The sequence below is a fragment of the Arvicola amphibius genome, chromosome 12 (assembly GCF_903992535.2).
Source record: "Arvicola amphibius chromosome 12, mArvAmp1.2, whole genome shotgun sequence".
Classification (NCBI taxonomy): domain Eukaryota; kingdom Metazoa; phylum Chordata; class Mammalia; order Rodentia; family Cricetidae; genus Arvicola; species Arvicola amphibius.
Window position 1 is genome coordinate 65,503,676 of NC_052058.2, and position 268,806 is coordinate 65,772,481.

General features: G+C 41.7%; 2 protein-coding genes and 1 pseudogene across 6 annotated transcripts; 2 read left to right on the plus strand and 1 right to left on the minus strand.

Annotated features, from left to right (window-relative positions):
• The first annotated feature begins 26,957 nt into the window (after window positions 1-26,957).
• On the plus strand, window positions 26,958-181,173 carry Cep350 (centrosomal protein 350). 4 transcript variants are annotated; one of them, XM_038348773.2, is made up of 38 exons: window positions 26,958-27,300; window positions 44,110-44,195; window positions 46,825-46,871; window positions 47,236-47,347; window positions 48,351-48,510; window positions 52,444-53,060; window positions 69,632-69,745; window positions 73,352-73,465; window positions 79,091-79,237; window positions 81,050-81,705; window positions 83,173-83,294; window positions 85,775-86,835; window positions 88,677-88,818; window positions 97,211-97,380; window positions 100,240-100,426; window positions 105,068-105,270; window positions 105,932-106,095; window positions 108,726-108,836; window positions 109,416-109,556; window positions 113,012-113,148; window positions 115,231-115,353; window positions 118,456-118,625; window positions 124,147-124,343; window positions 124,993-125,177; window positions 125,706-125,793; window positions 129,462-129,608; window positions 131,843-132,000; window positions 140,142-140,341; window positions 142,569-142,777; window positions 147,874-148,018; window positions 151,801-151,961; window positions 154,854-154,990; window positions 159,103-159,185; window positions 160,006-161,975; window positions 162,748-163,152; window positions 163,267-163,413; window positions 165,358-165,480; window positions 177,452-181,173. In XM_038348773.2, the coding sequence occupies exons 2-38, from the start codon at window positions 44,123-44,125 to the stop codon at window positions 177,614-177,616; spliced, it is 9,291 nt and encodes a 3,096-aa protein (XP_038204701.1). In that variant the 5' UTR covers window positions 26,958-27,300; window positions 44,110-44,122; the 3' UTR covers window positions 177,617-181,173. The 4 variants fall into 4 exon arrangements, with proteins under 4 accessions (XP_038204701.1, XP_038204706.1, XP_038204705.1 ...); XM_038348778.2 differs by having other exon boundaries at window positions 115,231-115,332; XM_038348777.2 differs by having other exon boundaries at window positions 85,778-86,835.
• LOC119827276 lies at window positions 45,746-46,182 on the minus strand (annotated as a pseudogene).
• Window positions 181,174-207,039: 25,866 nt separating the features above from the next.
• Window positions 207,040-243,431, plus strand: Qsox1 (quiescin sulfhydryl oxidase 1). 2 transcript variants are annotated; one of them, XM_038349041.1, is made up of 12 exons: window positions 207,040-207,376; window positions 215,458-215,558; window positions 224,010-224,061; window positions 224,762-224,855; window positions 227,215-227,305; window positions 231,175-231,317; window positions 232,818-232,952; window positions 235,857-235,986; window positions 239,330-239,452; window positions 240,307-240,454; window positions 241,368-241,547; window positions 242,405-243,431. In XM_038349041.1, the coding sequence occupies exons 1-12, from the start codon at window positions 207,100-207,102 to the stop codon at window positions 243,178-243,180; spliced, it is 2,250 nt and encodes a 749-aa protein (XP_038204969.1). In that variant the 5' UTR covers window positions 207,040-207,099; the 3' UTR covers window positions 243,181-243,431. The 2 variants fall into 2 exon arrangements, with proteins under 2 accessions (XP_038204969.1, XP_038204968.1); XM_038349040.1 differs by lacking the exon at window positions 207,040-207,376 and having other exon boundaries at window positions 215,456-215,558; window positions 224,010-224,055; window positions 224,752-224,855; window positions 242,405-243,427.
• Window positions 243,432-268,806: the final 25,375 nt, after the last annotated feature.

The window sequence follows — 268,806 nt, forward strand, 5'->3', positions numbered from 1 at the left end:
TGGTGTGCACACACAGTAGGATAGCCAGGACCATGTATAGAAAGACCCTGCTCAGCAGAGAGGGGTGGGGAAGGGGGAGTCTTAGATATAGTAAATTGCACCTCATTCTAGGAAGGGATGATGAGCTTGAATTTTTCTTGCCCGTGAGTCTCCTGCCAGATGCCCTCGGAGGATAGACAGATGTGGGCATGAGGGCCCATGGGACTAGAGATCCAACAACTCATTCATCACTGCATGACGAATAAGACAAATCAGAAATCAAGACTGAAAGAGAAGATTTGGACTATCCATTGCCTACTAGCGATAATCACTATTTCCACATGTTTAATAGCTATTAAATAGTTTAACCCCCCACAATGCTGTGAGGTAGTATTATAAAATGCAGCAGGAATCTGAATCACAAAGTGAGACACAAAACGAGTATAAGTTATGGGAGTCCTCTACCATGTAGGTTCTGGGCACTAACTCAGGTTCAGGCTTGGTGGCAACTGTCTTTGCCTACTGAACCATCTCACCAACCCTGATTACCTTTAAAGGGCCAGGGCATCACACACTTGCCTAGCATGCACAAGGCCCTGGGTTCAATCTTCAACACCATTAAGTAAACAAATAAAAGGAAAGCAACAGACATGCAAACCCCACAAATACGGCTTTAGAGCATCTATTATTCAGCACGGTAGTGCAGGCTGGTAATCCTGTCACATGTAATCCTATTCAATGTCAGCCTTAGCTTCATCATCTGAGGCCACCCTGCACTACCTGAAAACTAACCAAGAAAGCATTAATTCTGACTACTCAGATGTTCTCCAGCTTCCCATCTATGGTATTTTTCTCTCATCTATTCAGACTCCATAGTGATTATATTCAACTTGTAGATTCTCTTAAAATGTTTTCATTCTTTAATAATTTAATGCATGTATATAATGTATTTTGGTGATTCTCTTCCTCTCTATCTCTTTCTTTTTCTCTTTTTGGTTTTTCGAGTCAGGGTTTCTCGGCAGCTTTGGAGTCTGTCCTGGAACTCACGCTGTAGACCAGGCTGGCCTCGAACTCACAGAGAGCCACCTGCCTCTGCCTCCCGAGTGCTGGGATTAAAGGCATGTGCTATCTTTTGTTTTTGTTTTTACTGTGACCCACTGAGTTTAATCAGGCTTGCTCATGTGAACACATGGGATAGGTGATTTACTAGTACACAGGTAGTGTGCTAGTGACCACACTACAGAAGAAAATGACTCTTCTCTCCCTGAGAAGCCATGAACTACCACCAGTAACTTCCTAAGGTGAGTGAGGCCTCATGAGCCCCTCCCCAGGCAGACTCAGACTTGTGTAGGTCATATGCAGGTCATCATGGTAGCTACAAAGTCGTGAGTACAGTGCCTTTGTCCTGTCTAGAAGGCAACATTTCACAGCACATTTCTCTGCCTTGGGACTGGCTGCTCCCGGAGCCCACTGCCTGCCTACAGCTGCCACCTGGAACTTTATAGCATAAATAATAAATAAATAAATAAACAACAGAGAGTGACTAAGGAAACACCTGGATTTGACCTCTGACCTCCACATACATATGCACACCCATGACCCACATGCCAAATACAGAACAAACAATGAAATTCCACATTTTTTTTGTTTCTGAATCTATGTAGTGTGCAAATGGAGTGTCATTAAAGTCTATTATTTAATATGGGCCAGGAACCGTCCAATGTGTCATGCATACAGTAGTGCACTTGATCTTGGTGACTTTTGAAATAGATATTACTTCCCTACTGAAGAACGGAAAACAGCATTGGCAAGATGGTTCTTAGGGATGAAGGCCGTGCTGCCAAATCTAACAACCTAAGTTCAATCCTCGGGTCTAGCAAGATGGAAGAAGGGCAGCAACTCCCACAAGTTGTCCTCTGACCCCCATACTAAATATCTCGCATTCCATACTAAATAAATAGGAAAATTTAATGGCGGTGCTAGAGAGACAGCTCAGCAGAATAAGAGCACAGGCTTGATCGCTGGCACCCACGCAGGAGCTCCCAACTGTCTGTAACTCTAGTTCCTAGGGGCTCTGCTGCCTCCTTCCAGGTTCCACATGCAGCAGGCATGCACACAGTGTATGGACACACATGCAGGCAAATCACACATGTGTATAAAATAGCAATTTAAATTAAAGGATAATTTAGCTGGGCATGGTGGTACACACATTTAATCCCAGAACTTGAGAAACAGAGGCAGGCAGGTGGATCTCTGTGAAATTTGAGGTCAGCCAGGACAACACAGTGCTCTGCTGCAGAAGGATCTATAAAGAAAAGGAAACAAAAATACAAAAGACTGGGAATGGAGAGATGGCTCAGTAGTCAAGAGTGCTTGCTACGTTCCAAAGGACCAGAGTTCAATTCCTAGCAACCCACACGGAGAGACTCACAGCATAACTCCAGCTCCAGGGATCTGCCACCCTCTTCTGCCTCTGTGGGCACCCATGCACACACTGCACAAACATACACACATACAATTTTTTAAAGATTTATTTATTATGTATACAGTGTTCTGCCTGCATGTCTGCCTGCAGGCCAGAAGAGGGCACCAGATCTCATTACAGATGGTTGTGAGCCTCCATATGGTTGCTGGGAGTTGAACTCAGGACCTCTGGAAGATCAGACAGTGCTCTTAACCACTGAGCCATCTCTCTAACCCCACACATAAAATTTTTAAATATATATATATATATATATATATATATATATATATATTTAAAAAGATACAGAGAACAGTTAGTAATTGTGACTATCTAGTAGGATTTGAAGCTGTGTAACTTGATTCCAGAACACGCATTCTTTTTTTTTTTTTTTTTGTTTTTTTTGTTTTTCGATACAGGGTTTCCCTTAGTTTCTAGAGCCTGTCCTGGAACTAGCTCTTGTAGACCAGGCTGGTCTCGAACTCAGAGATCCACCTGCCTCTGCCTCCCAAGTGCTGGGATTAAAGGCGTGCGCCACCACCGCCCGGCTCAGAACACGCATTCTTTTTTTTTTTTTTCATTCTCATGGTTTATTTTTTTTTTTTATATTTAAAAATTTCCATCTCCTTCCCTCCTCCTCCCCCTCCCTCCGCTCCTCCTCCCCCTTCCCGCCCCTCCTTCTCCCCCTTCCCTCCCCTTCCCTCCCCCCATACCTCCCCTCCCTCCCTCTCAAGGCCAAGGAGCCATCAGGGTTCCCCACTCTATGCTAAGTCCAAGGTCCTCCCAACTCCCCCCAGGTCCAGGAAGGTGATCGACCAAGCTGAGAAGGCTCCCACAGAGCCCGTCCATGCAGAAGAATCAGAGCCCAGCGCCAATGTCCTTTGCTTCTCAGTCAGCCCCCGCTGTTGGCCACATTCAGAGAGACGGGTTTGGTCGCATGATCCATCAGTCCCATTCCAACTGGAGTTGGTGATCTCCCTTTAGTTCTGTCCCATCGTCTCCATGAGTGAACGCACCCCTCACGTTCCTGACTTTCTCCCTCATGTTCTCGCTCCTTCTGCTCCTCATCAGGACCTTGGGAGCTCAGTCCAGTGCTCCAATGTGGGGCTCAGTCACCTTCCCCATCTGTCGCCAGCTGGAGGTTCCCTCACGGTCCTGACTTTCTTTCTCATGTTCTCCCTCCTTCTGCTCCTCATCAGGACCTTGGGAGCTCAGTCCGGTGCTCCAATGTGGGGCTCTGTCATTTTCTTCATCTATCGTCAGGTGGAGGTTCTATGGTGATATGCAAGAAATTCATCAGTATGGCTATAGGAACTGGCCTTTTCAGGCTCCCTCTCCTCAGCTGCCCAAGGAACTAACTGGGGGCGTCTCCCTGGAAACCTGGGAACCCCTCTAGGGTCAAGTCTCTTGACAACCCTCAGGTAGCTCCTTAAATTAAGATATATGCTTCCCTGCTCCCATATCCACCCTTCCTATATCCCGAGCATCCCATTCCTCCGAGCTCCCCCCATTCTCCCCTTCACATTTTTCTCTCCCCATCTTCCCTTGGCCCAGTCTCGCCCAACCCTCAAGTTCCCAATTTTGCCTGGCGATCGTGTCTACTTCCAATATCCAGGAGGATTACTGTATCTTTTTTTGGGAGTTCACCTTCTTATTATCTTCTCAAGGATCCCAAATTTATAGGCTCAATGTCCTTTACTTATGGCTAGAAACCGATTATGAGTGAGTACATCCCATGTTCATCTTTTTGGGTCTGGGTTACCTCACTCAGAATAGTGTTTTCTATTTCCATCCATTTGCCTGCAAAATTCAAGATGTCATTGTTTTTTACCGCTGAGTAGTATTCTAGCATGTATATATTCCACAGTTTCTTCATCCATTCTTCCACTGAAGGGCATCTAGGTTGTTTCCAGGATCTGGCTATTACAAATAATGCTGCTATGAACATAGATGAGCATATGCTTTTGTTGTATGATTGGGCATCTCTTGGGTAGATTCCCAATAGTGGAATTGCTGGGTCCTGGGGTAGGTTGATCCCGAATTTCCTGAGAAACCGCCACACTGCTTTCCAAAGTGGTTGCACAAGTGTGCATTCCCACCAGCAATGGATGAGTGTACCCCTTACCCCACAACCTCTCCAGCAAAGGTTATTATTGGTGTTTTGGATTTTAGCCAATCTGACAGGTGTAAGATGATATCTCAAAGTTGTTTTGATTTGCATTTCCCTGATAGCTAGGGAGGTTGAGCATGACCTTAAGTGTCTTTTGGCCATTCGAACTTCTTCTGTTGAGAATTCTCTGTTCAGTTCCACACCCCAATTTTTAATTGGGTTAATTGGCATTTTACCGTCTAGTCTCTTGAGTTCCTTATATATTTTAGAGATCAGACCTTTGTCAGTTGCAGGGTTGGTGAAGATCTTTTCCCAGTCAGTAGGCTGCCTTTGTGTCTTTGTGACAATGTCCTTTGCTTTACAGAAGCTGCTCAACTTCAGGAGGTCCCATTTATTCAATGTTGCCCTTAATGTCTGTGCAGCTGGGGTTATGCGCAGGAAACGGTTCCCTGTGCCCATTTGTTGTAGAGTACTTCCCACTTTCTCCTCTATCAAGCTCAATGTGTTCAGATTAATATTGAGGTCTTTAATCCATTTGGACTTGAGTTTTGTGCATGGTGATAGACACGGATCTACTTTCATTCTTCTACAGGTTGACATCCAGTTATGCCAGCACCATTTGTTGAAGATGCTTTCTTTCTTCCATTGTGTGCTTTTAGCTCCTTTATCAAAAATCAGGTGTTCGTAGGTTTGTGGTTTAAGATCCGGGTCTTCTATACGATTCCATTGGTCAACTTCTCTGTTTTTATGCCAATACCAAGCTGTTTTCAATACTGTAGCTTTGTAATAGAGTTTGAAGTCAGGGATGGTAATGCCTCCAGAAGTACCTTTATTGTATAAGATTTTTTTGGCTATCCTGGGTTTCTTGTTTTTCCATATAAAGTTGATTATTGTCCTCTCAATCTCTGTGAAGAATTTTAATGGGACCTTGATTGGGATTGCATTGAATCTATAGATTGCTTTTGGTAGAATTGCCATTTTTACTATGTTGATCCTCCCAATCCACGAGCAGGGGAGATCCTTCCATTTTCTGGTATCCTCTTCAATTTCTTTCTTCAAAGACTTAAAGTTCTTGTCAAATAAATCCTTCACTTCCTTGGTTAGAGATACTCCCAGATATCTTATGCTATTTGTGGCTATTGTGAAAGGTGATACTTCTCTGATTTCCCTCTCTGCTTCCTTATCCTTTGTGTATAGGAGGGCGACTGATTTTTTGGAGTTGATCTTGTATCCTGCCACGTTACTGAAGGAGTTTATCAGCTGTAGGAGTTCTTTGGTGGAGTTTTTGGGGTCGCTTATGTATACTATCATATCATCTGCAAATAATGAAAGTTTAACTTCTTCCTTTCCAAATTGAATCCCCTTGATTCCCTTATGTTGTCTTATTGCTATTGCTAGAACTTCAAGCACTATATTGAAGAGATAAGGAGAGAGTGGACAGCCTTGTCGTGTTCCTGAATTTAGTGGGATAGCCTTGAGTTTCTCTCCGTTTAATTTGATGTTAGCTGTCGGCTTGCTGTAAATAGCTTTTATTATATTTAGGAATGACCCTTGTATCCCTAATCTCTCCAAAACTTTTATCATAAAAGGGTGCTGAATTTTGTCAAATGCTTTTTCAGCATCTAATGAGATGACCATATGGTTTTTTTCCTTCAGTTTATTTATATGATGGATTACATTGATAGATTTTCGTATGTTGAACCAGCCCTGCATCTCTGGGATGAAGCCTACTTGAGCGTAATGGATAATTTTTCTAATGTGTTCTTGGATTCGGTTTGTCAGTATTTTATTGAGAATTTTTGCGTCAATGTTCATGAGTGAGATTGGCCTGTAATTCTCTTTCTTGGTTGAGTCTTTGTGTGGTTTAGGTATCAGGGTAACTGTAGCTTCATAGAAGGAATTTGGCAGTGACTCTTGTGTTTCTATATTATGAAATACCTTAAGGAGTATAGGTATTAGGTCTTCTTGGAAGTTCTGGTAGAATTCCGCATTGAAACCATCTGGTCCTGGGCTCTTTTTGGTAGGGAGGTTTCTGATAACAGTTTCTAATTCTTTGCGACTGACAGGACGATTTAGAGCATTTACCTGGTCCTGGTTTAACTTTGGTATATGGTATTTATCTAAAAAACTGTCCATTTCTTTTACATTTTCCAATTTTGTGGCATACAGGCTTTTGTAGTAAGATCTAATGATTCTCTGAATTTCCTCTGTGTCTGTGGTTATGTCCCCCTTTTCATTTCTGATCTTAATAATTTGCGAGAACACGCATTCTTAACCATCATTGTACTCATTATAATAGCTGCTATTCCTAAGGGGGAAACGATAACCAACCATATTTTATAAGTCATAAACATGGAGCAGATATAATTTGGAGTGAAAAATGGTACCTGGCCCATAAGGTCTCTGGATTAGCTGATGAAACCTGCAAACTTCTATCCCTGGAATTCTGTTAGAAAGACTACTTTTCTAATGAGAATGTCCTACTATGATTCCGATTTCCTAATTAAATGTACATTACATTTTGGTACAGGACTATGCTCTGAGCAAACTCCCACCAGGAGTTCTGCTGGACTAGTTGACCAAAGAGCATCACAGTTGGGCCGAATGGCTTCCCTTCCTAGAGAGGATTGGGGACCCTCACCTGAGTATCCAGTCACTCCTCTCAATTAGTTGTATGTAATTTTGCCCTAATTTCTCTTCGTCTTGGGGGAGGATCTAGAGGACATAGGTGGGGAAGGATGGGGGTGGTTCCATCTATACAGCTATGGAAAGTTGTCATCTGCAGAGCGCAGACTTGCCAGTATGGTTGCTTTAACATCACCTACAGTACTGCTGGTAACGGCTTGCCCATGGCTCAGTGAGTAAGGCTAATTAATAAACTCCTTGGTTCCCCTGGTAAATTCTGGTGGAATTGTACCTTGGTTTGTCATAGGGGCCTTAGGAAGAGGGGCCCATGATTTTTACATTTCTCCCAGGGAAAGAATTTTATCAACACAGTGATGATGTTTAGTCTCTGATTCTATAAATTTGTCAAAGGTTATTATAGTTGAAATTACTGTAAAGCCCAAAGCATTTTGTGTGTTATTTCCTCTGAAGAGGGTGTTTATCTCTTGTAGTTCATGATCAGTCCAATAGACATTTCAAGCTGTGTTTGAGTAGTGTAATGCTGTTTAAAAACAAAAAGTATCTTTGGGGCTGGGAGATAGCTCAGTCAGTAAAGAACCTGACGTGCAAGCATGAGGACCAGGGTTTGAATCCCAGAACCCACAAAAGAAGAGGGCCATGTCTGCAATCTCATCACCTTGACCTACACACACACACACACACACACACAGACACACACACACACACTCACTATCTTATTTGGCAGACTGCCAATGAAATCTTTTCCTTTAGAAATAAAATAAGGTTTTCTGTTATTAACTGGCAGGTTCCAAAGACCAAAGGTGCCCCTCTGAAATATTTTATTAGCTGTAGATAAGCCTATTGACAGATACAGAGGGAGTGAAGTGCTTTGCTCTTGAGAAACACAGCCAACTGCTTATCTCTGTCTTTACCTCTGAGTTTTGTTACTGAATCAGCAACATTTTTTTCTTTAGTGAAGTTGTCACCCCCAAGGTGGCCCTTTGACCTTTACAGCCTTTGCAGTTTTCCCAAAGAGGTAATAGGTTTTAGTTAGTTGAACCATTAGTTAAGTTTAGATTTAGTTTCACGTAGCTAACCTGCACTTTCTTGTCCTCTCCTTTCTGTAGAAAAGAGACCTGAATAGGGCCAGTGTGTTGGCCAGGTGCTTGCCACCAAGACAGATAGCCTGAACTCTAACCACATGGTAGGAGAGAATCTACTCCCTGGGGGTTATTTCTGATCTCATGCATGGCATGGTCACACATCCCCACACATGAGCATAGAAATAAATACATATAAATTTTAATTAAAAATTTTTGAAAAAAAGTCAGGTGATGGTTGCGCACTCCTTTAATCCCAGCATACGGGAGGCAGAGGTAGACGGATCTCTGTGAACTCAAGGCCAGCCTGGTCTACAGAGTGAGTTCCAGGACAGGCTCCAAAGCTACAGAGAAACCCTGTCTCAGAAAAACACACAAAAGAAACAAGTATCAACATTTATGGCAGTTTCCATATCTACCCTAAATCTTTCACCTAGGAAATAGGAATATAAACCTATATGTATTATAAATTATTTTAAATTACAAGTAAGCAAGTGGAATGCCTAGAATAAGCTAATACTACACAGCCCTCTTGGGTATCCTCTTCCCCTAATTAGAAAACTGATTAAAGACTATTTTTAGATCTTAAATACAAGCAAAAGAAAACCCTTAAATTCTAGTTTATTAATTTTTTTCAAAGCATCAACTTTCTAAGAACACAAACAACCCAATGAAAATACCTAGGGAGTAAGTATACCTAGAAACGAATAAGGCAGAAAGCAAGTTGAAGAAATATTTGACAATAAGGTATTAGAATAATCAGCTTGGCAGAGCCACTCCTCAGACAGTATGAGGTCATGCTGCAGATAGCAAAACACTTCTGGTGCCTTCCGTCTGAAGTTCTCCAAGTGTCATGCTGACTTATCTAGCAGCAAACATTACTACCCCTATTTTATAGGCGGAGAAGCTGAGATAGGGAGAGATCCAGTAACTTGCCTAGACATACTCAATGTGTCAGCAGTGAGCCCGGACTTTCATTTCAGGAATCTAATCTACATTTCTATTTCAGTCACTGGGTCAGCTTTCTAAACCCCACCAGATATTAATTGGCATACCTTCTTTTGCAATGTACTTTCAAAACGGATCATGACTTTCTGCAAACAATTCAATAAAATACTTTTGTTGTAAGTTGTGGTTTTTTTTTTTTCTTTTTTGTGACAGAAATGTAAGAGGGGACTTTAAAAAAAAAAAAAGTTTGTCCTGGACTCAGAAAAGTATTCGCATTAGTTTTAGGTTATTTAGTAAAACCAATTTCAGCAATTTAATCATAGGACCATCAAGAAATAGCATCAGCTGTGCTGTCATGTCATAGCTACCATTGTGTGCATGTCATGCATTATGCTGGGGAAGGGGGAGCTCAAACCAGAGAAGTCCAGGAATTACTGTGTACCTTCTATGACCTCCTAACTCAAATTTGGCCCTGAAAATCCTTCAGTCTGGATGGGAACACATTGAGAAGTAAGGTTATTCTTGGTTATCACCCTTTTAGAAAATACTACCCTCTGGCTGGAGAGACGGCACAGCAGTTAAATGTACTTGTAGCACGGATTCTGATTGGTTTTAATAATAAAATCCTGGAGTCAGATATTAGTAGGTGAAGGCTGAGAGATCAGAGAAGCAGCGCAGCCAGCCACTAGAGAGACCTTTTACCTCTACCGAATCCTCAGATTGAAGGGGCAATCCTTTCTCTATGAATCCTCAGACTGCATCTGAGCTCCTGTCCCTCCCACCTTATATCCTGTTCTCCACCCGGCCATGTCACTCCTGTCTCCCCCTCCCTAGTGCTGGGATTAAAGGCGTGTGATCCCAAGTGCTGAGGTCACCTTTGTATGAGCTCTGTTTCTCTTATAGATAGATTCAATCTCATGTAACCCAGGGTGGCCTTATACTCACAGAGATCCATCTGCCTCTGTCTTCCGTGTGCTGGGATTAAAGGTGTGCACCACTGCCTGGCTTCTATGGCTAGCTAGTGGTTTAGCTCCGCACTCTGATCTTCAGGCAAGTTTTTGTTTTTTGGGTTTTTTTTTTATAAATTTATTTATTTATTATGTATACAATATTCTATATATGTGTGTATGCCTGCAGGCCAGAAGAGGGCACCATACCCCATTACAGATGGTTGTGAGCCACCATGCGGTTGCTAGGAATTGAACTCAGGACCTTTGGAAGAGCAGGCAATGCTCTTAACCTCTGAGCCATCTCTCCAGCCCCTTCAGACAAGTTTTATTTGTTAGCTCACAAACAAAATATCACTACGTGCACCAGGGGCTGTTTCAAAGGTTTGGTTCCCAGCCCGACACGGTGACTCACAACTACCCACGACTGCCGTCCCAGGGGATCTGATGTTCTCTTCTTCTTCAAGGGCTTTGCCCACATATATGTAAGCAAAACACCTATGTGCATAAAATAAAAATAAAGAGAATTTTTAATTTAAAAATGTTATTCAAACTTTTGTTCTCACTCTTGTAATTTTTTCTTTGAGATAAGTTCTCAATTTGTCATCCTGGCTGACATGGAACTTGCTATGTGGACCAGGCTGGACTTGAGCCACTTGTCTCTGACCCCGAGGGCTGGAAATAAAGATATGTATCATTATGCCTGGCTACTATAAACCTTTTATAATCTGTTTTATGAACACAAGCTTACTAGCATGCAGTTGCCTTTACTATTTCTGACAAAAAGCAGAGACATATAAATTGTTTATCTTCTAGCAATGACAAATTCTTGTGCTAAAAGCACACTAGAATCACGGGACAAGAATAAAGTTTTGTAATAATAGCCTGTAAGCTCTAACTAAATTTCAAAATAGAAATATAGCTCTCTCTTTCATTTTGATCTCAGCTCAGCTCAGAACTCAAGATACTGCAAGGAGATCCAGTTAATTTCTGGCTGAGAGGGGCATAGAACCTTGGAAGGTCTGTGTACCTTTCCCCTCTCTCCTCTGTGGGATGGTGAAATTGTGGCCACAGGGACCACCAGTAAACAGGACTATCTCTTACTTAGCTGTGCTTTTTGTGCAGACAAAGCATGGGAATCCACATGCCAGGTTCTTCTTTTTTTTTTTTTTTTTTTTTTTTTTTGGTTTTTCGAGACAGGGTTTCCCTGTAGTTTCTAGAGCCTGTCCTGGAACTAGCTCTTGTAGACCAGGCTGGCCTCGAACTCAGAGATCCGCCTGCCTCTGCCTCCCGAGTGCTGGGATTAAAGGCGTGCGCCACCACCGCCCGGCTGCCAGGTTCTTCTTAAGGAGATGCTCGGCTTTGCACAGCTTCATGGTAGAACAGAGCAGGCACAAGTGTGGATCTTGAAGTCAGAGGTTCTGGTGGGTTCTGCCATGAGCATCTCACTTTTCCAAGTTCCAGCTCCCTCATCTCTGAAATAGAGATGACCATAATACATCTCATGAGTGTAGATTCATGATAATTAAACCAGACCATGCTGCAGAAATATCAGTCATAACCATGTACACAGGCAGCAATGAAAACGAGAAAGCACTTGCTGAATGCATATTTGAAGCTGGATGTAGTAGCACACACCACTCATCTCAGCACCAGGAAAGCAGGAAAAGAAGGATCAGGAGTTCAAGGCCATCCTTGGCTACAGAGTAAGTTTGAGGCTACCATGGAGAACGTGAAAACCTGTCTTAAAAAGATTTTTAAAAATTATTTTAAAAGGAGGGAGGAGAATACCTGGAGAGATGGCTCAGTGGTTAAGAACACTGACTGCTCTTCCAGAGCACCCGGGTTCAATTCCCAGCACCCACATGGCAGCTCACAACTGTAACTCCAAGGTCTGACACCCTCACACAGACATGCATGCAAGCAAAATACCAAGGCACATAAAATAAAAATAAATTAGTTTCAAAAAATAAAGAATATATACATACATACATATTTATTTATCAGCATATGTCTGAATAATATGCTTGCTTTGTACAAGTTGGGTTTTTTGAGATTTATTTTTACTTTTTAATGTATGTGTATGTGGGGATGTATCTGAAGTCATGGCTCAGTGGTTAAGAGCACTATCTGCTCTTCCATAGGGCCTGAGTTTGAGTTACAGATGCCACCATCTGTAACTCCAGTTCTAAGGCCTCCACCGCCCTCTTCTGGCCTCTGCAGGCATCAGGCACAAAATGGTGCATATAAAAGTAGGCACAACACCCATATACACAGAAATTTAAAACAAATAACACTCAGAACAACTGTGTTCAAATTCAGGTGCCTGAGGACCAGAACAGGATGTTGGATTCTCTGGAAGCTGTGAGTCACCCAACTCAGGTCCTCTGCAAGAAGAACAAACGCTCCTAGCCACTGAGTCATCTCTCAGCCCCTCTTGTTTGGTTTTGCTTCTTTATTTTGTGGTTTGTTTTGTTTTTGAGACAGAGTCTCACTATGTAGTTCTGCGTGGCTTGGGCTGGGACTAAAGGGGCAGCAGGCCTTGCTACGTTGGAGTTTGGAGAGAAGGTTACTTGGGTTCACAGTTCTAGAGGCTTCAGTTCATGGTTTACTTGCTCCCTGTTTGGGGCTTGTGGGAAGGGAGAGCACCGTGGCAGCAGGAGCTTGTGGCTAGCCGAGGCTGCTAACTTCAGGGCAGCCAGGCAGCAGCTGCACAAAGGTTTTATTTCAATTAATGATCTATGCAGCCACTTATATCTCTATAACCAGCCATCTCTTCTCCAACACACTTATTTACAGCTGCTTTTGTTCCCTCCTCTTGTATTTTGTAAGCATTCCGTTTGAGGCAGTTGGATTTGTAACCAAGTGCTTATACGTTCCTAGTTCTTGTTCAACAGGTGGAGATCAGCTAGTCCTGAGATTCCAGCAGCATTTTAGTGGCTGATAAGCCTCCTTAAAGCTTGCTGCTCTTCAGCAAGGGAAAGCACCCAGCTGCTTTTTTTCTATTTTTAGGAAGGATGCAGAAAATCTTCTGTCAAAAGTTTAAAACTTTCCACTGACCAGTAAATAGACTAGCTTGTTCCTTGCGAAGGGCAACCTGCTGGGTTTCACAAAACCCCTCTCACCGTGTTTAGCTTTGCTTATTAGCTGCCTTGCTAGATAGTAGCCCCATGTATATTTCATTGGCATTATGAGATCATAAGTCAGCATTAAAATGAAAGCTACTCTGTGGACACCCTTCATTTTAAGAGTAATCTAAGAAAAAAAGGGGTTCCCTTAATATTATTAAGGAGATTAACCTGTCTGGCAGACTCTCTACTTAAAGGGAACCTCAAAAGAGAAAAGACCAAATAAGACTTTCAACATTGAAAGAAACCTGTCTCTGAAGGTCTGTGGCAATTTAATGTAGGAAATTCTTCCGAGGCTTAAAAGCATCTCAAAAGCACACATTTCAAAAGTACTTTTGTTCTTAATTAATTTGAGAAAAATATATTTGATACTTGTTTTTAAATACATTGATTGTCTTATTTATAAATCTTGAGGAATTTGTGAATGGAAGCAAGTCATGGTAAAATAATCTAAACTGTTCCATTCTTAGATCTGATCCCCATAGCTCACAATTTGCATGTACTTATACATATTCATAGATTTCTTTTTATTCCTATCGTTGTCAAACTAGAGACAAACTAAAGTAACCTTTAAAAAAAAACCCTCAACAATGCTTCATTTAAACTACATTTTTAGAGGCACCTATTGTTTCTATTGTCTGGAAATTATTAGAAGAAATGAGTGGTTCTAAAGATTCTAAATCAAACGAACAAAAACCCACCAACAAGAAGGCTAAGTGTACTCTGTCCTTACCAGAGATAAAAATCAGGAAGAAGAAACTGCCTCTATAGCCTGGCTGTTTGCCAAGAAGGCTCATCTTAAAGGAGGATTAGGCACAAGTGAAGTGTGGATTTGAAGCAATGTTCCAGATAATTCGATCGCCAAAAGCCCCTTTAGTCCTCACAGTGAGACACTCACAGAATGGATTTCTTTCTGCCTTGGGTTTCCAGTTGCTTCTCCCAGCTGACACTACACTGCTGGAATGAGTTAATCCACCTGCCTGTACTGTGAGTTATCATTAGATCTGGTCCACTCTTCTGGTCTGGTGGCATACATGCAGATAGAACACTATATACATAATAAATAAATAAATCTTCAAAAAAATGATGCCCCCTCTCCCTTCCTTCTCTTCTACCTTCCCTCCTTCTATCCTCCTACTTAGCCAATCCCCCTCCCCCATTATCACTATGTTGCCCAGGCTGGCTTCAAATTCACAACCCTTCTGTCTCACTCTCTGAAAAACTGTTGTAACTAACATATAATCCCTGCTATGACAGTGCCTTACTTGTAGATTCACCTATTGGTCTTTTTTCCCCCTTCTTTTTCTCTTCACCAAAAATATCTAGTATATTATTACAGAAATGCACATCTAAAAATGTACATCTAAGCATTTCTAACCCTTAATCCTCTTGTGTTAGTTATTTTTCTTGTCATGGTGGGGGAGGGGAACCTGACAGAAGCAATTTAAGGGAAGAAAGATTTATTTTGGCTCACAGCTGGGACGTTGTTCATAGAGGCAGGAACTCATGGTGAACCCTGCTGTGGAATACTAGTTCAGCTGTGTAAAGGCGTGCTGCATTTGTTTATGCTGCATTTGTTTAATGATGAAAGGGTGTGCTGCTTTGCCTGCCTAAGGCATGTGATGGGTCTAATAAAATGCTGAATCGCCAATGGCTAGGCAGAGGAGGGATGGGGGGACTGATGAGCAGAGAGAATAAGTAGGTGGAGGAATCTAGATCAAGGAAGAAGAGAAGAGAGAAAAAGAGGGAGAACATAGATAAAGAGAAACAGATTAAAACAAGAGCTAAGGCCGGGTGGTGGTGGCCCATGCCTTTAATCCCAGCACTGGGGAGACAGAGGTAGGTGGGTCTCTGTGAGTTCAAGGCCTGCCTGGCCTACAAGAGCTAGTTCCAGGACAGCTAGGGCTACACAGAGAAACCCTGTTTCGAAACATACCCCCCCAAAACAAAACAAAACAAAAACAAAAGCAGAAAACAAGAGCTAAGCTAAGGCCGAGCACTTATAATGAAGACAAAGTCTCCGTTTTATGATTTGAGAGCTGGTTGGTGGCCCCAAAACAAGGCCTGTCACAGGACCCTCCTCCCATCTCAGGTCAGGAAGCAGAGGGGCCTGGAAGGAGGGCTGTATTGGAACCCTCAAAGACCTGCCTGCAAGTGACCTACTTTCAGTAGCCATGCTCCCTGACATAAAGGTTCTACAAGCTGCCAAAATGCCACCAGCTGGGAGCCAGGTGTTCAAGCAGCCTTTGGGAGCATTTCTGAGTCAGCACAGAACACTGCCTAAATTTTAGTATTTTGATTTCTTATAAAGACATATAAAATAAGTCTAAAAATAGTTTTTATTATGACATTCAGAGTTAGGAAACAGTTTTTAAAAAGAACATGTGACGGCACTGTAATTGATAAAAGAACGCGTAATGATGGTGCAATTAATAAAATTGTCACAAATAAATTCACAAATATTTCTCAAAGAAAAAGGTTGTCATAGAATATAACTTTATTGTTTGGCCTGAGGGAATCTGCATCTAGAGCATGTGACAATGTGAGCATTACTTAATGTTGGTCTTTGTTTTTTTGTTTTGTTGGTTGGTTGGTTGGTTTTTGTCATGCTGAGAATTGAATCCAGGGTCTCATTCATCCTAGGTGTGTGCTCTCCCGCTGAGCCATAATCCGCAGCCCCTCAAGCTTTCGCTTACATGTAAAACTACACATGCACACTACATGCTGCCTGCGCACTAACACACCTTCCTTTCTGGAAACAAAGCAGCGGAGGGGCCGAGGCAGAGTGAATCACAGCTGGGAGACAGGATGGACAGAACTTATCCTGTTGGGAGCAGTGAGACCTCCAAATGCCGAAATCTCGGCCCCGGTCTGCGTTCTATGTGCTAGACCTCAGTTTGAGAGCTTCAGGAAAGGTGCTGGAGGTTGAGAACTCAGACGCAGTGACAGACTGACACACAACTCCCAACGCTGGTTCAGAAAGCCTCACTTTATTAACACCGTGTAGACTTAAATACACTGCAGTTAATAGTCAACAGGTGATCCTCTGATCCTCTAACTAGGCACAGCTTCTAGTAATATATATTAGAGGGTTCTAGGAGGGAAAAGCAACTGAAGGCCAGGACTCATTAATCCCAACATTATCCCACCTCACCATTCCTTCCTTCCACCTCCTGACTAATTTACTTCCAAGAAAGTTGCTGCTGTTTTGTCTTAGATCTACAGCTCTGATAAAATCACCATCCTTTGTTGTCCAGTGTTAGGAAACTGAAAAGTCTTAACTGAAGTTACATTCTTCTGTTCTGTTTTTCCATCTTGGCTGTTTTTCCTCCCATTCCCTGGGCATATTTTATAACTCTTATTTTTAGATCCAAATTGAGTGGCTTATGCCTGGCTGTAATACCAACCCTTGGGAGGCTAGGGCAAGAAAATTATCACAAGTTAAAGACCAACCTGGACTGCACAGTGAATTGTAGGACACCCTGGGCTACAGTATGAGATGTTGCCACTAAAATTTTTTTTATTCACTTTTAATATATAATTTAATAGTTTAGAAACAAAGAAGCTGTAAAAACAAAAGCAAAGGCTTTTTGTGTATTTATCCCTAGTTGAAGAAAGAAAGCATTACCCATGCAGTTGAGGGTTGGTGGGTGCAGCTTAGTTGGTAGTGTGCTTGAATGAGGCTCAATCGCCAGCATGAACTGTGTTCACATTTATATTAATTTCCCTTCTACTACCTTAGAGGTTCCCACTTTTTTGAATTCAGTCTTTCCTTACTCATTAGCATTTAAAAATATTTTACTCTTAAAAGTATAGAGACTCGCCGGCGGTGGTGGCGCACGCCTTTAATCCCAGCACTCGGGAGGCAGAGGCAGGCGGATCTCTGTGAGTTCGAGGCCAGCCTGGTCTACAAGAGCTAGTTCCAGGACAGGCTCCAAAGCCACAGAGAAACTCTGTCTCGAAAAACCAAAAAAAAAAAAAAAAAGTATAGAGACTCATGCCTGTGATTAAGCCTCAGGAGGCAGAGGCAGGAGGATGAGAAATTCAAAGTCAGTCTGAGTCACAGTGTGCATTTACAGCCCACCTGGAATACAGGAGACTGTCCCAAAAACTAAGGGAAAAACTTACTATGTTTATGCACATTCCTAAATTACCTACACCAGTATTGTCTACATTTTTCTAAAGCTCTGTTTTCTTTTGTGTGCATTGGTGTTTTGCTTGCATGTTGGTCTGTGTGCGTCAGATTGCTGGAACTGGAGTTACAGACAGTTGGGAGCTACCATGTGGGTGCTGGGAATTGAACCTGGGTCCTCTGGAAGAGCAGCCAGTTCTCTTTACTGCTAAGCCCTCTACTGTCTACATTTTGAAGCTTTATGGAAATGACTTTATTCCATATGTATCCTCAAATCTGTTGTTTGTTTTTGCCTTTGAAGCAGAGCGTTACTCTGTAGCCCAGGCTGGCCTCATGTTTATGACAGTTCTGTTCCAGTTTCCAGAGTGCTAGAATTAGTTATTGTGATTTCTTAAAATTATGTTTGTGAGATTTACCCTTCCATTTATTAGCTCTGTTGCTTGGCATTTCATTGTATGGACATTCTTTGGCTCACTTATTTATTTCCCTGATGATGGATATGGTGCTTCTAATTCTTGCAATGATTGATTAAAAAATTTTATACTTGCCTCCTTATGAACCTTGACGACTTCCTTATGGCTGTGAACTATTTAATTCAAAATTGCACCAAGATAAGGAACATATGTCAGAATATAAGCCAACACATGATTTCCTTCATGAAGGTGAGGGGGGAGGAATCAGCTTGCTTGAACAGTGAATGTAGCTGATTTAGTGATGGAGCTGATTTCCCTCCTTGAAGAAGCTCCTTATCTTGCTAGGGTCCAGTGACAAAGAGCTGGAGATTATAGACCATTCTGTTGAATCAAAATTAGGGAGTCAACTTTACCTCATGCCTCCAAATTGATCTCCAGAGTCACACAAAGTGACACATTGATCCAAAGTGAGTAAAATCCTCCTTGTTTTGTCTCTGCCGATGTGTTGTTATCAGAGGTTTTTTTTTTTTCCATTTTTGGCAATTCAGTGGGTATGAACTTTTTTAATTTCTAAATATTTTGTGTGTGTGTGTGTGTGTGTGTGTCCACAGAATCACACCTGTGCAGATCAGAGGACAATTCATGGGGGTCAGTTCTCCCTCTCCATCGTGTGGGTCCCAGGGATTGAACTCAGGTTACTAGGCTCTGTGCCATTCTGCCAGCCACTTATTACAGTTTTAGTTTTCTCTGATTGCTAATAGTGTAGTACATCTTGCCAAATTTTGCAATTAGTTTTAGGTGTTTTTAGCGGTAGCTGCTAATCTTCAATTTTTTCCTTGCTTTTTTTTTTTCATTTGCCATTCTTAAAGTGGGTCATCCCTGCCTAAACCTTTTCTCTTTTCCACCTGTTCTAGTCACTGTTCAGTTGCTGTGAAGAGACACCATGACCAAGCCAATTACCATAAAATAAAGCATTTAATTGGGAGTTTGCTTACAGTTTCAGAGGGTTAGTTCATTATCATCGAAACAGGAAGCATAGTGACAGGCAGGCAGGCAGGCAGGCATTGGACTGAGAGCTTACATCCTGATCTGCAGACAGAGATAGATAGATAGATAGATAGATAGATAGATAGATAGATAGATAGATAGGTAGGTAGATAGATAGACAGACATTGGTTTCTCAAACTTCAGAACCCACTCTCAGTGACACACCTCTTCCAACAAGTCTATAGGTATCCCAACAAGGCCATACCTCCTAATCCTTCCCAAACAGTTCCACTAACTGGGGTCCAAACATTTAAACATACAAGCCAATTGAGATCATTCTTATTCAAACCACCACACCATCCTGTCCCTCCATTCTTGTGCTGTAAGATGTTATTTGAGATTCTGTTATTTAGCTGACTTTCTGCACTCGTCTCTTTCATCACTCAGCTGGCTCACCTGTTTGGTTCTCTCTTTGGTAGAGCACTTATTCTTGCATTCTGAATAAGGCTCAGGAATATAATAGTAAAAGCCCTTTTCTCTTCTCTTCTCTTTTCATTTTATTTCTTCTCTTTTATATTATTTTCTTTTCTCAGCGTACCCTTCTAGGTTTCTTCCCTGAGGGAGAACAGTCTCTCCTGAATGACTCTAGCAGGTCCTATGGCTTTTCTGATCAATTTCAGTTAATAGAAGATCTTTCAGAACAAAGTTGTATGTGCATGTGCATCGGTGTGAGGGTCTGTTTCGAGTGTGCTGGTTTCCCTACAGAGTCTGCAAGAGGGCCTCAGATTCCTGGTGCTGGACTTAGAGGTGTATAACTCACCTTGTGTGGGTGCTGGAACCTGAACTGAAGTCCCTAGAAAAACCAATATGCTCTATTAATTGCTAAGCCACATCTTCTGCCTGAAGTAGAAAATCTTATATCATATTAATTTTCAACTGTTAATTCATTAGGTTAAAAGATCAATCAACATTTCAATCAAAAGTCTACTGTCTTACCCAGTCAGCATTTTCTTTTTTTTTAAATATTTATTTATGTATACAATATTCTGTGTGTATGCCTGCAAGGCCAGAAGAGGGCACCAGACCCCATTACAGATGGTTGTGAGCCACCATGTGGTTGCTGGGAATTGAACTCAGGACCTTTGGAAGAGCAGGCAATGCTCTTAACCTCTGAGCCATCTCTCCAGCCCCCCAGTCAGCATTTTCTGAAGTTATGTTGTTTCCTAAGGAGAAGGGGGTGATCTGCCTTTTTAATTAATTAGTTAATTTTTCTCTCTGGACTATTTCCCTAGCTATAGATTTCTGATTTTAGTTTCTGTTGTGCCTTTTGAGGAAAGCAAGAGATGGAGAAAGCTGGGGACCATTAGAAGGAACTCAAAGGAATTAATTTTGTTTGTTTTTGTGGGTACTGAGGATTGGACCTAGGACCTGTGTATGCTTGGCAAACACTCTGTCACTGAGCCACATCCCCAGTACATTTGCTTGTCTCAGGTAATACACACTGACCTTGAACTCCTGATCCACCCTGCTCTGCTTGCCAGGTGCTGGGATGACAAGCATAAACCATCATGCCCTGAAGTACAAAAACACTGGTACCTGCTTGGTACGACTGGAGAGTGATTGTGTTTACTCCAGGCTGGGGAAATGTTTAGAGTCAAGGTTTTTCTTTAGGTTTCTTCTTCTTTCTCTGAATTTTTGAAAAGTCAGTATCTTGCATTGCAACCCTGGCTGTCCTGGAACTTGCTATGTAGACTATCAGTCTGCTCCAAAACTTGCCAGGTTTCTCCTGCCTCCATATCCTGGGTACTAGGTTTACAGTAATGAACTACCATGCCTGGTTTCCTTGGGTTCTTTAAAAGCAACTTTTTGCTTGTTTGTTTATTGTATGTGTGCACATGTATATGTTTGTGAATGCATGTGTGCCTTGGCACACATGTGGAGGTCAGAGGAAGTTGGTTCTTTCTTTCTACCATGTGAAATCCAGGGATTGAACTCAAGTGTATCTTTACTCCTTTACTCCTTGAGTATATCTCACTGGCTCTTCCCTGGATTTGCTTTTTAAAGAAACATACTCATTTTTTATTTCTCTTTAATTTTTTTTACTTCTTCAGTATGTAATATACTCACATGTATTGTAGGATATTTGTACATTGTGTGATAATTTATTTGTTGATTGGTGTAATAAAAAGCTGAACAGACAATAGGTAGGCAGGAGGTATAAGTGGGATTTCCAGGGAGAAAGAAAGAGGAAATGGATCTAGATGGGAAACTCCAAACGAGCCGGACATAAAGAACGGGAAAGAAAGGTAAAATGCCATGAGGTGAAACATAGATTAATATAAATGGGCTAACTTAATTTATAAGAGCTAGTAGGACAAGCCTAAGTTAAGGCTGAGCTTTCATAATTAATATTAAGTTTCCATGTCATTACTTGTGAGCTGGCGGCCCAAAGAAAAATCTGACTACACACACAGCTTAAATTCAAAAGTACCAAGGAGGGGTTGGAGAGATGGCTCAGCAGTTAAGGGCACTTGCTGCTCTTGCAGAAGACTTTGGTTCAGTTTCCAGCACCTAAATGGTTCACAACTATTGATAACTCCACTTCTAACGTATCTGGTACTCTCTTTTGACCTCCACAGACACCAAGCACACACAGACATACATGCAGGCAAAATACACACAAAATAAAATAAATATACCTAAAAAATAAAATAAAAAGTTCAAAGGAGAATGGCCGCTAAGTCTTCCTCTTAGCCCTGACCACTGGCTTCTTTACACTTAGCCAGCGTTAACACTCTTCTGTACCCCTTTAAAGGTATTTATACACATACTTACATATATGTGTATAAATATAGCCAGTCAGTGGTGGCTCATGCCTTTAATCTCAGCACTTGGCAGGCAGAGACAGGGGGATCTTAGTGAATTTGAGGTCTACAAAGCGAGTTCCAGGACAGCCAGGACTGTTACACAGAGAAACCCTGTCTCAGAAAAACAAAACAAAAGCAAACCCAAACCACAACCTACTGTGTTCATTTTGTGCTGCACATATATTTTTGGGTGTAGGGCCATCTACTGGAGCATGGTTGACTTTCCAGGGTAATACACTCAAAGAAAACTGACTGTTTCTCTCCTGTAAAGCTATTAATTACCAATAGTTCCTTAGCTGGGTGTTGGACTTCATGCCCACCTCCCACCTCCATGCTTGATTTTTGTGTGACTCACCCCTCTGTAGGTCTTGTGCCTGTTGTCACAACTGCTGTGAGTTCAAGTGTGCAAAGCACTGTTTTCTTATAGTTGCCACCTTTGGTTCCTAAAATCTTTCCATCTCATCTTCTGGGGTGATCTCTTAGCCTTAGGAGGAGGGGGTGTGGCATACATGTCTCATTTAGGGATGCACATTCTGCAATTTCTTATCCTCTGCCCCTTGACCAGTGGTGGGTCTGTGTTAATCACCATCTACTGCTAAAAGAAAGTTCTCTGATGAGGGTTGAGAGATACACTAATCTGTTGGTATAGCAATATGTCATTAAGAATCAATCAGCTTAGCACTATGTCCATTTAGCAGAATAACAGTAGTCTCTCCCCTATGCCCTATGACCTATCGAGCTTCAGGTTCTTGGCCTCAGTAACAATGCTAAGCATAGGTTCCATCTTGTGGAGCAAGCCTTAAGGCCAATCAGAAAATTGTTGGTTACTCCCTTGACATTTGTGTCACCATTGCCCCGGTGGGCATATCTTGCCAAGCTGGTCATTCTCGTAGCTTATGAGGTTTTCAGCTGGCTAAGACTGTGATGACGTTTCTCCTCCGGGGTGTGCATTGTGCCTTCCATCACTGTGAAAGCTAATCAGTAGAGCTGAAGCGTTCACGTCAGCTCCTACCTGACTTCTCTGTGTTCTGTGATTCAACCACGTACTGCCTTCATCAGTAGGTCTTCATGTCACATCCTGGAGAATCATCAAGATCAATGACAATAATCTGTAATGTTTGGGGTCTATGGGACACTACTGCCAAATAAACCCCGAGTAGGTAACCCACTCCTGGCACTGGGCTTTTTATTTGTTCACTTGTGGTGTATGGTAGGGGTGGTGTTGTTACTATCATACGGTAACTCTAAAAAGTTTCAAAAATACATATGTACACATAGGCTTTTCGAGGTTCCCACAATAGTGGGTTTCCATATGCCTTTCCCCAAAGGTTTTTAGTGCTAGCTACCTCTCCACCTTCACTCTGCTCTCTCACACTCATCTAGCCCTTCCTGTCTCATTCCCCTTCCTCTCCCTTATACCCCTGCCTTCTGTTCCCATCTCATGGAAACTCCCACCTCCCTTACTAGTTTTCTGACCTCTGTGAGTATTCCAAATGAAATGCACAAATCTAAAAATTTAAAATAGTATCTATCCACAAAGAGAAAACATGTAATTTTTTTTCTGGGTTTGAGTTATTTCACTCAGAATGATTGTTTATAGCTTCATTCGATTACCTGCTCATTTTATAATTTCATTTTTGACAGCTGAATATTATTCCATTGTGTAAATATACCACATTTTTATTATCCTTTGAAATGCGGATGGGCACCTAGGTTGTTTACAATCCTTGCTGTTGTGAGCATACCAGCAATGGACACAGATAAGCAAGTATCTCTGTCGTAGAACATAGAATCATCTGAATATGTGCCTGAGAATAATACAGCTGGGTCAAGTGGTATATCTCTTTCTAACTTTCCGAGGGCCCTCCACACCCACTTTCATAGTGGTTGTACCAATTCGCATTTCTACCAGCAATGAATAAGTGCTATCCCCATCCACACCAGCATTTTTTTCCATCAAAGCTATTCTACTGGAGTAAGATAAAATCCCAAATTTGCATTTCTCTGATGGCAAAATATGTTGAACATTTTAGAAAAACCAAAATATTTTCTAGCCATTTGTTTTTAATCTTTTGAAAACTTTCTTAGTTTCATGTTTCATTTTCTTAGATTGGGTTGCCTGCTTTCTTGATGTGTAGGTTTTTTTTTTTTTTAGTTGTTTGTATATTCTAGGTGCTAACTTTATGTCAGATTTAGCTGGTAATTATTTCCTATTCTGTAGGTGGACACACAAATTATGGTGTCCTTTAATTTTTTTCTGCTTTATTCTATGTTTGGGTGTTTTGCTTGTAGTTGGTCTGTGCACAAGCATGCAGTGCCCACAGAGGCCAGGAGAGGGCGTCAGACACTTTGGATCTGGAGTTATGGATCGTGAGCCACTACACAGGTTCTGGGAAATTAACCAGGGTCCTCTGGAAGAAAAACTAGTGCTCTTAACTGTTGAACCATTTCTCCAGTCTCTGGTGTTTCTTGAGGTCCTGTTTATAATTTGCTGGTCTTAATACCTGAACAATGTGGTCCTATTCAAGGAATTCTTTCAAGTGTGTATAAGTTCAGTTTCCATGCATCTTCCCTGCTTTCTCCTTTATCAGATTTAGGAAGGGTATCGGGTCTTTTTTCTTTTTTAATATTTATTACATTTGTGCGCGCACGCATGCGTGCATGTGTGAGTGTGTCACAGAAGTCAGAAGAGGGCATCCGATTCTCTGAAACTGGAGTTACAGATGGTTGTGAGCTATCATAAGGGTTATAGAAATCGAATCCTGGGTCCCCTTTACAACCCTAAATTATAGATACACTACAATTTCCACTATTCAGAGGTGGAAACTGAGACATAAAAAAGACATTAAATTACCTAGATCAGCTGTTCTCAACCTGTGAGTTGCAACCCCCTTGACAAACCTCTATTATCACATAACGTCCCCACAATATGAAGAGGTGTACTAAAGGGTCACAGCATTAGCAAGGTTGAGAACCACTAGCCACTAACAATATTCTAGCATGTAGGGGGGAGACATCCAAGAGCCTCCACCCCCTAAATGAGGAGCTATTGACAGTTGATGACTTCTGGAGAAGGGAGAGCCAGTTTTCTTTAGGGGTGTGGCTCATTAAGGTTGTACAAGAATTAAAATAAGTAACACATGAAAAGAAGATAAGAAAAAAAAGAAAAAAGAAGAAAAAAGAAAAAAGAAGAAAAAAAGAAAAAAAAGAAAAAAGAAAAGAAGATAAGATGTTACTTGACATAATACATGATCAAAAATGCTAGTTATTGGCTAATGGGATGGCTCAGAGAATAATGCACTTAATGCACTAGCCTAAAGCTTGGCGTTCAGGTCGCCCAAAGCCGAGTGGGTGTAGCATCCCACCTACAATCCCAACACAAGCAGAGACAGGAGTTTTCACTAGTCTTACCTTGACTGGTAGAGGCAGGGCAGGCACAACCTCTGGAAGTACTGCTTTAATCATTTGTTTAATCATTAGGAATGAGACTAATTGCTTTCCTGAAACTGGGATGAAAAGGTATAGATTTCGATGTATTTGAAAGCCAATACCTCTCAAGGGAGTAAAAAGAAGCCACAGAATGTCAAAAAGAAGAGGATTATCTAGGCATGGTAGTGCAGGTCTGTGAGATCCTAGCACTCAGGGGATGAGGCAGGATTGTGAGTTCCAGATCAATCTGGGCCACCCAGCAAGGCTTTGTCAGAGAGAGAGAGAGAGAGGGAGAGAAAGGGGACTGATGAAGAGTATAGGTTGATAGCAGAGGGGCAATGTTGCTGACACAAACAGAAATCCTTTTTCCTTTCTGTTGGGAGGTGGAAAAGTTAGTAATCTTTGGAATAAAAGAGATTCTAAACCCGTTATTGATGCTGTAATATTGGTCAAATAGTGTTTCAGAGCCCATTTCTTCCTTTAAAAAAGTGAGTATAGTTACTTGATAAGGTGATCAGATATGTCCTATAAAATAACTAGGTAGGGGAAAAGCAAAATCCCACTTTTCTTTTTATTGTATGTATGTATGTATGTATGTATGTATACTCACATGCATGTATTCTTGTGCACCTGCACACGCTATGGCTCTCCTGTGGAGGTCAGGGAATCTGCTACCGTGGTGCACCATGTGGGGTTCAGGAATGGCCGTCAGATTTGTCAAGGCTGGTGGCAAGTCTCCACTTACTAATCCATCTCACTTGCCCGGTCTCACTTATCAAATGTTTTTCTTGCCACATTTCTCATTCTTTGCAGAGGGGCATACATTTACACGTATGCAGGACTTTTGTACATTCATGTAGTTCCTGTTGAGACATGGCTTCCCTGAGGAGAGGATCAGTTTTTGCCTTCTGCTATTATTGATGTGGTCCATTTAACAAACACTTATTGAACACCTACAACGTTCTAATACTGTGCTAGGCCCTACTGGGTATATATAGAAACAGGAGCCTTTAAGACAATCGTAGCACTTTACATGAGAAATAATTACCAGGCAAAGTAGCTATCGGAGTCTAGGAAGTGAAGGAAAGTAACAAGAGCTTATGAGCAGTGAGCACCTAATGGAAGGTGGCATTATTCGCCGAAGAGGTGTCCTTTAAATTCTTGGCAGATGGTAGAATTCACCATGCAGAGACTGGAAAAAGACAAAGCTAAGAGAAAACCCGTTGAACCCAGAGGGTTTCTTAAACCACAATACCGAATGGAAAGGAAACGTAGTTTTGCTTGCTTTGGAATTTTAAGCCATCCGCGTGCGGCCACCGTGACAGCAGCAAGCAGCCGCAAAGCTGCGGTGACTCTGAACTGACTAGAGTGACGATTTATTTGGACAATCGCTGAAGCATCATCAACTCTCAGGAAGCTGCGGGTTCCCGATTTCCCGGTTCACCCTTGTCAAGTTCTCAGCGTGTTTTCGCCCGGGGTGAAACGCTCAGCCAGAAGGCCCAATTAGCGTCAAAGGGAAGGGGGTGGTCTCCTCTGCGGATAGACTTTGGCTCCTCCCGAGTCCTGCCGAGCTCCCACCGCGCCACACCAAAGATGGCTTCCTCGCGTTCCCTTGCCTCGGCTAATCTCACGCTCACCTTTCGGCCACACTCAACATGGCCCTAACCCAAGGTTGCATTCCTGTGGAACCGTCTCCGGACAGTTCTCGCGAGGTTTGGCGGGTCTCTTCCCCCCCCCCCCCGCCCTCCTCCTCTCTCTCACCCCCTCCCTCCCCGACTGCTCCCGCCCTGCCTCGCGCCGCCGCCACCGCCACTGCCGCCGGCGCCGCTCCTCCTCCGTGTCAGTTGTTGAGCTGTAATGGCGACTGGGCCGCCGCTGCCGAAGTGACTCCCGGGCGGGGGAGCGGGGCCGGACCTGCGCCGGAGAGGACTGCGGAGAACCGCAGCTCGGGAGGGGGCTCGCGGCGGGGGAGAGGAGGCCGCCTCTGCGCCTCTCCTTCCTTCCCTGCCGGCCGGCGGACCCAGGAACCGGGGCTAGGCGGGCACCCGGTGCGTCCCCGGAGCGGGGAGGCCCGGCCGGGCAGCCCTGGGGCCGGTCGGGGCGGCGTCACTGCACCCTCCGCCAGGCCCCGCGGGATGCACCGTGGGAGCCGAGGGCGGAGGCGACACTCTCAGGTGAGCTGCGGGAAGACCTGGCGGAGCCTGCGGACGCTTGATCAGCCTCGGCTGTCTCTGTCCGCGGTCCCGGGTCCCCGAGGTGGCCAGAGAGGCGGGGCGGGGCCCCCTGGCACTGCCTGGCGCCCTCCTGGGGAACCTCCCTGGGTTCCGAGACTTTTCCGGGAGGGTCATCCTGAGACCTGGGCTCCTGGACCTGCTGGTGCCCACCGAAGACCAGATTTCTTTGCTTACCTGCCCGTGTTGTCCTCACCACCCTCGCCCCTCCTCTTGTCTGCATAGAGTTAAACTACCCTCTCACCTTTGGTCTCCGAAGTGTCCCTTCTTCGTTTGAAGATGAAGCATATTTTGGGAAATTCCGGGGGACTAGCTTCAGTGTCAGGGATGACCAGTTTCTGTTCCTTTTCCTGGGTGTAATATTCTCCAAGTGGAGTATGGGGAAAACTTTGATCAGCTCCAGTACAGCAGTTGTTGAATGGAGTCTACCCGCTTATTCACAAATGTTTTGGGCGGGGAGGGGGTGACATTTAACAAGCCCTACACGTTAGAAGTTGTCACTGTCGCTCCCCTCCCCCTCTTTAAAAATGCAGGCCAATATGCTAAATCACACTTAACCAATGTCACAGATGAAGGCAGAAATTTGCCTAAATTTTAGTTTTCAAGCTATGAAGTTGCAAATAGGTATAAATTTTAATGGGTTTTTGATGTTGGAACAAATGTTTCACTTGGGGGCAAAATAGGTTGTTAGGAATTGTGGTCGGTATCCATCTGATCTCCAGGCAAGCTTTTATTTGTCAGAGCACAAACAAAATATCACGTCCACTTAATTGTTTTGCTGGTGATTCTTGTTTTGAATTTGGAGAAATCGTTAGTGTTGCCAAGTTAACCTAACCTTCTTAGCTTGTATTTTAAGAATTTTAAAGGATAGTCTATCCTAGGCCAATCTATTTACAGCTGAAAATTTTTGAGGAAGCAATGATGAAATACTGCAAACTGCTCTCCAATTAAAAAGTGTCTTAATTTAAAATACTGTTTTTTTTAAAAAAGGCAGTGTGCTGCTAATAACATGGGATTGTGACTTTGCAAGATTGTTAGACTTGTACTAGAAGTTTCCTCAAGCCTATGAAAGTGTAAGGTTTTTGGTAAACTGTTTAATGCAATAAATCTGAACTGTCATTGCATTCAACATAATATGCCTTAATCAGAATATAAATGCCTTTCTAGAATACATTGTATATGTGGATAAATGCACATGTATCTTGTCTTTTCAGAGCAGAATTTGGTGCTAATAGTGATAGTTATATTTATAAACAATTTTGTACATATATGAAAGATATTTTTCTGATTGGTGTATAGTATTATTCAAGGCCATTAATACCTATAGAAACAATCTGTGGTGTTAATATGTTTATGAATTAAAAATTTTTTAATTTTTTTCTTCTGATTGTCATTTTTTTTAAAATTCATTTTTAACACTATCATGGGCACAAGAAAGGAAGTGAAGTCCTTATATAACCACTTTAGTTTGTTAAACTGCTGTACCTTACAGTGAGAGCAAAAGAGAAGTTATCTGAAAATAACTGACCTCTTTTTTGGGGGAAGGGTGTGTGCTTCCAAATACATGAATTAGTCTTCATGCAATCTTGTAAGCAAAGTAGACAAATATTCTTATTTTGAAGTTGTAGAAATGGACACTCAAAGCCAGTTATTTATGTGGCTACTGTTCTGTAAATATTCTAGAATTAGCTATATTTTAAATTAAATATTACCTTTGATACTTTTGCTATTTGTTATTATCTCAAAATAGTTTTAAGAAATCTATCCTTCATTTTTACCTGACACTTGTTCCTTGCGTTGATTCCTGGTTTCTAAGGGCGTTAGTATTTTCATAAAATTTTATTATTAATAATAATGAATTATTATAATGAAGCATTATTCTTTATTTGAACAGTTCTTAAGATACTGTAGATAAGATCTGGGGGTGTGGCTCAGTGGTAGAGCATTTACCTAGCATGCACGAAGCTGGAAGTTCAGTCTCCAATAAGTGTAAACAACACCATCAGAACAAAACAAGAAATTTACCTGTAGTTATCATTCATTTGTTTGAATGTTCAGTTGTGTCACTTTTGATTTTCTACTCATTTTATACTCTTGATTATGTAAAACATATTTAAGACACATGGTCAGTGGTAGCATAACTATAGGGACATTTGATTTAAAAGTTAAGTGTATAGTTACATAGTTGTGATTGATTGTTACTTTTACTGTGTGGTCAGATTGAAAAATCATTTTCTTGTTGACCTTACTCCCCCCCCACCCCTGCCATACAATTCTTAGTGTTGCATGTTGGTGAAAAAAATGAAAAGATTGCAGTGTCTTTCTGCATTAATTTTGTTGTTGTTGATCATTGTTAGTCTCAGTGGAACTTCTCGTTTTACCTTTGAGTATTTTTGGGTTATTATTTGTGTTTCTCATCTGGCATGAAAGTTCTGCGGTTGCAGAGGTCCTCTGTTTGTTATTGTGTACTTAGTTCCTAGCATATACTAGAATAACAAATAAATAATAGTTGAATTCATCTCAGTCCCAGGATAATAGTTTAAAATCAAATCAAAACAAAACAAAAACCTGGTTCTTAGTTTGTAGGCACATTTTATCTTTTCTTAGGACTATGCTCCAACTATTTGTTCAAATTTTCTGGGTCTCAGGGGAATAACAGCCGCTGAGAATAAGCCACAGGTGGGTCCTGAAAACTGACTACTTTAATGATCTGCCTAGGTGCTCTGTAGTTGCTGTAATCTGAAGAAAATAGAAGCTTTAAGACCGTAACTTATGCTAGTACTATAATTATTACTTACAATAACTTTAGGTCTTTCTTAATCGCAGTACTAGGTGTCTTGAATCCTGGAGGCTTGTTAGTTTAGTGTCCTTGTTTTCTGTGTATGAAAGCTAGCATCATAACTGGAAGAAGAATCCCCTAAGCAGCTCTAGGTCTATGTTTATGTGCCAGATAATTGTCAAATCAGAACGTGATTATCATTAACCTAGCAGTGATTTTTTTGGTCACTATTAATTAAAAACACAAAATGGGTCTTACTTCTCATGTTAACTTAAAAATAAATAGCAATTAGACTATAAGTTAAAGTAGAACAACTTTCTGGGAAGAAATGTGGCATTACCTATCAAAATTTAAAGTTCATGTCATGTTTGATATAACCATTTAATGTTTGTGAGTTTTATGTTCATAAATTTTAAGCCCAACAATAAATCTATTAAGAATATTCATTTATCATGATTACAAATAAAAGGAAACAGAAATATTTAAAAATGTCCAAAATACCTGTTGGTAAGGGAAGAGTTAAAATCATAGTATATTTATGCTGTAAGATACTTCGCAGTTGTTAGCAGGTTTTAGGGAATCTATATTTACTTCGGGAGAAGCAGCTGAGCATGTCCTTCAGCACATCGGCCAGGCAGCAGACCTCGTAGGTTCACATCCTAACTGCAACATTTATACCAGCTGTGGCCATTAGCGACTTAAAAGTCATCTATAAGGTTGGTATAGTGATAGTCCTTGCCTCATGGGACTATTGCGAGAACTAAGTGAGTTAGTGTCTGTGTTCTAAGTAAGCACAGGCTGCATTTTGTAACTGCTATTCCTATTGCTATTATGTATTACTGACATGGAACAATGCTCATGATATAATATTGTTTATGAGAAATAAGTTGTACTACACTGTGTGTTGCAAGGAGAGGTATGAGTTGACTTAATAAAAAAATAAGATGGGGCCAATAAGATGACTCAGTGGGTATAGGCATTTGTTTTACCTACAAGCTTGTGTATCCCAAACCACTGTAAAACAATTGCAAGGCTGTGAAGAGTGCATCATGGTATGTTGAACTCAGATTCAGCCGCATTTGTGTGTTCTCATCCACTTGGAGATAATGGTCTCAGTTTCCTTCTACTGCATCTGCCAGGACAGTTTTCTCTTCACTAATTTGATGGGTTGATTAATATAATGCTCCATTTTATTGTACATATCAGGGAAAAGTTCTTCAGTTGACTGTATCTGAGGGGTTGTTCAGTTGATTCATGTTGAGAGTCGTCTGCTGTGGTGACTGCTGTCGAGGGTCCAGTCGATGGAGGCGGTGGGTTTGGTGAGAGAGGGCTGCTGCTGTGGGGAAGTCAGGGCAGGAACCACATAGCAGCAGCTCAGGAGGCAGGCGAAAGGGCCTCTAATGCAGATCTGGTCACCATTTTCGAGAGGTTCATAAAGGAAAAACAGTAGTGAGGGTGTGCTGGGTGGAGGGACTTTTTATTTCTTAAGATGTCATTAAGCATAACTGCTTATAGGAAATTGTTGGAGAGGGGAGATTGAACAAAAGTGCGAGGAAAATGTGGCCAATAGTGAGGATTTTTGAGAGAACCTGGGTAAATAGATCTAGAAATAATAGGTGAAGTGTTCCTATGGTAACTTTCTCCCAAAGTTACTTCTTTTATCATCGTCTTTCTCCTCCTCCTCCTCATCATCATTATCATCATCATCATTTTAGGCCGTGCATGGTGGGACACACCGTTAGTCCCATCATGTAGGAGGCAGAGGCAGATAGATCTCTGTGACTTCTAGGGCAACCTGCTCTATATTTAAGCTACCGGAGGTTATATAGTAAGAAAAAAAATTAAAATTACATTTTATTTGTGCTCATGTGTGCATGCACACACACTATATAGAAAGTATGTGGAGGCCAGAGACTAGTTTACAGCAGTCAGTCCTCTCTTCTCTAGGGTGGACCTGGAAGTCCAACTTAGGTGCTCAGGGTTGGTGGCAGATGCCTTTACCCACTGAGTCATCCGCCCTACTTGCTTGTTTTTCCATTAACTCCTCTACAAACTCTAAATTAAATGGTAACTTCAGATCTTTTTAACTATTGGTTTTGTGTGAGTCTTTGTACTTATTTTGGATAGGGACACACACTGTACCTAGGCTTTCCTGGAACTCCCTACGCAGCCCAGTTCGACCTCAAATTTGCTGCAGTCCTCCTGCCTCAGCCTTCTGAATGCTGGGATTATAGGCCAGACTACCATGTCTGGCTGCTTTGTACCCTTTTTTTAAACAGAGACCATTATGTAGCTCTGACTAGCCTGGTCTACTGTATAGACCAGGTTGGAACTGAACGTGCAGCATTCCCCCTGCCTTAGTCATCAGACTATCCAGATTACAACAGTGCACCCCCATAGTGCATAGTCTTTGTATCTTTCTTATAAGGCAGATATTTTGTTGTATTAATGACTTTTGCTGTGATAAAACACTATGAGTAATACAACTGATAGAAGAAAGGTTTTATTTAACTTACAGTTTCAGAGGGATAATAATCCATGCTGGTAGAGCGAGGTAACAGGTAGCAGGTGTCTAGAGCAGCAGCTGAGAGCTCATATCACAGGAAACTGAGAGAGCAAACTTGAAATGGTGAAGAGATTCAAGTCTTTTAAAACCTCAAAGCCTCCTGTGACATTCTTCCTCTAGCAAGGCCACACCTCCTAATCCTCCCCAAACAACTGCCAGCAGGGACCAAATATTCAGATGCTCAAGACTTAAGGAGAACAGCTCATTCAAGTCACTATATTTGGTAATGTTTGAAAATACAGACTCCTTGTTAGCTTAAGATCTTGTTTCCTGGGGCTGGAGAGATGGCTCAGAGGTTAAGAGCACTGGCTGCTCTTCCAGAGGTCCCGAGTTCAATTCCTAGCAACCACATGGTGGTGGCTCACAACCTCCTTGCCAGCAGTACATTGTATGCTTAATAAATAAATCTTTAAGAAAAAAACTTGTTTCCTATCAACAAATAAGCATTTTAAAGTATTCTCATTTATCAGCGTACATGATTTTAACCAGATTGTGCATGCGCGTGCGCGCACGTGTGTGTGTGTGTGTGTGTGTGTGTGTGTGTGTGCGCGCTTTAAGACAGTGTCTTGCTAATTTGCATTTGTGTTTAAAACAAGGTCTTGCTAACCTGCTCAGGCTTGTCTTAAACTCACTGTGTAGCCCAGGCTGGCCTTGAACTCTCAGCAGTCCTCCTAGTTCAGCTTCCCAAAGACTGGGTTTACAGTTATGCACCACCCTGCCCAGCTTAACCAGACTTTAAAAAAAAAAAATGTCATTTAGGAGTAGTTTTAAAGAAATTATATTTCCAGCTAGGTGGTGGTGGTGCATGCCTTTAATCCCAGCACTTAGAAAGCCAGAGATGGGGATCTCTGTGAGTTTGAGGCCAGCCTGGTCTAGAGAGCAAGTTCCAGGATAGCCAGGGCTGTTACAGAGAGAAACCCTGTCTTGAAAAACAAAATTACAAAACAAAGAAATCATATTTCTATTTTCTGTTGGCAAGATACCCATCCTAAGTTAACTTTTGGAAGTTGATTTTCATTTTGAATTTTTATTTACATGATATAAAATAAAATCATAATAAATAAGTGTTTTAAAAATCCCTTTTGATTTTTTTTTAACATTCTGAACAAAGCACTATTTACATATATTTTGACTTTTAAGATGCCAGTTAACCTCTTTGTAAAATAGACATTGGAATAACACTTTTGAATGGTGTGCATGTGTGTGTGTGCATGCTTAACATGCACAGTGATACATGCCTGTAAACCCAGTCATTGGGAGGCTGAAGTCGGGGGTTGCTTCATGTTCAAGGCCAGCCTGGGCGACTAGTGAGTTCAAAGTAAGCCTGAGCAAATTAACAAGACCCTGTCTTAAAACGTACAGATTCACTCCAATCTGTTTGATTAACAATGATATTCTTTTAAAAGAAGATTTATTTCTTTGATGAACATGAGCATTTTTCCTGTATGTATGTATCCATGCATGCATGTATGTATGTATGTACACCACATGTGCCTGGTACCCATGGAGGGCAGAAGAGAGAGTTGGATCCCTTGGAATTACGGACAGTTGCAGGCTGCCATGTGGATGGTGGGAACCAAACCTTGGTCTTGTGCAAAGGTAGTGAGTACTTTTGACCACTGAGCCATCTCTCCAGCCCCCACAAATGGATTCATAAATTTGAGGAAGTTAAAGAAGCTTGTACTATTTCAAGGAGGCAATGTGCCAGAAAGTCTCATGGATGGTTTCTTTTCTTTCTTTTTTTTTTTTTGATTTTTATTGAGCTCTACATTTTTCTCTGCTCCCCTCCCTGCCTCTCCCCTCCCCTTCAACCCTCTCCCAAGGTCCCCATGCTCCCAATTTACTCAGGAGATCTTGTCTTTTACTACTTCCCATGTAGATTAGATCTATGTATGTCTCTCTTAGAGTCCTCATTGTTGTCTAGGTTTTCTGGGATTGTGATTTGTGGGCTAGTTTTCTTTGCTTTTTGTTTAAACACCACTTATGAGTGAGTACATGTGATAATTGTCTTTCTGTATCTGGGTTACCTCACTTAAAATGATGTTTTCTAGCTCCATCATGGATGTTTCCTTAAAGAAGTGTCAAGGATATAAAAAAGGAGTGACTGACATTGAATTCTTTAAAAGCACCAGTATGGGGCTGGTGCTTAGCATGTTTGAACCCACCGGTCCAATCCCTAGCACTTCTCTCTACCAAAGAGAGCCACAACTACGGTTATGTTGCAGCCCCTGAAGGATCTCTCTTTCTTCTTCAACTTTAAATTTTGGGCAGTTTTCTTCAACAATATGGGATTTTGGAGGAGTGGTTGAGATAGCTAGCATCTTGCTGTACTATTGCAGGCTAGCCTCCAGCTCATAATTCCCCTGCTTGTGTTTCAGGAATGCTGGGATTATGGGTAAGAGCCACCACATTTGACTATGTTTTGGTTTCTTAGACTTTGTCATGTTATTTGCTGCCTAGGACGGGTCTACATATTTTTTCCTGTTTTCTAGAAAGCTCTTTTTTTTTTTTTTGGTTTTTTCGAGACAGGGTTTCCCAGTAGTTTCAAGAGCCTGTCCTGGAACTAGCTCTTGTAGACCAGGCTGGCCTCGAACTCAGATCTGCCTGCCTCTGCCTCCCGAGTGCTGGGATTAAAGGTATGCGACACCACCGCACGGCCTAGAAAGCTCTTTTTTGATTTTAGTAACTCTTATCCATCCTTTTAAGTCCTAGCTTAAATGACAGTTTTATATTTCTTAGGTTAGATGAGTTCTTTCTGTGATAAGCTCTTATAGAAGCTGTGTTTTTCCATATCATTCCATTTGCAATATATATTTGGAATAACCTTTTGAATTTCTTAAAGGCAGGAAGCTCCTCTCTTCTTTTTACTGCATACATCTATTGCTTAGCTGTATTCCTGTTTACTATATGCGTGACACTCACCAGACACTGCTAAATGAATGGATGGCATGGGTTTACGCTGACAAAAACCACTTTCATGACTGTGGAAGATAACTGGAGTAGCAATGGGGACCAAAGGAATTTGTTAAAACACTTTACCCACCCTGGATAGGAGGAGAGAATGAAGGACTTTATCTGTAGAAATTTATGAGGAAGTCCTGCCCTTTGGGAAAAACTTAGTAACAGCTGAAGTACATAGAGCAATTTCCAAAGAAGTTAAAGTGCAGTGAAGTTACTAGATCAGAAATTTAAAGGACAGTTTGATTTAGGTAGACCAACAAGGTAACATGATGAGATTGGGGGGGGGGGCAGAGGAATTATATATTTATGTTCTAGAGGGTGGCAGTTTCAGTGTTATAAGAGGCATTATAGAAATTAGAGGCTTTCAAAACATTGAGCGAGGTCTGGATTTAATTTACTGTTCTGGTACTTATTAGCTGAATGACCTTGAAGTAGTTTTGTAGTCTGCCTGATTTCATCTTAATAGGCAAAACGGGTATTTGGATACTTGCCTGATAGCTGATGGAGATTAGAATCCCTTGCCCAATAGAAAGAACAAATTCATAGTGCCTGGGGCTGTTAACTGTCCACATAGTCACATCCCATAGTGTTAAAGGTCTACAATTGAAGGAATGTTGCTAAGTTTTTATTTGGAAGCCACATGTTCTGATTAGCTCTTACAAATGAAGCTCTCTTTTAAATACAATAATCAGTTTTTTTCTAAAGTTCAAAGAGTAGAACTGAAGATAGTCTCTAGAGCTATACTGCTTAAAGCTGGCTATGTATCAGGATCCCTGTAAACCAGAGTTCTTAGGCCTCAGACTGCTGATTCAGAATCTGTTGCCCTAGAGCTTGCCAGCTGCCCAGAAGAAGGCATTATGTGGCTGATCTGAAACTGACTTGCGGTGAGAATAATAGGGTGTATTTATGGAGGACAGGGCTTGGGGTATAGATCAGTGACAGGGCTCTTGTCTGGCATGTGTAAACTCAAAGTTGAAAGCCAATCATTGGTGCATCTATTCTTATTTACTCCCAGCACTAACAAGATAGAAGCAGGTGGATCTTTGTGAGTTGGAGGCCAGCTAGGTCTACATATTGATTTCCAGGACTGCTAGAGCCATATAGTGAGACTCTGTCTCAAACAAACAAACAAACAAACAAACAAACAAACAAGAACCTGGGTTTGATTACTAATACCACTGAGACCAAAATTAGCTACAGAGGAATCATAATGATGGTAAAGTATTTATCCAAAGGGCATTTATTTATTTATTTATTTATTTAATGGGTAAAAAAGTGTGTGTGTGTATGTGTGTAATCCTCAGTGCAAATATATGTATCATATGTGTGTAGGATCCTCCATAGATCAGAAGAAGTTGACAGACCCTTGGAACTGGAGTTACAGATGGTTGTGAGCTATACACGGGAGGTTTCTGTTTCATCTGGTTCCACAGCCATTCAGTCCTAAAGAAATATACAGAGGCATATTAATTATAAACTGTTTGGCCTATTAGCTCAGGCTTATTACTAACTAGGTCTTACAACTTAAATTAACCCATAATTTTTATCTATGTTTAGCCATGTGGCTTGGTACCTTTTCTCAGTAAGGCATTCTCATCTTGTTTCCTCTGCGTCTGGCTGGTGACTGCATCTCTCTTCCTTTTCTCTTCTCAGAATTCTCTGAGAATACTTTCTGCCTGGCTACTGGCCAATCAGTGTTTTATGAAACTAATGTGAGTGACAAATGTTTACAGTACACAAGAGCATTATCCCACAGCAGTGAGCCTCCTAATGTGGGTGCTGGGAACCATACTTCAGGCCTCTGTAAGAGCAGTGAGCTCTCTCCTAACTGCCCCTGGTTATTCTATTCTGTTCTTCTATTCTATCCTATTCTATCCTATCCTATTCTATTCTATTTTATTTTCTATTCTCTATTCTATTCTATTTATTTAGGATTTTCAAGACAGGGTTTCTCTGTGTAGCTTTGGTGCCTGTCCTGGAACTCTCTCTGTAGACCAGGCTGGCCTTGAATTCACAGAGATCGTCTTGTTTCTGCCTCTCACGTGATGGGATTAAAGGTGTGTGCCACCACCAGGATCTATTTATTTTAAAAATAACATTAGTTTGTGTGTGAGTACATGTATGTGCTTGACATCATAGCCTAGGAGTCAGTCTTTGCTGAATTGGTAGCTAGGAGAAATGTCTTTTTTCTCTGAATAGTTTCTATTGTTCACTGAGTCTAGATGGTTATGTCTTATTGCTCTAGTGTAACTGCTCATTGCCTTATGATCAGAGTTAATAAATTAGTCTTCAATATAATTTACACTTATTATTTATTACTTCTCCTTCTCCTACTTTGATGTTTTGTGTTGTACATGTTTGCATATGTATGAACACAAGTGTGTCTGTATGTGTGTGTCTGTCTGTATGTGAGTTTACATACATTTCTTCTGTTTTAGCTTAATTTATAACTAGTCTTTTCTTTGGTGATAGCAATAGCATAAACTTTTCCCACCAGTCCTCAAATTTATTGAACATTAATGATTAATCATTTTACCATATGACTCCATTATTTTTGTGATACTATTACGTTCAGGTTATTATATGGGTGACGACCTTTATCTTCTTTCCCTTGTTATTAAAAGCATGGTCAGTTATATTTTTCTGTTTGTGCTTTATAGTTTGCTTTACCATAGAGTATAATAGGCTTACATACACAATAGTGTGAGAATTCTTGTTCCCTACTTTTCTTTTACCACCTCTGGTTTAGTAGGCTAGCAATGTACACGTGTTTGCCTTTCTCAGAAGCGGTTTTCCAAAAGACTTTACTTATGTATATATGGTCATGTTTCCCACTTCTGTTGACCTATTCTTACTTTGATTTTTCCATTTGTCCTTCGACTGGCAGTGTTTTTTTTAAAGAAAAAAACAAAAGAAGACATTTATTTTTTGATAATTTCATAATGAGTATTGTATTTACATAATTTTCATCCCATTCTTTCCTCTTCCCACCTCACCCTCTCCTGTTTCCACCTCCTCCTATGTCCTTCCACTTCCTCTCAAATTCATAACCTCTTTTTAAATTGTTGCTGTATGTATTTCTGTATGTATGTATAAATGCAATGTTCTCAGTCTCTTTAGTGGTACTCTTATGCGTATGTTTAGGAATGATCACTTGGGATTGGATAACCTATCAGGAGACTTGTCCTTGAAAAAGACTGATTCTCCCTCTCTTGGCAGCCTTTAGTTGCCTGTAGTTTTTCATCTAGAGGTGGGAGCTTGTGAGATAGCTCTTAACCAAGTTGGAATGTCAACAAAGAAATGTCTTTTCTGCTTTAAAGCCTATGGAGCACAGCAGTGACGGACAAGATAGACTCAAGAGTAACCAAGTTGGACTTAAGGCCTATTTAGTAGGTGGGCTTCATTACTGGTCCAATAAATATAGCTCTGCCTGTGGGTAGCAAGGGCATGACCTCTAGAGGACAACCTACCACTGCCACTTCCCTAAACCCATGAAGTTTCCAACTGGATTCTGAATATCTGTCCAGATCTCAGAGAGGATTTAGGCAAGTTATAATAGCACTCGGGAAATAGCTGAAGCTATGGAAGCTATGAAGAGAGTATTGGGCTGGGGAGCTGGCTCAGTTGATAAAGTGCTTGCCATGCAAACATGAAGACCTGAGTTAGAGCTCCAGAACCTATATTAAAAGCCAGGCATTGTGTGTGCATGTAATCCTGGCTTCAGGGAGGTGGAAGTAGGGTTCTGGAGCTTGCTGCCATGTACCCTAGATGAGTAAATGAGCTCCAGGATCAGTGACTGACTTCGTCTCAAAAAATAAGGCAGACACCACCTTTGACTTCTGCTCTCCATGTGCATATGCACCCACAAACACACACACAGACATATACGTGCACACAGACATGCACGTGCACGCATACACACACAGACACAGATGTATACATAGACATATACACACGTGCCATGAAAATGTGTTGTGTTTTCCTGGGAAGAAGGAGCTAGAAAAGAAGAGGTCTTAGTGATAGAACTTTTGGAAATGTTACCACTGAAGTACTGGACTGTGGTAGAGTACTTCAGTTTTGATATATGTACATTCAGTTTTGATATATGCACCCCTTCATTATTCAAGAAGTAAGGAAACAGGAGAGGTATGTGTACTAAATTTAGGAGTAGTGTGAGTTTCAAGATCCAAGTTTGAAACTGTAAATGTTAAAGTACTGTTGTAATACCATCACATGGAAGAGGACATTGAAAGTATGTTTCTTAGCCTTTTCTAGACAGATACATTTTAAACAATGTTTAAGTAAGTCTTTAAGTTCATTTATTTTATGTCTATGAGTATTGCTTGCATTATATCTGTGCACTACATATGTGCCTGTTGATGGCAAAAATTAAAAGAGGGCATCTGATCCCTGGATCAGGAGTTATAGATGGTTATGAGCCACCATGTAGGTGCTGGGAATCAAACCCAGGTCCTCTATAAGTGCAAGTGCTCTTAACTGCTGAGCCACATCTTCACCCCTTTTAAATATTTCTAAGACGCTCATAAAAAATAAACTCATAAATCAGGAAAAAGTAATTTTGAAAAGATTGTTGCCCTGGTTTTGGGTTTGGAAAACAGACATAAAAAAGTGATGTAGCTGGGTGGCAGTGGCGCACGCTTGTAATGCTAGTACTCAGGAGGCAGAGGCCGGTGGATCTCTGTGAGTTCAAGGCCAGCCTGGTCTACAAGAGCTAGTTCCAGGGCAAGCTCCAAAGCTACAGAGAAACCTGGTTTCGGGAAAAAAAAAGGAAAAAAGTGATGTAAATACAATATAATATGCATGAAAACAACAATTGAATGCATAACTTGGAACTAACTGGACACATCCATGAAATTGGTATCCAAATCAATAAATGACTGTACATAATTGACCAGCCCCTAAGTCAGTTTGGGGAGCTGAACTCAGTCATCTGTCTCTCCGTCACTCCAAGGTGATAATTAGCCTCACTGCAGCACCACTGAAACTTTAGTTTGTGTTGTACGGTGAGTGCTAGGATTACATGACATATATGTTATTTCTGGTGTTCCTTATGTAATAGAGTTGTGATCCTACACTACATTGTTTTATGGGCTATCATTAATTCATTCTCATTAATAGCAAATATGTCATTAAAGTATGATAAATTGGTATATGCAGTGTTACATAATTGTTTTACTAGATAGTATGGCACAAATTCTAATTGTTCTAATTAAAAACCTGGAGTCAGATATTAGGGGGTGAAAGCTGAGAAGTTAGAGAAACAGTGCAGCCAGCACTAGAGAGACCTTTTACTTCTACTAAATCCTCAGACCAAAAGGATGATCCTGTTCGTAGACCGCCTCCTCAGACTGCATCCTCAGACTCCATCTCCAGACTGCCACTGTCTCCACCAAACCTCAGACTGCACTGAGCTCCTGTCTCCTCCCACCTTTATTCCTCTTTCCACCCGGCCATGGCACTCCTGTCTTCGTTTTCCTAGTTGCTGGTATCACCTTTGTGTTAACTCTGTTTCTCTTATAGACTGGATCAATATTGTGTAGCCCAGGGTGGCCTTGAACTAACAGAGATCTGTGTGCCTCTGTCTCCCAAATCCTGGGATTAAAGGTGTGTGCCATCAATGCCTGTCCTCTAGAGGCTTAGCTCTGCACTCTGATCTTCAGGAAAGTTTTATTTGTTAAAACAAACAAAATATCACTACAAAATAGTCCTTTTTTTGTTAATGTTTTGTTTTTTTTTTTTTCTTTTTGTTTTTTTGAGACAGGGTTTGTCTGTGTAGCTCTGGCTGTCTTGGAACTCATTTGATAGACCAGGCTGGCCTCGAACTCAGAGATCTACCTGTCTCTGCTTCCCAAGTGCAGGGATTAAAGGTGTGCACCACCACTGTCCAGTGACATTTAGTCATTTGCAATTAAAGAGTGACTGTAAATTAGGCATTTATTTTGAAGCATGTTCTTTTTACATTTATCCACACTGCTTTAGTTTTATTAGCATTATTAGCCATTAGTTATAGAAATTATGGACTAAAATGCAGTTTTCAAAAATATTTAGTCTGGTTACCCTTTCAGTTGAGAAAATACTTTACTTTTTGCACTTAATTTTATTTTAAGGCAGAGAAATGTTTGTAAAGACAATTTTGTCAAATCATTGAGAGATTTGTGCTATAGAGTAACTCTGTGCTCGTGTGTGTGCATGGCCTCGTTCAGTATCTATGCGAAGAAGTCAGGTATCTTGCTTCTTTGCCTTATTCCCTTCAGAGACATGGACTTTCACTGGCGCTCCTGTCTGCCCTCTGCAGTTCTGGCTTACGGCATATGCAGCCATGCCCAGCTCCCTGCATGGTGGCTGGGATCTCTAGACTCATGTCTTTTTATTGTGTAGTGGGTGCTCTTATCCACTGAGCCATCTCTTCAGCCCCTGATCTCTCTTTTCAATCAGTGTTAACTGTGATTAAAGTTTTTATGGTTGAAAAATTTAAACTATTGGTAAATTTACTGATTTTTTGTTTTTCTCTACCCCTGTTTTCAGAAGAAAATATATTTTAAGAAGAATTTTTGTGTGTGAGGATTGAGTAGAGGACACCTAATAAGCATGTACTTTGTCTCTGAGCCTCATCTCTAACCCTTAAAAGAATTTCATTTTTAGATCAATTTGGAAGTTTGTTTTTAGGAAGCTTATGTCAGGATTAACTACTTCTAGGAAAATTAATTCCCATAAAATTAATATACTTTAAAATTTTACCTATTTGGATTTACTAGGTAAAATTTTCTTAATTCTAATTTGGGGTTTAAAAATACTCAACATACTGGAACTGAGACTGCATCTCAGTGGCAGAGTGCTTGCCTACTGTGTTTGAGCCCTGGGTTCAATTTCTCAACACTGCAAATAACAAATTCTACTTTCTTTGTAAATAACTCACTGAATAAAATAATTTATCACATTTCATTTCTATTGTGTGCATTGTGTATATGTGTGGCTGCATTTGCCATACGCATATATGGAGGTCAGAGGACAGATTGGGAATTTCAGTTCTTTCTTTCTATCATGCGGTCCTGGGAAAAGAACTCAGGTTATCAGTCTTGGTGGCAAGTGCCTTTACACACTGAACTATCCCCTCCTCCCTTTAAATTCTATTATGTTTATTTAGTCTGTGGATAAAATACTTTTGTAAATATGATGAAACAATATATTTATAACATAAAGAACCAATGAAATTAATTTTAAAATTAAGATCTTGGTAAGTGGGGCTGGAGAGATGGCTCAGAGGTTAAGAGCATTGACTGCTCTTCCAGAGGTCCTGAGTTCAATTCCCAGCAACCACATGGTGGCTCACAACCATCTGTAATGAGATCTGGTGCCCTCTTCTGGCGTGCAAGCATACAGGGGAGGAATGTTGTATACATAATAAATAAATAAATCTTTAAAAAAAAAAAGATCTTGGTAAGTAAGTGAGCAAAAGATAAATGAAAAACTAAGGTTAAGATCTGTGACAGGATTTGATTCGGGGAACTTCTACCACGTGTCAATTCAAGCAACTGTGTTTTTCCTCTACAGAATGTAGACAAAATTAAAAAGTGGTATTGAAGTGTTTAGGCTCATAAATTACTGGAAGCTGGGAACCAGTTTGATGTTGGATTTCAACAGCACATCCTTCACATTCTTTAGCTCAGTTTTGATAAATTTTGCAATTACTACTCTAGGCAAATAATCAAAATAAGCCAAAGTTTATATACACAGTGTTGTCTGCTTTGTCTTAAGACAATATCTTCTTATGAATTACTGGCTGGCTTGGAACTTGCTGTGTAGACTAGGCTGTTCTCAAACTCTGAGAGATCCACCTGCCTCTGCCTTCTTAGTTCTGAGATTGAAGGCCTGGCTACAGTGTTATTTGTAATACAGAAAATGAAACATAATATAATATTGGTTGTCTACTTATTTTAAAAGAAGACTTTATTTTTTCATTTATTTATTGTGTTGTGAGAAGCTGTGTGTGTGGGGGGGGGTATGTGCATGCCATGGCAACATGAGGTCAGAGGACAACTTGCTGGATCTCCCCATGTGGGTCCTAGGGATGGAAATCAGGTGGTTAGGGTTGCTGAGCCCTCTCACCAGCCCACTTCTCATTTTCATGCTAGGGCTTGAACTAGGGCCTTATGTATGGACAGCTGCGCACCACCAGGCATAGCCCCAGCCTTGTTACCATATAACCAGTTCTCTATAATTAATAAAAGTGTTGATAATAATGATAATAGTTCCTCTAAAGTATTATATTATTTACTGGATTGATTATGAGATTCCCATGAGTGTATGAAGCTACATTTTAGAGAAGACAATCTTTTTCAGACCTTCACGAATAAGTCAGAATATTTCTTTACTATTGTTTTTTATAATAGTGACGGTCAGTGATTACTGATGATATAATTTGCAGGTAAATTGGCAAGATGAGGAGCAGCAAGTCAAAAGAGGTGCCTTTACCAAATCCAAGGAGCTCTCAAAGCAAGGAGACTGTTCAAGGTATGAGTTTTTTTTTTTTTTTTTTTTATGACTGAATTTAATCCCCTTTTCAGGTCCAATAATATATTAAATTCTGGGTAACCAGCAGATGAAATTTATGAATATCTTGATTTATAAAACAAAACGGTGGATTATGCTGGCGAGGTGGCTCAGTGGTTAAGAGTACTTACTGATCTTGCAGAAGACCTGTGTTTAGTTCCTAGCAACCACGATATGTAGCTTGCAAATGATTTAGTGGTCATAGAGGCGGGCACACACTTGCACATTGCAAGCATGCAAATTAAGCTTTAAAAAGGTTTTAAGTTTCCGTGCATTAGTGTTGTACCTGCATGTTTGTCTATATGAAGATGTTGGATCGTCTGGAACTTGAGTTACAGATTGTTGTAAACTGCTATATGGGTGCTGGAAATTGAACCTGGGTTCTCTGGAAGAGCAGTCAATGCTCTTAACTGCTGAGCCATCTCTTCAGCCCCACCATTTATAAAAAAGTATATAAATAATAAAAAAAATTACTTTTTAATATAAAAATACCTTTTAAAACAGAAATTAGTAGAGCCAGGTGTGGTCATGCATTACTGGAACCCCAGAACTCAAAAGGTTGAGGCACGATTGTGAGGCTAAGGCCAACTGTGCTACACAGTAAGAACTTACCTTTCCTCAAAAAATATATGTGCAAAATTAGTTTTTCTTTTTTAGAAACACTGACTATAATGTATCTATAATATATAATAAGTTACCCTCTCCCTGAACTCCTTTTAAAGGTATTTGTTAGAGATCCTTTAGGGTATGATATTTGAAATAGGAAACTGACAAACTAGAGTAGATCCAGAGGAAGGTTCCTGTTTGTGAGGAAACTAATATAGGGAGTATTTGGAGGAAATGAAAATATTTATCCTGGAAGAAGATAACTCATGGGAAAAACACAGCTTTAAACTAGTTGAAAGACTGTTACTTGAAAGACTAAATAGATTTGTTTCTACTAGTACAGTGAAGTGTGGAATATTTATAAAGTATTCTTTTACATTATAACATGATTAAAAAAACAACACAAAGTTTTGCTTTTTGTTTTGTTTTGTTTAAAAAACAAGTTTATTTCCGCAGAGGCGGTGTCTTATGTTTATGTCCAGGGAGGAAGCAGAACCCCTCTCAGAGCTGGGTCCCTGAGTCCTCAGCGCAGTCATGTTCCACCGTCTTTACTGGGGACCAAAGTTGTTGGGATCGTGAAGAGTCAAACTGGTCACAGTTGTTCAGTTATCCAGGCTCCAAGGTGGACATGACAGGTTTTCAGAGCCAAGAGACCTACTGTTAAAGCTTGGGGTGAAGGAACAGATGGAGAGAGAAAATAGTCCAGCTTGAGGTTTGCAAGATTACACTTCCTATTCCCCAGAAGACCAGGAATCCCTGACGCACAAGCCCGTGGCTCATTTCTGCTCCCTTGAAGGAGTCCACCAGCCAATCTCTCTGTTTGACCCACCCAAGCCTAATTGTCGGGGGTGGGGGAGGTGGGGGGACGACACCCAATTGTGAGCTTCCCACCGTTTCCTTAGTCTTTATGGGTGCTGATTGAAGGTGAGCAAGAGATCAGTCTGGTACTGGGGCAGCCGAAGCAAGGCCTGATGGAGTGTGGCATCCTTTGTTACCTGCTGGTTTTCTTTAGCTACCTGCTACTTGTCAGAAAGGAACCATCTTGACAGCTGCCCCTCAGGGATAAGTTGTTCAAACAGAGAGGCTGCACAGATAACATGTGCACGGCCCTAGCCCCCTGCACCCTGCTAATGTCTTCAAAATGGTACTGTGCAGCTGCTTTGCCCCGCACGTGGGCCTGCAACTCCGGAAGTTCCACGATCAGACTCTGGTTGGTTACAGAATGGCAGAAAACTTATTGGTTGTCCAGGACTGGTTGGAGGTCTCTCACATTAGTGGCCCCAGAGGGGAAGATGGCCGAGAAGGCGCCTCTGAACAGTGGATATTTTCTGATGGGCTCCATAAATCTGGGACTGGAGTCTGGACATTAGCGAGGTTTTAAGAAACCTATATGGGCCTTTGAGGCATCTCTTCTTCTGCGGTTCCGGAGCAGCCACCGCCTCCTCTCGGTCTACTAAGCTCTCCAAAGATTTATATTTGGTTGGGTGTGTTGGTGGATACCTATAATCCAACACTCAGGAGGTTCAAGCAACAATCTTCTAAATTGGAGGTCAGCCTGGGCTATATATAGTGAGACCCTACTTTATTCTCACCCCCTCCCCAGTGTGTGTGTGCGTGTGCGTGTGCGTGTGTGTGTGCATGTGTGTGTGTGCATGTGTGTGTGTGTGCGTGCAGGCTATTGCTGTAAATTGAGTATACTTCTTTCTTTTATTTATGTCTGCCACAGGCTTGGTAAGAGTATAGTCCATTTGTTTTGAGGACTTATAGGTATCAGGCTATTTTAACTCTGTGTCTTAAGAAGCATGGGCTTTCATGATAAGGAGAAAAAGTGTATTTTGATTTAGTATTATAAATGTATCTGATAAGAAATAGTTATATCTATGAAGTGGTTCTTAAGCCTTTGATCACATTTGGGAGCATATTAAAATTCATAGTCTAAGCTCTGCTTCAGAACTCTGATTCTGTAAATGTCACTTTTTCTCAGTAGATGTAACTACATCGTGGGATGTACTTTCTCAGACCAAGGCTGCTGTAAGTAGTTTTAGTTTCTATTTTAAAAATTTGCCTGTTTGTTTTAAAGTTGATATCATGTTATGATGGGATGAATTAAAACATTTTCTGTAGCACTGTCTTGAAAGGAAAAAGGCAAATATTTTGTATGTATTACACAATGGACAAAAATGAATAGTAAAGGGAGAAGATACTGTTAGGTGTCAAAGCATAATTACTGCTAGAGTAGTAAGCTATTAAAGTTAATATTGTAAGACAGTGTTTGGGTTTCTTTCTACTTTAGAGAAGGATATCAGACAATATTACTTTAAATAGCTATGTAAACCAGTGATAATTGCATTATTCCAGAGTTAATTTATGTATTTTCATGGTATTTAAACTTTAGCTGAGACACATTGAGAACAAACTAGAAGTAACCCCTACAAGTACAGCTGTGATTGATTCTGTGATGGATGCTAAGAAGTCTGCAAGTGCTACCCGGAAAATAAGTAGAAAAGGTATGTGTAAAGTTCCTTTAAAAAATTTAGCTATATTAAATTTAGCTAGATTAAGTACAGATGAATAAATTATTACTATTGTGTGTATGGGTGCACATGTGCCATGGACTATGCTTATGGAGGCCAGAAGCTGGCCTTACAGAGTTAATCTCCTCCTTCTATCATTATGTGTGTTCTGGGGGTTGGCCCCATTAGTACAGGTTTTGTTTTTTCTGTTGAGTATTTCTTGGAAGAGCAGTGTGTATGTATGCATGTGTCCTTAGCCCTCATGCTTGTGGTGCTGATGATGTTTTCAACATTGCATCATGTTTGACCGTTGATTTTTCATTTATTTGTGTTAATGAGAATTTTATTTTGGTGTTTGAAGTTATATATACTTATTTTTTTAATTCACAGGTATAGTTTTTGAAGGTAAAATTTAGTTGACTTGATAACACGTATGTATTTCTTTCAGGGGGCTAAATTGTTTAAATAATAATTGGAATATCTTTCATAGAGTTAACTGTATAATAAATTGATACAATGCAGATATTTGATTTTTTTCTTTTTGTTTTTTAATTGGTATGCTACAGGGTTGACATAAATGCTTTCTGCTTAGTCTGTAAGTTGCTGGGTTTTCCAGTTCTCTTTTTACTGTTTGGAGTGAGGGTTACCGAGGATTTGACTGAGGCCCCCACATGCAAGGAAAGTTCCCTACTGCTGCCCTTATTTTAGCCTTATTTGTATTTTCTTTTGTATTTTGAGGTCAGTGGCCTATGCTGTCCTTAAACTCACTTGTAGCCCAGACAGACAATGGACTGGTAGTCCTCCTACCTCATGATGAGTAGATTTTAATTGGGCATTGACATCTTAGAATACAGTTTCCTCTACAAATTGAGTGACTGTGGCTGTTTTCTGTTTATCTAATATCTAACCAGAGATGGTAGAAATAACATATTAAGTAAGTTATTACTTACAGTTGTGTTTTATTTAGCTGTTCTTATAGATTTCTTTTCTCCTTCAGATGGTAGATATCTAGATGATTCTTGGGTCAGTGCTCCAACTTCCAAATCTTCTAAACCACGAAAAGAGAAATCTCGTAGTCCTCTAAGAGCTACCACCCTGGAGAGTAATGTTAAGAAAAACAATCGTGTGGAATTCCGAGAGCCTTTGGTTTCTTACAGGTTGGTATGGAAAAAGATGTTAGCATCTGGGGTTATTCTCTATTAATTACAATAGGAATATGGTGGATTTCTCAGTCTTTGTAATGCTCTGACTCTGAAGTTCTGTTTGTTGCTTTTCTTACTGCTGTGGCCAAATGCCTGATAAGTAAACTGAGGATGGACAGGCTCATTTTGGTTTACAGTTGAAAAGAAATGCAGTCCATAAGGACAGGGAAGGAATGGCAGCATCCCCGTGAGGCTGCTGCTCAGACTGTGCCTGCAATTAAAAAGCAGAGGGAGCAAGAAAATGGGGTTGACTATGAAATCTCAAGGCCTTCTGTAGTGCCTCTTACAGACCTGAAAACAGTGCTACAAGCTAGGACTGTAGTGTTCAAACACATGGGCCTATTTCACACTGAAGCCACGAAAGAAATGTTATTGTTCTCCACAAAAGATAATCTCAAAAGGAAACAAAGTTTACCCAAACATAAAAATTCAAAACCCGTCAACCCCCTCCCTCCAATTCAACCCTCTTACATTATAAAATACTGACTACAGTCTTTTTTGTTGTTGTACTAGATATTAAACCCAGGATCTTTTATATAGTAGTCAAAGACTCAGCCACTGAGCCACATTCCCAGTCTGTATTCTAAGTATTTGAGTGAAGAAATAGTAAGAGATGTGTGTGTGCCGCATGTGTTGTTGGTACCCAAGAAAGCCCTGGAGCTAGAATTAGAGTTGGTTGGGAGCTGCCTCATGGGGTTCTGGGAACTGAACTCTGGTCCTCTAGAAGAGCAGAAATTGCTCATAACCAAGCAGCACATACTCTGAACCATATCTCTAGGCCCTGAAATGAGTTTTTTTTCTGATTATATGAATTATTTATTCTTCTACTTTGTAGCAACTTAGATGTTCTAGATTAATATGTGAATAGTGTAGTCTAGATAATAGTGTACACTTTTGTTACCAGTACATTTAGGTACTAAAATTAGAGAATTTTATATTTTTGAAGGATACCTCATTAATGACTTTTTTATTTTTTTGCATTTTTGAAACAGGGTAGCCATGCCTGCCTTAGAACTCACTCTGTAGGCCAGGTTGGTCTTGAACTTGCAGAGATCCACCTGGCTCTGCCTCTCTCATGTGCTAGCATTAAAGGGGTGTGCCACTACTGCCTGGCTAATGATTTAAATATATTTATGGCCCAAGCATGACAAATAATAAGTAGAAAGCCCTAGGCCTTTTACTTACTGTATTTATAAACATTTTTCATGGGATAAAGTATCAGAAAATCAAGAAGTTACATGATGATACTTGGTAATTTTAGATATGAGTTTGTACTATCTAATTTTGTGATAAAGAATTTAGAAAAGGTAAATAATGAATTTAGTGTTTAATATGTTGTATTTGATGCAAGTTAAAAATAGGTGAAGAGGGGCTGGAGAGATGGCTCAGTGGTTAAGAGCACTATCTGCTCTTCCAAAGGTCCTGAGTTCAATTCCCAGCAACCACATGGTGGCTCACAACCATCTGTAATGAGGTCTGGTGCCCTCTTCTGGCTTGCAGACATACAGACAGAATATTGTATACATAATAAATAAATAAATATTAAAAATAGGTGAAGATAGTAAAGCATTTGTAAATTAGGTAAGATGTTTATAAAATGATCCTTGGGTATTGTCATTAGTATTGAAGCAAAAAAAATATGAAAAGCTTGCTTAAAAACATGATTACTCTGAGGATTGAGATTGAGTTACTGATTCCTTTGTATTCTGATGTTATTGCAAAGAATACTATATGATATTTTAAAATTTTATAAACTATATGTCTTTTAAGAAAAGGAAAAAAAATTACCTAGGGGATAGTTGTATATGAAATGTCCTTTTCCACCTGGCAGATTCCATTTATTATGTAACCCCTGCCTCACCATGTATGTGTGCGCGCATAATGAATAAATAAATACTTAAAAAAAAGAGCCTATGGGAAACATTTCCTGTTGAAACCATAATACTGTAACACTCCGTTTTTCCAAGACAAATGAATCTGTGCTTCAATAATGCTAGATAACTTCGATTATAGCATTTTCATATCACATTTTAATATTATCTTTTCAAAGCAATAATGTGCGAATTAGTGAATATACCAATATTTTATTATGAAAAATTAAACATTTTTAGACAGCTAAAAGTATTGAATAGTATATATTTAGTAAATATTTAATGAGTTAAAGATTATATAAAATTATCTTTTTGTCTATTTTCTTTTTTAAAGACTGATTTTTATTTAGGTGAATGCATGTGTTTGTATATATGTGCATGTTACCACAGAGGTCACAAGAGGGTGTCATATTACCTGGCCCAAGTTATACACAGGTGTGAGCTGACAAGGGTGTTGGGATGTGAACTACTGTCCTGGCCACAAGCAACAAATATTCTTAATCACTGAGCCATCTACCAGCCCCCTCAATTTTCTTTTCCCTTGTGAGACTGAGAGATGATTATAAACTATCATTATATTTTGCTTTATTCTCTCCATGTTCTAATTTTAGACCTAAATATTTTTAATGTAATTGTTAAAATCCTAGTGAAGCTAGTGAACATAATTGCTTTTAGTCTTGGTTTCTTAAGGCAGCTATAGGGCTCATTTCTCAGTCCTATTTTATTCAGTAATCAACTACTCTGAACAGGCTCTAAAGTTTTGGAGGCCATAGACCCCAATGAGAATATGAGCAAAGCCGTAGACTAACTCTGTAGAAAAATGCATGTATTTATATACTTATAAAAGATAGATTGCCATGTTGAAAAGGTCATAGTATTAAGAGTTTCTGTGAAGGACTGGAGAGATGGCTCAGAGCACTGGCTGTTCTTCCAGAGATCCAGAGTTCAATTACTGACAACCACATGGTGGTTCGCAAACATCTATAATGAGATCTGGTGCCCTCTTCTGGCCTGCAGGCATACATGCAGGCAGAACCCAGTATAGGTAATCAATCAATCAATCTTAAAAAAAAAAAAAAAGAGTTTCTGTGGCATTTAGGGTTTTATATCTTTATATGTAATGTCTAGATTAGGCTGTATAATAGAATTGTTAATGCTAGTTACAATGTCATTTAAACATTCTCAGTAGTCACACACTGAAGAAAATGCTAAGCTACTATTTCAGGTGTTGCAGGTCCAAACTACTATTGCATGTAGTGGATACTTTTTCTTCTTCATGTCTTATTTACAGCTGAGTTTTATTTGTCTTAATTAACCTTCCTTTTAATAAACTTCTTAAGAAAACTTTTGGAATAGTATGTAAATTAAATTTGGCTTTGAAGAAAAATTTCTAGTATTTTTATAAACAGAGACTGTGAACTTTGTGCTTTATCTTAGACCCTGACCATCTGCCTACTGAGTTTTGTGGAGTTTAAAGCTGCCACATATGTCTCTGGTTACTAGAGGGTTAACTTCAGAAGAAAGTTTTTAGGGCTTCTTGCATACTAGGCTTTTTTTACCCACTCCTCCTATACTTTTTGAGACCAAGTATGAAGTTGCCCAGCCTGGCTTTGAACTTGTGGTCCTCCTGCCTCAAACTCTCAAAAAGCTTGGATTATGGACCTATACCATCAGGTCCTGGTTTTACTTTTTTAAACGTCTAGGGAATTTTTGTTGTTTGTTTTACTCCTACCATTAGTTTTAAGTTCTCCGTTGAGGTTGTATGGCTGGTTTTAGTTTGACTGCTATTTTTAAACTCATTTTAATGCATAAGCAAAAATTATTTGTGCTGTACATAGTGTTTTGATTCATGCATACATTGTGAAATTGTGAAATCAAGCTTCCCAATATAGCAGCACCTCACACACTTGCTGTTATTTTGTGGCGAGAACCCCTAATCTCTAGTCCCTGCAGTGTTCAAGTCTACAGATTCTGTGCTATTAACTCTAATAACAGAGCTTTCTCTTTCCTATCACAGGGAACCCCATGGTACACCTTTTAGCTTAAGCCCCAGTCATCTGGAGTCGAAGCATGTGTATTGTGTTCACGAAGAAAAGGCTGAGAATGGGAAGCAAATAGTAGGCAATCGGGAAGATCGGAACATCCATTGCTGTGATTTTGAGAGCTCTCAACCATCTGTCATCAATGATACAGTTGTTAGATTTTTAAATGATGGACCAGCGATTGATGCATTGCACAATTCTGAGTGTTTAATTAAAATGGGAGTGCATGTAAGAACTGAGGAAGAATTGCCTAACAGAACAAAGGGAAGCGAGAACACTTCAAAGCTTTTTCTTAGTAACGTGGGACACGATGTTGACTCAAAACTGTTGCTGCTGTCTGACTCTTCTCCATCCTCTACTAGTGCCTGCAATTCCCAAAGATTAGATCTGTCAAAGCGGCGACACCATGATATTAAACTGGAAAAACTCAAGGAGCGGATTAGGAAACAGTGGGAGCACTCAGAAGAAATAAATGGCCAGGCCCAGACTCTAGGTCACATTGACCATCCATTAATGGTTGTCAACGTTGACAACTCAGTGACAACGAAAGTCAGAAAAGTGGCAGCAGCACCACCTGCTCCGGCATATAAAGGTTTGTAATCACTCTTCATATTTTCCTTTGTCTCCACATGTCTTCTGGCTCCTCTGGGATGTAAAGAGCAGAGTGATTACCAGATTAGCTGTGTGAGAAAATTTTTTTCAGGTACATGTTAAAAGTACAAATTTTAGACCTATGTCTAAAATTCTGGGAATGGGATCCAGAATGAGATTTTGTTTGTTTTTGAGACAGGGTCTCACTGCTAGCCCTAAATGGCCTGGAACTCAACTATGTAGAGCAGGTTGGCCTAGAATTCATGGAGATCTACATGCCTCTGCCTCCCAAGTGTTGGAATTAGAGGTATGTGCCACTAGAATAAGAATTGTTGCTGGGCAGTGGTGGCACACACCTTTAATCCCAGCACTCAGGAGGCAGAGGCAGGTGGATCTTTGTGAGTTCGAGGCCAGCCTGGTCTACAAGAGCTAGTTCCAGGACAGGCATCAAAGCTACAGAGAAACCCTGTCTCAAAAAGAAAAAAAAAAAAAAAAAAGAATTGTTAACAAGTCCACTAGGAAACCTTCCCTCTTCATCTCTTTCTCTCCTCCCCTCGTCCCTTCCCCTTTTCTACCGAGACTGGCCTCAGACTCCAAGCAGGATGACAGGCATGAGCCACCATGCTCAGCTTCTTAGGGAATTTCTGACAACCAAAAGAATTTGCTTTGGAATTAACAAGAATCATATAATTGTATGTTTATAGTGGTGCATGCCTGTAATTCCATCTTCTCTGGAGGCTAAGGTAGTTTAGGGCAAGCCTAAACTGCAGAGAATCAGCTAGTCTAAACTATGTAGTCCAGTTTTTTTTAAACATTTATTTATTTATTTATTATGTATATAGTGTTCTGCCTCCATGTATGCCCGCACGCCAGAGGAGGGCACCAGATCTCATTACAGATGGCTGTGAGCCACCATGTGGTTGCTGGGAATTGAACTCAGGACCTCTGGAAGAGCAGTCAGTGCTCTTAACCTCTGAGCCATCTCTCCAGCCCTGTAGTCCAGTTTTAAAGAGGGATGTAGCTCAGTAGTAGACAGCTTGCCTAGTATACTCAAGTCCTGGGTTTAATTCTCAATACTAGAAAAACAGTGACAAAACCCTACTTAAAAGACAAATCAGCCAATTCCCACTGACTATAGGACAGCATAATATTTTGGCATTGACATGGATTCTATTTAATTTTTGCTTTTTGACAAAGCTTATTTCCTCATATTTTAATAAAATATTTAAAATAGATTTATGTTGGCATTAGTACATTTTTACTGAAAAATGTTCTTTAAATATATTTGCTTTGTATAGCTAATTCAAGTTTTCATAAATGTTGGTTTTGAGCCAGGCGGTAGTGTTGCACACCTTTAATTCCAGCACTTGGGAGGCAGAGAGAGATAGTCAGATCTCTGTGAGTTTGAGGCCAGCCTGGTCTACAAGTGCTAGTTCTAGGACAGGCTCCAAAACTACAGAGAAACCTTCTCTCGAAAAACAAACAAACAAACAAAAAAAATGGTGGTCTTAAGAGATTTCCAATATTTTTAAAATTTATTTTTATTTTTACTTTATGTGTTTGAGTGTTTTGCCTGCATGTATGTCTGTGTACTACATGGACCATCTGGAAGAATAGCCAGTACACTTAATTGAGTCATCTTTTTATCTCTGGGGTTTCTATTTTTTTATGTATATGTCCCTTAAGTTATTTTTCACAGGGCCATGCATGTAATAAAGGGTTGATTTATTGGTTAATTTAGCTCATATTAGAGTTTTGTCATTAAATCTTCGACTGTAACCTTCCTTTTTAGCACCAAAATAATTAATTAACAATTATTTGCTCTGTATGTTTTTGAGTGATGTGTCATGTGTGTTGCGTGTATGGGAAAGAGAATGAGGTTGTGGGAGTAGGTCCTTTCTTGCCACGGATATTGAGCTCAGTTGTCAGGCTTGATGACAAGAGACTTTACCCAATGAGCTGTCCTCTCTCCTAACTCTGGCTTTTCTTTTCTGCATATTTTTTCAAGTTCAGTTTTTATTGACAAATTTAGGCAGATCAAAATATTGTTAAGACCATTTCTTCTAAAAATTTTGTTATTAAGAAATTAAGACAGTTTTGCACTAAATAGTTTGTTTTGTACTTCTTTACTAAATTTAATTTTTCCCTGACAAATTTTGTAATGTTTTTCTAGTCCTAAGAGGTCTTTAGCCAATTTCTCTCTGGAACAATTTTAGCAGTATCAGTTTTATTTTGTGTTGCTTGCTATGTTTTGTTAGTGGTACTTTTTGTGAATTAGAAAAAGATAGATAATTTGCATTTCATTCTAATTAATCTGTGATAAACTTGTGATCAAATTCACTTTTGAATGCTTAAGAATGCTCTGTTGTCTAAAAATGTTCTGATGTACTAATAAAATGATTTTGTATCTTTTAGTTGTATGTATATCATATCTACACTGTTGCAGAGCAAGTAGCAAATGGTAGAGACAAAATGTTCTTCTTGGTTTTGAAGAGGTGATTGCCCCGAATCCTTTCTATTCCTTGTTAGATCCTTTAAAACACTCCATAGTTCATGTTTTTTTTTTTTCTTAGTTCTAAAAAAAGACAAAATGTTCTTCTTGGTTTTGAAGAGGTGATTGCCCCGAATCCTTGCTATTCCTTGTTAGATCCTTTAAAACACTCCATAGTTCATGTTTTTTTTTCTTAGTTCTAAAAAAAAAAAAAAATCAAAGTTCTAAGATACCAAAGTTTATCTCACTAAAAGAAACTTAAGATATCTTATTTCCAGTGCTATTTTACTCAATACTTTAGTTAGATGTTGTGAGTCCTAAAAGTAGAAATCTTAAATATTAACTTTTTAAAAGTTGGTCATTGGGTTTACCATTTTTTTATGATAGGTTTTTTAAAATGTACTTGTTTTTATATTAAATGATTTTATAAGTACAACTTTCAGAGGGATTATTTTGATAATGTTTATTAGGCATTTAAAAATTGTTATAGAATGTAGTTTTTAATATTCTGATTAATGGATTTATTTTTTTACAGTAGCAAAGTAGTTTTTATTCAGTGTAAATTAAATGGGCTTTATTATATTATATTCTAAAGTGATATTTTATTTGCTTGAATACATAATAAATTAATTTGATTGACTGTTGTAAAGATTTGAAGTCTATACTCTAAAAGCTTTATTGTTCTCTGTTCTAACCATCTGGACCTGTTTCTGGAGGTTACTTGTGTTATCAGGTTGTGTGTCATTCCAGGGACAGTTTGTGCATAGCAAGCAATTTGTGCTTGTGTTTATTTCTTCTTTATATACAGTGTTTTTTTAATCATACTGAACCAATTCTGCATGTTGATAGGTCCATCGTTCCCTTTCTGTTATTTGTTCTGCCTCCCTCCCTCTTTCCTAGGTCTTCAAGCCTCATGTTTGGTAGTAGTTGGTTTTGTTTGTGTGTGTGTGTGTGTGTGTGTGTGTGTGTTTAAAGAGACAAGATAGGATTGTAAATTTGAGGTCATTTTGGGATTACAAGATGAGACTCTGTATAAAAAATAAAAACAAGACCCCAAGGACATGGAAATTATTTGATGAAACACAAATGGCATGTGTACCACAATGATTCTTGCTCATATTGAACTTAATGCTTGCCTGTCTTTTTTTCTTTCTGGTGTAAAAATCAGTGAAGGTAAAGAGCCCAGCTTGGTCATGACTGTAATTGTTTTGTTTTTTAAGTGTGTGTGTGTACAAATGCATGGATGTCCACAGGCAATTGTGAGCTATGCAATTGTGGGTGCTAGAATCTGACCTGGGACCCTTTTCAAGAGCAGTGTGCACTCTTAACATCTTATCCACTGAGCCGTCTCTCTGGCCCCAGGAATTTTAAAAAGAGTTCTATTCAGAAAATTGAATAAGCAGAAGAAAATTGGACATAAGAAAGGAGTTTATGATTTGGGGACTAAGGAATTTATTGCTAGCGAAATCTTAACATATGTGAAGATGAAAATACAAAGATGGGTTTCTGAAGAAAGAAATGATGCCGAAAGAGAGTGAGAAAAATATATTCAAAACCCAAGTACTCCAAATGCTGAAATATGGTAAGCACTGATAGAACATTGTAAGTGGAAAGTTCTACTTCTCCTGACCTCATGTGGCAGGTCACAGTCAAAATGCAGGTGAATAATATTGTTTAATCAGACTCCCATGGGATTAAAAGCCCAACCATGCCCCATCAGCTCGGATATATTTTTACCATGTGTGCCCAGATTTCCCAACTCCATTGTGCTCATAGTGATAAAACAATATATGTGTAGATCACATGGCAGTTGCCTTTCCTCATCATGTCCCACAAAGGGTTTGGGAGAGTTTCTTGCCGTTTGCTTATTTTCTGCTCTGTTGGGAATGTCACAAAGCCCTGCAGACCCGCTTATTGGTAACAGAATAAAAAAGAAAGTACTTAGGTTTATCAATAGCGTGAATGTCAAGAATCCTAAGTGGGAAACATCCTACAGAAGGGTTTGGACTGGAGTGACCACCAAATGTGACCTGAGGTACAAGATAACCTGATGAAGTTCTGTCACGAAAGTGATGAGCAGAAGTTAATGAAAAGAAAAGCAGACTAGAGCTATAGACAAGTATCTTTAAGAGTAGCTCTGTCTGTATTGCAGTAACATTCCATCGATTGGCATGATCTTGTGAAACCTGTGGAGACCTGTCATAATGAACTGAGCTAGAAAGGAGCTGTGACTATGGAGAACTTTAAGAAAAAGCAGAGGATTATTATTATTATTATTATTATTATTACTATTTTAGGATTCATGGTGGAAAACCATATTTGATTACAAAGCCAGAGAGAAATTCAGTAACTAGTTTGCCAAAGTTGTTGCTCATGAAAATAAAAAATACTCAAGGCACGTTACTGTTTTTGTGATACTGCCCCAGGAAGATAGTAGCTATAGCTGAGAAGATGCTACAGGAATCCAGGATGCCAAAGACAGAATGACTGCTGAGGTGTGTTAATGCAGCAGGCACACATAAGCTGTAAAACTCTGTGATAAGTGGAAGCATTTACCTTCTCTGTTTTAAAGAGGTTAATTTCTTACCAGTCTGTTGTGCTAATAAAAAACTAGACCATAGACAGCTTTAAAGTTGGTTTTACCAGCACAGGTATTATTAGCTGCTCACACTCACTACTAGGGAGCTGGCTTAAATGATGACGACAGGATTTTGTTATCCCTTGACAACTGTTCTGCTCATCCTGTAGCAGAAATTCTTATTAGAATATTATGTATGGGCTTGCAGAATGTGTAGCACAATGGTAAAACCCTTACCCACTGTTTGTAAGGCTCTAGGTTTAGTCCTCAGCAGCATAGAGAAATAAAAAAGAAAAAAAATTAACCCCAAACTAAAAATAATATTTATGCAATGTATTCCTTAAGAATGCATTAATTATGTGTTTAGGATTTCCTTAGGTTGATGAAGAGTCAATATAAATACACTTCCTTTTTTCAAAATTACTTTTAAACATTTGATTGTGTTTGTATACGCATTTGTCGGCATGGACATGTTACAACATAGGTCTCTAGGTCAGAGGACAAGTTGTTCCTTTCACCATGTGGGTCCTAGGAATCAAATTCAAGTTCTCGCATTTGGGAAATGAATGCCTTTACCTTTGGAGCCATCTCAGAACCCAAAACACTTTGTTGAAAGCATGCTAACAGTGGAGAGCAGAGATGCAAGTGTGGAAGGGTTTTTATATGAATTTAACAAAATGAGTTAATCTGAAGATGCTGTGTGTACTTTGAGCATTAGTTGGAACATGTGACTAAGGTCAGAAATGAGCATGTCTGACACAAACTTCTGGCCTGCAATTCTGTGTTCAGTTATGATAATAAAGTGTCAAGTGGAAAAAGAAACAAGATTTCTGGCCTTACATGTATGAAATATGTCTTTAGAAATGGGTTTAGAGAAATTACTGTATTGCTATTGAGGCTGCAGTTTGTGGTACAAAAATTGAAGTGGTTCTGAACCTAGGTGACAATGGTGTTAGGGATGGTGACGATGGTAATGCCTGTAGGTAACAGGGAACATTAGGATTAGTTGAAGGACTTGAAGCAGTGCTTATTCACAACAGAACAAGAATCATGTTGGTGCCGGGCGGTGGTGGCGCACGCCTTTAATCCCAGCACTCGGGAGGCAGAGGCAGGCGGATCTCTGTGAGTTCGAGGCCAGCCTGGTCTACAAGAGCTAGTTCCAGGACAGGCTCTAAAAAAGCTGCAGAGAAACCCTGTCTCGAAAAACCAAAAAAAAAAAAAAAAAAAAAAAGAAAAAAAAAAATCATGTTGGTTTATAATATCAAAGAGCAACTACTAAAACAAAAGCTTGCAAATGAGGTCAGAAACTCTAGAGGAAACATTAAAAACCATCACGAGCAGACCTGCTTCCTAGTCCTCCAGCTGCCTCTGGAATTTCTTCTCTTTTTCCCATCTTTCTTTTTTTAAACCTCCCCCTTTTTATGAAAGTAGATTCTTTTCTCATACAGTATAGTACAGTTTCCCCTCTCTTCATTCCTCCATGTTCCTCTCCATTTCCCCTTCCCTCCAGATCTATTCCTTCCTGTCTCTCATTAGAAAAGAGCAGGCTTCTAAGAGATAGCAACCAAACATGATAAAATAAAATATAAGATAAAACAAATTCCATCACATTGAGGCTGGTCAAGGTAACCCAACACAAGGAAATAAGCCCCAAGGGCAAGTACAAGAATCAGAGATCCACTCATTCACAGACTCATGAGTCCTATAAAAATACTAAGTTGGACACTATAATACATATGTAGAGGACCTGGTGCAGACCCCATAGACGCTGTGTGTCTGTGTATGCTGCTTCAGTCTATGTGGTTCATAGGAGCCCTGCTGAGTCGATTCAGAGGGAGTTGTTCTCCCAGTGTTGTCCATCTCCTCCGGTTCCACTCTTTCTGCCTCCTTATTGAAGTTCCCTGAGCTCTGAGGAGTGTGGCTGTGGGTCTCTGCATCTGGTCCTCTCTACTGCAGGAAGACTGAATAAGGCACTGATCTATGAGTATACCTTAGAATACCATTAGGAATCATTTTATTGATGCTTCTTTTTTTCAAAGACCAGTAGTGTTTGGTTTGGTCCCTGGGCTATCTAGTCTCTGGTTCTTGGTCACCCAAGCAGTGTTGGGTATGGTTTCCATCTCATGAAGTTAGCCTTAAGTCTCACCAGACATTGGTTGGCTACTCTCACAAGTTCTTTGCTATCGTTGCCCTAGCATACCTTCCAGGCAGGACAGATTGTAGGTCAAAGATTTTATGGCCAAATTGGTGTTTATATTTCTCTTTTGGTAGCCTGCTATACACCAGAGACACTAGAATGTAGGGGTGAAGACTCCGTGTAGGCACCAGCTTGACTTCTTGTTCAATAAGTTGTGTGGGTGTTGTCCTTGGTAATAAGGCCCTGCTGTCCGTTTGTAGAGAGCAACCCATTGTCTTAGCAACAGCCTGGGTTGTTGCGTGATTTCCATGGGACCCCCATTGGCCAGCAACTCATTTGGATGCAATGCAGTCTCTGTAGTGGAAGCCTTGCTTAGTGAAAAGAGACGGTCAGTTTGGACTGTCTCCCTCATTAGTAGGAGACTTCATTAAGGTCACCTCTATAGATTTTAGAATGTTTCCACTGCATGAGGTTTCCACATCATCCCTCAAGTGCCCCTCAATTCTAGTTGTCTCTCCCTGCATTTCCTCCCTCAACCCTTTCATCTCTCTCTTTTCAAAGCTGATCCTCCATTCCTATCCCTACCTGCCTCCAGTCCATCTATAAAATCTATTCTATTTCCTCCTCCCAGAGAGACCCATTTGTCCCCCCTAGTTCCTTTCCCTATACCTAACCTTTCTGGGTCTTCAGATTGTAGGTTGGTTATCATTCATTTAATTGTTAATATTCACATAGAAGTGAATACATACCATATTTATTTTTCTGGGTTTGGATTACCTCACATAGTATGATTTTTTTCCAGTTCTGTTTGTCTGCAAATTTCATGATGTCATTTAAAAAAATGTTGATTATTGTGCATTGGTGTTTTGCCTGCATGTATATTTGTATTAGGATGTCAGATTCCCCGGAACTGGAGTTACAAATTCTGAGCTTCCATGTGGGTGCTGGGAATTGAACCCGGGTCTTCTGGAAGAACAGCCAGTGCCCTTAACCACTGAGCCATCTCTCCAGCCCCCATGATAGCATTTTTTTTTAAACAGCTGAGTAATATGCCATTGTGTAAATGTACCATATTTTCTTAATCCATTCTACTATTGAGGGACGTACTATGACTATTATGAACAGAGCAACATTGAACATGGTTCAGCAAGTGTCCTTGTGAAAGGATGAAGAGTCCTTTGGGTGTATGCCCAAGAGTGGTACAGCTAGATCTTGAGGTAGAGTTATCTTCAGATTCCTGAAAAACTGCCAAGCTGATTTCCAAAGCAGCTGCACAAGTTTGCACTCCACTAGCAGTGGAGGAGTCCTCATGTCACATCCTCGCCAGCATGAGCTGTCACTGTGTTACTGATCTTAGCCATTCTGACAGGTGTAAAATGGAATCTCAAAGTTGTTCTGGTTTTCATTTCCTTGATGGCTAAGGATGTTGAACATTTCTCTTAAGTGTTTCTCAGCTGTTTGAGTTTCCTCTATTGACAATTCTCAGTTTAGATATGTATCCCATTTTAAAATTCAATTATTTGTTTTTTGATACCTAGTTTTCTTCTGTTCTTTATATATTTGGGATATATAGTCCTTTATTGGATGTGGAGTTGGTAAAAATCTTTTCCCATTCTGTAGGCTGCTGTTTTGTCCAAATGACCATGTCCTTTGCCTTATAGAAGCTTTTCAGTTTCATGAGGTCCCATTTATGAATTGTTGATTTTAGTGCCTGTGCTATCAGTGTTCTGTTCAGAAAGCTGTCTGCTGTGCCAATGAGTTCAAGGCTATTCCCCACTTTCTTTTCTGTCAGGTTGGGTGTATTGGGTTTTATGTTGAGGCTTTGATACATTTGAAGTAGAGCTTTGTGCAGGGTGATAGGTATGGATCTATTCGTATTCTTCTGCATGCTGATGTCAAGTTGATCATTTGTTAAAGAAGCAGTCTTTTTTTCCAGTCTGCCTGCCTGCCTGCCTTCCTTCCTTCCTTCCTTTCTTCCTTTCTTCCTTCTTTTGAGTTTTGTTTTTATGAGACAGGGTTTCTCGGTGTAGTCTTGGCTGTCCTGTAGACCAGGCTGACCTCGAACTCACAGAGGTCTGCCTGCCTTTGCCTCCTGAGGCGTGTGCCACCATTTCCCCCCCGAGGCATGTACCACCACCTCCCAGCTATTTCTGGCGTCTTTATAAAAAAAAAAAAATTAGTGTTCATAGGAGTGTAGGGATTTATGTTTGGGTCTTCAGTTTGATTCTGTTGAGTAACATGTCTGTTTTTATGCCAATACCATGTATTTTTTATTACTTTAGCTCTGTAATACAATTTGAAACCAGGGATGGCGACCTCCAGCAGCTCTTTTATTGTTCAGGATTGTTTTAGCTATCCTGAATTTTTGTGTTTCCATGTGTAGTTGAGAATTGCCCTATCAAGGTCTGTGAAGAATTGCGTTGGAATTTTGAGGGGAATTGCATTGAATCTGTAGATTGTTTTTGGTAGGATGATCATTTTTACTATGTTAATCCTAGTGATCCACAACCATGGGAGATCTTTCCCATACCATCTTCTTTGTTTGGTTGAGAGCCTTTTAGTAACTGCTTCTATTTCACTAGTGGTGATCTGTTTACATTGCTTATTTGATCTTGATTTAACTTTGATAAGTGGTAGCTATAAAAAAATATCCTTTTTTTATTTTCCAGTTTGGTGGAATACAGGCTTTTAATGTCCTTATGATTCTATGAATTTCCTCAGTATCTATTGTTATATCCCTGTTTTTGTTCCTGATTTTGTTAATTTGGATATTCTCTCTTTTAGTTAGTTTGGATAAGGGTTTGTTTATCTTGTTTAGTTTTCTCAGAGGGTCAACCCTTTGTTTCATTGATTCTTTCTATTGTTCTTTGTTTCTTTTTTATTGACTAGCCCTCAGTTTATTTCTTGCTGTCTACTCCTCTTGGTTGTGATTACTTCTTTTTGTTCTAGAGTGTTCAAGTGTGTTGTTAAGTTGATAGTATGAAATCTTTCCAGTTTTTTGTTTGTTTGTTTGCTTGTTTTTTTAATCTAGGCATTTAGTACTATGAACTTGCCTCTTGGGACCATCTTCATTGTGTCCCAGAAGTTTAGGACTGCTGTGTATTTATTTTCAGTTCTAGAAAGTTTGTCATTTCTGTTTTATTTTTGTCTTTACTCATTTTTCATTCACTGGAGAGTTGTTCAGTTTCAATGAGTTGTGAGCTTTTTGTTTTTTTTGTTTTTGTTTTTGTTTTTTTGCTTTCTGTTGTTTTTGTTGTTGATATTCAGCTTTAATCCGTGCTGGTCTGAAAGGATGCAGGGTGTTATTTCAGTTTTCTTGCATCTATTGAGACTTGATTTGTTTCCAAGTATGTGGTCAATTTTGGAGAAAGTTCTGTGAGGTGCGGAGAAGAAGGTGCATTCTTTTGTGTTTGGGTGAAATGTCTGTAGATATCTGTTAGTCCATTTGGTTCATAATGTCTCTTAACTCCAGTATTTCTCTCTTTAGTTTTTGTTTTGATGACTTGTCCGTTTGTGAGAGTGGGGTATTGAGCTCTTCCACTATCAGTGCATGAGGGTCATTATGTGATTTAAGCTGTAGTCGTGTTTGTTTTACGTACTTGAGTGCCCTTGTATTTGGTGCATAGATATTAAGAATTGAAATGTCATCTTGGTGAATTTTCCCTTTGAATTTGTAGTGTTCTTCACTATCTCTTTTGATTAGTTTTGATTTGAAGTCTATTTTGTTAGATATTAAAATTGTTATACCAGGTTGCTTCTTAGGTTAATTTGCTTGCAATATCTTTTACCAAGCCTTCACCCTGAGGTTATGTCTATCCTTGATGTTGAGGTGTGTTTCTTGGATGCAGCAGAAGGGTGGATTGTGGTTTTGAATTCATTCTGTTAGTCATATCTTTTGGAAAATTGAGACCACTGGTATTGAAAAGATATCAATGAGCAGTATTTGTTGATTCCTGTTATTTTGCTGCTGTTGTTGGCAGCAGCAGTATGTGTGTTTTGTGTGTGTGTCTCTGTGTGTATACATTTCCCTTTTGATTTTGCTGATCTGAGATTATTTGTTACCTCTGTTTTAATGGGTTAAACTGAATAGGTTGGATTTTCCCTCTATCACCTTCTGAGAGCTGGATTTGTAGGTAGGTATTGTTTAAATTTGGCTTTATCACAGAATGTCTTATTTTCTCCATCAATGGTGATTGAAAGTTTTGCTGGGTATAGTGGTCTAGGACTGGCATCTATGGTCTCTTAGAGTCTGCAGCACACCTGTCCAGGTCCTTCTGGCTCTGGAGTCTCCATTGAGAAGTAAGGTATCATTCTAATGGGTCTGCTTTTATGTTTCTTGGTCTTTTTCCCATGCAGTTTTAAATTTTGTTTTGCTTTTCAAGACAGGGTTTCTCTGTGTATCTTTGACTGTCCTAGAACTAGTTCGTGTAGAGCAAGCTGGCCTCAGACTCAGAGATTTGCCTGCTTCTGTCTCCTGAGTGCTGGGATTAAAGGTATGTGCCACCATCACCTAACTTTAATATATATTTTGTCCTGTGTATTTCATGTTTTGATTATTATTTGCTAGGGAATTTTATTATTTGGTGTTCTGAATGCTTCTTGTACCTTTGTAGGCCTCTCCTTCTTTAGGTAAGGAAAAGTTTCTTTTATGATTTTGTTGAAATTATTTTCTGGGCCTTTTAGCTGGGATTCTTTTCCTTTTATTCATGCTATTCTTAGATTTGCTCTTTTCACATTATTCCAGATTTCCTGGATGTTTTGTGTCTGAAGTTTTTGAGATTTAACTTTTTCTTTAACCAGTGTATCCTTTTTCTTCTATTGTATCTTCAACACCTGAGATTCTCTTTTCCATCTCTTGTATTCTGTTGGTGAAGCTTGCCTCTGTAGTTCCTGTTTGAGTTCCTAATTTTTTTTTATTTTCATAATTCCCTCAATTTGGATTTTCCTAAGGTCTTGAATAGTTTTATTCATTTCCTTTTTCTGTTTGTGTTTTTCTGGATTTCTTTAAGGGATGTATTTATTTCCTCTTTAAGGACCTCTATTATCTTTATTCAGGTGGTTTTAAAGTCTCTTTCTTGTGTTTCAGCTATGTTGGCATATTCAGGGCCTGCTGTGGTGGGATACTGCACTCCAGTGGCAGCCTACTGCCTGGACTGTTGTTGATTGTGTTCTTTTTTTTTTTTTTTTTTGTGTGGTTTTTCGAGACAGGGTTTCTCTGTGGCTTTGGAGTCTGTCCTGGAACTAGCTCTGTAGACCAGGCTGGCTTCGAACTCACAGAGATCCGCCTGCCTCTGCCTCCCGAGTGCTGGGATTAAAGGCGTGCGCCACCATCGCCCGGCTGTTGATTGTGTTCTTACACTGGTGTCTAGGCATCTGGGATTGGGATGATTACAGGTCTGGATGCTGATTCCTAGATTTGACTTTGTTGGGTGACTGTTTTGTTCTTTGTTTTCTGTTTCCTTTCTGGATTTCTGGGGAGTGTGATGTCTGTGTGTTGCCTGGTAGGAAATTTTCTTTGGACCACTTAGGTTCCATGTGAAATGTGTTTCTGGGTATTGGAAGCTGATCCTTTGGAGTGGGGATAGTCTAGGGGTTTGAAGAGGTTCACAGGAGGGAGCAGAGTGTTTAACCAGGATTTGCTTATTTTGCCTCCTTGGAATGGGGAGACAGTGAAGAGAGGTCACCCCAGAGGGTCTGCTGGGATGAGACTGGGATTGGGTCTAGAGACCTGAAGGAGAGGGGAAGAGCTACAGACAGCCACCTGCTTCCATGGCAGGGAGTGCCTGCTGGAGTTAGGGGTTGGGATAAAGTAATGAGGGGCTTTCGAAGGAAAGGTCTGTGGATACACAGGACATGCAGGGAGCAGGGGTCTGCAACAGGTGTTCTGTTGCAGAACCAGGGATGTAATGGAATTGGGTTTAGAGGAGAGTGGGGAGTGGTGAAGGTCTTCAGTAGGTTTACCTTTTCCCTGTTCTGCCCTGCTGGTGCGTTCCCAGGGAATGGCTGCCGGTGTCAGAGGCTGGGATGCTGGGATGAGTTGGGGAGGAAAATTGGGGCAGAGGATCCCTGTGTTCAATTGGGGATGGGGTCAGAGAGGAATCAGAGAACACATTAGGTTTTCTGCTACAGAGCTGGGGATGATACTGGGGGCATTGGATCTCAGGAGCAGTAGGAGAGGTGTGGGTAGGCTTTCAGCCTATCTGTTGCCCTGTTGGAGTGGCTTTTGGGTCAGAAGTTCTTCTAACCAGAAAAGGAAATGCAGTTTGCAGGAACTTCTCAGTCTAAACACGGCTTTGTGGTGCCCTGAAAGCTGCCATCACGTTTGCTGTTTCTGGTATTGAGGCAGCTGAATTCTAGTGGTATTTTGAATGAGTTTGTCTCTGTATTTGTGGTATGTAACTTTCTTCACTTTAGGTGATTATGAGGGAATAAGGAAGAAAATAATTGTCGTTAGGTAACATTTAAATTCAGACAGAAATGATGTTAATGTCAACTATAGATTGATCACAAGGGTGGCAGAAATAGTGACTGATACCTTTTTTTGTAATGTTTAGTATGTACACACTTTGTTTTGTGTACAATATTGTTAAAATATGTATAAATTTACATTGAGCCCATATGTGTATTGAATGCACACATGTAGGCTGTGCCAGATCTCTGTATTGTATATATTCCAAAATCCAAAATAATTCCCAAATCTGAAAAGTTGGTATACTCTGCCTATATGATTAATATCTATAAAGTACTTATACCAAGTTTGATTTTAGCTTATTGTTCACATTGATTAAATTCTATAAGTATTTATTGGCTCCCAATTTTTTGGTAAGTATAATAGTTCTAGAGCTGGTTAAGGCAGTACATCTCTATACATGTACAATCTCAGCAGTTGGCATATTGAGGCAAGAGAATCACATTTTATAGACCAACATGGGCTACATGATGAGACTGTATTTTAACAAAACAAAACCCCAGTATATCTTTATATTGCATTGTTATTATCCACATTATTTTATTATTTTGCAAAAATAATCACTCAAAGTTCAGTATATTTCTTTTTTCTTTTAAGACAGTATCTGAGTGTCTAGTCCTGAAACTCTTTGTAGACCAGGTTGACTCCAACTCACAGAGAAGTATATTTCTTTTCTTTTCTTTTCTTTTCTCTTCTCTTTTCTTTTCTTTTCTGTCCTGTTCTCTTCCTTCCTTCCTTCCTTCCTTCCTCTTCCTCTCTTTTTTTTTTTTTTTTTTTTTTTTTTTTTTTGGAGACAGGGTTTCTTTGCGTAGTTTCTGGCTGTCTTGGAACTAGCTCTATAGACTAGGCTGGTTTTGAACTCACAGTTCTTCCTGCCTCTGCTGGGATTAAAGGCATGTACCACGACTGCCAGGTGAGAAGTGAATTTCTCTTTTTTTTTTTTCCTCATGGTTTATTTTTTTTATATTTAAAAATTTCCATCTCCTTCCCTCCTCCTCCCCCCTCCCTTCCCTCCTCCTCCCCCTTCCCTCCCCTCCTTCTCCCCCTTCCCTCCCCTCCCCTCCACCCATACCTCCCCTCCCTCCCTCTCAAGGCCAAGGAGCCATCAGGGTAGTGAATTTCTTAAGTAGTGATAGAATTGGAGTGAAAAATCAGGAGACTAATTTCTAGAAAGAAGCACATATGTAATGTTTCTGAGACACTGACCATGTGTTACTTTGGGACCATTTTACCAATATGAATAGCAGCTTATTCATTTGTTCATATAGAGGCAGAAATAGATAATAATAAGCACTTGCCTATCTTCAAAGACAAAGGGTGCTATTCTTTGTCTCTCATCCTAAGAAAGGGTAGTTTATGTCTCTGACACCCACAATTTTGATTGATGCTTTTAAAATGAGTGTGTACTTATTGTTCTTAAATATGCATATGGTATAGTTTAGACACACCCCTAGTGTTTGTCATTCTTGGAATATTTAATTATTTGAATCTCCATTTCTAGTCTCTGAATATATGGTGTTTATCTCATTGAAGCCTGCTTTTTTCCAACTGGTATTCATCAATATACTAATGTAATAGCAATTATGTATTCCTCTTTTAGAAAATACAAAGTTAATTACATATTGTAGATTTATAACATTAATTATCACAGAAACATCAGACCACAATAAGATGCTATCTTATAGATCCATTAGAGTGGCATTAATAAAAAGGACAGACAATAGTATCAACAAGAATATGGAGAAGTTAAAGCCAGTTTGTACTGCTGGTGAGAATACAGAATTGTGCTACTCTGTTAGAAAATAATTTAGTAGTTCTTACAGTTACATTACCATGACCCAACAATTGGTTCTTACATGTAACTGAAAGCATTTCCCCAAAATCTTGGACAAGAATGTTTATAGCAGCATTATTGGTAATAGAAAAAAGTAGAAATAGCCCACTGACTATTAGTCAGTATATGGATAAGTAAAATGTCATATCTATTCAATGAAATATCATTTGACACTAAAAAGCCTGATAAATGATGCTAGAGCCTTGGAAAATTACAAAGTCAAAACAGGCTAAACATAAATGACCAGTGTTTAATGATTCTATTTATGTGAAATATCTAGAATAGGCACATCCATCAAGATAGGAAGTAGATGAGTAACTGCCAGAGGTGGACAGGATTTAGGAGTAGTGACTGATAAAAGGGACAAAGTTTCTTTTCTCAGTGGTAGTTATGTGTCCCAACCAACGGGACACAAATCGGGAGCCTGGGCCCTGGAGGGGAGAAACGGACAGCAAGTCTGTATTCTGATCAAGCTGCCAACTTTATTTTTTCTCAGGAGCATTATACAACAAAAAAAAACTGGAATGTCAGGTCTGGAGACAGCCCTAGCTGATAGGAAGAGATAAGGAAAAACTGAGGGTCTGTAAATGTTTACTAACAAGGAGAATGCTAATTACTTCTGGAGCCCGGGGCCTGCCAGTCTGCAGGCCCTCTTAACTCACAGGGAGAGATAAGGTTGTTTTCTGGGCCCTGCAGAGGTGAACATCTTTCTTAATATGTAAACTAAGATGGCTGGACTATAACCAAATACAGGTCTTTGCTCCAGCAGTTACGAAACTTAAAACATATTGTAAAGCACCTAATTTTGTATGCTTGAGTGATTTTTGGGACCGCTAAGACGGCTCACTGACCTGATGCCCTGAGTGTGATCCTCAGGATCCATAAGGTGGGAGGAGAGAAACAACTCCTTGCCCTCTAATCTCCGCAGCTATGCTTAGCATTCATGTGTCCAACCCCCATGAAATGTAAAAAATAAAAAAGATTTAACAGAGTGAATTTTATGTTTTAATTATATCTGACTTAAAAAAAAGTCTTTTAAAGCATCTTTGTTGGTGTGTATCAGGTTTCAACCCTTCAGAGACCAAGATTCGTACACCTGACGGGAAAGTGTGGCAAGAGGCTGAGTTTCAAAGCATGAGTAGAGAGTTGTACCGAGACCTAGCACTGCAGTTCGCAGGTGAGAGCAGAGCTTTCTGTGTCTTGCTTATTTTATGCATTCCACAACTTACAGTACTAATTGTGAAACTCTGGCTAAATTTGAGGTGTTGCCTTTTTCTTTTCTTTTTTTATATATCAGAGTAGTAGTTGTTAAAGTCATGAGACTCTCTTAGCCCCCTGGCTCTTGTCCAGGGTTAAAATTAGCTCCCATGGCTAATGATACAGAAACAAGGCTACTTTTAAACTGGGGGACTTTTAAAGCCAGGACAGACTGATTTTAGGGAAGCAGAGTTCAATTGTGGCTTACTTCTCTGAGGCTCAGAGGTCTTTAAAGTGGCCAGTAATTTTAGTCAGCATATGCAGAAATCAAAATAAGTGTTACATGAAGGGAATACATGTTAGAGAGTTAAAACTGGGAGGAGCCTGTGGTCAACGAGAGGAAACAGGATGGCGAGAACGGTGATCTTGCCACTTTCTGAGTATCTAGTAAGGCACTAAGCAAGATGCTGGTGCTTCATCTTGGTTTTGTTTTTTAACAGTTGAGGAATTGAAAGCTGAAAGAATTTTTTTCCAGGATTGCATAAAAAATTAAAGACAGGATTCAAAATCAACTGTTTAATTCCAAAACCTGACAGCTTTCTAGTATGCCCCATAAAGATTTTGCTAATCTTTTTTTCTTTTTGTAACACTAAGTGTCCAGTTTTTTTTCTTCATTTTATTGAACACTGTGTTCAGAATACTTTTCTCGTGTGGAGAGAACATATAGTAATTATGAGCAGTTATTTTAGTAGTCAACTTAAAAGGGTTCTACATTTCTGGCTTTGATATTTATTAGTTATATATATCAGGTTATGCTACATAATCTTTTTCGTTCTTAAAAAATGTTAGCGGCGCAGCTGTCAGCCCAGCAGAGACGGTTGTGGTCCCTGCAAGATCCCCGGGTGGTAGCGGGGCGGTGGCAGACAAGCGGCAACAGGTTCCCCAGGCCGGTGGGCACATGTGAACAGGCGGCGGTGGCGGCGGCAGGTTAAAGGCACAGACACAGAAAATAGGCATAAAGCTTTATTAAAGGAGAGAGGGAGAGAGAGAGTGAGAAAAAGAAGGAAGAAGAGAGAGAAAGAGACGAAGAGAAAGAAGGAAGGGAGAGAGAAGTGCGTGTGCACACGCCGAGGGAGGGCAGGAAGAGAAAGGGAACCAAGATGGTGACCAGAGGTCAGAGGTAGCAGAGGTGGGCGTGGCTTGCAAAGGGGCGGGGACCAAAAGAATAACAATCTTCATCTTTGGTTTCCTCATCTTATAAAGAAATGTTAATAACTGCACATTATAGGACAGTGTCATAGCCTGGGAGACTATGTCAGATACTACTGACATATAAGAGATTATTCTGTTACACTCTGCCCTTCTCTTTTTATGGTGGAAAAATCAACCTATCTATCTCTACTTGTGTTTCTGTTACATTTGCTGTTGTGTGAGTAAGTATATTACCCATCTTGCTTTCATTCTTTTGTATCATACTTTCCTTCTCTGTGTAGTCACACTTACTAACGTGCTGTTTAACACACTATATCATAGCAGTCATCATGATAGACTACCTCTGCAGAAAGTTTCCGTATAGTAATGATATCAGTCTTTTATACACACACACACACACACACACACACACACACACACACACACACACACACACACAAGGTTGTTTGAGTTTGGGGTTTTGCTGTTACTACAATCATGAATAACATACACTTTCTATGCAGTGTTTAATGTCCATCTGTCATCTTTATTGCTCAGCAGCATTTGATACCACAAATAATCTCTTCCTTGAAGTTCTTCACTTGGCATGCTAGAGGCAAGCTTTTCTTTTTAAATCTGCCTGTTCTTTTTTTTTTCTTCCTTTCTCCCCATCTATCATCTTTCCTCTCTTCTTTATCTAAAAGACCTACTAGGAAAATGTATGTATTCTTAACAACCTGGAATAGTTCTCTTGCAAATATCTCCACATCTGCGTGTCTAGTTGAGACCTCCTTCCTGATTTCAAACTCTTCTCAACCTGCTAACTATACCCCTTCCTTGAATGTGTTATAGATATCTCAGTCTTAGTGTAGGAAGTCAAGATTACTCAATGTAATCTTGTCACTATGTCAGCTACTCTTGCGCAGACCCACGTCTTAAGTAATTTTTCATGCCCCCCGTTTCTTTCATATCTTCTGTTCGATTGTCTAAATTCTATCTATGGCATAACCGTTACCTTTACCACCTTTGTCACTGTTACCTAAATCAAGGCACCATCAGCCTGTCGCCTGAGTTACCCGAAAACTCTCTTAACTGGTGTCGTGACTGCTAATTCTTTTAATGAGTCTGCTCTCAACACTGCCATCAGAGTAAACTTGTTAAAGTTTTGTTTAAATTGTGTTACTCCTTTGCTCAGAATGTTCTACAAACTTTCCATTTTACTGAAGAGTAAAACAGAAAGCCTAAAGAACCTTTCACCTTATCTGGCTCTCATTTGTATCTCCAACCTGGGTTCCTGCTGTTCTCCTGTTTGTTTGTTATGGTCACAGCAGAACCCTTGCTTACTCTTAGATACCATTTGCTTCTGCCTTAGAGCCCTCACTCAGAGTTATTTCTGCTCTGCTTGTACAGCAGAGCTCTATATGTATTTTAAATTGCATTATTCATATCTATAATTTAGAACTTCTGTGGTTAGTATATTTACATTTTGTAAAGTTTTTATCTTGAAAATTTTAAATAAAATAAGAATCTAAGAAAATGCTCACTGAAATTCTAAGCATGCAGTTATTTGGAGGCATGACTGTTGTAGCTTCTTCTCAACTGTGGAAATGAGGCAGATTTCTCACAAGTTTTTGAAAAAGAAAAACAGTAACAAAAAAGAATTGGTACCTAACAATGGAGTAGTGGTAATCTTTACCCCTTTTTCAGTGGAGGGCTTCACATTGATAGTTTGTGGGTCCTAGGAGTAGCCCCAGTGAAGGCTTTTCTCTCCTCCTCCTAAGACCACCAAAGGATGCTTGTGTACGGGACCCTATTTGTACTTTTTTTTTTTCTTACACAAAGTTGTTATAGAATTAATTTATAAACTCGGCATAAAAGATGAACTTACTATGCATCTCAGCAAACTCAGCATATTTTTTTCTTCACTGAGTTGACAAGTGCGCCATTTCACTGGGTGACTGTACTGGAGAGCTTCTTCTTGGCATAACCTTGCTGCTGGCATCACTGTTCTTGAGCTCCGTGGCCTTTAAAATGGAGTTTACTTGAAAACAAGCTCTATGGTTTCACCAAAGAAATAGTCACAAAGCAGAGATGGCTATTTTGTGTCTTATAGTTGGGAAGCTATAGGTGTGCACATTTTAGACAAAGGCATGATCCAGTCTGTCTGTCTGGAACTAGATAGCAAGAGATGTCAGCATGCTATTCAGAATGTTACACAATTTATAACATGAATTGTTTATGTTTGGAAATTTCCACTTAATGTTTTTAGATTGCAGTTGACCTTCGGTAACTGAAACTGCAGAGAGGAGAGGCTGCTGCACTGTGTTTCCTCATTGAGGGAGGTGGATGCTGAATGGGAACTATAACGATAGATTTCAATGTCTATGCATTTCAGATGATACCTCTGTAAAAGAAAAGCCTGCTGAAAAAAGTAAAGACAAGAAAGTGGTCAAGCCAGTACGAAAAATCCAAAAGGTGACTCAGTTGTCAAATGCAGACTCAAAAACAGGTTAGTTTTCAGTAGTTTGCTCAGCTTAAACAAAATTTTTATTTTATTTGGAAAATATAAAATATAGAAATGGAATCTATATAGATATATTATGTCATATTATTTATATATAATATTTTCAGATGTTCTCATTGTTAGGAATGTATGAAAATTCAGTCTGTTACACATCTCATAATAATATCATGTATTTTGTTGTGGTATAGTTGACAGCATTTACTGTCCATATTTAGAATATATAATTTGAAAGCTTTCTTATATGTATAAATCTATGGAAACATTTGTTTATTGTATTAGTACTGCTGTGTAGACATTCCTGACAATGCTTGCTAAAGGAAGGAAGGGCTTATTTTGGCTCACAGATTTAGGGTGAGTTAATGATGGAGGGAAGGCAATGGCAGGAGCAGGATGAGGCTGGTCATATTTCATGCTCAGTCAGGAAGCAGAGAGAGGTGAAAGCTGTGACTTAGTTCACCTCCTTTTTATTTCATCTGGGACGCTCAGCTCAGAGTAGTGCCATCCACAGGCAGGGTTGGGCTTCCTTTCTGTGCTAAACCATTCTGGAAACACCCTCGTAGCTTAACCAGAGGTGTGTTTCCGTGGTGAGTCTAAGACACATGCTGTTTACAGTGAAGATTAATATCAGATTCATCCTATGTTCAAGGTAGGGAATACACATATCTTCTCAAAAAGAGTGTTTTCTAGTTTAATAGAAACACACCAAATTAAAAGAGTGATTTTTTTTTTTTTCCGTAGAGGAATCTTTTTCTACAAGGGGATTGGTCATGATTGCCTTTAAGATACACATCAAAACTCCTGTGTTCTTGCTAGTAATGGTTAAGCTAGACAAAGAGTAGGTCACACTAGGAAAACAAGAAATTTCTACTTCCATGTGATTGCATGTCAACCTTGATTCAGATTTCTTGAACTTATAGCTAACTTTATTTCTTTGGCATGTGAGTTAATTTTAGTATTAGTTAGTTTTCTCATTTGTAGAGGATCAGATCAGTGGTATGTGTCTCACAGGGTTGTTGTGAGAACTGAAAGAATCGATACTAGAAAATGCTGCAGTATGTCCCGCATGCATAACATGCTTTCTGGTGGCTCGCTGTCCTGCAGTGTCATTCAGCAAGTAACGTTTGACCATGAAATAGTAGAGACAGTTTGAGAACTTGTCACTTTAGTTTCAGGACACTCTGAATTGATGCATTCCCTCATTACTGTATTTCTCAGCAGTAGTTGTATGTGTGGCAGTGTGGTGTGCCATGTTTAGGCAATAACAGTGGTTAGCAAGGCAAAAAATTCCTGAGAGGTACAGTAAGAAACAAAGTGTGGCACACTTTGATAAGAGATCACAAGGTCTTATGGGGAACAGAACAAGAGTGATGAGGTGCTGTTTTTGATCAGGACTTTATCTTTCTGGTTATGGACTAATTGTTAGAATGACAGCATATTTGGTAAGTACCTTTAGATGCAGTAATAGAATAATGATAGAACTAGCAGTTCTGTACAAATGAAACTTGTTCTACAAGAAAATGAGTTATCTGAATGTTAATTATTAATTATTAAAATACTTTTATATTATGTAATTCTGTCCGAGGTATCCTTTGAAATGAAGTACAAAGATTGTATTTGCCCAGTTTTATGATAATCCGCTTCACCTGTATGCACTTGATATTAACCTGGACTGAACAGCATTATATGTGATAAAACTATATTAATAGTTTATTAGCAAGAGCCATCTTCTTAAAATGACTTTATGAGACTATTTCAGAAGGCTGCAATTTAGTTTTTTATTTTATGTATCTGGTTATTTTGTCTAGTACTACAAAATACTGTCTGTGCACTTTGTGCAGCCTGGTGCCCTCAGAGGCAGAAGAGGGCATCAGATCCCTTGAAATTGGAGTTACAGACAACTGTGAATCACCATGTGGTGCTGAGAATCAAACCTGGGTCCTCTGAAGAGCAGCCCTTGCTCTTTAACTGCTGAGCCATTTCTCTATCCCCTAGCAAACAGCATTCATGTTTGTTTAGCTTTGAGTCAGAAAATTAAGGTAAAATTCCAAAGAATTCTGTTCTGTCATTGTATAAGAACATAAAGTTTGTTATAAATTGAACAATAAGCTTACAACCCTTTAAACGCTTTAGCCCCATTGTTTATGGCTAATAACAAAGTATAAAAGCATTTCTAAAGTAAACAGAGACTGACTCAGTGGGTAAAAACTGCTCACTGTGCAATGGTGGGGACCTGAAGTTGAATTCCCAGAACCCCCATAAAAGCCAGACATATAGCATCAGCCTGTGTCCTGGTGCTGCTGTGGGAGATAGTAGGTGTAGACAATACCTGAAAGCTCCTGGGCCAACTAGCCTGGTGCATGCCACAGAAAAACACAGAATAACCTGTCCCAAGCAAGATAGGTGAGGATTAACACCAAAAGTTTTCATCTGACCTTCATATGTGCATGGTGGCATGTCTTCACACACATAAGCACACACAGATATTCGCGCACGCACATACACATTTATGCATGCATGCACACACACCTACACGTGCACACACACACACATATATACACATGTACATACACATACATGCTCACACACGCATATATACTCTTAAGTATATGCACACACATATGCACACATTTTAAAGTAAGCAGAGCATACTTATAATTCAGTTTTGTAATTAGTGTATTTATCACTCATATTGCCATTTACAGTACTAAATTAGAGCTCCTTTAAAGAAACTCTTAATGGAATGTCTTTCATACAATATAATAGGATAGTATGCTAGAGAACTTGAAAAATACAAGAAAACAAAGCGATTATTTGGACCAAACAAAAATACTAGTGTTAGTTTAAGTAGTTCTGACTGGTATTTAAATTTTTTTATAACAGGTATTATTTATTTAGCCCATGCAGTAGTTTTAAAGTCATACTAGTATAATTTTAATCATTCTACACCTAAACTGTTTTTGCATATATAAAATGCTTATCATTTTTTATTTTTAAAATTTATTTATTTATTGAGGAAAGGTACCACTTTGTAGCCTTTATTGGCTGAGAACTTTCTGTGTAGACCCAGTTTGGAACTCACAGAGGCTTACCTGCCTCTGCCTCCTGAGTGCTGGGATTAAAGTCATGCAGCACCACTACCACCCATACAAATGGTATTTTTTAATTGAATTAATTTTAAATCACTATTTCATTATTTCCTTTGTTATTCCATTTCCCTTTTTTTGGGAACCCAGGCTGGCTTTAAACTCAATTCCTTTTGCTCCTGCTTCCTGGGTGTTGGAATTAGAGGTGACCTTGACAGATGTCTTCCCCCACACTTTGCTTCATATAGTGATGAGCTTGCTGGCAGGGCTGCTTTTCGTCCCGCCTGGCTCCCGCATGGTTAGCTTTACACCCGAAATAATTACATGGAAACTGTATTCTTTTAAACACTGCCTGGCCCATTAATTCCAACCTCTTACTCACAACTTGACTAACCCATATGTAATAATCTGTGTAACACCACGAGTGGTGTCTTACCGGGAAAGATGCAGCATGTCTGACCTGGAGGCTGGCTTCATCGCATCTGTCCCCCTGAGGATAGGCACGGCAGTCTGCCCCAGAGAGGCGAGGCATGGCGATTGTCTCTGAGAGGAGAGGCGGGGCAATTGTCTGAGCCATCTACCTCACTTCCTTTTTCCTGTTCTGTCTACTCCACCTATCTAAATCTTGCCCTATCAAAAAGCCAAGGTAGTTTGTTTATTAGCCAATGAGAATCCTCCATCAGCTTCACCCACCTCTTTTTTTAATTCATAATGGAATTCAGGGCTGTGTATGCTAAGCAAGCTGTATGTAGCCCTTGCCTTCCTGCTTTCGTGTTACTTTGCATTTAATTCAGTGTTTTTTTTTAAATTATAATTTTCACTTTGTAAACATTTACTGCTTTTTATATTGCTATTTTCAGATGATTTGAATTTCTTATATCTGAAACTAATGAAAACTCTTTTCTTCTTGGTAAATAACTTTATTGCAGCACACCTTTATTTTTTATGAACTTTTATGATTAAGGATAGTCTAAAACATTAGTTTTTATTGTATTATTTTAATGTCTACTTATGTGATATAACTGTAAAATACAAAAATCTCGCCATGTGGTGGTGCACTCCTTTAATCCAGCACTCAGGAAGCAGAGGCAGGTGGATCTCTGTGAGTTCAAGGCCAGCCTGGTCTGCAAGAGCTAGTTGTAGGACAAATTCCAAAGCTACAGTGAAAACCCTGTCTCAAAAAGCAAAAAAAAAAAAAAAAAAAAAAAAAACAACCAAAAAACCAAAAACAAAACAAAAAAATGAAAGTCTCTACCATGCTATCCCCATAAAAGTGATTACCTTGTGTTTATGTTTCTTCAGAATTTTGTCCCTGTGTTTAGATTAAGCTTTCATTTGGTTAGCAGGTATGTTTTATCATGTGCTGTGTTCAGGTAGTAGCTTGAGATTTCAAGACTCGCTGTGATTTGGTTCTTAATTTTAAAAGTGTTTAATGTTTACTTGAAATGTGGAGGTAAATCAAGTTTTAAACAGGTACAGCAAGATGGCCTAGTAAGTGAAGTTATTCACTGCCAAACCTGATGACCTGAGCTTAATCTTAGGACCCATGAGGTGAAACGAGAGAACTGGACTGATGACCCCAACTTGTTCTCTGACTTCCCCATGTGTGCTGCTGCACATTCTCCGTACCCCCCAAAATACATGTGATTTTTTTTTTTTTTTTTTTTTTTTGGTTTTTTGAGACAGGGTTTCTCTGTGGCTTTGGAGCCTGTCCTGGAACTAGCTCTTGTAGACCAGGCTGGTCTCGAACTCACAGAGATCCGCCTGCCTCTGCCTCCCGAGTGCTGGGATTAAAGGTGTGCGCCACCATCGCCCGGCACGTGATTTTTTTAAAAAGAGATTTGAACAAACTTGTTAACTAATATTGATGACTTAGAGTTAAAAATATACTTAAATTTATAAAATTTATTTTAATTTATGTGTACGAGTGTTTTGCCTACACATGTGCCTGTGTGTTTAGTGTGTGTTCAGTACTCACAGAGGACAAAAGAGGATGTTGGACCCCTTGAAATTGAGTTGCAGATGACCGTCAGCCTCCATGGGGGTGCTGAGAATCGAACCCAGGTCCTCTGGAAGAGCAGCCAGTGCTTTTAACTGCTGAGCCTCTCTGTACTCTAAAAATCCACTTTTAATGGCAGGTCTTTTGACCTTAGCAGAAGGTAAATGTAAAATTAGTTATAAAACCTACATGACCGCCGGGCGGTGGTGGCGCACGCCTTTAATCCCAGCACTCGGGAGGCAGAGGCAGGCGGATCTCTGTGAGTTCAAGGCCAGCCTGGTCTACAAGAGCTAGTTCCAGGACAGGCTCTAAAAAAAAGCTGCAGAGAAACCCTGTCTCGAAAAACCAAAAAAAAAAAAAAAAAAAAAAACCTACATGACCAAGTAACTATATTTCTTAGAGATAAAATGAAAGTTTTAAATGTGGTGCAGTATGTATTTTAGATGGTAATTACAAAACCTCCATGACCAAGTAACTATACTTAGAGATAAAATGAATGTTTTAAGTGCAGTGCAATTTGTATTTCAGGTGGTAGTCGTTTGATAAGCACATCTTCTTGGCGAGATGGACAGAAATTAGTAAAGAAGATTCTGGGACCTGCACCCAAAATGGAGCAAAAAGAGCGAAGACCAGCATCAAGTGACAGAAGTGGAAGAGAGAGAATGGCTAAATTTGGTGAGAGGATATAGTTAAAATTGTTGTAAAAAGCAAGGTTGCTTGTTTACTACTTAGAAGGTAAAAATGTGCCGGCAAATACTTTAAGACTGCATTAAATCTGTTTCTGTAGCCCCACAATGAGGAAATGTTTTGTGGAGCTTGGCTAGGTCTGGAGAAGAGTCATCTTCTCCTGGCATCGACCTCTGGCTTCCACGTGCACAGGCCTCCCTCTCCATGGTCACATATCCACACGTGTGCCTGTGCCTAAATATACAAACATGCACACACACACACACACACACACACACACACACATGGAAAAAGGAAAAAATAACTAGTTATGCTTTCCATCATACTAACTTTTGGAAATGAAACATAAAATCCCCACAGGCCAGATTTCCTTTTTAGTAGTGAAATTTGCCTCACTTCATTTGAGTTCCTGGAGTCATAATTAAGCAAGAAATGTCATCAACTCTGATTTAATATATTGTTGTCAATACAGACAGCAATTATATTTCTTTGTTTCTTTCATCTTGCAAGTAAACTCATACATATTCTTAGTCTAACGTTAAGCCATGTCAGCAAATTATAGATGATAGGATGGTTGTTTGCTGACGTAATGTATTTATTGTGTTCTGCTATTTGTTGGAGACCCATAGAGGCTCAACTCCTGTCAACAGGTGAGTATTCTGTAGAAGTGGGCAGTACTTTTAATATATAGGACTTCATAGACCACAATCTCTGGCTACCTAAAAGATTTATTTATTCTAACAAAATAAAATGCTGCACATTTCTTATGCTTCTTACTGAAGTTCTTCCTTGTTTTTTAAAAAGGTGGGTAGAATACCAAAATAGTCTTTGAAAATACTTTTGAGATTTGTTTTATAGATATTCCTAAGATGTGATATGTAGGAGGCCAATTTTAATTTTTTCTTTATCATAACAGGAATCTAAGCTTTCATAAATTCTGTGATAAACTCATCTAAATATGGTGACATCTAATTGCAAAATGAGTCAGATTGTATAGAATTTTTTAGATGCTTTTATTAGTTATATTTGGTGCAGTTTGATCTTTCTTTTTAAAAAAAGTATTATTTTATTTTTATGGGTATTTTACCTGTGTATGTGTCTATATACCACATATGTGTTTGGTCATAGAAGCCCCTGGAACTGGAGTTACAGTTAGTTGAGAGCTGCTATTTTGTGGGCTGAGAATCAAACCCAGGTCTCCTGGAAGAGCAGACATTTCTCTTAGCCAATAAGCCTACTCTCAAGCACCAAGTTCAAAACATTTAAAATCATTAACTTTCTTAAAGATTTGTAAGGAGTTTCTTGGTTAGGTTTTATTATTGATGGAGGCAGAGTCTCATGTAATGTAGCCCAGGCTGCTTCTGCTCCCCAGTGTTGGAATTACAGGTGCATATCACCACATCTCACTGCTGCTGCTTTTTTTTTTTTTTAAAACCCAGGTAGTAAGAGTATCGATATTTTTAAATAAAGCTTTTGAAGAAGGAAAAAAATTAAATATGTATGTATAAGAGAAATAGTAATGTTACTTATTCTCATTAGTTATAATATTTGTCTTTTTTACGGAAATACTAAAAGATGTATTATAAAAAATATAGGAAAGAGTATAAATGAAACTCTTTTACTGATTTAAAAAAAGGGTAAAAAAAAGGGAATTTATTCTTACAAGAGTCTTTGGACTTTTGTAGGATATTTGAATCTGAGTTTAAAATAAAGGAAAATTCCTTAATCTTCCTATTAGTACAGTAAATCTTAGGGATGAATCTGGAGTTTTAATGTAACTAACAGTCTGTACAATTGCAGGGGGCCATATTGGAAGAGCAGAATCCGACCCCAAGTTGGATGTTGTGCATAAACATCTCCCACGAAGCTCAGAACGGTCAAGAAGTAGAGCTCGGTCTGAAAATAATATAGTGAAATCAGCTCCATCCCTTCCAGACAATAAGCAGGAGGAAAACGCTTCCTTAAACAAGGATTTTTTGCCAGTTGAAATTCGTGGCATTCTTGATGACTTACAGCTAGATTCTTCAGCTCCACCTGTGAGGCAAGAGATTGGAGAGTTACAGAACCAGAAGTCATCGGCACCCGCACCAGTGCCTCGGAGTCACAGTCCTGTGAAAAGGAAGCCTGACAAGATAACTGCTAATGAGGATCCACCTGTGACCTCCAAAAAGCGCCACTATGACACAGACGAGGTGCGACAGTACATTGTCAGGCAGCAGGAAGAAAGGAGGAGGAAGCAAAATGAAGAGAAGAAGGCTCAAAAGGAGGCTACGGAGCAGAAGAACAAACGGTTACAGGAGCTCTACCGTAGACAGAGAGAAGCCTTCACTAAAGCCAAAGCTGTGCCTCCTGATCCATCAGCCTCCAGGCGGCTGCAGGAAACATACTCCAAATTGCTACTAGAAAAGACTTTGCTGGAAGAGCCAGCTCATCAGCATGTTACACAGGATACACAGGTACTAGTAGTGCTGGGAACACAAAGTGGGGTAATTAATGGTGAGGAAAACTTGCTCGCTGTACGGAAATGTTGGAAAATTATCATCCCTACCACTAGACATGCTCCGACATGTGACAGTCAAGACCTTTCATGAAATTTATTGCATGCAGAGAATGATGAGAAGCATACAGAAAGTAAGAGCTGAAGAGCTTGCAACATTGTTTACCAGTGATCTCTGTCATTCTGATATTCCTGCCTGGTTTTCACTGTAGTCCTGAACAGATATTTAGTTAATGAAATATTTAGTTTTGGGTTCAGTGTTGAAGTGAAGACATACTCTTGTGATAATGGTTTTTTTTTTGTTTGTTTGTTTTTGTTTAGTTTTTGTTGACAGGGTTTCTCTGTGTAACCCCGACTCACCTTGAACTCACAGAGGTCCACCAGCCTCTGCCTCCCGAGTGCTGGGATTAAAGGATTGTGCAACCACTGCCCAGTGCTAATGTTTTTAAGACTGGTAACTGAGTGTGTTTCAGGTATTACATACTGTTTTAAAAGCTTTACTTATAAACATCAGTAAATATGACTCCAGGAAGGATATATATATATATATATATATATATATATATATATATATATATATATTCTTTTTACTTATCAGATGAAAAACCTGAGATTTATAAAGGATGCTATTTTATTTTAACCATGTTGCTAATATTAATGTCTGTTTAGTTTCTGCTCATATTTTAAGGGAATAATTCACCATGGAGGGGAAATCAGAGTGGTCACATGATATTTACAATTAGAAAGCAAGCAGTAATAGACATGTGATGGACCTTAGCTTGCTTTCTCCATTTAATTACTCATGGTTCTAGCAGGGAATGGTGCCACACGCAGTGAGCAGGTTTTCCTAACTTAACACAATCAAGATATTCCTCACAGGATTACCTAGAGGCCCATACCTAATTTCTGGTTTGTTCTAAATTCTGTTGAATTGACAGTTATTACTGACCCATCACAGTGTCCTTGTTGGATTTTAGATGATGTTTTGCAGTTAATTGTAGTGGTTGTTTTTGTTTGGTTTTCTGTGATGCAGGATCCATCCCACAACCTGGTGTAATATAGGTAAACACTTCACTGAGCTACATCCCACAACTAAATATAAAGTGATTTTACTTGAGGAAGGAAAAAAGACCTCTCTTTTATGATGTTTTTTAAAGATTTTTTTATGTACATTGCATGCATATATATCTGTGTGAGGAGATCAGATCCACTGAAACTGGAGTTGTAGACAGTTGTGAACTGCTGTGGGTGCTGGGAATTGAACCCGGGTGGAAGAGTGGCCAGGGCTCTTAACTGCTGAACCATCTCTCCAGTTCCATGTGATCTTTTTTTTTCAAGTTAAAGTGACTTGATAAGTTTCTTATGTGCTACCTGAAGACATTTTTTGTGATCAAAATCAGATAAATTTGATATCCTTTTCTCTTAGGTAAGACCTGGGTACCAACCATCTGGAGAATCTGATAAAGAAAACAAAGTACAAGAACGTCCTCCGAGTGCATCTTCTAGCAGTGACTTGTCCCTGTCAGAACCTCCACAGCCTCTTGCAAGGTAGAGGGGGAGAGGGATAGAGAGAGGATGAAAGATGAGATTCTTTCTTTTTATAAAAAGACTTATTTCAAATTTGGTAAATATCTTCAACTGAAGCCTGAATATGGTGTATGCTGTGTTCACTCTGCTCTGCTTGGTTTTTTAGTTTCTTCCTGTCCTTTAATTCCTGTCCAGGGTCAATTCCTTATACGTGTGGTAGCACTCGTGCCTCCTTTGAACCAAAGTTTCTTGGATGGATAAATCACAGTGAAAGATATGGATGGTTCTAAATTATACTTTGTAATAATAACCATTGAGAGAAGAAAAAAGATTTGAAGCAGTTTGAGAATGCACAAATACAAGTCAGATCTCTTTCCAATTTGTAGTTAATACACATGGTCCCCTTTCACCCAAAGGACAATAATATTGATCACATTTTAGTGTTTTTTGTATTTATTTATTTTATTCAAAATATGAGTGTTTTGCCTGCATGTATATACATACACTACATATATTCCTAGTTCCCATGGAGGTCAGAAGAAACTAGAGGATCCCCTCAAACTAGAATTACTGATGGTTATGAATCATTGAGTCACTGTGTGGGTGCTGGGAACCAAACTTGAGTCCTCTGCAAAAGCAGGAAGCACCTTTTTTAGTTTTTATTTTAGATTACACATATGTGTGTATGTGGATATGTGCATGCCATTACAGGTGTCTGCAGAGATGGTCAGTCTCATATGAGATGCCTGGTGTGGATGCTGGGAATTGAACCTGAGTTTTCTGGAAGATCAGCCAATGCTCTTAACTGCTGAGCCATCTGTTTAACCCAAAAGAAATGCTTTTAGCCTCAGAGCCATCTCTCTAGCCCCCAATAATATTGGTGTTATTTATTGTTTCTTAATTTCTAGGCCTAGTAAAAACCGTTGTTTGTGTTTTAGTTTGTTTTTATTTGTTTTGTAGTGCTGATGAAGCCCAGTACCTTGTGCCTTTTAGGTAGTGATTTAGTGCTGACGCACATTGACAGCCCTAAGCACTATCGTTATTATTGTTCTACAGAGGAGAGAATTGAAGTCTAGACTTTAATTAAACCTTCTTAAGGTCAAAACAGAAGTTGTGGAAGTGGGTTTGAACATAGGCAATCTGACTTTATTGTTTTGTTTTGTTTTTCAAGACAGGTTTTTTTCTGAGTAGCCTTGGCTGTCCTGAAACTTACTTGGTAGGCCAGACTGGCTTCGAAGTCACAGAGGTCTGCCTGCCTCTTGGATCTAACTTTAAAAGCCAGTACTTTTAACCAGAGAAATGTATGATTTGTTTCATGTTCTAAATGTATTTTAAGCTTAAATCATAATTATAATTTTTTATTATGAATATGTTTGTTTAGATAATACGGTTCATGTCATCATTGTCAGACCTGCTATGCTGGTGTCATGTTTACATTTTTTTGCCTTTCTCTGAGTTTCTTATTCAAAGAATGTTAAGAAACAAACCAAACACAAGTTTGTTGTTGCTTTGCATCACTACTTCCACTTCTTTCTTTTATTCCCTTCCTTCTTCTCCTCCTAAAATTTTAGATTTTTTTTTTGTGTGTGTATGTATGTTAAAAATTGTACATTTTTGCTTGGCGGTGGTGGCGCACGCCTTTAATCCCATACTCGGGAGGCAGAGACAGGCAGATATCTGTGAGTTTGAGGTCAGCCTGGTCTACAGAGTGATTTCCAGGATAGGCACCAAAAACTACACAGAGAAACTCTCTCGAAAAACCAAAATGAATGGATGAATATATAATAAGAAATTTTTTAAAAATTAAAATTGTACATTTCTATAATGTACCATGTATTATATGTGTGGAGCACATATACTGGGGCACACATACTGTGGTCGGAAGGTAACTCTGTGTAGTCCCTTCCATCTTTATTTGGGTTCTCTAGGCTTGAATGGTAGAGGCCTTTACCTGCTTAGCCATTTGATGGGTCCCAATATTATGCAATCTTAAGCATTTCTCTTTTATATATTATTAAAGGGTTGGATAGTGGTATTGTTCTAAGGAAGCTTTTCTGCAGAGTTTTAAGTAACCACTTGAAAAAAAATAAATTTGAAGAAGGCAGTTTACAAAACAGTATAAATAGTGAAATACCATTTTTGTGCAAATACCATAACAAAACCACAACATACACATAGATAAAGTTAGCAAGGGTATAATTGTAAGCCAACTACCAAAGATAATGAATCCTTTTTTATTGGTTATTTCTGAGTAATCTCTCACTCTCAACCCTTTTGCCTTTTTTTCTGGAAGTGTTTATATACTATTCTTATAATCAGAGAGTCCCTTTCCCCAATTTTAAATGATAACTTAGACTGGGGATATAGGCTCTTTGTAGAATACTTGCTCAGCATGACCAAGACTCTGGACTCAATTGCTAGCACTGCAAAAACTAACAACAACTAACAATAACAAACACATGGGTTACTGTATTAACTAACATTGTGATTTCTGTTACCAGAAGAGACTTGATGGAACCTACATGGATACAGCCTGACAGGTTGAGCCCACGAGTTCACAGTTCTCAAGCACAGCCCCTTGTTGGAACGGCTGAAAATTTACTTTCCCAACTCTTGCATCTTGAGCATGTAGGAGTTTTGCACAAAGACTATGACTCTGCTTTACCAGCCAAGAAGAGTCATAATAAAGCTTCAGGACCATTAACTTTCACACCTCAACCATATCTGACCTCACAAGCTCCTCATCCAGATGCCTTGTTAAAACCGAGTACCAGCCAATATAAGAGTAAACTGGATCGTATTGAAGCCTTGAAAGCAACAGCTGCTTCTCTGTCTAGCAGGATTGAAAGTGAAGCTAAGAAACTAGCTGGGGCCAGCATTAACTGTGGGTCAGTGTGGAACAATGACTATGATGTGCAGCAGGCACCTCAAGAGAATGGGCTTTGGACTAAAGCTGTCAGTCCACCTGTGAAAGAGGACATTGAAGATGTTTTCTCTGCCCGAATTCAGAAGATGCTGGGAACCTGTGTATCTCATGCAACTTTTGATGATGATCTTCCTGGTGTAGGCAGTCTTAGTGAATTTAAGAAACTTCCTGAGATGATCAGACCCCAGAGTGCCATATCAAGCTTCAGAATGACATCCCCTAGTCTGAAACCAGGAGGGCTGCTGGCACAGTTGTGTAAGAGGCAGACTGATTCCTCCAGCTCTGATATACAAGCCTGTTCTCAAGACAGAGCCAAAAGGTCTCTTTGTTCCAGCATAGACTCAGTCAGCGAAGGGCCTCTTCTTAGTGAAGGGAGTCTCTCTGAGGAAGAAGGAGGCCGGGATGCACGGCCCCTCCTGAAGGTAGCAGAACTCTTAAAGGAAAAAGAATTCTGTGCTGGAGAGAGAAATTCTTATGAACCCATCAAAGAGTTTCAGAAGGAAGCTGAGAAGTTCTTGCCACTTTTGGGCCACGTAGGTGGTACACAGAGTAAGGGACCGTGGGAAGAACTGGCAAAGGGAAGTCCACACAGTGTCATTAATATTTTTACCAAGTCATATCAGTTATATGGAAAAGGTGAGAAAAATTGGCTTATATTACAGTAAGACAATTATTTCATAATTTCTTTTCTTTTAATCCATGGTCTCTCAATACTGAAATTGTATAACACAGCTTTCTTTTTCTATAATGAAGTTAATTCCTTCAGTTATGTCTGTTTCTGTTTTCATGTTATTATAGGTGAATTCTACCTAGTGTATAATAACATAACCTTAGAATTCCTGGGCTGTATATTTTCTCACTCTATAAATGGAGCAAATTATTTGACAATGAATTGATTCTGTGTGTTCTTAGACTCTTACTTCTTTTCCTAAAATTCACATTTAGGCACTTTATGATCTTGTGACAAGTTTATATATTATTCCTCTCTTTTGCTTAACTACTTTATGTTGGTGGTTGTTCTGGTTAGGTTTTGTTTTCAACATGATACAAACTAGAATCACCTGGAAAGAGAGAACCTCTGCTGAGGATTTGCCTAGATCAGACTGGCCAGTGGGTATGTCTGTGGAGCATTGTCTGTCATGGTGGTTGATGAGAAAGGTCCAGCTTTTCCGATAGTATCACTGTGTGGGTGGTGCAGTCCCTATGGGGGTGGGCCTAGACTGTATTAAAAAAATAAAAACTAGCTGGGCGGTGGTGGCGCACGCCTTTAATCCCAGCACTCGGGAGGCAGAGGCAGGCGGATCTCTGTGAGTTCGAGGCCAGCCTGGTCTACAAGAGCTAGTTCCAGGACAGGCTCTAAAAAAGCTGCAGAGAAACCCTGTCTCGAAAAACCAAAAAAAAAAAAAAAAAAAAAAAAAAAAAAAAAAAAAATAAAAACTAGTTGAACTTGAACCTTGAGCACTAGAGCAGGCCAGTAAGCAGCCTTTCTCTGTGGGTCCTGCCTCTGCTCCTGCTTGAGTTCCCCCCGATTTTCCTCAGTGATGGATTGTGACCAAGCTGTTTTTGATTATGGTTATTTATCACAGCAAGCAAACAAGGACAGTTACATTTTAAATTCCTTTTGATTCTAATGCTCTTTCATTTTTTTTGATGAAAGCAAAATGTTTAAATCAATATTTTTATTTAGTATTATTTTATTTTATGTATATGGGTGGTTTACCTGAATGTATGTCTTGCGTCTGCCTGGTGCCAGAAGAGAGTGTTGAATCCCCTGGAATGAGTTACAGATGATAGTGAACTGCCCTTTAGGTGCTGAGAATGGAACCCAGGTTCTCTGGGAGAGCAGTAAGTGTTCTTAACTGAGTCATCATTACATCTTGATATTCTTGTTTTTTAATAAGAAAATTGGCTTCATTCTTAAATTCTTGTATTAGATCTTTATTAAAATTTTATAGCTATAATGAAATATTTGGAGATAAAATATGTTATTTGGGATTTGCTTCAAAATAATCTGTAGGTCACTGTAGAAGAGAGAAACAGATTGTTTCATTGAAACTATCTTGCTTTTGTATTAGTCATAGTAATGGATACAATAGTTTCTTTATGCTTATTTATTTTAAAAAATTTCCTAAAAAAAGTGAAAAGCAGCCAGGCATAGTGGCCCACACCTTTAAGTCCAGCACTCAGGAGGCAGAGGCAGGTGAATCTGTGTGAGTTAGAGGCCAGTCTGATCTACAGAGCAAGTTCCAGGACAGCTAGGGCTACACAGAGAAATCCTGTTTCAGAAAAGCCCAAAACCCAAACCAAACCAAAACCAAAAGAAATCTATATGGCTGTTAAGAAAGCAAGCTAAAAAGATGAATTGTAAAAGCAATTGAAGCTGTCCCTTTTTATGTTAATAACGTCATGCTAGAGAATGCTTTGCTTATAGTTTTTCATTTTATTTTTAACCATACCACAATTATTTCTTTTGATAGGATTTGAAGATAGAGGAACATCAGCATCACGGCCTTTCAATGCCACCACAACCCCACTAAGCAGTATCTCCTATGAAGATGATTTTGTCTCATCGCCAGGGAGTGTGACATTGACAGAAAAAAAATCTACTCACGAATCTCAGTAAGAATTTGACAGCAAATATGAAATAAGGTTTTGAGTAGAAAAATATGTATAAATGAGGACTCTGATCAGAGTTTAAGTAGCATCTTGCTTGTTGACTGACATATCAAAGCTTTATGGCTGTAGACCACAGACTCTCGACGTGGACTTCCTGAGTTGATGCTTGACTCTTTAATGCTTGTTTGTATTTGAGCATAATGGTGAAGCTGGTAGAACCTGCTCACCTCACAGAGTCGTTAGAAATGTTCAGAGAAACACACGGTTTTCTTTTTTTGCGATAGAGTCTCATCTAGCCAAGGATGACTTTAAATTCTTGATCCTCCTTCTTCCAGTTCTCAGGTGTGCTGGGCTCACCTGTGTGTGCCACCACACCTGGTGAGTGGAACATAGAATACTTAAAAGGACCTAATTACAGACTTTAAATCAATCTGTGAATTTCAACAGAGGATAGCATTGGGAAACAGTCTTGCAACATATTAATATAGGAAGTGAAAATATTGGTTTTCTGTGGTAGATGAGGAAAATTAGGTAGACATTTAACTTTGTGCTAAGTAGTTTTTTAACTCAAGAAAACATCTAAAACTTTGATAAACAGTTAACATCTAAGCTTTGAAAAGTAGGGTATGACAACTGATAATTATTGGACTCTTAATGTTCAAGACACTGAATGGATTCAGGGACTTTGCCTATATAGCTCATTTTTCTAGAAGCCTGATTTGGGAAATATTATTCTTAGAATACCTGGGTTTTTTTTTTTATTGATTTTTATTGAGCTCTACATTTTTCTCTGCTCCCCTCCCTGTCTCTTTCCTCCCCACTTCAATCTTTCCCCAAGGTTGTCATGCTCCCAATTTACTCAGGAGATCTTGTCTTTTTCTACTTTCTACTTCCCATGTAGATTATATCTATGTAAGCCTCTCTTAGGGTTCTCATTGTTGTTTAAGTTCCCTGGGATTGTGGTTTGTAGGCTGGTTTTCTTTGCTTTATGTTTAAAAACCACCTGTGAGTGAGTACATGTGATAATTATCTTTCTGTGTCTGGGTTACCTCATTCAAAATAATGTTTTCTAGCTCCATCCGTTTTCCTGCAAAATTCAAGATGTTGTTATTTTTCTCTGCTGTGTAGTACTCCATTGTGTAAATATACCACATTTTCCTTATCCATTCTTTGGTTGAGGGGCATTTAGGTTGTTTCCAGGTTTTGGTTATGACAAACAAAGCTGCTATGAACATAGTTGAGCACAAGTCCTTGTGGCACAATTGAAGATCCTTTGGATATATACCCAAAAGTGGTATTACTGGGTCTTGAGGAAGGTTGTTTCCTAGTTTTCTGAGAAATCACCACACTGACATCCAGGGGGGTTGTACCAGCTTGCATTCCCACCAGCAATGCAGAAGTGTTCCCTTTTCCCCACATCCACTCCAGCATAAGTTGTCATCAGTGTTTTTGATCTTGGCCATTTTTACATGTGTAAGATGGAATCTCAGAGTTGTTTTGATTTGCATTTCTCTGATGACTAAGGATGGTGAACATTTCCTTAAGTGTCTTTCAGTCATTTTAGATTCCTCTGTTGAGAGTTCTCTGTTTAGACCTGTACTCCATTTTTAAAAATTGGATTATGTGTTCTTTGGTGTCCAATTTCTTGAGTTCTTTGTATATTTTGGAGATCAGCCCTCTGTCTGATGTGGGGTTAGTGAAGATCTTTTCCCATTCTGTAGGCTATCGTTTTGTCCTGTTGACTATGTCCTTTGCTTTACAGAAGCTTTTCAGTTTCAGGAGGTCCCATTTATTGTTTCAGTGTCTATGCTGCTGGGGTTATATTTAGGAAGTGTTCTCCAGTGCCAATGCATTTAAGTGTATTTCCCATTTTCTCTTCTATAAGGTTCAGTGTGGTTGGCTTTATGTTGAGGTCTTTGATCCATTTGGCCTTGAATTTTGTGCATGGTGATAGATATGGGTCTATTTTCATTCTTCTGCTTGTTGATATCCAGTTATGCCAACACCACTTGCTAAATATGCTTTTTTTTTCATTTGATATTTTTTGCTTCTTTGTCAAAAATCAGGTGTTCAAAGATGTGTGGATTGATATCCGGGTCTTCTATTTGGTTCCATTGGTCCTCTTGTTTGTTCTTATGCCAATACCAGGCTGTTTTCTGTAGCTCTGTAGTAGAGTTTGAAGTCAGGGATTGTGATGCCTCCAGAAGTTCTTTTATTGTACAGGATTGTTTTGGCTATTCTGGGTTTTTTGCTTTTTCATTTGAAGTTGAAAACCGTCCTTTTGAGGTTTTTGAAGAATTTTGCTGGGATTTTGATAAACATTGCTTTTGGTAAGATTGCCATTTTTACTATCTTAATTCTGCCTACCCAAGAGCATGGGAGATCTTTCCACTTTCTGGTTTCTTCTTCAATTTCTTTCATATATATATATATATATATATATATATATATATATATATATATATATATATATAAAATGTATATAATATATATATTATGTATACGATATTCTGTCTGTGTGTATGCTTGCAGGCCAGAAGAGGGTACCAGACCCCATTACAGATGGTTGTGAGCCACCATGTGTTTGCTGGGAATTGAACTCAGGACCTTTGGAAGAGCAGGCAATGCTCTTAACCTCTGAGCTATCTCTCCAGTCCTTCAGTTTCTTTCTTCAAAGATTTAAAGTTCTTGTCATGCAAGTCTTCCACTTGTTTAGTTAGAGTTACTCCGAGATATTTTATGCTATTTGTGGCTATTGTGAAGGGTGTTGATTCTCTGATTTCTTCCCCAGCCCTTTTATCATCTGTGTACAGGAGGGCTACTGATTTTTTGAGTTAATCTTGTATCCTGCTTCATTGCTGAAAGTGTTTATGCTGTAGAAGTTTCTTGGTAGAATTTTTGGGATCGCTTATGTAAACTATCATATCATCAGCAAACAGTGAGAGTTTGACTTCTTCTTTTCCTATTTGTATCCCCTTGATCTCCTTTTGGTGTCTTACTGCTCTAGCTAGGACCTCAAGAATTATATTGAATAGGTTTGGAGAGAATGGACAACCTTGTCTTTTTCCTGATTTCAGTGGAATCGCTGGGAGTTTCTCTTCGTTTATTTTGATGTTGGCTGTTGGCTTGCTGTATATTTCTTTAATTATGTTTATGTATTTTCCCTGTATCCCTTTATCATGAAGGGATGTTGTATTTTGTTGAAGGCTTTTTTAGCATCTAGTGTGATGATCATGTGGTTTTTATTTTTCAGTTTGTTTATATGGTGGATTACGTTGACAGATTTTCCTATGCTGAACCATTCCTGCATCTGTGGGATGAAGCCGACTTGATCATGGTGGATGATGGTTCTGATGTGTTCTTGGGTTCGATTTGCCAATATTTTATTTAATATTTTTGCATTAATGTTCATGAGTGAGATTGGTCTGTAATTCTCTTTCTTAGTAATGTCTTTCTATGGGTTGGGTATCTAGGTAATTGTAGCCTCATAGAAAGAGTTTAGCAATGTTCCTTCTGTTTCTATTGTGTGGGATAATTTGAGGAGTATTGGTTTTACTTCTTCTTTGAAAGTCTTGTAGCATTCTGAGCTGATACTATCTGGTCCTGGCCTTTTTTTGGTTGGGAGACTTTTGATGACTGTTTCTATTTCTTCAGCAGTTATAGGTCTGTTTAATTTGCTTATCTGGTCTTGATTTAATTTTGGTAAGTGATATTTATCTAGAAACTTGTCCATTTCCTTCAAGTTTTCCAATTTTGTGGAGTACAGGTTTTCGAAATATGACCTGATGATCCTTTGTATTTCCTCCGTGTCTGTTGTTATGTCCCCCTTTTCATTTCTGATTTTGTTAATTTGTATATTTTCTCTCTGCCTTTTGGTTAGTTTGGATAAAGGTTTGTCTATTTTGTTGATTTTTCTCAAAAAACCAACTCTTTGTCTCATTGATACTTTGTATTGTTTTCTTTGTTTCTATTTTGTTGATTTCAGCTCTCAGTTTGATTATTTCCTGCCGTCTAGTTTTCTTAGGTGAATTTATTTTTTTGTTTTAAAGTTTTCAAATGTTCTGTTAATTTACTAGTGTGGAATTTTCCCAGCTTCTTTATGTAGGCGTTTAGTGCTTTGAACTTGCCTCTTAACATTGCTTTCATTGTGTCCCATAAATTTGGGTATCTTGTGTGGTCATTTTCATTGAATTTTAGGAAGTCTTTAATTTCTCCCTTTATTTCTTCCTTGACCCATTGATGATTCAGGTGAGCAGTTTTTAATTTCCATGTGTTTGTGGGTTTTCTGGAATTAGTATTGCTGTTGACTTCTAGTTTTAGACCATGGTGATCTGATACATTGGGTTATTCCAGTTTTTTTTGGATTTGTTGAGTTTTTTCTTTTTTGTTACTGAGTATGTGGTCAATTTTTGAGAAGGTTCCATGAGGTGCTGAGAAGGTATTTTCTTTTCTGTTTGGATGAAATATTCATTCTATAGATGTCTGTTAAGTCCATTTGAGTCATAACATCTGTTCTCTTATTTCTCTCTTCATTTTTTGTCTGATTGACCTGTCCAGTGGTGAGAAGTTTCCCACTATTAGTGTGTGGGGTTTAATGTATGATTTAAGCTTTAGAAGTGTTTCTTTGACATATGAGGGTGCCCTTGTATTTGGGGCATAGGTGTTCAGTATTGAAATTTACTCTTGATGGATTTTTCCTGTGACTAATATGAAATGACCTTCTTTGTCTCTTTTGACTGATTTTAGCTTGAAGTCTATTTTGTTAGATACTAGGATAGCTACACCCACTTGTTTCTTAGGTCCATTCGATTGGTATATTTTTTCCCAACCGTTTACTCCGAGATGATGTCTGTCTTTGAGGTTGAGATGCATTTCTTGTATGCAGAAGAAGGATGGATTCTGTTTTCATATCCAGTCTGTCAGCCTGTGCCTTTTTATAGGTGAGTTGAGTCCATTTACATTAAGGGATATTAATGACCAGTGATTGCTATGTCCTGTTAATTTAGTTTTCATTGTTGGTGATGTTAATTTGTGTGTGTGTTTTTTTTCCTTTGGGATTTGTTGCTGTGAGACCATCAATTGTTTGTGTTTTAATTGGTATAGCCAACTTCCTTGGGTTGGAGTTTTCCTTCTAGTATTTTGTGTAGGGCTGGGTTTGTGGCTAGGTATTGGTGAAATCTAGATTTGTCATGGAATATCTTGTTTTGTCCTTCTATGGTGATTGGCAGTTTTGCTTGGTATAGTAGTCTGGGCTGGCATCTGTGGTCTCTTAATATCTGCATAATGCTTGACCATGACCTTCTGGCTTTCATTGTCTCCAATGAAAAGTCAGGTGTAATTCTGATAGGTCTACCTTTATATGTTACTTGGCCCTTTTCCTTTGCAACTCTTAATATTCTTTCTTTACTCTGTATGTTTAGTGTTTTGATTATTATGTGGCAAGAGGACTTTTTTTTTTTTTTTTTTTGATCTAGTCTGTTTGGTGTTCTGTAAGCTTCTTGTATCTTCATAGGCATATCTTTCTTTGGGAAAGTTTTCTTCTATGATTTTGTTAAATATATTTTCTGTGCTTTTGAGTTGAAGAACTTCTCTTTCTTCTATACCTATTATTCATAGATTTGGCCTTTTCATGGTGTCTCATATTTCCTGGATATTTTAGGTTAAGCTCTTGTTAGATTTAATGTTTTCTTTAACTGATGAGTATATTTCCTCTCTTGTATCTTCAGCGCTTGAGATTCTCTCTTCCATCTCTTGTATTCTGCTGTTCATGCTTGCATTTGTGGTTCCTGATCGTTTTCTCATGATTTCTGTTTCTATAATTCCTTTGGTTTGTGTTTTTTTATTGCCTCTAATTCATTTTTCAAGTCCTGAATAGTTTCTTTCATATGTTTGATTTCTTTTTCTTGGTTTTCTTTAAGTGATTTGTTGATGTCTTCCAATTTTTTGTTTGTCTTTTTTTCCATTTCTTTAAGGGAATTTCTCATTTCCTCTTTTAGAGTTTCAAAGATTCTTGAAGTTATTTTTTAGGTCGTTTTGTTTTATCCATATTTGGTTGTTCAGGTCTTGCTGTTGTAGGGTCTCTGGTTTTACTGGTGTTGTGTTGCTCTTCACAATGTTGCATGTGTTCTTTTTCTACTCATCTTTTCCTCTAATAGGTGTGGTTGGGGTTTTCTGAGATTCTGTTCAATAATCTTCTAGGTGCCAGTGAATCCAAAGCTCAGATGGTTCTTCCCGTGGTACAGTCAGTGTCACAGTTCCAGATACCCCATTGGTTACTCTGTATTCTTAGAGATAGCTTACTCCTGTGCTTTGCTCTGCTCCCTTGGAGTTTGCTGTCTCAGGCCTACTTTGGCCTAGGTTGCTGGCTTTGCTTTGTTTCTGTAAATCCTGGTCTGGAACCCCTCCTGCAAAAGTCCCTGGGTTGGAGTTGGACCTGGAAAGGTTTCTGGCTCTGGTCTACTGCCTCAGATGTCCCAGGCTCGGGTGCGCCCAGACCCGCAGAGGACCAGCTTATTCCCTTAGAGGTCCCAGACTCATGCTCGGACCCACATAGGTTCCAGGTTGCTGTCTATTCCCTTTGATGTCCCAGACCAATTCCAGGACCCACAGAGGTTCTGGCTCAGGCCTTCTCCCTCTGAGGACCCAGACTCACTCCTGGCCCCACCGAGATCTCTGGTTCCTGCCTATTCCCTTGGAGGTCCCAGGTTCACTCATACTCAGACTGGCAGAGGTCCTGGCTCAGGCCTAGTTCTTGGGAGGTCCTAGACCCACCTGGGTTCTGGCTTAGGTCTACTCCCTTCAAGGTCCCAGATTCACGTCTGGACCCTCAGCGGTCTCTGGCTCTGGCTCACTTGCTCAGCAGTTACTCCCCTGTTCCAGTGGAGATCGCTGACTCTGGATCTGGTCGCTAGCCCAATCCTGGTCCACCAGTGTCCTGGGACTAGATTTGCTCCTGGCTTCTGCTCCCAGTGGAGCTTGTTTGCTCTCTGTCCTAGGTAGCTGGTTCTGTCCCACTTCGGTTCCAGTGGAGATCGCTGACTCTGGGTCAGGTCACTGGCTCAGTCCTGGACCGCCAGTGTCCTGGAACCGGATTTGCTCCTGGCATCTGCTCCCAGTGGAGCTTCCTAGAATACCTGTTTTAGAGAGGAAACCGAAGAACAGAGGTTAAATTGTACAAAATCATAAAGTGAATTTGACTTTTCTAGAGTTTCGTTTTCTAAATTTTATTACCATATAAATTTATATTTTTTCTATTCAGTATCTTTTATGTATCATAAAGTATAGCCCCCATAAAATTATTAAGTAAACTTATAAAAATTAGTTCTACTAACTTTCTGTTAGCTGAAGTAATAGAAATGAAAATTCATAAAAGTATAACAGCAAAATTGTAGTTTAAAATTTGAACCCAATGAGGCTGGAGAGATTGCTCAGCAGTTAAGAGCACTGACTGCTTGCTCTTCCAGAGGTCCTGAGTTCAATTCACAGCAACCATATGGTGGCTCACAGCCATCTGTAGTAGGATCTGACTCTCGTGGTATGCAGGGAAACAGCACACACATACATGAATAAATAAATCTTCAGAAAAAAAAGTGTTATTTGAACCCAAAGAAAAGATTAGATTTTTAAATTAAGGCTTTTAAGGATTAATTGTAGTGAGATTGATATCATCAATCAATACGATTTGATGCATTTTACTGTTAAGGTAGAATATATTAAATTATTCTCTAAGAGTATCAGAGGAAAAATAATTATGCTTTGTAAAATTTGAGTAGAAATTTAGGACATGTTTTCCTATAGTTATTTTTCTTATACATATCTGAAATATTTGTGTTTTTTTCATTTTTCATTTTTTTAAGATAGGCTTTGTGTTGCTCAAGTTGACCTTGAACTTTTGGTCCTCCTAGTTTTTGGGGGTTCTATGGACCAAACCCAGGCCTTTGTGTGTGCTAGGCAGACACTGCCAACCGAGCTGCATCTCCAGGCTGTCGTGTGTGCTAGGCATTTACTGCCAGCCAACCTTCATCTCCAGGCCTTCATGTATGCCAGGCAGACACTGTCAACTGAGTTGCATCTCCAGGCCCGAAACTTGACCTTCTTTGGTTTCATGTCATTAAACAGCTCATCTGAAATTTTCTGAGATGTAAACTGAGCCATAGGGAACCTTTTAAAATTGATGAAGAGATGTGATTTTTACACTATTTGTTGGGCATGTCTGTCACTATTTAATTTGTGTACCTTTTGTTATATGTTTGTTGTTGTTGTTGCTTTTTCAACTCAAGAGGATAAGCTTTGCTTGTGGCATCTGCTTGACATATTCAGAGTTCCTTTGAAATAGAATTTGTAACCTCAGATTTTTAATTTTTTTTTTTAACTCCTGTTACTTTATCCTTGACAGAATTGGTGGTAACAACTTAGGCATTCAGGAGGACCATTCCACCAGAAAGTCTGTCTGTGACCTTTCTTCTGTGGACGCTACCTCTCAGCATTCCTCAGGGGCTCAGTCTGCTGTATCATCTCGCTCTTCTGCCTCTAAAGGAAAGAAAGGAAAAAAGGAAAAGACAGAATGTAAGTAGAATTCTGCTTGATGACTTTTTCTCTTCTCAATGGTTTTGTGGTAGTGACCTAAAGTTATGGTTTGATTCTATAAGCAGTAGATGAATTTATTTATGATAATGTCCTAACTTTCACATTTGTAATTATAATATCTTTTGTCAAACCTTTTAATATATTTTGTATTCTTTCATTTTGTTTTTTATATTCATTTTTAATTCTTTTAATACAAATTAAATACATAATTAAAAAATTAAGAATTATAGATATTCTTTCAAGAAATATAAATGAGGGCCAGCAAAATATGGAGATGGCTACGTGGATAAAAATATCTGCTGTATAATCCTGACACATGAGTTTGATCCCATGAACCCATGTAAAGGTGAATGAAGAGAATGAAGTTGTCCTCTGACCTCTGTATAGAACTGTGGCACTCTTGTGTGTGTGCACATTCTCTCTCACACTAATAAATAAAATAAAAGCAAAAAATTAATAGAAGTCATGCTTAATCCTTCTGTTCAGAGGTAATTGCTATTATAATGTTTGATGACTTTTTCCAATATATACTGACACCACACACACCTTTATTTAAATAATATTTCTTTGCAACTGTGTTAAAACAAACAAATAAAGCAGACAAGAGTTCCTATGGTGATTTTGAAGAGCATGAGAAATTACTATGTGTGTGTCACAGTACTTAGCATAGTAGTTGCCCCTGTTAGCACTCAGAACATTTTTTGAGTGATTGAGATACCTGCCAGTGTCTATAGTTCTACTCTATTAAAAACACAACAACAGCACTATGTATGTGTGTTTGATATGTGTCTTTGTGTGAAAGTCAGTGTACAGCCTTGGGTTTAGTTCTCCCTTCCACCTTGAGACAGAGTCTCTTGATGTTTGACAGTGAGTACAGCAAGCTAGCTAGCCCATGAGCTTCTGAGGATTCTCTTCTTCCATCACACTGTTTACATGCTGAGATTACAGGCATGCTGCCATGCTTGGTCTTCATGGTTTTGCAGAAAGCACTTTACGCAGTGAGCGATTTCTCCAGCCCATATTTGTTGTGTAGACCTACAACTAGGGCTATATAGTGGTCATGCCAAAACTTAAGCGCACAAAATGGTTCAAGCTTGTGAGTGATTTTTCTTTCTTTTACATTCTTTTTTCTAATTGAAAAGATAAACTGTTTTGTCGAGTTTACAAATATGAGCTGGAATGGGGTGCAGGAAGAAACTAACTGGTCGGTATAGGAAAGTATATTTGAACAAGCTTTAATTGCTTTCAATTTCTATGTTTAAAATGACCAGTGCTAACATTTTACAACTTCATTATGGTAAAATAATACATACAACTGAGTGTGTTGGGGTATGCTCTTAAGCCCAGCACTCCTGAGGCAGAGGTAGATGGATCTTTGTGAGTTCGAGGCTAGCCTGGTCTATATAGTGAGTTCCAGGACAGCTAGGGCTACGTAGAGAGTCTCTGTCTCAGAAAAACAGAAATAATAATAATTATAATACACAATAAAATTTTATCAGGTTGGGAAAGTGACTCAGTTGGTAGCATATGTGTCCTTGTCTAAAAATAACCCTGGGTTTGATCCCCACATTACATAATATGTGGTATGATGGTGCATTACTGTAATTCCAGTATTCCTGAAGTAGAAACAAGAAGATCATAAATTCAAGGTCTTCCTTAGCTGCTTAGTGTAATAGAGGACAGCATAGGCCACACAAGATACCATCTTTTTTTTAAAAAAAAAGAAACAACAACAAGAAAAACCCAGTCATTTAAATCATTTTCAAGTGGTATAGTTGAGTGACATTGTCTACAGTTGTATCATTGTAAACATGACCACTATGCATCCATTCTTCCCTCCCCATCCATTGGTAGCCTCTGGACATTTGACTAATTTAGGTACTTCAGACAAGAAGAATATTAGACTCTGGGATTACAGCCATGTACCATGACCACCATTTTCTTAAATGGAGGCAGAAGAATGAACTGCCTTTTATTTTAGATATGGAAAATAAGTTTTAAATAAAAACTAATTTTAATACTCTGATCTGTTCTTTTATTACTGAAAAAAATTATCAACTCTCTCAGTAATGAAGCATGATTAATAAAAACTCAGAGACAGAAATTGGGGTTCAACCTAAAGGTCAGAAAATCCTTAGTCCAAAATGGCGATCCTGCCTCCAGAAATGTCAGAACGAGACTGAGACTGAGAGCCGTCTCCTCCTGTGTTATAATCCTCTCTAGTGCTGGGATTAAAGGCATGCACCACTACCACCTGGTTTCTACGGCATGCTAGTATGGCTACTGGGATTAAAGGTATGTGTAATCAATGGAGTGTTTTACAGCAGAAAATATAAAGACATCTTGAAATTTGCAGGCAAATGGATGGAGCTAGAAAACATCATTTTGAGTGAGGTAACCCAGACCCAGAAAGACAGTTATCACATATACTCGCTCATAAGTGGTTTTTAAACATAAAACAAAGAAAACCAGCCTAGAAATCACAACCCCAGAGAACCTAGACAACAATGAGAGACATACATGGATCTTATCTATATGGGAAATAAAAAAGTCAAAATTTCCTGAATAATTGGAAGCATGGGGACCATGGGAGAGGGTTGAATGGGAGGGAAGAGATAAGGAGGGGAGCAGAGAAAAATGGAGAGCTCAATAAAAATCAATAAAAAAAATCAGGGAAAAAAAAGGTGTGTGTTATTGTTGTCTGGTCTGTAAGGTTCTTCAGTGTGATATTTTACTTTTCTGATCCTCAGGCAAGCTTTATTTATTAAAATACAAATGAAATGCCACCGCACAGTAAGTCTAATGTTGGAAATTTGCTTACTACAATTTACTTTCCAGGGTTGGATTCATTCACTGGGAATTCTCAGAGCTCACTTATTGATGAAGAGAAAGTACCGTCTGACTCAGAACGTGGTTCCCATCAAGGAAAGAAACTTGGAACAGGCAGCAAACTTGCTGTTAGAGACTTTGAGCAGACTCTGGACACTGAGAGCACTTTGGAAGAACTTTCTGTTCATTCTGTGAGGTAAAGCAGTATATAGATATATTCTCTTTGCTGCAGTTTGAATATCATTGAAGTTAGAATCTTGGCATTTAGTGAATTTGGTAAATTTCAGCATGATAGTTCCCTATTCATGTTCGAACTGGTACAAAGTTGTTTACTTTCTGAAGGACATTGTAACCTTGTTTGTAGCTGTAGACTTTGTTTTACCACGTGGTCATTCCTCATTGTAACTGTTAAAACATCTCCGGTAATTGTCTCAAGCACAAGCCATTTTTCTATCCTGAAGTCATTCTCATACTGGTTTTGACCCAATCTTTTGTCAAAGTATTCGCCTTTCTTGGGGGTGTATAAGGTTACCTATTTCATAGAGAAATACTTAAGAATCCAGTCCTACTGGAGTGTTTCCATTAGAGCAAAACAGAATATCTCATTTCTACAAATTGTGTCTCTCAACTATATTATTCCACTCTAGACATCGCTACTTAGTATTCATTTGATCTCACTGTGGAAATTATTTTCTCTGTTTTTCTTCTATGCAGTTTAGACCACTCAAACATACTCTGAAGTGTCACTCTTAAACTAACCATGGAATTTATATTTGTATTTTTCATTGTTTAAAAAATGCTTTGAAGTTGTGTGTGTGTGTGTGTGTGTGTGTGTGTGTGTGTGTGTGTGTGTGTGTGTGGTGTATGTGAGTGGGCATTTGGTTTACTGCCTGTGTGTGGAGGCGTGAGGACAGTTCCCAAAGGAGTAAGTCCTCTTCTTCTTCCTCCTTGTTAAGATAGTCTTTTTTGTTTCTGCCATGCTATTTCTGTTACAGCTTTGAAGTCCAGGTTAGCTGGCCCTTGAGCTTCTAGGTGACTCTTCTGTCATTGCCTCTCATCCCACTGTAAGAGGTTGTGTGCCTATGCATCTCCTCTCATCCACTGTAGAGGTGGTGCCTCTCATCCCACTATAGAGGTGGTGTGTCCCTGCATCTCCTCTCATCCACTGTAGAGGTGGTATGCCACTGAATCCAGAATTTTTGCTTTTTAAAGATGTGTACTGTGAGATTGAATTCAAGATACCAGGCTTGTATAGAAAGTAATTTTTTACTATTTTGCTGTCTCCATAGCCCTTAGCCTCTTTTCTTCCCTTAACCTTCCCTTCCCCTCCCCCAACCCGTCACATACATTTAGCTTGTTGCTTACAAATAAGCTTTTTTTTTAAGCAGTCATTTTCTGTGTAGTTTCTATTTATCTGTCTACATGATATCTTTGCATTGTTTTGCTCATTTTAAAAATTAAGACTTGGCTGGGTGGTTTTGGCACTTATCTTTAATCCCAGAACTTAGAGGGCAGAGGCAGGCACATCTATTGAGTTTGAGGCCAGGACAGCCAGAACTACACCAAGAATGCCTGTCTTTAAAAACTAAAGCAAAAAGTCAAATCTAGGGCTTACGAGTTGGCTAAGCAGGTAAAAGACCTTGCTGCCAAGCCTAAGGATCTGTATTCAATCCTTAGGTTCTTCATGGTAGATAGGGACAATTGACTCTCAAAAGTTGTGCTTTGACCTATTCATAGTGTGTACCAGGTCTTTTTGGGCCACCAACCAGCTCCCAAATCAAGACACAGAGACTTATTAGTTATGAATGATCGGCCTTATCTTAGTTCTTATTTTAATCTGTTTCTCTTTATTTATGTTTTGTCTTGGGGCTTTTTACCTTTCTTTCCTTCTGTATATCTTTCTTTCACTGCTTCTTATGTCTGACTGTTGGCTGCCTGGCTTCTGGCCCCAGGCATGTCCCTCTCTAAATTTTCCCTTGTTCTCTCCTTCTTCTTCCCTCTCTTTTCTTCTTCTTCTTTGCCTAGATTTCTCCTCCTACTGCCTGCCAGCCCCATCTATCCCTCTCCTGCCAAGCTATTGGTTATTTGGCTTTTTATTAGACCAATCAGGTTACTTAGGCAAGCAAGGTGAAACAAATGCAGCACTTCTTTACATAATTAAACAAATGCAACATAAATATATGTAACACAGTGTTAACAAAGACAGTAGAAACAAATGTAACACACGTTTATACAGTTAAAGTAATATTCTGCAGCATGAACAAATGTAACACATCTTTTCCCAGTTAAAATAATAATCCACAACTTAAGTGTGCATGCATGTGCACACAAACACAAATAAACATAATAAAATTAAAAATTTCTGTTTCTGAAGACACAGATTGATCTTAATTTTCTAATTTCATTTTTAATGCTTTCAAGTTATATCATCAACACCATTATTGACTATATTTAAAATTAAATTTTAATTGCTTTGTCACCAAATTCAGGATTCATAAAAGCTTACCCTTCTGCAAGAGATGTTCTGATAATTTGTTTAACAAAATCTATACAATTAAACATTTCTAGAATATGAAATCCAAGTAAGCTTAATAACTATTCCATATTGTAGTCTATATCTGCTCTTCACCTGTGTGTATCCACAGTGGAGAAAGTCATTTGAACCGTGTTGAGGAATCTAACAACCACCACCACCAACAAACCTTTTAACTTATTTAAAAACACTGAAAACTGAGCTGGGTGGTGATGGTGCACGCCTTTAATCCCAGTACTCAGGAGGCAGAGGCAGGCGGATCTCTGTGAGTTCAAGACCAGCCTGGTCTACAAGAGCTAGTTCCAGGATGGGCTCCAAAGCTACAGAGAAACCCTGTCTCAAAAAAACAAAACAACAACAACAAAAACACTGAAAACTTATCTTTTTGAAATGATAGTCTAAGGGAATCTTCTCTGCAAAGCAAATATAATTTATTTTATAAAAACATACAGTGAATTGTAGAGCCTTTTTGTTTAATTTTATAGAATTTAAAATGAGAATTCCTTTTAGGTACTGTAAATGAATTTAACTGTAGTTTCCTATACAGTGTTTTGCTTTCTATGGTTCAGTTAAGGTTGTAAAATAGTACATGGAAAGCTGTAGAAATATATTTCTTTCTTTCTTTAAGGTAATACTGATCTAAATAGTTATATACCAGTCAGGCCCATCTTTCATATGACTCATCCCTTTGTCTAGTAGTGTTTTTATGTTTGAGTTCAATTAAACCTTATTTTGCTTAATAATGGATTCCAGTCTAAGGGGTAGTAATGGTGCTAATTTGTACATGCTAAGGAGACTTTACAAAGTGCTTTTAAGTGAAAGGTAAATATTTTGACATGAACAGGGAAGGAAAAGATTGTGTGCTGAAGTTATGACGCTCTACTGTGAATAAACCTTTTATCCCCGAAACTGGGAGGAGGACAGAAGAAAGTCACAGTAGTGTGACCTCAGACTGGAAGGCTCGCAGCCACAGATGACAGAGTTAGGCTGGAGAGAGTTGAGTGTACAGAGCACTTGCTGCTCTACGGAGGACCTGGGTCTGGTTCTCAGCACACATGTTGTAACTCTCTACCACCTATTCAGTTCTAGGGAATCCAGTGCCCTCTGCTGGCCTCCTTGGGCTCCTGCACAGATCGTGTAGATAGAGACATACACTGAGGCACATACACGTAAAATGAATATTTTTTAATACACAAAAAAGGCATTGTGTGCATGCACGCACATGTGTGTGTGTGTGTGTGTAGATACTGTGTATCAGGCTTTGGTCCTGCCTAGGGTTTCAGGTGTCCATTGGAGGTCTTGGAACATATTCCCCATGCCTATGGAGAGGCACTACTGTTACACTCCTTAAGTCCTCAGTTAATGACCTTCATAAGCCAGTAACTGCTTCTCAAAATTACTTTTATTCAAATACTCAAGCCAGTTATAACTTTTGTCATTGAAATTCATGTTTTTTTTTCAGAAAATAAAAACAAACTTAGTATATTAAAAATATGTTTATTGTGCTAAATACTTTATAGAGTGTCTCTTTATTTAACAAACAAATATTTGGTGCAAGATAACATGAATGTTACGGGGTTTTTATGTTAAATTAAGTGCCTTAAGAATTGTTACAATCAGTTATGTGAGGTTAGTTAAGAAAAAGCTCAGAAAGTGTTCTAGTATTAAGAATTAGGAGCTGGGCGGTGGTGGAACACATCTTTAATCTCCACTTGGGAGGGAGTGGCAGGTGGATCTCTGAGTTAAGGCCAGCCAGGTCTACAAAGCAAGTTTCAGGATAGCTAGGTCTGTTATACAGAAAAACCCTGTCTCAAAAAACCAAAGCCAAAATAAAAAAGGTATGTATATGTATATTAAATATTTGGAGATGACAATATGAAAATAATTTTTTGTGGTCTTTTGTTTAACAAAAAATTTTGAAAGAATCATGGCTCCTTAAAAAAATTTAAACACAAAATGATATTTTACTTGAGAGATGTTTTAATATTTGTTTCTAATGTTTTTACATATGGTTATATTTTTATTAGTGTATAATGACTATCTTAGATTTGTTTCATAATACAGTGAATGAATTGTGATATATGTGATTAAGTAGTAGTTTAGTCAATAACCTATTTTACTATTTTATTTAGGGTGGGTTTTACCTAGCTTGTTCAAAACTCTGTCTAGCAACTAGAGAAGTATTCATACATATCTAATCCGAGTAGCGACTCCATTGAGTAAATGCCTACATCACAACAGTGTTATTGATTGGTTGCTTCTTGGAGTAGTTTTTCTAATGTCTCTATGCAAAAACATTTCTAGTGGCTCATCAGACAAGGGAAGATCTCAGAAAACTCCAACTTCTCCGCTATCTCCAAGTTCGCAGAAATTGTTACAGTTTGACCTTCCTGGGACTTCTTTAGAAAGATCTAAGTCCTCAGTCATAGTTCCTTCAACTACCACTGGATTTAAGCCCACTGCAGCTTTCACTGATACGAACAAAACAGAGACGGCTTCAACACCAGGCAAGTAGATGCATGCAGATAGACGTTTAAAAGTACAGTGTTGGGGTATAGTTTGGCTGGTAGAGTGCTGGCTAGCCTGCATTATGCTCTAAATTTGAACCCTGACACCACATAAATCAGATGTGGTGGTGCTTACTCCTAATTTCAGGATTTGGAAGGTAGAAGCAGAAGTTCAACGTCCTAGGCCACCTAGTGAGCTAGAAGGGCAGCTTGGGTTACATGAAACCATATTTCAAAGGAGAAGAAAATACCAAATTAAAAAAATAAGTTACTATTTACTTTTTTTCCCCTGAAAATTCTTTTTTCCCCAATTAAGTGATAGGGAAATATTTCAAGTTTATGTGATTACTCTTTGAATATTAAACAAAAGTTATATAGAAAATTAAGTACTGAAAAGCATAAGAAATTCAACACCTTTCCCCATGTTGTCAGCATTAGTTAAAATTCATCCCCAAAATAATATATTCTGTTTGTAGACATGTAATTTATATGTTCACATATATACACACATAAAACAAGAAAAGAAGTAACTGTTAAAATACAATACATTAATAAGTCACTGTCTTTAGTTCAAGGGAAGGGTAGATTTATTACGCGCTCATAAAATGAGTCATTGTCATTCATATGAACCATTTCATTTAACAATTCTTCTGTCCCCCAGGTTATAAGCGTTTTTCTCCTGCTGGTCTTCAGCATCGCATGGCTGCAGAACTCAGTTACCTGAGTGCCATTGAGGAGTCAGTGCGTCAGTTGTCAGATGTGGAGCGAGTTAGAGGCATTTCACTTGCGCAGCAGGAGAGCGTATCTCTGGCTCAGATCATAAAGGTATCAGTTGAATTTTTTTCTTAATATTTTTTTCCCGTGGTTTCTTCTTTTCTCTGTGTTTGGAAGTACTCTTAATGAGTTTTGTTTGTTTGAAGAAAATGAACTTTCAGGCCAAGCATGCTGGTGCACGCCTTTAATCCCAGCACTCAGCAGGCAGGGGCAAGAGTATCTCTGTGAGTTCAGGTTCAATCTCCTGTTCTGTATGGCAAATTCCAGCATAGTAAGAATTCATATAGAGGAAACCATGCCTCAAAAAAGAAAGAGGGAGAGGGGGTGGGGAGAGAGAGAGAGAGAGAGAGAGAGAGAGAGAGAGAGAGAGAGAGAGAGAGAGAGAGCACACTGGACATTGGGTGGTGCTGTTCCCTTTAATCCCAGAACTCAGGAAGCAAAGATAGGCAGATCACTTAATTCAAGGCCTTCCTGGTCTACAAAGTGAATTCCAAGACAGCCAGGGCTACAAAGAGAAACTCTGCCTTAAACAAAAACGATAGAGAAGAAATTAAATTTCAAACTTCCAAGTAGAATAAAAATAGTCTGTACAGTACCTATAAATACCTTCTCCCCACAAAAAAATCCAAACTGTCACACAGATTGCTAAAGGAAGCCTGAAGCCTGATTTGTTGGGCATGAATACAGTCTTAGCATTTGGGAAGCTGGGTCAGGAGGAGCAGGAGTTTAAAACCAGCTGGGGCTCTATAACCAAACCCTTCCTCAAAGACCAGCCAAACAAACAAAAGAATTGGTGCCACTCAGATGTTTGGTAGCAGAACACTAGCATGATTATTCTTCTTCATATAACTTTGTTTGTCATGTTTTATGATCTATTTTAATACCGAAAATTAAACAGTCATCTTCTGTTTTTCCTTCCTGATAGAAACAACTTAGTTTGTCTGGGTTAAGGTTTTTTTGTTGTTGTTGCTTTGTTTTATTATTATATATTTTAAATTCATTTGCTTATCGTGTGAATCTGAACTGAGGAGGAGGTGTAAGTACAACTTTTGGAAGTACTTCTACTGTGTTGGTTTTGGGATTGAACTCAGGTTGTCAGGCTTGGCAGCAAGCTCCTTTACTTGTTGTATGATCTTGCTACTCTCACGTTGTTTGTTTGATTTTTGATGCTTTATTTGAACCAACCAAATAAACAAATCATTTCTGAGATCCAGATGTTTTATAAAACAAGGGTAGTGTGAACTGTCTCTTAGCAAGTAAAATCCAGAAGTTAACTGATGTTCTTTGTGGAAGTTTTAGGGTACCATTTTTATTTTATTTAGGTATTATTTACATTTTATAAAATATGCAGATTAGATTAGAAGTGCAGTTTTGATTTATCCATTTAATAATAGAAAGCTTCTATTGCTCCATTTTCAGTTATCAGAGGAAGTAATCATTCTGTTTTCTTATACTATAGTTTATCTCTTCAAGAATAAGTATATATATGTTTATTTCTAACTCTGTTGTGTTTATTTTATTAAACATAAACTTAAGCTTTGTCCATGGCATTGTATTTTTGCTTAGTAATAAGCCAGTGATCAGTAAATAGGTTCTAATTGCTTGTCCATTTTGGGTTGCTTGATATAAAACATGGTTTCATATTTCTTGCATAAATACCCAGGAATATTATTGCATTATTGCTAGGGTCAAATTTTGTGAAAAACTCTCCCATATTGTTTTCTAAGATGGTTTAACATTTACTAATAGGCGGCATTGCAGTGGAAAAACCACACTGACCTTGGATTTGAAATAAACATCCAGTCTGGCATCTGTAACAAAGTGGACAGCAGTCCCTTTTCCTGCTTCACAAGGGCATTCTGGAAAGGGCTAAGGACTGTCTACTCACAGTCACTGGAGAACACTATGTTATGAAGTCAAGGGGGGGCAGGAGTCCCAAACTCCCTTGAAAATATAAAATGGTTTATACATGCATGCACACACACATTTTTTGTACTAGTTCCAGGCTACACTATAATTTTGGAAATCTCAGATCTGTTCATGGCATTATCTAACTTCATGTACAGGCTTACCACCTAGAGCGAACTATTCCAGAAGACACGAAACGTATACGTATTTAGAGCTAACATTCTGTGGAGTGATGGTGCCGGAAAGCATCCTGGTAAAAGGGAGACTGCCAGGAAGGCAACATTTTAAATGAAATTGCTCCTTTGGAGGCAAAGTCAAAATGATAAGAAATGTATTTTATCTTTGATTTTATTTAAAACTTTAAAAAAATCCTTCAAAGAGTTAGATGCTGTAGTTTTTGCTTTTTAACCAGCTTTTGGTATTCATTCTTATTTAATCATGCACATCTTAGAAAATTTCTGTATTTCTGTAGGGATACATGGCAAATGGCCACTAAATCTTGTTGTTAATGATAAAGTATCTGATGACTTTTGAGCATACTACCTTTCCTCTAGTCTCTAGTTGTTTGCTGTAGCCGTGTGAGTCTAGTGCGGTGCTCACTTTTGCAATCCCAGCTGTACATGCTGTAAGCTGAGGCAACTTGACCCATAAAGGACCTGTTTGCAGAAAGAAGAAAGGAGGGAAGATAGGAAACAAAGGGATGTAGTAACTGTAGCCATTGTATCAAAACAGCTTAATGCTGCAGAATTAATATTTCATCACTTTATTTAAAGGCACAGCAACAACGCCATGAAAGAGATTTGGCCTTACTGAAGCTAAAAGCTGAGCAAGAAGCTCTGGAGTGCCAGAGGCAGCTAGAAGAAACCCGGAACAAAACAGCTCAGGTGATTTATTTTGTGGCCGGTATTGATTCTTTAAACCTAATTTTTTAAAAATGTTTATTTATTTATTATGTGTACAATATTCTGTCTGCATGTATGCCTGAAGGCCAGAAGAGGGCACCAGACCTCATTACAGATGGTTGTGAGCCACCATGTGGTTGCTGGGAATTGAACTCAGGACCTTTGGAAGAGCAGGCAATGCTCTTAATTGCTGAGCCATCTCTTCAGCCCAAACCTAAAATTTTATATTTACAAATTTCACTGTAGAACTCCTTAAGTATATAAGAATAAAAATGAAAGGTTGGGTTGTAAATATTTTAGTACTTTATATGTCATAATTCGTGACATTTGAGTCATCTAGCAATCCTTTAAAATAAGCAGTCAAGACGCAGTCCTCATTTAGAGAAGTGGCAACCACTGTGCATTGTAATTAATCACCCACAGACCCATCAACTATGAAATCCAGGTTATAGTCAAGCCTATTTTTCATAAATTATTTGGTCCATGAGACAAATTTATAAGTAAGTTACACGGAAGGAAGACTAAAACCTAAGCTTTTCACCCCGTTCTATTTATTTATAGGTTCATGCAGAATCCTTACAGCAGGTGGTTAAGTCTCAAAGAGAAGTTACTGAAGTCCTCCAGGAAGCAACTTGTAAAATAGCAGCTCAGCAGACGGAGACTGCTCGCCTCACCACAGATGCGGCCCGGCAGATTTGTGAGGTGAGAGGCACTGGAGCCTCCTTGTTCTTCTCAGTCGTTCTGAATAACTTAGATCTTGCAAGAGATGGGTATCTAACTCTTAGAAGATTCACACTTTGACTTAGTGACTTTTAGTAAGGCCCCATTAAAATAAGGTTGACATATACATTGGTAATGTATTGTACATATGAAAGTTAGACAGACCAAAGATAGAGAACTCTAAATCTCTACCTTCTGGTAAGCTTTGTATGAAAGTCTTAACTATTGATACATAATTTATAAATAGTATAATATATTATGTTGAGTACATAGTATATATCTCTCTAAAATACTAGTACAGTCAGAAATAGAATATGCCTATCACTCCCCTCTTTCATGCCTCTTTACAGTTAGTCCCCAGTCTTGGCATCAGGGGAGCTGCATGACTGTGTCTTTATTTTATTTGAATTTTTTTAAGGCAGGATTTCATGAAGTCTAGGCTGGCCTCAAGAATGCTATCTAGCTAAGGATGACCTTAAACTCCTGATTCTCCTCTAATCTCCCAAGTGCCAGAGTGAGAAGTGTAAGCCACTCTCTTGGTTTACATGTTTTTGTTTTTAACCCATAGTGAAATTAGTCATTATCTTTTAAAAATATTTTATTTGTATGGGTGTTTTATCTGCATATATGTTTGTATACTACATGGTGCTCATGGAGGCCAGAAAAGGGCGTTAAATTCCCTAGAACTGGAGTCACAGACAGCTGTGATCCAGTATGTGGGTGCTGGGAATTGAACCAGTATCCTTCGGAAGAGTAAACAGCCAGTGCTTTTAACCTCTGAGCCACCTCTCCAGCCCTTCAATGTCTTTTCTTTTGCCATAATAATAAAGCCAGAAATAATTTTATTTCTTTCTCTGTGAAAAGGATATTATCATCTATGGATAGAGTTTGATTTTTAGCAATTCTGAAAATTAGAAGTATTTGTGAAATGACTGCCATTAAAAAAATTCTATGTGTCAGCACCTTTAATCCTAGTACTTAGGAGGGAGAGGCAGGTGGATCTCAAGTTTGAGGCCAGCCTGTTCTACAGAGTAGGTTTCCAGGACAGCCAGAGCAACACAGAGAAACCCTGTCTTGGAAAAAACAAACAAACAAACAAAAAACCATGTATCTATGAATATGTAGGGTACTGTGAAATTAAATAAATATAAAGTTAGTCTCGTTTCTTAAGCAAAAATTTTAAAAGGTTTTTATTTTTTAAAAATCTATGTGTTGGGTGTGAGCCAACCCTGAGCCAACACCTGCCACATGGCAGCATGGGCTGGAGAGAGTTGCCTTGCCTCTGTCCCCATCCACCAATGACTAAATCAGGTGGGAAAGTTGACCCTAAGACATCAAGAGTGGGAGAGCTGTCCCTGCCCCTTCTCCCACCACATACCTAGCAAGCTGCAGCACTTGGGAGAGCAGGCCCTGCATCTCTCCAGGGCAGCACAAATAGAGCCTACCCTATTAGTGAAGGTGTGGACAAGCCATCCCTGAAGTTGTGAGCATGGGAGAGCTGCTCCATTGCTCATCTGTGTCATGGCAGCATGGGTAGGGGAAGATAACCCCACCACCAACAACACCTGAGGCTGATGGGAGAGTCAGAGAGCAAACCCTGCACCTTACCTGGGCAACACAATAAACTCAACCCTGTTGGTGGAGTTGTGGGTGAGCCAGTCCCCGAGGAGTGGGCTGGGGACAGTTGCCCTCCTCCCTGCCTTCCCATCAACACCTGAGGCAGGTGGGAGAACTGCCCTGTGGCCATAAGAGCAGGGAAACCGTCCCTGCCACCACCAGCTGCAACACTTGGGAGAGCAGGCCCTGCACCCCACCAGGGCAGCACAAACAGCTGATCCTGTTAGTGCAGGTGTGGTGAGTCATGCCTGGAGTTGTAAGCCATGGGAGAGCTGTCCTCATTTCCCATCTGGTGGACCAAACCCTACAGCTGCCCAGGCCCAGACCCAGGGTTATGACTTGGTCTGCCCCAACATCTACCTCATCTATGACCTGCTGGAGTATGTGAAGGAACATAGCCTGCAGGATCTCCACAACACAGGGTAACAACAGGATACGCAGGAAGAATCCTAATGAGGTCCCAGCATCTATGGTGTAGTAGAAACCAGTGGCCTTGAACCAGACCAATGACTCTGCAATGAACACTTGCAAGTAAAGATGTGTAGATAAAGGGGTTTATGGCATGACTCACTGTGTCACACTGCAGCCTCCATGGTGAGATTTTTAATTTTTTCCCTTGTTTTTTTTTCCATTTTTCTCTTAAATTTTATTTTATTTGGGGGTGGGGTAGATTAGAAGAGACAGAGAAATAATAGGATCAAGATACATGATATAAAAAAACACAGAGAATAAATTTTTTTAAAAAAATCTATGTGCTGGGCATGTGCACACCTTTAATCCCAGTTGTTGGAGGCAGAGGAAGATGGATCTCTGTGAGTTTGAGGCTAGCCTGGTCTACAGAGTGAGTTCTAGGACAGCCGGGGCTACACAGAGAAATCCTGTTTTGAAAAAAGCAAAACAAAACAAAAAGTAAACTAAAAATGTGTGTATGTGTGTGGGTATGTGTGTGTGCGAGTGTGGGTGCCCCCAGAGTCAGGAGAGATCATTGGATCTCTTGGAACTGGAATTACACATGGTTTTAAACCACAAAGTAGTTGCTGGGAACTGAACTTAGGTCCCATACAAGGTCAGTATGCAGTCTTAAACACTATACCACCTTTCCAGTACCTCTTAATAAAATTTTAACTTAGTAGAAAACATTAACAAAAGATTTTTAAAAGTAAAGTCATCAAATGAAGGAATAGCTTAAAACTGTAATTGAAAAATTATCAAATAAATAATATGTTAACAGTTATAATAAGGGCATAAGGGATAGGCAGATGTACTTCATGGTACAAAATATTTAGAAAGTAAGCAGGGGCTGGACTTATTCTCAAGGAAAGACTAAATTTTGGTTTACTGTTGCTTATTATATGATTTGAAGATGTTTCCTATATGACTAATAAATTGTTATAGTGGGTAAAACTTTAGAAATTATTGAATTCAACTTTTTTCCCTAAGATTTATTCACTTTTGCTTATATGTATGTGTGAGTGCCTGCATGTATGTTACTTTACAGTATACATGTCTGGTGTCTGTGGGGACCAGTTGAGGACATGTGACCCCCTGGAACTAGAGTAACAGATGGTTATGAGCCTCCATGTGTGTGCCGGGAACTGAACCAGTTTCTCTGTAAGAGCAGCTGGTATTCTTAACTGCCTAACTTCTTCCCAGCTCTTTAATTCATTTTCCTAAGATGAACCCGTTCTGACTTAAAGAAGCTAAATGACTTGATTGTAGTAGTTCAGTGATTTTTTTTCAGGACGTTGTTCTCCTTTTCAGGTGTCCTCTGATACTACCTTCTAAAATCTACTTGTGCTATTTTGTGTGTTCACATTCAGATGGCAGAACTAACTCGGACACAAATCTCAGATGCCATTGGTGCTTCTGGAGTTTCCCTAACAGCACTGTATGACCATCAGCGGCAGCATCTTCCAGACTTTATGAAACAACTGAGGACCAAAGCTGAAACAGATAGGTAAGTATTCAGCCATTCAAAAATATGTAACGACAGGGCTGGAGAGATGGCTCAGAGGTTAAGAGCACTGACTGCTCTTCTGGAGGTCCTGAGTTCAATTCCCAGCAACCACATGGTGGCTCACAACCATCTGTAATGAGGTCTGGTGCCCTCTTCTGGCCTGCAGGCATACATGGAGGCTGAACACTGTGTACATAATAAATAAATATTAAAAAAAAAAAAAGACTTCTAGCAATAGTGGAAAAGGTGCCTGAACTGGCCTTCCCCTAAAAAAAAAAAAAAAAAATGTAATGAGGTATCTTTTATATCCCATGCACTATTTAGGGTATTGAGAATACAATTAAGGGCATATAGTCCAGTGGAAAGAGAAACATTTGGCAAATACTCAGCTAAGTGAAAGATGCTTTATAAACTTAGATAAGTGTTCTAAAAGAAGCACGTGTCTCAGAGGTACATAACACTGGAATTTAAATATTAGGGAAGCCAGGAGGTCATGGATATAGTAGGTGAGGAATAAGTGATATAAAGGAGGGAAATAGGCATATTAAAGGTCTACAACATATCTAAGGGGAAATGAAAACAGGAAAGGCCAGTGTAATGGAAGAAGAGAGCAAAGAGGAAAATGGTATGGAATTGGTTTAAGATCAGTTGTTGGGACTATGTATGTGTCAAAACATAGGTCTTCATAACCTGCACAGTCATAGCTTCAGTATCATTGGTGTCCTATAGTTTTTACTGTTAGGTTAGGGCTGTTAATGTCATCTATTATGTAAAGGATAAAAGATACGAAGGGAAGGTAGGGCGATGAGGATTAAGGTAACAGCAAGTAGAATTGTTCAAATTATTTAGACTTTTTGGGCATCTATTGTGCTAGTGTGGGTTTATTTGGTAATAAATATAAGTGTACAATGTCAAATACTAAAGAGCTAATAAGGAAAGCAATTATTAGGGTGTGGTCGTGAAAGTTTATTAGTTCTTCTATAATGGGCGATGTGGTGTCTTATAAGCCTAGTTGAAAGGGGTAAGCCATATAAGATATATAGAGGTTACTCTATAATTTAACTTTGACAAAGTTATATAATAAATTTACTAATACCTAATTGAGAAAGTCATAGAGGTTATGAGATCGGGATTTGTACTCCTTGCTTCCTTATTGTACTTAAACATAGGTATGTTCTTGGAGTGTGTGGTAGGATGAGGGACAGCTGTTGGTCACTTTAGACTTGATGCTCAGAGAGCTTCTTGTTTGGAAGCTGGTGAGGGTAAGACCTTGCAGATGTTAGCATTTTGGACTTTACTTTAGAAAGATGAAAAGTCATTTAAGAAGTTTTAAGACAGGGTCTTACTTTGTAGCCCTGCCTGGCCTGGAACTTACTATGTAGACTGGACTCAAAGAGACCTGCTTCCCAAGTGTTGGGATTAAATAAAGCTGTATGTCACTATGCCCAGTTATACTGTGGTGTATGCGGCTTTTCTTTGGGAAGGTTTTGTTTTTTTTGTTTTGTTTTGTTTTATCAGGGTCTCACAATGGAAGTCAGTCTGGCCTAGAACTTCCTGTGCAGCCCATGCTGCCTTAAACTTGTGGTAGTCCTCTGGTTTTGTTCCCTTTGTTCGCCTAAGTGTCAGTACTACAAGTGAGAGCCATTGCTCCAAGCTTTGGGGGCTCTTTTTTTTTTTTTTTTTTTGGTTTGGTTTTCTGAGACAGAGTCTCATGACGTAGCTCTGGCTGTCCTGGAACTCACTCTATAGAGCAGATTGGCCTTTAACTCAGAGATCCTCCTGCCACTGTCTATGGAGAGCTGGGATTAAAGGCATGTGCCGCCACCACCTGGCTTGCTTTGTGTTTTTTTTTTTTCTTAAATAATATTTTGATTGTCTCTAATTCATAGAAACTAGGAGTAAATAGAGATGGTGTTCTTTATATGTTGTATGTCCTTTTCTATGTGTGAATTCTAAAATACTTTCTAACACTTTGTCATTTTTTGCATCCAACATTTTATCTCCAATTACTATTAAACAGTATTTAAAAATCTTTACTGGATACCTAATATTTAATCAAGTCTTGTTTTATTTTGTTTTTAGGATAAGTCAGTCTGTGTCGCCCTCTCAGAGTAAAGAAGGAGCTCTGGACTCAAAGCGTCAGAAATATTCCCCTTCATATGACAGTTATTCTGAGTCTTCAAGGTACAAGAATCATGATCGAAGGTGAAGAAAGTTTGTTTCAGTACAGTTTGGTGAATTCTGATAAATGATTTAAACATTGTTTTTTATTTCTCAATTTTTTTTGTATAAACTGAGTGATGTCTGGTTTTAAAGTGCCAGCCTCCCCTTTCATTAGCAAATGTAAAAAATATTTGTTCATGTAATGATGCAGCTATTATTCCTTGAGGGTATAGTAATATAAACATTGCATAGGCTGTTCCTTCTACATGCAACTTTCAGAGCAATCTTTCAAGTCAGAAATAATATGACTAGATTAAAGAAGGGAACTGAGACCCCCCTAAAGAAATTAAGAGTTCAGGTAAGGGGCTAGAGAGCTTGCTCAGTATTTAAGAGGGCTTACTGCCCAGTCATAATGACTGATCTAGATCCCAGTACCCACATCATACCCTGTGCTCTCCTTGCCTGAGTAGGTCCACACTCACAAAACACTTCTTCTTCTTCTTTTTTTTTTTTGTTAAGATTTATTTATTTATTATGTATACAACATTCTGCCTCAATGTAAGCCCGCACGCCAGAGGAGGGCGCCAGATCTCAGTACAGATGGTTGTGAGCCACCATGTGGTTGCTGGGAATTGAACTCGGGACCTCTGGAAGAGCAGCCAGTGCTCTTAACCTCTGAGCCATTTCTCCAGCCCTCACAAAACACTTCTACATACATATAGACACACGCTTATACACACACATAGGTAGTGACTCGTTAAGGATTTGAGTCTTGATTTCTCTGGTTCTAAAGCCTGGGTTTATTGCATATTTCCATACTGACGTCTTTTTTTTCTTATCTTCTCTTCCCCCTTCCCCATTGTTTCCTGCTCTCTTCTTTCTTTTTCTCTCTTTCCCTCCTCTTCTCTTCCTTTTCCTTCTCCTTTGAGATTATGGTTTCACTATGTTACTCTTTTTTTTTTTTTTTGGTTTTTCGAGACAGGGTTTCCCTGTAGTTTCTAGAGCCTGTCCTGGAGCTAGCTCTTGTAGACCAGGCTGGTCTCGAACTCACAGAGATCCGCCTGCCTCTGCCTCCCGAGTGCTGGGATTAAAGGCGTGTGCCACCACCGCCCGGCCCACTATGTTACTCTTGAGTAGCTATAATTGGGTTTACAAGCATGTGTCATCTTGAACGCCTTTGTTCCTATCTGTTGGTGTTTGCATATATACTAATATTATGAATGATATTGAATAGTTTGCCATTTATACAGGGACAGTATTAATATCTGTATTTCTCAGTTATTGTTTCATCCTTTGGCAGGCTTCTTTCTAGCATTTCTAGTGGTACAATATCATCATTTGCTGCGTGGTGGCTGCACACGCCTTAAATCTCAGCACTTGGGCAGGGATTGGTGGATCTCTATGCATTCGAGGCCAGCCTGGACTATAGAGCAAGTTCCAGGACAGGCTCCAAAGCTACACAGAGAAATCCTGTCTCAAACCAGCAACAACAACAACAAAAAACTAAAAACCCCACATCATCAAGTAAAATAAAGCCTTAACTAAGGAAAAAGGAACTTAAAGCTTAAAAAGTAATATGTGATGAGTACAACAGATATTGATTACTTCTTACGTTAAACGATGTGTTTCCTTTTTAATGTTAATGGGAGTTACCATCACTGATACTTCATTTTGGCTGTTGGGTTACTATAATGGATTGTTAGTAGGTTTCTAACTCAGCCATGTGATAACCAGGGTGATTTTTCTAAAGCTTGCACCCAATTCAGCTATTCACATGTTTGAAAGTTTTCCCAGGTCATTTAGGTTTCTTGTGACAGTTTTTACTTCACATGTTTTTAGAGCTCATCTATGTTACGGTGTATATCACCATTATATCATCAAATCATTTCTTGTGCACACTTATATTTTGTTAGTTGATAGCCATTTGGGTTGTTTCTGCTTTTGCGGTATCATGAATAATTCTGCTGTGAACATCATTAATGTTCAAGTTCTTGTGTGGTTATGTATTTTCATGTTTCATGAGTACATATTTAGGAATTACTGAACTATGTGATACATGTTTTTGTTTTGTTTTTGAAAGACTGAAACTTTTTTAAGAATTGTGAAACTGGAGTGTGCAGTTTTCTCACATCCTCATGCAGACTAGGCACTCCTTTGTCCGTAGTCACCCAGGGGCTGACCATGTGCACTTGCAGCTCCCACATTCACCATAGGTAATGGCAGGAGTTTAAGGAAAGGCAAAACTTAAAAGCAAGTGAAATAAATACAGGAAAATTTAGCTCTAAAGGTAGAAAGAAAAATATTAAGAATAGAATCATGGAATATAAGAAAAGAGAAGTTTTTTGATATTTAATTTTGATATAAATTCAGGCTTTCAAAAAAGTACCAAGAATAATATAAAATCCTTAAATGTCTTTCATTCATAGTATCCAAATGTTGATATTTTTACTCTATCTACCTACCTACCTACCTACCTACCTACCTGCCTATCTGCTTATTTATTTTAAAGCAAGTAGAGCTTTTAAAAATGATACAGAGGCTGTAATGACCTGGTGCAGTTTACCTAACATGCACTAGACTCTGGGCTCAATCCCTAGCACACCACATAAACCAAATGTGAAGGCTCCTGCTGATAGGCTTACATGGGATGTAGTCATGTAGAGCCGTTCAAGGTCAGCCTTGGCTACATATCTAGTATAAGGCCAGCCTGAGCTACATGAGATCTTCTCTAAAAACGAAGAGATGAGTACTGCCTGGTGCTTTCACAGAGGCAAAAGCAGTTTATGAATTTGACAATTAGAAGTTTAGATTGTTTGTCAAGAACAGTTCTAGTACCACAGTTAGTGATAAGTCATGTGCTGATGAAAGAAAATGGAAGTAGTGAGCAGAAGCCTCCCTTTAACCAGGATTTGACTGTGAAATGAAAGAGCGGAGTGACAGCTAGAGAGCAGTGGTTGTCTGTGTGCTCCCAAGTAAACCTTCTCTTCTTTCCAGTTATATTTTATACTATGTCTGTCTATCTTTCTGTCTTCTGTTTATGCCTTGATTATAAAGTACAACCTTTTGGTCAAATAAGTTTGCTTTGAAGTTATGATCCTTAATTTATTTTTTGTCTGTTTGTTTCCATAATATCTATATAAACAGAAGTAGTAGTGGGAGCAGCCGTCAAGCAAGCCCTTTAGTTCCATCTTGTAAGGAAGATGAGAAGAAATTTCACAGTGAAAAGATGGAGAGTTCAATTGATGAACAACTTCAGACTGCTGCAGATGATTCTTTACGAAGTGATAGTATTCCATCTCTTCCTGATGAGAAAGGTAACTCTCCTTGTGTACACATGTGCATTTCCTTTACAACACACATGCACATTTCCTCGTACACAAATGTTAGAAACTGGAGGAGTAGTGGGATGCTTGGGACAAGGTGGCAGGTGAGTCCACTAAACTCACATATTAACTCACTTGCTTTTTTTGTGGTGCTGAAAATTTGAACTCAGGGCCTTATGCATGCTAGGCAGACCTTTGCTGAGGAACTATACTCTTCAGTCTTGCAGTTTATTTGGAAAATAGTAGTTTAAAAGTGATAGACTTGGCGTATTTAACTTAAGAGATTCCTACTAAAGTGTTGCTTCTCTTTACTGCGTCCAGTAAATTGAAGGAATTATTAAGAAATAAAGGAGCCAAATATTGAAGATTTAGAAAATTCTCAGCCAAATTTTTTTTTTTTTTTTTTTTTTTTTTTTTTTTTTTTTGTCTTTCAAGGCGGGGTTTCTCTGTGTAGCTTTGGAGCCTGTCCTGGAACTTGCTCTGTAGACCAGGCTGGCCTCGAATTCCCAGAGATCCTCTTGTCTCTGCCTCCCGAGTGACGGGATTAAAGGCGTGCGCCACCACAGTCAAGCATCTTATTTATTCTTAAGACTGTGTCATGTGGTGTGTGTGTGTGTGGTGTGTGTGTGTGTGTGTGTGTGTGTGTTGTGTGTGTGTGACTGTTTCTTCCTGCATGTATATCTATGCACGCACAATGTGTGCTTTGGTGCCAGCAGAGGACTGGAACTGGAATTATAGATGGTTGTGAGCCATTATGTGATGGTCTCTGGAAGAAAACCAGCTGTTTTTGACCACTCATCTATGTCTCCAGCCCCGTCAAACCAATAGTTTAAGAAGGGAGTGCAGTGGGAGAAGATGAAGAAAAGCAAACATATTTTGGAGGAGAATGCCAAGATGGTGCCTGGGACAGAAAGACTAGCTGTGGATTTGGTCAGCCTTTATAACAGAAGCCAAAAATAAATGAGTTACCAGCAGAGAAACAATTCCAGTCAAACTAAAGTAGGATTGATAAAAAAAGAGAAGAACAGACTTCTTAGAATTCTGTGGGATGGGTCATTAGACTGTCTCAAGCTGTAAACATGTGTGTTCTTCAAAGGGAGAAGAGTGACTTCTGGGGCAATTAACAGATCAGCAGGGCTGCCACTGTCAAATCAGGCCAAGGTGCCAAGGCTGTCCTATTTCAGAAGGTGGGGCTACTCCCTCCCCCACTTCTCCTCTCTTCAAATTAGAAATTTACAAGTTTAAAAAAATCAAAATTTTAGCATTGTCTAGACTGTTTTTACATTTATTATAATTGTAAAATTGGATGGCTGAAACATTCCCTCCTTACATTAGTGTTTTACATTTCTGAATTTATATGAGTGATTCACACATAAGTAGAGCTAGAAGAGCTACCAATACTTAAGTCACTGTTTTCCACTTGCAATCTCAGGTGTATTTTGACACTGTTGGGGGAAGAAAGTCCAGCAACTACCAGTATCAGAAAGAAAGAAGAAACATTTCTTTTTGCTGTTCTTGAGAATGAAATGTTTTCTAGCATGACAGGTGCTTAAGCATGTTCTCCACATGCCATTCATTCTACATGCTAGTTGGCTGGCTTTTGGCATAAATTGTTACATGTTTTTCATGGGTGACATACAGGTTCATTTTTTTTTTTTTTGTTTTTTTTGTTTTCATTATTTTTTAAAATATTTATTTATTTATTATGTATATACTATCTGTCTGCTTGTAAGCCTGCAGGCCAGAGAAGAGGGCACCTAGACTTCATTACAGATGGTTGTGAACCACCATGTGGTGCTGGGAATTGAACTCAGGACCTTTGGAAGAGCAGTCAGTGCTCTTAACCTCTGAGCCATCTCTCCAGCCCTTGTTATTGTTTTTCAAGACAGGGTTTCTCAGTGTAGCCATGGCTGTCCTGTAACTTACTCTTTTGTCCAGACTGGCCTTGAGCTCAGAGATCCACCTGCCTCTGCCTCCTGAGTGTTAGAATTAAAGGCATGTGCCACTACTGCCCAGTCAGTTTTATGTTTTTAAAAAGATCAAACCATGTAGCTTTAACTGCCTTGCATGAATTCTTTTTTTATAAGAGAAAGATCTGCGTTTGTCACTGGATACTGGAAGAGGAGTTTGTTAGTCTTAAATGTGGTGAGCTCCTGATAGCATCTCATTTGCCCCAGTTCCTGTCCCATGACAAGGGGAGTTTGCTGCTCTTCCAGTAGAGGGTGCAGTCTGATGAGTAGCTTTTGTAGTTTGCTTGGTTCCTAGATATTTTACCAGCAGTCAATTTGTAGGCAGTTTCCTGTGTGAGATCTGGGTAAACAGATTTCTTTTTTCCTTTGATTGAACTGTATGTGGTGCTGGTGTTAAAGACAATAGCAGTATGGTTATAATAATAAACACAACTTCTCAGTTTTAAGAGACCATCTACCTCCTAACACAAAAGAGTATGGAGCGGGGAGCAGACTGGGGATGGGGTTTGCTGCCTAGAAGATGAGCTGTCATCTTGATCATCAGAGAGCACATCATCGAGACAAAGATGGTTCTAGAGTTTAAGACCTAGTGGAATTGGCCAGGCTAGGTTCTGAACTTGCTTAAGACCTGCCTGCCACCCGCTTCTTTCCATTTTCTCCCATTCAGATAGGAATGTCTGGGCTTTGTTTGTTTGTTTTGCTTTTATTCCTTGATTCAGCATTAGATTTTGGAAGTCTGTTGCTTTTTTGGTTTTATAGGTTCACAGCCCAATAGGCTTTTGTCTGAAGATGGACTCATACTTGGAGTTTCAGCCACATTTATTTTACATAATATTTAGATAAAGCTTTGAATTTGGAGTTGGTACTGGAATAAGTTAAGATTTTTGAGGATGTTTGGATGAGGTAACTTTGTCTATGAGAAGGACACAAATTATGTTATGGACTGGATATGTCTCCTCTAAAATTCCTATGTTGATGCTCTCAGTTTTTACATTTTTTCATGTTTGGAATTTGGGCTTGTAGTGTAATGGCTAAGATTATCAAGGTCAAACCAGGAGATGGAGGCACATGCCTTTGATTCCAGCACTTGGGAGGCAGAGGCAGGCAGAGTTCTGTGAGTTTGAGGTCAGCCTGATCTACAGAGCAAGTTCCAGGACAGCCAGAGCTGTTACACAGAGAACACCCCCCCTCCCAAAAAAAGATTGTCAAGGTCTTAAGGGTGAACTTTTTAATCCAGTAGGACTGGTGCCCCTTATAAAAAGATGAGGCATTTGAGTACAAAGTCACAGAACAAAGGCTGAGTGAGGGCATAGCTAAAGTGATTGTCTGCCAGGAAGTTAGATCTCACCATATTAAACCCGTTGGCACCTTGATCATAGACTTTTAGCCTCCAGAACTGTGAGAAAATAGATTTGTTGAAGTAAGTGTAGCAGTGTCTGCTTGTAATTTAGCACCCAGGAGGCTAAGGGATGAATCATGAAGTGGCCCAGCCTTGGATACAGTCTCACGAAAACAAGTGTCTGTTATTTAAAATACCCATTCTGTGGTATTATATTATAGCAGCTCAAGTAGACTAATATTTGCTTTATAAATACTGGGAAACATGTTTAGGTTTCTTATTGAGAGGTACACATAATTAAGCTTTTATGTCTCAGCACTCAGGAGGCTGAGGAAGGAGAATGATAAGTAGGTTCAAGGTTAACCTGCCCTATATCACAAGATCTTGTCTCAAATAAAAAAGGTGGGGGGGGAAATCTTGTGAACTGCTAAGGCAGACATTAATATATAACTGAGTGTGCTGGTACATACCTGTAATCCTTGCACTGACAGCTGAGGCAGAACTTACAGAGATTAAAAAAACAAAAAGAACACCCTACCCACAACTAAGATACTCATTTCAGGATCAGAAACTGATAGTGATGGCATCATGTGTAAAATAAAGGAGAATCTTGAGTGGGAGGAGGGAGGGAGAGAGGGAGAAGGGAGGGGGTGAGGGAGGGAGGGAGAGAGAAAGAGGAGAGAGAGAGAGAGAGGAGAGAGGAGAGAACGAGAGAGCGAGAAGAGAGGAGAGAGAGAGAAGAGAGTGTTTGCCTATTGTGGGGGTGAGAGGATACTTTCTGGGAGTTAGTTCACTGTTTCCACCCTGCTGAGGCAGTCTCTTCTTGTTGCTGTCCTGATATGTACTTCAGGTCAACTGACCCATGAGCTTCCAGGCAGGTTCCTGTTTGTCCTATCTCACTGTAGGTGTCCTGTGAGTACAGAGTATGTACATAGGCACAGGAGCTGTGAGTGTTTACGCTCAGGCCATCAGGCTTGCACAGCTATCTCGCTGGCTCCAAACCTAACTTGCGTTCTCTCTCTCTCTCTCTCTCTCTCAGATTTATTTATTTATAATATATACAGTGTTCTACCTTCATGTATGCCTGCAGGCCAGAAGAGGGCACCAGATCTCATTACAGATGGTTGTGAGCCACCATGTGGTTGCTGGGAATTGAACTCAGGACCTGTGGAAGAGCAGGCAATGCTCTTAACTGCTGAGCCATCTCTCCAGTCCTTAACTCTAATAATAGAGAAGTAAACTGTTAAGTATTTTCTATAGGACAAATTTAACTTCTACTAAATTTTATCTTATTAATAATAGTGTTTGAAATTAAAATACTGATGAATTTTCTCCTGTAGCGTGAACTTTAAGTCCAGCTAGACCCCCAGCATATGAGTGCTGATGCCATTCATTGTACCCTTATGCATATCTTGCTATGCTGGGAATTGCCATAGTTCATAGGTGTTGGAGCTGAGTAGAACTGTTAATTACTTCCCTCCCTTGGCAGCTTGTACAGTATTTTCTGGAACTATGAAACCTAGACTGCAGAAAGGAGACTTTCAGGGTTGGACCTAGCTCATGTCATCCAAGCTGTGTGTCCTAAGTGTGTGGTGTCTTTGGCAGTAGGATTAACATTTATTTCTCTGCTAATAATGTTAAACTTTTATTTTTTTCTCTTGTCATTTCCTTTGTGAAGCATCTGATCATAAATTTTGTATAATAGTGCTTTCCTAACTAATCAGTAATTGTTCTTTAAATGCTCTTTAAATAAAAGCAATATATCAGTCTTTTAACATTTCTTATTCTAGCATTTCTAGGTAATTTTAGAGTGGTTTTTGTTTCTTTGTAAGATCATTGAATTTTTACTGCTATTTTACTAGCAATTTTATTGCTATATATGGTTCTGAGAATTTAGATGGGATTGCCTTAGTAAAAAGCGAAAGGCCTACTGAGAAGAATTATACTGATAAGGTATGGGATTGGAGATGGAGCCCGGTTGGAACCATGCTTGCCTAACACACACTAAGACCTGGGTTTGGTCCTCAACACTACGTAACATAAAGTAGATGTGATGACCTACAGGGTGGCACCACCTGTGATCCCAGCCCTTGGCCGTAGAGACAGATCAGCAGTTAAAGACTAGCCTGGGGTGTGTGGAACCCTGTGCCACACCCTTCCTTCTTCCACTGAAGAATTATGGTAATTCTCTTCATCCTATTAGACTCGACTTCTATTGCAACAGAATACTCCCTGAAATTTGATGAATCTATGACAGAAGATGAAATAGAAGAAAAATCATTTCGATCTTTACTACCTTCTGAGAGTCATCGCAGATTTAACATGGAACAGAAAAGAGGCCATCATGATGACTCTGATGAAGATGCTTCCCCGGATAAGCCTGCACTGTCTTCTGCCAAGGTGTGTCTGCTTAGGGGGTCATGGCTTCCCACAGATAGGAGAATGCATTTTATATACGTACCAAGCAAATATCAGAAATATTTTTCAAGAGATCAAATTTATATTATACATATAAAATCTAGTTTGGTTATTCAGATGAAATAGAATATAAACGTTAGTTATAATAACACCTTTAAAGGATCTCAGCCAGTATTGCTTGCAGCTTTTTTACCTCATCCATCTGAAAGTAGACATTTCTTTCCAAATTGTGTGCTTTTTAGTAAAACAGGAACAACCTTTTCCCTGCTTTGCTTCCCTGGGACAGTGCATGGCTTGTGGTAATTGTTCATCAAGATTTTCTTTTGACTGAATTTCAGTCCCTCTTATATCTTTCTGAGTAATATTTTCTTATATTGTAGGCAGTTTTATGAGATGCTTGTTTGCTTTCTTTATTTTCCATACTTTTTTCTTTCTGAGATGAGATCTCACTGTGTTGCCCAGTCTAGTCTCACAAACTCATGTAATCCTATCTCAGACTCTGGAATTAAAGACGCATGACCCCACTCCTCTCTTTTGTAATTAACTTTTTATAAATGCATAAGTTTTTAAATGAAGTTAAATACTAAAAAATTTAGGAGGAGTTAATTTTGAAATAAACTGTATACTTTAGGAGCTGAGCATGCCGTTCTCGGGAGGACAGGATAGCTTTTCTAAGTTCACCATGGAGATGGTGCGACAGTATATGAAAGAAGAGGAAATGCGTGCCGCTCACCAGTCCTCACTTCTGCGTCTTCGAGAAAAGGCCTTGAAGGAGAAGACAAAGGCTGAATTAGCCTGGCTAGAACATCAAAAAAAGCAAGTTCTTCCAATAAATGTAGATTTTACTATTCAGTTTCTTTTGAAATAAGAAATGCTTCATGTCTTAAGATATTTTTGTTTGTTTTTGGTGTTGGGGAATCAAACCCAGGTTTGGTGAATGCTAAATTTGTGCTAACTGTGAGCTGTGTTCCCAACCTGTCTCATCCGATGGGATTTTATCAACACAGTTCTCAAGTTAAAAATAGTGGCAGTAATCTTTGATTTGTGTTACTTGCAAAAGAATTTTCCTACTGGTGAATATTTTTATTTCTCTTAGATCACTCCATCCAACTCATTATAGGTTGTCAGTTCTCTCGAGTGATGTATTGCTATCCTTAAAGGATGGAGTCCAGGCCTTGCGTGTATTATACACTCAGTAAAACACTTAGTGTAACTTGAATTGTTACTTGTAACAATTGCTTTCCACATAGGAAGATAATAAATCAGTTTATAGTCTTTATAGTACTTAAGAAGTTTTTACTTATAAATTTAATATTTGTATTAATGAAAGAATATTCCTTGCAGACATCTACGAGACAAAGGAGAGGATGATAAGATGCCCCCACTCCGGAAGAAACAGCGTGGTTTGCTTTTAAGACTGCAGCAAGAAAAGGTATGTGGGAATAACACCTATGTGACATAATTTGTCATGAGGGAAGTTTGTATAATGAATTACTTTGTCTAGTCACATTTTGTTACCATCACTGTTTATAAGATTTTGTTCAAACTATTGTTTATACCTATAGTACAATAATTATAGGCATTTCTTGCTAGTTTCACCTACTTCTCTTATTTTAAAACCGTTTTATTGCTAGACAATAAATCTGCCTTCATATAATACAGAGAATAAAGTAGTTCTTTAAAATGTAAAATTTAAAAATTAAAATATATGCAGAAGAGTAGATGTGGGTTAATGTTTAGTCATTCTTTCCCTGAGTAGATTTTTATGACATTAGTTGCATATTGACTAGTTTGTTTGGCTTCGGGACTTAGAAGGACCTTGGCTTTGAATTCTGGAGACGCAGCACAGTGCATGATGATTGAGAACTCAGGCTCTGAACTGGCCTTGTATTCCACTTTGATTGTCATCATAGAACTGTCACCCAGTAACTGGTGGTGAAGAAAGGGCTTATTCTGATATATTTGAGAGGTTTCAGTACATAGGTAGTTGGTCCAGTTGCTTTTGAGCCTCTAGTTAGGCAGTATATCATGGCAGAATTACAAGGAGGTGAGGGATGGGAAGTAGGAGAGAGAGAGATAAGAAGGGACTAGGCATCGCCCCAATCTAAGCTCTTCTCAAAAGCACACCACCACCTAAATCCTCAGCAAACTGGAGACTAGTCTTCTAATACGTGGACTTTTTGGAGAAACTTACCAGTGATAGTAGAAGGTTTGCATCCCTTGCCCCTTGGATGACTGTTCTCTGGAACAGTCATTGAGTGAATTTATACATTATTTGCTTTAGAAATTCAAGCATAAACCAGTGCCCTTGCACAAATTGGGGGCGTCAGATTACATTGTAGTCAAATTCTTTGTTTTCATGTATATACAGTTTTTAAAAAGCATGTTTTGATTAATAAAGCCATAATTACATGATAAAACGATAATCTTAGGATTGTGACCCTTCCATATATGTGTTTTCTTACTGTGTTTAACAGAAATGTGAAGCCCACAACTAGGCTCTGTTTTGGCTATCTGACTACAGTGATTAGTACAAGGAAAATGTTTGTACAGTTATTTGATTGGAAATTGAACTAGCCAAGTAGTTTTGTCTTTTTTGTTTGGATATTCCTTTATAGTCTTAAAATTAACATACCAAGTAATAGATTTTATTGTGACATTTTTGTATACCTTTATTATTATACTTCATTCATAGCCACCTTCCACAGTTCGATATTGTATTCACCCCCACTTCTTTTGCTGTCCCCTTGTTTCCCACAAATAGCCTCTCCCTTTGTCTTCATGCCACATACATTCTATCATTTCCTGTTTCCCTCCGGTACACCCTTTCCTCCTGTTGGTAACCTCTTTTCTACCTTCATGTCCTACACACACACGCACTCAAGTACACACACACAAACCGAAATCCAGGTTCTGCGTATGAGTTAGACTGTGATAATTAATTGAGTCTGGCTTATTTTACTTAATATAATAATTCCAGTTCTACCTATTTTCCTTTGAATATCATAATTTCATTCTCTACAGTTGAATAAACTACCCTGGTATATATATACTACATTTTTTTTACTCAGTCATATGTTGATAGACCCGTGGGGCTGGTTTCATGCCTTGGCTGTTGTGAATAGTGCAACAGTAAGCACAGGTGTGCAAATATCTTTGCGGTATGATGATTTACAGTCCTGTTTATGTGCTGACTTACTATAATCCTGTTCAGGCATGCCCAGCGGGGGTACAGCTAGGTCATATGATATTTTTATTTTTGTTTTTTAGAGAAAGCCCATACTGATTTCCTTAGTGGCTATGCCAGTTTACGTTCCTACAGTAATATACAATGTTTTCCTTTGCTGTGTCCTCATCAGCATTTCTGGTCCTTTGTTTTCTTGATGATAGTCATTCTGATCCAGGTTAAATGGAGTTTAAGTGTTCTTTTAATTTCCATTTCCTTATTGTAAACTAGCCACACAACCCCACTCTGGAATACTACTATTACTTGAAAGAATTATTGACAGGCAAACTAGGCTTATTCATATCCTCAGCTGACTGCTCCTGCAGAGTACCTGGGTTCAGTTCCCATACCCACATGGCAAATCACAATCATCAGTACCTCCAGTTCCAGGGGACATACTAAACAGTCTAGTTTTTGCAAGTAGGTACAACTACTTATGAAAGATTTTAAAAGAATAAGCTAAAAGGATATATACTGAATACATGCTGATGGTTACTTATGAGGAGTGGTAATGCCATGTGGTAGACTACTTTTCTCTAGTGTTTCATTTCTGCTCTTATTATATGACACTTCATTATAAGTGAAATTAGGAGAAATACTGAATTTTAACAGATTGTTTAAAATTTAATTGCATTTATTATTACTGTTGTATATGTGTGTGTGTGATGTATGTGTGTGCACAAGCACATGTGTACCATGGCATGTGTGTGTAGGTAAGAGGTGTGTAGCTTTCAAGAGTCAGTGCTCCCTACCCGGAGTTCTAGAGATGAAACTGAGGTCTTCCAGCTTGCAGGACAAGCACTTCCACCCACTGACTCTTCTACCAAAATTCTAACAATTATTGACAAGGATTTGTAAATGTCGGTATTTATCTTGTACTTTGCTGCATTCTTGGAATCCTGAGTACTGACTATTAAACTGTTAACTTTTCAGATTGCTAATAATTAAAAATAGCTCTCAAACATAATTAAAATAATAAAAGTAGCAGATTTTTAGTGTCTTTATTGTGCTTATCTCATTGGTAAAGTGATTTTTTTATGAGAAAGGATGTTTCTAATAATTGTTAACAATTATTAGCAGTGAAATTTTTTTTCCCACTAAATTAGCTGCCAACACTACCTGACGAATGCTGGCTACAGTGCAGTACTAAGTGTTTCTGGTATATTGTAAGTGGTGAATACTCTTCTTGTTTTCTTTTGAAAGCAGGTGGTTTTTGTTGGTTTGTTTTTGAGAAGATCTTTGTAACTTTTGCTGGCCTGGAATTTTCTGTGTAGAGTAAGCGGGCCTCAAATTCCTGTTCTTCCTGCCTCAGCCTCCTGGGTGCCCAGTTTACAGGTGTCTGTCAGTGTGCTTGGGTGGAAAGCATTTTAAATCGTATTGAGGGCAGCAGACTGATTCATTGACTTGCTTCTCCTACTTTTAGAGGCCTCTTAGAGATAGATGCCTAATTCATAACATGAAACAGTTAAGGTTAAAGCATTATTTTGGATAGTGAGAAATGTTTGTGTCTAAGAATTTAATAGTAGAATAGTGGTTACACTAATTGATTTGCTGATGTTCATCTATTAAGCGGGTAAATGTAAAGATATGGTAACATTGTGGGACAATATAAAAGATATTTTAGATTTAGAAAAGACTGAATTTGCCAGCATCTTTAACTACAGTTTTCTAAGCTGAGAGATCATCTTACATTGTTTTAGAATGATGATGTTATTTTTAATATTTTCCTCCCTCACTAATTTAGTGTTTTAGTATTGTTGTCTAGATGTACATTATATCTGTGACCTATATAATGATTTGATTCTTTTTTTATATGCTTCTTGAACTTATCTCCTTTAAATCTCAATCTCTTTTCCTAACTCTTTAAATATTAGGCAGAAATAAAACGTCTTCAAGAAGCCAATAAAGCAGCTCGGAAGGAAAGGCAACTGATTCTTAAGCAGCAGGAAGAGATAGAAAGGATCCGGCAGACCACCATAAAACTTCAGGAGAAGTTGAAGTCTGCAGGGGAGAATAAATTGGTAATTTACGTGAATTTTTTTATTAATTTATTTTCTGCCTACATTGCTTGCTAATCTCAGCTCATTTTGTATTCTGAAATGATCGGTATGTTTGTTGAGTATGGTGTAATAATAACTAGGCTAAAGTCCCATGTGCCTGCTGTTGTAGACAGTGGGAGAACACCTTCACGGGGCATGTGCTTGTTTTGGAAAGAACACACAAGTCTCTCATTACATGTAAGTTCTTTCCTCTTATGAACTAAAGTGGGACAGAATCTTTGCATTTGCTGATCCTTCTGTCATTACTTCTCAGAATTGAATAGAGAGAGTTTGTTGCTAATTGTATGGTACTCATATCCAGATTTAATTTTATATTGATATAGGATATTAAGGCAAGAGCAAAATTTGGATCTATTCTAAGATATTGTTAAGTATCAGTACTGTGTTGGAAAACTCATGATTTTTATAACTAAAATTTTAAATCCATGATAATTCTCTATTTTGATTTTTGTAACATTCTTAAGCTAACAAAAAAATTAAGCACATTATAATTTATTTTTCTGAGTTGCATGACAATATGTAGCCAACAAATTAACACTGATATATTATTACTGTTTAACTTTAAGTCTTTTCAGTTTCTCCGTTGTCATAAGGGTGTTTTTTTTTTTTTTATATAAAAAAAATAACTATAGCAGAAAACTACTAGCTTTCAGTTTTTGTGTCTTTTTTTTTCCTCCTTCATTCTAGAATAGTTCCTTGACTTTGCTATATGAGAAGAATAGTTGCCAGTCATTTTGTAGAACATCCCCTAACTGGGATTTGTGTGGTGTTCCCTTGACATTAAGTTCAGGTCATTTATCCGTGGTAGGAGTATCATGTAAGTGATGCTGTATTTTTTGTTGCCATCAATAGGTTGACCTTGATTTTGATTGATTCCATTATTGATAATTGTACCTCAGTTACTTGATTAATATGATATATACTAGACTTTATTGTCTTAATGCATTAGTTACTTTTCTATTGCTATGACAAAATAATACCACCACAGAGACTTATAAAAGGAAGCATCAGTTGGGTTGTCAGAGTCCATCATGGCGATGCATCACGGCAGCAAGTAGTGGGCATGTTGGCTGGAGCAGCTGATAGCAACATTTCGAGCAACATTTCGATCCTAAACAGGAGACAGAGAGCACACTGAGAATGGCACAACTCTTTTGAAACCTCAAAGACTGCCTGCTGTGACACACTTCCTCCAGCAAGGCCACACCTCCTAATCCTTTCCAAACAGTGCCACCAACTGGAAACTAAGTATTCAAATAGAAGCCTATGGGAGCCATTTCACTCCAGCCACCCATCTTCTTCTGAATCAATGAGTCTAAATTACTATTTGTAACGTCACTATATTGTGTGCAAATTTTTGTTTATTTTTTGTTTTGGTATATTTTTTTTCAAGACAAGATCTTGCTTTATAGCCCCAAGTGGCTAGCCTGTGACTTGCTCTGTAGCTCAAGTTAGCCATGAAAGGCTGGCAGTCCTGCTTCAGCCTCCTGAGTGCTGAGATTGTAGGCACACACCACCATACCTGGCTTTAAGTTTTCCCTTTTGTTCCTCAGAAGTAATGTGCTGGTTAAGCCAATAATTCCTCCATGTTTTCCCACAAAACTATTTTAAACTCTGTGAACATACTGACATTCCACAAAACATTCCACAAAAGATTTAAAAAATGTATTTTCCTGGTTTATATCATTTGTTCATTCTTTGTATATATGCATGTTTTATATAAGTGTTTCAACTTTTAAAAATCAAAGAGGACATTTGAGTGCTTGAGTATAGTGGCAGAAAATTTCCAAGTTCTTAAAAAAAGGAAAGAAAAGAAAACTATTATGTTTCTTTTTCTCTCCCTCTTTCTTTCTGCAGTAAAACATGTATAACATAAAATTTGCTCCTTTTTTGAAGCAGTCTCACTGTGTATACCAGGCTGGCCAATAAATTCACATGAGTAACCCAAGCTGGTGTCAAATTCTTGATCCTTCTGCATCTGCCTCCTAAATGCAGGGATTATAGGTGTGTACTGCCACATCTGGCAATTTTACTATTCTGTTTTTAATTATGTGATCTATTTCTGTTTTATAAGTAGTTAATACCTTGATTTCAGTTATTATAGATGTTGTTTTCAGTTTAAGCGTAATTGACTGTGTTTAAGATTTCCTTGAGATCTTTGAAAGCCAGTGCCATTTGCTCTATGTTGTTTGCAGGGCTCTCATAGTGATGATGATACAAAGGATAATAAGGCAGCTAGTCCTGGTCCAGCTGGTTTGGAGACCCGCAGTCCTTCCCCAATATCTATTTCCAGCAGTGAAACCAGCAGCATCATGCAGAAACTGAAGAACATGAGAAGCCGCATGGATGAAAAGTAATTCATTTTTGTGTGCCTCCTATTTAATCTAATCACATTGAAAGTATCAGTGGGTAATATTTATTATACTTATTTCATCAGACTAGATGGAGAGAATAAAATATTTTAGCAGATTAATTGATTACCTAATAGTCAATTAACTATGCATCTTATTTATAGAATAATTTTTCTCATTTTAATACAGATTTTTTATTTAAAAGAAGAAAACCAAGTAGTAGTCATATATATATTCATGATAATATTTTCTCCTTTCTTTTATTAAAAGAAAGGTTAAGTGTACTTACTTGGGAAAGAGTGTTATATCCTGATATCTCATTGTTGTCTCAGTGACACCTCTCAGACTAAGAAGTACAATTTTAGTATTGTGAGCAGATATGAGTTCTTAGCTGAAACCAGAGGCTAGGATTTTCCTGGGTCAATGCCTTGTCTTTGTTTGTTTTGAGACAAACTCTATAGCACACACTGACCTAGAACTCACTTATAGCCCTGCTTGGCCTGAAACTTGTGGAAATTCTCCTTAGTTTCCAGAGTGCTAGGAATACAGATGTGAGCCACCATGCCAGTGTTTTGATATTTTTACATTCTTCTAAAATGTATGTGTGTGTCACTGAACTGTGAGCTCCCTGTATCAGCGAGATGGGCTGGCCAGCAGGCCCTGAGGATTCCCCTGTCTCTATTCTATTCCCCCAGCACTAGGGTGCTGATGCATACCACCATTCTTGATTTTTATGTAGTGCTGAGAACCAAACCCAGGTCCTCATGCCCGTGCAACAAACACTTTACTATGCCATCTTCCCAGCTCCTAAAACATGTTTTTATTTCTTTAATTTGTTTTAAGACAGTGTTTCCCATGTAGGCCTGGCTGGTGTGGAGCTTGCTATGTAGACCAGGCTGGCTGCAAACTCAGAAGAGATCCACCTTCCTCTGCCTCCCAAGTGCTAGGATTAAAAGTGTGTGGCACCATACCCAGCTCCCTAAAAGATACTTTTTAAATCTGTGTGTGTGCGTGTGTGTGTGTGTGTGTGTGTGTTTGTGTTTGTAAAATTACACATGTGCCATCATGCATGTGTAGGACTCAACAGTCACCTTTCCATCTTGTTTGAGATAAGTCTCTTGTTTACCACTGGATATGCAAGGGTGGGTGCCCCAGAAGTTTCCTTCATTTCTCCTGTCCCCACCTCACATCTTCCTGTGGGCATGCCGGGATTATAGACACTTGTGATACCAAATCCAGATTTTTACATGGATTCTAGGCATTTAAACTTAGGTCCTTATGTTTGTATCGCAAGCATGTTGTCCACTGAGCAACCTGGCCTGCTCTATAACATTTTAAAGGTTTTAGAACACTTTTTAATGTGTTTGTTGGGAGGATGATGATAGTGAGCAATGGCATGTGTATGGCAGTCAGAGGACAGTCTGCAGGAGTGAGTTCTCTTCTTTCTACCCATCTGAGATATCAAACTGAGGTCTTCAGGCTTGGCAACAAGTACGTTTCCCAATGAGCCATCTCATGGACCTTCCCCCACCCCCTGCTCTTTTTTAAAGTTCAAAGAATTTTATTAGAATTAAAAACAAAACAAAAAAGCCTCCAGGACAGGCAAGATGTAAATCCCAACAGCTGCCTGGAGAATGGAAAAGAGAAGGGGCATGACTTGAGGCTGGCATGGAAGCCAGACATATGGCTGAGAAGCAGCCACATGGCAGTAAGGGGCCTTTGGAGAAAGAGTAAGGAAGCCCTACATGCTAAGAGAAACCCAAAGTGTTAAGCCTACTTAAAAAGTAGATCCAAGAACAAAAGAAGTTACACTCTTCTGAATGATTCTTGGAAGGGCAGTCTTATGAAGCTGCTGCACCCCCAGACAGATCTTGCAATGCAGCTTAACTTGGCCTGGAGCTTACTGTGTAACACTGGCTGGGCATTATTCCTGATCCTCCTGCCTAGCTTCATAGGTGCTGAATGGGATAACAAGTATACCCCACCACAGTCAGCTCTAAGAATTCATCTTTAAAGAAAATTCCTGTTTAGATGTAGTTCAGTTTATATGCTCACATAAGCTCTGAGCATATAAAGTCTATTTATTGATTGTTACTCTTTCAATGTTGTTTTGATTAAATACAGTTATACAGTAGTTCCTTCCCAGTGAGTGTCTATCCCACATCTGCCTTTCTTGAAACAAACGAAGTATGGGTAGGAAAATAGATTTTTGATGCGTGGCATTTTAAGGTAATACTTTGAACTAAGGAAGAATTTCACTTGTCATTTTGATGTATATGACATACATCTATCCTCTAGTTAAGCAGTAGTAAAACAATTCTAGTGGAGCCCTCGCATCCCATATTACAAGAAAGCCAGTTTGTAATTTTGGACTATTTAAATTGAGTATGAAAATGTTTAAAGAATGAGATGTGGGTGGTACATACCTAATCCCTGTATTAGGGAGGCTAAAGCAACAAAATATTTCAAGGTCAGTCTGGGCACACAGTAAAATCCAGGCCAGCCCGGCTTATACTGTTTTCAAATAAATAAACAAATAAATAAATACAGGTTTCTTTAGGAAGCAAAGTTAGAGCTTTGGGTAAGAGAATAACAAAGACAGACAAAAAAAGGTTGACTTGTGGCTTAAGTTGTCTGTAACCAAGACAAGGATGGATAGCACCCTCTTGAGAGAAGCACATTCACATGAGTGTAAATTCAAGAGTTTCAACTATATAAATGATTTTGGTGGCTTACATTAAATTGCTCAAAAGGTTTAAGTAAGAATATTTTTATATTTTAGTTTTGTTTTGGAAATAGGATCTTACTGTGTAGTTTTGGCTGTCTTTGAACTCACTCTGTAGCAGAGACTAGGTTGACCTCCAACTCACAGAAATCCACCTGCCTTTGCCTCCCAAGTGCTGGCTTTAAAGGCATGTACTACCATGCCTGACTTGATACATTTAATTTTTATTTCAAAGATTTTTCTTTGGTAAATGAATTGAGATGGTTATTTATGAGATGTTAAGATGTTCATGAACTACTAAAATAAAAACAAAAGTAAAAAAGGTAGGAATTTTTATGTAAAATAGGTCATAAGAGGTATAGATGTAAACATATAAACATATAAACAAATATAAACCTACTTCATATCCTTGTTGGTGAAATTTATCTCAATTTTTAGCAGGAATAAGGGACTTCTTTTCATTCCTATATCTCTTAATTTTCCTTGCTTAAAACAAAATTTTATAATTAAAGTTAAAGTAAAGGGCTAGGTAATGACTCTGCAGGTTATAGTGCTTGTTATGTAAGCATGAGGACCTGAGTTCGAATCCCTAGAACCCACATAAAAATGTCGTTCACATACCTGTAACCCTAGTGCTGTGAGAAGCAGACAGAACTGCTGGGGCCTGCTGGCTGATAACCTAGTTCAGATTCATTGAGAGACTCTATTTCAAGGATATATGGCAGAGAGTGATAGAGATGCCTCTGCACACACTGCCACCCTACAGAGACAAAGGCAGTGTAAACTGAGTATTTGAATGCTACATATATGTGAATATCTCTTGATTATCATGGGATAACTTGATAAGAATTTATTCAGCTGGGTATGGTTTTGCATGCCTTTTATCCACCACTTGGGAGATGCTGCCAAAGGATTGAAACTTTATAACCAGCCGGGGCTATCAAAGACTCTGTCTCAAATATAGGCAGAGAGTATATAACTCAGTGGTAGAATGTAGAAGGCCCCATGTTTGATTCCCTAACACTGGGGAGAATTTTTCAAAGAATTTTTATGCTTCCTGAAAGATACTTTTCTCATCGCAGTGACAAAACACCCGATAGAGGCAGCGTAAGGGAGGAAGGCTTGTTTGGGTTCATGGCGTCCGAAGTTTTAGTTCATTATCATAGGCAAGATGTGTGACCTTGTCTGGGTTGGCTGTTTACACAGTGGCAGAAGGGAAGAAGAGGTGAGCTAGAGGCAGGTATAACCTTCAACAGTTGTGACCATCTTCTTCCAGGTAGTAGGCTCTAGAGCCTTCAAAAGAGCATTGCAAGCTAGCGGCCAAGCATTGAAAACACAAGCCCATGGACACTGCACATTCAGACCACAACAGTTCCTTTAATAATAAAGAGTTTCTGTTCCTGCATGGAAACATGCTGCATCGTTCAGGGAATCATTTGATTTCAAAGTTGAAATAATTTTTTATTACTTTCCTAGTTTTCATTCTTTTGCTATGATAAATTCCATGACCAAAGTAACTTTAACAGGAAAGTGTTTATCTCATCTTGCAGCTTATAGTCTGTCATAAAGGAAAGTCGGTACAGGGATTTCAGGCAGGAACAGATGAAGCAGAGACCATGGGGGAACACTGCTTGTACTCCATAGCTTCCTCACCTTGTTTTTTATATAACCCAGGAACACCTGCCTGGTGGTATCACTGTTTGTAATGGGCTGTGCTCTTCCACTTCAGTCACCCATCAAGACAGTGTCCCATGGTTTGCCCATCAGTCTGACAGAGGCATCTGCTTATTCAGGCTTTCTCTTCTCAGACATTAGTGTATCAAGTCAACAGACACTGCCCAGCACACTCACCCTTCTCCCATTCTATCTTCCAATTGCCTTTGACTGGTGCATGCTGGGAGGAAGACGGTTTCAGGTGCAAGTTCTTCATTGATCCTGCACTCAGTCAGTAAGAGCTCTGTTGACAGTCTCTAAACACAATAAACATCTGGAGAGTAAGAGCTAGTTCGTGTATGAGGTTAGTCTGTGTCGACTCTGGTAAATTTAGGTTAGATTAACAGTTTAAAGCCCTAGTAACAAACTTAAGATTAGACTTGCTAACTGTCAGCCTTCTGAATTGATTTTTTATGACATTTTTCTGAAGTGATGATAATACTTTGGGTTACAATGAAAGAGTTTTGTCTTTAATGTTTCACTGATAGTAATGCCCTTGGTAAAATTTATATTTCTAATAAATGACTTTTCTTGACCCTTTTTTCTTAAAAAAAAAAAAAAAAGCTAATTATGTAACCCAAACTGGCCTTAAATTCAAAGCAATGCATTTTCATCATTCCCATACAATTACCTGTTTCACATTCTGAAGGATTATTAACTCTAATGTGAAGTACTCTGTCCTATTATCCTAATGTTTTTCCAGGTTATAAAGGGCACTTTTAGTTATATATTTATATTAAAAAAGGAAGTATATTCCTGGAGAGATGTTTCAATATAGTGTCTTATACTCTTTGTAAACTGTTCATTTTATGTTAGTCATTTCTCTTGTTCTTCATTTTTAACAGAGATTTTGAATATGCTTGATCTTTATAATCGACAAATATCAGTTCTTGTTCTGATAGTGAAAAATTGTTTTCTCTAAAGGGTTGGACAAAAAAATTACCTATACATTTTTAAAAAGCTTGTTTTATGTGTTCTAATACTATTTTAATTTCTATGCTAAGTCTTACATTCAGTTATCAGATTTACATTTAAAAGGGAAGATGATATTTGAATGTTATGGTTAAATTTTTTAACCTTAACCAAAATGCATTTCATTTTGCATAATATTTTTTTAATTGGCATCAAAGTTTGTTGTACATTTATAAAGAATGACAAGGGATGTTGCAGTGTCTCTTTGAAATTTATAGGAATGTTTTTCCTTAAAGTTCTCTGTAGAAAATCCAGGCAATCCAGATATAAACACTGTGTGTGTGTGGATGAATAGGGTGAGGAAACGCTGTCTGTGGAGAAACAGATGTTAAGACAGTCTTCAGGGGCTGGAGAGACGGCTCAGAGGGTGGGAGCACTGGCTGCTCCTCCACAGGTCCTGAGTTCAATTCCCAGCAACCACATGATGGCTCACAACCATCTATAATGAGAATTGATCCCCTCTTCTGACCTGCAGGCAGAACACCGTATACATTATAAATCTTTTGGAGAAAAAAAAAAAGACAGTCTTTTGTCTAAGGCATGTATAAACAAGGTGTATCTGCCTTCAAAAAGGAATCCATGGCTGGATCTACACCTAGATTTTCTCTCTTCCGGGATATATTGATATTAATCCTTGCCCTTCCAAGGCAATAATGAAATGTTGCCTTTTCTGCAAGTCACTGTTGTGTGCATGTGAACAGGAGCATGCTCTGTCAAAGAGGGTTAGCCTTTCCAACTATCACTGGACTCATTTGTCCTGTATCTATGTGTGTGATCTGTTTACCACTACAGAAGAAGAAATGTGAGTTTCCTCTGCATGGAAGACTTTTAACATATGGAATTTTCTTATCTTTAGCCTTAGGATTGAACTGTTCATAACATTCTTTGCTGACAGCAATTATTAAGACTACCTCACTTTATTCCTAATTGTGCATCCAGATATTTCAAAGAATGGGTATTGATTTTCTATATTATTATTTAAGTAGCCCTGTGTTAGACTTAAAGCAAGATATGTGCAGTATATTGTTGGTAGTTTGTTGTCAAGAGTTAAGATATTATTCTGTAAATTGGATTACTGAATTTTATTTTTATTTTCAAGCTAGATCATAATGGTAAGGTTAAATAAGACAAACGCAGTACTTTAGCTTAAAGTACATAATGAGGTACAGGTAAAAAAGTCAGTAGCTTGCCAGGCAGTGGTGGTGCACGCCTTTAATCCCAACACTTGGGAGGCAGAGGCAGGCGGATCTCAGTGAGTTCAAGGCCGACCTGGTCTACCAAACAAGTTCCAAGACAGTCAGGACTGTTACACAGAGAAATCCTGTCTCCATGGCTAAGTGATGTTTAAGAAGACACATTTACTCGGAATTCATTGATAAGATCTATAAATACATGTGTTTGTGTGTGACACACAAAAAGATTTGCTTTTTTGAGTAGCATGTAATATTCAGAACGACTTCATTAGACTCTTTTGCTTTCCCGTTCTCATTCTTCCTGCCTCTTGATCTCTTGATTTTAAAATCTTCCTCCTTATTTTGTAGACACTGCTCTCCTGTTCACTACTTCTTCTCTGTCTTTACGTCTCACCACTGGGCCTCTCTCAGTGTCTGTTTTCCCAACCTTCATCCCAAATTCCAGCTGTATATCTACAACCAGTTGGTCAGGTAACTTTGCACCTTTTTCAGTGCACTCTTCGATAGAGCATGCTCTGTTCTTTTTGTTTGTTTTGTTTGCTTTTTCTTTTTTTTTTTTTTTGGTTTGTTTAACAGCAGGCTGGAGGCCTGGTCAGATGTCATATGGACTTTATCCTACTATTTCTACACAAATGACATGATGATTATTTGAGAAGGAGGCGTTAGTTCCACTTGGCCTTTTATTGCTTGTTGGATGTGTGAATTCTTTTCCTTGGTTAGCTATCATTGCAGATCTAATGTCAGTAATAAAAGTGGCCCATTTGCATTAGGCACAGCATCTGTTTGTGGATAGTTAATTAATAGCCTCCCAACTGACCAAAGTGTTTTTTTCATAAATCAATAATTTCTCCAAATCCCTTAGGCGCAAAATAAGGTCTAATTTCAAAAATCAGGTTAAATTGAGAGACTCAAGGGAGTTAATGCATCTTCTTACCTAGTAAGTCAATAGTTGATACACGTGTAGCATACAAATGGTGCTCATTATTGCATACACAAAAGATCTATCACTTGACATTGCATTTCTTGGGTAAAAGCAGAGACCAAATTTCAAAATATAAATCAAAAGGGGACATAACCATTTTTGTTTGCTTGCTTGCTTGCATATTTGGGCAACTTGGGGTTTGTTTTTATAGTTGCTTTTGATCTTTATTGTTGTGAGTTTTGTGTGTTTTCTGGTCTGAGCTTTTAGAATAAATTTCTTACATACTATTTTGTGAAAAAGAACCCCTATGAAACGAGTATGTAAGTCACTTAATAACAGTACCAGTCAAGTTTGTTGAAATCTGCATTAGATTTTTTTTCCCTGAATTTACACTAGTTTTCCTTCACTACCCTGATATCCTCTTATAAGGAAACACTAATCTCATATTTAAAAACAGTAAGTTGGCTCATCATACTTTTGTCCTTTCAAACTTTTCTCAGGGAGAAAGGGGTGTGAATGCCCTGCTTCTGCACAGCTTGCTGGTGAGGCATGAATGACTTTTAAAGTGGCCTCTGCCTCTGTGTAGTGTTCTGACTGTTCTTCATGGTGTGACTGTAGGTTTCTGACAAAGCGGGAACAAAAACTAATGCAACGACGACAACATGCAGAGGAGCTCCTGGAATGGAAGCGGCGTTTAGATGCAGAAGAAGCAGAAATTCGACAAATGGAAAAACAAGCTTTGGCTGCCTGGGACAAAGAACTAATAAAACCCAAAACTCCTAAGAAAGAACTGGAGAACCAAAGAACAGAGCAGAAAGGTAATAAATACAAACTAAAGTGTAACATATTTATATCTTTTTGATGGAAATAATTCACAGTGAAGAAGTCAATGCAGTTCCAAATGGTGTGCTCTTTTAAGGAAAATGTGGCTTCTTGCCAGTATAAACATGTATGTTCAGCTTGCCAAAGCTTGGTAGACATTCAAAAAGGGAAAACCCAGGTGTATAATTCTTTACTTTCCACATAATATAAAAATGATATACATTTTCAACTCACTTTATGACATTAATTTATAACTTCAATGCTAAATCCATAAAATAATAACCTGAAAGGGAAAAATTGTTCTTCTCTGTCCTAAATACTATGCATACAAATCTAATCTAAAGAGGAAAAATAGCTTGATCACTTCCATAGATTCAGAAAAAGACTTCGGATCACATACATAAACCTCAGATAAAAATACATATGGAAAAGAGCTGTCTTGATGGAAGAAAATAGTATTGCAAAACAAAACAAAAACCTCAGACTTAAAACAGATATAATATTTAGTGTTAAAACAGAAAATTTTCTCCTTGAAAATGTTTATTAAGCATTGTATGAAGGTTCTAAGGAGTTCAGTAGGGCCTGAAAAACAAAGTTTGGACAATTAAGTATGGACTGAGAGGAAGATGGAAATTCTAATTATTTACAGCTAATAAAGGTATGCACATAGAAAATCCAGAATTTGATTCTGGAGAGATGGTGCATTGGGTAAGAGTGCTTGTCTTATAAGCTTAAGAACCTAAGCTTGTATCTAAGTACCCATGTAAAAAGCTGGGCATGCATCCATGTTTGCTTGTAATCCCAGAATTGTGGGGGCAGAGACTCTGCTAGCTCCAGATTCAGTGAGAGACCTTGCCTCAAAGAAATGAGGCGGAGAGTGATAGAGGACACCTGACCTTTCCTAGTTTCCACACACGAGTGCACAGGTGTATATAACTGCACATGCATGTGCACATGTACCCCTTTACACACTCGCACACGTATGCACATGTGCCATGCACGAACACACACAAATCCAGGATTTTCACTTTATAAGAATAATGAGTGACTTTAGCAAGATCATTGATTAGGAAATACAAAAAAATGAAACTCAGTTGTGGGCTGAAGATGTAACTCAGCTGCTAGAATGTTTGCCTAGAATGCATAAAGCCTTAGGTTCCTCTCCCAGCACCTATACTTGATGGCACAAGACTGCCTCCAAAGTATAGGCAGAATAATCAGAAGTTCAAGGTCAGTTTCTGCTTCATAGTAAGTTTGAAGCCAGCTTGGGCTATATGAAACCCTGACTCAAAACTAACCAAATAAGTCAACAAAACCCCACTCGGTGATGCTCCTATATGCAGCCCTGATTATATTAATTGAATCACTTTTAAAGGGACAGGGTAGGAGCACTGCTAGTGAGATGGCTCAGTGTCTCAGAGCGCTTCCGCCCTTCAAAGGACTGAAGCTTTGTTGCTGGCACCTGTCAGGTGTCTTACAACTGACAACTCCCCCTTCAAGGGCTCCAGTGCCCTATTCTGGCTTCCTCGTGTACCCATACAGACATGACACATTCACACAGACACACATGTACACATAAAATACATTTTATATTATATATTTTTCTAAAAATACATTTGTAAAAAATTTTGAAAGTGGGAGAATTAGTTGGGAAGAGAAAAGATCAGTGAGAGCAGGAAGAGAGCAAGAGAAGGTATACGTGAATGTGATGCGTTATACACATGTATGAGAATAGAATGAACTCCGTTGTGTACAATTAATAGACTGTGAACAGATAACCCAAGAAAGACCCATACCTTTATGGAAAGTTGACACGACGCCATCAACTTTGCAGACTTTAGAGAAAGAAGGAACTCTCCAATAGCTGTTAATGGGAGGAAACAGTGAGGTGTTGGGTCCACACCTGATGACATTGAAGGTCTGTACCAACCAGGTACTAAAATTATTTTCCAATGAATGACTGAAACAGTTTTCATTGCAAAGGGGGTATGTTTGTGGATCATAATTGTCCTACACCCTCATACTTAGGTTGCCAGTCATCGTCACTGATTATACATAGTTAATATCTGCTATCAAATAGTATCAGCCAAAATTGTTAATGAACAGACTTTAGTAGTAAATGTTAATTAAGTATTGTGGTTCTATGCTGGAAACTAGTCTAAAGTGTAACAAATATAACTTCTTCATTGACCAAGATTGGACATTTTCACCCTGTGTTTCCAGGACTCACGAGTGAAGAGGAATCACTGATACCCTCCTACTCTCACAGAAACAGTGGAAATTGTATTCCAGAAGAGTTAGGCAGCCCTTCTGTCCTCTGTTTACCTTCTGAGTCTATGGTACAAGCACAGCCTGGGAGTCCAGATCTCAGTATTCTTACTGAGGAAATGGTTTTTTCACAGGAACTGGAATCTACCTCTCCTAGTAAACATGTAAGTTGATGCCTATTTATATCTTTTTGTTTGTTTGTTTTTTGTTGTTTTGAGACAGTGTTTTTCATTGTAACAGTCCTGGTTGTCCTGGAACTTGCTCTGTAGACCAGGCTGGTTTCGAACTCACAGAGATCTGCCTGCCTCTGCCTCCTGTGTACTGGAATTAAAGATGTGTGCCACCACCACCCAGTACCTATTTGTATCTTAAAATTCCTTTGGGAAAAAAAAAAAATCTGTCTAAAAGATGCTACTAATAGTTATAATGGCAACGTTGATTATCACCATACTTGTAACATACAGAGTTTAACATTTGAAGAGAAATAAAACTTTTAGTTAGGTTATCTTTATAAGTATATGAATTTAGCTTTAGTAGCAGTTTACACATTATCAAGTCTAATAATATTAAAGAGATAGTGACTTAGTTAGCATTACTGTTTCTGTGACAAAGCATCATAGCCAGTTGGGGAGGAAAGGGTTTATTTTGCTCACACTTCCACATCATTGTTCATCGTCTGAGGAAGTCAGGGCAGGAACCTGGAGGCGGGAGCTGACGCAGAGGCTATGGAGGAGAGCTGCTTACTGGCTTGCTCCACCTACTTTTTTTTCCAAACCCAGGACCACCAGCCCAGGGTGGAACCGAACAGTGAGCTGGACCCCATCAATCACTAACTAAGGAAGTGCCTTCCCTACAGGCTTCCATACAGTCCAGTCTTATGGAGGCCTCCTTCTCTCAGATGACTCTAGCGTGTGTCAGGTTAAACTAGCCATCACAGATAGAAATTTCTAAAGTCTAATAGGTACAGAGAGATGGCTCAGTGGGAAATAAGGGGTTAGTTGCCAAATCTGACAACCTGAGCTTGATTCTTAGAACCTTCAAGGTGGAAGGAGAGAACTGACTCCTGCAAAATTTTCTGACCAGCACATGGCAGGTGTGCATGCACGTGTGCATGTGCGAGTGCGCACACACACACACACACACACACACACACACACAGAGTAATGAAGATTATTTGTGGGAACATGATGAGTAACGAAAGCTTTTGAGGTCCAGCTCCACAATTCTCTTCCAGGCTCAGAAGGGATGCACAGCAAGTGAAAAGGACTTTTTCTGAGGGTGAATGAACTTTCTCACATATGCTTTTCCAAATCAGTTTCTTTATTGTTCTGCTTCCTGTTCTAATTCTCCTGCCCTACTTCTAATTTCTCCTAGCTTCTTCCAGCTTCTTCTTCTCTAGTCCAAAAACTTTTCTCCTTACAGGAGCCTTGAAGCAATAAAATTACAAGAGTTACCTCTCATTGGTCAAAAGCACATTCATAGGGTAAGCAATAGGGAGCAGAGCCATTGTCATGGCAACACAAGGTTCCAAGGTTACAGAGTGAGACCATGACCAGATGTGACCAGACCGGGGGTGGAGTGGTGCAGGGACACAGTGTCCAGTGACAGACTTTGAGACATAGGTCTATTGTCAGCAAACTTGGCAAGTGAAGAATTGGCATGCTTTTCTTTGGGTGCTTTGTGTAGCAACCTTGGCTGGACATCTGTGACTCCGACCTTGTGCACTTTTAAAGCTGTAAAGTTTTAAACTTAAGAGCTATTTACAAAAACCTTTAGTGTAGTTTGAACTAAGTGAGCTGATTGTGTGCAGTTAGTCTGAGCAAAAGGAACAAGGCAGGCTTTTAAGTGTCCACAGTTCTCATGAGACAAATACATCTAGTTGTGAAGCATGTCCCAGCATATATTCTGTACATTAAAATTATATAACTAAGTGAAAAGTCATCTTTCTGACCATCCACAGATATATGTGCCCATAAGATTGAGATGTAATCATGAGATTACATGTACACATTACACGAAAATGTATGGTAATAGGAAGATATCACCTATTGTGCTGTTACTGCACAAGTGAAATTACGGATGAAAGCAACAGTTTTCAAAGTCTGCAAGCCTTGCTGAATCCGGGAATACTTTCTTTGTTGGGTTGACATCTGGATTAAGTATAGAATAAAAGAAAATAGAGAAAATGTAATGCCCAGTATAGTAAGTGAAAACTGTTCATTTCAGATATTTTAAAGACATAAAATGATCACTCTTATTCTGACTATGAATTAGCAATTATTAACTAAATTATAGCAAAGGCACTTAGGTATGTTTTAAGATTTTACTTAATGGAAAGATAAAAATTCAAGAAAGAAACCCACCTGCTTTTCAGATTGATTTCTGGGAGATTAAGACATCAGCATAACAATATGAAATACGAACAAATGCTTCTTCATTGAGAAAGAAAGTTACATATGTACTTGTGTGTATGTCTGCATGTGAGAATCAGAAGACAACTTGTAGAAGTCAGTTTTCTCCTGTAAACCATGTGTGTGGGTTCCAGCAGTTGGACTCAGGTTGTAGGATTGGCAATAAGTGCTTTTATTTGTTAGCCATCTTACTGGCCCATGTTAAAGCCTCATTATGTTTAAAATTATGGGTAGGGATATGTATAGTTAGAATTTTGTCTTTAAATTATTATTTTATGTGTGTGGATATTTTGCTGGCAGGTATGTCTGTACCATTTGTATGCCTGGTATCCAAGGGAGCCAGAAAAGGATATTGGCTACTGAAACTGGTGATGAGCTGCCGTGGATACTGGATATTGAACCTAGGTCCTATGCAAGAACAGCCAGTGTTCTTAATCCCCCAGCCATCGCTCCTGCTCAAAATTCTCATTTTTAGTATGGGTGTGAAGAATTAGTTTGCGACGCACCGCCCCCCCCCCCCCCCCCCCCCCGTGTCTGCGCTCTGTGCGCTATTACCCAGTTCGCAAGCTTCGGGCAAGGGGCTGGAGGTTAAAATACACAAATACATACAGACAGAGAGACAGAGACACGGGTCATCCTTGAATTCCCCAAGAATGCCCCCTTTATTGTGTTCAGGGGCAGATTATATAGAGATAGCCACGCCCCAGCCAAAACCCACCAGAAACCACTCTCCTGCCATCAGGAACTCCTGAAGGTCTTGTGCTCAGAGCAGCTGTAGGCACTCAGATCAGGGGATTACAAGAAATTCAGGATCTGGGGTCTCACTGCTCCCAACATTAGTTGTATGATTCCCTATTGAAAGGTTAGTCAGATTCATGTGTATTATAATATTGCACCTGAAAGATTTAGCAGAAAAATTGTTGATTGTTAATGCAGAGCTGATTCCATGTTATGCTGAAAATACTACATTGCTAATATTCTTTTGCACAGACTTAGAAAATGCTTTTAGAGTACAGAAGGCTTCTCATTTTTATGCTAATGTTTTTGAAATTATTGTATGGTGATAATAAGCGTATTGTGTAGGTAATTTACTTATACTTGTGTAACTGAACTGCATTTGAACACAGTTTTATTAATTTCTAAGTTCTATAAATGTGTTAGTTTCCACCTTTTAACCACAAAATTAATTGAATACTAAAAAATTAGGTATTTTTCTTTCTGAAGAAAATGTGTAAAGGAAATTAAAACAAGTGATGTACTAAGGAGATTTTTATACTAAAAAGTAGCGTTTCTACGTATCAGGTACAGGTAGTATGCTAAGTACCTGACATGAATGACTCAGTTAATCCGCACAACAGCCTTAGAAAGTAGGTGACACTGTAAATCCCCGTTCTGAAGATCAGCAGGTTAAAACTATTGTGAGGGTCTGGAGAGATGACTCAGTGGTTGAGGGTGCTTACAGAAGACTCGAGCTTAGTTCCCAGCACCCCCGTGGTAACTCACAACCTTCTAAAACTCCAGTTTTAGGAGATTTGATGTCCTCTGCCTTCACAGGCACAAGACACACCGTGATGCATTTACATACACAGTGGAACACTCATATACAGAAAATCAAATAGCCAAATCTAAAGGCAATATTTTCTCATAAAGACTTGTCCAAAGTCTAGGGATAGAAGTGGTGGTGACAAGACTCGGGTCAGCTGTCTCCACTCCCCTTGATGGCAGGGCAGGAACTTTGCCTTTATTGGAAAGTAAAATTGCCTATGCTTTGTGAATAGTCTCACACCATTTTGTTCTATCCTCCCATAAAAATAGTACATGTTTAGTAATTTTTAATTAAGTGAATAAGGAGGGTAAATATCACTAACATCTTAGACATTTGTAATTTACTATAATTGCTTAAAGCATGTTATTTCATAACTTGTTTTCTGTTGTTAAGAAAAATTAGGTTCCCACCCTACCCCCCCCCCCAACCCAAACAAAACAAAACATGAAAGTAAAACTAGCCAGGTGTGGTTGTTCATGACTGTATTCCAGCACTCAGATGCAAGGCAGGGTGATTGCCACAAGTTAGGCCAGAATGGGTTACATAGTGATTTCTAGGCCACCTGAGCTTCAGAGTGAGAACCTGGCTTAAATTATGAAAATATAATGAAACCCAGTATTATTAAGCTTATCAAAAATTGAGTTAAAGTTGTAGCATTAATTCTAATTAGTCTTAATAAATTAAACCTAGAGTCAGATATCGGGGTGAAAGCTGAAGGATCAGAGAAGCAGTGTGGCCAGACACTAGAGAGACCTTTTACCTCTACCACTGCTAAAAGACAGGGCGATCCTGTCCTCAGACTGCCTCCTCCGACTGCACTGAGCTCCAGTTTCCTCCCACCTAATGTTCCTCTCTGTCCAGCCATATCACTCCTGTCTCCACCTTCCTAGTGCTGGGATTTGTTTGTTTGTTGAGACAGGGTTTTGCTGTAGCTATATGAGCCTGTCCTGAAACTAGCTCTTATAGACTAGGCTGGCCTCGAACTCACAGAGATCTACCTGCCTCTGCCTCCCGAGTGCTAGAATTAAAGACGTGCACTACCATGCCCGTCTAAAATAAATAATTTTTTGAAAGAAAGGAATTGAGTTGAAGAAAAAGAAAAGGTCTTCAGTAGGATTAATAAGCTTTTTTTAACCTTTTGTGAAATTATATAAAGTTGTGTTAAAATTTAATATATTCAATCTATTATGTATATTACTAAATTTCATGTTCATTTGATATGAAAATGTTATAGAATGTATTTTAAATATAAGTTCACGGTTATATGACAGAATAATTCCTGTTTGGTTTTCTGTTTGAACAGTCTCCTCCCAAAAGTTGTTTATCTGTGTCAAAGCAAGAGTCTAGCAAAGGAAGTCATAGGACCGAAGGACACTGTCACCCTTCTGTCAAGTCTCATCAGCCCTGTTACAGTTGGTCAGATGAGTCACTGTCTGTGACACAGTCAGGTAAGGGTGCAGTGAGTTTCTTTTTTGCGTTTTCCTTTAAGAAACTTTATCTATCCATGTGCTAGTACTGTTATCCTTGGCTGCATTTCTATAGGCTTTTTCTTGCTCAGGGATTATAATTGATAATTATATCCTTAATTCCACTAACTTTATTCTCGTGTCAATAAACATTTATTTCATCAAAATTTCTTTCCTTTTTTCTGTGTCCAACACCGCCTTTGTGTTTTCAGGGTGCCGTACTTGTGCAGCATAGCTGGTAGCTGGGCTTGGCCCACCAGGCCGGGATGGAACTGGGGAACAGGTTGTAACACCAGGGCCTCATGGGCACTGTTCATTTCATGTGGAGGGTATTTATTGATTTTTTCAATGAGTTATTGATAAACCATGAAGATAGAAAGTTGTGGGAAAGGATGGCACAAATCTCAAAGGAGCAATGTAGAGAAGAAATAACCTGAGATGGCAGTAGGGACCTTCTGTTTTCCTATGCCTTTTCCTGTTCATGTCTCTGTTGGATACTATTTTGAAAGACTGAAGAGCTTCTACCCTGCAAGGCTTCAGTAGTTTGTTGGCCATAGGAAATATATAAAGAGGAAATGATGCTGTGTGTATGAGGAAAATTAATGCAATATTGAGTATTGCCATATTAATTATATTGATAAACATATATTGCCATTTGAGGTCATTCGAGTAGATGTTTCTTTTTTAGTAGAAATGGTTTAGTTGTTGTGAGTGAAGGTGGGCTGAGGAAGTAGCTTAGTCAGGGACGTACTTGTTGCAGGTGTGAAGACCTCAGTTCAGTTCCTAGAGCCCAGGTATAAAGGCAGTGGGCGTGGTGGTGAGTGGCGGTGCTGCTGGTGCTGGGAGATGGAAATTCGCAGATCCTTGGCCTCCACAAACACATGCAGTGTTACCCACACACACACGTTTAAAGGGTAGATGATGTACCATACTTCAGCTGTTTTCTTGATGATGGTTATCTAGATTTTCTTAAATTTTTCACAATTGTAAATAATGTTTTAAGAAATATATACAATATTTTTGAAATCTGATAGATCAGTAGTAATAGAATTATCAGGTCAAACAGTTGAAATTATCTTTTATGTTATTTTTGCACAGCAATTAATATTTGTATAAGTTTGTTTTTACATGTTCTAATGCAGACAGTACCAGTGTACACTGGTAGAGTACAGTCAATAGACATAAACTTGGTATGCACTTAGAAACATGGGCTTCTGCTTTGGATCTGCTACTTACTGATAATGTGCTTCAAGTGTGTTTTCCATCCTAGATTGTCTTTTCCACTGGAAGCAACAAAATGATGTCCTAACCATCTTTGCATGAGTTATTTGTTAAAGATCAGTGATATTTATGAGACAGTTTTATTGTTAGCACTTAAGAAAAAGTAATTTTAGAAAAAAAGCTGAGATTTCTGAATTATAGATGAGATACAGTTCTTCATGAAGAAATTACACAGTATTTGAAGATGTGGTCCATTTTAATATGGTGGGGTTAAGTAATGCCAGTGAGTAAAGGGAAATCCTGTTACCAACCAAGTCAATACAGTCAGCCTCTGAGGAGTCAGAAACCTCGGCAAACTGCTCTGCTCACACTTTACTTATCTTGACAAATTCAAGTTGCCTGCCTCTTCTCATCTCCTTCTCTTCTCAAAAAAATGTTTATGGCAGAGCGTTTCATAAAAATAATCTTCACCTACAGAGTTGCTTGGTTTCAAAAAAAAATCTCTAGAAAGATTATCTTGTTGGTAAGGACTGTGTGTTGTGGTAGATGAAGGCACCTCTGTAGTGTACCCCATACCCATCAGCCTCTGATTGCCACGCATTTGTTTGCCTTTAGTTTTTTTCAATAGTTGAAAATACAAATAGTTTTCAAGTTTTTTCATCTAAAAACTCCCAAGTTTTTTTATCAGTTGTTATTAATTCTTCACAACCATAGACTATAAAAATAATTTTATTATAGCATCAGAACTGACATTCATTTTTAAAAATACATTGATGTAAAATCATCTGGAGAGCAAAGTTTAAGTGTGGTCTCCTACACTTCACAAGGCAACATCTCAGGTTTCAAGGGCATGTAGGTTTTGGTTTTTTAGACAGGAAGGATGTCCTGTAGCTCAGGCTGGCCTCCTAGTTCCACTTCCTGAGATTGGGGCTTATGGGCATGTGCCATCATTCTTGGTTTAGACGCATGTAACTCCTCAGATTAGAGGATTAGAGGTTTATATTTGATTTGAGAAAGATGGTGTTTTTTAACCGAGACTGTAGGGCTCCACACTAGAACCATTAATTAAAGGAGTATAAACCTAGCCCCAAGCACTTAGAGTTTCCAACCTAAAACCAGTTCATTTCTTTCAAAATTAAGAAAAAGCATCTGAAGAAGGTGCTTATCAGTACTACTTACCACTGTTTCCTTTTTAGTACAGTGTTAAGCCAGTAAAGAAATCACAGGAACTTAGCTTTTCTTTGTAGCCCAGATATTTGGATCACACCATTTTAAAGAGACAATGATCTTTTGCATTTTATTCTTAGGTAACTTAATCTGAAGTACCTGATAGAAGCCTAGTCTCAGGTGGAACAGTGTGCATCTTAATCTTGAGCTTTCTGTCTGATAGTGTTGTTTTTGCAAGGTTATTTTGTGTGTAGAGATGCAGTCAGTGTGTGATTCAAGAGATGTGAGAAGGATAGTCAGTCACTGTGTGATTTCTGAGTGCAGTGAAGTAAGCGCTACCTTCAAATGGTGCCTGTTTGTTGTCATCCCTACGTAGGACACGTTATGATGAGTGCTTTCTTATGGTGTCGCCATGACTGCATCTCTCATGTGTGATGTAAACTACTGGGGAGAAAAAAATGTAACTAGCTTCCTTTTGGTAATTTTAAAAGCTTTCCAAGAAAAATTAAAATAGGGTATATTTTTCTCTTTTTTTACGTGATAACAAAACTTAGCTAATGAGTCACAATTTGAAAATAAAAAAAAATTAGTTTTATCCTAATTTGGCTTTAAAAATATGACAGCATGCATTAATATCTAAGGATAATTGTATGGATGTTTTGCTACCAGAAGTAATTTTTTACAGAAGGTTCAAATTTCACTAACATACAAATTTAAACTTCAACTATGTATCTTGCTAAGATAAGGTTTTTCAGCATCTATTTATAGTTTCAAATCCTGAGCTGCTGAGTTTACTGGGTTAAGAATGCTTTCTTCACAAGGCTGACAACCTGAGTTCAATCCCAGGAACCCACCACAATGGAAGGAGAGAACCAACTCCCAAAAGTTGTTCCCTGGCTTCCATATATGTACCCAAACTCATGCACACAAATTATATACACATTTTTCACAAGAATAAAATAAATTAAAAATAAAATGGTAATATTAGAAATTAGAATATAATGAGGAAAACGAAAGAAAAAAGACTATGGAAAACTACGCTCACATTTTATTAATAACATTTTTCAGAAGCTCAACTTTTTAAATTTTAAATATTGACTTTATCTTTTTTCAAAGAATAATTATGATTTATTTAACTTTATTTTATGTGAATTGGTGTGAAGATGTCAGATCCCCTGGAACTAGATTTTCAGACAGTTGTAAGCTGCTGTGTGGTTGCTGGGAATTGAACCCGGGTCCTCTGGAAGAATAGTCAGAGTTCTTAACCGCTGAGCCATCTCTCCAGCCCCTAAATATTGACTTTAAGTATTACAACTTTTCTTTATTAGTTACTGATTTCTTTGTTTAGATTAATGAAAATATGTCATATCTTTCAGAAACTACATCTGACCAGAGTGACATTGAAGGTAGGATCAGAGCTCTGAAGGATGAGCTACGGAAAAGAAGATCAGTTGTGGAGCAGCTGAAGAAGGAGCAGAGAAAAAGACAAAAGGAAAGGCTAAAAGCCCAGGAAGCCAGTTTGATCAGACAGCTGGAGGTGAGATGGGGCCTGGGCCAGCTGCCAAGGCTAGTTCAAGCTCAAGTGTCTGCAGTGCTCTTAGTAAAGTGGTGGATGGGATTTTTCAGTAGTCATGTACTGTAATAGTTTATCATCTTTAAAAATGAATCCAACGATATCCAAAATATTAAGCTAAATATTAAAATATTGAATACTAAAGTACACTTCTGATTAAGATTATAGTTGTGATAAAGATTATTCATATTCTCTTAAAAATATTAAGATGAAAAGGATAAACAGATCTAGGTATTAAAATTGTTGTCATCTTTTTTTCTTGCAAATAGGCCACACAATTATTAAAATCCTTGAGCTAATTTAGGACAGTTCCTAAATAACAGCTGTGAGTTGCATTTCCTCCCAAGCTCTAGCGCCCTTCCATATTCTACCTGATACTAGACATACGCTTCTGCTGATGTCTTCCTCCTGTTTCTTCTGCAGTCCCAGTTCCCTTTGGTTTCCTTCTATTCCTGTTGCTATAGTCTAGGGGTCTAGCTAGGAATTTTAAGCCCTCTTACCTGTATTATCTGTATAGTCTCTTAGTTATTACTTCCTCTGGTGATTTTCCACAAATCTCAGTCTCTCTGTGTCCCTCTCCTCTTCTCTTTACCTCTGTCTCTCTCGCTTTCAAGTTGGTTTGTTCCTTCCTTCCCCCAACCTCTCCCTTGCTGCGCAGGCCTAGTTGTTCTGAATCATAGTACTTATCATGGCATCCATCTGAACCTCCTATAAATCACAAGAGAATGCTCTCAGGCTCCTGCCAGAGAGCACTGTCCAGATCTGGACACGTTCACACTTTCAGAACAGTTGAAACTGTTTGGCCTTTAAGTTAACCAAATGGGAGAAAGTGCATTGTTGTGTTGAGCCACCAATTTTCCTTCCTTTTAATTTTTACCTATTGATCTTTGTTGTTTAACACAATTCTTCCTGTATTTAGATGACTATTTTTGTATGTGGGGAACTCAGGTAATTGAATGTATTTTTATTTAATCCTCATAGTGATGAGGTGTTACCACTGTTTCACAGATAAGAAAACTGAGTTTAAATAAGATTAAGGACCTATCCAGGGACACACAACCCATAAATGATAAGAGCAGGATTTTATTTCTAATTCTGAATTTTATATCTTTCCATGAAAATAGGCCTGTTAATAAATGTGGAATAAACATTTGCACAGGTACATCACTTGGAGATAGCCGACATCAGAACTTACATGGTGTTTCAAAGTTAGAAAAGTGGTTATAATAAATGACCAGGTCCGGGCTAGCCAGACATTCCTATAGTTAGCTTTAGGAGACTGAAGTAGAAATGGGAGTTCAGATTTAACCTGAACCACAGCAGCAGAGACACAGTGGCCGTGCTGGGTATTCGTATTGGAAAGCAGTGGGAAAACAAGTTCAAAAAATGAAAGTGACATTCAGGAAATTAGAGGTTAAACTAAGGAGTCTGAGTTTTATCTGATTGGTCATACAACTCTGAGCCATTAAAGTAACACTGGAAATAAATTAAGAATAAACAGTGTTGCTAAAAATGTGCGATAATATGATTCTTTTACTCGGAACATGAAGCAGGAGGATCTCAGATTTGAGTGCAGCCTGTGCTACATACCAAAATTCTGTCTCAAAAGAACTTTTAAAGTTTAAAAGATTTGCATTGTTAGAAAGTCTCTAGAAAAGTGCTATGTGAGCCATCCCACTCAACATTTCGCTAAATGGCTAAACAAAAAATTAGTTATGTATTTAGGTTTTGAAATTATGCCCTAGAGAAATATATATGTCAACGTATATGGAAAAAGACCTAGTGGACTTTATTGGCCACCTATTTAATAAGTGAACTAAACTTAGATCAGTAATGCTTTCAGATCTGAGTAACTATCCCTTCTATGTAGACTTAGCTAGATGGGCCATCTGGCTATGTATGTTAGTTAGTGATTGATATCAGAATTTATCAAGCATTGATAATTCAAGTGAAGATAATATGGATAAGAGTTTTAAAAGTAGGGGTTTTAGTCCAGATGTTAAGAATCTGTAGCAATTAAAAAAGATTCATAAATCTTTCTTTTATTCTATAAGCATTTATTAACAATCTAGTTTAGGCCAGACCTAAGTACATCCTGGACAAAAAGTGCTTAACTTTGTTTTCAGCTATTACATCAAATACAGTTGTACAAGTGAGTATAGCCTTCCAAATGAAGGAAAGACGTGATAGATAGAGAGCCCCTTTTGGATGCCATACTAATGATAGTTACAAAGCAGCGAAGTTCTGGTAACAATTGAAGATGGGTATTTTAATAACCAGATGACCGTCTTAGTAATTCTGACCATCTGACTGATTACACTCAATTTCCCCCAAGTACTGTCTTTTAAGAAGTTTACTGCCATTGAAACTCAGGAAAAAAAAAAAAAAAAACAAACCCACAAGGTAGGGTGTGGTAGCTCATGCTTTTAGTCCCAGCACTAGAAGACAGGGACTCTAGACGGAGCTCTATGAGTTCAAGAGCAGTCTGCTCTACATAGAGAATTCCAAGTCAGCTTAGTGAGACCCTACCTCAGCCTACCCCTCTGCAAAAAACAAACAACAACAAAAAAACCCACAAAATAATAGAAAATAACAAGTAACAAGTTTAAGTTTAAGGTTAATGTGTCTGGGTTTGTATTGCCATTTCATAAATACTTAGCTTTGTATTGAAATTTATTATTTCTTTCTCCTTTTTTTGCAGTGCTGAAGATGTTGTAGGGAGCAGGGAGGGAAATCTTTATGTTCTGTCTTTTTACTGGTTTAATGTTTAAATTATGCTATTTAAAATTTTTAAATGCCCTAATGATTTAAAATAAACATTCTGTGTAATAACTCCTCTAACTCTTCCAAACTTAGACTTATGATGAATTCATTAAGAAAACTGAAGGTGAGCTTAGCCAAGATTTGGACACATCACCAACATCCAAACTTCAAATTAAATGTCTCTCCTCTGTTTCTGAAAAACCCAAAATCAAGCCCCATCCACTACACAGGTAGGAACTTAACTTACATGTATTCTGCTTTATTGAAGAAGCAATAAGGATTTTAGTAGAAGTTATCTTTTAAGTGACAGTAAGTTATACAAGTAAAAATACTGTTGTTTTTTTACAGACCTAAAGCATTGCATATGAGAAGTACAAGTTAAATGCATTAAGGTACAAATAGGAAATGTGTGTTTTTAACCTGCAGCCTGGTGGGTGCGGTGCACACCATATCTCAGCATTGTTGGCAGTAGCAGTAGAATTAGTTGTACATCTTTGGAAAAACAGGCAATGTTTCGAAGGCAAAAGTATCTCTAACCTTTAACTCCATAACCTTATGCCTAAAAAATAAGCTTGATAGAATATGTAATACCAAAAGCTCTATTTGCATGAATATATTTATTATAGTATCCTTTGTGTTTATTGTAATATCCATTTATAGTTATAAGACACTGGAAATAATCTTTAATTCAAAAAATGAGTGAAATATCTCAGTAAAGTATGGTTCCATTCAGGTAATAGAATATTATACAACCAGTAAAAATATAGAAGATATAGGTAGCAATGGTAGAGTATATGCTATACTAGATTTAAAAGTCAAGTCATAACATTTAAATGGTTTGGTCAGTGAGTGCATCTGAGAAACAAGGATACGTGAAAGAGAAGAGCATCCATGAATGATGAAGAGAGGGAAAAAAGGACAGGTGGGCATATCATAAAAGGTAAATATGATAGGGTATTGCTGGAGTTAGGAGAGACTGAAAAAATTAAATAAAACCCACATTGTGCTAGCTTTGTACTGGGGAAGTGCGTAGAGGTTAGAGGACTGCTCTGTTGAATTGCCTCTTGTTCTTCACTTATTTTTAATAGTTCATATTTTACTGTGAGATGATAGGGGCCTTTAAAGTTGCTTTAAAAGTATCTTGAGGGCTGAAATGGCATAATGGTAGAGCACTTGCCTACCATGCACAAGACTTTTATCCCCATTGGTATAAGAAAACAGGGACAAGCCAAAATGCTTCCCTAAGTATAGTGTTGCCTGCCTGCCATCCCAACACCCAGGAGGTTAAGGATCATGAGTTTTAGACTAACCTAGACTATGTAGTGAACTCTAGGTTTCCCTGGTATACACAATGCAACTCTGTATTATCCAGCCCCACACCTAGAGGGCTAGAGAGATGACTCAGCACTTAGGAGTACTGGCTGCTCTTCTAGGGGACCCTGTTCAATTCCAGCATTCAAATGGCCCAACAGAGGTCTCTACACCCAGTACCAGGGGATCTAATGCCCTTTTGTGGCCTTTTCAGGAATTGCATGCACATGGTGACTAGGTATACTTGCAAGCAAAATACACATTACATATTTTTTTTAAAGAAAGGAAAGGGAAAAAAGAGAAGGAAGAAAGAAAACTAGGGCTGTAGAAATGATTCTGTAATTAAGAACACACAGTGCTCCTGCAGAGACCCAAGTTCAGTTTCCAGTACCCACTTTGGGTGGCTCACAACATCTATGACTTCCGCTCCAGGAAGTCCAATACCTCTGTCTTCTTTGGACACCTACATTCATGTAAACATACCTACACAAACACACACACACAGACACATAATTTAAAATAAATTTGTAATTTTTTTAAAAAAGAAAGGGATGTGAGATGGCTTAGCTAGTAAAGTATTTGCCATGCAAATCTAATAACTTCAGTTTGTTCCCTGGAGCCCCACATAAAGGTAGAAGGAGAAGATCAATTCAACAGAGCAGTCCTCTGACCTCCACACACTTCCCCAGTACTCATACTAGCACATCCAAGATAATAGTAATAATAGATAAATAAAATTTTAAAGGAAAGTATTGAGGCTGGAGAAATGACTCTGTAGTTTAGAATACTTGGCTGCTCTTGCAGAGGACTAAGGTTTGATTCCCACCACCCACCAGGCACATGGTATACAGACATATATCCAGGCAAAGCATTCATATGCATAAGTAAATAAATCTAAAAAATTAAAAAAGAAAAGGAAAATTTTGAGATTTTGTTAGTTATATGGGTAGCACAAACTCATGACAGTTAGCTAGATACCTGGCTCTAGTATAAGCTAGCTGTTTAGCTTTGTGTAAGTTATCTAGCCTCTCTGTTTGAGTTGTTTGGACTATAAGTACCTATTAAGCAGGTTTTACTACTATTAGTGTGCTTGTTATAAGTTAAAAGAATTGGGCCTCCAACACAGCAAGTATCATGTATTCACTAATCACTGATCATTTTTATTATCAGACTTTCCAGGGAAGCAGCTTTTCAAAAAGCAGTCACAATCATATTATGTACAGCTATCACCAAATAGTGTATGTCAGCTATTTTACAATTTTATTATACAATTTTTAAATACAAATTTTACAAAATTTATTTTCTTAGTTTTTTTTTTGAGTTATTGTCTCCTATGTATTTTTCCATTATTTTCTAAATGTAAGTTTTAGTCTGAGCTCTAAATCAGTGATTATCAACCTGTGGGTCTCGACCCCCAGAGCGGTCACATAGCAGATGTTTACATTATGATTCATAACAATAGCAAAATTACAGTTATAAAGTAGCAACAAAATAATTTTGTTTGGGGTCATCACAACATATGGAACTGTATCAAAGGGTCGCAGCACTAGGAAGATTCCTAGAGTATGTACCTGACATGCATGAAGTCCTGGGTTTGGTCCCTAGCACCACACAGACTGGGCATGGGTGACACATACCTGCAATCTCAGCACTCAAGAAGCAAAGTCAGGAAGATCAGAAGTTCAAGATCACCCTCCTCTACATAGCAAGCTGGGGGAGGGGGCTGGGCTACAACTAAGTAAATTATGAAGTACTCGTTGAATGATTTTCTTCGTCAAGCTATGAGAGTTAGGTAGGGCAATGTCAGCAGTAGAACACCAGTGTTTCTAGCTTTGTGTGGCCCTGCATTCAGTCTCCAACATCAGAAAATTTATTTTTTACAGTGATTATTTAGTATTTACAAATATGTCCCTAATTCCAATATTGAGGAAAGGTTATAGATAAGCTTAGATGCCAAAGAAAAGCAGTGTGAGCCAACCTCAAATAAGCAGGAATAAGAATAGAAAAAATAGAAAATACAGTTTAGGAATTTCTAAGAAGTGGTATTATATAATTAAAGTGCTAGATGTGAAACAGGAAACCTAGGGCTCCTAGATTTCTCTTAGTTAACTGGGCCAGGCTTTCCTTACCCTAACAGCAAAGAGGGTTTTGTGAGAAAGTTAATATTTGTGCTTTAAATGTTCATTTTGAGATGTAATTCATACAAATTGGGTTATAAAGTGTCAAGGAGAGAGATACTGAAATTGTCATACATGCATAGATATAAAGGGTAAATAAAGCTGCAAAAGTATGCATTTAAAGAGAAAAGGAAATCTAGTAGTAAATAAAACTAAACAGCAACATTTAAGTTATTATAAGCAAAAAGCAGAAGTCAAACAGGATCTGAAGAAAGGGAAAGTGGAGAACAAGGAGGGGTTGGGGGTGGAGCATGTGCCTGGAATGAACAAGATTGGCTTCACCCTCAGCACTTCAAAACAGAAGACGAGAGAGAGAGAGAGAGAGAGAGAGAGAGAGAGAGAGAGAGAGAGAGAGAGAGAGAGAGAGAGAGAGAGAGAGAGAGAGAGAGAGAGACAGAGAGACAGAGAGAGAGAGAGAGACAGAGAGAGAGACAGAGAGAGAGACAGAGAGAGAGACAGAGAGAAAGACAGAGTAGAATATGAATGTGTGTGTGTCTGATCTGGGCTTTTAGTGGTTGAGGCATACATATAAAATAGAGAAAGGAGAGTAAAGACATACTTTTGTCCTCAGATAGCAGGAGGAAAAGAAGTTAATGGTTAGAAATTAGATGGATGTGTAAGGAGAAAGGTGAGGTGATGTGACCTGGTGCCTGGTGACCTCCACTTTTTTCTTGGAGTTCAACCACAGAGAATGACAAGAGCCAACCAGAAACAGGCTTGACTTTCTAAGGTGGCAACTGTTTGAAGTATCTCCTTAGAGAAGAGGAAAGACTTGTCTAGGAATGTTCTATTTATTGTCAGTTATTGTAGTGTCTGCATTATATTTCATCTTACTATTACTTTCTCCATTTCAGATCTGAAGCAGCAAAAAATTGGAAATCTGTAACAGAGTCAGAGCGTTCCAGAGGATCCTTGGCATCGATTGCCGAACACGTTGGTATGTGCCTGAAAGAGCTAAGCTGTACAGCCATAGGTTACGGCCACGGAATTCCACCTCTGCGAAAGTGAATTTCTAGGGACTGGAGAGTGGACTCAGTGGTTAAAGAGCACTGACTGCTCTTCCAGAGGACCCAGGTTCAAATCCCAGCACCCACATGGCAGCTCACAACTGTCTAATTCCAAGATCTGATACCTTCACCGGTGCAGGCAAAACACCAATGCACATAAAATAATAAAAATAAATAAATTATAAAAGTGAATATCTGGGGCTTCAGAGATGCCTCAGCAATTAAGAGTGTTCCCAGCACTTACCTCAAAATGGTTGTAACGGTCACTAACTCCAGCTGCAGAGGCCCTGACTCCCTCTTCTGGACTCCACAGGCCCTCACACACTGTGGCAAACATACAGACAAACTTTTTAATTTAGAAGAGTTTATTTCCTCAATTATTTAGCATTTTACATTGCTTGGGTTTCATCTTGGTGTTTTATTTCTGACAGGGTCTGGATTGTTGCTTTCTCTGATTAGAACTCTTGGGCTCCTGTTATCCTTGTGCCTCAGACTTCTTTATGACATGGTGTCATAAACTTAGTCCCTGTTACTTTATAAATTATTCCAAACTTGAAAATTTTTAATTTTATCTATTTCAATATAGTATATTTTCTTTAAAAAAAAAAAAGAAAAACATTATATTATAACCAGAATAAGCCATGTTTACTGACCAGAGTTTTTCTTAACTGAGTCTTAGCTTTTATTTAAATTTTGGGTCTCAGATTTGAAAGATTGTAATTAAATAATTTTATGTGACTTTTTTTTAAGATTCTTCATTACCGTGTTCTGAGAGAACCATATCAGAAAGGTCATTATCTGCATACGCAAAGAGAGTGGCTGAGTTGGACAACAGGCTAGAAGAAGGCTTACAGGCTTCATCTCCGGTTCTGTCATCGAGAGAAACACAGGAAGAACCTGGAGACTCTCTCAAAAGTGCACCTTCATTACCTCCTTTCAAGGAATTAACTGCACCTAGTAGGATTTATGACCTGTCAGAGGCTAAGGCTGAAGATTCTAGTCAAAAATCAGAAATACAAGAACTAGAGTACCCGGAACAGGAGAGGAGTGAGACTGGAGATGCCTGTTCGAAGCAGTCGGGGAGATCCGAAGTCCTACTGAGACTAGACCCGACCTCTGAGATCCTTTCAAATAAAGAGCTTCCTTCGGACTCTACAAACCTTCAGAAAGATTTAGTTAAATCAACCATCAAAGCTTTTCATGAGAAAGAGGAAGTATTGGATCATTCTGAGCAAAGTGTAGATCCCAGTCAAGACCTCCGGTCAGCAAGTGATGTCCATGAGCAAAAATGCAGAGAGCAAGGGGACTTGGCCTTGTCGGGACTCCTTGCTCCTAAAGACTCATCATATTCTGAAGACTTTGAAGTGTCTTCTTTCAAGAAAGGGATTTCTGCTGAAGAGGTGAACAACGATGACTCTGAGGTGTCGTCCCCGTCACTCAGGGAAGACTCCCAGTCTTACAGAGATAAGCCTCAGCCAGCAAGGAGCCCTAGAAGTAGGGCCTCTGGCTCTGGTAGTGAGGATGAAATCAGCGAGTGCCTAAGTGAGAAGAGCCTTTCCATTCATAGCAGTGTCCACTCTGAAAGGCTGCTAGAGCTCAAGTCCCCGACTGAGCTGATGAAAAGTAAGGAGCGCAGTGACGTGGGACACGAGCAGGGCGTTCCGGACTCCCTTTCCCTGGCTGCAGTTCCGGCAGATGAGCTGCTGGACTTCCACATTGGGGATAGGGTGTTGATTGGCAATGTTCAGCCAGGCACTCTTCGATTTAAAGGTGAAACTAATTTCGCTAAAGGATTTTGGGCTGGAGTAGAACTGGATAAACCTGAAGGAAATAACAATGGGACATATGATGGCATTGTATATTTTGTGTGCAAAGACAAGCATGGTATTTTCGCTCCTCCTCAAAAAATATCTCACATTCTAGAAAACTTTAATGACTATATAGACATAAATGAAGATGAGGAATCTTATTCTGATGAACATTATCAATACTATAATCAAGAGCAGAAAGATATAAAATGTCTAAAAGACAGAGAAGATGATATAGCTGAATATTTTTGTGAGAAATCGCTACCTAGTATGCATAATATAGAAGCCTCAGTGGACACAGATAGAAGCCTTAACATAGAAACAGATAATAAACTGGACATTTCTGGGATTCTAGACGTCCATGTTCACCAACAGTCTTCAGTAGATCCCCTGGTTTCTTGTAAGGAGAACAAAGCCCTTGTTTCTGACGCCACAGAAAATGTTCCCGATGCTGCAGGTGCTACTCCAGACAGCACATTTTCTGAAGAGTCAAAGCTACAGCAACTTACAGAGAAGGAAGAAAACTCATATTCCCAAGTTTCAGAAAAGCCTTCTACCCCACTTCTGGATCTTCTAACACGAGAAAAAAACCAATTAGAAGCTCAGCTGAAGTCATCAGTAAGTGAAGAAAAAAAGTCAGAGCAACAGCTAGAAACAGTCAGCTTACTAACAGACAGCTTACTGAGAGATTTTGTGAAAGACACAGTGAGCCAACTACAGAAAATCAGAAAGGCTAGGAATGAGAAGATCCAGCTTAGCAACGAGGAGTTTCTCCACCAAAGGGATGTACTGCCCCAAGACCCACCCCAAAATATTGAGGAACAACCACCCAATGTTCCAAGTTGCTTTTTAAGACCTGAGTTGGAAGAAGAAAAAGAAGAGCTCTCTTCTCCAGATATGTGTCCCAGACCTGTGAGTATCTTATCTAGAGAAGAGTCTGGTTACCTTTCATTCTGTGGCTTGAGGTGGGCATGGCCCCCAACCCACTGCTCATTAGATACAGATCACTATGTTTTTAAAGGACTTGTAGGCATTTTTCTGTTAGAAGTATAATCACCCTCTATTATGTCATGAGTAGTCATTATAGGGTTGTCATGAACCCTGTCAGGTTGTAGGATCTGAAGCATCTTTTAAACTACTCTATTGATGGCCCCTATAACAGTCCACACATTAGATCTCCTTCCAGATCCTTTGGAACTTTGTAGTGGTTCTCAATCCAAGTCTCTTTCATCTGTCTGTTCAGTTATGGTGCCCTACAGAGATTACTAGTTGTGATATTGATTCTGATGAAACTGAAATATATCCTCTATGACATAGACTCAGACCATCAGCTTGTTTAGGCTGCCCATGGATAACTAAGGAAAAGTAATGATTTTGTATAATTTGATCCAGATAATCACCAAAGGTAAGAATTTTCATTTTCTATTTCAAAATCCCAGTGATAGTCCTTCAGAAATAGAATGATTAATGATTTACAAGAGGAAGCAAACTAATTAATAAATACTTTATTATAAATTTTAATGTTTAGGTTATATAAACAGAATAGTAGAAAGAGGATAGTTTTTTCTTGTTCATACATATAGATATCAAACACATAAGTAATAGGTATGCTTTGTCTTTTCAAAGCTATTAAATAAGGTGAAGTCACTAAATAGTCCTTTATTTGAATGTTTTATTTCTATAGGAGAGCCCAGTGTTTGGTGCCAGTGGGCAGGAAGAGCTAGCTAAGAGACTTGCTGAACTTGAGATCAGCCGTGAGTTTCTGAGCACATTAGATGACCAAGACTGGTTTGATGAAGATTTTGGTTTGAGCTCTTCTCACAAGATTCAAAAGAATAAGGCAGAAGAACCAATTGTACCTCTAATGGCAGAACCTAAGAGAGCATCCCAGAAACCATATGAAACATTATTGGCAGTTCCCCACACGGCAGAAGAAGTGGAAAGCCTTGTGCATAACGCAGCAGAGGAGCTTTGGAAATGGAAAGAATTGGGCCAGGACCTTCACAGCCTTCGTGTCCCTACAAAGCTGCTGGGCTGTGCCAGTAAGGGTCTGGACATAGAAAGCACTAGCAAACGAGTCTACAAACAGGTAACAGAAAAAGATCCTTGTTCTGGAGTTTCTTGCCCATTTTCTGAAGTTTGGATTCTCAGCCATTTTCTGACTTATGTTTTCTTTTTTATTGGTCTTTTTTTCTCTCTTAAGGCGGTTTTTGATTTAACAAAAGAGATTTTTGAGGAAATATTTGCCGAGGATCCAAACTTGAATCAGCCTGTGTGGATGAAGCCATGTAGAGTCAACTCTAGTTATTTCCGTCGCGTGAAAAATCCAAATAACCTTAATGAAATCAAGGTAAGCTGCTCACTGTCAGTTCTCTCCACTGGTGGTTGTTTATACAGATCTAGAAATGACGCAGGAGCAGGCACTTGTCTATATATGCCATAAGTACTTGTGACAGAATCTGTGATGATAGATGGCATGGTGAAAGGGAACGCTGACTCCGGAATCTATAGGCCCTGCATGCACACTGGTGCAGTCTGTTCTATACATTCTCCTTACTCAGCAAGTTTCTGTTGTTGTTCTGTTTTGTTTGGTCCATGTTGACCTTGAACTCCAAGTGCTGAGATAATAAATAGCCTGAGTCACTAGGCCTGACTGTGGTAGCTTCCTTTTCAGAGCAGCTTCTCAGCGTTACTGTACATAGAAACCGTCTGGGGTGCTTGTTAGACAGAACTGCTGAGGTAGGACCCTGAAATTCTGCTCTCAAGTGTGCAGTTGCTAATACTGTTGATTCCAGTGTTTATGAGCAGTGAGGTTTAAGAGTTGAGTTTTTCAAACTTCATCTTAGAAATCTTTGGAAAAAGATTTTATGCTTCCAGACACCAGTTTATTTATAAGATGTGTTATGTGTGGTCAGGGGTTGGCAAACTATGGGCCATGGGCCAAATCTAGCCATTAGCTTTTACAAATCATGTATTGTTGGACCACAGCCAGACTAATCTGTGCTTTTTGCTTTCCTGTTCTAACAATGGAGTTAGGTAGTTGTCACGAAGACCATATGACCACAAACCTAAACTACTGCATCTGACCCTTTACAGAAAACGTCCAATCTCTGGTTTAAAGTTACCATGTTTTCAAAATGTGGGGTTTTTTGGTTTGGTTTGGTTTTTTTTTTTTTTTTTTGCACCCTCTATTCCTTCCACAGAAGGAATAAGTTTATTCCACAGAAATAAATCTCTGTGTGCATTATGTACGTGTCTATAAATGGGGAGTAGTGGAGTTTGAGGCACACATTGGCAGTTTGAGAATCTTGTCTAATGATTCTGTTTGATTAATGTGCCCTGCTCCTTCACTGAGATCATTGCTGACTGGTGAACACCTTTAAAAGTAATAAAAACATAAATTGTTAATAACAGAACAAATAAACTAAAATAAGACAAAGATATATAGTCTATCATCAACTGCATATGTCTACACACTCAGCATAGACTAGATACTGCATGTGCATTTTAATATTTTTTTTTATTTTTTTAACTTTAAAAAAGGTTTTAAGGATGATTGATTAGATAACTGTTAAATAGTTAAATTGCCATGCTACAGATGCACATAGTGACGTGTGGGCGTGTGCCTATAACCCTAGCACGTAGGAGACTGAGGCAGGGGGTTATGATGAGTTTGACACTGGCCTGGGCTATAAAGTAATACTCTGTCTCAAAATAAATAAATAAATAAATAAAGCAAAGAACTTCACCATGGCTTTTTTACTGAAGTGTTCTGGGTGTTTCAGATGAATTTTGTGCTTTCCTCATATAATACTGCTCCCAACTAGTGATGTGGGATTTCTCCAGTTCTGAGATAGAGTTTGTGCTTTCTTTACCAGTTTTGCTGCTTTAAAGTTAGGTGCTGGAGTGATGACTCTGCAGTCAAACATATGTGTTATTCTTGCAAAGGACACAAGTTCAGTTTCCAGCAGCCTCCTCTGGTCTCCTGCATGAACACACTCATGCATGCACACATGCACATAAGTAAAGTATTTTTCATTAGTTAATGGTGGTTCTTTTAAAACGTCACTCTAAAGTAATTTCTCTGTGGTTTTACTTTTATATGTTCTATAAAAATAAAATTTGAGTATTTGAGATGTTTTCCCTCTATATTGCTAAATGGAACTAAGTGGAAGAAAATGTGTGGTCTTCTACTGGAAATATTGTATAGACATAAATGTGGTTTTGGAGTTATGAGCACACGAGTCTGAGGAAATCTATGGTTGTGTTTTCTTCTTCCCTCTCATTTCAACAGCACTTCATAACAGCCGAAGTACTCAAGTTATTTAGTCTTAAGAAGGAGCCAAACCACAAAACAGATTGGCAAAAAATGATGAAATTTGGAAGAAAGAAGAGAGACCGAGTAGATCACATCCTGGTTAGTGCTCACAACAAAACTGTTTTTATTTTGGTCATGTCATCTTACCTTAAAATGTAGATAGAGTTCAAAAGGAAAGTGTGTGTAATTAATTTTAAATTGATGAGATTGAAACTCAGTACCTCCTGCTGCATTTCCACCCCTCAGTTGTAGGAATGGCTTTGTTTGTTCTCTTCAGCAAATATTTAATTTAGCCAACAGAAATTTGTGAAGATTTGGAGAAGCCAAAACTTGAGTGAATCACAGCTGAAGGTAGTGAAATAATAGGAAAGCAGTGTGCAGCTGGACCCTGGAGTCAAGTTTATAGACCTGTCAAGTCTCCGTTCTCGGTCTGCAAAATGAAGGTGGTAATAGCTACATACCTGATCAAATTATGAAGAGAATTAAATATGTATTTATTTTCAGGCATGTGTTGCTTAGGTGGGGATATATTCTCAGTATATATCCCTAGGTAAATTGTAATTCAAACATGACAGTATTTAGACAAACCTAGAAGGTATAGGTCAGCCATATGACATGGCCACTTGATACTTCTAGGAGATGAGGCAAATATCAGATGGATGAAGCTGCTGTACTGTTTTTCAGTAAACTTTTACTTATAAGTAGGAGTATACTTTAAAATAATTAAAAGTATAGTCCAAGATATACATAAAGCAGTAATAGTCACTTATTACCATTATCAAGTACAATGCATAATTGTAGGCACTGTTTTTTGTTTGTTTGTTTTTGAGACAGGGTCTCACTGCATTGCCCAGGCTGACCTCTGACTCAGTCGTTCTATTTCAGCCTTCCAAGTGCTGGCATTACAGGCATGGCCTATGTTACTCTCTGCTTATATGCTAGCATCGGGCCGTTTTATCATTACTCCAAACACATGAGTAAGGGATTGACTAGGACTTTGTGATGGTTACCATGTCACTAGGAGATAGGAATTTTTCATTTTCAGTTCTCTATGTAGTCTGTCACTGACCAAAGTGTCTTTATGTAGCACATGACTAAATATATAAAACACTCAGAACATTTCCCCCTAAGTAACTCAATGAATATTAGCTGTTTCAATTCTGTCAGTATTGTCGCCATTGTCCAGAACATTTGCTGGAGAAGAGTTGTTTGGTTTTATCATACATTTCTCCAACATTAGGAAAGAGTTGACCAGGTCTGGGGATATAGCTCAGCTGGTAGAATTCTCTCCTTGCTTGCATGAAGCTGAGTTTGATCCTCAGCAAAAAGAAAAAAAGAGGAAAAAAAAAGCAAATATTTATCCAAAAAAGAAAAAAAAATGTGTATGTTTGTCCCTAAAAATTGAATGTGAAGTAGAAACAAATATTAGAAAACTCATATTAGCTCAGAGTTACCTCTAAATTGAATTTCATTTTATTCTAAACTTTTATTCTAAACTATATTACCTATATTGACATTTTAATAATGGAAAAAGTATAATGGTATAATTTATCATTATATATCCACTGTCTTATTTACTCAGTAATAAGTATGTGAGAAAATATTTGTTTAATGCTTTATTATTCTTTCTCATACCTTATTTCAACGGTTCTCAACCTGTGGGTCTTGACTGCTTTGTTGTCATATACCTATACAATTCATAACAGTAGCAAAATTACAGTCATGAACTGTATTTAAAGGTTGTAGCATTAGGAAGGTTAAGAACCACTGCCTTATTTGGTCTTTACAATCATTATATGGGGGAAAAAGAACTAATTGTATACTGTTTTGCAAGTGAAGAAGTTTAGTTTGAAAGGTAAGCAACTACCTAGTGATAAAAATCAAAGGTTTAGCCAGTCAATCCTTCCTAGAGCCTTACTCTCAAGGAGGTAGATGTGTCAAGATTTCTACAACATTTAGAATTTCTTGTAATCAAAATTTCAATCCCTTCACTCCTTAGAAATTAAAGAAAAAATATTAAAAGACATTCAGTCAAGGAGTGCATTAAGGACCGACTGTGAAATGATAAGCCTGTGCTTCATCGGTTCCCGCTTTCCTGGCAGGACATAGGTCATGATTGGGCAATTAAAACAGAATAGGAAATGTGGTACAGGTGTCAGTGAGCAGAAGCCCACATAACGAAGCGGCTTCTAAGGAGGTGACATTGGGTTGGGATCTTAGAGGACTGAGATATGGGAGAGAGAAGAATGATGTAGGGACCTGGAATGTCAGGGGGGTTAGAGACTGGGGAGGAGCTGCTCTGAGATCAGCTGGAAAGGCAGTCTTTGGCTTGCAATATTTTTAAAGCAGTGGTAAAGATTTTGGATTTGATTTTGAAGCAAGGACTTTAAGGAGGGAAAACTTTATGGTTAATTAGATTTATAATTTTAAGAAATCATGGAGGATCACTTGAAATGAGCATGGAGGAAGAGACAGCTAGATAGTATTATCATAAAAGATCGCTTCTCTAATGTGTTAAAGCAAGATGTCTTATGTAGGAGGAAGGCCGCTAGTTAGTTCTTGGCTGCTTAGCCCCGAAATAATCACACAGAAACTGTATTAATTAAATCACTGCTTAGCCAATTACTTAAGCATATTGCTAGCTACTCTTACATCTAGAATTAACCCATCTCCATTATTTTATATTTTACCACAAGGCTCATGGCCTACTGGCAAGGTTTCAGCATGTCTGTCTTTGGCAGTGGCTCCTTGGCTTTTTCTTGACTCCACCCTTCTTTCTTCCAGCATTCAGTTTAGTTTTCCCCGCATGTCTAGATTCTGCCCTATCAACAGGCCAAGGCAGTTTCTTTATTCACCAATGGTATTCATAGCATACAGAGGAGAATCCCACATCAATCTTAGATATGTGTTTTAAGTATTGTGAAAGAACTCAGGAAACAGGCATGGATAGTAAACCAATGCAGAGCCTGCTAGTTAGACTTCAACATCAAAGGTTATGAAGACATTGTGAGTTGGAGCCATCTTCGGGCCCAAACTGATAATCATCAGTAGTAAATAAATTATAATAAACAGACTAATCTGAAGTATTTTATGAGGCGTATCCCGACAGCAGAGGCTCACACTAGGTGCCACACCTAACCATTTAAGCAGAGGAATCTCTCCATCTGTTAGCAGAAAATTCTCAAATATGAAATAAGATGTTTCACTTGAAATGAAAATTATTTTAGCTTGAGTATGGATGGTGTACATCTGCATTCTAAGAATTGAAGAGACTTTCAGACATAATGGTACATGCCTGTAATCCCAGCACTCAGGAGGCTGAAAGAGGAAGATTGAGAGTTCAAGACTAACCTGAGCCATCTAATAAGACCTTCTCTCAGAGAAAACAGAATTCTTTACTTACTCTTTATATTTTTGAGGCGGGATCTTACTATATAACTCTGGCTGGCCTGAAACTGTAGAACAGGCTAGTCTTGAACTCAAAGAGATCCACCTGCCTTTGCCTCCTGCATACAGGGATTAAAGATGTGCACCACACAGCTGTCAGGAAAAAAAAGAATTTAAGATATAAATACGAAATAAATAAAATAAGAAAAATGTATTATATGAATGTCCTCTTTGCTGGTATATTTTTACATGTGTGTAGCTTTTTATATGAGTTTGTTCTTCTTAATGTATAATGAAATGATAATATTAATTTCTTGAACTAACTAGAACTTAATAAAAATCTAGGTAAACTAGTCTATTAGACAATCTAGGATTTGCAAAAATTGATGGTTTTACATTTTATAGGGGATATAAACCACAAATCATTATTTTAGTATGGAAGAAAAGGGGCTCAGAAATAAGAATTTTTGAAATCTTAAAAATTTATTATACTCATGCTTATTTAAGAAAATTTAGAAAGTTCTAATTAATCAAAAATACTGCCACCTAAATAACTCAGTATTTCAATATGTGTAGATTTTAAATTTTTGTAAAGAGAATTTCCTAAATGGAAACTATAGTTCCTTTTTGGAATTATGGTTTTATTTAATAAAATGTAGACATTATCTTTGCCCCGGATGTCTTTATTTTACATATACATAGGTATTTTTTAACAGTGTAGACCTTTCTTGTGCATTGAGCACAGGCTCCCTCCCATTAGTTTTCACAAAGTGTGCTTCTCAGATGAGGTGGCTGAGTTAAGCTCAGGTGTCCTCTTGGCTTCCCTCACCCATTTCAGAAGCCACCTCAGCTCTTACAGTCAGTACTCAATGTGCTCAGTGTGTACATTAATTCTCTTGGCAAGAATCTTGTCCTTAATTTGCTTGTTTACAACATCGCCAACAACATGCTGAGTGGTGTGTACACTCTTCTAGTTCTGCCATGGTGACAATCCTGAGGCATTCCTTTTTGAACAGTGCCCCATTGATATCTATAGCACCCTTTTTGTTAACTTGAATGACTATGCCCAAAGGAACAACTCTTTGTTTCCTAAAAGGCCTAAAAGCAGGTGCCTTTCCTCTTTCCCTTTGTGTTTGTCATTTTGGGGAATACTGGAAGATAGCTGCCTTTGCCAAAAGCTAATTTCTATTACTTCTGACATTTTATTTTTGTATGGAAGTATAGTAATCACTCCTAGATACATTGTAATTTATTTAACCAGTCCTCTGCTATAATGAACATTTTATGGCATTTTTTGCACATTTTTCTGGTAATGTCCTTAGGACAAATTAGTAAAAGCAAGGAGCTGTTAGTGTGTGTCATTTATAGAGTGTGTGGGTACCAGCTATAAATGTGTATCGCTTACCAGTTTTTGAAAAGCTTCATTAAGAATTTATTTGGCTGTATGTAAGTTCATTCTTTCATTAAAGCCCCTTCTTGTCAGTTTTTCTAAATCTTTAACATGTTTAATTATAAAAATATTTCAAAGGTATGGAAAAGAACAGACAGTAGCATAAGGCCTTTGTTTCTGTATCTCTCATTCCATCTGAGTTCAGTTGCCCTAATCCTAAAGTTCAAACTTTAGGGTTCCATTAATTTGGGGTTTTCAGACTCTTGTTCTTTACTTCAACTGTCTGTTTCAATTCTTGCTTTTTGTTGCTGCTGCTGCTGATCCCTGGCCTTGGGCGTGAGCTGAGTTACCCTAACCGTGTGTGTGTGTGTGTGTGTGTGTGTGTGTGTGTGTGTGTTTAGGCCAGATCTTATATGATGTAACCCAGGCTGGCATTGATCTCTTATCATTCCTCCTGCCTCCGCCTCTTGAGTTCTGGGATTATAGTTTTGAACCCCTGTGCCTGGTCATGTTTTGGATCTGGCATTCTTGACAGTTAGTTTTAGTGTGTGTTAGAGAGGTTGTTTCCCGGGCTGAGCTTATTCTTACTACCCCAGGCTGGCCTCAAACTTGCAGCATTCCTCCAGCCTTACCTTCCCAGTGTTGGGATTATAGGTGTGCACCGTCATGGTAGTTTGGATGTGAATTGCCCCTATAAGCTCACATATTTGCATGGCTGGTCCCCAGTTGATGGACTGTTTGGGAGGGATTGGGAGGTGTGACCTTGTTGGAGGAGCTGTGTCACTGGACTTTGAGGTTTGGGGTGGCCAAGCCAGGCCTAGTGTCTCTGTCTCTGCCTGCTGCTTGCAGGTCAGGATGTGCTCCCTTCCACAATGATAATGGACTGACCTCTGAGACTAGAAGCCAGCCCCAGTTAAATGCTCTTCTTCTGTGCATTGTTATGTCTGTGTAAGGGTGTCAGAACCCCTGAAACTGGATTTATAGACAGTCGTGTACTACCATGTGGGTGAGTAAACAGGAGTCCATGAGCAGATCCCAGAGTTGTGTAGGTGAGGAGGAGCAATCAGCTGGGTAGAAGGGTTCTCCCTGGGGGAGTGCTTCCAAGAGAGGGTGGGATCTGTGGTTCACAAAAGTTTCTAATGGCCAAGTCAACTAGGAACTCAAAGATGACCACTGACTTTAATAGGAACTAATTCTTGACCTCAATGTAGTTTTGGAAGCATAGATGGATAAACTTGGTGTGAGTTTCATGAGAGACAGATTTGGAAATGCCAAAGCAAACATGCAGAAAAAAATATGTTGCAAGTAGAAAAATGAAGGGGGACATAGTGATTAGAACAGTTGTGTTAATTTGAGAGAATTCATTCCTGGAATGCTAACAGGCAGGACTCAGTAGAGGAAATGTGATGCTCTGGGGGAGAAGAGTACAGTGTCCCAGAGTAGACGGAGTGTGAAACTCACACAGTGGGGAATGAATAAATTGAGATAATTGATATCTGTTGCATGGAATAGCTATTTTTTTATAGTGAGACATTTAAATTTTACTTCACTATTTTGGAACATAAAACATTTTTTTACTCCAGATATCCGACTGTACAGTAGATCTCAAAATGTACTTCTCCTGTCTGACATGTACCCTTTCTCCTCCTGTGATGCAGAAATATGATCACACATAAATAACACCATATATATATGTATATATACATACACACACACACACACACACACACACACATATATATATATATATATATATATATTTGTCTTTCCTTATTAGGACTGTTTCACTAAATCTAGGTTCATTTGCTTTATTACAAATAGGTTGTGATGTTTTCTCATCATGTCACATTTTCTTTGTCTATTCACCCATGATCAACTCTTCTGTTGGTTTCATATTTTGGCTATTGTGGTCATGGACTGCATGATGCAGAAATCCCACTGATGTCTGTTTCTTTGGATGCATAAGGATATTATGGTTTCATTCTTTTGAGGTACTTCATAGTGTTTAGGTGGCTATAGCAATTTACATTCCCACCAACAATGGTTTTTGTGCTCCACCAGCATGAATTTAGATATCTCTGAACAGAGTTTTTACCCTCTACTGATGCATTTTCTCATGCATCACTTTGAAATATCTGTTCTGACCCTTTGCCCTCTTTGTTTAGCCAAAGCTGACATTATGATCCTGCTTCCTTAGCCCAGCATACCTGGCCTTTGCCCACTTTTAAAGTTGGGTTATTTGTTTTCTTGCTGTGAATTGTTTGAGCTTAAATATTTGGAATTTTAATCCCTTACCAGACTGAGTCTGTGTAAATATTTTCTCCCATCTGTGTGCTATGCTCACTTTGTTGTGTAACTTTTTAGTGATTTGATCCCACTTGTTTTTTGCTTTGTATCCTTTAAAAGAAAAAAGGAAAAAAAAAAACATTTTACACTCCACTGTCATGTTTTCCCATTTCTTTCTAGTGTAATAGTTTCAGATCTTATGTTTGCCTTTAATCCATCTTTGTATATAGTAGAAGGATCCAATTTTATCCTTCTATAAATATGCATATCTAGTTTTCCTAGCACCATTTATTGAAGAGATATCCTTTCCTTGTTGTGTATCCTGGTTCATTGGTCATTGTGTTATAGGAGCTTAGTGAATCCCCAAGCTGTGTGTGGGTGGTGCATGTGTATCCAGATGCTCTCTTCCAGATGTGTAGAACCAGACACTGACATCAGCTTCTTCCCCTATTGCTACCCACCTTACTTTTTTAAAGAGTCTCATCAAATTGGACCTGGAGCTCACTGAGTGACTGGCCTGGCTGTCTTTACCTCTGCTAGCACTGTTATCCTGCTTTTACATAGGAATTAATATCACATTGAACCATCTTTCCAGCATTCCCTCCTTTAAAAGCTTTAAATAAAAGCTTAATGGCATTAAAATTTAAAATACCCCTCCACCCAGGACAGGCAACCTGTGATTCTCAGGGCTTCCCAGGGGAGGACTATGGAGAAAACAAAAAGAAGGAAAAACTATACTGTTTGTTTGAGATAAGCCTGCATAGAGGTCAGCCCCAGGACTGAGAAAGGCAAGGAAACCCAACCAACTTCATGGCAGCTGGTAGGGACTGAGCCTGGGGGGTAGGACTTCTAGGAAGGAAAAGAACGAGGTCTTAGGATGAATTACCTTCCTTGGGTTGGTCTATTAGCCAAGGCCTTCATCTCCAGTTGACTGAAATTAAGGGAAGAGAGTTGAGGTGTGTCTCTACCTAGAGGGAGATTTCGTTCTTTGCTATTACATTCCCCACCCTAAAGGGGTAACCTTAAAATCATATAGGAAATGAGCTGAAACTAGAAAACAGCTAGACGTAACCCATTGCTATCCAAAGCTGTTCACCAGAAGGGGCTAAGGCTTGGATTAGAGTTTTAGTTCCCCCATGTGTAACCTACAGTCAGGGATGCATGTTTGGGAGGAGATGAGAAACAGGCACTCCTTCCTGGCAGTGTCTGACCAGAGAGACAAGGCCATTTCTGGAACTGCTGCCTCAGGGTACTTCCGGGTACCTGCCTTGAACTACCTTCCAGTACTGCTCTCCCCTCCAAAGTGACCATAACTGCCATTTAGGAAGTTGGAGTGACAATCAAAGCTGACTTGTACTGCTGGGTCGAGGCACCTCTCCGGTAGGCCTACCTAGGGGACCCTAAAAGTACATTGGAAGTTTTATTAATATAACAGCCAGGAGTAGGGAAGAAAGGAAGTCAAGATTTTGCCTGGCACCTGGAGAGAAATGTGAAGAGGTGAAGGCAAGAGTTGGCAGCAATATAACGCCCTTGGCAGGGAAGCAGGAAAGGCCAGAGGTTATACTGTAATGTTCAAATCAAAGACCATTAGCATCTGCTGAAGGGCTCCCCTCTTCTTCCCCCTTCCACTTTGACCTCGAAGGCTGGACTCCAAGAGATGAGCCCAGGATTAGCTTCCAGGCACTTCTGAGTTGGAGTAGCTAGAATCACAGTATGAAGGCTCTCCTGGCTCCATCGCCGCCCCCCCCCATACTATTACAAACCCGTAGACTTGTGAAATTTGGCCATCATTCCAAATTATCACATTTGTTGGTTCTTTCTTCATAAATGTCTACTATATTGCCTAGGTTTTATTATCTGCAATTGATATGCCTACCTCCATCTAAGTCATTGTTTGAAACCATGAACTGCGCATGGTCATTCATGCTTGTAATCCCAGCACTCAGAAAGCTGAGGCAGGAAGATTACCATGAGTTTGAATCCTACCAGGACTACAGCGTGAGACCCATCTTAGAAAACCCAAAACCATGAATTTGCAAAGCCAATATTCTCCAGTCATTAAAAAGATCCATTCTAGACACTGACCCAATACCTTCTCTTTACACCATGCTAATCACAACCCAGAAGTTCCCTGGATGCTCACAGCCATGCACAGGGTGGTTGATCAGGGGAGGGAGTGGAGTGGAAGCACAAAGGGTCTTCCACATCAGCAAGTCAGAAGGGAGAGATTCCTTCCAGATAGAGAGCTGTCCTGTAGTCACAGTGCAGCTTAGCTACCTCTGCTGGGAACAGGCCAGTTGTGGGAGACAACCCTGGCCATCGTCTCTTCACATTTCACCAGCACAGGTTAAACGTTTTTCCTTTGTAGCCCCTTATAAATAAGTATACCAATCAAACATTTACTGATAATAAATCAAAGATCTTAAGGCATTTCTTTGGTGTAGAGATATAAATTGAACATTGATTGAAGATGAAAGCACATCTGCATGCTAATGAGATAGATGTGCTCACTTATTTTCACATAAAGAATCAAATCTTGGCTGAATATGTTATACTGCAGGACAGAGCGTCTCCAACATTTTTCAGAGTTGGTTTAATTTCATAGCCATCAATGCTGAGAACATCACTTTTATATAGTACAAAGTGACAGAAGTATATTTTGAATTATATTAGAAATCATTGGAAATTCTGTTGTAATTCCAAGCCAAAATTCATTTAATTTTTTTTATATAAAACTCAAGTCAACAAATTACAGTACAGTCCAAAGGGTAACTAACTAGTTTAATAACATGCTGAGGAGTTAACTGTAGGGAAACACTGAAATTCTGTTTTCTATAATTAATCACGTTTTCTGTAAGATCAGAAAACATTAGCTCATACAATGCTATCAATCTAAACAGCTGTTTGGGACACCTTTTGATGGTGTAGCAGGCATGATGTCACACAGTGTACATGTATGTTTTGAACCAAAGTTGCAGTGATATAACATGTGACTATTAACAGAAATACGTCTAAACTATTGTGTATTTGATATTTGATCATTACACATTCAGAAGTCTTATACCATTGTTCTGTGTGTGTGCGTTTACACACATGCGATACCACTTTTAAGAAACTGTTCTAGTCTACAGCTACCCAGTTTGTGTTGGTGGGGGGTTACTTTACTGTTAGACTTTTATTCCTAATTTATTGAATTTGTTTATATACTTTACACAAAGGCACACATACATCTGCAGGGATATATGTGAAATAGAATATAATAGACTCTGAAAACTAGAAGGAAATAATAGAGATGGATCCATTGTCATTGTGGTACCAAGGCGGGCTTTGATCTAAGAGTCAGACAGAAAGGAAGGGACAGAAGTGGTTCCTGGTTTGTAGTGCTGGGGACTGGGCTTGGGGCTTCATGGCCTGCTGGCTGTGCTGTGCCCACTGAGCTCCATTTGGCCGCTGCCCTTTGAGGAAGAAAGCAATAGTTAGTGTTGGTAACTGGTCTGGAGGAACAGTGTTGAAACCATGCATTTTCTTGGGGTGGGGGGTGCATCCACACTACACTGAAGAGATAATACCATCATGAACTATTTCTGTTGCAAGTATAAAAAAGATTTCCATAGGATAGCATTTTCTAAAATGTGTTTTTGGCAAAGAGATATTTGATTAAAAGATTTAATATTAAAGATGAAATCTTTACAAAAAGGAAAACTGTAGTTTTAACTGAGAATGTGATGTCTCTTAGGCAGACCCACTTGTTAGCTTTCCCAGAGCATGGTTGTTCCCCAGCACTATACAGCGGTAGGCTGGCCTTCATACCAGTTCCTTGCTAGGTTGAGTCCATATCTTCTATATTGGCGGGATTTTGTGGCCTAGTAGACAGAAGAAACTGAATTAAACTAGTTTAAGGGCGGACTTCTCTTTAATATACTACATTCATTGTATTCATTGAGAATGAGTTCTCTTAGATTTACTTGGTTATAGAACCTTCTTCAATGGCCATCTCTTCCACAGAGTATAAATTAAGGAACAGAGGGTTGGATATTTGTAAGGCCTGCAAGTCTTCCTTCAGAGGAAAAGAAGAAGGCTACTTCCTTTTGATGTGTCAAGCCCAACCTTAAGTGTGTAACGTGGAATGTGTTGCTCTCCCTCCTGTCCACCTCCATGCTAGGGCTCTGCCATGTCACTGCTCCATAAAGGAGCTCAAGTACTAAGTAGTCCCCCACCTCCTCTGCTTCTCCCAGATGACACCAAAACCAGGACAACTGGAACCTTTACTTGGCTTTTTTTGTTGTTAAGACTAGAATGACCCTGTAACTGTAGCTAATTTTGATGAATTTAGAACTAGGTCAGGGCTTTTCCACCTGGCTTCCATCCCACTATAATTGTAAGGAGGCCAGTGTCTTTGGAGTATAGTTATTTAAAATTATAAGCAGGCAGTAAACCTTGAAGAGTTACTTCTGATTTGATTAGTTTTCATTTACCTAGGAATCCCAAAAATTCTAAAATACAAAAAAGAGCAAGTTATAACAGTTTAAAAATAAGCTCAAGCAGTGTTGCATTTGTAAAAATATTAAAAGTTATTTTGGGAGGCAGCCTATATAGTCTTTGCTGACCTTGAACTTGTCTTCTTCTGCCTCAGCCTCCCAAGAGTTAGACTCACAGCTGTGCTCCACCATGGCTGGCTTTCATGCTTTTAGAATACTCTAGAACCATAACCAGCATCATCGCAGTGCATGCATCTAAACTTGTTGGTTTTCTTTCCTGTAAGCTCCTATATGCATTCCCTTATGTTAATACAGATAGTGGACATGTAATTCTTAGTGTCTACAAAGTGCTGGAATACTGTCATGTTGAAATGTAGTTTCACAGCTACTTTTAGTTTAGATGTCAATTTTAAAGGTGTATTGACATTATTTCTTTGGGACATATTATTGTGGATGGGACTATAACATGGGAGATGTTTCCAAGCTCTTGTGGGGCAGATTTGCTAACTTACTGCCTTCTAATGTCTAGGTCCAGGAGCTCCACGAGGAGGAGGCACAGTGGGTTAACTATGATGAGGATGAGTTGTGTGTGAAGATGCAGCTGGCTGATGGGATCTTTGAGACCTTGATCAAAGATACTATTGATGTTCTCAATCAGATCAGTGAAAAACAGGGGAGAATGCTACTTGTGTGACATCTTGCAAATAAATCGAACACTGAGTGCTAACACGAGTCCTGGGCCTTTCTGCCTCCCGATATACACCCGTCTCCACCATAGCAAGAATGCTTCTGGACCTCGCACCTGTTCGTGTGGACCGCTGGTTTGGAGTTCATGGGACAATGTGGTATATCTGGTATTACAACCTTTGCCTTTATAGACTGTCCACAGGAGTGCGTGATTATTTCCTGTGGGCAGGGTTACACTCCTGATGTTGAGATTTGGTATCATCATTCACCTCCTTAGCACCCTACTAGGGCTCAGATGAGGGCTGAGAACACCAGACTTACCTCTGAGGTTAGACAAGGCCATCACTTCATTGAGTCTCATCAGGAAAGAGAGGCAAATAAGTTAATTTTTTAACTTTCAAAATATAATACTGGTCTGTATAAAGAAAGTCATAAATGGACATTGTAGTCTGTGAACAGTATTAAACCCATAACCACTTCTAAAATAGGCAAATTCAAGATTCTCTGCCTATTCACATTCTGGAGTTTATTTCTTCTTGAAGACCCGTTCCTTCCATCCTGAAGCTGAGCAGCACCGTGTGGACATCAGAAATAAGTGGTGCTTTGCTGTCTGGGCACCACCTAAAAAACTACAACCCACTGCATTGTTTTTAATTTTCCTGTCTGGGCAAAAAACAAATGCCCCACTGAAGATGAGGCTCCAGGACTGCCATGGGCTGGTTCCTCTGCCTGTCCCTCCCTACTCTTTCCTCACTTGCCCTAACCTCTACCAGCTGCTCTCAGAATCGTAGATACTCAGGACCATCTCAGGCATCCAAGCATGGCAAAAGTGGAAAGAGTTCATTTTGGCCTTCAAACTTTGAATTCCCATCTCTCCCCAAAAGTCAGATGCTGTTACTTGAATGATTTAGGAAATGAGTGTGTGCACCAAAGACAAGAAGATATTGTCTATAGTCTGCGTGCTTGTTTTGCTCTGTGGAACATTTTTTAATTTATTTTAAGATAAATTATTAAGTTGAAGATGTGTGTCCCTATTGAGAAGTGAGATTCTCATAATAGCAAACCTCTGTCTCGAAGTTTCTAGAGTTTAGTCTTCGCACAGGAAAGAAAGCTGCAGTTCTAATAAATGTGTACACACTGAACAATCAGTTGAGTTCATCAGAACGATGACAGGCATTTACAGCGTCGCCTGTGACAGCAGGAGCAGGAGGGGACTCGAAAGTTTACTCCTGCCTCCCTTGCATCTCACAGTTGTACCTGAGAAAAGTCTCCAGATTCCAGCTGCTGCATCCGAGCACTTGGTGCTCACCAGGCCCTGAGCACTTGCCTTCTAGACTGGTTTCTCCATCAGTCCTGTCCTTCAAGTAATCTCGGAGAATGTGGATGATCTTAGGCGTGAATGGAAATGCCTTAACCTTACAGTTCGGACTAGAGCAGCATGGTAAGACATCCACCAGGTTCACACTTACAGATACCCTGGACTTTACGGCTTCTTCAAAAGACATTAGAAAACCCAAAGACAGTGTAACCCTTAAGTGTGCACGTTTGTTGTTTTCTGCATCTCTCTTCCAGACTTGCCTTTGTGTCTCAGATATTTCACTATGCACACTTCATTGCTCTTCAGTTTCATCCTGTCATTACATGAGATTTGCTGAAATCATCATTGGGATATTTGCATTTTGCACAGTGACTGGTGTGCTAGCTCTTGACAATAGGAAAGCACTGAAATGTTACAACTGGGTCTCCTAAATGCTCAGGTGGGTGTCTCATCAGCATCTCCTCTGTGCATTCGCTGTTGAGCTGTCGTCTTTAGCCATAACGAGCAACTTGACTAAGAGAAGCAAAGGTTTCTTGGGGTTATTTACCAGTAGTGTGGAAATAGTGTTTTCATGTGGCCAAGGAAAGCAAAGATAATTCTCTGAGTGTGTGTTCTCTGGAAGGCAGGAGACATCTTGTGCACACCCCTGACTGTTTGTAGGATCACATTGTCTGTATGATACTGAACTTTACAGCTGCTATACTTCTTTACAAGTGAAGATCAAATTATAATAGGAATATAGGTTGTTATCCACTCTTCATTATTTGGACCTAAAGTTAATTTTTAATAAGGTGTATCTTTACTCTTTATGTTAAAATGCCAGAAAAGGAAAAACATACTGATATAAGTCCATGGACTCAGCAGTCTGGACACTGCTGGACCGTGGGCAGTGACCATCCTAACCTCCTCCCGCTGTCTTCGCTGTCCAAGAATCCCGCGCTCCAGAAGAGATAGGAATAGACCAGTCTCATCCTTTGCTAGCAATCATATCTACAGTTTGACAGCAAAAATCAAGAGAATCTAGGGTTTCTTACTGTTTTAACTATTTGGATCTAACTGAGATGGTTTATTGATAGGATCAGGAATGATAAATGTGGATACCCAGCTACTCGTTCCATACTGGGATCTTTTTAATGAAGCCCTGCCTCCTAACCAAGAACCTACTCTTCCCTCTTCTAATCTTTGCTCCCTCTCCCACACCTGTCCCTTCTGTCTCTCTGCATAACTCCTCTCGAAGATCTTTGCATCAGCAGTAACACCGTTTAAAATAGCACTGTCAGAACCTAGTAGTAAACCACCATGCGGGCTTCAGATTTACTTCTGAGTCCAAAACAATTTGTGCTACCCAGGGCAGTTACCTCTGGGTTAAACAAGTACAGGGTATCAATCCCCTCTTCAGGTCTAAACAGGAATTTTTCTCTAGGGAAAAGTGGGAAGAGCTCAAAAAGTAGTTAATAAGGAAGGGAAATTCCTTCTGTGACTACAGGTCTCTGAGAAATTACCTTTCAAAAGAGATTGCATTGCTCATAAGAGTGTTGTGGCCTATTGATAAAAACAATTTTGTTCACTTTCTTGTCTTGAAAAAAAGTGGCCTTAGCTTTTTGCAATACTTGAATAAAGTGTGTACTTGCAAAAGAATTTCTGTAGCACAGCATTAGAGACTCATAACTTTTCTGCAAGAAATTCAAACTTACATCTTCCTTTTACTACCTTAAGAATACTAGTGAATAAAACATAATTCAAAGAGCAAGTGATAGAAACTACAATGATGTTTAATGCAAATTGTAGGAATTTACATGTTTACAAATCATCTTAAACTGGTTGTGCAGCAATTCAATAAAATCTTTGTATTATAAAAATGTGAAGAAAAATGTAAACTGGTGTAAAGGAGGTACTGTCATTTTAATTAACCTATGTTTAAAAGCTTTTCCTTCTGGACTTTGCAAAACCTTCTTGGTTATACATTGCAAAGCATTCTCTAGGGGGCTCAGCCTCCTTGTGTGTACTGTACTGTGCAGACATGAAAAACAAACCCGTTTACTGTGTGTGTGTAAATAGCCTGGTCATCAGGCCATTTTCAGCCAACAGTCACACCCGTGCAGCTCTGCACAGAAGACTAAGGGTGTGGTTTGTAAGTAATCTGTAAAATAACTGGGATGGATCCCCATGTATAGCTGTGTAAATAGATTTGTTAACTAAAATGTACTTTAAGATGAAATCTGTAAATAAATTGATTTATAAATTAATTTCATGTCAGGTGTGAGTTTGTCCATTCATGAGCCAAGTTTAGAAAAGGAGTTCTCATGAAATTGACTTGTTTCTGATTGCTTGTTTTGTTCCAGGATACTTGTTCGTAGAGTACGGGGAGCCGTTTGTAAAATCTGTTGACCCTGCGGCCAGGAGACCAGCACAGGAAGCTAAGCACCCCGGCTCTGCCTGCTTGTTAGGTCCTTGGATCATTAAGCACCACCTGTGTTCTTACCATTGTGCTTTAGTGCTGGGGAGACCAACGGGGAGACAGAAATGGTCCCTGGCTTAGTGCTGGGGAGACAGCTGGGGAGACGAGCTTAAAGTCTAGTGAACAAGATCATCAAAAAAATACTTTCTGGCCAGGCGGTGGTGGTGCACACCTTTAATCCCAGCACTTGGGAGGCAGAAGCAGGCCAGCCTGGTCTACAAGAGCTAGTTCCAGGACAGACTCCAAGCTACAGAGAAACCCTGTCAAAAGCTTTCTGAAAACCAGTGCATGTCAAACTGCCGAAGAGCTCAGGGAGGAATGTGTTAAAAATGGCGGGGCTGGGTCAGGAGAGAGTTCCCTGATAAATCTTAACTGGATTTTGTTTTTTGACATGAGATCTCACTATGTAATCCAAGCTGGCCTCAAACTTTGAACATGTTCAGCCCTCTTACTTCAGCTTCCTCTGTAGATAGGATTCCAGCATGACACCGTATCTGGCTTATGTTTGTCTTGAACATTGATGGGCTTCCTTCAGTTCACGGTAAATGCCATTTCTCCCAGATGACTTGAGTCTTGCTCAACCCTGAAAAATAACACATAAAGCTACACATAATTAAGTGGGCCACAAAAATGACTGGGTGTGGAGGGTGTAATTTATTTCTGGAAATAAGAGCTTGGTGTAGAATGGAGCTGGGTATGCAGAAGAACCAACTCCAGCGATGGAAGTATGTGGCCCTCAAACGAGCCTCCTGTGCAATAGGTACCCACCATCCTCACTACATTCCATTTCATCCTGATGGCACAGTCTGCTGTACTTTCAGCCCCTTGCCTCATTGAGGACTTCAGAAAACCACTGACCTCAAATGGCAACAGACTAAGATATTGTTCAACTCATTAAAAATAACCACACACTCAAAAGGTCCGCATACATACTGTGTGCCAGATAATGTGACTGGTGCTAAGGACATGCTTGTGGGGCAGGGACACTGGATTGCTGTCATCTTGAATCAAAACATGAGAGGATGGCAACATAGCAGAGCCAAGCATGGTGAGAGCTCACAGACAGGAACTCAGCGCGAGTGGACAAGGTGCAGAGATTGCGTCTCTCACAGGTGGCTAGGCTCTGTGGCCAAGATCAGCAGGCAGATAAAGTACCTGCCAGTGCCTGATTCAAAGTCACCCAAAATAAACAAGACACACCAGGCACGAGTGTGACACTTGTTTTCCTACAGCCCCTGCCATTTCTCAGCCACGCCCACCCCATGGCCAGCAGACCTACAAATGCAGCCAGCACCCTGCTCAGGCTGTCACGAAAGACTTTCTCTTCATCCCTCCCCATTTGACAACGGAAGACAAAGATCTGGGGGTGTGCTGAGAGACAGACCCCAGAGCTGCCGTGGGAGAGTCGCACCGCACAGGTGTTCTTATGTGATCCCCACGGTAGGGAACTGCAGTGACTGCAGTCTAGCCTTCCCTCGAAGGCCACCACAGCACAGCACATCCAGCAGGACAATTAGCTCCAAATGTGGGGGGCAGCTTAGTCTGATAGGGCCTGCTTAGCCTCCCCTTTGGGTGCCCCTTGGAAACAGGGCCTCCCTCTGATTTTGAGATAACTTAGGATCACCAGGAAAACAAGATCAAGAAGAGACCTTCACTCAACTAGAAACCCCATGTGTCTGGAATATGACTGGTTTTTTGGTTTTGTTTTTTTGAGACCGTTTCTCTGTGTAGTCCTGGTTGTCCTGGAACTTGATCTGTAGACCAGGCTCACATCAAACTCACAGAGATCTGCCTGCTTCTCTCTCTAGAGGGCTGGGATTAAAGGCGCGTGTCACCACTGTCTGGAAGAATAAGTCCATTTTAATTGGTGTTGAGGGACTACCAGATGCATAGCTGATAATCATCCTCTCTCAGCAGACATCTGTTCCAGCTGTTTCTTCCCTCCTCAAATTATGTGCACACCAGTGTCAGCATAACACAAATGCCACCCTGCTCTGCCAACAGACAACTGAGGTGGCTGTGCTGCCCCTTGGCACCCTGACTAGTTAGTTTAGTGAGTCCAGTTTGTCTTGGGAAATTCCAAGTCATTGTGTAGAGACAGAGCCCTTACAATGGGAGTGGGATGAGAGGGACTTCTGGGATGACAAATCCTCCCTTCGGCTGTGCTAGTTCCTGTCAAGGTATTGTCAGAACAGGTGACGTGTCCCCACACACACCCTCCATGAGCTCTCCAGGAGACACTCTTGTCTGCTACTTCCGTAGGGACCCACTGCCCCTGCTCCTTGAGCCAAACCTTTTCATCCCAACCAGACAAATGGTGGTGGGAAGTCTCAGCTTGACTGAACTTGACATGTCCTATAATGTCACCCATTGTACTGATGTGTTCAGGATCCTCAGCGTGACAGAGAGGTCTTAATGTCCCTTTGTTCTGTCCAACTTTCTCCCGTCCCGTGAGGCCCCATGACAGGAAGGCCCTGAAGACAGACTTGCCACAGGTGTGAGGTGAGAAGACCTGATAACGTAGCCTCAGTTCGGATCACAGCTGCCCAGGAAATACACTGAGAAGAGCAGCTGGTAGTGGGTGGCTGGGATTCCACAGGGCAGCATGAAGGACTCCCTGCTAGCCATTCCCTCCCAACATAAGCTGCGGCCTGCTGACTTTTGTCTCAAGAGTGACGTATAATGTTCAGATGGCTTTGGTTAGGCAGAATTTTCAATGCTTGTACTTGGTCCTCACACTTTTTGATCTCATCCCACCATTATCTGGGACAAACTGCAGAAGATCCATTTCATGTGATGACCCTGTCTCTGCTATTGCTTTGCCCATGGCTGTGGTGTCATGTTCAGACGGGAATCTTTTTTGCTATCTGAGCATATGACTAAAAGTGTTTTTGAAGCCACAGTGGCATCTCTGTGTCTGCATGACATAGAAAGGTGGCCTTATATTTGCAGATGTGTCCACTGTGTTAGGCACCTCTGGTACTCTATGCCCAGCTGCCCCATGTGATTGTCACATGGAGTTTCACATGAAAAAGTGGCCATGACCTGTTTGATATAGCCTAATTTGCCATACAGTATGGACAGGGCTTGCTGGCAATAGCCACACAGTTGTGTTGTTTCTAGGATTTCCTTGGGTTATAGGGGAGGGGAATCAGTTTTTATGATTTGGCTCATTTTATATAAAGGTGGACTTTTTGTTCTGTGGTGGACCAGACAGTCACAGCAATTTACTGAGAAATTAGATTAGATTATCAGTTAAATTTCTTTTAAAATTAAGTTTTAAACCCACTTTTTTTAAGGTTTATAATTACCTGTGTGGGGAGGTGGGAGTACATGCTCAGTATGATCAAGTATATGCAGATCCCTTGAAGACCAGAAGAGGGTGTCAGAGGCCCTGAAGCTAGAGTCACTGGTAATTTAAGCTACCAGGCCACCGCCACTGCCACCCCTATCAGGATACTGTCCTCTGCAAGAGCAGCAAGCACGCTTTACTGCAGCGCCCTCCTTCACTCCTTCAGTTCCGCTTTTCTTCTTGTTTGTTTGTTTTTCAAGACCTGGCTTCTCTTTGGCTGTCCTGGTACCTTGCTCTGTAGACCAGGCTGGCCTTGAACTCACAGAGATCCGCCTGCCTCTGCCTCCCGAGTGCTGGGATTAAAGGTGTGCGCCACCACCACTGCCTGGCTAGTTCGACTTTTTAAAAAAAATCATTTTGTTGTGTGAGTGTATGATGTAGGAAGGGGACACACATACTACAGCGTGCATTTGTGTGAGTGTGTGATGTAGGAAGGGGACACACACACTACAGCGTGCATTTGTGTGTGTGATGTAGGAAAGGGACACACATACTACAGCGTGCATTTGGCGCTCAGAGAATAACTGATTTTTGGAATCAGTTTTCACCCTCCAGCTTTTATTTAGTTCCATGAATAGAACTCAGCTCCTCCAGACTTGACAGCAAACACCTTTATTATCCTCTAAGTCGTCTCATCGCCCCTCTTTCCTAACGGCTCTTCATTGGAGGCGGTACTAAGAGTGCTAAGCCATGATGGCCAGAAGAGCCCAATGCACGATTTGAAGTCACCCAGGGTAAGACAGCACGCACGGGAGACAGGGTGTGGTGGGGGTAGGGAGGGGTGGCACTCTTAAAGTAGCATAGCATTTATTTACAGCCAGAGAAGAGACCCTGCACTGGATAGAGTTCCTTGAAATGCCTTGATCCTCCATGGCCAAAAGATCCATTTTGGCGCTAGTCTGAGCAATATGGCTGCAGTGGAAGACTTTCACCTTGGCCCTGCTCCAGCAGAAAGCTGGAGGCATGCTTGGAGCCACTGACATGGGTACAGGCAGAACAAAAAGTTCTGCTGATCTAAAGCAGTGGGAGATAAACCTTCATGTGATTAGACCAGTACCGGCTGTAGGACTTTTCCTAGGAATTTTATCTAATGTTCCCCAGCATGGGCAGGAAGCCGAACACGACTGCCTTCCCCACAAGGATGAATGTTGAGAAAAAGAGGAAGTTAGGGAGCAGTTTGGGGATCATAAGCTTTGTCTACTTGTAACCTCTTTTTGATTTTTTTAAGTGAAATTCAAGTCAGCAACTCAAATAGCAATTAAAATTGTTTTATTATTATTTTATGTGTATGGATATTTTGCCCGGAGCACAAAGCGGCCAAGAGGAGGCATCAGATCCCCCAGGAACTGGAGTTAACAAAGGGCTGTGAGCTGCCACCTGGGTGCTAGGAAAGGAGCCTGGGTTGTCTGGAAGAGCATCCAGTGTTCTTAACCACTGAGCCATCTCTCCAGTCTCTCAAACAGCAGCTGTTTAAATCATGGCCTCTAATACAATCCAAATAATAGGAACTCAATACATAGACACTGAAGGGCAATGATAAACAACTATTAGAAGTCTTCTCTTCTATGATTTGTCTGCTTAAAGACAAAACCAGGACACTGAGAATCTCCCTGCGAACCAGGAGAATAAATAAATGTGTAAGGATAGATATTCAGGGATTAGGCCCTAGAAAGAGTAGGAAAACTGTTTTTATATGAGCAGAAGTTTTGGGCTGAGAAAGAAATCAGAGAAACATCACCCTTCACAATAGCCACAAATATCATAAAATATCTTGGAGTTGCTCTAACCAAACAAGTGAAAGACGTGTATGACAAGAACTTTAAATCTTTGAAGAAAGAAATTGAAGAAAACACCAGAAAATGGAAAGATCGCCCCATGCTCTTGGGTAGGTGGAATTAACATAGTAAAAATGGCAGTCTTACCAAAACAGTCTAAAGATTCAATGCAATGCCCATCAAAATCCCAGCAAAATTCTTCACAGACCTCGAAAGAACGATACTCAACTTTATATGGAAAAGCAAAAAACCCAGAATAGCCCAAACAATCCTGTACAATAAAGGAACATCTGGAGGCATCACAATCCCTGACTTCAAACTCTACATAGAGCTGCAGAACTGAAAACAGCCTGGTATTGGCACAAGAACAGACAAGACGACCAATGGAACAGAATCAAAGACCCAGAGAGCAATCCACACACCTACAAACACCTGATTTTTGAGAAAGAAGTAAAAAATACAAAATGGAAAAAAGAAAGCATATTCAACAAATGATGCTGGCATAACTGGATATCAACATGTAGAAGAATGAAAATAGATTCATATCCATCACCATGCACAAAACTCAAGTACAAATGAATCAAAGACCTTCACATAAAACCAACCACACTGAACCTCATAGAAGAGAAAGTGGGAATTACATTTGAATGCATTGGCACAGGAGACTACTTCCTAAATATAACCACAGTATCACAGACACTGGGAGAAATAATTAATAAATGGGACCTCCTGAAACTGAAAAGCTTCTGTAAAGCAAAGGACACAGTCAACAAGACAAATCGGCAGCCTACAGAATGGGAAAAGATCTTCACCAACCCCACATCAGACAGAGGGCTGATCTCCAAAATGTACAAAGAACTCAAGAAATTGGTCATCAAAAGAGCAAATAATCCAATAAAAAATGGGGTACGGACCTAAACAGAGAATTCTCAACAGAGGAATCTAAAATGGCTGAAAGATACTTAAGGAAATGCTCAACATCCTTAGTCATCAGAGAAATGCAAATCAAAACAACTCTGAGATTCCAACTTAAACCTGTAAGAATGGCCAAGATCAAAAACACTGATGACAGCTTATGCTGGAGAGGTAGTGGGGTAAAGGGAACACACCTCCATTGCTGGTGGGAGTACAATCTGGTACAGCCCCTTTGGATATCAGTGTGGTGATTTCTCAGAAAATTAGGAAACACCTTCCTCAAGACCCAGAAATACCACTTTTGGGTATATACCCGAAGGATGTTCAATCATACCACAAGGACATGTGCTCAACTATGTTCATAGCATTATTTGTCATAGCCAGAACATGGAAGCGACCTAAGTGTCCCTATACCAAAGAATGGGTAAGGAAAATGTGGTACATTTATACAATGGAATACTACACAGCAGAAAAAAAATATGACTTCTTGAAATTTGCAGGCAAATGGATGGAGCTAGAAAACATCATATTGAGTGAGGTAACCCAGACTCAGAAAGACAAATATCGTATGTACTCACTCATAAGTGGCTTTTAGACATAAAGTCAGGAAAACCAACTTACAATTCACAATCTAAGAGAACCTAGACAACAAAGAGGTTCCTAAGAGAGAGATACATGGATCTACTCTACATGGGAAGTAGAAAATGACAAGATCTCCTGAGTAAATTGGGATCATGGGGAGCATGGGAGAGGGCTGAAGGGGAGAGGAGAGGAAGGGAAGGGAGTGGAAAAAAATATATAGCTCAATAAAAAACAATTTTCAAAAAAAAAGAGCAGAAGTTTTATAAATGTATTTAACACTTCAATTGCTAGCATACAACAGCCTCAAACCTGAGTGGACATGTTCCAGCTGTTCTCATTAGCAGTGTGGGATGGCAGAATGTGCAATGTAGAGCGGGCCTCTGTGTGTTCAGAACTAAAGGGAAGTGGCAGAGTTCAACACTGGCGGGCACTGCCAGAAATCTATCAGATTCATCTGCATTTAATTTTGAACTAATATTCTGGTTATTGGGTGTTCAGAAACATTTTACTATTGTCAAAATATCTGCAGCCCCTAAGTTTAGTTACATAGCTCCTGGTGTAGACACATGAGGCCCCTGACTATCATGAAGAGAGAGAATTGATTCTCTCAAGAAACTGAATCAGAGAGTCAGATCATGAGGACTCTAGACACCAGAAAGCCTGCAAGGGAGGCAAGCAACTCAAAACCAGGGTTGAGCTAAGGTCTGAATACTGAACAGAGTCACCTAGCAAACTTATCACAACTCTGTGCCAGAAAGAGGAAGAGCTAAATTCTAGGAAAACAAAATGTCCTCCAAAGAGTGACCTGGCATGAGGAAGTCTACAGAGAAAATATAGCCGCTACCAGATCCTCTTCCAGGGAGTTCAGTCAAAAGCTGAGTTGCTCATCAAAGTATCATCACATCACACACCGGCAGACAGACAGCTAACCACTTTCAGACACTGAGGGGAGCCATCAATATGTCACAGACTAAATCAGAAAGGACAAAGAATTCTGCTGGCACGAAAATGCGCAGGACAGGAAAAAGTATTTTAAAACCCTCAGATATAGGAGAGATGGTTCAGTGGGTTTCTTGATTTCTATGCAATCATGGGGATCCGAAATCTGATCCCTAGTGTCCATGTAAAAGTCAGTCATGGTAGTGGACACCTATAACCACTGGAAATGGGGGTGGAGAAGACGGACAGATCCCAGTGACTCACTGACCAGTCAATCTAGCCCAGATAGTAAGCTTCAAGTTCAGCAAGAGACCCTATCTCAAAAACCTAAGGTGGAGGCTTATCATCTGACTTCATTCCTCCCAGATACCACATTGAGTTTCTCTGTCCTACACAGTCCTGCACATCTTGTACTAGGTAGGGCTCAGCCTGGTGAATCTGACTCTCCCCTCCACAAACCCTTCCCTATCACTAGATGTAGCCCTGGTCTCACATTCAGCCTCATCTTGTTGGCTCTGCCCATGCCACCACAACCCCTAGGCTCTGAACTAGACACCTGTGTTAGGGCTCTCTAGAGTCATAGAACTTAATGGATGAATCTCAATATCTCTCTCTCTCTCTCTCTCTCTCTCTCTCTGTCTCTCTCTCTCTCTGTCTCTCTCTCCCTTTCCCTCTCTCTCTCTCATAATAGTGCCACTCCCTTTGGGGACTATAGGGACTGTATTATTGTATTTCTACATTGTATGGTGGCCAGAATTTCAGGGCACAATTTGCATCTGCCACACAGAAGGTGGTCACCTAACCTTTTGAGACAAACTGATGCCATTCTAACAAAGGGTCAGGATCTGGAAATGTTGCTCTGCTCCTTCTTTGTAATTTGGGAGGTCCCCCTGGGGAAGAGGTGCTAATTCAGTCTACGTGACAGAGCAGACATGCAGAGCAGGCATAGGAGGAAGACGACAGCATGGGCATAGAAAGTGTGGACGTGATCACAGCCATTCTCCTGGCTACCTAGGAAACAGAAGGCTGATGAATTTCCCCCTCAGTTTACGTTTTGGTATAAAAACTGTTTGGAGAATAAACGTGGGTGATTTTCAGGATGTGAATTCAGGATTTCATAAAGGATCCCTGAAAACTCCCTTCTGATAAAGTCACGTGAGTTGTGTCTTTATTCCCACACCTCCACTCCGGTTCGAGAAATAATTTATGTCGGGTCTAGACCTTGACAAGGAATCATTTCCTTTTAAACCAGCATGATTCCCTTTTAAACTGTCCATGGTATTTAAAGAAAGACCCAGATTATTGATAGACTGGAGGACAGTCAAGTCCTACAGCACTTGAGAAACCTTGAGCGGCACAGGAGTACGTCCTGTGTGAAGAGAAGCTACAAGCCATCTGAAGGACTTGTAGAAAGAAGCAGAGATAGGAAGAGATGGTAAGATCACACTATGGATATTTTTTTTTTTACATTTTTTTTCCTCATGGTTTATTTTTTTTATATTTAAAAATTTCCATCTCCTTCCCTCCTCCTCCCCCCTTCCCTCCCCTCCTTCTCCCCCTTCCCTCCCCTCCTTCTCCCCCTTCCCTCCCCTCCCCTCCACCCATACCTCCCCTCCCTCCCTCTCAAGGCCAAGGAGCCATCAGGGTTCCCCACTCTATGCTAAGACCAAGGTCCTCCCAACTCCCCCCAGGTCCAGGAAGGTGATCGACCAAGCTGAGAAGGCTCCCACAGAGCCCGTCCATGCAGAAAAATCAAAGCCCAGCGCCTTTGTCCTTGGCTTCTCAGTCAGCCTCCACCATCGGCCACATTCAGAGAGTCCGGTTTGGTCGCATGATCCATCAGTCCCATTCCAACTGTTATGAGGCCTCATCGCTACTTGAGGCAATTAATCATAAGCAAGGGAATGTTCTCGGTCCCTATGGGTTCAGAAACTGTAAAGTGCTGGACCTTGGTGGCACACGCCTTTAATCCCAGCACTTGAGAGGCAGAGGCAGGTGAATCTCCAAGTTCAAGGCCAGCCTGGGCTACAGAGAGAAACCCTGCCTCACAAAACAGACAAAGGAAGGAAAAAAAAGAAGAAAAGAAACTGTTAAGTAATGGCTCTCCTAGAGGTGTGTAGGTTCTGTCTTACACTTGGATTGTTCCTGTCTCCATTGCTCTATTCAGCTCTCCCCTGGACAGTACTGTCCCTTATTGCAGACAAGTGTGCTTCTCGATTCTTCAAAAGTTTATCAGGAGGTAGGGCTTCACACTGAGCCCTAGACTATGATCACTGAACATTTAGTATTCACTATATATTTAGTCCTTACTACAAACACTTATAAAGCACACCCTAATTTACAGGATGAAACTGAAGTTTAGAACACTATAGACCTTGCAATACGACTTCCCCAGAAGTCTCTATACTATGTTTACCTGTGGCCATTGTCATTTCTCTTCGAGAACACAGTTCATCTTTTCTGAAGTAGCCCTAAGTGTAACCTCAGTTTCCAGACCACAAAATTCTAGCCAAGATCCCAAGATTCCCTACAATCTGCAGATGCTTCTCCATTTGACCAGAAGAGAGGCAAACCCCTGAGCACATGCTGAAAGGCCTGGGCTGTGTCCTCACCACATACCTATGCCCGGGCCAGCATCAGGACCACTTGGAGGCTATTAAAAATGACCATGTGGTAGCACCATTTTCCCCAGCCTCTGGCCTGCTTCCTTTGAGATGACTAATAAGATGTTAAGTGACATGAGTATTTATCTTGCTAGTCACAGCCCTAAGTGTTTTACGTATTCATTCACTTAGCCCACAATTACCCCATGAAACAGATACTATTAGTCGCCTATTTAGCAGATGAGGTGATTGAGGCATAGGAAGATAATTAACTTGCTCAGATTATTAGCTCGTAGATGATAGAGGATTTGAATTCACATAATCAGATCAAGAACTATAATATTGTGACTATCCATATACATACAACCCACCACCATTAGGCCCCAGATCCTAAATTTCTCCCAGCACCCATATAGAGAGGCTTGAATCCCAAATTTGGATTGCTTCTGTGGAAAATGGACTATTGGGCCTGACTTTTTGATGTCACAGCAAGGAAGAGAAAACCAAGTCAAAAGGCCACAGTTACACTTGCGAGGGCCACTAGCCCAGGATAAACCAAGTGGGTCCAATTCCACCACGCTAATTCTGACCCGCCCACATATGCGCAACTAGAGCACAGAGAAGAATGGCAATCTTGACACCTGTTCTTTACACATCCCTGGGGCTTTCTTCAGCTCCACCTAGAGAAGCATCTTGCTTAAGATGACTGTCATAATGAGCTGAAAGGCAGCCTTGATTTCTCAATGTGAGGAATTAAACTCTTGCCAAGGAATGGCCTATATTTAGCCATCACAAAGAACCCAACAAGAAACAGTCTGCATGTCTGTGTGTATCTAGTAACAGCCGTTGTTAGGCAGCGGACTAGCGCAGGCCACAGGCAGAATTTTAGAGAGAAGTGGAGCAGTGCTTGACCAACCAAGTTCCAGGGCTGCACAGAGAATCTGGCTTTGAGCACTAACAGGGAAAACTGCCAACCTGTCCCTTTTATCTCACTTCTGCCTACAAACTGGTACTGACCATTAGAGATGTCTATTACTCTTTATTTGGTACCTATTTTTGCCCACCCTGAGACAGCTGTGTTGAAGGGCATTGTCCCCAAGCAAACTCTAGAGGATATGGTGCTGGTAAGAAACATTCATCCACTTATCGGGTGTGCACACTTTCCCTTTAATGCTTGAAGTTAAGAGATTAAGTAATTTGCCCTGTTGCACAGCTACTAAGATGGGGCATGTTGAACCACTGTGTGGACTCAGTGGTGGGCAGTCGATAGGTGTCAGCCAAAGCCCCTACTTGGAAGTGATTCTGGAGTTAACGGATATTGGACCTACGCTGGAGAGGCAACCAGAAGGCAGGAAAGCACAGCCACCATGCAGAACACACCTCTGCTGGAATGGTCTAGGCCCCAGAACACAAAGATCTCCCCATACCGTAACGGCTAGCAAGCCTCAGACAGGTCACCTAGGCCCACACCCTAGCTCTACCACCCAGCCTATCCTCACACCTATGGGACTCTGGGCAGGAAGACAAATGGAGCTCACACACCCTTTGTCTAAATATTGTACCTAAAAGTTACCAAACTAGTAAACTATTAAGTCAAATATGTTTATCCTTCTACCCTGAAACATAAATCTTGAGAGTGGCAAGGAAGTCTGGGTTTGAAATTAGAATGTCAAAGAAGGCTGCGAAAGAGGGGGCTCCTGCTCATGACATGACCCTTCTCTTCACATCTCCTTGCTCCTCTTCCTCGGGGACTCCTACAGCATGGACACTGAACTTAAGTATTTATGCTCTGCTCACACGTTTCATACAAAGCTGCCTTGGGCCACTGTTGGGGCCTATGCAAGTAGCACCATCCACCCAAAGGAAAACGGACAGTGAGAAGCAGCTCTGAAGGCAGATTCGTGGCTTTGTCTCAGGGATTCTACAGCTGCAGTGCCAGGGGTGTTCTAGAGAATGCCACCAGCTCCTCCTTGATCCTTAGGGGAGGGGCCGTCAGAGAAGAACCAGAATAGGGTCTTCTGAAGCTTGGGCCCTGTGCTAGGGGCCCCTTAGTGTGGGCCTAAGGATGTTGATACCACCAGTTCCTTATTATGAAACTTTGAGCATGTTAATTAATCTGTCTGTGTCTTGCTTTCTTCATGTGTAAAATTGAGATAATTACAGTCAGGAGGAGCAGGGGAATAAGTGAGCTTATTCACCATGGTTAAAGTACCTAGAACAGTGCCTGGCAAACAGTAAGTGTTATATAAATACCAGCAATTAAGTGTGACTATTTATTGGGATTAGTCAGGCATCTCCAGCTCTTAACAGGCTGCATGTGAAAACACTTCCTGACTGGTGATGGCAGAGCTATTCCTACAGGCTTGGAGAATTCTCTCCTTAGACCAGAGTGTGTAATAACAGAAACTATGGGAAGGGGGGTGGGCAAGGGACAGGAGGGAGGAGGAAGGAAAAGGAAAAGAGTGGGACATTTGCTGCCAATCATTTGTAAAGTTCACTGGGCAGGTAGTTAGGGGAGGGACCGTTTGAGGAGAAAGTGGAGGGATATGGAAGTGGTCTGGAGGCTGAGGCCACCACCCCCTACCATCACCCCTAACAAGAAGTGTCAGTGGTGTGGTGAGGTCAGAAGGCAGATTAGAGAGGGGTGAGAAATAAGGAAGTAGATAGTCTTCAAAGACTGCTCTGGTGTGGTGAGGGAAGGAAGAAGATGTGACAGTCCCTGGAAGAGGTGGGAAGTTCAGCCAGGAATACTGCTTTTCTCGTTGGAGACATTATGCGTGTTTGCTGAAAGGCTTGCTCTTGTGGGGCATAGGGTGGGGATCAGGGGCATAGGGTGAGAGACCAGGGGCCTGGGAGCCAGCCAGCACAGGCTCAGAGAGGTGGTACTGAGAGACCAGGGGCCTGGGAGCCAGCCAGCACAGGCTCAGAGAGGTGGTACTGAGAGACCAGGGGCCTGGGAGCCAGCCAGCACAGGCTCAGAGAGGTGGTACTGAGATAAAGGTGCTGGACAAAAACAACAGCTGAGTGATGCAGGCACAAGGCAGCTTGTAGTGGGGTAGAGGAAGAAAGTCCCCAGCTGGTGGCTTCTGTTCTGATGCCTTGTGTTAAGGGCACGAAAGAGAAGAGGAAGAGTGTGCAATGGTTTATCCTGGAGCATGAGAAGCAGTCCAGCGCCAGCATGAAGCTGTGATGCTCCAGGAAGGGCTCCAGGAAAGAAGCGGCGTTTGCCATGGTTGGGACTGGACCTGGTTCTGGTTACTAGGTGTATGACCCAGTGCAACTTTCTTAGCCTCCTGGAACTCAGTTTCTTCAGCTTTATCGTTTCAAGCAGGATTGTTCTTCCTGCTTCCAAAGATCGTGTGAGTTAAGGTGCCTCTTGAACTATCAAGCGCAGTCCCTGTGGAAGTCATGGTTCGTTCTGTCCTCTTACACCTGATCAAGAAAGGCAAGAAAGGTGGAGTGCTCCCAGAAGGCTGGGGATGAGTGTGGGGGCCGGCCCCCATGGCCAGCAGCAGATTCCACACTGGAAGATCACACCCTTCCAAGCTATGGGCTTTTCCCTTCCACCTCCACTCCGTCCCCACAGGGCCTGAGAAATACAACTTCACCCAACTCCGGGAGCAAAGGCAACAAACTTCAGCATTAGGCTTGCTCTCCGTGAGTGCTGCTTCCAAGTACAGCAGGTGTAGCTGTCTTCCGACCACACGAGGGAGGGGAAACCCAGGGCCTGCCTCAGCCTTTTCTCCTGTTGAACATCTCTGTCTTCAGAGTTACCTTACAAGTGACAAAGTCTCTCTACTCAGGGTTTCCTCAAAAACCATCAGGTGAGTTGGGCCTTCCTGTGTGGGTGGTTTGGGAAAGAACAACCTTACAACACTTAGTTAAATATGCTTCACTGTGATCAAACAGAGGTGGGAATTTCCCTTTGGAAAACAGGAATCAAAGACCTTGAGGAATCTGCCCAGGGTGAGACACAGGTCACTGAAGAGTCCAGCAGCAAAAAGTTCTTGTTTTTCCCTACCATACAACCCTGCCTCTTCCAGTCAGCCTGCCTGTTTCTAGGAAGAGAGAGCAGGGAATGTTTACCAAGTGCTTGCCTGCCAGGACTCAATCTTTTAGGTTGAATGGATTCAGAGGCTGTTCCGGGATTAAGCCCTGACAATCAGAGTCAATAGGAAGTACACAAATTCTGCTTGAAGTCATGTTGAGTTTAGCATTTGGTCTTTATCATGGAGAACAGAAGGACCAAAGAAAACAATAGTGGCTATTACATTTTATTCCCCCCCCCCCCCCAATGGGATGCAAGAGACAAAATAAAGTCACTAGGGAATGAAAGTGGGACAGTGGGACGGACAGAACTCCTTTAAATCAGAGAAACATCCAACTGATGGAGAAGAGGAGCAGAAAAAAGCAGGGCTGAAGGCCAGAGAGAGGCAGACATTTCCAGACACTTCTGTTATTTACACTTCTGGTAGGCTGGTTATGAGGCAACCTGATGAACTCACGAGGTTATTCAGTGCCGAGTTCTCAAAGAAAGCTAGAGAAGGCCAGACAATCACTGACCCCAGACCTTACCCTCTGATATAAAGTATTTCCATGAGAATCTTCACAAAGAAATTGGGAGAGGAAGTACTGATAGTACTTCTTTAGATTCACAGTGCCCTTTTAAAATAACAGTTGGGGCTTGGAGTGTTGTTAGTGATAGAGGGCTTGCCTACCATGGGTGAGGCCCTGGCTTCAATTCCCATTACATGAGCTTCAGGAAAATTAAAAAAAAAAAAGAAAGAAAAGAAAAAAGTTTGGACATTTATATATAACTATGGGCACATGCATTGGTATAGTACTTTAAAGCTTGAACATTATTTTATCTATCTATATCTACCATCTATCTATCTATCTATCTATCTATCTATCTATCTATCTATCTATCTATCTATCCAGTGTTCTGCCTGCATGTATGCCTGCAGGTCAGAAGTGGGCGCCAGATCTCATTGCAGATGGTTAAGAGCTGCCATGTGGTTTGCTGGGAACTGAACTCAGGGCCTCTGGAAGAGCAGTCAGTGACCTTAACCTCTGAGCCATCTCTCTAGCCCAGACATTTATATACAGCTGCGGGCATATGCACTGGAACAGTGTGTTAAAGTTTGGACATTTATATACAGTTATGGGTGAATGCATTGGTATAGAACTTTAGGAAAGTACTGGTATCTTGAGCAGTTTAGACCAATGAACTTTTGGAGGGAATAAGATACAAACACTAAAAACATGTGAATGTTCTATGATATAAAACACTAAAGCAAGCATAATATTCAAGGTTTAGCAATAACTGAGTATACTGTTAGCCATGCATATGATGGAATATGATACAGCCACTATAATTAGTGGTGTGTGTGCAGAGCCAGTTCACACCAGCTTCTAGGACCTGATTGTATGTGTTTTTCCAGGCCAGCAGTCAATGATGTTCTGTCAGTACATAAAACCAGACAGTTGGGTTGTTTGTACTGGGAAAACTAGCAAATACTACCAGTCAGGCAGCACTCCCACTGCCAAAGAGCAGGCTGTTAAACATTTCCTAAGCTAGGTACTCATCTGTAAACCAAGCCTGTACTACAAAGTGACATCTTGTCTCAAAAAACCTAAATAGGGGCTGGAAAGATGGCTCAGTGGTTAAAAGTAATTGTTGTTCTTGCTGAGGACCTGGGTTCAATTCACAACAACCACATGGTGGCTAGTAATCAGCCATAACCTAAGTTCCTAGGACCCCAACAGGCATACACAGTGCACACACATGCATGCAATCAAAATATTCATAAAATAAGCAAATAAATCTTTTTAAAAATAACAACAATAAGATTCTATCACACAACTGTTTATAGTGTTATGCAAGCAGAATGTCTATTACTAACAATGTTAAAAACTGATATAAATAACAATGAAATACTGAATAGAATACAAATTTCAAAAGATCACTGTGATAAATTAGTTCATTTAAAGCTCTATTTATTGCTATAGTCTCAATCATAGAATTACAAATTTTAAGATGTTTAAAGCTGGAGATCCATCCCACTACGACTAGTAAGCTCCTAGGGGTTCATCGTATTACTTATAAGAGCTGTGATGTGGGAGGGTCATCTGTCTATGTTACTTCATTGGTTAATAAGAAACTGCCTTGGCCTTGATAGGCTAAGCCCTTAGGTGGGTGGAGTAGACAGAACTGAATTCTGGGAGGAAGAAGGCAATGAGGCAGACACCATGCTTCTCCTACCCAAGACGGATGGTGGTTAGAATCTTCCCGGTAAGCCACCACTTTGTTGGTGGTACACAGATTATTAGAAATGGGTTAATCAAGATGTGAGAGTTGCCCAGTAAGAGGCTAGAGCGAATGGGCCAGGCAGTGTTAAATGAATACAATTTGTGTATTGTTTTTTCAGGTTGTTAAGCTAGCCATGTAGAAGCCGTGCAGGACAAAAAGCAGGCCTTGCTTGCCTCATCACTACAGTCCTATAAATAAGCACACTTGTAACTGGACTAGCAGGAGAAATGAAAGATAAAAATTGAGCAATCACGACTTCCTAACTATGCTGGAAGACAGAGACACATTTTTGATACTAGGGACTGACTGGATCCAGGGCGTTTCACATCCTAGGTTAAAGTTCTATCCTTTATTCTAACCTCAGTAAGATATCTGCGGTAGAATAAAAATGAAGAAAACTGCTTCTGGGTTCATCACAGCCAAACTATTTTGCTTTTTAAGGCCAAAGCCCACACATTTCATGCATAGCCACACACACACACACACACACACACACACACACACACACACACACACACAAGACTGAGAATGAAGGAACAGCTCTTGACCTGCTCGCACGTCGCCTCTCCATCACTCGTCCTCTCTGTCTAGCCACGGTGCTCCTTTTGCCTCTCCTCCTTGCTCCCTGCAGTCTGTTAATGGTGGCCACCAGTAACAATTTTTACCTTTTCTTGGGAAACTGTCCTTCTTCAAGTAACCATGTGGTTTGGGTTGAGGCTGTTAATTACAAGTGCTACTGCCTAGGGAAACAGACACATTGTCTGGAGTGAGCCAACCGTGACTCCCGGTGTCCCTGGCTGGCCTCAGTTTTCCCACAGTATATTTCTAATAGGGTTAGGAGAGAAATTGACGTTTCTTCCTGATCTTAGTTGAAAGCATTCAAACCTGAGTTCTAACCTCTGGAAGCAGCCAAACTTACCAACAGGCTCAGATCTGATACCCCAAATTTGACATCAGTCTTGAAATTCTCTCTTTTCTAGAGCTACTCCATCCAACACACTGGCTTCAGCTCGGTTCCGGACCAAATACCTATCAAAGCCTTACTCAGAGAGTAGGCTAAATTTTAGCCAACTTTAAGGGCTTAGCTAAAGCTCTAAAGGCCACAGCCAGGAGATAAACACCATAAGTCTAAAACACAGACATGGAATCCTTCAGCTAGTCTGCAGAAGTTATCTTGAAATTGCTTCATTCAAATCTTGAAGATGAGGCAAAAGCTTTAAGCAATCCCTCCTGGGTTCCTTGCTTCCTTCCTATGAGTCTGAGACTGCATGAACAACTTTCTTTTTAAAATTACCAATTTTAGGTTGTGTGTATAAATATGGTCGAAACACAATTTACAAAACTCTCAGAGACCTTATATAAAAATAAACTCACTTTAAAATGTAGAAAATCAAATTAATGCACATAGTACAATCCCAAACAAAATCTTATCAGGTTTGAAATATATATAACTTTTAAATACAGACGAGTTGAGAGCCAAGGAGATGGTTCAGTGAGTAAAGGTGCCTGCTGCCAAGTCTGATGACCTGAGTTTGATCCCCAGGACCTACCTGGTGGAAGGAGAGAACCAACTCCTGAAAGCTGTCCTTTCTCTATACATGGTAAAGAAATAAAATATAATAAAAATTGCCAAAAAAAAAAGACCTGCACAAATTGAGCCAGGTGAAGTGCAGTTCAAGGCCTGTTTGAAAATATCAAGTCATCAACTTAAAAATAACAAAATGAGAAACCAGACGAGCTGATCCTAAAATTCATATGGACATAAAAGAACTAGATAACCAAGAGAACCTGTAAGAGAAGGAACTAGAAGTGGGGCATGCCCATCATCAGGGAATGTGACAATTACTGTCAGAAGAAAGCAGTTTCCTCTACCCAGCAATTCGGCCCCAAGGATTGCACTGGACAGAACTGAAGCATGCTACACGTGCTTGTAAGCCATATCTGGCCATATGCCCTCTGATTCCAATACTCAGGAGGTTAAAGTGGGGGAATTAGAAGGCAGCCTGGGCTACATGGTAAGTCTGAGGCCAGCTTGGGACACATGAGGCCTTGTCTCAAAATACAAAACAAAACAAAAGCCCTTGCACATGAATGTTCATAGTAGCCAGGAGATAGAGAAACCCAAATGTTCACTAATGGATAAATCAAATATATTCCCTCCAAACAATACCATATGGCTATATGAAGGATGAAATAAATAGACCTGAAGAAAATTTTGCTAAGAGACTCCAAACTTAACAACCACATGTTTTATGATTCCACTTATATGACACAGCCACGTCCATTGAGGCAGAAATTAATAGTTTCCAGGGGCTGAGAGGGAGGGGTTACCAAAGCAACTGCTAGTAGGTATGGGGTTCTTTTGGGACCATTAAAATGTACTGGAATTAGATAGTGATGGTGGGTTGCACAATTGTGTGAGTATATACAAAAATTAATTGTATACTTAAAATGGATGAAATTATGGGAAATTAATTTTAACCTCAATTTCAGAAAACTACATATTGTGTCATTGTCACACGAATGCCAGCGGTCCAGGACCCATCAGGATGGCTTAGTCTGCAAAGGCACTTACTGAGAAAGCCTGGTGGCCTGAGTTTGATCCCCAGAACCCATGTAATGGGTGGAAGGAGAGAAATGACTCCACCAAAGTTGTCCCCTGACCTCTACACCATCTATGGCATGAAAACCACCTCCATAAACACCTCACATCCACGCACACATGTGCACACACACACACACTTTAAAATGGTTCAGAAATAGATCTATACATGGCAAATTCATTCAGATATGAAAAGATAGTCTTTTCTAGTTCCAGGACAGCCAAGGCTATACAAAGAAACCCTGGCTTGAAAAACCAAAATAAGAAAAAGAAAAAAGAAAAAAAGAAAAGATAGTCTTTTCAACAAATATTGCTAACACAACTAGTATTTTAATGGAAGAAAATGAACTCTGACCTCTAGCTTCCTACATAAAAATTAACGTTAAATGGATCGAGACCTAAATGTAAAAATTAAAACCATAAAACTTCTAGAAGAAAACAGATATAAGACTATCTTTATGGGATTAAGATAGACAAAAAACTTCTACGGACACCACACACAAACATAAACCATGAAAAGAACCCCTGATAGATTAGACTTCCTAGAACTGGTTAGAACTTCTCACTGAAAGACACACTAAGAAAATCACAGGCTGTTGGCCAAGAGATGTTTCGAGTTTGTCAAGGACTTGTATCCAGCCATTTATAAAACTAGAATTTTTCTATGCTAGTGATAAGACAGCCTAACCTTTTATAGGAGCAAAAAATTCAGTGGACACTTCACAAAGGGAAAAAAAGGAATCAAGAATAGTCATGAAAAAACTGACTAGAAAGATAATTATATGATCAGAATCTCCTATTGTTCAAGAACTTGTGTTTTCTAGACCCATTTATGAAACTTGGAAAGACCCAAGCTTAAGGATTCTAAACTAGACATTGTTTTCCTTATCCCCTGCCTTCCTCTACTGCCTCTCACCTTGAAAGCTGGCTCCTGGGGACTATATAAGCCAAGTACCCTCTTTGCTTTCTGATTGGTTGGCCAGAGAGCACAGACTGGAGAAGAAAGGGTAGGATATCATACTTTCCTGGAGCCCTCTCCAGCTTCCTCATAATTCTAGCCACAGTGGCATTTTGTGGTTACAATTCCAGTTGGGTAACCTCTCTTGCTGGACTCTAGATGTTGTTAGTTTTCCTCATTAAGAACCTTTCCTCTCTCCCCTCTGGTTTAGGAGTGTTCAAAGGACTCTGAGTTGTGGCTAGTCTCTAAGTTGCTCTCTTTGCATGCCTATGCCTCTGTAAAGTCCTTCTCATAAGTTTGTTCAAGAAGTGTGGCCGGGCGGTGGTGGCGCACGCCTTTAATCCCAGCACTCGGGAGGCAGAGGCAGGCGGATCTCTGTGAGTTCGAGACCAGCCTGGTCTACAAGAGCTAGCTCCAGGACAGGCTCTAAAGCTGCAGAGAAACCCTGTCTCGAAAAACCAAAAAAAAAAAAAAAAAAAAAAAAAAAAAAAAAAAAAGAAGTGTGATGGCTAATACTGTCAAGTCGACTGGCCTTAGAACTAGCTAGGAGGCATACCATTGGTTATCTGTAGGGGCATTTTCACAGAAGCATTTTCAAGATGGATCTTCCATCCTGAATGTGGGAGCACCCTCCCCACAGGATGGAATCTTTGACTGAATAAATGAGTAAAAGTAGGAGGGAGGAGGTGGCATGAACACTCATTTCTTCTTACTTCCTGACTGAAGAAAAAACATGACCTCTGCCTATGCCTTCTGTTGCCACATCTTCCCATCATGACTGTATCCTAAAACTGTGAGCTACCCAACTGGTCACCCACATCCACAACCCACATCCACAGAGCCAACTGATCAATTTTTGTTGTTCATAGAATGGCAGCCAACTGGTCAACTTGTGAGAGAGAGAGAGAGAGAGAGAGAGAGAGAGAGAGAGAGAGAGAGAGAGAGAGAGAGAGAGAGAGAGAGAGAAGAGAGGACGAGCGAGAGGCAGCCAGCTGGACATCTGTTCAACCCACATCCAGGAAGAAGAAGAAATGAGATGAGTGGCTAAGTCCAGCCAGCACATCTGCGTCAACCTGACCATGTCCACAGAAAAGTACATGAGCAAGCTTGCCTGGAATAACCTTTCCTTCCTTCCTTCCTTCCTTCCCTTCCTTCCATTCCTCCTTCCTTCCTTCCCTCCTTCCTTCCTTCCTTCTTCGTGTTGTGTTTGTCATTGCCAATAAAACACTAATGCCAATGGTTTTGAATGTTACCTCTCTTTGCTTGCCATTGAACTCTTTAACTTCTTTTGAGACTTTCACCGTGAATAGAATTCCAAACGACCTCCAGTTGTGGACATGTGCCAATAGTTTGAATATAGTTGAGTAGTATATATACCCCCCACTGTTTCCTATGATGAAATCTTAGTGCCCACTGTGAAGTACTAAAAAGGCAGAAACTTAGCCTGGAATGGTGGGTGGCACATGCTTGTATAGATGGCTGAAGCAGAGGTCAGAGCAGTGAGACAAAACAAGAGGGAGAGGGCAGCAGTCGACTGTGGCGTGAGAGGTGAGGCCTGTGAGGGCAAGGTCATCATGGTGGAGGCATGATTGACATCTGAGTTGACAAGCGGGAGAGAACTGATGTTGGTGGTGAATGACTATACCCCAGCACCCAAGGGGAGGGGGCCAGAAACAGGAGGCTCTCTAGACAGCCAAGGCTGTAGTCTTGAAAAATTAAGGGCTGGGTTTGCAGCCCTGCAGGAGAGCACCAAGTACAAAGGCCCTGCTATCCCCAGCCCTCCACACCTGAGGGAAAGGAGACAGATGCACACCAGTGTGCCCTGTCTCTTACTGTGTTCTTGCCAGCAGGAATGCCAAGGCCAGCAATGGACCTTCAGAACCCTCAAAACAAAATGCCTTCTTTTAATTTAGAATCTACTCAGCATGTGGTACTATGTTATCAGCAAAAGAAAAGAAACTCACTAACACCCAGAGTTCATCTGGAGGACTTATGGGTAAGTTTCAAGGGACGAAACACGTGTGCCTTATCTGTTGCGGTCACTCCCTCCTAGCGCACACACCCCTCTGGTCCTTCCTGCTGATGAGTAAGTAGACAGTCACCTAATGCTGTTACCTGGTGACATGTTTGACCAAACACTCCTTGGTTGCTCACCATAATTATCTGGTTTTGCGGATCAGCTGCATTCTTCTCACCATCTACCTTATTAGATCTCCAAATTCCCTCTTTAATTCATGCATAATACAGGAATGACTCATAGGTAGGAAAGTCAACATGGTCCCTTGTTAGTCTCAACTGTAAAATGGGGCCGTATCAACCTCACAGTTAGAAAGAGGACCAAATGAATAATAGAGGCAGTGCTTAGAATGACAGGTGCAAAATGTATATCTAATATTGTCTGTATTCTCAGCTCAGTCAACTCAGCCCATTCTACTAAGATTTGTGAAGAGGGAGAAGAGGGGGGCCTGCCTAGAAATTTCTACCACCCCCCCATTCTTAATGGTTTCCACAGCACCTCATCTACTCTCCACTTCTCATTTCTGAAAGATTTCTTTTTCTGTCACTTGTTCATCTTAGGAAGCACAGTAAGCTCAGATGGTGACATATTGTTATTTATTTGGGGGGTACCATAGTGAAGGAGTGGAAGTCAGAGGTCAACTTGTAGAAAGTTGGGTCTCTGGGGACCTTGGGGGAGGGTTGAAGTGGGAGGGGAGAGGCAGGGAGGGGAGCAGAGAAAAATGTAGAGTTCAATAAATATCAATTAAAAAAAAGAAAGTTGGGTCTCTAGTGATAGTATGTGGGGACCAGGCATTAAAGTCAGGTAGACAGGCTTGACAGCAATCACCTTGACCAGCTGAGTCATGCACCAGTGGTTCCTATTTTCTGCTAACTCTGGACCAACTGTTTCCAAGAAACCCAGAGACCATAGAAAGCAGGAACTACCCTAGGTGATTCTGTGTGTCACCTGTGTAAGCATTCTCTCAACACTGAACAAGGGCTTCCAAGATGAAAAAAAACTGAAACCCCCCCCTAATCTTTTTGGCCTCTCTGCCAAGAAACTTTCTCTATGTTATTCAATAACTTTGTATTCTTTCCCATTTCTGATTCCCTAAGATATGGAAACAAGCCAATCTTTGTGTTTCTCTCTTCCCTTTCTTTTCATGGCACTAGACTGGCCTCCACACAATGACTCTTTAATCCTCGTGCCTCTGGGGAAGTAACTATACACTTTTAACAGTGGAGACATCTAAGGCACATTTTACTGGCACCTGACCCAGCAGCTACAGAACTTTTGTTCCCTGGAATTCAAAATTCCTAGAAGACACCTTAAGACCAGTAGCCACCAGGATGGATGGAAGTGGGGCCACCAAAGCTGGACAGGACTGAAGCCCAGGGAGGATGACTAGCAACACATGAGCTGGCTTAGGGTTAGAGAGGAGCTCACCTCCCACCAACTGGTGATGGAATTTCCTTATGAGTTATAATTGTTAGGCACAAAGAATATTAATACTTGAAGGAAGCAAAAGCCCCAACTGCTGGACCTCTGCCTGGAATGATCTTACCTCAGACTGTCACAAAGTACCCTCCCAAACATCATTCTAATCTTTAGTTCAAATGTTTCCTTGTAAGAACTTCCTTAATATGGGGCACCCCAAGCCCATCCCTGGGGCTGTCTTCTTTCAGCTACCTCATTTCCACAGAGCAAGAAGCTCATGTGTGCCAGGGGTAGTGGTGATAACATACACCTTTAACCCCAACATTGGGCAGGCAAAGGCAGAAGGATCTCTGTGAATTCAAGGCAAGCCTGGTCTACAGCGAGAGTTCCAGGACAGCCAGGACTACAAAATAGAGACCTGGTCTTAAAACAAAACGATGACGACGACAACAACAACAACAACAAACATGTGCACCACTCAACGCTCCTGCTTCTTGGAGACTTATGCTTTGAATACTAGAGACTCTAAAATACTGCCTTTAGAGCAACAGGCCAGCACTAGGCGCACAACCTGCACTGACCCCTTCCCGAGGTCTCTCTTTCTGAAGAGTCATGGCTCTTCAGTTTATAGACGAGTATACAAAGTTCAGATACACAAGGAAAGCGGTTACAGTTGTACTCACAATTGATCACGGCGGAGTACAAACAGCAAAAAAAAGAAGACCAGGGACCAGTTACCCTCAAAGTCAACACATCTCAGCGGAGATCAAGAACTCCAGAGAAAGAAATTAGCCTTCCGGAGTATTATGAAGGTATACCTGACTAAATAAAAGGGTAGGAATTTTATCTAACAGTTTAGTTGTTTGGGTGTTTTTTTTTTGTTTTTTTTTTTTGGTTTTTTTTTTTTTTTTTTTTTTTGAGACACTGTGTAACCCAAGTTGGGGCTGGCACTCCTCTTATTCCACCTAAACCTGCAGAATAGCTAGGACTGGGCACGCCTCAGCCAATTCAGGGGTTTGTCATTGTTCAAGTATACAAACCTGTATGTGGTCTTCAGTGGTATTATTGACTCAGTCCCCGCAAAAACCAAAATGTACCTGTCCCTGACCACCGTCCGAGAGAGCACCTCCTTTGTTACCCTATCATAACCCTGTTTCCCCATAGTGTTTGGCATCGGCCAATCTACATTTGCTTGCGTGTCATCCTTTATCCCCAGTGGAAGGTCCACACCCCTCAGTCTTTTATCACTTTATTCTTAATATTTGGTGCATGACCGGCACCAAGACATCACTCAGTTTCTCGCGAAGAAAATGAGTAACAAATCTCAAGAGCTCCCCCAAGGGGTCACAGGGAGGGGCTCATCCAGAGACACAAAAGATTGTCAGGGTGACAATCCTCTGAGGACCACCCCCTCCCTTCAAGATATCGCACAAGACACCGAGGTACAAAAGGTGACCACAGAAAGCCCGTTACCACCTCCATACTGCGAACACAGGGTTAGTTGGTCAGATGGCTTGAGAGAACGTAGGGGTATGGGACAGATGCAGGGCCTGGGCTGTGAGGAGCCCCTCCCTAGTGGAATCATCTCAACAACTTCGAAGGCGGTGGGATGTGAACTCTAAAGAAACCTCGCTTCCGCGGCAAGGGAGCCCAGCCGACTGTGGGTAGAAAACCCTCAAGCAATAGCTCCCTACACTGAATGGCCACTGGCCTTCCGAGGCGTGCGTACTTCTGGCTCCTGTGGGTCTTGGCAATCACAATTTCCTACCTCGTGGCTTTTTTTTCTCCCTCCTACTTCGAATTCCCACTGTCAAAACTGCGTGAGGGAGCCCCTGGAACTTTCCAGGAACAAGATAAAACCAGTAACGACCATGCCAACGGACTCCACTTCCTTCGGATACGGGAGCCGAGAGTGGCCAAACGCCGCTCCGGCCCCCGCAGCGACCCCGAGCCTCGGCCTGAGGCTCCCCGCACCCGTTTGCCGACCCGGCCCGGGACTTAGATCGCTGTGGGAGGGAGCGGCGGGCGCCGACCTACTCGGGGACTTCGGCTGGCTGGTGGCAGCTCACGCCCCGCCTCTCCTGAGCCCGCGGCCGGCAGGGGCGGCCCGGGAGGCGGTGCCGGCCTCGGGGCGGAGCCTCGTAGCTCCTCCTCGCGGGCGGAGGCCGGAGGTTCGCGGCGGCCTCCCAGTACAGACTGGTTACAGACTCGAGCGAGGTGGACGTTCCAGCCGCCTAGGATGAGGAGGTGCGGCCGCCACTCGGGGTCGCCATCGCAGCTGCTGCTGCTGCTGCTGCTGCTCTCGTCGCTGCTGCTCGCGCTGTCCGGCGCTGGCGCGGCCCAGCTCTCCGTGCTCTACTCATCCTCAGACCAGCTGACGCTGCTGGATGCGAACACGGTGCGCCAGACCGTGCTCGGCTCCAGCAGCGCCTGGGCCGTGGAGTTCTTTGCCTCCTGGTGTGGCCACTGCATCGCCTTCGCCCCGACGTGGAGGGAGTTAGCCAACGACGTGCGGGGGAGAAGTGGAGGCCTCCCCCGACCCACCTGGGGCAGGTCCCGCGAGCTGTCCCTCTAGCCTGTCCCCTCCTCTCGCTGCTTCCCTGGCACATCCCCTCCCCGCAATTTATAGCCTTCAAGTTCTCCTGGGCTCGCAGCCCCCAGTCCTCTGCTCCTGGGTTGTCCTCTGTCAAGTCTGTCTCTTAGCTGTGAGCAGTTTTCTTGTCCCCTGTGTTCTTTCTTCCCTGGGACTTACTCCAGTTCGGCTCTGTGGCGGTACCCTTCCTTGTACAGGGACTCCTTCTTGCCAACTTCTCTAGCTGTCGCGGTGGCACAGTGCTGGGGAGAAAAGAGAGCTGACGTTCCTTCTACCGCCCCCACCACCTTTCTCCACCTCCATGGCTAGTTGCATAGCCGGCACACACATTTCCTTTCTCATGCCTGTCTTTGAATTGGATGCTTTCCTGTTTGCCCATTTCCAATCCAGCTGCTGCCCTAGCTCCTTAGCTTTCTGTCCACATCATTATCAGTCTTCCCCTTGGGTCTGGCCTCGCTTATCCTTAGCCTTTAATCCCACAAAACCAAACTAAACATAGGCCTGTGGTATGTCGTTGGCCCTTGCTCGGTGCTCCAGACACTGTCCTAGACATTAAGATCATGTTTCTTTGACTCTAAAATACCAATTGTGGGACCCACCATTTCATTTAATTATCAGCCTAAGGGGGTAGATAGCAGGATTAGAAAATTACAAAATGTTATAGAGATTTTTAAGGTGTGCTTGTGTTATAGCAATGCTAAAATATTTAAATACTTAAGACTTAGAGCTGAGGGGACATGGTAATAATGGTGATTATATACTGAGTGCTTAACAGTAATTCAGAACTTCCTCCTGCAGCTTAAAGATTCCCTGCTGTAGCAGCATCTGCCTAACCCAAGTTACAGGTGCCTGTGGGGCAGGAGTGGCATGGTGATGGATGGAACTGGCTTCTGATTTTGCTGCTTATCTGTAGACTATTCCTGGTTTGTGGTGCCAGGCAGGGTACCACAAAGCTGGCATCTGATAGTAACCATGGATGAGAACTGTAAGCATCTCAGGGAACAGGCAATTTCTAGAGAAGAGCAACTGGAACTGCGGTCCCCTTCTGTGGGGTGGTGGTTCTTATAAGCTCAACTGTGTGCAAATAGTGCTTCTGTCTATCCATGTTAATTCTCAGACTGTGTCTCCCCCTCCCATGAGCAGCTGGCAAAGCCATTACTGAAGTGGTCACATGGAACGGTGTGGAGTTTTCAAAAACAATTTTTTTTTCTTTTTTTTCTTTTTTTTTTTTTCTTTTTTTTTGGTTTTTTCAAGACAGGGGTTTCTCTGCAGCTTTTTTAGAGCCTGTCCTGGACCTAGCACTTGTAGACCAGGCTGGCCTTGAACTCACAGAGATCCGCCTGCCTCTGCCTCCCCAGTGCTGGGGTTAAAGGCGTGCGCCACCACCGCCCGGCTCAAAAACAATTTTTAACTGCACTTACAAGCTTTTTCCCCTACCTCCAGTTTATACTTGCCCACATGCCTCTTGGTCCCATCATCCACATGAGCAGCCCTTAACACTATTTTAATGATGTCAACACATCTGGTCAGGGCAGTAGGGAGAAAGAGTGTGTGCTGTGGAACTGAAAGCTGAAGGGAGGTCACGCCGGGACCCAAACACCATAAAACTCCCCGTAGGTTTCTAAGTGGAGTCTGTAAGAGCTCTCTAATGGCAGCGTATAGACTCATTCTAGAAGATTCTTGTATTTTAAGTGTGCTGAAAGGAAAGATTAGCTTCCAGCTGACTCACATGTTTGGCCTCTTGTGCCCCGGAGTTTTCCTATGAGTTGCACATACAGGTACATTCTGACGTAGCCTGTTTCTGTATGAGGGTTACCATTTCCAAAAAGGGTCTTGCATGGAGAGACAGTCCTTCTCTGAAAGGAAAACCAAAAGCAAATCTTAACTTCTGGAAGGACAAACAGAGACACCAAAGTCTATGGAGATGAATCAGGGGAAAATGAGAGGTAGGGGGTCTCAATGGAAACTGGGAGTCTCCTCTTTTGGCCACGGGGGTAAGTCATTCTTCAAGGACGAATCTGGAGTTGACCTGTGACAGTGAGGGGAGCTCCCTGCTGAGAAGCTAGGGCTAGCTTCTGTGTTCTGAGCCCTGTGGCTGGGGCTGGCAGAGGGCTGCGCTCACTACTCTGAGTCATGGCAGGAGCAGACTTCCCTGTGCTGCTACAAGTATTTTTGAACAGGAACAGAGAGAGTGTATGAAGCTCATGGGAGCTGGGGAGACATTTTATAATCCTGACCAGCTGGCTTTAGGATTTACTCTGACTGGATAGGGCTCATTTCTTAGTGAGTTGGATGGGAGGGTCTCTGGGAAGTCACTGCCTGGGGCAGAGCCCTTGTTTCTGGGGGCTTGCTCGCCCCTTTCTGCTCCCTAGTAGATCCTCTTGTCTTACCATATGTTTGAGGAAATGATTGGGTCTAATTGGGACCTTCATTACTACTCCCTGGCTAATCACTCAGCAAATATTTGTTTAATGACAAAGCATTGATTGCATAGCAGCAGCTGGGCCAGTGAACTCTACATAGCAGGAAAATGGGCAAACGCATGAAACCGTGTTTGAAGAAGACAAGCGTGCTTCACTTGTTTCTTATGGGAGGAATTCAAGTGAGGGGGCAGTCACAGCAGGACAGCCTAGTGTTACCCATTCTCTAGTGCCAGCTCTTTGCTAAGAACTTTTCATCTGAGAAACTAGATAGTGAAATTCCTCGTCTCCACACCCTCCATTTGTTTTGGCTCTGAATATGAAGGCTCAAATTCAAGATAGGGTAGCCCATTGTCTTGGGCCTTTGGTAAGGCACAAGTGTAGGTCAGAGTGAGTGTTTACGGTTTGAGCCCGAAACAGAAAAAACGTTGTCCTTTAAAAAATCAGCAGGGGAAGTACAGTTATAAAAATGCTGATGGAAGGTTATTTTTCTTCTTAAAGACTTGTTTGTTTTTATTTATGTGTGTGAATGTTTCCCCTGCATGTGTGTCTGTGTACCACATGTATAATTGGGTCTGCGGAGACCAAAAGGGACATTGGGTCCTCTGGGACATTGGGTCCTCTGGGAAATTGGGTTCCTCTGAGACATAGTATCAGATGGTTGTGAGCTGCCATATCAGTGTTGGAAAGCAATCCAGGCCCTTTGCAAGAACAGCAATGGCTCCTTACCCTCTGAGCCATCTCTCCAACCCTTGTGGGGTTCTTGCTTAGTAGTGTCTGACTTCACAGCTGGGCAGGAGGAGCGGGCTGACTGGAGGAGAAGAAGGGCTCTCCATGCAGGAAAGCAGCACACACAGAACTGACATTTGTAAGGCACGCAGATTTGGCTTCAGTGAGCGTTGCTGGCTTTGCCTTTCCATTTGAGAGCATGGATGACATCTTGTCCTTGTTGTCCCTGTGATGCCTACCACAGAGTGTGGGAGCACACTCATGACAGCCAACGGCCCAAAGCCTCGCAGGAGTCCAGATGAGAGCATGAGCAAGGAAACTTTGCTGTTGGAGCTGCAAAGGGCATTGGAGACCAACGGTCCTGGCCCTTCCAACCAATGTGGATCTGAGTACCAGAGAGGAGGCATATGGAGCACACATGCATTGGCCAGGAGTTATGAGGGTCATTCTTTCTGCCTTGGGCTTGGTGTTTCTTCTTGCACTAAGGAGCTGAGGAGGTGACTCTGCCTGGGACTCCAAGGACACTTGTGTACGGGCACAGCAGAATTCCCACTGGAGGTTTTCCCCCTCACCCATCATTGCAAAATTTATACCTCTCTTGGCCTTTCTCTTGCCATCCATCCTTTCTACTCTCCATTTTCCAGTTTACTGTGTTGCTACTAGAGAAATTATTCTGCCCACGTCGAAATGTAGTGGGAAGTGCTTCTCCTCAAGAGCGAGTTGGGGTGTGAGAAACCAACATCAGAAAGCCCCTCTCACTGACGTCCAGAGCACTTGTCTGTCCCACCACATAGCTATGCTGTACAAATGAGTCAGTCAGAGAAAGAAAATTTAGTTTAAATATCTTAATTGGCTTTATTTGTGATTCTAGAATCCTGTAAAGTCCTGATGAGCTGAGTGAGGGTGTGGCCTTACTGACAAAAGGGCTAAGGACAAGAGAACACAGAAGACAAACCAAAAAAAATGTATTGGTCATTTCATAGTTATTTCCTTGTAAGCTTTAGAGCAGGGGTTCTCAGCCTTCCTAATGCTGCAGCCCTTTAATACAGTTCCTCATGGTGTGGTGACCTCAACCATAAAAATTATTTCATTGTTACTTCATAAGTGTATTTTTACTATTGTTATGGATCATAATATAAATACCTAATATGCAGGGTATTTGATATGTGACCCCCAAAGGGGTGGTAACCCACAGGTTGAGAACCACTGCCTTAGAGAGACTTCATTATAATGTTGGCTAAAGCTGGCCTTTTGTGGATGTGGCTGTTATCTGTCTCTTGGGAGGTCCGATAACTTGGTTTCAACTTAGTAGCTTAGAACTTCAGCATGAGTTGATTCTATCTTGTATGGTTTATTGCCTGCCCTGGTACATTAGCTCAGTCCAAACCAGTGGGCTCCTGGAAATGATATTTAACACGTTAGGATCATGAATATTCCAGGCATGCAGTATCTTGTGTAAAGTGCAAACCATAGCTGTATATGTCATTGTGAAAAACATTACCTGCTGTGGGATATTTCACTCCTTCAGCTAACAGCATTTAAGATACCAGCCCACTTGGGTGTGGTCTCTTATACTGTAAATGCAGCTGTAAAGCGTGCGTTCACCCTCTTTCTCTTTTTTTATGAATAATAAAGGGTTATTTATTTAAGGGAAACTTACAGATCACTGTCCTAGATAACAGTCCTCTGCACAGACAGGAATAGAGTCTAGCATCTGGAAGCCAGAGCCAGGAGTAAGAGAGCAAGCACACACTTTACAGCTACATTTACAGCATAGGAAACCATGTCCAAGTAGACTGGTATCTTAAAGGCTATTGGCTGAAGGACCCTCCCACACCACATCCCTTGGTCAGAACTTAACCATCATCTAACTTGCCCCAGCTCCCACCTCTACCACTCATTGAGATTGAAGCTGGTCATAAGAGGCACTGGTTTTATTTCATAGAGCACAAGTAATCAAGGTATAAAGAAAGCAAGGCAAGTAGGTGGCACATGCCTTTAATCTCAGCACTTGGGAGGCAAGGGCATATGGATCTCTGAGTTAGAGGCCAACCTGGTCCACATAGGAAGTTCCAGGTCAGCTAAGGCTACATAGTGAGGCCCTGTCTCCGAAGAGGATGGAGGGTGTTGCCAAAGCCAACCAACCCAAGCATTATCTTCCCTCTGGTCCTCCACCTCTGTTCCACATTGCATCCTTGTCTTCCAGCATCCCTACCGAAAAAACCAGTGTAGAAGCTCTCTGTTCTGGTCTGAATCCTTTTGAAATTAGCTCCAAGGCTCAAATCCTGGGTTCAGATTTTAGATTCACCGTTAATTAGCATACCATGTCTTAGGCATGGTTATCTGATCTGTTTTATAGTTAAGGAAAGCAGATTTGAGATAAATGCCTTAGTACTTCCTGATCGGGTTGTTGAGAACACTGAACTAGATAAATTGAGCACACAATAAACTCACTCCACGTGCTGATAGCACAGTCTTCTAAGTAAGGCTGAAGCCCAGGTGCTGCCAGTTATAGAGTCTATTTAACTGGAAGGCACAGCTATTTCTGCTATTTCTGCCGTTTTCTCTTAAGAAGGCTATATTGGAGCAAGAGCATAATAGAAAGGTAATGTCCTGACCCTGGTACAGTAGGCAGAGGAACAAGTAAGTTTGTCGTCTCCTAGGCTCTCAAGGTAGGAGGCTTCTGAGTCCCTATCTTTATTTGCAGATAAGGGGTGTGGTGGCCACATCACATGGTGGCAGTGGAGTGTGATGGTACAGAATGTCCTGTTCTTTCCTTTTCTTATGTGGTATGTACCGATATTTCTTAAGGATAGCTGGGCCTTTCCTGTAAGTCTCTCCAGAACAAAGTTCTTCCCTAGAGGCAGAACAAAAGGGACTAGTCAGAATGTGCCAGATGGCCCTAAGAAGATGAACTGTATACCTCACTAGTCCTTGGTCTCCCTTTGGCAGGGACACAGAAAGGACTTAGTGTGCCGTCATCTGTTATTCGGTCAGAAACTCTGAACTTGAGCTGGAAGTGACAATTGGTGAGCTCTTCTGTGACCCCTTTATCTGTAAAGAAGCGGTCTCAACCTTTCACCGGGGTCACCTAAGACCATCAGAAAACACAGACGTTTATATTACTATTTGCAACAGTAACAAAATTACAGTAATAAAGTAGTAATGAAATAATTTTATGGTTGGGGTCATCACCACATGAGGAATTGTATTAAGGGTTGAAGGCTGAGAACCACTGCTTTGAAGAATGAGTGAATATTGAAGGAATCCAGGCATCATCACAGACTTCTTTAACTTCACCCTACTACCTAGACTGTAAGAAAACTGAGGCTGGAAATAAAGAGAAAGAACCACGATGAGAGCAGTCGTGAGCTGAAGCTGGCCCCCGGTCTGGGTTGAGCGCCTGCTGTGTGCTGGGTAAGCTTGTTTGGCAACAAGGAGTCTAAAAAGACAAAAGACAGAGGTGAACACACCAGTCATTGTGTGGGTCTGAACTTTGGACACGTGAGGCAGCTCTCCTTGGGAGAAAGTAGCAGTCCATCTGAGTCAGATCTGACAGGGGAGTCTGCAGAGAGGAGAGTACCTGGAGACATGTGAGCAGCGTGCTGTCGGGGGAGGAGGACACCTTTGGCTTTGCTTTGGAGTTAATGCTGAGAGGGAACTAGATATGTGGACAGAGGCCAGATCTTCTAAGATCCTCAGAACTGCCAAGGAGTATGAGTAGAGGGTGGCAGCAGTTAGACCCACAGAGAGAAAAGACGAGCTGGCAGCTGGAGAGGCTGGTAAAACAGAACCACATTAGAAGTAAGTTGTATGCGATTATTCCAAGAGCTCTGTGGGAGATGCAAGTACCAGCTCACTGGGTGTGGAGGGCAGCTTAGAAGGGAAATGAGTAAAGAACCAGATCAGCTGTCCAGGCCACTTAGAACAGGACAAGGAAGTGATGGCTCGAGTAGGGGAAGATACTCAGGAGGGAGGGTAGACAGGATTTTGAGTCAGGTGAGCAAATCCCTGTGGACAGATTATTGACTGTTCCTACCAGCAGTAAGGCGAGGCTGGAAAAGTCCATGCCTTGACCCACAGGACCAATCTCTTTAATGCCTCAGAGCTTGGAGGTCTGTGCTGTGTAATTTGACACTGGCCACAGCTTCCCCAAGGTGTATGTGGTCTCATGGATATGTGTCCTGCTCTGTCCTGGAATAGACCTGGCACCCCTGACCTGAGTTAGAGCTCGGGGAGCTGTTAGTATGAATTGATTTTCTGTCAATTTCTGGTCTGTGTCATTATTGCTCTGTCAGTTACTTCTCAGGGAGAAGTCGCTAGGTCTGGGGCCTGAAGAGAAAACATGACCAGTCTCCTGACTGTTGTTGCCCTGAGGCTTCCTTTCCTGGGGTTCCTGGATCTCCTGTTTCTTTCTCCCCACAAATTCTTTCTGGAATTTGTGCCTCTGTTTGGGGTACTTTGCTGGGGAATATAAGCTCCTAAGGTATGTTCTACCTTTGGGAGCTGATCCCCATCTTAGGTAGCTCTTCAGGGACAAAGGCAAGTACTGGGGCTACACTCCTTATTTGTCTGTCTTAGCTCCTCCAGCCCCATGCCACACCCCACTAAGCACAAAGGGAACATAGATGCCATTACCAGGCAACATACCATGCTATTAACTGCATCCTAGGTCTAGGGCCTTTCTCGTGAGGCTCTGCCTAAATGAAGACTGAGGGAACTGTCTCGGAGGTCATTTTTTGAAGAGAATATGCCTTCCTCAGAGGAGTTTGTGGGGATTAATGGCTGTGGGTTTAGATGGAAGAGCAGCAGAAGGCTAGCTTCTCTCACTTACTGGAATTATCTGTCCTTTCAGACTGGAGGCCGGCACTGAACCTTGCTGCCCTGGACTGTGCTGCTGAGACCAATAATGATGTCTGCAGAGACTTCAGCATCACCGGCTTCCCAACTGTGAGGGTGCGTGACAAAGGGGCAAGGGGAGCTGGGGGTGGCTGCAGCCGAGCACGTAGCCCCTGTTCTGCATTCCCTGCTACCTCCCTGGGCTTCTGAGCTCCAATGAGCCCTCTGATGCTTCTGGGCCTGAGTCTTTAAAGTACTGGCTTCTGGAGCACTGACCGCCCTCTGATGGTGCACTGTTTTAGAGACAGAGGCAGAAAAGGAGGGGCTTTTCGTTCTGAGAAAGTCTGTCCTTCTGCCGGAGACGGCACGTGGGAATGTTGGGGGTGGAAGAGTTCTGCATTGTGTTGTAATGTAGTCATCCGCAGGCTAGTGAGTGCCTGCTAGCTATCAGGGTCATTTTCAGTTCTCACTCCTGACCGCCCACTCTTGGAGGCCTGATCATACTCTACAACCTTTCTGTAGACAGGATCATCCTCTGGGCCTATTTGTTCCTCAAGAGACACTGGGATGCTTCACTCCTTATCAAGGAAAAGCTTTGACACAGAAATGCGCCAGCGTGACTTAGGGGATTGACGCACCCCCATAGTCGAAATGTGCAGTGCTTCGTTCAGATGGCAGAGCTTCCAGGACAGAAGTCACCAACACCCAAGGCATGTGGGTCCTCATACTCCGGCTCTGGCAGTACACATACTCACGAGCTTTAATATCCAGGTTTGTGGTAGCACACACTTTTAATCCCAGCACTCAGGAGGCAGAGGCAGGTGAATCTCTGAGTTTAAGGTCAGCCTGGTCTACAGAGTGAGTTCCAGGGCATCCAACACTACACAGAGAAACCCTGTCTCAAAAACAAAAGAAAAAATAGTTTTTTAATTTATGTGCATAGATGTTTGGCCTGTATGTGTGAGGGTGTTGATCCCCTAGAACCGGAGTTATAGACAGTCTAGACAGCTATAGACAGTTGTGAAGTACTGTGTGACTGGGCACTCTAGGTCCTCTGGAAGAGCAGCCAGTGCCCTTAACTTCTGAGCCATCTCTCCAGCCTCCCAAACAAGTTAATAGTCTAGCAGTTACCATGGTTCTTAAGAGTGCTTACACAGCCCAGAATGATGCAGTTTTAGCAGTTAGGGGAAAGGTCCTCCCAGGGCTCAGCCCTGCCCACAGAATGACAGCTACATAAGCAGTTTCTCTATAACCACTAAGAATATATGAGATGCCTTTTGAAGCTGAAATGCCAAATATTATCCCAGGAACAATGTATTTTCTGATTTCAGGGACCCTGAAGTTTCAGTCCAATCTACAAGCCTGATCACTTAGCAGTTTCATCTGCACGAGTGCCCATCTTGACACCCCCACCTGACTCAGAGGCTCCCCACCCAGAGTCATCACTTCCTAAATGGTTACCACTTACAATCAGGACCCAGGCCCATGTTCTCGGACCAGGTTGCTTTGAGGAACAGTGTGGCCAAACAGTGTCTACTGCCACATCCCCCAGGATGCTCTTAGCAGTCACCTCTCTTAACTAGAAAGTCTCCCTGGCAAGGACATGCTTGTCCTCTTCTCCAAGATGTGTAACAAGGTATTTCGGTGGGGATGCTCTGTGCAGACCCAGAGTGAGCGATACTAAGTGGGAAAACTGTGGGAACCCCAGTGTAGCAGCGGAAGCCATCATCCATAGGCTCATATATTTTCTCAGTGAGCCACTGAACCTGGGGGTTAGCTACTGTATAGCTCACAGGGAGACAATTCAAGACATCAGTTGGGTTCAGTAGGCCCTGATACCTGGAGCTTTCTGTCCAGCCAGGGAGCGGCCAGATCTAGGGTGTGAGGAGGAGGCCAGGTAGGTGCAGGTTCAGAGGCACCTCAGCACCTACTAAAGTCACGCAGTACACGCAGGCTGGATGCCCTCAAGTGACTAATCACCTCACCTGCCATCTGACTGTGGGAGAGCCTGGGAGGGACCTTACCTAGTCCTTCTGGCTTTCCTTTATTTCCAGACCGGTAGCACCTGACTGGGCCAGTTCAGTAGACAGCTGTCCATTTCCTAAGCTCTTGTCTGGCCTCCCTTGGCACAGCTTTGCTTCCCTGAAGAACCTGCTGCTTAGTTTCATCTGAGGAGAAGCACTCAGTGCCCCTGTCCTTAGCGCTCTAGAAGATGGCCAGGTGGTTCACGCTGTCCTGGGCCTCTGCTGCAAGACTCTAAGCAATGCCTTTTAGATGACCTTTTTAAATGACTACTGTGACCTGCAATAAAAATGTGTATTTCCAACTTTGGGGTACATACCCAAAGGATGCTCAATCGTACCACAAGTACATGTGCTCAGCTATGTTCATAGCAGCATTGTTTGTCATAGCCAGAACCTGGAAACAATCTAAATGCCCTCGACCAAGAATAGTTAAGGAAATGTAGTACATTTACACAATGGAGTACTACACAGCAGAAAAAAAATGACATCTTGAAATTTGCAGGCAAATGGATGGAGCTAGGAAAACATCATATTGAGTGAGGTAACTCAGACCCAAAAGACAAATATCATATGTACCACTCATAAATGTCTTTAGAAATAAAACAAGAAAACCAGCCTACAATTCACAACCCCCAGAGAACCTAGACAACAATGAGGACCCCTAAGAGAGACATGCAAAGATCTAATGCATATGGAAAGTAGAAAAGACAAGATCTCCTGAGTAAATTGTGAGCATGGGGACCATGGGAGAGGGTTGAAGGGGAGGGGCGGGAAGGGAGGGGAGCAGAGAAAAATATATAGCTCAATAAAATCAATGTTAAAAATGTGTATTTTACATTGTTGATCCTAAATTGGTTTGTGTTAACTATTGCTAAAGTAAAAGTTTAATGATATCTTTTGTTTCACTTAACAAAAACATGACTGTCCCTCACTAAACTGAATACTTTCCAGCTCACTTGCTAGGTTGTTCTAGCGTGTTTTAAATCACTACTCACACGTTTCAGCTCTCAGTCTTGACCATGAAAACCTAAAGTGCCAGGCTCCCTAAAAGCAGAACACATTTGAAAAGTCAGCCCTCAAGCCAGATAGCACTATTGCCCTAACTACTGCCCCTCCAGGGGCCAGACCCTTTCTTTGCTCACTACCCTTTAAAGGTTGTGAGAGCCCGAGGTGAGGACCCATGGTGGGACACGCCATTTTAGTGAGTGACATGTGTCAGTGCTCTTTTTTCTCTGCCTCCGGCCCCTTGCCAATGAGCACATGTTGATCTCCCAGTAGTCCAGCCACTTTAGAAAGTCCCTAATCGCCAGGATCTTGCTCCCTCAGGTCCCCATTAGGCCAGAGTTAGAAGAAAACAAAGGTGCAGGGAGGAAGGAGGTGAGTTTGCAGTGGGTTTGGGCTGAATAAGCAGTAGGCCAGAGCAGGGCCCCTCGTTAGGTGGTGGAGGCCCTACTTAGTGGTCTCTGAAAAGATCACTAATGCAGATGCAGACTCACTGTTCCACTGCTCACTGTGTGTGACAAAGGAAGTCACTTAAAGGCCTGACCAGAGTCTCAGATTTCCTGTCTGTAAAAATTAGGTGAAACACTATCTATTAATAAGATCGCCAAGTATAAGAAAGGCCTTACCTGTGGAAGTGCCCAGGCACTAGCATTTTGTGGGGCTTGGTAAGTGTTAGTTTTCTTCTTGTTTCTTGTCCCTGGATCTAGTGGTAGTTTCTGTGTGTGTGGGTATCTCTAGGCACAGAGTACCTTGGGCAGGGAAGGTGAGAACTGGCGCCCCACTATTATGGGCAGAACTGTGTGGCATGTTACATAGAGGCTCATGTTCAGGGGTGAAGTAGGGCAAGGGAAGTGGGACCCCAAGAATGGCAGGTCCTTGAGAGCCCGGCAGAGTATGGAGCGCGTGGAGTGCAGAGTCTGGGCTGTTGCTTTATAGAACCTCTGTATGGAAGCCTGTAGCAGATGGTGATTTTTCAGGAGGAGAGAGAGGAATTCAGGTCTCCTACCCCACTGTCTGCTATCCAGCTATCACTCTACTCTGATCTTTCACAGCACAGAAACTAAGTAGCTAAGGCAATTGATCTTCTGAGCTCAGAATAAATACTTGTAGACTTGATTAGTTTTCTGAAGACTGGTCCTATATTCTTGACTCCAGTGCCACCACTAGTCTTCTGGAACACTGTTTAGCTGTTGTGGTTCCTGGTGTCTTGTGCAATAGTTGTCTTGCTGTTGTGGAAAGACCATAGCAGACAAGTCCAGGGAGACAGAAGTGCCTTCCTGTCTCCTATTTTATTTGAGGGGGTTAAAACGAAGAGGCGGGGCTAGAGAGATGCCCTCAATGATTAAAAGCCTTGTTGCTCTTACAGAGGACCCGGGTTCAGCTCTCATACCTCCATGGTGGCTTTAAAACCACCCTTAGCCCCAAGGTATCCAGTGCCCTTTTCCTGACTAATGCAAGTACCAGGCCACCTATATGGTATATATACATACATGCAGGAAAACACATATATGTATAACATAAATCGAGGGGGGAGAGACCTTGAACAAATGAACTGCTGCCTGTTGGTCAGAGAAAAGACGCATGCCTGCTGCTCTGCTGCCATCTTTTCGGGGGTAATTGACCTCAGGTAGGCACACACCCCCAGTGGCTGACTTAGCAAGGATGTGTTTTCCTAAGAGGACAAAAATGTGCCCTGACTAGATTTCCACTTGAGCTTTCGAGATGATGAAAGGCTGTGGCTGCTGGATTGGACAGCTAAGATGCTAGACACTATACCAGGCACAGTGGGGCTTGCAGTGATATATAAGCTGTTAGCACTACCCAAGTCAGGAAGGTGGTGGGGTTGCCTTAGTCACTGTTCTGTCGCTCTGAAGAGACACCATGACCAGGCAACTCTTACAGAGATTTAACTGGGCCCTGACTACAGTTTCAGAGGGCTAGTTCATCATCATCATGTGGGGAGCATGGTGGCATGCAGGCAGGCACACTGCTGGAAAAGTAGTTGAGGGCTACATTCTTGCTCTGCAGCCAGGTGGGAGGGTGAGGAGACGGACACTGGGCCTGACATTGGGCTTTTGAAAACCTCAAAAGCCCATCCCCACCTCCTCCCCCACCTCCCCCATCCCTATGACAACAAGGCCACACCTTCTAATCCTTCTCAAGAATGCCAGTCTCTGCTTGACTAAGCATTCATACAGATGAGCCTGTGGAAGCCATTCTTATTCAAACCACCACAGTGGGTTACTAGACCTAAGTTCAGGTTGACGGTCATTGTGGTTGAAGTGTATGGCATGGTGGAAGGTCAGTTAGGTTCAATCTGGAAAGAAATGCCTTAAATGTATTGAGTTTGGATCTTACTCATAGCCCATGTAGACCTATGGCAATGGGAAGAGGAATCCCATAATTATTCCTTAGAAGAGGAAACAGTGGCAAGGAGGAAGACAATTGAATAAAAGATTGAGAGGGTGTGTGTGTGTGTGTGTGTGTGTGTGTGTGTGTGTACTTTCAGGAGTCAGTTCTCTCCTCCCATGTAGATTCTAGGGATTGAACTCAGGCAGTCAGAGTTGGTTGTGAGCTCTTTTGCCTATTGAGCCACCTCGCTGGCTGAGGATTAACATTTCTGACTCATGAAGAGAAAGCAAATAGGGACTAATAGATCAGGAACTAAGTTTTCACCTTATTTGGCCCTGGTCTAGACAAGGTGAGAGGTTTTGTTGATAGGTGACAATGCTGTTGAAGAGGTATCCCCAAGGCAGAGTCACAGAACTCCCAGATGACTAGATGGATGGGGTTGTAGGGAAGGGACACAGGGAGGAGTGCTGATTGCTGGGCGAGATTAAAACCACAGGTGCAGAAGTGGGGTTGGTGTGGGGGTGGGGTGCCTTGACACCTCTGTGGAGTCTACCAGAGGAACCAGAAGTCTAGGACAGGTAAGGACCTGAGACACCAGGCTCAGATAGTCCAATCAGCTGAGCAAGTGAATGACTTGGCAATAGAAAAACAGTACCTTTGTTTTTGGTTCTTTAATTCGTTCATTTGAAAGTATAAACTGAGCCCTTCCTCCTGATGGTGCCTTTAAGGGCTTTTTAAACAAAGAATGACATGATTTGAGTGGTAGAAGCAGGAGAAAGACTGAGGAAGCAGGTGGTAATGACAGTAACCCAGGAGAGCAGCCAAGGGCGAAGTTAGGACAAGGGCTAAGAGCCAAGAAGGGCTAACAACCAGGGAGGGTGGCAACATGAAAAGAAAGGGAGGGGGAAGGAAGGAGGGAGGGAGGAAAGAAGAAGGAAAGGAAGACAAGAAAGAGATAGTTTCAAGAAAATGTGCATTGGAAACAAAATAAAAGCTAGGCAGGGAGGTGGGAAGCTGCAAACAAGCAGTGCTTGGAATGCTTGGGACCGGCTAGGGAGAGTCACCACGCAGCTTTCCTGAGTGATTTTAGCTGAGTGGTGGGCTCCGAGGTAGTAGGGAGAGATGTCAGGGAGCAGAAGAGATTTGGCGGTGCAGGGGAACAGGAAAGGCTGCCCACTGGAGGAAGAGGGAAGGCCTGCCTACCGTCCCGCCCTCTTCCCTTCCGCGCTAGTGTGCATGAGCGTTCTTAAAATCTCTTTATAGCCTAGGAGAGGAGCTGGTAGAGAGAGGGTGTAATGAGAAAGACATTAGAGGTGTGGGAGCCGCTTTCTCAGAGGATACTACTGTCCTGAAGGTAGATAGGAAGTTTCTGAATGCTGAGAAGGCCAAGTGGTGATTAACTCCTTTATCATGCAATCTGTGGCAGGGGCCTTCTGAGTCACTCTTGGTTTCAACTCAGAGTTCCTGTGCTAGATTAGAACCTTGAAATTAGGGTGAAAGAGATGCCTTTTGTTAGATGGCAGGGAGAATGCCAGCTCCTTTAAGACAAGTATTTGCCCAGACTTGGGTGGCCTGATGGCTGATGAAGGAAAGGTACCATGCTCTGCAGAGCTGAATATAACTGCTATAGCTCTGAGGAAGCTACCCATGACTTGGGAGGTCTAGAAGAAGCTGAAGTCTGTCTTGTCAGCGCAGAAGTGAGTGTGTGCAGCTGAAGGACCACACCGAGCAAACCACCCTGCAGTGTCACATTTGTCCTGTTTCTGAGAAGCAGTGCTTATCCATAAAGATTCTAATGTGTGTTATAAACTAGATTTCATGTCACAAAAATTCAGGAAATTTGTGATTATTTTACAAGTATTAGAATAATAATTTTACTAGGTCAAGATTTGTTCAGTAAGTGTCAAGAACATGGGTGTACTGTGGCATGTGTAGATGGGTTGTTTTCACTTGTGAATAAAGTATTGCATTTGTATTTCGAAAAGAGAATGAGTAGAGAGCAGGAGCAAAGGCAGTGATGTCACAGGAAACAGGTAAAGATCAGGAAGGGGATCGCTGGTTTCTGTAGTCTCTTACTTGTGTGAATTTTTTTTCTTCCTGCCTACCCATGAATGGAATAGCTGGTCAGTGTTTCCTGGCGCTAAAAGGGTGTGTATATAGAAGGGAATGATGGTGATGGAATTGACAGTCCCTGAGTCCATTATTAGATGTACTGGTTACTGTACCTTAATTACTTTAGCTTTTATGTTATTGAATCTTATAACAAATCTAGGCTGGTGTTGTCATTCTCATTTTAAAGATCAGAATACTAAGATTTAGAGAAGCTAAAGGGTTTCCCAAGGCCACACAGCAAGAACATAGCAGAGCCAGGTCTTGAACCCAGTCTGCCAGGCCCTATTGTTGCAGCTAACCACCTGCTTCAGATAAGACTGAGGTTTGAGGTCCTCATGAAAGAGCCTTCAGGCTTTTCTGCAGATAGCTGAGTATCTTGCAGGACAACCAAAGTCTCCCTCAGATAGGAGGACATAGGCAAGAGCCCTGCAGCCATCTTGCCCCTTGGGCAGAAGCCCAGGTTGTAAGTTGCCTAGTGTTCTCTCTGCCCTCTCACTCTGACGACAGACTGTCACACATATGGGAAAGAGGACAACATGATGTCGAAAGGGGTCCGTGTGCTGCAGTCTTGTTTTTCTGGGGCACAGGTCCACCACTCTGTAGGTCCTGTCCTGGATTCTTGACCCTTGGCCAAGTGCCATGGCAGGCTGGAAGTCTCACTGAGGACACACTGGCCTCAGAGACCCATTTCTAGGAAAAGGCGGACGGACAGATGGGCACATGGAGAGCTGAACTGTGCCAAGGAATCACTTTCTTCTTTAGACGGCCTGCATGAAGGCCGTCTGTGACTTCTCTCACTCACTGAATAGCTTATTGTAGCAATGTGCAGGTTCCAGTGCTTCATGGAGCTGGTCTCTAGTGAAGTTTCTGAGCTGCTGCCTTGGGTTCTAAGTGCTCTGGCACTGGGGAGGGAATTGAGTGGGAGGACACTAGATAAGGTCCCCGAACAAAACCTCCCGATCTCACTTACAGGTGAAGAAGGCGGGACTCAAAAAAGATAAGCAGTCTGTCCAAAGCCACCCAGTTTAAATACAGGCCCACCTGACGTCACCACTGACTCTTGTCTGTTTGTTTGCAGTTTTTTAAGGCCTTCTCCAAGAATGGTTCTGGAACAACATTGTCAGGTGGGTGCTCTGACTCTGGCTGCTGTGTTGGCATTGCAAGTATCTTCTCTCTAGCCCTTCTGCTTTTACCTGGGTCCTTAGGGGGTCAAGAAAACCCTTCACAAAGGTAAAGAGGTCCCCAAGTGAAGTCTGTTTTCCCACATGTCTCCTTAGTCAGCCTGGGAGATGCCTCAGCAAAGCCCATTTGAGCAGCCCTTCAAATGTGACCTATCCAAAGTCCTGGGTTTGTGGGTGGGACACCATCTTCCCAGAATAGCCCTAAACTGGCAGCCAGTTCTAAGGAACATCATTCTGTCCTCGGGATCCTTTACCCTTGGCTGAGTGCCATGACGGGCTGGGAGTTCTCACTGAGGAGACACCAGCCTCAGAGACCCATTTCCAGGAAAAGGAGCAGGGACACATGGGCACATGGGCAAGCTAACGTGTGCCAGCCAAAGAGTCACCTTCCTCTTCAGATGGCCTCCGTCAAGACCGTCGGTGACGTTTCACTGCTCACTAATTAGCTCCCAGTACGATGTGCAGGGATGGAACTTCTTGCTTTGCTTTAGGCCATAAGAGCCCTCACCCCACCCTCTTTTCAGAGGAGGCTGGCATGTGCTTCTTCTTGGAATTGGTTTTGGGGATCTGTTTGTGAGTGAAACTGACAAGGGGACAGGAGTCTGTTCTGTCCTGATGCCTCTTTCTGTCTCATTATAGTGGCCGGTAGCTAACGTGCAGACGCTACGTAGGAGGCTCATTGATGCTCTGGAGTCCCACCGTGACAAATGGCCCTCATCCTGTCCACCTCTGCATCCTGCCAAGTATTTTGGGTTTGGGCAGGCTTAGAGTAGTATAGGCCAGGGACCCTAGCATGGAGAAGGTGTTGGGAACCATGGGGCAGAGGACCCACATTGATTCTCCTGTGCCCTTTCCCTATGGGATAGATACACCAATGTGCCAGACATACTTTAGAGTAGCTGGTAGTGACTTCGTTTTGCTTCAGGTATGAGGACCCTGTCCTTTGAGGGCTTGCTGAGGGTTGAGGGGCCTGACCTGCTAGGGGAGAAGGAACAGTGTGTGAAGGCGTTCTCCAGATCATGCTGCTGCCGCCACTCCTGTCTGGTCCTCAGGAGCGTTCGTGAGTGTAGGATTTTTCTCTGGCCTAGTCCAGGGAAGGCCACTGGCAAGCTGAGAGGAAAGAGGAGATCAGATTTGGAAGAAAAGTCTAGGATGTTCAGAAGATTAAAGCCCTATTTGTAAACTGAAAATGGTCAACTGGCCAGCTGGTGTTGAGTCCAATTAACAATGACTCCTTTATCATCTTCCCCAATTCCTTATCTTCCTAGAAGGTCTTATAGAAGCCTTTAGCCAAGTACATATTCCTAATGTAGGTTAGACTCCATCTGTGGTGATTGTTGCCCCCCCCCCCGTGATAAATATTTAAAAGAAGGGAGGATTTGTTTTGATCATTGTTTTCGAAGTTTCAGTCCACATGTGACATGGGCCATTATTTGGGGTCTGAGATGATACAGAATATCATGGTAGCCAGAGCTGCACATCTCATGGCAGCCAAGCAAGAGAAAAAAAAAAGGAGTTCAGGACAATATAGCCCCCAGGGACATATGCACAGTTGTGTTGTATACTTATTCCAACTAGGTCCCACCCCCTGATTCTGCCATCAAATACAAAGCCATACGCTGGGTGATCTACTGATCAGAACCCTCATGCACCTCAGTGATTGGACCACTGGCAGAGAACTAAGCCTTCAATGCATGAACCTTTTCTTGGGACATTTCATATCCAAGCCATAACGTCATCCCACTAGAAAATGCACAGTAGTAACATGTACCCTGGTCCTTTTTTCCATTTCCTCACGGCTGTGTCTCTGTCTCATTCTCTTACACACACACACACACACACACACAACACACACACACAGAGAGATGGAGAGAGAGAGAGAGGAGAGAGAGATGGAGGAGAGAGAGGATAGGAGAGAGGAGAGAGGAGAGGAGAGAGAGAGAGAGAGAGAGGTCCTTTATAGTACATTTTCTGTACTGGGAACCTTAAAAAACAACAAACTGGTCAAATCTGTCAACCTGTCTCAAAGTGACCCTTTTGATGCCCTTAGGAAGAATATAGGCAGATACACGTGATGAAACTTGAACTGCCTCTTCCAGAAGGCTGAGGACTTGCTCCTCTGCCAGCCTAGGGTAGGTATGAGGATGTGGTCAGAGAGACTGGCCACCTAATGCCACCCAGAGGCTGGTGTTACTACAGAACTTCTTTTGTGCCCACCTCTCTGGCATACCCGCTCATACTGACACCAGGTTGGATTCTAGCATTGACCTGACATCACCCTTTCTGTTTGGAGGTATGTGCTCCATGTCCTTGGGTTAAGAGCAGGAAAGTGAGACACCAGGTTGAGAATAAAGGAAGGTGCATCTCCCCTTACCTATGTGCCTTGTCGCCTGACCTCCTCTCATGCCTATGCTGGGTGCTGTCTTTAACTGGAATGAAGAGACATAATTTTCTTTGAGTTTTTAATAACAACCTGTAGCTTAGTTCTTTGGTTGAGAGATAGGATTTACCTTCTTAATCATTTCTATCCAAGAAGGCTGGGCCTCATTCTCCTCACCTTGAGCAGAAGAGGTTTGGATTCATTGGCTTCTGCATTCTCCTGACCCAGAACTCTAGGTCATTGCTTCCCTGTTCAGAGAGGAAAGCGTTGCTCTCCCACTGGTCATGACTTGCTGTGGACCAGGGCTTGCATTAATGGGTTCTAATCACTAATCTCTTAGGGAACCAGTAAAACCGTCTTCAGTAAGCTTAGGCCTTATCCAGAACGTGGAGACAGCTGGTCTGCCAGCATCCCCACCACTTCTCCCCAGCCTGCCTCCTGTTTACTCCTGACTCCTAAAAGGGACAGAAAGAAAAATAAAAACAATAAAAATAAAAAGACAATAAAACTCGAGGTGGGTCAAATGAGAAGATTAGGTAGCATGAGTGGCATCCTCTGAGACTGAAGGTTTGGTGTCCTTCCATTGGTGGGCTGGCAGAGGGAGGCCGCAGGGTTATGGGGAAATGTGCTGCATTGGAAGTCCTGCATCCTTGGGGGTCTTCACCTCATTTCCACGGGCTATCGGACTATGGAGGAAAAGTGACCCCATTCATCTCTTACAGGATGAAGGAGATCAAAGAATTCTTTGCAAAAAATAACACAGAGTACCTGGCCCTGATCTTTGAAGACAAAGACTCCTACGTGGGCAGAGAGGTGAGCTGCTCAGCTTCCCTGAGTCTCAGAAGAGTCCCTGGGGAGGGAGCCCAGATCAGACCAATGCAGACAGCTGGTCCTTGTACACCTATTAGCTAGGCACTGCCTGACCCCTGCTGGGGCATATGGGAAGTGTAGCTACCTTTCACTTGAAAAGTTAGTGTCTGTTCTCTCCGCTCTCTCTCTGAAACTAAAAGTAATACCGGCTGTTATTGAATCTAGGACTAGATACCAACACATATCTGCTAATCCCTAAACTTCAGAAAGTGGGATAATATGTCTAGGATCACACAGCTAGTAATGTGGAGGAGGACAGTTTGACTCAAAATCTGTGTTGTTCCTTCACTGCCCTAACTACATAGAATTGGGGTTAAAAAGGGGGGGAGGAGTGAGGGAAGCAGATACATGAGAATTAACCTGGTCCTTCCTGAGGAAACTGGATCCTTGGCCAGCAGTGCAGACTGCACTTCTCCCTCAGTTCAAGGAATATTTTGGTCAAGTTGCCCAACTTTTTCTGAGCTTTATTCCTAGCTATTGAATAGAAGTAGCTATGTTTAGTCATATTAGAAAGCTCAGTAAGGCAATTTAGATAAAGAGCTTGAAGGATTGGCCAGCTTGCAGAGGGACTCTCTAAAGATTCACCTCTTCGTCTACCATAGAGAGCTCCCACTATCGTGCTGGTTCACGGACTTGCCACAGATGGCTTGGGAGCCTTTCATGGTGCCAGGTGGGTGTGCCAAGACCATGCTGTTCCAAGACCATGTTCCAAGCTGGGAGAAGAAACCTGAGGGGATGAACTTAGATACTACTGTGGACAGGACAGTTTTCCTTGTTGATGACCTCTGGGACCTTTCAGCTCTTCAGAGTGTAGTTGGGTAAACTGCCAGCAGTTCTCTTAGAGTGCCTGGCCCTCTGGGGTCTCTATCTGTGTCTTGGTTAGGCCTGTCAAACACAGATGGTTGACAGATGCTGATTAGAATCAGTTCTCCCTTCACCACACACAACATCACTCAGTTCTACACTGTGCTCCCTCAGCTACAAAACAGGACTGTTTACTATTACTGTCTGTTCTGCTTACAGAATAGCATTGGTTTGATTTGGTTTTGTTGAGATAGAGCTCCACATAATTCAGGCAGACCTATGACTCACTAGGTAACTGAGACTGGCCTTGTCTTGGTCAGTGTTCTATTGCTGTGAAGAGACACTGTGATCACAGCAACTCTTATAAAGAAAGCATTCAACTGGGGCTGGCTTACAGTTCAGAAGTTTAGTCCATTGTCATCATAGCAGGGACATGGCTGCATGCAGGCAGACAGGGTGGTGGAGAAGTAACAAAGAATTATATATCCTGATCCACAGGCAGCAGGAAGACAAAGCCCTGGGCCTGGCTTGGACTTTTGAAACCTCAAATCTCCCCCACTGCCCCCTCCACTTCTTCCAACAAGGCCAAACCTCCTAAACCTTTTAAATAGTGCCACTCCTTAAGCATTTAAATATACGAACCTATGGGGACCATTCTCATTCAGACCACCACATTCCACTCCACATCCTGGCCCCCATGGGCTTATTGCCATATCATAATGTGAAGATGCAGTCAGTCCAACTTTAGAAGTCCCCATAGTCTCTAACAGTCTCAACACTGTTTAAAAGTCTGAAGGTCAAAGTCTCTTCTGAGACTCATGGCAGTCTCTTAACTGTAACCCCCTGTAGAACCAAAATAAAAAAGCAGATTACATGCTTCCAACATACATGGCACAGGATATACATTACCATTCCAAAAGAGAGGAAAAGGAGCATAGTGAGGAAATACTGGACCAAAACAAGACTGAAAACTGTCAGGGAAACTCCAAACTCCACTCTTCATGTCTAATATCAAATTGCTCTTCAGATCTCTAACTCATTTTACCTTTTACCTGTGTTGACTGGAACCCACTTCTCTCTCTTGGGCTGGTTCCGCTCCCTGTTCGCAGCTCTCCTTGGCAGGTATCCCATGACTCTTGGCAACTCCAACATCCTGGGATCTCTTGAAGGCAACCCAGGCTTCAGCTTCACAGCTGCAGGAAATGGTCTCTCTGGGCCTCCATACAAGGGCTCCGCTGACACACCTGGCCTCAGAGGCTTTCCTTAGCTGTGGAGAGAGAGTCCACACAGCTCATTTCTTATGTCCTTGACTCTGAAGCTGCCGTTCTGCTTTTTGCTGGGGTTGGAATTCACCCCTCCTTCAGTCACACCTTCACAGCTTTCTGTTTTCCGTGGTTTCCTTGCTGCTTCAGCTCTCACTTAGCTGGGTGGGGCCTTGCCTGAGGCCATTCCCTTTATTCCTTTTTTTTTTTTAATTCCAGCTTTTCTTTAACCTTTTCTTCTCCTTAAGCAAAGGACATAGCTCCATAACACTTCCTGGTTGCTCCTTTTCTCCTCAAGCTGTATGTTTTATATTTTTTCCTTGCTCAGCTTGTTCTTTTTTATTGTAGATGGACTAAGAGTGACCCTTAACAGCCACACGTCAGAGTCAATGCCAGCTTGGCTTGAAATCTCCTCTGCCAATGTCATTAATCCAAAACTCTTATTTAGCCTCGGGTCGATTCTTTGGACAAGGGCAGAAAACATCCACATTCTTTGCCAACTTTTCACAAGCACAGTTCCAGGACACTTGCTCCTATTCTCTGCGCCCTCTTGTGCTGGGCCACCCTAACCTGCACTGCTTTCTGCACCACTGCCCTCCACCCCTCCTAGTATAGCATGGCCCACTAAGCCTTGCTTATTGTGTTTGGCTGCTTTCCTAATCCAAAGTCCCATTTTGCCAACAAGCAACATGGTCAGGTCTGTCATAGCATAGTGCCCTGCGCCCTGGTACCCACTGGACCACTACAGGCCTTGAACTCATGGCTTTCTCGCCTCCACCTCCCAAGTGCTGGGATGACAGGTGTGTCCCACCGTCCTGGTGTGTGTGTTCACACAGGCATCTGCATGCCACAGTGTACATGTGGAAGTCAGAAGGCAGCCTCAGATGTCAGTCCTTACCTTCTAGTTTACTTGAGGCAGGGGTCTCTCGTTCACTACTGCAATGTGCCAGACTAGCTGGCCTGTGTGCTTCTGTGGCTTTTCCTGTCTTCACCTCCCACTTCCCATAGGCATAGGATTACAGATGCCTGCTACCACCCCCTCTTTTACGTGAGTTCTGGGCATCTGAAGTCCAGTCCATCTACCTAGCCTAAATTATATATTTTTAATAAATAACATATATGTCTACCATGTGCTGGCCATTATTACAAGCATTTTAATGAGTTTTATCAGTGCAGTCTTCATACCAGCCCTCTAAGATTTCTGTTTGTTACTGTTGTCATCATCATTTTGCAGGTAAGGAGGTTGAGTCAAGGGCAGATTGGTCCTGTAGCATCAGGACTCACCTGCCGCAGCTGTGGTATGAAGGCCTGACAGGCTGTTGTCCCAGTGTTATTCTGAAGATTAATGTGACATTTTAACATACAACGTAGTACATAACAGGAGATACTGTTTTCCATCATTTCTCCCTAAAAACAAAAGGACTGTGTCTGATCAATATAGTTTTTCTGATGTAGGATACAGATATAAAGCTTGATACATGTAAGAATAAAAATAAACAGCATTTTACCCTGTTCATTTGGTACTGCCACAGGACACTGCACAGTTCCAAGGCCCTTATCTTGGGTGGTGTTTAGTAGTTATAACCTGAGGGTTGTATGAGCTTTCTCACAGTGGTCTGCTCAGCAAGGTTTAAGTCTAGATAGAATCCAGCTGCTAGCTGCCTACCTAATACCTGCTGGGCAGCAGGCCTGGTACTCAGGCTCTCTACCCGCTGGGTAAGCCCCCCACACCCTGCTGTCTCCCAGGTAGCTCTGGACCTCTCCCAGCATGACGTACCACTGCGCAGGGTCTTAAATACAGAGAGCTACGTGGTGAGCAAGTTTGATGTCACTGACTTTCCCTCGTGCTACCTGCTGTTTCGGAATGGCTCTCTCTCCCGAGTGCCTGTGTAAGTGGGACGTCTCCCTGTCTCCCCCCACCCCTGTCTATTCATTCTTCCTGCCTAGAGATGTCACTAGGAAGAACAGGCAAACAGGAGAAGCAGATGACTGGTCCTCGGTGCAGCTTAGGGTTTCTGCCTTGACCCTGAGTGCTTCTAAGGCATCCACACCACTCCCCTAGCCATGTCACCCATCCCCTCTGTCCACAGGGGAGTTCACTGACAGGGTGCAGACCTGGCAAGGACTCAGACATGCTGGACCTTCCCTCCCTTTCCTTTTCTAATTGCAGAAAAGTTCATTAGGAGCCAGACAATAGCCCATTCCAAAATGTCAGGAGAAAACAATCAAGCCAGCCTCAGCTGCTCTGTCAGACTCCTGCTACTGAATGGCCTGTTAAATGGCACCAGATGGTGCCTTGGTGCCCTCTGTAGGCAGATGATTGATGTCAGCCTGGCCCTGCAGGCAGAAATTCAGGGGACCAAAGAGCTCAAGGCTACCCTAGCTACCCAGAAATCTGCTTCTTGCGGCCATTAGTACCAGCCTACACTGAGGCTAAGCTAGGCAGCCTCTTGCCATAGCCTAGGTCACCAGTGTCCCTGAGGCAGGCCTCTAGAGTCCAGAAGCAGGTTGCTCATAAGGGGAATGTTAGGCTAGTTCCTGGGCAGGCCTACAGAGTGCCAGTCCTAGAGGCAAGAGGAGGCATTGTTTCCTCACTTGAGGTTGGTGGAGGAGAAAATTGTTTGTGACGATGCTGCTCCTGAGCCATCTGCTCATTGATAGATACTGAGCTGGGGTGGCGTAGCAGGGAAGCCATGCTTACTGATGCTGGCTCCCGTGGGACATCCTGTCACTGATGCTTGTCTTGGCCAGACCTTTGTGAGGAGATATTTCCTACCCTTAAGACTCCAGTATTAGGAGAGAGAAATCAAGAGGATTTGGACAAACCTGGCTTTCTGTTATTGATATTATTTTTTAAATTACACACCAAACTCTGAATTCCTTGGGGAGTAATGTCACCTTGTGATGTCCTGGAACACATTTGTGGGAGGGTGACTGCCTTGAGACCAGTCATCTTTTAGTCTGTAGGGGAGACAGTCAAACCCAGTGATTCCTGTCATAGGCAGAAGTTGGTAGATTTTTGTCTTTGTGGTGCGGGGGACCCAGCCCCGAACTTGTGCAAGCTAGGTAGGTAACAGCCCTTCTGTTGAACTGTATCACTAGTTCACTGTTCCCAGTGGAGCCCACCTGCCTAAAGACCATGGCCAAGCAATTCTCAGGCCCAGTTGCTTTTTCAGATAGGAGTTCCACATCTGGTTGATATAAAAGGGTTTCCATAGCATGTACAGCGACTGGATGAGTTACAGTGAGACCTAAGGGGCCAAGAACAAGTTTAGATCGAATTTCTTGCTAAGCCTTGCTGTTGGAGGGCCCACTCTCTTTACGCTCCCGACACTGGCCAGCTGTGCGATTTTCCCTTTGTACTTATTGCTTCCCTTTGCTTTCTTCAGGCTGATGGAGTCCAGGCCTTTCTATACATCCTACCTGCGGGGACTGTCCGGACTGTCCAGGGAGGCTCCCCCGACCACAGCTGCGCCAGTCTCTGCTGATAACATAGCTCCCACTGTGTGGAAGTTTGCAGACCAGTAAGGGCACCGGGTTCTCAGATCCATCCCTCCTCCTACCTCTTCTCTGGCCACGGGTCACATCCCCTCCACAAGCACTGCCTTACTCATTCCTGTTCCTATCACAGGGATAGCCTACATCTGTCCCTGCATGACTGGCCTTGGGTCTTTGTGCTACGGGGAGCCCAACCCAAGATTTGAATATGCTAGGTAGAAACTCTCCCATTGGACTGCATCCCAAGCTGAGTAACGCCCTGCTGCAGACTAGGCCTTTGGAGGTCTCTGACTGCTGACCATGCTCAGGAATCTTGCTGTGGCCTCTCCTGTGTGCCAGGGCCTCAGTGCCAGATGCGGGTTTGCCAAACAAAAGTTGCACGTTATTCCTCATAATTGAAGGAATGCTGGCTATTGCCCACACTGCATAAGCTCAACTTTACTCAAAAGCAAGTAGAAGCCAGGTGTGGACTGCACATGTGTAATGCCAGTACCTAGGAGGCCACAGCAGCAGGACTGTGAATTCCAGAGAGATCAAGAGTGTGAACGAGAAAAAGGCAAGGAGGAGGGGAAGGGAAAGGAGAAGTCGAATCAGGGTGGAGGTTACTAGGAGGGTCTTCACTAATTTCTGTCCTGAGCAATTGTTTCATCAGGGCCACACATGTGCTAGACCACTGTGGGTTCCAATTTGTCTAGTGGAGTATGAGACCCGAGGTCTGGCATCTTTGTGCACATCTGCTCTGAAAGAGACAAACTGCTGCCCATGCTGCCCCCATACCCCTCTGCTAGACTGGCTCTCCAGCCTTAGTGAGTTGCCAGATCCTTAGCTTTTCACTCTTGCAGAGGACCAGCTTTTTCAGAGCAGTGTGTGTGTGTGTGTGTGTGTGTGTGTGTGTGTGTGTGCACTGTCCATCTGGTTTTCTGCTACTAAGCAACTTTTGTTTAGAGCAAAATGAAGCTCAACACCTTTGCATGAGACACAGGCAGTCACTACGCTAGGCTTGATAGCTGCCTTTGCTGACTACACAGGGCTGATGCTGCCTCTGCTAATAGACTTTACGGTCCCCTTCAAAGCATCCCTTCTAGAAAGTCATCCCATTGCATCTGAATGCTACAAGAATCAGGGAGTCCACTGCCTTTCCAGGTATCCTTGTCTGTGCACAGTGTTAAGTGTGACAGAACTGCTTGTTCTATGAGGCTCCTGGGCTTCACTTTTATAGTAAACACCATGATGCTGTCCATGAGATGGAGACCTCTTGCTTAGTACATACCCAACTGCGTACTAAGCAAGGATGTCTGACCAGGCAGCTCAGTGCTGGTTCAAAAGGATAGCCTATAAGTAGGGGATACACGGAGAACCGGGAGAAAGATCCAGAAAAGATCTCACATCCTCGCTAATAGCAGACTTTATAGGTAAGGTGCGGTGGAAAGAGTAAATCCAGTGATAAGGAAATAAACATATGAGGTGACACAGAATACCTGAGCCTTGAGTTCAGATCACTAGCACCATGTGAATGCTGGATGTAGTGACGCAGCTATCACCCCAGCGCTGAGGTGTACAGACAGGCAGATCTCGGGCTTTACAGACAGCCAGTCTAGCTGAAGTGGTGAACTCGAAGTTGAGTGCAGGGATCCTGTCTCCACAAACAAAGTGGAGAAGCAATTGAGGAAGACTGTCCTGATTGCCAGCCTCTTGTCTCCACATGCAGCCACAACTGCACACACATGCACACATGTGTACACTACACATCCATGCCTGCACACAAAGGTGTCATTGACCATTTTTTAATTCAGATTATTCAAATTACCATAAGAACTATGCCAAGATCTGTGCGTGCCAGCATCTTACATCATCCCATTCTATCATAAGGCCACTTCTTAAGGTTTTATTTTTATTATTTATACCTGTGTGTGTGTGTCATGGCCAGAAGAGGTGATCAGATTCCTTGGAGCTGGAGTTTCAGGAGGCTGTGAACCACCTGGTGTGGGTGCCAGGAACTGATCTAAGGTTCTCTGAAGAGCAGTACAGTCTTTTAACTGCTAAGCTCTCTCTCCAGACCAATGAGGTCACTTCTTGAGGCAGAACATCAGAATAGCGAGGTAAACTGAGGCCAGAGGCCACCACCGCAGTGGAGATTTTGCCCGAGAGTGAAGTGCGAGTAGACTCACTGCCCATCTTGGTAGCTGACCTTGTTGGCTCTGTACCTTCAAGAGGCAGAATGATTTGTTAGTTCTACAGGTGAAATAACCCACGGAATAGGAATTACCTAAGCTCGGAAAACTAGCTCACCATCATGCTGAGGCCAGAGCCCTGGTGTCAGGACGTAGAGGTCGGGAAGTAGCCAACATTCAATGCCATTCCAGCAGTACCTGAGCTGACCCCCATGGCAGCACGGTGGACCTGGGATGGCCAGCTAGCTGGAGAGGTAGAAGACCTGACAGGTCTAGAAGCTGTATGCATACGAGCCCTAAAAGAAGTAGAGAACCTGTTTTCTTTCCTGTCTCTCTGCCATCACTGCTCCTAGCCTTGGTGGGTAGCTAAACTCCAGGCCTTTCCCTTTCCCTGTGTGAGCCTGTGTATATGCAGTCAGGCTGTTCGTCTGCCCCGAAGGGTTTTTGCTCAAAATAGAATGAGCCTGGTTCATGAGTTACAGAAGGGGCTAGCTCTGGACCTGGAGAGAAGGCCCTACCCACCTGCACCAAGCTGGTTTCCACCTGTTTTCAATCAGCAACCTACCTGTGAGCAATGTGTTATGTCTGTGATACAGATGAGGGATGGAGACCTAGAAAGGTTATTCCTCTAAGGTACTCTACAGATCGCTGCCAGAGCCAAGTCTACGCACTACTGTGACACCGGTAGTGCCCCTCTTCATTCCTCCTAGCGCCTGCGCTGGTTAATGCTCCTTCTCTCTGCTTCCTCTTGGTCCTCAGCTCCAAGATCTACATGGCCGACCTGGAGTCCTCACTTCATTACATCCTGCGCGTAGAAGTGGGAAAGTTCTCAGTTCTGGAGGGACATCGCCTGATGGCCCTGAAAAAGTTTGTGGCAGTATTGGCCAAGGTGAGCAGGGCCCTCAACTTCCTTTGTCCCTGTATTTCCCCATGTAATTAGTGTGTGTAAATCTACCATATATACACCAGTCCCTTCCTTGAGGAATTCAGGTCTGACTGGACAACTGGACCCATAGCTGTCCAGGCCCCCATAGGCTTGCTACCCTCCTCTCATAACCATATTCTGTACCAGCTTCACATTGCCAGAGACCATGGCACCCTGAAGAGTAGAGGGGAGAGAGACACTGGGCCAGATAGCCCCATACCGGGAATATGCCCAGCCATCCAGTGGCTTACTCTGCCTGCTTATCTGAGTTCTCCACTTCAAGCCCCAGTCTGTGGTTCTCACTCCCTGCCATGGTGACTGGAGAAGTGGGACTCTGGGCCACCAGAGTGAAGAGGGCGCTTTCTGCACGGCTGTCTTTCTTCTCAGTCTAGCCCAGATCCACAGTGTTAACCTGCTCTGTGCTCCCCGGCTTCTCAAAAAGGCAGCTGCTCCTTGCAGTGAAGCTCCTGGCTGTCAAGGACCTGATGTCTGGCAGCATTTAATCTCCTCACCTGCTTTGCAAAGTGGTGGCCCTGCCATTTAAGGGGCTCAGGGGCTTAAGTAACTTGACATTGCCAGCAGGACCAGACCCAAGGCCTGAGGCGTTGCCATGCAGAGATCTGCCTTTCTCTTTCCTCCCCACTCCGGCTTCCTGTCCTCACCAGCCTGCCCTGCTTCACTGCTGAGTCAGGACAGCCTGTCCCCTGGGCCTGCTTGCTGACTCAGCCTCCTCAGTCCCAGCAGATCTGAAGCCCGCCCCTTCCCAGAAGGTCTCTGGGAACCTCTTGATTTCTCCCTACCTCACCCATTCTGCTGCCATCCTGACCCTCTTTAGCTTGGTGGCCTGTGAGAAACGTTGCAGGCAAGGCAGAGTCCATTCCCATGATACAGAATTTGTGTTGAACATTGAGAGGGAACAACTGTAGAGCACTCCTCTGTACTGTTCTTCTACCACTGAAGTGAAGGGAGAGCTCCCGTGTGCCCCCTACCCCTGCAGACCTCAGTGAGGACACAGCCAGCTCAGTCTACTCCAAAGGAGGCCTCTGAAGCAGTAGTTTCTCCCGTGCTTGCCTGTGTCTGTTCGCAGCTGCAAGCCATCTGGTATTTAGTTTGCGCTGCGTGAGGTTGATGTGGAGGAGGACACAGAAAATACCCAGGTTAGATAGAGGCCCTGAACAGCATACTCCCAGTGGGGCCAGGAGATGGTATGGGGGGAGGTGGCCCCTTTAGCCTGAAGCCAGGTCTCTCAGAAAAGACAGAGTGGCTTTGAAGCAGAAACCAGCTGTATGGATGTCCCACAGCGGGAGCAGTGTGACCTGGGACACAGGTGGAGAGACCCATTTAACCTTTGCCTGCAAGACTGATGCGTTATGCCCTTCTTTGCTGGGGGCTTCTTTCCTGAAGAATAAGACTCAAAGCTGCTCCCTTTCCTTGAGCTCTGTCAGGTGACTGTACAGTGCATGGGGGGGTACTCACACCGACTGTATAGTACACTGGTTCTCGCTCATTCTCCGTTCCTCAACTCTTGTGGGGGTACCCAGCATTTTAGAGCTGGAATGACAGCCAGATAAGTGAAGCACCTTGTCCAAGGAGAAAGTCACGCTCACATCTCATCTACCTTCCTGTCTTGCCTTCACAACTGAACACCCAGGAACAGGAAAGCAGGGAAAGAAAGGGCTCCTCTGTCAGTCTGCCTTGTCACATGTGGGCAGCTATTGGGGCTGGCCACTGGGTGGCGTATGGTCACCAAGGTTTCCCTGCACTCTGCTGTCCAAAGCCCTTTAAGTCATCCTTCCTTCTGATGCATGGCCTTAGAAGGCGGAAGAAAAGGTGGCCCAAGTCAGGATGGCAGGCGGAGGTCAGTGAGAAATGCTGACTTTGGGCTGTAAATCAGTGTGTGGACCCAGAGCTCCAGGAGCTCAGCAGGAGGAAGCATTCTAAAGCACAAGTCTTTCCAGCCATTTTCACTCTAGGGCATGGCCAGCCTGAGGTTGGTAAGGATGTCTAATGTCTTCTCAGAGGACTGGATCTGGCAGCAGACTTTCCTGTGCCATTCTTGTATCCAGGATCCCTCTCTCAGATGGTTGTCTTTGAACTCCTCTCGCCACATTTCTCAGGATCATTGTCTCTACCTACCTCTCGCCTCCCTGTGGTTTTATCTGCCCTGCTCCCCTGCTGCATCCATCCCCTGTTCTCCCCACCACACCCCGTGTGCACTTGGACATGCACACATATGCACACATGCACATATTCTCTCCTCCCCTGAGTCCTTGTGGTTTTAAAGTGCTGATACTAATCAGATTTGCATTGACTTATTGTCAAAGTAGCTTTTCATGTTCCTCTGAGGCTCTTGGGAGTTACCATCAAGATTTGGATCTTGGCCCTCAGCCCTGCTGGCCTGTCCACATTGGCAGCCACGGACTGAAAACAGAAGGTCTTTTGCCAGCCCATTACCAATGAAGGTTTCTCCTCAGTTTGGTTCTTGTCTTTTCAAAATAAAGAACTGAGCCAAGAAACACAGGCAGCTAAAATAGTTTACTTAGCAAAAGCAAAGCAGAGAGTACACTCCAGGCAGCTTGGAGTGGGTGTTCCAAAGGAAGGCAGATAGAAGCCCACTGGGTTCTGCCTTAGGGATTTAAAGACTTTTTATGGTTCCATCCTCTTGTAATGCCATTGTAAAGTCCATTCCCTTGAGCCCATCTTCCTTTCATCTCACTACTGAGAATGGCTCAAGATGTCCCTGCAGTTTTTCCTTCCACATTCACCAGGGTGTTTGTTGTTGGCCATGGGTGAGCATGGGGAAAGTGCCCCAGGATCTCAACATTTGAGGAGCCCAGCTGCTGCTCTGAGGGTGCTGGGCTGTAAAAGAGGGGCTCTGAGCATCAGAAAACAGCACCAGGATGCAGCTGCGGTTCTCCTCTGTCACCTTGCCTACCCTACCAGAGCCCAGCGGGTCAACCCGTCGCTCCATCAGAGGGCCACCTGAAAAGACTTGTACCCAGGGCTCACAGCGGACCTGGGGAGTAGTATGCTGCTTATACCTTCTTCTTCTGAGTGGTTGCATGTGGTTAGGTCAGCATTAGGGCCTGAGCCTTGACAGGAGAGACCTACACGACCTAAGAGACACAGAGTCTCTTCCTCTCTGCCCAGAATACACCTTAGGGAGCCACATTGGTGCCTATTGGTTTGGGAACATTCTAGTAAACCTGCATTGGTCCACTTCTATGCAGTCCCCTTCTCTTGTAAGACTGTAAACCTCTGTAGAATTGTTGTTCACTCTCCAATTGCCACGCGTTCCTACCTGCAGTACTTCCCTGGCCGGCCTTTGGTCCAGAATTTCCTGCACTCCATAAATGACTGGCTTCACAAGCAGCCGAGAAAGAAGATCCCCTATAGTTTCTTTAGAGCTGCTCTGGACAACAGGAAGGAGGTGAGTCTGGAAGGCGCGTGAAGCTCTCACCAATGCTCTGACAGTTATGGGACTGGAGGGACAGTGCTGAGATTTCTGATGACATTACTCCACAGTTTGCATTAAGTCATTCCATTTATCTCTAATGAGCTGCTCTTCATGGGGCTCTATAGAATGTCTCATTGAACCCCCTCCCCATATCTCAGGATTTCCATTTAGCAGATGAAGAAAGCAAGTTGGGGCAGTTACCTAACTTTTCTAGTCTAAGACCCCATCGGACTTGTCAGTGACTGGGACTACAATGAAGCATGGAATCCTATTTTAAAATGGGGCTTCCTCTATATCAAAGGTTACTGCCCTTGACACTCACAGCAGTCCACCTGTATCTGCTCCCCAAATGTGAAGATTATAGGGATGAGCCACCACATTTATTTAAGACACTAGACCAGGCTGGCCTCGAACTCGCAGAGATCCACCTGCCTCCTGAGTACTGAGATTAAAGGTGTGCACCACCACCACCTGGCAAGACACCAGAGTCTTAACCATAACTCTTGCCTGCTTCCAAGCAGCTTCCTCAGTATGGCCCACAGCAGGGTACCTATTCTTTCTGCTGTCTGCAAAAGCAAGCCACACCCAATAGACATGCAAAACCACATGGATTTGTAAGGTGTCCAGGCTTGCAGGACCTCTGTGATCAGATCAACAGTGCTGTTTCAAAGGTAGAACTTGGTGTATGCCATGGGTTCTTCTGGTGGATAGCCCAGAAGAGGCCTCTTCTGCTACAGTGCTCTATGCTGCTGGAAGCTTCCCTTGTCCCCTCCCTTCCAACCCTTTCTCATCTCTGTTGTGCACTCATGTTCACTTGTACCCCTTAGGACGCTGTTCTTGTTGAGAAGGTGAACTGGGTTGGCTGCCAGGGCAGTGAGCCACATTTCCGGGGCTTTCCCTGCTCCCTATGGGTCCTCTTCCATTTCCTGACTGTGCAGGCAAGTCGGCATAGTGAAACTCACCCACAAGAACCAGGTGAGTCCAAGCCTGCTCACCCTGTGCCTCAGACTGCCCAATTCTCTGTCCTCTGTGGGGAGCCAGTTGGAATGATCCTGTATTAGGGGCAACTGGTGAGCCAGAGAGGTGGGGGAGAGAGAGAGGGACAGGGACAGGGAGAGGGAAGGGGAGAGGAGGGGGAGAGGGGGAGAGGAAGAGAGAGAGAGAGAGAAAGAGAGAGAGAGAGAGAGAGAGAGAGAGAGAGAGAGAGAGAGAGAGAGAGAGAGAGAGGAGAGAGCTGTGTGTGAGGCCCTGGTGGATGGAGGTAGAAGGTTGCCTTCTAAAGGGTTGGAGGTGGCAGAGGAGGGAACATTTAGAAGCAGCAGGAAGCAACCACTGCAGTCTGTGGGGTCTGGAAGAGGGAAAAGGTGCAGAAAGTGCAGGGAGGCACACCTTCAGGAGAGTCTGGTTTCTATAGAACACAGTGAGAGTCGCAGCGACCCTTGCTGGGCCAGCATATATGGGAGGGCAGAGTGAGAATCCTGAGGGACATGAAGAGAAACTAGGAAGCACTCATTCCAGTTCAGGATGGACTTCTAAGAGTACCCCAGAGAGGCAGGGCCCACTGGAGAGCCTGAAGCAGGTCGGTGGGGAGGATCATAGGACTGGAATGAGTGCTTTGTCCCTTCCAGCTCTCCGGCCATGTCACATAATCCCTGAGTATCCTCAAAAATGTAATGACAAGGCCTGACGAGGAAGAACTGCAGCTTAGGAGCTTTGGAGGAAATAGGACCCCTCTGTAGTGACCCCTGCAGGAGAGAAGTAGGGGAGGCACTGTGCAGGGTGACCCCAGAAGAGAGGAGGAGGACAGGGCAGCCTGTGGCGAGCCATGATGGATAGGCAGAGACTGGCAACATGAAGGGCCTTTGTGTGGTGTCTCTTTTCCCTCCAGCTGATGGCCAGGAGGTCCTCCAAGCCATGCGGAACTATGTCCGGTTCTTCTTTGGCTGTAGAGACTGCGCTGACCATTTTGAGCAGATGGCTGCTGCCTCTATGCACCGGGTGACAAGTCCCAGAAATGCCGTTCTCTGGCTCTGGACTAGCCACAACAGGGTTAACGCTCGCCTCTCAGGTAAGGAGGGCCACTTCCAAGGCTGGGGGTGGCATTCTGGGGGTATTCTCACTATCTCCTAAGTGACAGCCCTGTTAACCAGTCCAGTACCGTTAGCCCCGTGTCTGGAGGGAACTCCTACCCCGCTGAACCAGGACCCTCTCTGGCTCGTTAAGCTCTCTCCTGCCTAGCTCTCCCACCCCCACTGCTTTCTGACTGTTAGTCTTATCCTGCTAACAGGGAGGAGAGAGCAGGGGTATCCATTCTCATCAGAGAGTGGGCTAGAGAGAGACAAGGAGCATGTCTTCCTAGTTACCCTTATTTACACTGTTTGCCTCCCCAGCACATGGGAGCCTGGGAGGAAAGCGTTCTGTAGACTGGATACTAAGTATCTGGAGAGCAGGGAGTACCTCCCAGACAACCCCAGGGCAGGCACTGGATGGAGCAGGTGCACTTGGTTCCTTCTCTAGGAGCCTCCTAGTAGCATTTAAAAAGAAAACATGTGCCTGCCTTCCCTGCCAGCCGCCAGCCTCTTCCCCCTCCCCTTGCCTCAGCCCTACCACCAAATGCTGCAATGGTTGTATCACACTGTGGGCCAGGACTGTGCAGATTGGTCCAGGAGTTGTTTGGTTTTGGGGTGGTGCTGGGTATTGAACCTGGGGCCTAACTCACTGAACTATGTCCCCAAAATATCCTCTGCCTTCTTTTTTTTTTTTTTTTTTGAGGCAGAGGCCCAGACTGCCTTTGAATGTGCAGTCCTTCTACCTCATCCCCAGGTAGCAGGAATCACCACATGCTACTTTGGTTTTCTTTTGTATCTGTATTTTATCTTCCATCTTTCTAAAGGCTTGTGCAAATTGTATGTGTTCCCTCCCCAGGTGCTCCGAGTGAGGACCCCTACTTCCCCAAGTTGCAGTGGCCACCCCGTGAACTGTGTTTGGCCTGCCATAATGAACTCAATGGACAGGAGCCTGTGTGGGACCTCGATGCCACCTTCAACTTTCTCAAGGCTCACTTCTCTCCAGTAAACATTGTCATGGACTCTCCTGCAGCTGGACCAGCAGCCCAGAGGGGTCCCCAGAATCCTGAAGCTACCCCAGAGCTGGTAATGGATGCATTAGAACTGGAGAGCAGAAATTCAGTGCTGGGCCATGAGCAGGCTGCTTCTGCAGAGCCCCCTGGAGCTACTGCCCTAGATGTTCCAGCTGAGAAGGCTGAAGCAAGTGGCCCCCAGGAACTTTACACAGGCCTCAGGATGAGTGGAGCTCCAGCAGGGCAGGGCCCTCCTGAGCACGTGGAAGAGCTTCAGAGAGACACGCAGGAACATGCCCAGGGGTGGCAGCCCTTGAGCAAGAGAGATACTGGGGCCTTATTGCTGCCTGAGGTGAACCACCTCCAAGGCCCTTTAGAGCTAAGGCGAGGGAGCCGCAGCCCCAAGCAGCTAGCCAGCATACCTGAAGGGGAACCAGAGGCCCGAGCTGTACAGGGCCAAGGCCCGTGGTTACAGGTTCTGGGAGGGGGGTTTTCCCACCTGGACATTAGCCTCTGTGTGGGGCTCTACTCTGTGTCCTTCATGGGCTTGCTAGCCATGTACACCTACTTCCGGGCCAGAATGAGGATCCTGAAAGGCCATGCTAGTCACCCCATAGCCTGAACTGTCCAAGAAGAGGGCAGGAATGGAGATTTTTTTGGCCCCCTGGCACCCTTGCTTCCCCTCTACTCCTGGTTCGATTTTCTAGCTTAGGAGAGTAGCAGGTCCAAGAAAGCTAGTTGTTGCGTGGACCCGTGGTCTATTGTGAAGGGCTCCATAGACCAGACAGGAACGGGGTTCCAGTGTCGTCTGACCAGCATGGGGAAGGGACAGCCTAAGGCAGAGGTCGGGGGGTTCTGGGAGGCTCAGGCCCTGGCTTTAGCACCCAATTCCTGTTTTTCAGCTTATGTGAAGTCCTGTCCCATTCCTGCTGAAGTCTCAATGTTTCCTGCTTGGTCTTGGCCTTAAATTGAGGCAGACAAGTCCAGAGTTTCCATCCAGAAGAGAGGACCTGGGCTGGGTGGGCTGGAGTGGACCTCCTCACTGCATTCTGAGGTTCTGCCTACTTCCCTCCCTCTCAACGTGAAGAAAAAGCAGCATCACTTCTGGCCTACCCAGCCTCAGCGCCTCAGACCTGGGCTGGGTGTGGCTCCAGGAGTGGATCTGGAAGCTTCAGGAAATGATTTTGGCCTCCCAGGTTCAAACTAGAGTTTCTGCTGCAAAGGTGTAGTTTGAGGGTGGTGTGGTTTGGCAGGCTGGGTGGGTGACAGTAGCCGGTCTGTGGGGTGCGGTGCTTACTTGGTGGCAGGGGCGAAGGGGTGGGTGACGCTGGGGTCCAGATAGTCCTGTGCTAGCTGCGAGAGGGCAGCCTTCTCCTCTCTGAGCTGGGGCTCTTCTCTTTGATTTTATTCCCTGAAATCAGTGCTACATGTTGGCTGTGGAAGGTGCTGAGCTGAGAGCAGTGAGGGGAGGGGTTCCTCTTTGAGTTCCACTGCAGGCAGTAGAGATGGAAAAGTCTAGAACACAAGCTTCATTCCCACGCTCCCCCCCACTTGGGAGGGGTGTGGAATAAAATTATTTTTGTTAAGTCCCGCACAGTGTGTTTGACTTGTTCCCTGGAGACCTACTGTCCATAGACCTACAGGTCTATACTAAAGGCGCAGGAGCAGGCCTCACCTCACTCCCCACAGAGCACTCTTATGCCCCGGGCCCTGGTGCTGGCCCTGCCACCTCCTGCTCTCTGGGTGTCAGAGGAGCCTGTCTGCAGCTGCCACCTTCGGCTCTTCCTCCAGGGCTGGCAGGTTTGTTTGTCCAGCCAGCGCAGGCTGGCTGGCCAGCCAGGAGGAGTCAGCCTGGATTAGACTTTGCCCCTAATCCAGCCTGCTGGGTTTTACAGGGATCAGAGCAGCTGATAATGAACCTCATTAGGGGGGAGCAGAAGCCTCAATCCGATTTGGGGTTTTCTCTGACATCTTCACTCGGCTCAAATGGCCTCGGCATTGGCGCAGCAGGTGGAATGCCAAGGACACCTCCTGTGCTGGGCCAGCTGGGGTGGGGGAGGTGCAGCTGGCAGGCGTTTGACCTCTTTAGCAGCCTGGCTCCAAGGGTGCTTCCCCTCTCCATGTCTGAGCCCCACCCCACATCCTCCTAAGCTTCCCTGCTGGACCCTGCTTGAGGGTTTGAGAGGCTGACAGGCCAGCACATGATCAAGCAGGGTTTCTGAAAGAGGCTCCGGGGCCAGTGTCCAAGACCTCAGAGGTTTCTTACCAAATGAGACGCTCATAAAATGATAAGAGGTTTCTTATCACTTGGCCGCTCATAAAATGTCAAGTAAAAATTTCTGTTAGCAAATTCTATACCTCCAATAACCATACTTCCCCAGATCAAACCTAGGATCAAATCCCAGATCAAATGTAGGATTGGGGCTCTGCAGGAAATGCTGGTGCAGGCTGCTCCACGATGCTCAGCCGTAGGATTGAGAGTAGAGGCAGGTCCCTATATTTGAGACACTTTGTGGTATGGGTTTCCTTCCACACAGTGAGCTCCTTGGCCCTATCCAGGGGCCTTCTGATTGATAGGGAGGGTGGGTCTCCTGCCCCACTGCCTTTTACCTTGATTTCCCCAGGGCTCATATCCATGGCTTGGATAAGCGAGCCTGCCCACCAGCTGGTCCCCTGCCCTGCTCATGCAGCCATCGGGGGACTGGGGCCTTCTGTGTCATCTGGACCTTTCTAGGCTGTTTTCTGGAATGCTCTCTGGCAGGGGAGACCTGCGAAGCATAGACTCCTTCTGCTGGATGGGACAGAGAAACCCACCTATCTGGCACATCATGTTTGAGGAGTTCAGGGTGTCCTTAAAGTAACCACCAAGTTGGGCTTTAAAGGATGAAGTGCCAACAAAGAAAATATGAAAATGTGGGGCTTGGAGAGATGGCTCAGTGGTTAAAAGCATTGGCTGGTTCTCCAAAGAGCCCAGGTTCAATTCCCAGCACCCACATAGCAGCTCCCAACTGTCTGTAACTCAAGTTCTAGTAGATTTGACTCCCTCACACAGACATACACGTAGACCAAACACCAACACACATAAAAATTAAATAAATAACAAAAAAAAGAAAATATGAAAGCCGGGCGGTGGTGGCGCACGCCTTTAATCCCAGCACTCGGGAGGCAGAGGCAGGCAGATCTTTGAGTTCGAGGCCAGCCTGGTCTACAAGAGCTAGTTCCAGGACAGGCTCTAGAAACTACAGGGAAACCCTGTCTCGAAACCCCCCCCCCAAAAAAAAGAAAAGAAAATATGAAAATGTACAGTCAGAAGAGAAAGCACACACCTAGTCTAACAAATTGTTGCTATAGAACAAAAGACAAAAAGCCCATATTAATATTATCATTATGGCAGGATCTCCTGTGCTGGGTTAGGCTAGAATCAGCACAAGAGAGGACAGATGTGATCCTCGAGGTTACAGACTGAGGTGGGGGCAGGAGCTAGGGATCATCATGCTTCGAAGGAGGGAAACTCAGCAGGCTTCCCCAAGCCCCACCTGAAAAGCAAATGTGATCATGTGTGTGCCATGTGATGTTGGCAGGGTGTGGGGGCACCCTCCAGGAAAGGGTTCTTTGCTAGTGCTCTTGTCCTGTTCAATACCTAGAGGTAGCTATGCCCTGTCTCAAGCCCATGGATCCTCGATGGGAAAGGGCTCTTGTCAAATGTGTTGAAGGCTCACTAGGCAGGTGGCCATGACCTCCGGAGATCATCCACTTCTAGACCTTGGCTTTGCTCACAGACCCCCCACCAAGGTCCTCCCATGCCACTGTGGTATGTTCACCACCAGCTCAAGGCAAGCAGGTGTGAGGGACTGTCCCTGTCCTGTTGACCTCTGTACTGGTTGCCCTTCTCAACAATATGACAAAATCCCTGACAGAAACAAGAGGGGAAATGTTTGACTCCGCTTCAAGCCATCCTGGGGGCAGAGCTGAGGACCACGAGGTCGGCTCCTCACATTTTAGCGGATGGGGAGGCAGAGCTGCGAGTTGGAAAGGGATCTATCCCTCAAAGGAAAGCCTTTAGTGAGCCATGTCTGTCAGCCAGGCCTTACATTCCAAAACAGCACAGACAGCTGGGGTCCAAACAGGCAAATACATGAGGCTGTGGGGGACACATCACATTCTGGCCACAGCATCCTCCTAAAGAATGTCCTGACTGAAGGACCCCACAACCCAGTTGTTTTTATCCTGATGAAACTCTCATATCAATACCAGGTAGGATCTCCACAAATCTGCCTCAGTTGTCCTCGAGCTACCTGCCTGAACCTCCTCAGGTGTGGCTTTCCCAGCATCCTGAACCCCATTCACACCTCACATCAGACTGCCAACCGCCTCCAATGGCAGGCTGCTGCAGAGCCGAAGTAGGGTTTCCGCTTTGCTGGAAGAACAAGTTAGTCTTGGGAAACTGATCTGCATCGTTGGCCTTTTCTGGAAGAACACAGTCTGGAAAGTGAGCTAGCTGACAGCTGCAGGGAGGGTAACGGAACTGCAGGTGGTTTTTTGGTCACCTTCACTGGCCCCTGTCCAGTTTTCTTTGCCTTCTAAATCACGAAGTACCAGTAATGGGTCACAGACAGAAGGGCTTCAAAGCCACAAGGCACTGGCAGACCATGGGGCTGAGGAGTCTGAGCGAGACTCAGACGCCTGTGAAGCTCAGAAACACTCACCTCCAGCCTCTGTCAGCTGGGCACTTTGTTCTCGCCTCTGCAGAGAACGGACTTTTCCCTAGGGCTGCCAGGTGCTTCTAGAGAAGAGCTAGCCTTCCTCGCCCACCATGTCAGTACTGTGGCATGATTAGCCCTCTGCTGCAGTCTGTCAAGCCTTCATCCACCACAGATGAAACCACCGCCTTAGGCTTGGGAGAGGCTGAACACTAACCCAGCTTGAATTTGCTTACAATGTCTCCATCAAGTTCCCATTCAAAGTTTCTGATGGTCACAGAGTTCTGCCTTGAGGAAAGACTTGTTCAATGATGCTAAGCATATTACTTGGAAAATTCAGCTGAGAGCCTGTTTTAACACCAAACACCAATGTAGTGTAATGTTTTACTCTTTTGGTTTTTTTTTTTTGGGGGGGGGGGTCCACCACCCAACTCCCAAATAAATCACACACAGAGGCTTATTCTTAATTATGAATGCCCAGCTTTAGCTTGTTTCTTATGTTATCCCGACTACCTTTTGCCTCTGGGCTTTTATCTTTCTCTGTTTCTGTATATCTTACTTTCCTTCTTACTCTGTGGTTGGCCCCTAATGTCCTCCTTTCCTCATTCTGTTGCTGCACCTTGTTCTCCTGATCTCTCTGCCTGCCAGTCCCACCTCCCCCATCCTTGCTCCTGCCTCATTATTGGCCGTTCATCTCTTTATTATACCATCAGGTGTTTTAGATGGGCACAGTAACACAGCCTCACAGTTAAACAAATGCAGTGTAAACAAGTCATACACCTGAAAATAATATTCCCCAACACACCAAAATACATCTGTTTTTGTTTTTGTTTTTTTTGTTTGTTTTGGGTTTTTGTTGTTGTTTTTTCTTTGAGACAAGGTTTCTCTGTGTAGCTCTGGCTGCTCTGGAACTCACTCTGTAGCCCAGGCTGGCCTTGAACACAGAGATCTGCCTGCCTCCGCCTCCTGAATGTTGGGAGTAAAGGTGGGCGCCACTACTGCCCGGTTTAAAATATATCTTAATCTAATGTGAAAAAAGAAGGAAAAAGAAAATACAATTATAGATTTCAGTGTTTTAGATTTTTAAATTATGCTAAATTGATAAATAAAAACAAAGCCAGATGCAGGCTTATACCTGTAATTGTAGCATACAAGAGGCCAGAGGTAGGAGGATAACAAATTCAAGGTCAGACTGAAACCCTGGCTCAAAAAGGCAAACAGGCTGCAGAGGTGGCTCCATGTTAGGAGCTTATACTCCTCTTGAAGGAACCTAGAATTCAGTGTGCAAAACCTACAGTGACTCGCAACCACCTGTAACTCCAGCTCAGGCAGCTCCCTCACATCCCCCCGCCCCCCGAACAGATGTAATTAAAACAGAAGCAAATCTTTTTTAAAAGCCAAAACAATAACAAATGCAAAACCCATAAGAAGAAATGTACGGATTGGGCCTGGGGAGATGGCTCAGTCAGGAACTGTTTGTCGTGCAAACATGAGGCCCAGAGTTCTGCTCTCCAGAGCCTCCTCCCCCTTAAAAAAGCCGGCCCAGCACCATCTCTAATCTCAGTGCTGGGGAAATGGAGAGGATGGGTCCTCCGAGCTCACTGCCCAGCTGGTCTAGCTGAGCTTGTGAGCTCAAGGTTCCGTGAGAGGCTGTCTCAGAATAAAACTGAAACTAAGGTGGAGAAGATTGAAGAAGACGCCGACATCTTTGCCTCCACCATGTGGGTCAGGCTTTGGTCGCGCACACGCCTTCGCTCGGGTGGAAGGAAAACCAACCCACTCGTCTTTGGCGTGACTCTGAAAGATCCCTGATTTAAGGCTCTGACGCTCCGAGGTTCTTCATGAATGCATCATGAGTGTGAATTCTGTAGTCACTAATTTTTATCTTTAAAGGAACAGTGTAAAGCCCTGTGACTTCAGGTACCTACCATGCACGGTTACGATGGCAAATTCAAATCTGAGTCTGCAATTGACTCGGAGGAAAAGACACCGGACGACTGCTGGCTCATCTGGAAGAGCCAGCCGGTCACCTCTCTGTCTCTTTCTAGAAACTGCCTAATTGCTTCCCTTTGTGGCCTCCTTGGTCATTGTGGGGTTAGCGAGGGTGATAAAGTGGCGGTTGTTTAGAGCAGTCTGAGGCTGCTGCACACAAACAGCGGACTTCTTAAAGCTTCATTCATTAGAGCAACTGCGTTTTAACTGCACGGCAGAAGTGACCGGCCTAATCCCGGAGTCAGAAGTCAACTCTACAGGGTACTTGCAGGCTAGCTCACCCTAGAACCAGAGGGGATCAGTGTAGGGAGTCTTGGGAACGAACACAAGCTGCTAAATAGGCTCTCTGTAGTTGGACTTTGGTGTCAGACTTTCTTTGGACCACCAGCCCCCAAATAATGACACAGAGGCTTATCATTAATTATAAAAGCTTGGCCTTAGCTTAGGCTTGTTCCCAACTAGCAATTATAACTTAAGTTAATTTGTTTCTATTAATCTACATTCTGCCATGTGACTTTTTACTTCTCCATTCTGTAAGTCTGACTCCCTCCATGTCTCATGGGAGAATCCCATAGGCCTCAGATTCTTCCCCAGTTTCTCTGTGCCCCTGTAAGTCCCGCCTATTCTCTCCTGCCTAGCTAATGGCTATAGGGCTTTTAATTAAACCGATCAGAAGGCTCCTTAGGTAGAGCTCAGTCTTAACAGTGTACAAAAAGACTAAAACCACAACATCCGTCCCTTCGCACTCAGTTACCAAAACGTCAAGAAGGAGCCAGGGGGCATTAGAATCAAGGAGGTCTGAAATCAGAATTCATCCGGGAGCCCTCAGCCTGGTGCCCTAAAGCTCAGCCCATGCGCACCGCTTTCCCCAAAGTCGAAGGTCTGGACATAACTCCAGGGCATGAAATCCTCCTTTCCTCCTTTCCCTCCGTCTTTCAAAAATCTTTCCTTCATTAGAGTTCATTAATTTATTTCCTTTAAAAAGCTAAAACCTGGTTTTTTTCCAGTCTTTGGAGACCAGAAGGTATGGTTTTTAAGAGCAAATATTTCCATATCAGATCTGTAGAACTTGCTACAGAAAAAGAACCCTTGGTTGACCTAGGACCTACTCATTACACTGGAACAGAGTTCTAAAAAAAGTCACTTTTAAAGAAAGGAGCAATTTATGACATGGGAAAATTCACTCAGAATTGTTAAGCGTTTACTCAGAGAATCTATGTGGTAACTTGGGAAGCTCAGGCTGGATGTTGGCTGAGCAGGTAGAAGAAGCGCTTGCCATGCAAGCCGCACAAGCCTGATGGCCTTGGTTCTCTGCCTAGAGCACAGTTTACAAAAGAAAAAGAGTCACAGTGGCATGGACCTGTCTTTCCATCAGCATTCCCATAACAAAACGGGAACTAGAGACTGGAGAATATGCCAGAAGCTTGTGGGCCAGCTAGCCAGGAGTACACTGTACAGTGTCAGGAAGACTGCCTCAACCAGATGGGAGGTAAGAACCAATTCACAAAAATTGTCCTCTGGAGGCTGGAGAGATGGCTCAGAGGTTAAGAGCATTGCCTGCTCTCCCAAAGGTCCTGAGTTCAATTCCCAACAACCACATGGTGGCTCACAACCATCTGTAATGAGGTCGGGTGCCTTCTGGCCAGCAGGCATACACACAGACAGAATATTGTATATATAATAAACAAATATTTATAAAAATAAATATTTTTAAAATTGTTTCTGGCCTCCATATGCATTCTGTGGTATGTGCGTGTGTAAGAGAGAAAGACAGAGACAGAGACAGAGAGACAGAGAAAGAGAGCGCACGTGCGTGTGTAGGAAATTAACTTTTTAAAAAAGCTCATGACTGGTAGGAATGCATATAAATTCAAGCAGAATACAGGGAAGAATATTGTGCTACTTTGCTGATTTAAAATTGTTTTCCATATGTTAGAAAATTTAATAATAATAATAAATTCTAATGATTTTTGCTATGGAGTATTTGTACACTATGTGAAAATGTATCTGCTGTGATTGTTGTAATAAAAAGCTGAACAGCAGTAATGGAGCATGCCTTTAATCCCAGCACTTGGGAGGCAGAGGCAGGCAGATTTCTGTGATTTTTGAGGCCACCCTGGTCTACAAGAGCTAGTTCTAGGATAGGCTCCAAAGCTATAGAGAAACCCTGTCTCAGAAAACAAACAAACAAAAAAGCTGAATGGCCAATAGCTAGGCAGGAGATTTTGGTGGGACTTCAGAAGAGAGAAGCAGGAGATGGAGTTAGGTGTGAAAGAGACGCCAGAAGACACAGAAGAAGCAGGGTGGGTGGTACGTGACAGAAGGTAAATTAAGAGAAATGGGTTAATTTAAGTTATAGGAGTTAGTGGAACAAACCTGAGCTAAGGCTGAGCTTTCATAATTAGTAATAAGTCTCCGTGTCATTATTTGGGAGCTGGCTGGCAGGACAGAGAAAGACTCGCTACAGATTTTAACTTGCATCTGTCCACACTGCCATGATGGTGCAGCCTTCACTCTGAATAGGCAGCTGAACTCAGGGTCAGCAACCCTCACTCAGGAGTGTGGACATTCCAGAGAGAAACTACGAAGAAACTACTGCAGACATGGAACCCCATGAGCCCCAGAAAGTGGAATTCACTGAGGCAAATGCAGACAGGTAGGCATGGGAAGTGTCAGATGTAAGATCTCATGAAGACTGTGTTACAGCTGGTACCACAGGCAAGCAGACAAACCATATCATGGGACACGTACCTCACCAGTGAATTCACTAGAGGAGCAGAGAGCAGACTGCACAACTAGAAGAGAACACACGTGATCCACACAGGTGACTGCTGATCAGGGCTCTGTCCTGGTGCTTTGTCCACCCTACAAACATATCCTTCCAGAATCCATTCCCTTGGAAGGCAGCAGCAGCAGCTGAAGATTCTTCTTGGCTACGTCCTTTGCGTGGTAAAGATTCTATACCATCTTGTACATAACTCTAGGTCCTCGGTTCCTAACTCTGCAGATCTAGGATGTACCATGTGCCTATGAACTCTCAGAAACAGTATCACACACTTAAGTATGAGATTCCTTGAGGCCCTGTGTTGTGTCTCGGTATCTAAGCTTTCTTTGGCTGCGTATCCACAGGAACCCCCGACCAGCAAGTTGTGGAAGGGCTGGTAGCGGCCCTGAGGCAGGCTGTGCACTTGGCACAGTTCACATCTACTAGTGTTCCCTCATGCAGTATATCATGAGTAGGGTCCCAGCAGAGACCACACAGCCACAGCCATTCACCTTACGCTTCAGGAGGCTACTGAAAGAGCACGTGCCCCTGTGCCTCTCCCTGAAGTGTGGCTTGACCTCCACATCTTCATCCTCCTTTGTGCTCCTGGGTGCTCCGATGCTCGAGTCTAAGCTGTGCTTTTCTGGAAATGTCTAAGAGCGTGTTTTGATGAACGTGCCAACTTGTTTATGTTGTCTGTCGATGTTGGTCTAGAAAAAGCCTGGAGGAGCACACTAACACACTGCGGTGGGAACTGTGGTTCTAAACGAAGCCAAATTAGAGTAGACTTAAAGCGGGGCTGCGCCCAGAGGGTAAACGGTGGTGCCGCTGGTGCCCTACTGGCCGAGGTAGCGCCAGTAACTGACCCGGCTGCAAGAGCAGCACCCTGCAAAAGTTCAAGAGTCAGAGATCACCACCATTTGAAGGATGTGACAATGTTCTGGAAAACCATGCAAGATGGAGGTGCTGTGGAGCCATCCTCAAAAATACAGTCTGTCCCTGGGTTGTCTCATTCACTTCCAGAAACAACCTGAACCTTTGGGAAACATACAGCAATCCACAATGCGATACAGCTGGTAAAACATTTTAGAAGTCTTAATATGAGTAACCTTTGATCCAATGATTCTTTTTATAGAATTCAACCTAAGGAACAAATTGGGGCTATTTACTAATTTACTACATGATGCATAATTATAATATCAAAATAAGATTAAAATAAAGCCCAAAATGGAAAATTGATTAAATCTGACAGGTGACGCACATTTAAAATTCCAACACTCAGAAGGTAGAGAGAGGCAGGAGGATCAGAAAAAGTTTGAGGTTAAGATATGTCTAGTTCTAGGCTAACCTGGTATATATGAAATCTTGTCTTGAAAAATAAAACATATAAACAGGCTATTATGACATTCATTAAATGTCATCAATAGCCCTGTAGCACCCAAGTGGCCACCTTGGATCCAATTAAGTCCTTACCTCCTCTACTCCTTGCCAGGCCTCAGCACCACCAGCAATCCCTTGAAAGTAGAATTGGTTAGCCAGTGCTTGGCCCCTTGGCACCGTTCTCCAATACCAGAAGTCACACTGAGGTAGATACGCTCACGATGATCACTCAATACTTGTCTTAGTTTTTATGGATTTGTTTTTCTGTTCCTAAATTCCCAAGCCAAGGCATTGCCATATACATCTGTAATCCCAGCTTCTGGAACCCAAACTGGGGGCTGAGGCAGGAGAATGGAGAGTTTTTAGGATGTCCAGGCAACATAATGTGTTTGCACCTAGCCTGGTAAGTACGCAACTCTGTCAGAAAAAGAAAAATAATAAGAGGGTGGGGGTCGGGTGGGGTGGGGGTGGGGTGGGGGTGGGGATATCCATCAATGGAACTGCATGAACAACAGCCTACTTTAATAACCAAAGACATGAGCTAGGCATGGTGGTGCATGACTGTAATCCCAGCACTTGAGAGGTGGAGGCAGGAGAATCAGGACAGATATGATTCCAGTGTGAGGACAGCCTGTGCTATGTGAGACCCCATCTCAAAATAAAACAAAAACACCAAGGAAGTAAAAAGCTAATGTGACATCATTTTTATACATTCTATAATAATGTGACTTGATGCTGGGAAGCAGCAATGTGAGCTGTATTACTAACCACAAAAAATAATATGTCAATATGATCAGCCTTCCTCTGGCCCAGTAATGCTACTGCTGAAAAATCCATGCTATGGAAAGAATCAGAAGTTTTGACTAAAACCTGAGTTTGATTCCGAGCCCCATGCTGTGGAAGGAGGGAACTGACTTGTATAAGTTGTCCCCTGTTCCAACAGAAAAGGAACTTTCCCCAGGCATTTAGGTCTCTAACTACAGAGCCACATTTCAGAGAGTCCTGAAGGCACGATCGATCATCTGTGTGGAAGTGTGCTTTAGACAGATGCTTCAGCGTCTAAGAGTGGACTCCTGATGCCACACACCTCTGCTGATTTGCCCTACAGGCTTTTCTCTTGTGATCCTGTGTCAAGCTCAGCTGAGACAACACCCTTTGGGAAACTTTCCTAGCCTGCCACACCAAAGCCAGTGCCCCTCCTTGAGTTTCCAGAGTCCCCAGCACCCCCAGGAAAGGTACCTATCCCACTGCAGGAAAAGTGTCTAGCTGCTCTCTCTCCTGCTTTAGGCTCCACAGGGTAAGGGTGGACGACTTCTCCCTCACTGCAGTCTGTGGCTTACCACAGGGCTCTGCATATCAGGCCTTCCAAACCATCTCCTGAAGGCACAGGGACACACGGAAGGATGCACACCTCCCAAAACGTAGTGTTTAGTTGTATGGCCGAGAATCCATGGTTGGGGAACTCAGAGGCCTCAGGTGTGAACCTATTATTACTGTACCAGGATTTCTTTTGGGCCACCAACCAGTTCTCAAATCATGACATGAAGACTTATTATTAGTTATGAATACTCGGTCTTATGCTCATTTCTTGCTAACTTATATAAGTTAGTTATATTATATATTCTTATATATATAGTTATAGTTATATATATTATCTTATATATTCCTATAACCTAGCCTGTTTCTTTTTACCTACATTTTCCCTCAGGTCTTTTTACCTTTCTTTTTTAAAAAAATATTTATTTATTATGTATACAATATTCTGTCTGCAGGCCAGAAGAGGGCACCAGACCTCATTACAGATGGTTGTGAGCCACCATGTGGTTGCTGGGAATTGAACTCAGGACCTTTGAAAGATCAGGCAATGCTCTTAACCGCTGAGCCATCTCTCCAGCCCTCTTTTTACCTTTCTTTCCTTCTGTATATCTTACTTTCACTTCTTCTGCATGGTTGGCTGGCGGCTGCCTAGCTTCTGGCATGCCCCTCTCTTTCTCCCTCATTCTCTCCTCGTTCTTCTCTCTCAAACCTAGATTTCTCCTCCTACTTTTTCTCCCTGCCTTCCAGCCCCACCTATCCCTCTCCTGCCTAGCTATTGGCCATTCAGCTTTTTATTAGACCAATCAGGTGCCTTAGGCAGGCAAGGTGAAACAGCAGCACATCTTCACATAGTTAAACAAATGCAGCAGAAACAAATGTAACACATCTTTACATCGTTAACAAAGACAGCAGAAACAGATGTAACAAATGTAACCTCTACATATTTAAATATTCTGCAGCATAAACAAATGTAACACATCTTTGCCCAGTTAAAATAGTATTCCACAACATTAACTATTATTTTGCTAAAAGGACATAGTAGCAAACTCCCCTATAAATTTATAGGTCTCTCTACCCATAGATTAGGGCAGTTCTTAGGTCTCATCAGAGAAGTTTGTTTGTGTAGTGGATAGTGACACTCACAACTGGGCAAATTCCCCAAGGACTATTGGGACCATTTGGAGTTCTAGCCTCCAGCTGCTCTTCCCTGCTAGAGATCTTTACTTTCCTTCTGATTTGAGTTACTGAAAGCTGTGTCAAAGTTGTTTACCAGCTCTGCTTCACCAGCACGTGTTGCCTTGGCCTTGGGGATCAGAGGATAAGGTTTTCACCTGTTGGCCCACCTGACTGTGTGGGGAAATAAGCCTCTGTGGTGCTATTGAATAAAGGGCTTCTTACCAGTGACTAGAGGTCCGTGTTTCTGTCTCTCTCTGTGTGTCTTTGTATGTTTCAACCTCCAGTTCCTTGCCGGAAGCTTGGGAACTGTATGGTAGCACATAGAGCGCAGACAGGCATTGTGCACTGCAAAGGACCATAAGGGTCAAAGGTGGAGGAGAAGCAGAGCTAAAACCGTGTCCTCTGGACATGACAGGACCACTGACTCATGAACTCCCAGCAGCTGTGGTTGTCTACACATAACCTGTACAGAATCAAGGCTGACAAATTCTAACACGAAATGGGAGGGGCTCATGAGTCTCCCACCCCTAATTGAGGAGTCCGGTTGTTGATGGTGTCTGTAGGAAGGGGAGTTAATTTTCTTTAATGGTGTCTTATTTTTTTTTAAAAAAAAAAAAAGATAATGGGGAAAAAGATAATGGGGAATGGGTTGGGGTAGGGAATGAATATGATCAAAATACATTGTATGAAATTCTCAAAAAAATAATGAAAATATACTTAAGACAAACAGAATGCACAGGTCCTAAGGTCAGTGCTCATGGACTTCTTAGCTTTTAATGAGTAATCTGTGTCTATTCAAGGTAAGGGGGAAACACAATCTGGGAGAAAATACTTGCAACGCTTAACCCCTACTGTTACTGTCATCCTGGACAAACCCCAGGAGGAAGCTCTGGGGTAGGCCTAGCAGGAGCTGCTCCCTGCCTCCATCTGGGAGGGACAGGAGCTGGAATGACACAGCAGGGCCAGCAGCCGGGGGTGACCAGATCCAACATGCTCTGAAACTCAGAGACCAGTTTCAATCCTGGCTGGCCCCAGCCCAGAAAGGCATGTGGAAAAAACGGACAAATTACCCTGGCGAGTTCTAATTTTCAACCCTGGGAGCAATTCCCTGCGGACCTGTTTCAGAGCTCAAGTGTGAAAACGGCCTTCATGGTAGATTACCAGCCTAAAGGAAGCTGTCACCTTCCAAGTAGGAGGGGGGCACAGTGTGGCTAATTCGGTTTCTCTCTGGAAAAATTCCTTTCGCTGTCCCCCTTGTTGCCCAAGCAACATTCCTTGTCACCACAGTCCCTGAAACAAATGGAATCAGTGTTCTGAGTGTGTTAGGGTCCAGAGGGGGGCAATTTCAAAGAATTCGTGGGTGTATTTTGAAAGGTACTACAAGAAGCAACAACTACAGATGCTTCAATTCAAATAATAAACAGTTACCTACAAATCATGTCTCCTGAAATTCTGTGTGCTTCCAGAGGACAGTTGTGGTATGCTACCCTGAGGGAGATAAAGGGGGCAGCTACTCTCATAGCTAACATTTATGGGGCTCTCTGTCCTGAAGGATGCCATCTTGTAGAGGCCCATACAGTTCACCTGGGAACTGGAATGTAAACAGAAAGACAGTTGCTTCAGAGGTGGGCAGTTACCTTCTCCCCATGATAGGTGAAGGTTGGTGGGGTATGGGGTATGGATGTGGGGTATGGGGTATGAATGTGGGGTATGGATGGGGAGTATGGGGTATGGGGTATGGATATGGGGTGTGGGGTATGGATGTGGGGTGTGGGGTATGGATGTGGGGTATGGGGTATGGATATGGGGTGTGGGGCATGGATAGGGAGTATGGGGTATGGATGGGGAGTATGGAGTATGGGTGTGGGATATGGGGTATGGATATGGAGTATGGATGTGAAATATGGGGAGATCTTATAGGAAAATCAGAGCGTTCACCAATAAATTAATGTGAATGGTGAGGTAAGGAAGCAGACATGGAGAGAGCAAATGAGCAGGAAATGGACCTGGAGAACAGCCTGGAAGTGTGGGCTGGATCCTGCAGAAAGGGCTGCTGGAGTCAGCAGAAGAGCACACGGCCTCTGATATCCTTAGGAGGATGTCCTGTGTCCTTGGGAGTGTGCCTGAGGCCCACGCTCTCCTTAGACTGTACCACCAAGCGACCTTGGGGGCGGCTGCCCATCTTGACTCTGATGTTTGCCTGTGTCTCCATCTGCCCATTCGGCCATCTCCACCTGGGATGGTGGAGCATGTGTGTCCCCATTGCAGATCCTCGCTCCCCCGTCACTCTCCCAGGGGTCAGGTGCCATCACCTCATAATAGTCTTCTGGTTGGGTTATTTGCAAAGCATGTATATTTCTTCCATCACAAAATACAGTGGGGACAATTTATGCTTCAGTCAAATGACTAATTACTGCTTCCCAAAGAACTGGAAGGCACTGGCTGGTCTTGAGAACTCGATCATTAAGTCCAAGAATGCTGGCAGAGGCAGAGTCTATTTGACCCCCAGCTCCAGGCCCTTGCAGGGATGGAGCCATGTGACTACTTCCAGCCAATGAGACATGAGGGAAAGGACAGCTGGGCAGTGAAATCCCCAATGCTGGGAAGGGGATTTCTCTTCCTAGCTCACCCACCAAGGTGTCCAAGGAAACCACATGTTCTCGAAGACATTTTGAAACAATGTTTGTTCCTCCTGCCAGCCACTGCCTGTTCTGCCACAAATTTCAGTCTAATCCGATGCTGTTGTGGCCTGTTGCAGTTACTGACTGCTTTCTGACAAACCACTGCCCAGCCATGGCTTCAGTCTGTGCTCATTTTCTTTGCTTGGGACTCTATAGTCTCGGCTTCCGCCAGAGAGCAGTTCCGCAGCTCTTGCCAGGGTTATTAATGTGGCTGTGTTCAGCTCATGGGCAGGCTAAAGACTAGGCTTAGCCGAAATAGTGGGTGTTTTCTCTCTCTCTCTCTCTCTCTCTCTCTCTCTCTCTCTCTCTCTCTCTCTCTCTCTCTCTCTCCCCACCCCCACACGTGAAATATATGTATAAGTATATACATCAATATACACACTATATATATGGTGTTACTTATTACTTAGGTTGTGTGTCTTTTTAAAAGCACTTTTTATATTTGCATTTATTTATTGTATACATGCATGTGTATAATTTGCAGGAGTCGACTCTCCTTCTACCATGTACAGGAATCAAAGTGGGTCGTCAACCTTGGAAGAAAGCACATTTTAACCTACTGAGCCGCTTCACTGGCCCATATGTGTCTTTATTAATTAAGACAAGTTGCAGGTAAAACTCCCAAACTCAGGAGGGGGTTCTGTAGAGGAGCAAACTCAGGAGGGGGTTCTGTAGAGGAGCAAACTCAGGAGGGGGATCTGTAGAGGAGCAAATTATTGGCTGCTCCTGTGTAATGCTGGCAGGCAGTATAAGCCGCCAGGGTCTTCTCCATGTGAGAGAAAGTCTCACAAGTATTGAATGCACACCCATAATCTTTAGGATGTGGTCATGTCATTGGTAACCAAATTTCATATTTGTCCCTTAAGAAAATAGTTGAAATTATAAGTCCCATTAAAAACCAGCCATCTCTCTAGAAAAGGGAATTGAGTGTCATGGGTTTTAGAGAAGACCACGTAGCCTCACACACAAAGTCATTTTGAAAGCATTTTCAGTAGGTTAAATGCTTATTATAAAGCTTGTACAACACCAGTAATGGTGACACACGCCTTTAATCCCAGCACTCGAAAGGTAGTAATAGGTGGATCTCAGTGAGTTCAAGGTCGGCTTGGTCTACAGAGAGAGCTCCAGGACAGTCAGGGCTACGAAGAGAAACTTTGTCTCGAAAAACCACACACACACACCACCACCACCACCACCAACAACAACAACAACAACAACTTGTATAACATATAACCAGTTACAAATCAAACTACTTATTGAATTTATCCAAAGAAAGCCTTTGTGGACTAGGTGTCCTGTGACAGAGGGCCTACAGGTGACGCTGACAGACCGTCTGTAAACAGACCAGTGTCTGTAAACAGCGCCTGACACCTGCCAGCCCCAGGCAATGCTGCTGAGAGAAGTCTGCAAGGCTGGACTCTTGGCAAGAAGACTCTAAAATGCCTTCCTACCTAAGACTAGAAGCCAGTGAGAACAGATCCATGAGACTGTTCCTGAGTCTGGCTTCAGGAAATGGCCAGGAGTTTGAAAGCAGTAAGGGAGGGAGGGAAGGAGGGAGGGAGGAGGGGAGGGAGAGATGGAGAGAGGGAGGGAGGGAGGGAGGGAGGGAGGGAGCGCATGCAGGCCTGGGGGCCTCACTGAGAGAGCTCTAAGGCAGGAAGCCCCAGGCTCACTTCCACCAAGTTCTAAAGCCCAAGGCCAGTGCTTCAGCTTCTGCATTATTTTCTGAGGTCCTTTCCTTTGTAGCTCTCCCACAGGAGACCATGTGCGAATGTAATAAAATCCTCAGAGTGCTGCAGGAAGAGCAGGAAGTATATAAAAAGCCAGAGACCATTACAGATGAGAGGTAAGTGGGGCCCTGACAGGACACAGCTCCAACTATCTAGCTGGCTGACTGCCCCAATAACCAGTCCCATAACCTAACCAGGGCTGACAAAGCCACCAGGAGCTACTCCCTCCCGGGAGCGGATGCCACTTCTGCAGCCTCATGCTTGGGTTTTTCCTTACTCTTGGGCTGTAGTAGAGTTACTTAGTTTCAGTCACAGAAAAAATACTTACAAAGAAGCTGTAATATGCTAGGCTGCTTGCTTGGGACCGGGAACACAGCAGTGAATGATGACTCCTCTAGCCCGCTGACTGCAGAGAGAAGGGTCCAGAACAGTACTGTGGCCGACTGTAGCATGTCCAAGGGTGGGCAGAGCTCAGTAATTCCTTGCTGACAGGCAGCGGCTGCCTGGTTGAGTGTCTGCCCAGGGCTGCAGCACCGAGCGCTTTGAGAAGTGAAGCTAAGGGGACTCCACAGTCCCCAAGAGCTTCTCAAAGTCACCCGGAGTAACCCCCATGACTGGGTGACTGGAATGAGGCAGACGTACCCAAGCCCTACCAAGGAAATGTTCTTGCTAGCTGAATGAACCCCAGGAAGAGAGCTGGCCTCTTGCTAGTGGTGGATGGGGTGGGGGTGAGGAGAGAGTATTCTTGGGGAATAGGTGACTCTTCAACTCTATGGTGTGTCTGGGGCTAGAGAGTCCAGATCTTGGGAGAGTGTACAGCCTCCACTGGGAGAGTACCGGGTTATCCGCTTCATTAGCCAGCTCCCGGAACCCGCGGGACCTCCAGATGTGAGACCTACACCCTAACCACTGGGCAGAGGTCAGTAATGGAGGCGACTCCTTGGAGTCCAGTGCCAGGCAGAACAGTATCCCCTCCACTCCGTGAGCTAAAGGTCAAGAGCGGGGCTGACCTGGGGTTTTCCCTTTGGACTAAAGCCTGGAAGTCACCAACCTGCAGCCTAGGGACACCCTTGTCCAGCATGCCACCCACTTCTTTTCCCTCCCCAGGGTCATCACTTTCTGACAACCCATGCCCACCCAGAATACTAACCCATGGGATTTTGGGTGAATGCAGCTATCTTGGCAAATACATACTTGGCTTAATCCTTGAAGCTAAAATTTTGTGTCTTTAGGATGGGATACATGGGTGGCCTTGTGAGAGCCATGCTAGCCAGATGCTTCTGGTGGGCCGTCAGAGACAATCCTTTATTTTTTTTAAAGATTTTATTCTTATTATTTTAAATAATGTGTAATATGAGCTTATGAGGGCAGCTGCCCTCAAAGACAGAGACACCAAACATCCCGGGAGCTGGAGTTACAGACAGTTGTGATCTGCCTGTGGGTGCTGAGACTTGAACTCAGGTCCTCTAAAAGAGCAAGAAATGCTCTTAACCGCCAAACCGTCTCTCCAGCCCCAAGACCATGCTTTGTGTATCGTTTTATATTCTCAGAACTCGTTGTATGTTGTCTGTGCTCGTTTCTTCTTGTTCTAGAGCCTGGGCGCTCGTCTCCTCAGAAGACACTGCAGGTGCAAAATGAAGTTTTGCTAAGTAGAGGAAAAGATTTTATAGCAGAACCTCAAGCACACCAAGCAGGATTCTTTCACCAGTCATGTGGAGAGGAAGAGCTAGCTCTTCATAGATGACTAAGAGAGTTCAACCTCAGGAGCCTCAGGGGCCAGAGATGCAGAAGGGACGTCAACTCTGGACTCTTGGGCCAAATCACAGCGAGAAGAGCATGAGTATACAGTCAACACTCAATAGTTACTGACCCAGGGTTTGTGCATCCCTTGTACATGAAAGAAATTTTACAAAAGATCACAAGGTGTATGGTGCTTATTTTAGAGAAAATTTGTTTTACCATCTGCTGTTATATTCCATTATTTACCTTTGTATTTGATATTCTCCAATCACCAGCTTTGTGGTCCTCTCCCCTGGCTCCATGGTTCCCATTCCTACTGCCTCAGATTCTGACTCTTGTCCACCTCCTTGCTTCTATACCCACCCTCCACCCTGCTCCACCAATGACTTTCTCTACTTTTCCACATCTTTACTGTCTCCCCAGAAACCTCTGTCCTCCCGGGTCCCTGTTGGAAACCTGCCATGGAAACCCTGCTCAGTCCCTCTGATGTGCCTGTCATTGCATGTGCTCCATGTCACCCGCCAGGCCGCATTCTAGAGCTCTTCACTACCTTCAGAAGGTCCTGTGGCACTGGGCATGGTGAGGGAGGGGTGCTCACAGAGCAGCTGGGGCACTGGAGAGAAGGATGTTGGGTCCCCAGAGGCCACCCACCTGGTACCCCAGGCAGAGGGACTGAGTTGGCCCAGCCCTAGGTGGAGGTGCTGGGACTAGCTAATCACCTAAATGGACACAGGCTGTTGAGAGACAGGCTCTATTCCCTAATAGAATTTGCCCTCAAGTGCAATTTAATTTTCTCTGAGGCGGTCTCCAGTCCCTCTGCTACCCTCCCCCTTGGCAGACCAGACTTTCCCAGCTTATGAGGGGGAGCAGAGAGCCTTCTACCAGAGAAAGAGGAGAGGGCTCCTCTGTGCTCTGTCCTGCTACGTGAGCACCCCCACGTCCCTCCCTGGATGGGGATCCCACTCCCCTCTCCTGACTCTGGCTCCCTTCCACAGCAGGGAGAACAGCTGCTCCCACCAGGGCCCCCAGTCCACGCCATGGAGACAGATCCTTCCCTTGACCTCTGGTAAGTTCACGTGGGTCCAGAATTCCCTTTGTCCTGCTGAGTGAAAAAGGCTTGGGACCACAATGGTCAGGAAGGGGTGTGGAAGACATGGAGTGGGAGGGTGTGGCCCACACATCCTCAGTGGAGGGGACAGAGATGTCTCAGAGATCTGCGGTTTGGGATGTGATCCAGCTGCCCAGAGCCCTGGGGGTCCTCTGGCTCACCAGAGCTGCTCCTGAGGTTAGCTGTCCCTATGACAGAGTCCCCCACTTCCTACCCCACTGTGGTACCCTGGGTCTCCGAGAATCTCAGAAGGTGTGGGGACCCCACTTTGGATGTGCACGGGGTCATCTTCAGAAGTCTTTTCTTCCTTCGCTTGAGCTCCCTTTTGCAGCCCCACCTCTTGAGTGACAGGATCGTAGAGTTCTGGGCAGGTCCCCACTGGCCTGAACCCCTAGTCACGACAAGGATGGGGCTCAGGACCACAGAGAAAAGCCCAGAGGATGATGTGACCTGGGAGAGAGAACAGGAGAGGGGCGTGGTCCTGGGGTTAGCTGAGGGGGTGTGGGTTTCAGGGAGGCAGGGGTGATGTTACGCCCTCCTCTCCAGCGGTCCTAGAGGGTCCTCTCTAGCCTGTGCCCTTTATCTAGTCGCTCTGGGGTGAGAGCACCGGAATTCCTATTTCTCTGCTGTCAAAACCTTGAAAAGAGCAGAGGGTGGGACCGAGGACGACAGAATGGATGGGGAGTGGGTCAGGGTCAGCCGCAAAGGGGAAACAGTCATTCCTCAGGCTGACCACCTGCTCGGCTCCTGAGGCAATCTTGTGCAGCTGGGGTCTCTGCTCAGTCTTTGGGGCCCCCTGCTCCTGGAGCAGCATTTGTAGGCATCCTCCCCCTTCATCTGTCCCTGTGAATGCTTACTTGGTCCTTAACTGATTGCTAGAGGCTGGGCTAGGTGCTGAGAGAGACCGCTCCATGCCTGTGTATGTGTTGGGTGTACATGAGTGTGTACAGCCCCATGCAAGTCAGAAGGGCCTAGAACAGCACTGCCCAAAGGAAATGCCAGCCATGTAGTCATTTTATATTCCCTATCGGCCATGCTAAAAGAAGAAACAAATGCAATTAATGTTAACAGCAAATGTTATTTAACACAATATATCCAAAATTGTTGCAATTCACACATTTTAAAAAAAATCTTAATGAACCGTTCCTCATTCTTATAGAATCTCATGCATAACTTACATGTGTAGTACGTCTTTGCTCTGACCAGCCACGTTGCAGTGCTCCATGGCCACATGTGGTCAGTGTCCACTGGACAGTGCGGCAGAGTCCTCAAGGAGGAGGCATTTGCGACCTAAGAGCCAGCAGCACTGGCACCACCCAGAAAGACAGAATCACAGAATTCTACTCAGCCAGAATCCATAGTATTTAAATTACCCAACCCCATGTGATTACAGAAATAGGGATGTCTGAAGGGCATATTAAGGATACGGATGCTAGAATGTTCTCACACAAGATCATGTGTGAGTTCCCCAACAATTAGGTTTTCCTGAGTATTAACCTGTTTAAGCACAGGAAACCAGGCTTAGAGAGTTTAACTCTCCACACCCACAAAACTCAGCTATGAGTAGAGCCAAGATTAATGTCCCTTCCCTACCCCTACCCCCAGACTCTCAACATTTCCTCCTTGGTTGCCCAGGGTTACAACAGCCCCCAGTTCTGGTCCCTTCTCTGCCGACTGGCTTTTCAAGTAGCCATGCTAGTGAGCTAGAGCAAGCTTGTCACTGCAAGTCAGAGCCGTGCAAAGTGGTGGCCAAGTCACAAGACCTGCTTTGTTCCCTGTTTTTGAACACCAAAGATAGTTGCCTTTGTCCACAAGGGAGCAGGGGTAGCCTTAGCAGGCCTGCCCCCCTTTATTGATATTCTCAGGTTAGAATTATGACAATCCCATTTCACAAGCAGGTAAGTAAAGGCTCAGAGTGACTGACCCTCCAGCAGTGAGCTGAATTGGCATCGACACTGAAACCCAACCAGTTCCGGTGTCAGGAATCTGGTTTCTGCCTCATGTCTCTCCTCTCACAGACCTTCTGGGCCTTTTCCTGTTACCTCTGCACACATCAAACACATGTACACTTTCTGGTTGTAAGTCAGCTCCTAAGAGGAGACTGCTGAGCTAACTAAGCTCCTCCAGTAAGAAACCTTTCTCTACGATGATGAAGGGCTTGTTTTAGAGATCAGCTTTGACACCTGCAATTATTTCAAATTCAGCCAGACTGCGCCTCCTCTCCTCTTCCTCCCCATGGGCAGTGTCCTCTCCAGGAGCTGAGAAACTGGATTGGGCCCTTAGAACCTCTGTGACCAACCCCAGGGTCGATACCCTGGCCCTCTTGAGTTTCGGACTCTTTAGAAAGAATTGTACCACCCTATGGAAGAGAAAAAGGAGAGGAAAGAGGAGCAAGGGCTCTTCGCGAATCGGTTCCTTGAACTGTTCTTGAGTGAGTTCAGGAGTCTCTGAGTCCCAGGAGGTGAAGAGGGAGATAAAGAGGGGATGAAGGCTCTGCTGAAGGTATCTGGAGCCCCCAAATTTTCAAGTAAACATGGGCATGAAGTAACTCAGAAAACACACAACAGAGAGGGCACAAGAGACCCTGGAGAGAAGATGCGCTGCCCAACTCTATTTTCTTGTTCTCTTTGTATCAAGCAAAGGTAAAAGTGGCAGTTTCCATGGTGGGGCGGGAGCTTACCCAAGGAGGAACTTGGGCACACTGACCGCGGGATGAATGGAAAGAACAAGTCTCTACCTCCAAAGGAGAAAGACAAAGAATGTCCATGACTGTGGGGTCAACTCCGTGATCTCCCATATTTTAGTCTTCAGTCAGGAACATACAGGAGGGCTAGGCACATAGCTCAATTGACCGAGCGCTTGCCCTGCATGCACAGTGTCCCGGGGTGAGTCCCCAGCATTGAGTAAACTATGTATTGAGCACACATCTGTAATCTCTCCACTGGGGAGTGGAGGCAGCAGGACCAGAAGTTCAAAGTCATCCTCAGCTGCATAGCAAGTTCTAAGCCAGCCTGGTATAATCGTGATCCTGTTAAAAAATAACTTTAAAAATCCATGAGGCTGGGGAGATGCCTCAGTGGTTAACAACACTGACTGCTCTTCCAAAGGACCGGAGTTCAATTCCCAGCACCCACCTAGCAGCTCACAACTGCCTGTAACTACAGTTCTAGGGGACCTGACACCCTCACATAGGCATACATGCAGGCAAAACACCAATGCACATAAAATGAAAATAAAAAATAATTTTTAAAAATCTAGGAGAATTTCTTGTCCTCTAATTTCTCTCAAAAGCAAGGATAAGAAAAATTGGGGGTGGGAAGATACTAGAGAGGGGTCCAATTGTGATGTTAACTGATATTTCTGGAGATGCTCCTCTGTGGTCTGGATAGCTATGCAAGGAGAGTTCTTTTATTCCTAGTTAGCCAATAAAGAGTCAGAAAAGCCAGGAACTTTCCATCAGTTTCCCTAGGGTGGCTAATATTTAAATTGAGATTTGAATGTTGAGAATCACAGCCTGCTACTTAATACAGTTCTGATTCCATTGGAGGCAGAGAAGGCAGAAGGCTCAGGAGACCTTTGCAGGCCTCATTGCACAGGTGTGCTCTCAGTAAGCTATGGACTTCCATGCTCTCAAAGAAGCTATGGACTGGGCACCCCAGGTCCCTGTGTTCCAGGGCCAACCATGGGTCTGGCAGATAGCAGGTGCCCAGTGAATGCCCAAGATTATGATCTAGTAATCTAGTTTTCTGAACAGACATATAAATGATAAACTCAGACAGTAGAACAAGGCCAATCCCCAGATTCACTGCCCAGTCCCTGCCTGTACTGGGTCCATAGGGTAAGATGGCTGCAGAGATGGTTCTTAGAAGCCTTAGCCTTGTGGAGTCCTGTGCCCTGCATGGATCCAAGCCCAGTGATCCTCAAAAGAGACTTCTTTGGTAGCTGGTAAGGATGGAGCCTGCCTACCTGGATATATATGCTCACCACTTGTGCAACCTGAAGGATGTCCCCCGATTTCTCTGTGCTCCCTGTCACCTATCTGTAAGGCAGGTGACAATAGTCTGCCTGGGAAGATCTGTGAGGATTAAAGAAGCATCCGAGAGGGGCACACCGAACAACTTGACAACAATTGCTGCTTTCCTGTTTCTGCGAAGAATCCTAGGGTCCCTGTCCTGCTTCTCAGTTACTTACTGGGTTAAGAATTAAACGTCCAAATGCAGGACTGTGTCTTTCCCACATCCCTTAAGTTTCTTTGTCAAGGACATGGGACAGGTTTACGAGGAGCAGGGATGGCCTTCTGCTCAGCATCCTGGCTGGGAGAGATCCCGCTGAGGTTCTGGGAAGAGAAGGGGACAAATGACAAAGTGGTGGGTCCACAAAAGGGCCAGTGACAAATGACTGGAAGGACTGCGTGGACAGATGCGGAAGAGCAAAGGCCCCTGTCCTTTTATTGGAGGACTCCTCACAACTCCCAGAACAAGACAGACGCTCCCTGGGGGCTGGACTGAGGGTTGGTCTCCCTGGTTCTCTCTGCCGGGATGAGTAATATGGACCGGGGCAGAGGGTCTATATCAATCTAGTCCTACAGAAAAATGAATGAAAATTGAATTCCCTGAGGAGAATTGGGGAGCTGTTATCCAGACAGAGATAAATCAAAGGATGCCACAAAGCCAGGGAGAGCAGGTTTGCAACAGCAGCAGAATAATTAAGGAAACAGTTTCAAAATGCAAATGATAAAAGTGCTTGAGAGGAATGAGGACAAGTAGGTGATTAGAGATGGGTGGGGGGGTGGGGAGCAGGGGCAGTGCGATTCTTTTTCTCGGTGGAGAAAATGGCTAGGATTCTTAGCTGTGAAGGGTGAGCCTGCCCACTCCACAAAACTCCTAAAACGTAAGGGTTAGAAGACACACAGATCTGCAAGAGCCAAAAGAGCACCGGATTGGGAATCAAAAGGCTGGATTTAATTTCCAGTCCGCTCTGCAGCTTATTAGCTATGTGACCTCAGGCAAACCACTTAACCTCTCTGATGCCTGATAATCATACCCAAGTCTGAGCGTAACATTGAAGATCAAATGAGATAAACTACACGGAGGACCTTTGTAAAATGTAAGTGCTAGACAAATTGCAAGCTATCATCGTTCTCCCAAATTGGATTTCTCCCCCCTTGGAATCGGATCCACTGACATGTTAGATTTGGTTCCCAGAAATGTATTGTTTAAGTGTCTAGAAAGTACTAGATTCTTTGTGCTGACTAACTTCTCTGACAGATCCACGGAAAGCCATGCCATTATTACCTAGTCCTTGCCCAAAGTTAGGGTCTGAGAGTAGGTGGCTGGCTCTAAGGACTGTTGTTCCTGAATGACCACCGTCCAGCCTGGGTGCTTGGTGAGAAAAGGTAACTAAATCAAATAGAGGCCTAAATTCTGAGTCTTACCCAGGGTTTTCTGGGCCTTTCTCCATATTGGGGCTCTGCAGGAGTTGGCCATTCTCCCATTCTGGGAAGGGCTTTGCAAGGCTGCTTAGTCTCTCTTGACCTGTGTGTTCACCCACCAAGTACCACTTCTTGGCTTGTGGTGGGGAAACTCGGCAGTGTGCAGGTGGAAGTACTTACCATGGTGCTTGGTACAGTTGTAAACTTTCAATAAATACCAGTTATTATT

What these genes read in the sequence shown, in the direction of transcription:
- Cep350 (XM_038348773.2), top strand. Translation starts at nt 44,123, where the DNA reads ATGAGGAGCAGCAAGTCAAAAGAGGTGCCTTTACCAAATCCAAGGAGC. An exon ending in AAATGCAGACTCAAAAACAG is followed by an intron (nt 73,466 to 79,090) that starts GTTAGTTTTCAG and finishes TTTGTATTTCAG; the next exon opens with GTGGTAGTCGTTTGATAAGC. An exon ending in ACTGTCTGTGACACAGTCAG is followed by an intron (nt 148,019 to 151,800) that starts GTAAGGGTGCAG and finishes CATATCTTTCAG; the next exon opens with AAACTACATCTGACCAGAGT.
- Qsox1 (XM_038349041.1), top strand. Translation starts at nt 207,100, where the DNA reads ATGAGGAGGTGCGGCCGCCACTCGGGGTCGCCATCGCAGCTGCTGCTG. An exon ending in CCGGCTTCCCAACTGTGAGG is followed by an intron (nt 215,559 to 224,009) that starts GTGCGTGACAAA and finishes GTTTGTTTGCAG; the next exon opens with TTTTTTAAGGCCTTCTCCAA. An exon ending in TTGTGGCAGTATTGGCCAAG is followed by an intron (nt 235,987 to 239,329) that starts GTGAGCAGGGCC and finishes TCCTACCTGCAG; the next exon opens with TACTTCCCTGGCCGGCCTTT.